Raw genomic sequence first — 230,141 nt, forward strand, 5'->3', positions numbered from 1 at the left:
CTCACCCGGTACCGTCCACGCAGTGTCTTGGTCCACGTCTGCGTCTCAGTTTGTCTTCGTTTGATGGCCGGGAGAACTAGCGCTGGATTGGCTGGGAGAGCTTGGTCTGCTGTATCCTGAGGGCCCTGGGACCACGGCCCTGCCTGGAGCTGCGCCCGAAGAGGTAGCACCGAGAGCGGTCTGACAGGACGCGGAAGCGCGGTAGGCTAAGCTACTGTTAGTCCATGCAGACCGGCAGTTCCGATAACACCGAGGGAGGCCTCGCCTAGCCTTGAATGTGTTTTTAGTGTCGTCGTGTGGAGTGCGGGGAGGTGTGTCGAAGGTGTCTGCCTGGGAGAGCTTGCGTTGGGTCGGCTCAGGGAGCTTGGTCTGCCGCATCCTGTGGGCCCAAGGACCACGGCCCTGACCAGAGCTGCACCCGAACAGGAAACACCAAGGGCGGTCTGACAGGAAGCGGAAGCGCGGTAGGCTAAGCTACTGCTAGTCCATGCAGACCGGCAGTTCCGACAGTCATCCTGGCTGGCGTTCGTTCTCCTGGACAGCGATTTTTTAAAAATGTTTTTAGTGTATTTATATGTGTTAGTTTGGATATATGCGTTCTTGTAGTTTTTGGATATTGTTTTTGTCTGTGTTGCACTGCCATGGGCTGGGCGAAGTGTTTCTTATTCAGCTATTATCACTACGGAGGAAAGTGTTAGTGAAGCGGCCTTGAGACGGCAGGCTCTGCTTTGCGCTCTGTACTTATGCAAATACATATACGTCTTTTCATGCAGTCACGTCTTTTTCCTTACCTAATTTCTGCGAACACACTTAATACGTAGCCTATCCATTTCTTCGTCTCTGTACATTTCCTGTGTGACTGCAGTCATACGTAATAAATGGCAGGTTGAGGAGAAAGCGGAGACTGACTTGTGCAGCGGTAACAGAAACTCACTCAGCTTGGCTACTGACCACATCTCACAAGGTTTCCATCATCAGATTCAACAGGTTCTCTGAATAACAACTGCTACACTAAGTCATTTCATAATATTTGAATGAGTTATGGGTACTGTGTGTTTATGATGAAAATATTCATAAAAAAAGCTCAAGACAATAATATACATCAAAAACATCTAGTATAGTTGAAAATGTCATTTGTGTGCATGAAAAAAAATAACATTCAAATCAAAAAGTGTAATTCTTATAAAAGGGTGTGTGGTTTTCTATTTATTACGGTTGTCCATGTCTGTATTCCCATAACAGAGGGTTTGTTTCTCCAGGATGGAGAGAGATGCTGAGTTCTTGGTTAAGAAGGCAGAGCGGGTGACTTTACGGACATGGCTGCAGGACAGATACAGACTGCTGAAGGTAAGTCTGGAGACAACGCCTGCCCCACCTGTGTCCCATCAGTATGGCGTTCACAAACACAAATGGACATGTCACACTTTCCTGTGCAGAGAGTAACCTGGGGCAAAAGAGTCTTACGCAATTTCCCTATAAACACAAACAACACAGCGCGACCTGTATGTGTGTGTGTGTGAGTGGGAGAGAGAGAGAGAGAGAGAGAGAGGAGAGAGAGAGAGAGAGAGAGAGAGAGAGAGAGAGAGAGAGAGAGAGAGAGAGAGAAAGAGAGAAAGAGAACTGAGCATACACCAGATGCTCAGCGAGCTCTATGCAATCACGGTCCAGACCTAAAACCGCAGGAATAATAACACCATAAGCCCTGGAAGGGCCTTTGGTATTAAGAGCAGAAGCCCAGACTTCACCAAAGAAATCGCAAACACTTATATTATTGTCCTACAGGAGATGTGATACAGAGGAGATAGCCCCATTTCCTGCCCTGTCCTCAAGAGAGCTGATAGCACCATCCACTAAGCTAATGGGGATCAAACAGGTAAGAGACTCAGGGGGCATGTTAATATGGTACAAATCAGAATAACCCAGTCCATTAAGCTAATCAAAATGGGAGCTTTTTACATCTGGTTAGAAATTACCGAGAAAAAACATCCTCCTGTGTGCTACCTATACATCCCCCCACTGGAATACCCATATTTTAAGGATGATATGTTCTCCATCCTAGAGGAGTCCCATGGCCCCATTGTAGTCTGTGGGGACCTCAATGGCAGGACAGGACAAGAACACTCTCAGCACAAAGAGATCCCTGCCTCTCCAGTATGCTCCCCCAGGCACAACTATGACAAAGCAACAAACAAACATGGGTCACAGCTCTTACAGCTCTGTCGTTCACTGGGCCTGTACATTATCAACGGTAGGCTTTGAGGGGGCTCCTATGGTAGGTGCAGCAACAGCTCATCTGTGGTGAACAGTACAGTAGCTTACTTTATCACAGACCTCAGGCTGGCATCTCTCACAGCATTCACAGTCAGCCCACTAACACTGTCAGACCACAGCAAAACCACAGTCTACCTGAACAGATCAACATCCAATCACAAAGTATAAAAGGCAACCAAACTCCACACTACTAAAAAGGCTACAAATGGAAGGAAAGTAGTGTAGAAACCTACCAAAACACTATTAGGCAACAACAAGTACAATCACTTTTACACAAGTTTCTGGAAAAAAACTTTGAATGCAACAGTGAAAGTGTAAACAGGGCAGTAGAAAGCCTTGATGATATTTTTGGCCTTTCAGCCCCCATCAAACCCAAAGACCTCAAATAGAGGCGGCAGAAAGAAGGAAAAAAAAGCTAACAGCAATGACAAATGCTTTGAGAATGAATGTATAAACCTCAGAGATGCGTCCGGGTAGCATGGTGGTCTGTTCCATTGCCTACCAACATGGGGACCTCTGGTTCGAATCCCCGAGTTACCTCCGGCTTGGTCAGGCGTCCCTACAGACATAATTGGCCGTGTCTGCTGGTGGGAAGCCAGATGTGGGTATGTATCCTGGTCGCTGCACTAGCGCCTCCTCTGGTCAGTCGGGGCACCTGTTCAGGGGGGAGGGGGAACTCGGGGGAATAGCGTGATCCTCCCAAGTGCTATGTCCCCCTGGTGAAACGCCTCACTGTCAGGTGAAAGGAGCAGTGAAAGGAGCAGCTGGCGACTCCATGTGTATCGGAGGAGACGTGGTAGTCTGCAGTCCTCCCCGGATCAGTAGAGGGGGTTGAGCAGCAAGCGGGACGGCTCAGAAGAGTGGGGTAATTGGCCGGGTACAACTGGGGAGGAAAATGGGGAAAGATCCAAAAAACAAAAAAAAAACCCTCAGAAAGCAATTAAGGAACCAATCAAACCAAAAACATAGAGACCCAGACCACCAGAGCACATGTGGTGAAACCTTAAATACAGTAAGGAAAAATGGGACCAGCATGTTAGAAATCAGCTACATGCTATCCAGGAATCCATAAAAGCAAACCACTTCTGGGAAAATTGGAACATTAAACAAACAAAAACACGAGGATCTACCCGTCCAAAATAGAGATGTATGGGTAAACCCCTTCTCCGAACTCTTTGGTCTAACAGAGAAGAATAAACAGCGAAAACACATACAAGATAAACTACAGAGTTTAGAGTCAACCATAAAAGACTATCAGAACCTACTAGACTCCCCAGTTATACTAAAAGAACTACAGAACAAAATAAATCACTCGAACCCAAGAAGGCCTGTGGTGCTGACAGCATCCTAAATGAAATGATAAAATTCACGGACCCTCAATTCCAACTGGTTGTAATGAAACTTTTTAACATTGTCCTTGGCTCTGTGATCTTCCCAAATATTTGGAACTAAGGGCTGATTACGCTGCTCCACGAAAGTGGAGATAAATTTGACCTCAATAACTATGGTGGGATCTGGGTCACCAGGAACCGCAGGTACCTCTGTAGGATCACCAACCACAGTCTCCTACATTTCCTTACTGCAAATAATGTCCTGAGCAAATCCCACATTGGCTTTTTACCCAGTTATTGTACACATACCATATCTTCACCCTCAGCCCCCTACGGTGGCCGACAAGGGCCAAATGCACTTGTCGGCCACCGTACTCAGCACCCGAATTACCCACCAAATTAACAAAACCTAAAGCAAATTATTCTCCTGCTTTGTTGACTTCAAAAAAGCCTTTGATTCACTTTGGCACAGGGGTCTGCTGTACAAACTGTTGGAAAGTGGTGTTGGGGGAAAAACCTATGACATCATTAACTCAATGTTCACAAACAACATTTGTGCTGTCAAAATAGGCAATAAACACAAAGTCAGACCCTCTTCAACATATGTATCAAAGAACTGGCGAGGGCATTAGAACAGTCTGCAGCGCCTGGCATCAGCCTCACAGACACACAAGTCAAATATCTACTGTTTGCAGATGATTTGCTGCTCCTGTCTCCAACCAAAGCAGGGCTACAACAGCACCTTCATCTCCTGCACCAGTTCTCTCAGAACTGGGCCGTGGCAGTGAATCTAACCGAGACACAAATTATGATATTCCAAAAAGACCCAGCCTCCAGAGCCACAAATATAAATTCTTTCTAGATGTGATTGCTCTAGAACATAAAAAAAAACTACACCTACCTCAGCCTAAACATCAGCACCACAGGTAACTCCACCAAAGTTGTGAATGTCGTATGCTTTCTCTAAATCCACAAAGACACAGTGTAACTCCTTCTGGCCTTCTCTATACTTCTCCATCAACATTCTCAAAGCAAACATCACATCTGTACTGCTCTTTCGTGGCATGAAACCATACCGCTGCTCGCTAATCCTCACCTCTCCTCTTAACCTAGCTTCTATTACGCTTTCCTGTATCTTCATGCTGTGGCTGATCAACTTTATACCTCTGTAGCTGCTACAGTTCTGCACATCACCCTTATTCTTGACAATCGGTACCAGTATGCTTCTTCTCCACTCCTCGGGCATCCTCTCCAAGATTGTTTAACATAATCTTGGAAAGCTGCCGCACAAAATCATGTCATGAAAAATGGAGAGAGGAAAACATGACGCAAGGACCTGGGTCAGTAGACATTAAATCCCAGTATATCAGATGGTTAGTGGTCAGTCTGTGGTCTCACACACAAACTCTCTGTCCCTGCTCCCCACGAGTGGTTTTGTTTCAGGTGACATTGTATTGATACAGATGTGAGGCCTTGTGGATCTTTTGTTCATCAGTTCATCTGGTTGCCTTTTCACTATCCATTAAGTGTAAGTGTTCTTTTTGTACGCTTTTGTAAAGTTATGTTTACAGACTCTCTCTCCACCTCCCTACACTCGTATTTTGAGTGTAATTCATTTGCCAAAAAAGAGACAAAATGCACGATAAACAAAGTTAAAGATGAATTTTACTGATTGCATTTTTTTTTCAAATTTTCCATAGATATTGCAATATCATAATTGTGAATTCTTTTGGGCAAAATAATCGTGTAGTGAAAATCTAATATCAAGACAGCCCTAATTTTGCGCTTTTGATAACAGGTAAGCCTATTGTGTGTATTGGGCCTCGTTGTAAACCAAATCCCCTTTTGGACATTACAATCACAACTGTGCACTAATGCTAGCCTATCTCCAAATGGCCAGCGATGAAATCGATGTATGCGAGGAACTCCTGAAGATGGTGGAGGAGAACATGACCGAGGAGGAGCAGAGGGACTCCATCCTGGGCCAGATGCAGAACATGGACATGGACCGGATCAAAGAGAAGGCATCAGCCATGATGACCGAGCTGAGGAACAAAGCTGAGGAGAAGTGCTCCGTGATGTGAGGGAGGAGTGAAGGAGGGATGAATGAGATGTTGGACTGAAGTGAAGCGATATCGCATTAAACAGAAAGGTTCTTACATACAATATGGTTTGCATCGACAGAAAGAAAATCATTACACCTTGGTCCGACTGGCTGGCTGTTGGCTGCACTTGGGTATTCATGGATTATGTGAATAGGGGCCTTTCCAAGTCCAAACAGAACAAGGACTCCCTGCCACATCCAGCTTTGCAATTACTCTTAATAAGGCTGGTGAAAAATACAGGTAGCCAAGATAAGTAGCCAAAGTGGAGACTACATTTACGTTTTACTTTGGTTCAGTCTAGCAACAGAAAGTCTCCTCCTAATCTATCGATAGAACATCACGTCACTTTCTGAGGAAGCTGCAGGGAAGAACAGAATCGGGAGGTTTGGGATTGTCTAACAGTGTTGGACGAGGGCACGTTTAAGCTGCAATGTGAAACGTTTCTCCATTAAGTTATTTTGTCCACTTGAGATGATGTGATGATTCTGTTAGGACACATGGTCAATATTACGGTAGGACAGTGCTCTGATATTGTATAAGGTAGGAGGAAGGGAGAAACAGACCCGCTGACACGAATTTTCTTGAAATACGAACAAGGTGCAGCAGCCATTGTGGCTCGTGCTGTCAGCTCAGCAGTAAAAAGTCCCCAACCTCGTCACCACCAGGGGACTATAACCCCATACAAGCACTGAGTAAGTGCACTGAACAAATCAATGATTGGATGTCTCAGAATTTTCTTCAATTAAACAAAGATAAAACTGAAGTAATTGTCTTTGGAGCCAAGGAAGAATGATTAAAAGTCAGCACTCGGCTACAATCGGTAATGTTAAAAACCACAAACCAAGCCAGAAGTCTTGGTTTAGTCACGGACTCAGACCTGAATTTAGATAGCCACACTAAGACAATCACAAAGTCAGCCTACTATCACCTGAAGAACATATCAGCAGGATTTGGAAAAAACGTATCTATGCATTTATCTTCAGTTGACTCGGCCACTTTAATGGCGCCTTTGCGGGTCTTTCTAAAACAAAATTTTTAAAAAATGGATCAAACAGCTGCAGCTGATTCAGAATGCTGCTGCTCGAGTCCTTATCAAGACCAGAAGAGTGGATCAACATCACTCCAGCCCTGAGGTCGCTACACTGGCTTCCTGTCTGCCAAAGAATTGATTTTAAAACTCAGCTCTTGGTTTATAAAGCACTGAATGGTTTAGGGCCAGAATACATTTCTGATCTACTGCTACACCATGAACCATCCAGACCGCTCAGGTCATCTGGGACATGTCTGCTTTCTGTCCCCAGAGTCAAAACTAAACATGGAGAGGCAGCTTTCACTTTTGATGCACCACATATCTGGAACAAACTGCAGGTCTGCTGCAACTCTTAGTTCCTCTAGATCGAGGCTGAAGACCTTCCTCTTTGCCACTGCCTTTTGTTGAATAAGGCTTGAAGCTTTTGATTTTCATCTTGCATTGCACTGTAACTTCTCTTTTTATTTGATTCTAAATGTCTTTTTTGGCCCTGTGATGGACTGGCGGCTGGTCCAGGGTGTCTCCCCGCCTGCCGCCCAATGACTGCTGGGATAGGCTTCAGCATCCCTGTGACCCTGAGCGGGATAAGAGGTTTGGATAATGGATGGATGGATGTATTTTTATTGCCTTATGTTGTTTCTCTCAATGCCTTTCATGTTTTATGTAAAGCACTTTGAATTGCCTTGATGCTGAAATGTGCTACATAAATAAATTTGCCTTGCCTTTGCCTTGTAACCTCAGGCCAAAGTTAACGCAGGCAGTCTAAACTTCCTCAAACTGTATCCCAACACTGTTGTACAGTAATATGGATCATCTGTCCAACAGAAACACCACTACATCACGTTTCAATCTTGTTTCCTGTTGGAGATGTTTCCAACACGTGTGTTTACTGCTGCACCAGTGTTCACCCTACCCGGTCCAAACATTTCAGCGGCGGTATGCAAAAACTGCAGGATGTCTACAACCATGGTGAAGATGTTATATAACTCGAATCCATAGTCCAGATGAATAAAAGAACTATTTCATGATGGAGAAAAGTTGCAAATTTCTCCTTTTAGCTATGTTCAAGATAGCATGTATAGTATCAGTTTAGTGTGTTTGTCATCTTCAAATGTTGGGAGGGCCATTTGAAAAAGGAACGTTGTAATTTATACCGAGTCTTTATAAATGGGTGGAAAACAGTTGGATGTTGTACTTGTGCCTACTTGTTTAAAAAACAACCCTTTGGTGCCCGGTTAATGCTACTAGTCTTTCTTACAGTGTACAACTTGGAACGCTACAGTCACATGTGGTGAAAACAGGGCAATTCACTGAAATGCAATAGATTGTTTTAAACTTACATAAAAATATATGGAACTGTATGAAAAAAAAGTCTTTAAAATACAAGTAGGTTGATTGTAAAAAAAATGTCAGTCAAAGAATCTAAACAGTGTAAGGAATATTTGAAAATAAAAAAAGAACAACAACAAGTAGTCCAGATACAACACCAGACACACTGCCAGGTCTTCTCTATGAGGCGTCAACACTCAGTAAGTGTCTGACTGGTGCTCGAACTGCAGACTGTTGATAAAGACAGTCTGCAGCTCATTCATGTCGTCAGTTGTTTCTATGGGGATGCTGGGCCTGCCTGGAGACCCTGTGGTCTCTGTAGTGGAGCAATAGGAGGGTTCATACTGAGACTGACCCAGGTTATCATAGAAGGAATCCACACAGCCTCCCACCGCGCCCTGCAGGGGCTCGTAGACATCCAGGTAGGGGCTGAGGCAGTGCGGGGACAGGTGGCCATAACTGTGGATCTGTGGCTGCTCCAGGTAGTGACGACGCTTGGCACCAGGGCTGTGACAGGGGCTGTGGCAGGGGCTGTTGCAGGGGCTGTGGGGCATTAAACAGGTATGCAGGCAGCTGTTCCGGCACACAGGTCGGTGCAGGTCCAGCCTGGCGATCAGCGGCTTACTAATGTTGACGCTTTTGGTCCAGCGGACCGGATCGTCTTCCATGGTTGTGAAGGTGCCCTGGAGGCACACAGTGAAGACCAGCTCTTCCTGTATAGCAGTGCAGAGACAGGAAATACAGTCGAAATGAGAGGAAATAAAAATAACCAAAAAGCCATGCATTGGATTAGATGTACTTTTAATAACTCACATGGGAAAATCAAATTGTTGCAGCAACAGGAAAGTGAAGAGAATAGATAGAAATCATCATCATCAGCTACACCAATGAGTCAAAACATTATGAACATTCACAAGTGAACCAAATAATGATCATCTCCAAACAAGAGCACATGTCAACGTCTGGGTAGATTAGATGGCAAGCAAACAATCAGTTCTCGTAGTCAACATGTTGGATGGAGGAGAAATGGGCAGGGGTAAAGACCTGAGAGACTTTGACAAAGGCCATATTGTTATGGCCGGAAGACTGGGTCAGAGCATCTCCGAAATGTCAAGGCTTGTGGGGAGCTCCCGGTCAGCAGTGAGTACCTACCAACAGGGTCTAAGGAGGAACAAACCACAAACGACAGGGTGTTGGTCGCCCAAGGCTCATCAATGCAAGAGGGCAACGAAGGCTATCCCGTGTGGTCTGAACTGACAGAAGGTCTACTATGGCACAAGTCACAGAAAATTTGAATGATGGTTACAGGAGGAATGTGTCACAACACACAGTGCATCACACCCTGCTGCGTATGGGGCTGCGTAGCTGCAGACTGGTCAGAGTGCCCATGATGACCCCTGTCCACCATCAAAAGCACCTACAATGGGAATGCAACTGTCAGAACTGGACCTTGGAGCAGTGGAAGAAGGACACCTGGTCTTTTAGATCACGTGGATAGATAGCCATGTACGTGTGCCATTTACCTGGGGACGTGATGGCACCAGGATGCACCGTAGGAAGACGACAACCCAGTGGAGGGAGTGTGAAGCTCTGGGCAATGTTCTCCTGGGAAACCCTGGGTCTGGCCTTTCATGTGGACCTCAATTTGACACGCGTCACCTACATAAACATCACTGCAGGCCAGGAACACCTGGTATTGGTATTCCCTGATGGCAGTGGCCTCTTTCAGCAGGATAATGCGCCCTGCCACACTGCACACATTGTTCAGGAATGGTTTGAGGAACATGATGAAGTGTTCAAGGTGTTGCCCTGGCCTCAAAATTCTCTAGATCTTAATCTGATTGAGCATCTGTGAGATGTGCTGGACGGACAAGTCCAATCCATGGCAGCTCAATCTCGCAACTTACAGCACTTGAAGGATCTGCTGCTAATGTTTTGGTGCCAGATACCACAGCACACCTTGAAGGGTCTTGCAGACTCCATGCCTCGGTGGGTCGGTGCTGTTTTGGCAGCACACGGAGGCCCAATATCATATTAGGCAGGTGGTCATAATGTTTTCGCTCATCAGTGTATATCATTAATATTAACCTTATTATATCATTGTTATAAAATTAAAAAACAAGCATAAAATAGAAAGAGAAAAAGAGTAAAAGAAGAGAGCTCATGGGTTCGACCAATATTTCAGTAAATAAACCAAACGCCTGGTAGGATGGATAGGAAAATTGCTGCCGCATAAAAAGCCCCAGATGGGGGCTGTTGTGTCAAATGAAGAAAAAGGATAGACTAAGAAGTAAATCGCGTTCTGAGGTGATTTTAGAAGTTTTGCAAAGATCATAGCAAATAACATGAATACATATCTTTATGCATGCTCAGTAATCCAGGTAAGGAAATCATCAACATGAATACAGCAAAAAAAAAAAGGAAAAAAAGTGCATATGATGCATAATGTTCTTCATGGATGATCTAAAAAAAGTCCAAATGGTTTTAATCGTTTATGCTTAAGTGCATAAAAAATGTATCAATCAAATGAAGTAGACTGGATGCAAATGCATTTTGTATATAGTTGTGTGCGTGTGTGGGTTTCTTTTTGTGTGTGTATCATTTGTGTGCCTGCATCATCTGGGAAGCTGCCAAAAGTATATGATGTTCCTGAAGACAATTATAAATCAATCTATTGTTCAGGTTTAAAGAGAAGGAGCCAGCAGGGGACAACAGCTCATGCTATTACCATCAGTGTTCAAATCCCATTACTCTGTTGGCTAGATGGGCAAACGGTATTTATATTAACACCCTACAGGATCATTACACTGCATTTTTCTCAGTTTGTTTTCAACTAGATAGAGAAGAAATACAGGGTGCAGCGAGAGGACAGGCAGACATGCAGCAAAGAGCCTGACCCATATTCGTCAGGTCACCACGATCAAGCCTGAGGCCAAATGTTATGCACTTATCTGGTTGAACTACCACGATCAGCGAGGACCTGTCTGCATGGATTTAAGCAGTCTTACCCGGAGTTTCTGCAGGGAGCTCAGCCTGGTGTAGAGACAGTGTTGTGGCAGCATCCTGGACAGAAGGTAGATGCCCGTCTCTTCTGGAGTGTTCCGGTTCATCTCTTTCGGATCCACGTCAAGATCCTGGAGAGAAGAAGGGAGGAAGCTCTAGCTAGAGTTAAAAGAAAAACCCAACGACCATTCATAATGACTGGACTCTACCACGAATGAATGGGAGATGACAGTAGACTAGATAGAAGGCTTGTGATGGAAGACTGGCAGTTGAAATCCCTCAACATCTCCCTCCCTGATCAACCACTTCTGTGGTCACCTAACTCTCCCAGTGGTCACTTTATGACCAACAACAGAAGACAGTGGTTGTGTAGGGGAAGGTCCCAGATTTGCAGCTATATGAATATGAGAGACCAGGTGTTGTTCAGCAAAACATATTTTTGATTTTTTTCTTTTTTTGATTTTGATATACTTTAATGATCCCCATAGGGAAATTATGCACCGCATTTAACCCATCCTAGTTGTGTAGCTAGGAGCAGTGGGCAGCCACCATGCAGCGCCCAGGGACCAACTCCAGTTCGTCTTGTCATGCTTCGGTCAAGAGCACAGACACGAGTATTAACCCTAACATGCATGTCTTTTTGATGGTGGGGGAAACCGGAGCACCCTGAGAAAACCCACCGCAGACACGGAGAGAACATGCAAACTCCACATAGAGGACGACCTGGGATGAGCCCCAAGGTTGGACAACCCCGGGGTTTGCACCTAGGACCTTCTTGCTGTGAGGTGACAGCGCTAATCACTGTGTCACTATGCCGCCCTAGATACCACCGTATCTAGACTTAATTAACTTCACTGGTTAAAAAAAACAAGATGGGAAAATCAGAAACAACACTCATAAACCTAACTCTCTTTTCAAATGTGATCCAAAATCCCACAAGAGGCTGACCTGTGAGAAGTCTGTGACGTGAGCTTGGCAGAAGTTCATGTCGTTGGGTTTCTTTATGATGTGGGTGTAGATGACGAGAACGTTGGAGAACTCCGCAGCAAAGCCCAGCTTGATCTGAGCCCCACAGTCAAAGTCCAGACACATAATCTCTGGCAGCTCTACAGATTGGCACGAAATCCACCGTTAGCCTTCTCACAGCAGCTCAGCTTGAAAATCTTTACTTCTTACATGTAACTTAGTCATACACTGACAGGGTTTGGGTATGTGGGGGCTTGGGTAAATGCATGTCACTTGAGGGAGAAATAAGGGCAGTGACTGACTCCAAGTGTCTTATTGTTGGCAACAGGGGACATCAGGTTGGAGGAAATAAAATGGCATACAGAATCTTGACTCCCTCCCTGATAGGGCATGGTGGATGTCTCTGCCTGGTGATCTAGAAAATCTTTTATTTATAATCAGAGCGTGCCTTGCTTGCAATAAGGCAGCTCCCAGATGTGCTTGTACATGACTGAGGGAGTGAGTGTGTGTGTGTGGGGTGGGGGGGGGGGGGTTGCTAAAAAAGAGGCATGTCTCATTCTACAATAATGTGAAATGAAAATTGCTTAAGGAGTGTGCAGACGGGCTTGGATCTTACCGTGAACCTTTGCCCATTGCCGACTGTGTGCCAGGGTGATGTCCGCGCAGTTACCAGGCAGGATTGGATCTGTTAGTGCTCTCCTCTCTGATAGGCTGCTTCGGATCTCCAGAGCTTGCTTCCCTTTAGTGGCATCAAATTGACCCATATCTGGACACAAAGCAAGGATATTGAAATTCACATCTGAAAAAAAACAACTCTCTTTTGATCATTGTTAGGGGCATTTTTGTTAAGTTAAGATGTCAGAGTACCAGGAAATAGAGTTAAAGAGAGGGGATGGGATGCAACACACAGCCCCAATTTGGAGAACGACAGACAGTTGTCTGCAGCATTACATGCATTATGGATAAAGTATGACTGAAGCAATAGCGATAAAACATAAAGGCCTGTAAGTACAGCCTATTAAAAATAGAGCTGCAAGTTCAAGGGTTAAACACCCCACACCCCTGATATCCAAAACCCACAAACGCTTTTTTTTTCTGTTCCTTTTTCATATTCTTTCATCATATTTATTTCCTGCTACAAACTGTAGTAGAAGAAGAAATCCTATTATTAGACAGCGAAGCAGTGTCTCTTACCCTCAGCCACTCTGTCCAGAACCACGGTGATCTTCTCATCATCGAGGAGACGCTTCTTCAGAAACTTGACAAACACACCATTGGTGAACTCACTGGAGCTCAGCTCAAAGGCCTCCGCATCTTGGCAACTTAAAAGAATCATGGAGAATAACTAAGAAATACTAAGTAGAATGTGTTCTCATTTTGCTTAAAAAATATGAATTGAGATTTAGACTGGACTTGTAATCAAATGCTTAAAACTTACGTAGCATATCCAAAGACAATGTTAGCAGTGACCTTCAAGACAATATTTGGAGTGGCCTCATCATGAATATTTCTGAAATTTAGAAAATATAACTCGTATCAGTTTCCCATAAACCAAATGAAAGTGGATTACCTTCAAAAACCAGACCAATCTCATGACGTGATCAAGACCTTTTCCCCTGAGGTCTGGCCTCACTTTCATTGAGAGCAATTTCAAAAAGGCAGACCATTCCAAAAGCTGGACATTTCAGCTTTGGCAACTCATCCAGGGAGCTTTATACTTGAGACATGGCTCTGCAGAATTGTAAACACCAATCGAGGCAGAGACAAAGTCATCCATCTTACAATGCAGAGAGATTTTCAACAACAGCTGACAAATGTTCGCATGCTACCCGCTATACCTTTTGTCATGTGACTATTTCTTCTAACATATGGCTTCCTTGACATAAACTCCACCATGGACCACCACTGTCACACATTCTACTGTCAGTGTGGATGAGAACATGCCCAATGCCTTACATTGACAACGTTTTATCCAAAGCTCCCATCTGCCCCGGGCTCACCTCTTCCTGCACATATCCAGCAGAAACACATTGAGTCCAGTCTCCTTCTCCTGCATCAGTTTGAGGATGCTCTGCACGCACAGACAGTTGGCCGAGCGGTACGGGTTCGGGACGTCTACAGGCACCATGAAACTGTTGCCGTAGTTCTCGTATCCATGGCCGGCATAATACAGCAAACCTAGAAGGTGATCATTTGATTTGGATACATTAGTATTTCAGAGACATGCTTGTCAAATTGCTAGCTCAGAAATAAAATTAGCCAGTACTTAACACCTTCTCTAACAGTCAGTCATTTATAATCATTGTACGGCAGAGGGTTTTGTTACCTACACGGTTAGGGCACTATGATCTGACTGTTGATGTCATATCACTGGTTTATTCTGAAGTTAGTGGTCAGAGAATAGCTACTGTTCTATGGCTGCATTCATTGTAAATCGCTCTGCTCTCTGTCAGCTAATGTGATACTCTGGGGGATTATCAGGGTTTCTATTAACACAGGGACAAATAATGGACTACTTGTAGACGTAATCCCCCAAGGCTAACACTGAATGTGGGTTAAGAAGCCACATGCCATAGACTCCCTTGTGGAGCAGCCGCAGGAATTCTTCCACAGCGTTCCTCATCTCGGACTCGGTGAGGTCCAGCAGAGACACCACCTTGAAGTTCAGTTGATGCAGGAGGTTGGTGAGGTCGTAGACGTCCACCATGGGGGCTTTGAGCTTTGGGTGGTTCCGGTAGGACAGGTTGCCAATCAGCAGAGCCACCTTGTCAGTTGCTGGGGACGGGACATGGAGGAGACATGAGGGCATACTATTGGTACAACGGAGGAAAATAATTTCTATTTCTACTACTACTAAACTTTATTTGTAACTTATTGAATTTTTAAACACACACCAGAGTCACACCAGTCTACCTGTTAATTTAAATCACATTCTAGTGCGACTCTTAGTGTGGAAAACTGATCAAACATTCCTCTCACTTCACAGAAAGTTGAAATCAGTTCATCTGGACACAACATTTATTGAGAGAAACATTTCATCACTCATCTAAGTGACCTCTTCAGTCTCAACTGGTATCCCCACCCTTATAAACAATACAGTGGCATAATGACCGAAACCAACCATCAATTTAATATGCAAATTGCCATGATCATTAACTAGAGCTACAATGGCTATGTGTACTAGTCACAGAGGATTTGGGAATGGTTGCAATCACAGCATTGTATGATGGTGACAGATGTACTCTTAGCCCCCCCCTCCTCTCAGTTCAGGGATGGCCATTCCCACTTGACATAGGTGGCCTCTTTGATTCCCCATTCAAACCACTTCCTCCCTATCAAGGATGTGCACATTAGGTGTCTGGGTAGCGTGGCAGTCTATTCCATTGCCTACCAACACGGGGATCACCGGTTCGAATCCCCATGTTACCTCTGGCTTGGGCAGGAATCCCTACAGACACAAGTGGCTGTGTCTGCGGGTGGGAAGCCTTATGTGGATATATGTCCTTGTCGCTCCACTAGCCCCTCCTCTGGTCGGTCGGGGCACCTGTTCAGGGGGGAGGGGGAACTGGGGGGAATAGTGTGATCCTTACACACACTACTATGTACCCCTGGTTGAAACTCCTCACTGTCAGGTGAAAAGAAGCAGCTGGCGACTCCACATGTACCGGATCGGCAGAGGGGGTGGAGCAGCAACCGGGATGGCTCGGAAGAGTGGGGTAATTGGGGAGAAAAAGGGGAACCCCCTCCCCCAAAAAAAGGATGTGCACATCCTCATCCCTTATGAGGATGGGGATGGGATACCTGCAGTCAGTTGAGACTTGAAGAGGTCACTTAGATGAGTGATGAAATGTTTCGATAAACATCATGTCCGGATGAACTAATTCAGCTTTCTGTGAAATCCTTACCTGGATTATTGAGCATGCATAAAGACATTCCTCTCACTTACAGTCTACCTTGGAATTGACAATTTATCACACATTCTTCTTAGAGTTCCAGGTAGTTTGTAAAATTTGTTCATGGGAATATTTACCTTTACCCATTCAGCAGACAATTTCTATCCAGAGCAACTGACTAGAGAGTCAGCGATTAGCAGCTGAACTGCGCTGTTCCCAGCTGGCATCATAAAGCACTATACGGTAGCTGTATCACATAATAAAGCACTATACAGTAGCTGCATCACATCATAAAGCACTATACAGTAGCTGTATGACAACAAAGAGTGCACCTCATTGAAGTGCCTTTAGTGTATGTCAGCCTTAGAGCATCAAGAAGCAGGGAATAAGAGAATCAAAAGTAAAAAGTTGATTTACATTGCCACAAATCAGTAAAACAGGCAATTAAGCTGTTGGGTGCTAGTAGAAATAAGGCTCTATAGTAGACACCAATAGTCATCACATTTAATTACATATGGGTGCAATTCATAGTAAATGAAAACTGCCACCAGAGACAGTTTTAAGGTTTAAGGTGGGCTTTGAGGTGGAAAGCTTTTTGGCCTCTCTTGAAGGAGGTAGTGAATCAGTAGCTCTGATGGAGACCAGAGAGTTCGTTCCACCATTTTGGGGCAAGGTGACAGAAAAGTCTGGACCTCGACTTGTTGCTTTGATAGAAGGGACAGATAGCATCCTATCAGAGGTGGAACAAAGAGGGTGAGCAGATGTTTACATGTTGGTTACATGTTGTGAGTCAGTGTGTGTAAATCGCACACAATTTACTCAGTGTGCCTCGACCTTTACTGTCCATTTCAACAAGTCATTATTTCCTCATCTCTGTTCCTGATTAAGAACTGCTTGCTCCCTTATTGTGGTTTTAGTCATGGCGGGGACACAGGGTAGGTATGAAGAACAGCCAAGTAGCCTCTACAGTACTGAGGTATCCTTACTGAGGCGAAAGGACATCTCTGTAATGTGATTAAACTCTAAATCCTGTTTTATGAGCAGAACGCCTGTTAATATGCCTTCCACCTAATGAACGCTATTAATGCTGGAAATAATGACAATGTTGGCCAACCTAACTTTACCGAACTGCTTTCAATGAAAAGATGAAACTGCAGTTATCCTATTAACACAGGAACAAATTTAGCAGTCCATTATTCAGCAGGCCGACATGATTCTATTTGATCCTTCTCATGTGTTGTTTTCTCAGAGTGAGTTAATGAATTCTGGAAAGAGGTATAGGGCCTTACTGTGTAAGCACAATTGCTATAAACTCATAAATAGGCTACCCGTGGAGGAGAGAAGGGGGCAAACAGACAGCTGTAGCATGGACCTTACTAATTGTCTACTTGGGTGGAAGTATGCACAGTGAGAGATGTATGCATGTAACTTATTAATAGTATGAATGTTTTTTGTTATGTAAACATTGAGATGTGAATCTTGAGACGTATGTTTGGAATGCTTGTATTTAACAGTGAAAGGGAAAGGGAGTGGGATTGGGATCTGAAAGGGATTGGAGACTGCAAGGTGGTGACAGGGGAGAATGCAGCTAGGCAGCATTGGATGGTGGTCTGTAGGATGACGGCTCTGCCTTCACTCGCTTCCTCTTCTTGGTCTGCAAAGGATCAAATAGCGGAAGTTGAAGAAGGAAGACGACTGTTGTATGGAGTTCAGGGAGGAGTTAAGACAGGCACTGTGTGGTAGTGAAGAGTGGCCGGATGGCTGGGCAACCACTGCAGAAATAGTGAGGGAGACAGCTAGAAAGGTACTTGGTGTGTCATCAGAACAGAGAAAGGAAGACAAGGAGACTTGGTGGTGGAATGAGGAAGTATGGCAAAGTATACAGAGGAAGCGGTTGGCCAAGAAGAAATGTGGGATAGTCAGAGAGATTAATAAAGTAGACAGGAGTACAAGGAGATGCAGTGTAAAGCGAAGAGAGGTGGCAAAGGCAAAGGCGTATGGTGAGTTGTATGACAGGTTAGACACTAAGGAAGGAGAAAAGGACGTGTACTGATTGGCTAGACAGAGGGACTGAGCTGGGAAGGATGTGCAGCAGGTTAGGGTGATCAAGGATAGGGATGGAAATGTGCTGACGAGTGAGGAGAGTGTGCTGAGAAGGTGGAAGGAGTACTTCGAGGGGCTGATGAATGAAGAAAATGAGAGAGAGAGAAGGTTGGATGATGTAGGGACAGTGAATCAGGAAGATCAGTGGATTAGCAAGGAGGAAGTGAGGGCAGCTATGAAGAGGATGAAGAGTGGAAAGGCAGTTGGTCCTGATGACATAACTGTGGAGGCATGGAGATGTTTAAGAGAGATGGCAGTGGAGTTTTTAACTAGATTGTTTAACACAATCTTGGAAAGTGAGAGGATGCCTGAGGAGTGGAGAAGAAGCATACTGGTACCGATTTTCAAGAACAAGGGCGTTGTGCAGAACTGTAGCAACTACAGAGGTATAAAGCTGATCAGCCACAGCATGAAGATATGGGAAAGAGTAATAGAAGCTAGGTTAAGAGGAAAGGTGATGATTAGCGAGCAACAGTATGGTTTCATGCCACGAAAGAGCACTACAGATTTGATGTTTGCTTTGAGAATGTTGATTGAGAAGTATAGAGAAGGCCAGAATGAGTTACATTGTATTTTTGTGCATTTAGAGAAAGCATATGATAGGGTGCCGAGAGAGGAGGTGTGGTTTTGTATGAGGAAGTCGGGAGTTGCACAAAAGGATGTAGGAGTGGTGCAGGATATGTATGAGGGAAGTGTGACAATGGTGAGGTGTGCAGTTGAAATGACAGATGGGTTCAGGGTGGAGGTGGGATTACATCAAGGATCGGCTCTGAGCCCTTTCTTGTTTGCAATGGTGATGGACAGGTTGACGAACAAGATCAGGCAGGAGTCTCCGTGGACTAGGATGTTTGCGGATGATATTGTGATCTGTACCAAGAGTAGGGTGCAGGTTGAGGAGAGCCTGGAGAGGTGGGGGTATGCACTGGAGAGAAGAGGAATGAAAGTAAGTAGGAGCAAGACAGAATACCTATGCGTGAATGAGAGGGAGGACAGTGGAATGGTGAGGATGCAAGGAGTAGAGGTGATGAAGGCATACCAGTTTAAATACTTAGGGTCAACTGTCCAAAGTAACGGGGAGTGCAGAAGAGAGGTGAAGAAGAGAGTGCAGGCAGGGTAGAGTGGGTGGAGAAGAATGTCAGGAGTGATTTGCGACAGAAGGGTACCAGCAAGAGTTAAAGGGAAGGTTTACAAGATGGTTGTGAGACCAGCTATGTTATATGGTTTGGAGACAGTGGCACTGACAAAAAGACAGGAGGCGGAGCTGGAGGTGGAAAAGTTGAAGATGCTAAGATTTTCATTGGAAGTGATGAAGAAGGACAGGATTAGGAATTAATATATTAGAGGAACAGCTCAGGTTGGACGGTTTGGAGACAAAGCAAGAGAGGCAAGATTGAGATGACTTGGACATGTGTGGAGGAGAGATGCTGGGTATATTGGGAGAAGGATGCTGAATATGGAGCTGCCAGGGAAGAGGAAAAGAGGAAGGCCAAAGAGGAGGTTTATGGATGTGGTGAGAGAGGACATGCAGGTGGTTGGTGTGACAGAGGAAGATGCAGAGGACAGGAAGAAATGGAACGGATGATCCGCTGTGGTGACCCCTAACAGGTGCAGCTGAAAGTAATAATAGTAGTGTTTAATAACGTTGGGGTTTTTTGGGTTTTTTTTGGAGAGGAGTGGATAGTGTGATGGGTTTATTTTAATTGAGGTCAGCGTTACAAATTGTTGTGACATGTCTGTCTTTTGCAGTAAGTCCTCTCATCCAAGACAATTTCTCCCACAGGAGACAATAAAAGTAACTTGAACCCTGAACCTTATCTCACCCTTTTTTGGCTAAAGTTTTCCCCTCTGCTGCCCTGCCCGTCTCAGCCCAATATGCCAAAACCGTTGCCTGATACGGTGGACAGAAGGTAAAATACTACAAACCATCAGAGTGTTATGTGTGCCCTCTTGCGTGGTATTTTGTTGGTGTATGTCTGTGTGTCTTCTCTCCACAGGTACCTATTTGACAGGGATTGCTGATTATTCCCCGCCCCCCCCCCCTTTTCCTCCCCAGTTGTATCTGGCCAATTACCCCACTCTTCCGAGTCGTCCCGGTCGCTGCTCCACCCACTCTGCCAATCCAGGGAAGGCTGCAGACTACCACATGCCTCCTCCGATACATATGGAGTCGCCAGCCGTTTCTTTTCACCTGACAATGAGGAGTTTCACCAGGGGAACGTAGCATGTCGGAGGATCACGCTATTTCCCCCCAGTTCCCCCTCTCCCTCGAACAGGCGCCCCGACTGACCAGAGGCGCTAGTCCAGCGACCAGGACACATACCCATATCCGGCTTCCCACCTGCAGACACGGCCAACTGTGTCTGTAGGGATGCCCGCCCAAGCCAGAGGTAACTCGGGGATTCGAACTGCTGATCCCTGTGTCGGTAGGCAACGGATTAGACTGCCACACCACGCCACCCGGACGCCCCCCTGGGATTGCTGATTTTTCATCACTTGGTATTAAAACAGGACAGCTGTGGAAAATGTGAAGAGCTGGATGGAGGGAACAGCAGCCCCATGTGCAGCACTACTTTACCAGTTATGTCTTGATCTTTTCATCAGTTGCTTTCCTTTCAGGGAAGGCGACACCTTGTTTTCAGGTTTTGTTTGTCAGGTTATGTTTTCCTGTTTTGATGGGCATGTTGCTCAAGTGGTTTCCCCCTCCTTTTTTTCTGTTTGGCTGGCTCTCCTGACCTTTTTGTAATTCAAAGATTATTTTATGTATATCAATAAATTCTGTTTGGTTTTTTTTTGGAGAAATGTATAATGGCATCTTTTTTGTTGTTGCTGTCCCTTTTTTGATCACACTGTTATCTGAGGCAAGAAGACTCACAAATATGTAGAAGTATTATAGAATAAGTAAAAAATTACACAATGATCCCCAACTTAACTGTATCATGAAAAGTTTTCTATAAAGTACATGAGAATATAGAAAACAAGAGAAAACAAGAGTGCATTATGGGAAGAATGAGCATGATTGGAATGTGTCTCTGGCTGTTGTGCATCTGATGTTAAAATACAGCCAGGAGTTTCACATCTTTTCACATCAAGGTTCACATCCAGAATCGAGTCTTCACAGGTCTGGGATGTCTTTTCAGACAATGTGACTTGGATATTAGTCAGTTTATTTGAATGTGGTGCCATGTGTCCATATATATATATATATATATATATATATATATATAGTGACAACCACGGGGGAACTTAGCACCCGACCCAACAACGAAACGGAGACCGTCGGCAAGCTGAGCCCGCTGTGGGCATTTATGCAAAAGAAAAAAGGAAAACGTTCAGCAGGAGTAGTACTCCTCGTCTGAGCCGGCTGGCTCCTGTCTTCGTTGGCTCGTACGCTAGGCAGCCAACACAACTATAGCTTTCTCTCTCCCCCCCCCCGGGTGGCTGTCTCTGGCTCCCTTTTATCCTGGGGCTCCTCATCAGCCTCCGATTGGGGCCAGGTGTGTCGCTCAGTCTCCCTCTCGTTGAGGGGGAAGTGGGTACAGGTGTGTTTCTGGGCTGTGCTGGGTCGCTGGCCATGGTGCGGAAGCTGGGCTGACCCCAAGGTTGTCACAATATGTGTACATATATATATGGTCCATAGGGTTAGTGATTGTGTCAGGAAGGGCATCCGATGTAACATTTTGCCAAATCATCATGCAGATTGACAAGACCGCCATCGGTGCTGTGCTCTCACAGGCTACCGATGGAAACTATCAAATCCGCTGTGGCGACCCCTGGGAAACCGCGAACAAGCCGAAAGAAGAAGAAGAAAATTTGAATGTGGTCCCAGTTCTCAGTTTCCCTGGCAGATCATGTGTACTGTAATTTACTTGCTGTTGGGACCAATGGAAAAAAATGCGTGTTTGGGTTGCTAGCTAAGGTTAATAACCTTTAGTGTTAGCAAATCCTTCACAAAACCAAGTGCCAGAATGACTAAAATGACTCTGCCTCCCAAAGATCATGGTATTGTAGAGATGAACAAACAAAATAAGTCCAATTTTAAACGGTGTTCAATGGAAAGCACTTACCATTTAGTTGTTCTGTAACAGTATTCAGTAGGAGTTCACTGGCACCTAAAATTTCCCAACAACACAACAAGAAACACTATGAGAAAATAGGATGTGATTAAGAAATGTTTTGTAGAAAGACTGAATGAGTAGAATGTAATTTACCTGCTTCCAGGCCATAAAAGTCATCTGGGGAAACAAAACAACATGGAGATTACCACCACGTCAGCTTGAGCATTGTTGGTTTTGGGTTAGAAAAGGAAAAAAAATGTGTTGATTTCAACGGAAGTGTTTAGTCAGATGTGAGCAGCTAATAAAGGAGAACAAGAGGGGGGCACCATTTTAAAAAGGCGATTAAATCTGAACGGTGACTCGTCGAAATCAACACCCTCAAACGGCCCGATTTAAAAGTAAATCAAAACCTACGCATGCAATACCTGAACGTCGAACCCGTCTAACTCTCTGATGGTTTGGAAAAGAAGGAATACTAAGTGTGGGTCTGGACCCGCATGCAGTGACAGGAACAACTCTGTGTAAGGTCACCAGGGCAAATCAGTCATTATCAACCTTTGCATGCACCAACATATCCATTACCAATATTTACCAATACCAATATCGATGCCTCATATTTGCCCCCTGTATTGAGTTCGTTCTTTAAACTCTACCTTCAGAGCACTCCATTGCCCCTGAAAACTGGATAGAAATCCTTGGTCCTTTCAGTCAAAAACAAAGGCAATTAACCACGTCACCATCGTAATTCCATTTTAACAAGTAGTACATGTGGTCTCGAGACAAAAGAGAGCGTGACGTACCGATTACGACGTCAACTTCGCCGGTCCAGACTCTCTCACTGTTACTGCTGATCTCACAGCGATACTTCCCATGATGCTCCGGCGCCACATTCGGAATCTGTTGGAATGTGCAGAGACTCATTAGAAGGCGCAGCGTGTAATGTTTCTGCTATCCTGGATCATAACATGACTCGAAAATATCAGCAGGAGTTGCTGAATGGTAGCTACTAACACAAAATACATTCATTCAAAGAATGTTTTAGTTGTTTGAATCCGCCAAGCCGTGTGTCTCACTGGCATAAATATAGGTGGTGCAGCCGGTGCAGTGACACCAGGGCCCGTCGCTAGGGGGGGCCCGTCAATATTTCTGCATGCATTGTCCTAGTCCAATGTTACGTGTCTGTTTTGAGCATGTGATGATAGCTTGTTCAGCGCGCGCAATATCATTTACCTATCTAGCCTACCTAAGTAACGTTAGAAAAATAAAATCAAGCAAGCAAGCATGAGTTACACACATACAAGTGGATGTAAAAAGAGGAAGGAGAGCAAGGAAAAAAAGGAAAGCTGCAATGTGTGCTGCGTGCGTGCCAAACCATGCAATCTACCAGGTTTTGAGTCTGTGTGCTCCCGTTACTGTCGAATGACAAGGCTATTAGCTATATTACAGCCTAGTTGCTTTGTTGACTTGTTTCATTGCCTTGTCGACTGATTTGATTTAGAGACCGTCTGTTTAGGTTTCCGAACTCTGTCCGTGGTGCGTCCGCTCTCCGTGGTTCTGAAGTGTAGCCAATCTTTGACGTACTGACCTTTACAATAACTTATCTGTGTAAATTTTGTCTGTTACTTTGATATTTCTATTTTATTTGTTATATTTTATGCTGTGAAGCACTTTGTGATTGTATATCTGTGAAAGGTGCTATACAAATAAATTACTAAAATTACTTACTAAACCCACCTATGGTAGTGGTAGTGTTTGTGTGTGAGCGAGTGAGAGAGACGGGGGGGGTCTACGAGGGTTGCTTGCACCAGGGCCCATAATAAATATGTTACGCCAGTGGTGTGTCTACTTAGATTTGTTGTCGTCGCTCACTTTACTGTGGTCATTTATCAACCTCTTCACACATGTGCGCCTATTTTCTATGCAGACTGCTTGTCCTTCTTATAAAATCATAAAATGTGCTAAATTAATAGTCTGATGGATTGATTTTGTGATAGCCTTTGCTAATGACTCATTCATTTAGCCTCCACTATCATGTATTCTTCTAAAGACCACCATTGTTTCTGGAATCATTTTTTGTGGGGGGGGGGGTTTCCCCCTTTTCCTCCCCAATCCCCAATATCCGGCCAATTACCCCACTCTTCCGAGCCATCCCGGTTGCTGCTCCACCCCCTCTGCCGAGCCGGGGAGGGCTGCAGACTACCACATGCCTCCTTCGAGACATGTGGAGTCGCCAGCCGCTTCTTTTCACCTGACAGCGAGGAGTTTCACCAGGGAAACGTAGCGTGTCGGAGGATCATGCTATTCCCCCCCAGTTCCCCCTCTCCCCCTGAATAGGCGCCCCGGCCGACCAGAGGAGGTGCTAGTGCATCGACCAGGACACATACCCACATCCGGCTTCCCGGAGGTAACGTGGGGATTCAAACCGGCGATCCCCGTGTTGGTAGGCAATGGAATAGACCACTATGCTACCCGGATGCCCCTGTTTCTGGAATCTTCAAAAGCAGAAATAAATGTGATTTTTTTTTTTTAAAGAAAAAACCAATGTCTCTAAACCAATGTCTCTAAGCTAGTTACGAGACTATTGTCTGAAATTTGTTTTCCTCAAACAACTACTTTTGGGGGTTCAATAATATTCATCTGTACACAAACACACACACACACAACATGTTGAACGGTTTGATGACCTATGACCCTCTTAACACCTGCTGTGGATGTAGGTTGACAGGAGTGCTCTTTCTTTCAAGTGACCAGAGTATTTTTGTATTTGGCCACAATAGCAAACACTGTAGGCTTCCAGCCCACATATAATAGACATCACACAAACATAATGAAATTTATACAAAATAAATTTGAGCTTGTGGCTCTAACCAACAAACGCATGCGAATCTGACTCGTGTCAGCCAGCTTGGGTGGAAGCATATAAGTCAAAAAACAGATTTTCAGGACACTTGTAGGGGGTGAACATGCAAGACAAGAGTGTTTTTTATCCATTTTAAACAGTTGGTCACAAGAAAAGTGACTGACTTGTGCGGCATTCTGCAGTTTGGCGAAGGAGAGAGAAATCCCGTTTTAATGCACGGCCTCATGCGATGTTGAACGTAAATGTGATCAAGACCCATTAAATTTAGATGCAGTCAAGCATGTAAGGCACACTTCAGCGTCTGGCGTACAGGAGGTTTCTGTGACCGATTTCATTACCTACAGAGACAAATCAATCGCAAGTATGTTGCGTTTTGAGTTCAATCTGCTGTGTTCAACGTGACACAACCTGTCTGTGGAAAAAGAACTTACTCCCTGAAAAAAATTACCCCTCTATCTATCCATCCATCCTTCCCCCCCTTACCACGAGCTTCCTCTTGGAGGCATTGTGGAGAGGGACTCCATTCCTGTACCACTGGTAGCAAGGGATGGGTCTTCCCATGGCTCCACACTCCAGCTGCAGTGTTTCCCCCGCCAGCACCTGCTGAGCCTGGGGCTGGATCACCACTTTCACGCTGCTCTCCAGAGAATGGTAGCTCTGACCTGCTGGGTCCAAAGCAGATCATCACATTATGTTTAACATGAAAGTCATGACTGGATCAACTACCCAAAATGAGGGAAAAGTAGTCAATCATTTGCATTGTTTCAACTTTGCGTTGTGGTGCAATTTAACTGCATGTCCAGTGTAGCAGAATGGGTGCAGCACACCATTAACATTCGGGGTAAACCAAACACTATCATTGCCTTTTATCCACCCATTATCCAAACCGCTTATCCTGCTCTCAGGGTCGCGGGGCGGCTGCAGCCTAACCCAGCAGTCATTTGGCGACAGGTGGGGAGACACCCTGGACAGGTCACCAGGCCATCACAGGGCCAACACACACATACCCAGGGACAATTTAGTACGGCCGATTCACCTGACCTATATGTCTTTGGACTGTGGGAGGAAACCGGAGCACCCAGAGGAAACCCACGCAGACACGGGAAGAACATGCAAATTCCACAGAGGACGACCCGGGACGACCCCCTAGGCCGGACCACCCCGGGGGCTCGAACCCAGGACCCCCCCCCCCCCCGCTGCAAGGCGACTGTGTTAACCACTGTACTGCCGTATAAAAATTGTCTTTTAGACAATCAATTTTTTTTTTCTTTTAATGAAACCAGGGTGCCAAATGTCTGGTTTATGTTCTGCCAAAGTACTGTAGCATCACAAGTTAATCACCTACAGATAAACTCTACAAACACTTGGCAGGCTTATAAATCTACAATGAGGATGGGAGTTTTACCTGGAATGTTTATGTGGCTAAAGAGAGAATGAGGATGACGTCTTGGATTTAGATTTATCTTGCATTTTTTAGAAGATGCAGCACCCGGCCAAACTTGCTTGTGAAACGAGTTGAACATGATAATGTCATCTTGACAACTTTGTATTAAGCCACATCATTTGCTTGGCATAATAATAATAAAAAAAACAACAAAAACAATGTTAATAAGAAGATTCAAAAGTTTGTCCGAGTAGCGTAGCGGTCTATTCGTTGCCTACCAACACGGGTATCACCTATTTGAATCCCCGTGTTATCTCTGGCTTGGTCAGTCGTCCCTACAGGCACAATTGGCCGTGCCTGCGGGTGGGAAGCCGAATGTGGGTATGTGTCCTGGTCACTGCACTAGCGCCTCCTGTGGTCGGTCAGGGCACCTGTTCTGGGGGGAGGGAGAACTAGGGGAATAGCGTGATCCTCCCACATGCTACGTCCCCCTGGGGAAACTCCTCACTGTCAGGTGAAAAGAAGCGGCTGGCGACTCCACACGTATCGGAGGAGGCATGTGGTAGTCTGCAGCCCTCCCCGGATCGGCAGAGGGAGTAGAGCAGCGACTGGGACGGCTCGGAAGAGTGGGGTAATTGACCAGATACAACTGGGGAGAAAAGCCCCCCCCCCCCAAAAAAAAGAGTTATGGGCAAAAAAGAAAGAAATGAAATGTATAACAAAGGAAGTATAAATTGGGAAACCGTTCAATGCATTTGTGTTTATTTGATAGACGGTCACAGACAGACAGAGATAGACAGACAGACACCGGACAGATGGGACCCTTCTTGCTCACCATAAGATGTGGCGACATCCAGGACGTCTACCTGAGCCCACTTGCTGAACTCACAGGCGTCCCCACAGTTGACCCTGCAGATATAAAAACCTGCATCCTTCACACACACAGGGCTTATCACCAGGTCTGGCGAGGAGCCGTTAGGCATCTGAGGTTTGGAAAATGTAAATGACATTTAAGTGACACAATTCATAGTGAGGGGAAGGCCTGACATCGTGACTCCGGTCAGAACAGCAGAGGCACTTGCAACCCTCCTTTCACAGAATGAGAATCCCGTTTTTTTGTTGGAAAAAAGACAAAGCTGTAGCAACACTGACAATAAAGTGTTTATAACTAAATTTTGTGCATGTTTACAGAGTAACCTGTGTCAGCGCTCTGTATCCCTAACTGGTGGCGAGTATTGGGCCAGATGCGCTACTTGCCAAAAGGAATGTGAAGCGGTGCGGTGGCCTCTCACTTCCTGGTGTAGTGATCGCCGCGGGTCCATCGGGACCTTAGCATATGGCCGCTCCTACGCAAATGTGTCCGCAGCAGCACCGTCTCATGGTACCTCCTGTTTTTTATAAAGTCTGCTGCGGGGGCGACCAGGTTCCCGGCGGTATAACCGGGTGGGTCAATTGGACTCATTAGCCTTGGTTGGCAGCCAATCTAGGAGAAGGACAACTCTGATTTCAAACCCGGGTAGATGACGCTCGTTATCCAAAGGAATTGAATCAAGTGCAACTAGACTCGGTATATATCCGTGAAGACGTTTCGCCTCTCATCCAAGAGGCTTCATCAGTGCGTGCCTTTCTGACTAGACCAAGCTAGTCTGACTGGCTGGTGATGAAACTCAGATATTTATCCTCTTTGGAGTCGTTATCAGAGCTATTGATGTCCATGGCTCTTTGTGTTCCGATGTTTAGCAACGCCCGTCGTTATCAGAGCTATTGATGTGCATGGCTCTTTGTGATCCGATGTTAAGCAGCGACGGTCGTTGGGGGTGTTAGTTTCGACTTCGTTAGTGCTCCATTCAGTGGTCATGAGTCGTTGGAGCCGTTAGTGACTGACTGTTGTTCTTGGAGGCTAGGCTTCTTGAGTCTCCTGGGTAGAGATGAAAGGACGGCATTGTAAGTGGGAGATAGGTGGTGTCGCAGACCTCCTCCTCTGTTGAGGGATGGTTTTTCCAGTTTCGCATAGATGGCTTCCTTCACCCGTCTTTCAAACCATCTATCGTCTCTGTCCAAAATGTGTACGTTGCTGTCCTCGAAGGAGTGTGTCTTCTCCTTTAGGTGTAGATAAACTGTGGAGTCTTGTCCTTAGGAGTTTGGCCTTCTGTGTTGGACCATCCGTTTGTGTAGTGGTCGTTTGGTTTCTCCTGTGTATAGGTCAGTGCAATCCTCATTGCATTGTACAGCATACACCAGATTGCTTTTTTGGGTGTGTGGTACATGGTCTTTGGGATGAACCAGTCTTTGTCGGAGTGTGTTGCTGGGTTTGAAGTATACCGGGATGCGGTGTTTGTTAAAAATTCTCCTGAGTTTCTCAGAGACCCCAGAAACATACGGGATGACTATGTTATTCCTTCTGTTCCTTTTCTCATCGCTCACCTGGTTGGTCTTTTTGGAACGTGTTGCAGTTTTCACAAAGGTCCAACTGGGTTAGCCGCAGGTTTTTAAAGCTCCCCTCAGGCGTTTGTGTTCTTCCTGTTGGGCCTGAGTGCTGCTGGGCACATTGTCAGCTCTGTGTTGCAGAGTTCTGATGACGCTCAGTTTGTGTTCCAGCGGGTGGTGTGAGTCGAAAAGTAGATATTACACGTTCCAAAAAGACCAACCGGGTGAACGATGAGGAGAAAAGGAATAACATAGTCATCTCGTATGTTTTCAATTCCTTTGGATAACCATGACCTGGATGAATGAGAACATTCACAGACATGAAGCTTGTTAGCATGTCGGGCAGTTCCTCTGGGAGAAGGACAACTCTGATTTAAACCTCCGCTGCCTTGCGGGTATACTCGTCTACGGGAAAGGCTTCGGGAAGAAACCCTGAGGAAAAATCTGCATCCGTCTCCATTGCCAGTCGTCTCGCTTAATCTTGCCACTGGTAGTAGGTGGTCTCGGATGAGAGAGCGGGGTTGATAATGCGCAACTCTTCCTCACTTCAATCATCACGCAAGTCATCAGTCATACATCACAGGATGACTAGATGGTCCTTGTCGCTGCGATGGACGAATAACAAACATCCCTAACTGGTTATGTTCGAAAATGATGTACGGCTTGTGAACTTGAACTAAAGTATCAAATATGAGTATGTGTGTGTGTGTGTGTGTGTGTGTGTGTGTACCTCCTCCCTGGTCTTAAACCACTGGTAGTGTACTCTAGACTTGCCCATGGCGTAGCAGCTCAGACGCAGATTTCGACCAGATAGTATAGCCACAGACTGCGGTTGAATGACAATCTGGATGCCTGTAGATTGGGGAGGCAATTAACTGTGTCAAGTCACACTTTTGACCTGCTCATTTACGATGATTAAATTCACACCAAGGACAGAAAACATCTCTTCACAAAGGTAATAATTTAAGTTTTTCATGAGCAAATGCAATAAATATTGGGAAGAAAACCACAACCTCTTCGTCATCATTAAAAATCAGGGAAATAAAGAAGATCTGGTCTGTAAAATTAAACAGTTTGTCAATCAAGGACTTAAATGAACCAGTTACGGGGTGGTTTGGTTGGGGCATCATTTCCTGCCAAATCTTATGTCAAGTTTATTTGTATAGACCATTATCACAAATTTGCCTCAGTGGGCTTAACAGCAACACAACATCCGGTCCTTAGACCCTCATATAGGATAAGAAACAACTCTCTAAAAAAAAAAAAACCTTTAACAGGGAGAAGAAATAGGAAGAAACCGCAAGGAGAGCAACAGAGGGATCTCTCTCTCAAGATGGACAGATGTGCAGTGGATGCTGTGTATACACAATTTACAGAATACGACATTGAAAGAGGATAACATAATTATAACGTAATTATAAAATATATGAATATGATGAGCAGGATTCCAAGCAGTGTCCAGACACCACTGGAACAGCCCAGGACCCGAGCCACGTGACCAGCATCACCATGTGTAAAAAAAAAAGAAAAATTAGTCACACATCTTAGTGAGAGAAGCATATAACATTAAAACAGGATAACAAAATTACATGGATTTATAAGATATATAAAAAGAAAATGTGATAAGGGGGATGCCAAGCAGTATCCAGGTGGCGACCACCATCACCACAGAGACCTGGGAGGAAGACAGACTGCATGTGCCCACAAGGGAGACTCACATCATACCATTCATACAGAAAAAGAGAAAGGAGAAGACCTCACAGAGAAAAGACATGTGAAAGAAGAGAACAGTTTCTAATAGTCAATAATATACTATATGCTATAATCTCGTTGGCAGAACAGTGCTTGATAAATTCATTGAGAGTGAAACTGACCCGCCATTCAGTACAGGTTGTGAAGGACTCATCAGACTCTAATTGTCTGATGGCAGCAGGAAGGTTATTCCACAAGAATGGGGCCCGACAGGAAAAGGCCCTGCCACCAGCTGACTTTTTTTTTCACTTTGGGTCCACACAAGAGCCCTGAGATCAGACAGGTATGATCAGGCAAGCCCATTTAGGATTTTATAAGTCAGTAGAAGCACCTTGAAGTCTGATCTAGCATGGATAGGGAGCCAATGAAGGGAGGCAAGAATTGATATGATATGGTCAAATTTTCTAGTTTTAGTTAGGATTCTAGCTGCAGCATTCTGAGCCATCTGAAGATGTTTAGCACTAGCATTTGGCAGACCTGAAAACAGAACATTACAGTAATCACGTATGGATGAAACAAATGCAGGTATTATAGTCTGTGCATCAGCCATGGACAAGAAAGAGAACATTTTAGCTGTTATGTAAGTGAAAAAAGGCAGTCTTGGTGATTTCTTTAGTGTGCTTATCAAAGGAAAGGCTGGGATCAAACGTAACACCATGATTTTTGGCTGCTAAACTTTGTGAAATCACGAGTTGTCTATTGTTACTGTTACTTGATCAAATTGGTGTCTGTGTCTAGCAGGGCCAACGACCAGCATCTCAGTTTTAACCAAATTTAAAAGCAGGAAATTTAGCGACATCCAATTTTTCACAGCAGCCAAGCAGGCCTCTAAATGAGTCATTTGAGTATGCTCATCAGCCCTTATAGGCACATACAGCTGAGTATCATCAGCCTAGCAATTGAAATGTATTCCATGACTGCATATAATTTGGCCAAGAGGTGAAATATAAAGAGAGAAAAGAAGAGGGCAAAGAATTGAGCCCTTAGGTATGCCATATTTAACGTCAGAGAATTTTGATGTAATATTATTATAGCAGACACAATGCGTTCTTCCATATAAGTAGGACTTAAGCCAAGAGAGAGCTAAGCCAGAGACACGAAAATTACAATTTACTTTATCTAACAGTATACAGTGATTAATGGTGTCAAAGGCTGCACTAAGGTCCAGTAGTAGAAGCACAGAAGTGGAATCAGAGTCCATAGCTAGTAGAAGATCATTCACCACTCTGGTCAGAGCAGTTTCAATGGAGTGACAGGCCCTGAAAGCCAATTAAAAAGGTTCATATAGATAGTTTTCTTCTATATGGGTCGAACGTTGTTGATACATAACTCTCTAGTACTTTAGAAAAGAATGGAAGATTAGAGACTGGTTGATAGTTATTAAGAGACCCTGGATTGAACTGTGGTTTTTTAAGTACAGGTTTAACCACAGCTGTCTTAAAACTGCTGGGAACAGTGCCAGTTATAGATGATAAATTAACAATGTATAGCATTGTAGGTCCCAGGAAAGGCCAAAGATCTTTAAAAAGTTTTGCTGATAAAGGGTCAAGTAGGCAAGTAGTTGGTTTAGAAGCTAACATGAGCTTAGTCAAACTATCAAGAGAGTATCAAAAGCTGTCATAACAGGGACTACCAGTGACTCATTGTATGGATATGAATTTGGTAGGACAAGGATCTGCAGGAGTAGCTGGAGTTGAAGAACTAATTTTGTTTATGATCTCATCAACTTTATTGCAGAAAAAGTCTAGAAACTCATGGGCCATGAATGGTGAGCAGCTAATAGACGGCTGCCGTTTAGTACGTTTAGATACAGTGTCAAAGAGAAATCTGGGGGTATGTTTTATTAATATTGATTAAGCGAGAGAGATACGCTGCTTTTGCAGCAACTAAAGCAAGCTTGTATTTCAATAAACACTCATGCCAAGATAGGTAAAAAAAAACTTCCAATTTTGATTTCCACCACTTACGTTCAAGTCTCCTGCAGGCCTGCTTATGAGCATGTGTCTCATCATTAAACCAGGGTGTAGGCCTCTTTAGTCGCCTAGCTCTGGTAGTGAGAGCAACTGAATCGAGGAGACTACAGAGGGCCACATTTAAATCACTAGTCAAATTTTCAACAGCCAGTCTCTACAGTGAAAGAAGCCAAAACTTTAGGCAGCTGCTGGCCAAATGCAGCTACAGTGGATGACCAATGTGGCGAATGCATCTGTGCCGACATTAACAGGACAGGCCAATAATGCTTCAAATTTGATGAGAAAGTGATCTGACACAGCAGATGTGGTTGGCAAGACATTCTTATCAGAAACAACAATCCCTTTAGATCAGTGGTACTCAACCTTGCCCTACTCAAGAGCCACATTGACAAAAAATATTTTTGCAAGAGCCACAATCCAAAAACTTCCCTTTCTTCCCTGAAACCAATATGCATTTGAGAATAAGGATAATAGTAATATGTTATTAAGGAAAGAAAAGCATGATGTATAGTGCAATAACTGTAATTTATTATTATTATTATTGCAGCCACAGATGTCATTACTGGCAGTGTTTCAACAGTATCAATAAACAATCATTACTGAATGATTTCCAAGTGCTGATCACAAAGTCCATAACAGCAGGTAACACACAGCACATGGCTGATCATCACAGTCCATAACAGCATAACACATAGCACATTGCTGATCATCACAGTCCATAACGACATAACACACAGCACATTGCTGATCATCACAGTCCATAACAACATAACACACAGCACGTTGCTGATCATCACAGTCCATAACAGCAGGTAACACAGCACATTGCTGATAATAAGTCCATAACAGCAGATAGTCTGCCTCTTTTCTCTGTGATGCTCCCCTTTCTCTCTCCTGTCTCCACCCCTGAAGGGAAAACAGACTTTCAGTTCTTCTGTAGCCTACATTAGTAATTCAGACTAGAAGGGGTTGTCAGAAGAGCAACATTGAACTTACTTCACTCAGTGTGATTTCTGACATTCCTTCTGCCGCACAAGGGATTTGTAGTTGGGCTCTGCGCTGGAAACAGCGATCCGAAGGGCCTCTGTTGTGTGCCGCAGACTCAATCAGTTTTGGTTGCGACATTTTATTTTTGAGAGTGCAGAGAATGCTGCTTCACACCGGTATGTGGACGGAAACGTTGAGATGATGCGTCTTGCAAGTCTGGATATGTTTGAAAGATGCCCCGCCAATTTCCAAAATTCCACAACATCTTTAACCCAAAATGGATGCTGAAGTTCATCCGAGCCCTTTAACTCCACAAACTCCATTTGAAGCTGCACAAGTCCAAACTGATGGCTTATTTGCTTCATTTCATCGACCTCAATCAAGAAGGGGTTTTTCACAAATAGAAAAACATTGCCTTGATCCTTGAAGTCGCAGAATCTTGATTTGTAGTTTTGCTTGAGCTCAGTTAGCACATCACAGAATTGTGACTGACAGGACGGGGCAGCATCTGCATGCAGCATCACTTTCTGCAGTAATCAGAATCGCGGACACTTTGTTCAAGTACAGCCAGTTTGTCAGAAAATCCTCTGACAGCCATGTAAAGCTCATACACGGTCTTGTTTCTTCCCTGCATCTTGACCTTAAGTTCGTCCAAGTGTTGTGCAATGTCACACAGGAAAGCAGCAGAAAGCACCCACTCCTTGTCATCCAAAAAGGAAAATCAGGAAGTCTCCCCTTGGCTGACAATAAAGGCATTCAGTGGTTCAAGCAGGTCCATAAATTGTGCACGCATACATCCTTTAGATAGCCATCTAATCTTGGTGTGTAACACCAAATCCCCATAGTGGTGTTAAACTCTTCACATAGCAATTTAAAGTTCAAGTGGTTTCTTGCACGGGCCCCGATGTAATTAACCACTTCGATTACATTTGCCATCACATCATTCAGACACTTGAATTTCGCAAACAACGCTTGTTGATGCACAATACAATGGTATGAAAAAATGTCCTCAGCAACTCCTTCGTTTTTCAGTGCCTCTTTCAGCAAAGCCACGGCCCCGTTTCTCTTACCAAGCATCACTGGCACATCATCTGTTGTGAGTGTTGTGATTTTTTTCTTGTCCAATATTGAATTATGCCAATGTTTTCAGTACAGCGTTTTTTAACTCCATGCCCGTTGTTCCATTTACCACCATGTCAAGCAGTTCTTCTGTAATGTCAAACTGACTGTTGATTCCTCGGACAAAAATGAGTAACTGTGGCGTGTCGCTGATATCCAGGCTTTCGTCCATTGCAATGCTGACAAACTTAGCGGATGACAGTTTCTCCTTAAGAATATTTTCAATGTTCTCTGAAATTACCTCCTAGCCACAGTAGAATCCAACAGCTGAAGTTTTCTTTACCTCTCATTCCAGGTCCCTTTTCTCGGGAAACAACGTTGAACCGGCAAGCAGTATGCAATCCTTCACCATTTCTCCATCAGTATACGGCTTCATCTTTTTCATCAGTTCATGTGTGATTTTGTAGGACGCCTCTCACTCTTTTACTAGTAATAGTGTGGAAGAAGTTTTTCTGAGCAGTTCGGTTCCGTCTGAGCCTCGCCGGCTTTTCAGCCCTTACCTCTCCACCTTTCAGAAAGTCAGTACTGAACCTTGGGTGTTTTGTTTCACGATGGCGCTGCAAATTGGACCTTTTACATTGTGAAATCTAAAGCAGACAGATGCATTTTCCCGAACTGCTGGACATGAAGAAAAACTCGAGTTCCCAGTCCTCTTTAAATGTTCGATATTCCTCTACATATTTGCGCTTCTTATGTTCTTTTGCCATTTTAGCTTCATGCTATGCCAGTTTTCCAAGTGTGATTGAGTTTGCACTTGTCTCGCGTGTCTACAGAGTGCAAGACCTGAGAGATATTGTGATTGGTTGTTCAGACGGTTGAGGGGTGGGAGCGTAATGTGACTTGCGAATGAATGAGAATGAAATGTTGATGAATTCTGCTGACAATGTTTTTTGTTTCTTTTAAAGATTTTTTTTAAGTACGACTTAAAAGAGCCACAACTAGTCATAAAGGAGCCGTGGGTTGAGTATCACTGCTTTAGATAAAACCAAATCAATGGCTTTACTTAAAAGGATCAGCAGCCTTATTCAGATGAATATTGAAATCACCAAGAATTAGAATTAGAAGAATTAGAACGCGGTCTGACAGGATGCGGAAGCAGGGCAGGCTAAGCACTGGGGGAGTCTTAACGGCGGCCTCGCCTAGCCTTGACTGTGTTTTTATAGTGTTGTTGTGTGGAGTGCGGGGAGGTGTGTCGAAGGTATCTGACTGGGAGAGCTAGCATTGGATTGGCTGAGGGAGCTTGGTCTGCTGCGTCCTGTGGGCCCAAGGACCACGGCCCTGACCGGAGATGCGCCCGAAGAGGAAACACCGAGGGCAGTCTGACAGGATGAGGGAGTGGGGCAGGCTAAGCTAACTGCTAGCCCATGCAGACTGGCAGTTCTGACAGTAATCCTGGCCGGTGTTCATTCTCCTGGACAGTGATTTTTTTTTTAGTTTAGACATATGTGCTAGTTTGGCTATATGTGTTCTTGTAGTTTTTGGATATGTGTTTTTGTCTGTGTTGCACTGCTGTGGGCTGGAGGAAACGATATTTCATTTCATTTCATGTGCGCAAGTGCATGAAATGAAATGACAAATAAAGTGTTTCTGCATTCTGATTTCTGAATTAGAATCTCATCAGAATGAGTAACAAGACCTGAGACAAATTCTCCAAGAAATAGTGAGTATGAGTCAGGAGGTCAATAGAGTATCACAATCTGGCCCGAGCTGAGTCTATTCGTGGCTGAGGGAGATGGAGAGTTAAGAGTTTCTTTGTAAAATGACTTGGCAAATACATTTCTTTTAAGCCTTCGTGTCTTATTTCCTTGAAAACTATTACTTCCTGTGTGGGTTTTCTCAGACATGATCAACGTTGGGTCACACAAACCTATTGTATCTGAAGCATGTTGTGTTTCTGACACTTCTTGACAATAGTCAAGTCTCCACTTCTATCCAACATGGGAATGAAATATTGCAAAGTCAAATTTTCCCTTAAAAGATTACATTTTTACCTGAACCACATTTTTCTCCTCTACTTATTCCAATATCATTTGAACTTCAAAAAAAAAGCTTTCCATTTCCTCTTCTCAGTTCATATTTCCTTACAAATTTAGCAGATGCTTCTATCCAAAGTACCGTACAAGATAGTAGGCAATTACCAGATAAATTTGTGTATCTCATCTTGGCATCATAGCACACTACACCGTAATCATATAGCTAAGAGTGTTGGTCACATCAAGAGCATTTAGTTTAAGTGTGCATTAGATCATCAACAGGGAGTGATATTAGAATAAAGTTACAAAGTAGATGGACAGTTCCACATATCAGTATCACAGACATAATGTCACAAGTGCAAGTCATTGAAGGGCCCACAATGGTAGACACCAGTAACAATGGTGTCTAAATAAGTAAGGACACGACAGTAATAACAGACACATAAGTGATTCGTCTTAGTTGGAAAGTCCCACTAATCAGCTACTTGCCGATTCATTCTTTACAAGCCATGATCACAAACAAAACAAAATCTTACAATATGCCTGTGTTCAAGGACTCATATTTTGCATCTATTGTCAGACCTCCGATCCTTTCAGTTCTCCCTCCATTTGTTACTCATGAGGTAAAGAAATTAAATATAATGCTTCAGGCTGCTGTAAGAGAGTCAGCGAAAACACACAAAATCAAAAAAGAAAACGAAGCTGAATGGAGATCAGTCAGCGAGTGGAGCTGGTTTACCTGGTGGTTTGAGGCACTGGAGGGCCTCCGAGTTGCCCATAGTGTTGAGGTAGTCGGACAGGTGGCCCACGGTGCACCCTCTTTCTCCCAGCAGCCTCAGCAGCGTGCGGCTGGGACTGCCCTCCAGCTTCATCACTTTCAGAGAACACGTCTCTATATCATTTGAGCTGATAGAGAAATGCAAGACATCGGCGGAACATTTAAAGTCGGAATAACAACAGAAACCGTTTGCTGTTTAAATCTAGCACTAAGTCACGGCTGGGTGATATTGACCAAATCAAATATCACTATATTATTGACTGAAGTGTCAACATTTTGGGGATGACTAGGTGTTTTCACAAGATATTCATACACAAAGAAATGTGAGAGAAATTATCCTGGTGTGGATATGATGACCAAGCAGGTAGAGGCAATCATTGTTCATTTCATTTAGCTAAACCAGACAAATAAGTTCAGAAAATTGCATGACTTCACAAAGTAGAACTTGAGACCAAAGAATGACAGCATTTAAGTTATATCACAATGTTACACCAACCAAAATCCCAGACGGTATCTAGTCTGATATCACACTATCGATATTACCAGGTTGTGGAACATTGTTTACATAGTATAGAGTTTTCTAATAACAGGATGGAAATTATGAAAAACTTTTCATCGTGATGGCTGTGCATCCTCAGTGGCTGGGTTGGTTTATATATGCATTTATGCTAGTAACAGGATAGCTTCTAAATGTTTAAAAAGTTTCGTAAACTGCAAACGATTTTGCACTTAATCCCCATTCCACACTGTGATGTTTCAGACAGCTGTCAAAATCATATATTCTATGATTAACAGTAACCCGGGTCTTCAAGTCTCTCTCTTGTCGCGTTATAACGTGCATACGAGCCCTACCTGACTTTAAACCGCCTGTCGCTGGCGACCACCTCTCCCAGTCTCCGCCATCCTTTACTGCTGGTCTTATCTAGCACCCAACACAGTCTCCCCAGGGCCGGCTCCCTCAGAAAGTTGATGTTCGAGGACCTCTCCAGTGAATCCGACATATCGGCAGACAGATTTAGAAACTGACTAGGACACACTTCATAACAAGTCGACGTTACTTCCTGGAAGAATAACAATTGATGCAACCGCACCTACCGCATCTTTCACTTTCCACACGGCTAGATTTAAAGGACCAGACCGGTGTTTTTTGCTCGAGTCAAACCATTTACTTTTTTAAAGTTACCTTCTCGTCGCGGGCTTGCTCAGCTGAAAGCCCCGGGAAACGTTTCAAGTCAATCCCCGTGTTTAACCACGTCAACCCCCGCAACGATAACCCAACTTGGACCAAATAAATAAATAAAAGAAGCTGACCGGTGAAACGGATTACCGATCTCAAGTGGTTTCAAGCCTCGGCAAGTTGATTTCTATACTGTATTGAAATGAATGCAAACCAATGGCTGCCTCGAAGACGGGGAAACATATTCAGAAAATCTTAAACACTACATTACGCTTTGTACTCGGCAGTAACGTAAGACACGCGCCATTTGCAGAAAAGCGACTAAAACCTGTACAATCGCCGGCATGTTCCTTTAAGGCCCTGATTGGCCTGCGTGTTGCCAGGTGGACCTGTCAGCGCCTTTTACGTGCTGACGTCACAGCTCCGCCCTAATGACTGTGGACAATCTTCTTACCTGACAGACGCTTTTGAGGAGCCTCGCAAGGCAGCGGCAGCGGCAGGCATTGCCAAGACGAAAGTCGGTTCATTTATTTTTGTCCACTTTCTCAACATCAATAATCTACTTATTTTCTGACGAGATATGTCATATCTGGAATAAATACGCAAGGGACGAGATCCATCACATCCAGGTAAGTGAGAACAAATACGCACACCTGTGTCTTATAGTGATAACCGTAACTGTAAATTAATTGTTTAAAAGTGTTGTATGTGGCGGCAACAACACAAGGGTTAAGCCTATTTATGATGTTGAGTGAATTCAGGACGTTCTCGCGATTGCCCCTAAACAAGAACTGTTAAGAACAAATCTACATACATGTCTGTGAATGTTCTCATTCATCCAGGTCATGGTTATCCAAAGGAGCTGAATCAAGTGCAACTATACCAAGTCCAGTTGCACTTGATTCAACTCCTTTGGAAAATCTACATACACTGTAAAAACAAGTAGAGCTAAAGCTGCAGTTTGAATGGTCTCAACAATACCCATCTTAAAGAGATGTTAGTTTAAGCATGGGGGTCATTAGAATATTCAAGAATAAGAAAAAATGCAATTAAGTATTTTATTACAGTGCAGTGAATCAGTCATTGTTTTAAGGGCCTGGTCTGACAATGCTCAGTCTGACTGGGTCATTACTGAATGTTGGGGCTGTTAAATGTGACCACCTGTCCTCCTATCGAACCCTGATCAAGTAGGCCAATTGTTTCAAAAAGCCTTATTTTGCCTCTCTTAGGTAAAATGTTTTCAACCCTGATTCAAAACTAACTTGCATCTTAAACCTAAAGCTACATGGATTTGTAAAAAGCCAGAACATGAACTCTAGCAGGTCAGTGACGTTTAAAAGAAATGTCTAAAAACCCGTCACTCTGGCCCGTTGTACCATGCAGGTAGATTTACTACACCTCTTGAAGGTGTTTGGTTGCAACAAAGCATTTCAGTGTTATTTTGTAACAAAGAATTGAGAAGCTGGGGAAAAAAAACACTTTTTTTTTTAGTCTGAAATGGGGACCATAAATCTGCTAAGTGCTCTCTGAAGACCAATCAATCAGCTTCCACTAACATCTCGAAAACCTCCTGTTAAGCTTGAATGACGTCTTTCTGGATGAAAAGGTATGCCTTTTCCAACATGTTTAAAAGTTGTTGACCCCGGTCCGCGGTGGTGTAGCGGTCTAAGCATCGGCTTTGTGTCGATGCAGTTGCCCACTGGGGACTGGGGTTCGCGCCCCGGTCTCGTCAGATCCGACTATGGCCGGACTCGATGAAGCAGCAATCATTGGCAAGCGCTGTCTTCGGGAGGGGGGCGGAGTCGGCTTGTGTTCGTCACGTGAATGCGTCTCTGTGTGTGTCGGAGGAAACAGTGGTTCGGCCTGGAGTCGCCTTGTCACGTAAGTGGGGAGGCGGTCTCCTTCGAGACTGCCGGCCGGAGAGATGCAGTTGGCGAATGCATGCAGTACGAGGGTGGGTGTTTGAATTAAAATAGGGATCGATTGGCCACTAAATTGGGAGAAAAAAGGGAAAAATCAGAAATAAATTTATATAAAAAAAAAATTGTTGACCCCCATAACCTGTAGAGTCCTCATCCTGTGTGTGTGTGTTTTACTGCTCTCTCTCTCTCTGGGTCAGTGGGTCCGTATATTTAAGATGAATATCTCAGTATCAAGACATACCTGAGTAAACAGTGTCTAAAGTCAAATACTCTGCTTCACCTTTGTTCTGCCTAATCATAACCGTCATGTCTTAGGTTTGTGAATACGCACTCGTCATCACCAAGCAGTGAGGTATAATTTGACATTGTGGGTTACATCATGTTTTGCATTATGTACAAATATTAATTGTTAACTGCGTGTTCTGTTTTATAGGCATGAGTATCTGCCAGTAGCCTGGATGTGTACAGTGGATTCTTGGTTAAGCGAGCTGTTTTCCCTGCATACCCCATTGTTTCAGGTGTAAACAAGACGTTCTGCCGGGGCACTTTAGTTTACTTCACCTCATTAACTACAGAGGTGTGATGTCACTTCCTTTCACAGAGCACACAGCAAGGCGGCTGGTGCAAGAATGAGAAAAGATGTCGCTGTCGGTCTGCTCCTGTTGCTTCTCTCTATGGTTGCAAAATGCAATGGTGAGAAGAAGGTTTTCAAGCAAAGTTTATGTTGATAATGATGATTTAATTTCCCCCATTAACTCCAGAGTGCTTAGTTCGTGCTCAACAGCAAGATGTTTTTTCAATGTTAAATTCAACTTCACGAAACTGAATACTGTGAAAAATTAGACAGAGGCTGGCTCAAATGTCTAATGTAGACATAGGCCTGTAAGAACTTCATTAAGGGTGCGGGCTCCCCATTTCATTGTCGTGTTGGTGTTCAGTTGGGCTGGTAAATGAACTAATAATTGTTTGTGTCCCCTTTTGCCAGCTGTGTCTCTGCCTGGGAAACCCGTCCTCATTAAGTGTCGATCCCCCGAGAAAGAGACGTTTACCTGCTGGTGGGAGCCAGGCTATGACGGTGGACTACCAACCACACACCGCCTCTTCTACCAGAAAGAATAGTCAGTTGATTTCACTCCAAAACGCCTCTGTGCTATCTGACATTTTCCTCACAAAACCAACTGTTAACTTTCTGATTAGCCATATGAAGCCACTCGGTGACAAAACCCTAATTTGCCAGTACAAGGTTGCAGAGCTGAGAGTGGGGACCCTGGGGGGGGGAACCCCCCCGGGGAACCCCCCCCCCCCAGCTCCATTGTCACCTAACAGATTTATTGCCTTGTTGGCTAAGCACAGACACCTTAATACCACCTTAATACTACAGGGTCCACATCATGTAAACTTGTTTTATTGAATGTATTGAGTGTTATATGTTTATCTACATGCAGTTTGGATGGGACACACGAGTGTCCCGACTATCACTCGGCAGGGAGGAACTCCTGTTTTTTTGACAAGAGACACACATCCATATGGGTCAACTATGTCCTGACTGTGGTAGCCTCCAATGCCCTGGGAAACGCTACCTCCGACCCCGTTGAAGTGGATGTCATGTATATTGGTAAGCTGTTCTTCCACCAAGAGAATATGGATATGTTATTCTTGCATATCAAATCTTGCAAGGTGGTTTGTGATTATAGGGGACCCTGAGTTGGCTAGCATTGCCCCAACCTCTATTATTCCTTTGGTCTGCTTTAAACACAATGCAATCAAATACATTTTTTAAAAAGCAACATATTTACCTCAACAACTCCCACCCTTTGCATGTTCTTCCCATGTTTGTGTGTTTGGTTTCCTCCCACAGTCCAAAAACCCATGTCAGGTGTATCACAGATCCTGAATTGCCTGCAGGTATATGAATGGGCGTGGCAGCACGGTGGCGCAGTGGTTAGCGTGGTTGCCTCACAGCAAGAAGGTCCTGGGTTCGAGCCCCGAGGTTGTCCAACCTTGGGGGTCATCCCAGGTTGTCCTCTGTGTGGAGTTTGCATGTTCTCCCCGTGTCTGCGTGGGTTTCCTCCGGTTGCTCCGGTTTCCTCCAACAGTCCAAAGACATGTAGGTCAGGTGAATCGGCCGTACTAAATTGTCCCTTGGTGTGAATGTGTCAGCCCTGTGATGGACTGGCGACCTGTCCAGGGTGTCTCCCTGCCTGCTGGCGATTGACTGCTGGGATAGGCTCCAGCATCCCCCGACCCTAATTCAGATGAGGGCTTGGATAATGGATGGATGGATGGATGGATGGGAGTGAAAGAGACAGTGTATTCCTGTGGCTTGGCAGTTAGCACTGTCGCTTCCCATCAAGAGGGACCCGGATTCAAACCTGTCCTTCTGTGTGGAGTTTGCATGTTCCCTCCTGGTTTGTGTGAGTTTCCTTTCACAGTCCAAGAACAGGCATGCTTGTTGTGTCAATAGGCATGTGTGTAGCCATTGTGTTTGAGGGTGTTTCTTCACACTGGGTCTGTTTTAGGTTTCACACTAAACTCGGCGTGAGAAGTAAGCATTTTTGGTTTGTCAACACGTTGAATGCATAAAGTGAACTCACAACGTCATGGGGTGCGGCCTGAGAGCAGTTTGTTTTGCGGTTTGAAAAGTTTTGAGTTTTCTGATGACTTTTTGAAGTATGGAAACAACAATTGCCCAATGCAAGTCAATTTTCTCTGCAAAATGTCCACATGTCTCATCGGTGATTCAGTCACTGGGGAAATGTAAGAATGGACAGCAGGTGCTTGGTGGTCGGGTGCTGGAGTCATGCAGCCTGCACATGCACCACACACAACACTGTGATAATGAAAATATGAAAATGTATCATAAAAATACAAAGAATTTAATTTCTGTAAAACTTATGACTCTGGGAGAGACATGGTGAGGGCAATTAAAACAATGAATCTTGGAAAATTGAGCATTGGCGTGTGCTAATGGGAAATTGCTTTTCTTTTGATTCTGTGAGAGTATCGGTATCTAGACCGAGTACAGCTGCTTTGAGTTTAATTTGTCATCCAGAATGTCGCACATTTTTGTGACAAGACTAAACATGAGCATTTCACTAATACAATTTTCAGTGTTGGTTCATCTTAAACATCAGGGACATGTGGCGAAGACCTTTGTGAAAACGCTCATTATTTTCAAACGGACATTATCAGTGTGGAATCCGGCTGATGATAGTCCCTGCAGGCATTGGCAGCGGCATGAGTACCAGGGGCAGATGTGGGATTACAAGACTCTTAAATCTATTCAGGTCAACAATGTGCGACACCGCACAATGGAGGAGGAGCACACTTTAATCTGCTGAGGAGCAAAATCTGTGTTATCAGCTGGAGGGGTTTTCCCAAACGCATGAGGGGGATGCACAAAGTGCAGAGTTTACTGCGGTGATTCGGTTAACAATGGACAGCATGGTTTTAATTTGCACGTGCAGCCATCTCCCTCCCTGGAAAATTACTGATGGGCACGAATATGGGAGTTACCAATAAAAACCCTAGAGCAGAATGAAGATGAACCGGTTTGTGTAAAATTTCAGTGGTTGGTGTGTGGGTTTGGGAAGGTGGCGTGTGCTGTTCACATGACACATGAGCTGCACACGTGTTCCACTTCGCATGTTCATTTTGGATCATTTGGCATCCTTTATATCTGTTGCAACACTAAACACTTTCCAGCTATTGAAATAGCGTGACGGCGGGGATAGATGCTGCAAGTTGGGACAGGGATGCCTTAACTGTCTTTCTACTGGGGACCCTTTCATAGATCCCTAGCTCTGACAGATGAGCTCTTGTTTCAGAGACCCCTATCTTTTCATTCTGCGGTTTGATATGAATTGTTACTGTAAACAGTATGTGTTGTGACAAGGCACAGCCACTATAACAGACGGGCCCGTCTGGAAACGGCAATCTAGACTTGTGCAGGATTTCTCAACAGCTTGTCAGAAGCAATGCGTTCATTTGGCACACCCTGCCTGCTAAACCTGTCTACACTGCAGATGGCTAAAGGATGTGTAGCGGGGAGAAGGAAACCTCTGATTCAAACAGCCAAATTCCTACATTTGGTTAAATTGCACCATTTCGGGCATCCGGGTAGCGTGGCAGTCTATTCTGCTGCCTACCAACATGGGGATCCTGGTTCGAATCCCCGTGTTGCCTCCGGTTTGGTCGGGCATCCCTACAGGCACAATTGGCCGTGTCTGCGGGCGGGAAGCCGGATGTGAGTATGTGTCCTGGTCGCTGCGCTCGCGCCTCCTCTGGTCGGTCGGGGTGCCTGTTCTGGGGGGAGGGGGAATAGCGTGATCCTCCCACGCGCTACGTCCCCCTGGCAAGACTCCTCACCGTCAGGTGAAAAGAAGCGGCTGGCAACTCTACATGTATTGGAGGAGGCACGTGGTAGTCTGCAGCCCTCCCCGGATCGGCAGAGGGGGTGGAGCAGCGACCAGGATGGCTCAGAGGAGCGGGGTAATTGGCCAAGTACAATTGGGGAGAAAATGGGGGGGGGGGATAAATAAATAAATTGCACCATTTCTCAGATTACTTTAGGGCAGGGATAGGCAACATGGTCCAGAAAGGTCTGGTGTGGGTGCAGGTCTTTGTTCCAACCAAGCAGTTACACACCTGGTTCTATTAGTCAACCAATAGTCTTTGGACCCTGATTTGTAGACTCAGGTGTGTAACTTCTTGGCTGGAACAAAGACCTGCACCCATACCGGACCTTTCTGGACCATGTTGCCAATTCCTGCTTTATGGGCTCTCTGTAAACCCCCCTTAAGATCACCAGGCATTCACGCAGGGAATAAATCTCAGTTACCACACATGAGAGTGGCACTACACTATCAAATTCACTGGTACACGTTGACACAAGCTAGCATTTGTGGCTGACCATCTGACATCTTGCTTTTCTGTCTGTTGTGTGTTTGCAGTGCAGCCCTGCGCCCCTGAGAACGTGACGGTGCTTGTGAAAGACGAAGGGGAAAGCCCACATCTCCTGGTCAGATGGGACCCCCCTCCTGGGACGGACACCCACTCCGGCTGGGTTACCCTCATCTACCAGCTGTGGGTCAAACGGGAGGCCGACGGCAAGTGGATGGTGTGTGAGCCGGAGAGAATATCCAAAAGTCGGTGGCGCTCTCGGATATCGTCAAAACATCACAACCCTCATCTAATACACGCGGGTCAACTTGTATTTGTAGATCTGTTTCATGGTCTGCTGCTCGCTGTAATGCCAAAATACTTACACAATTCTGTTTTTTTTTTGCCATATAGGGCCACATATATGAAAGTTGAATGCCAACCCTCTGAATTGTCAGATTTTGTTGTATAATTGTAAACACTATTGATTGAGTAGGCTGCAATTTTTAGCATTGGTCCACTTCGTTGGGAAGTTCAGAATATTTGTGGTGCACTAAAACTAACCCATCTAGGGGGCGTCCAGGTGGCTTGGCGGTCTATTCCGTTGCCTACCAACACAGGGCTCGCCGGTTCGAATCCCCGCGTTACCTCCGGCTTGGTCAGGCATCCCTACAGACACAATTGGCCGTGTCTGCGGACAGGAAGCCAGATGTGGGTATGGGTCCTGGTCGCTGCACTAGCGCCTCCTCTGGTCGGTCGGGGGAACTGAGGAGAATAGCACGATCCTCCCACACACTATGTCCCCCTGGTGAAACTCCTCACTGTCAGGTGAAAAGAAGTGGCTGGTGACTCCACATGTATTGGAGGAGGCATGTGGTAGTCTGCAGCCCTCCCTAGATCGGCAGAGGGGATGGTCTGGAAAAGTGGAGTAATTGGCCGGAGAAAAAGGGAAAAAAATCACCCCCCCCCCAAAAAAAACTAACCGATCTTGCGTTCAAAGGTAAAACACTTTTTTTTAGGATACATAAGAAACAAAAAGGTCTCATTTCCAACCATTTTTGGTAACAAAAGACTGCTTTTTGGAAATGGAGGGACTGTCAGTGTTGTGATTCATCTGTGAGCAACATTAAATGTATTCATATACAAACAATTTAGTGTCTGTTAGTCAACACAGGTCTGATATCGTGACATAACTGTGGACAAAGCGAATCTTTCTTCCCCTGGCAGGAGTACATGTCAGGCAAACAGACCCATTACAGCGTCTACAGCCTCCGTGCTGGGGAGGTGTACTTGGTGCAGGTCCGCTGTAAACTCGACCACGGCTACTGGAGCGAGTGGAGTAACGCCACATACAGAGAGGTCCCGCAACGTAAGACCCTATGACCATTTTTTAAACACGCCCCCTTGTGTTTACTGCCGCGCCAGGTACGTTTTGTCCCAACAATACTTCATTTGTTCCAAAAAAGTGTTGCTGTTTTTTTGTCTTTTGCCCATCAGACCTTCTGAAAGAGGGACCTTTAAATATTTTGGTTTCCATCTTCTCTGCTTTTGCGCTTATTGTGGCAATCTGCACCTTGATTGCAAAGAGGAAATGGTATGTATCCTGTTGGCGGAATTAAAAAAGGATCTCAGTGTTGTGTTTATCAAGAGTCTGGCTGACAGAACTGACGGGAGTCTGTTTCTCTTTCAGTGTGAGGCAGTGTCTTCTGCCCCCCGTGCCAGGTCCGAAGATAAGAGACTTTGACGCTCAGCTTCTCAAGGTTAACATTATATTCCAGTTCCTTCCTGAAAAAAGGTTTGTTTTTTTTCCCACCACCTGATAACAATGGTGAGGTCATTCTTTGCTTTTCCAGAGTGGGCGCCCAAAGGATGATCTCAGTGCCCTGATCATCAATCACAGCTTTCCTCCTGTGATGGCCTGCAAGGACCAAATGGTGGAGTACTTAGTCGTGTCCGACGGCAGCGACGGGCCCCTGACAGATTCGCAGAAAACGCAGTTGAGGAAAAGCTTGGCTGTTCTTAATGGCCTCCATCTACACCCCGGGGGCTGCGGTGGCGAGCCGACCCTTATTCAGACGGACGCAGAGAAGGCCTGTACACCAACAGAAGGTGATGTAGAAAGGCCGCAAAACGCTGAATCATCCGGGAGCATTTTTTGTAGAGTGGGGGCACCCCAGTCACCTTCTCAAATCTCTGCCGGGGGACACTTTACAGAGGATGGAGTGGAGAATTCATCAAACCACGGTGGCAAACGCACCGCCAAAGACTGTGTCGCTGTTGCCACGGATGGCAGTTACGTGGAACTTCAGAGACAAGAAAAGACACAGGTGGTGGACGAGAGACAGGAGGACTACAGCAGGATCAGCGGGTTGAGCGGTGACAATGTGCTTATCCTCCAGAGGGAAATCAGCCCGCTCGGTGTTCCCTGTAAAGAGAGAAGCAGCCATGCGGTCTGCGCTAAGCATCATCTGACAGCCGCCACAGCAGAAGAAGACTGCACAGAACTCTTAGATAATGGTTATGTAGAAACCGTCTCTTTGTCGCATAGAATGTGATTTTGTTTATGTTCGTACTGTCCTAATGGGAACGGTACATCTTGATTTTTATGGCTGGTTTGCACAATCCTGTGTTATTCCACAGACCAGAGAACAATTGTGTACTTGGGGATAGTGTTCTGTTTGTCTCGTGGCCTGTTGTCGACGCCTCGGGTTAAAGTAGATTCACCTGGCACATCTGGAATGTAGAGAACAAACAAAGCATGTATCCACGAAGCTCAGTGACATTTATCACTACACCAGTGTACTCATGGTAACGGTCAACACTTCAGTGGTAACATCTAGGCCTTTATGAAACAGACTGATGTGAAAGGAGTGGTGATGCTACATTAAAAAGCAAGCTAAAAAACCGACTCCCAGCCATAACAAACAGAAATCTAAAACATAGCTTTTATATTTTTATTCCAATGATGCTGTCTGGGATGCAGCCCTGTCATATGTATGCATGATACATATACAGCCCATCATCAGCATAATACGTATCCAGCCCTGTGATGGCCTGGTAGCCTGTCCAGGGTATCTCCCCGCCTGCTGCCCAATGACTGCTGGGATAGGCTCCAGCATCCCCGCGACCCTGAGAGCAGGATAAGCGGTTTGGATAATGGATGGATGGATTTTGGAAGGTCTTAGATTTGACGGCGCTCTGATGCTCTTGACTCTGTCTCTGATGAAAAAGCAATGTAGGCTATATTGACACCAAGGCCCATCAGTGAGCAATGCCGTTACAAGCTCTCCAACCTTTTGTAGGCTAATATTTGGCGGCATCCTTGGCCTAGTTCTGCCATGAAAACTCATGTTTGCTGATTTTGTATCCTGTTTACAATTTAACCAAATAATATCTGGTTCAAATTTTCCATTGTGCACTTTCCACACAAAGACATCAGTTTCTTTTTGGGAGGAAGTCGGTGTAGAAAAGCTTTTTTTTTGCATTTTTCATTCATGTACAGATCAATTTCACAAAAAGTAACATAACATAAAAAAATAAGACAACAAGGCGTACAAAAGCTGCTCGGGGTCCTGCCACTACAGATGACATCACTACTTCACGCATTATGACTGGGTAGGGGCTAGTTCAGTTTAGGGAACAGCGGGAAACAGTAGATTGACGTTAGACGCAGCGCGTTAGCTCGTCGAGGGCTCCTGAACCTGTGGCCTCGCTCCCTAGGTTGTCTGCATCTGGCTGCAGACAAAATGGCGGACCTCCGCAAGAGGCACTTCCGCAGTTGACAGGAAATCACGTGACCTCCGCGGTTGACAGGAAACCGGACGTTGGTCTTCTTCGTGTTTTTAAGATTGCAATCCGACATAAAACAAATGTCAGCAATTGCGTTATGTTAGCTAGATAGCTAACAACACTAGCGAATGCGTTAGCTAGCAATCGCTATTATTGTTAGCTAGCTAGCTAACGTATCGCTATTGTTAGATAGCGAACAAGTAATCAATTTGCAATCGATAGTGTCACGGAGACCAACTTCCTGTTTCCTGCGACGGTCACGTGATTTCCTGTCAACTGCTGAGGTGCCTCTTGCAGACGTCCGCCATTTTGTCTGCAGCCAGCTACTCTTGGACCTTAGACGCAGCTTTAAACAACGCTAGCTAGCAACATAATCCGTGACGTCATATGTAGTCGAAGGACCCCGAGTTGGATATTGTACCCGAGCGGAAATGGAACCCACACCAGTCATGCGCTCTCTTGCCTCCGTCACCAAAACCATAGACATATATACCAAAACGACTGCCACTCATAGCGCAGCGCATGCGCCCTTTAAATGGACGGAAACGAGATTTGATTGGTTCATTCGACACCAGCCCCGCCCACACCTGCTGACAGGTCTAACGTTCCTCCGTTCCTAAGTGTGCCCTGTAACGCCGATTTCACGCCGCGGCCATCTTGGGTTTTAAAAAAACCAAGCGGTGGGAACTTAGCCACGCCCCCTTCTTAATTGAAAACACTGCTGGAAGCAACATGTCGTACTGCTGTGTACCATCCTGCAACTCCTATCAAAGAAGGGAAAGAGATAAATCTGTATATATATGTATATATATATATTCACTAATCTTTCAATAGTGGATAGCTCTGTTCTGACATCATCTTGATAACAGGAAAATGTGTGGATTTATATTGCTTCCCACATGTATGACATATCCTCATGTGTCCAGTGAGGTTTGGGCGACTCCACCTGATCATGACTACGACGTGAAGCCCCTTTCTGTGGAAGACCAGCTTGACGCAGTAAAGAAACGCATTGCTTTCCTGGAGGACGAAAATAAAAAAGCTGAAAAGTGAGCGTTTTGGTTTAGAACGCTTCCAGTGTGCGCCCAATCTGATCAGGTTTTACACTGGTTTTAAGGATTACCACACCCTCAAAGCACTCTTCCTAGCTTTACAGCCTACTGCAGAGTCCATGGTGCGATGGACTCAAATGCAAAGGAACAGCCATAACCTAGAACACATTTGTGTCTGGCTTCCATGCAGAGCATTTATCGCTGATTGATCAGTTTTTCCTGTTCTTGTGCCGTGTGAAGCAGGGCTTTTTTGCTCTGGATTTATCTGTACGATTCAATGTGTCGCCGGCCACAGTCAGCAGGAACTGTACGACGTGGGCCAACTATTTGCTCTTTATGTTAGGGACCCTCCCAATATGGCCTAGTAGAGCAGCAGGAGACGAGCTAATGCCACCAGTATTCAGGGAATTCTACCAAAACACCAGTGATACTAGACTGCACAGAGATCTGCATCGAGACAGCTAGTTCGAAGGTTTTGAACACCATGACATACTCCCATTATAAAAGTAACACTACACTGAAATCCCTAATTGGGATCACTCCCTCAGGGTCAGTTAGCCTGGTAAGTAATCTATACACAGGATGTATTTCTGATAAGGAGATAACTAAGAGGTCAGGTGTTCTGGACCTCTTAGAGTCAGGTGATGAGGTCATGGCCGATAAGGGCTTCCTTATCAAAGACGTGCTCGATGAAATAGATGTAAAACTTGTCATCCCTGCATTTTTAGGCCCAAGTGGACAGTTTAGCTGTGATGAGCTCACAGACACACAGAGTATTGCTGGCTTGAGAATACATGTCGAACGGTCAATAAGACGCATAAAGGAGTACCACATTTTTGATGGAGTCATACCCCTTTCACTAAGTGGAACAGTCAACCAACTGTGGACTGTGTGTGCTCTCCTAACAAATTTTCAGGGACCACTGTTTTAAACCTTTGTTAAATTCAGCTGACAAGAAAATAGTGCACACAAACCTTAGATAGATTGAAACATATTTAACTTCATTTCAGTACAGTCCCATTTTTTAGCCCACACCTTGAGATGAGCAATCACTATCGTAGTTTAGTAAACACTTGATGATTTGAGTTGGTAGCGAGTTCCAGTTTATTGCTACAACAGAATGACAGTTGACCGAACATATTTTAGTTTAAAATGAACCAACAGTTTTGTTAAAGTTAAAGGACAAAGAATGAAAATTTTGTAGATGGGACAATTAATGTATAAATATTGAATGTACCATATAAAAATGAAATGCATCTTATTTTTTATTTTATTGTGATTAAACAGCTTCTTTGAATACAGCCCTGTGTGTGTGTCTCTCCTCACTGGCACAGGAGAGGCAGAAAGTACTCGAAAAAGAAAAGCTCCAGCTTAGTTTTCATATTGTGGTAAATGACGGTAGGTGCTCGAAGTTGGTGGTCCAAACCATGTTTGCTGCTGGCCCCGGCTGCATTGATTTCCGATTGAGTAAGGGGGCGTGGCTAAATTCCCACCACTTGGTTTTTTTAAAATCTAAGATGGCCGCGGCGTGAAATGGGCGCATGTTACGCTGCGCGGTTTGTAGTCATAAGCAAAACGATAGACACAAACAGCTGACATGGGCGGCAGTATTTTGTGTCAACTGCTGATTTCCATTATTCAAATTACTTTAATTTGTAAGAAAACAAGATCCTTTAATACAGCTGGTGTGTTAGTTAAAAAAAATCATTAACAGTTTAACGTTAATATCCACTATCATTTTGTCTGCCTTGGTGTCAATTATCAAATGGTTGACATTATGAAGTTACGCCTGAGAGAGACAAACACATTACCTTAAAAGAAAAAGCCAGTTTTCTTTCTGCTGGGGCCATTTTCTTGAGGAACAGCTTTATTCTCTTTTCAAGCCACCGTTTCTGTTGCCTTAAAAGGAGAATAAAATTATTGGGAGCTTAACAATGTGGGGACCTCACTCCTTTGTACCCTGCAATGAAATGTTTTGTCTTGCACCCGAACAATGGGCCTGGATGTGCGGACACTTGGTTCATCTACTCTACTTTTTTTTTCAGGCCCATAATAATTTGTCAGTGGAATTTGAATATTTGTTGGATAAAAGCCTTTTGGTGTTTGGTTCACATTAAATAAACTCAGAAAAAGGATTTTGGAATAGAGTTATCCTGTGCTATATAACAGAAAAATCAGAAAGTCTTTGGGGGGGGGGTAAATATGAGGGAAGTTAACTGTGATATTTGTTGTTTTTTTTACTCATGAAACATGTGGCCTTCTGTGCTCTGCAGGGACCACAAAAAATGTTACAGCGACTTCACCAGGTGCGCCTTCATTTTCAATCTTTATCAACAAATGTAGCTCCACACTGTAATAAATCTATACACAATTACTAATTAGTAATCAGCGACTATGGTCAATTGAGTCAATACAAGTAAACTGGATCAAATTGTACAACTGTGGCAATTAACAAGAACAAAACATTGGTTCTACTACATAGTACAATCACATTGTCAAGACCTGGTAGGTAGGAAGCTAGGATGTTTTAAGGCAGGGGTCAGGAACCTTTTTGACTGGGAGAGCCATAAAAGCCAAATATTTCTAAATATATTTCATTGAGAGCCATATAGTATTTTTAACGTATAATAAATTAAATATGTCTTCCTTTTAATGCGACTTCTGGTGCTGCATGGTTTTGCTGATGGCCTTGTAGTCTGGTTCATACGTGGTGAGGTTGAGCTTCATGCAGGCGTTGAGGCTTCCATCAGTTAAACGTGAGCGTAGGTTGGTCTTAATGTTCCTCATATGCGAGAATGACTGCTCACATGCATATGTAGAGCCAAACATGGTCAATACGGCAATACTCACACGCTGCATTGTGTGGTATGTCACAGGAAGCTCGTTCCAAGTTTTAAGAATCAGCTGGTCTTCAGGTTGACGATTTTTCATTTCTGTCCACTTGTGTTCCCTCGCCAGCTCTGCTCGCTGTCGCGCAAGACTTTCCAACTCTCCATTAAGTGACTTGAACTTACTCATCCACATGTCTGATGCCTTCAGGTCAGCAACTTCCAGCTCAAAGTCTCCGATAGAGACCCCGGGGATGCATGTCAGGTCGATTTTGTCCACTGCACACTCATGTGGATGAGTGATGAACTTGAAAAGCCCAGTGCGCGCACGAAATTCTCCAAAACGTGCTTTGAATGACTGCAGGAGATTGGACGTAAAGCCAGCTAGCTGCTGGAGATCAAGATGTTGAGTGGAGTCACTTGCTAAGCATGCATCTCTAAATTGTTGCAGTCTTTCAAAGTGCAGAAGACGACCTGTTTCAATGTCCCTGAGAAAGACTTCCAGCTTGCTTTCAAATGCAAACACTGCTTGTTGAAGGGATGAGATTGTATTTCCAATACCTTGCATTTTCACATTGAGCTGGTTCAGATGGCCAGTTATGTCCACGAGATAGTGAAACTGCAGGAGCCAGTCAGTGTTGTCTAGCTCAGGATGCTTGACGCCTTTCATTTCAAGAAAAGTCCGGATTTCACTCAGACAAGCTGCAAAACGGCTGAGCACCTTCCCCCTTGACAACCAACGCACGTTGCTGTGTATATGATTCCCAACTTCTTCTAACAGAGCTTTAAACTGGCGATCATTTAAAGCTCGGGCAACAATTAAGTTGACCACTCGAATGACCAGCGACATCACCTCACCAAGCTCCTGGCCACACGTCTGAGCGCAAAGCGCCTCCTGGTGCAGGATGCAATGAAAACTTAGGATGGCTCTCTTTTCATGTTCACGGAGAAGCGCTACAAATCCTTTGTTCTTCCCCAACATACAGGGTGCACCATCAGTACAGACAGAAATACGTTTATCCATCGGTAGTTTTTTTTTCTTTAGCAAACTCCATGAAAGACGTGAATAAATCCTCTCTTCTTGTTGTCCCTTTCATTGGCAAAACAGCCAAGCTTTCCTCACGCAGTTTGTCACCTGCAGCATACCTGGCAATGACACTGCACTGAGATAGATGGCTAACGTCTGTTGACTCATCTAACGCGAGAGAAAAGTATGTCCCGGCGTTTATGTCCTTAATATGTGTTTCCTCGACTTGATTTGCCATCATGATGCTACGATCGTGCACAGTTCTTGCTGACAGGGGCATGTCTTTTATTCGTTTGATTATCTTGTCTTTATTTGGGAAGTCATCAAACAGTTCATTGGCCACATCAAGCATGAATGTTTTGGCATACTCGCCATCTGCGAATGACTTTCCATTCCTTACTATTGCCAAAGCAGCCGCAAAGCTAGCGGAATTCCCGTCACCTTGCTTGGTCCACACACGTAGTTGCTGCTGACTCGTCTGCACTCTCCGCTGTAGCTCCTCGCATGCCCTTTTCCTGCTGTCCCCCGCTGGATATTTCCATGCAAATGAAGCATGGTGCGTATCGAAGTGCCGCTTTATATTTGACCGTTTCATCGATGCAATTTTATCATTGCATATTAGACATACCGCAGATCCTGCTCTCTCCACAAATGCAAATTCCTCTGTGCACGCAGCCTGGAATGCACGGTAATCATCATCTTTTTTTCTTTTCGCCATCTTTTCCGTTACAAGGGTTGAAGCGGATAAACTAGTAGTTGGCTATCTGATAAAATTGATTTCTTCACCTTTACAATGACCCGGACATGCTGGCGAGCCATTGGTTCCCGACCCGACCCACGGGTGACCCGTGAAATTTATCTTCAAAACTAATTTCTGTTCACTTTAAAATGACACAGTATTATTAAGAAATATCACAAGTATTTTAAAATCAGTTCCAAACTGATTTTTTTGAAAAAAAAAAATTTTCAACTCAAAATTGTCTGGGAGCCATATGCCGTCACCGGAAGAGCCATATATGGCTCGCGAGCCATAGGTTCCCGACCGCTGTTTTAAGGGGTGCTAAAATAAACAGCTTTAGCAAGAGCTTTATTTCCAGTGCAGAGAGAAATCTGGGAGAATCTGTATACTACATAGATTCATGATTCAGAAAAATAAAGACAAAATCAATGATGACAGGCTGCAAAATGGATGTTTCTCCACAGTATTGCCATTTCTACAACAAAACCCACACAATGAGGCTGGTGTGTAAATCCAAAGGCCATCATAATTTCCAACATCTGAAATTGTGGGCATGTTGTTGGTATATGTAACTGATGTTCTAGGCACATCTGGCACAGCACATATTCCACAAAGCCAGTTCAAGGGATCGCCTCTTTATTTCATTGGTTTGGTCCCATTAGGACAGTGATTCTCAACCTCTACCTCCGAAAACAAAAACACGCCTTCTCAAAATCTCCTGCAAGTACAAGCAAGTAGGAATGCAAAAATTAACACTACTCCACTTTTACAAGATACTTGAATGATTGGAGGAGGAACTCTACGTAGAATGCACAAAAGGAATGCATTTATTTCACAGAGACTATAAACTTTGTTTATTTGACTTTTTCTGTTATGTTAATCATCTTGTGACCTAGTATCGTTAGCCATACCAAGTCAACTGCATTGGTGTGGAGCAGTGATACTCCATCATGTGGTGTGGAGGGTACATGACTCCAACCAAACACTCCACCTGCTGATTTCATTGATTTTGTTTCCTGTCTGGCTGAAGGTGTGTTATTTAGCAAAATGTAACATGATTGAGCATCACTGTTCTAGAGATTGTGATTTTACTTTCAAATAATAAGACCCTTTTTTTTCTTTTTTTTAAAGTAGACAATCCAATCACAGCTTTACAGATTGATCCATGGGGGGCCACATGGTTGAGACAACAGAGCAGAAAACATTAATGGCTGCTAAAGAAGTCAAAAATTTTACAAAGCGTTCACAACACACACTTGCACACTGCACGTTGTATGAATTCATTCAATTAATGACTTCTTCAATACAATCGTTATTCACCACTGCCCCAAGGGTCATTACTATTCTACTGCAGTGCATGTAAACTGCATAGTTCACATCGAGTAGTCTTCAAAGCTGTGGTTGGACTGTCCACTTTTTGAAAGAGTCTGCCTTTTTGAAATGGCTCTCAATGTGAGGGGGGGCCAGAACCAGTTTTTAGAGTGAATCGATGCATGAGATTGGTCTGACAGGACAACTGGTGACTCCCTTGAGGTCCTGACCCCAGATTGAGAACCACTATGGTAGATCACCTTGGATGCTTGTACTATGCTATCACTTCGTGTTTCCTTCAAGGCTGGTGGATCAGCACAAGTTAGTTCTCACTTTTTCACAGTTTATGAAATCCAATTGTGTACCATTCAAGGCCAAAGGGAATCATGGATTTCAGCTGCACCAGCTGATTTCACTAAAAGGTTCTGAACTGTGCCAATCTGAGAAACCAGCTGGTATAGTTTTGGTTTGAAATTCAACCTGTGTACACCTGTCCCTTCGTAGAACATGGCTGGAAACCACCGATTCAGGCATATGAGGTTTCTCCGCTGTCAGCTCCCCTCATCTACATCAAACTGTTGGCTATCAGTGACCAGGTGCATGGCCCTTAGCTGCTCCTCGAAGTTCAAAAACTTGTGGTTGGAGTCCTTCTCCAGCATCTTCTTCCAGAGTTTTACTGGAATGGTGAGAGGGAGGGAGAAAATAACAGTTCTGTTGTTCTGATTCATCTAACATTTGGAAATAAGGAATTTAGAGACATGCAAGCGATCTGGTTTTTTTCCTAATTCAATTCTAAATTTCAAAAAGTGGCTAAAGGCTTCCACACATTGCAATTCGTGCCATCTTAGCACTATCTCAGAAATTATTTTCAAAATGTGGTCAAATTGTTCATTGTGAATGATGGTCGGCTGCCAATCCATGGAGTCATAGCCTCCAACGAAGTTCTAGTAGTGTCAGAGAATTTGGGCTGTGATCATGTAGAGTGTGGCAAGGGACAGGACCATAAAAACTATGACTACGACAACAAGCTAGTGAGTTAGTCCATGGGCCAGAGCCCAAAATTTCCTATTTCGGTACACTCAAGGTGGCAAAACTTACTTATAATTTTTGAAAGGATCCATGTCTGTAGATGATATTTTGGTATGATAACCATTCCTGAGTGGCAGCTGTATCACAGTTATCAGCTCATGAAGTTAACCACCCCCTAAAGTAAATTGCATTTTAGACGCTGGTGCATATCCTGGTTTAGCCTCATGGTCAGGACATTTTTCAATGTTCTATAATATTGTCTTTGGTATCATTTTAAAGGGGACCTTCTTAGCTTTCATTCAAGCCCTGTTGTGGATATTTCTCACAAATATAGAGGTCACTTGAGCTCTTCAACCCGTCAATAACACACATCTTTCAGCAATGTTCGCCTAAACTATATACTTTCTTTTAGCCCTGTGGCATCTAGGAATATCAGGTACACAAAACACAAAAACTGGAATACTCACAGGACTGTAAAGATTCAGGAAATGTATAATATACCCATACTATTTCATTGTGTGAGGTGATTGTGAACCTTAAATTAGAAGGGCATTATTACTAAGAAACTAACTAGACCAAAGCCAGTTAGTCCATGGGTCAGACCAGATATCGATATCACCCAAGGTGACACAACTTCACTGGTGCCATTTTATTTGGTACACTAACAGAAGTAAAATAATACATGATAACCTTTCCAAATGAGCAGCTATTTCATTTTTCTTTCAGGAAACCTGTTTCTGTGCCTCTCACGATTGTGTATTTGCCCAGATTTTTACAAATATAGCATTTCAACACCCCTGGTACCGATTAGCCTAGCTTAAACTCTGGGAGAGTTCTTAGTTGGCCAACAACCAAGGATAACCAGTACTGTGTACTTCCATTCATTGTGCTAAGCTAGGCTAACGTGCAGCCAGATAGCTTTCTACTAAACACATATAGAGGAAACTGGTATCTATCTTCTTGCCTCACTCTGGAGAAGATTGTAAGCTAATTTCCCATAATGTTAGCATGTTCTTTTAATGTATATGTTAATATGATTAGTTAAAGTGGCTACGAGGAACTTTCATCTTGTGTTGATTTTAGCGGCCTCATGTGGACAAAATACAGCTGTTGCATAGCAACTAGGTAATGTATCTATTTGTGGCTATGTAAGATAAATAATGGTAATATGACGCTGGTGAAGCAAAGTAAACTTTGTTTTAGTAGTGTTCATACACCTAAGTTACATGTATTTGTTTGTATGTGGCAGGTGAAAACTGACTGAATATGGCCACTGGTGAACAAGCAAGTTTTTACCCAATACCAAAGCGCCCACGGGTGGAGTGCATTATCCACTGTTCTGATGATACAGATAAGCTGGTTTCACTACAAAGTGTCGACTCATGGAGAACTCTGCTAAGGGCAGCTCAGATACGAAATCATGCACCAGTTTTGAAACTGGCAAAAGACATTCCTGAGGGTCAGATTCCAGCAATCTACTACCACAGAAAGTGTCGCAGTATCTTCACTATGAAGCAAATTCTTGATGGCCTCCTTGCAAAAGAAAAGAAAAGTTGTGTCTCTGCTGAAGAGAAACAATCTAAGAGAGTAGCTCGACATGCTCCAAGTACATCTAGGACTTATGATGCAGAGTGCATATTTTGTCAGAAAAACAGCAAATATTCCAAGAGACAGAATACGAGAGAAGTACTGGTGCAGTGTCGAGAACTGCGAGCTGATGCAAAGATCAGGAGTGCAGCCACAAAGAAAAGGGACAGCAGAATCCTTGCCATTGTGAGTAGAGACCTTGTAGCAGCTGAAGGGCAATACCACAGGTCATGCTATAGACTTTACACCAAAGAAGAGGTTTCCAAAGGAGAGGTTGCCAGCAATGAAGATGATGATGCTGCAGCCCAGTATGAAGCTGCTGTGAATAAGGCATACAATGAGCTGTTCCTCTTCATCAGGATGGAGCTTTTTGGCAATCCTCAAGTGATGACAATGACTGATCTCTCTTCTAGACTGGTAGCTTCAATGAACTCCCAAGGCATTGCCCAAGTCAAGGAATCAACCAGGAAGCACATAAGGCGAAACCTGGAGAGTGAGTTTGCTGGAGCCTTGCAGATATTCCCTGATGAGAAAGGAAAATTCCTCCTCTATCCCGATAACTTGTCCATGAGGGAACTTGCCAAAGAAAATCAGTCTCTCAAAAGGGAGCTGCAGACCCTGAAAAGTGTCAGTGCACAAGATGTTATAGCCAAAGCAGCCATCAAATTGAGAGCAGACATTAAAAGTCAAGATGTTCCTCAAACCTGGCCGCCTGAAGTCAAACCAGAAGCAGAATGTCCTACCATTCCAGAGTCGCTCATTATCTTCCTGTACTCTCTACTCACAGGCTCAAATGATCCTGATCATGCATCCCAGAGAGTGCAGTGCCTTCTGCAGTCATTTGGCCATGACATAGTATATGCAGTGACATGTGGAAATACCAAGCCTTCCAAGCACATTGTTCTGCCATTCAGTGTCAAATCGTTGACAGGAAATGTAGAGTTGATAAACATCCTCAACCGACTTGGTCACAGTGTGTCCTATTCACAGATGGAAGAGATCAACACTGCCCTGTGTCTCCAGAAACTCTCATCATCAGGGAGTGGCATTGCCCTTCCAGCTAACATCCATCCTGGCATATTCACAACTTTAGCCTGAGACAATATCAACCGTCTTGAAGAAACTGTCAGTGGTGAGGGAACATCTCACAGAGTCAATGGGATTGCTGTGCAAGCAAAGCCAGTCAACCCACTTCCTGTCCAACCCATGCCCACTGTTCCCAAAACAAAGAAGAGAAGCATTGATGGACCCCCACCAATGTTACCAACTTACAATGCTGGACAACGGGTAGGGCCACCACAAAGCAAAAAGTCAGATGCCGATACTGCAGCCAATACTAAGCTTGCCAGAGAGAAAAACTTTCTTTGGGTCCTAGCACGCATGTCCCAACAAGAAGAACAGTCAGTCAGCAGCTGGACAGGCTTCAACATCCTGACTCGAGGAGAGATGACGGTCATCCCCGACAATATAGGCTATCTGCCTACCATCAATGCTCCAGCGACACAAATGTCTACTGTCAACGAGATGCTTAACCAGTCACTGAGCATCATGCAGTGCTTAGGCCTGAGGAAGATTGTCTGTGTCTTTGACCAAGCCCTGTATGCGAAGGCTGTCGAGATCACATGGAAACACCATGACAAGTTCCATGATATCATCGTTAGGCTTGGGGTATTCCACACCATCTGCACACTGCTGGCAATAATAGGAAAGCGTTTCCAAGATGCTGGACTCAAAGACCTCTGCATTGAGTCTGGCATGATTGCAGAAGGCTCAATTGCTGGTGTTATGGATGGCCGCAAGTACAACAGGGCAGTGCGACTACACAAGCTCCTGTATGAGGCTCTCATGCGACTGACCTTGAATGGTTTCCTGTCCTGGTTGGAAGAAACTCACAGGAATGACATGGTTCACCTGAATGAGACACTGAAGACCATTGACAGCCTTGGGAAAGAAGTCTCACAACATGCTTTGAAGGAGATCCTCGAGAACAGCTCTTGTACACGCATCATGGATCTATTTGAAGTCTACCGTGAGTTCCTTAGAGGTGGAAACGGCAGCCTCTCGAACTTCTGGATGTCCTATTTGGACATGGTTGAAATCTTGTTGGGGCTCATCCGAGCATCCAGAGAGGGAGACTGGATGCTACACTTGGCTAGCATTCGAGCAATGATCCCATGGTGCTTTGCTTATGACAGGATGAATTATGCACGCTACCTCCCCTACTACTACGCCCAGATGTCTGAGCTGCCCATCACACACCCAGATGTGTACACAGAATTCATGGAAGGAGGCTTCTCAGTCCAACTGGGCTCCACCAATCCCTTTGGCCGAATCCCTGTTGACCAAGCTATAGAAGAAACGGTGAACAAAGACACCCAAACAGCTGGAGGGACAAAGGGATTCAGCTTGAAGCCAGGAGCTGTGACCAAATATTATCTCACAGCTGAGTATAGAAGCATGTACCTCAGACAGCTGAGAGACCTGACAGGTCAAGGCAGGTGCAAATGGTCTCATCCAGATCTACAGAGTCCAAGGATCAAGAGAGATGAAGCAGATGTCCAGTCTCTCATGGACCTTATGGAGAATAACTGGCTCAATCCTATGTCCCCTGATGAGATTGATTTGGTTAGCCTCTCCACTGGCAACATGGCTCCACCTGATGTGACCATAGATCTCTTCAGAGCTCTTGAGAAAGGAGAAGAGGCCTACCAAGCATTCCAGCAAACAAGGTTAGATGCAGACCCACCACCTGTGAAATTCCACGACAAGATGACCAAGCAAAGTCTGAAAACATTCTCCAATGTCAGCACAAAACAAGCTCATGGAAAGAAAGCACAGGATGTGGTTCTGAAGGCAGATAGAAACCTTTTCAGTCACATGATCCTGGTGGCTGAAAGCAGGAAGGTGAATCTGAAGGATGTCCTTGCCTACCCATTGGGCCCACTACCATGGGCACTGGCAAATGCTGATGGGTCCTTACGAAAAACAAACAAGGCTGCACTTGCCAGAGAGCTTGAAAAGAATGTATCTCCTGCAGAAGACATCCCAATCCCATCTACTTCCATCATTGATGGGATGAGCCTGGTCCAAAAAATGAATGGCAACAACAAAACCTTTGCACAGGTGGCAGAGTCAGCCTTGACCCAGGTCCTCCATGAGGGAGCACAGAGTGGGAGGATTGATGTTGTTTTTGATGTCTATCACCAGACTTCGATCAAAGATGCTGAACGACTGAACCGGGGTGGAGACATCACTCTCCAGTACAAGAATCTTGCAGGGGGACACCACGTCCAGCAGTGGAGAAAATTTCTGTGCAGTTCCTCCAACAAGACCAGTCTCATCAAGTTTCTGGTGGAAGAGTGGAAACTCCCACGATACAGAGCTATGCTGCATGGCAAGGTGTTGTACATGACCTGTGAGGAAACCTGCTACAAGTTGACAGAAGATGGGTGTGAGGAAGCAGCAGAACTGCACTCCACACATGAAGAAGCTGACACCCGTCTGCTCCTGCATGCATTGCATGCAGCAAATGCGGGCTCAAAGTCAGTTATCATCACAGCTGAGGACACTGATGTCATGGTGCTTTGTCTTGGCTTCCAGAAGGACATCACCTGTCCCATCTACCAGAAGTGTGGGACTCAGAACCGCACACGGTTTGTCGACATCACCAAACTGGCAAGTTCACTTGGAGACAGCATCTGTGACAGCCTAATTGGCTTACATGCCTTCACAGGCTGCGACACTGTCAGTGCATTCGCTGGTCGAGGGAAGCTGAATGCCCTGAAGATAGTGAGAAAGCACACTTCCTGCCAAGAGACTTTTAGTCAACTGGGACAGACATGGAATGTGAGTGATGAGCTGTTCCAGAAAATTGAGCAGTTCACCTGTCGGATGTATGTTGCTAATAGCAGCACTGCTGAGGTGAACAAACTGCGTTACCAGCTCTTCTGCACCAAAAGGGGCGAGGTTGAGTCCAGCCAGCTGCCACCATGTAGAGACTGTCTCTTTATGCATGTTCAACGAGCCAACTATCAGGCAGCAATATGGAAGTGCTGTCTGCAGGCTAACCCTGTGGTGCCAAGCCCTACTGAGTATGGATGGACAGACGATGAAGGCAAGCTGGCCATTTACTGGATGCGCTCCCCACCTGCACCAGATGTGGTCTTGGAAATGCTAACATGCAAGTGTGTGCATTCATGCAAAATGCCAAGCTGCATGTGCCTGTCAAATGGACTTCCATGCACAGACATGTGCAGGTTACAGACCTGCAGTAACCAAAAACAGCAGGATGGTCCAGAACTGGACTTTGAACTTGGGGAGTCAGATGATGAGAGAAACGAGCAGTTTGATGAATGACAGTGTGATGATTCTGATGGTATTACTGTGGTAGTAGTCTATTGATGCACAGGATGTTGATTCTGGACTTGGTTACCCAGAGCTTGATAACAATAATGTAACCATATTCACATATACCCATTACCCTACCCATTATCATTACATATACCCACTAATGATATGGGATTACATGTATCATTGACTAAGTATATGTAAATGTCAATGTTGTTTAAAATATTAAAATAGTTCATTACCTCACTATGGTATTCCTTTTTATCATGTATTTTGATTGTGTATTTAAACAAATGTATAGAGACCAGTTTGTGACCTAACTGGCTTTGGTCTAGTTCTCATTTAAGGCTCACAATCACCTCACACAATGAAATAGTATGGGTATATTATACATTTTCTGAATCTTTACAGTCCTGTGAGTATTCCAGTTTTTGTGTTTTGTGTCCCTGATATTCCTAGATGCCACAGGGCTAAAAGAAAGTATATAGTTTAGGCGAACATTGCAGAAAGATGTGTGTTATTGACGGGTTGAAGAGCTCAAGTGACCTCTATATTTGTGAGAAATATCCACAACAGGGCTTGAATGAAAGCTAAGAAGGTCCCCTTTAAAATGATACCAAAGACAATATTATAGAACATTGAAAAATGTCCTGACCATGAGGCTAAACCAGGATATGCACCAGCGTCTAAAATGCAATTTAGTTTAGCGGGTGGTTAACTTCATGAGCTGATAACTGTGATACAGCTGCCACTCAGGAATGGTTATCATACCAAAATATCATCTACAGACATGGATCCTTTCAAAAATTATAAGTAAGTTTTGCCACCTTGAGTGTACCGAAATATCGTCTGGCCCATGGACTAAGTGACCAATAGGAGCATGGTAGAAAATGTCATTTTAACAAAGGATCACACTGCTCAGTATGCTCTCCCGCTCTCTCTCTCTCTGCATTGTTTTCAGGGAATAAGTTTACATGTGTACATGCAGTCAATCAGATTGACTGAGGTGAATAATCGAATTAAGGAAATAGTTCAATTTAACACGTCTACATGTGTTTTCAATAATGCAATCTCTTCAATATCCAAGTTTACAAGACTTGTTGGATGGTCCACTTAAAGAACAGAAGTTATGTTGCACAAGACCCCCTCAAATATTGTGTTCGAGACTTACCATGTTGTCCTTTGTCTGTTGTGTGCTGGTCAGATGCCAGTTGTGTGACTCCCTAACTTTTGAGTGCATGCGCACAACCAATGCTCCGAAAGAACTCCAATTAAGGTGCGTACACAGCAAACTAAATCAAATGGCTGACAAGAAATCTATCTTTGTTAATGACATTATGCTTGTGTTAAATGATACCTTAAATTGATTAAAGGTATTTACATGGTTATTGCAATAATCAAATTATTGCCTTAATCTGATTAAAATAAAAATCAAACACACTAAGCTAAAGTCATATGCTAGTCTAAAATACTTGTGTGCGGGCAGTTACATTAAAAATGGCTGGAAATGGGGCACCCCACGGTGGCTCACCTGGTACAGTGCGTACCACATAAGGCTGAGTCCTTACCGCAGCGGCCTGGGTTCGAATCCGGCTCAGGCTCTTTGCTGCATGTCATCCCCTCTCTCTCCCCTGCCTTTCCTGTCTCTATTGACTATCACTTTCTAATAAAGGCAGAAAATGCCAAAAAAAAGGCTGGAGATATTACTGGACCTAAAACTCTTATTGGAGAATTGCCAGCTCATGTCTCTCTTCTTTATGGGTGTCTCTGGGCAAAAAAACTGCTGTGAATTAATGCATCTGCCTGTTTTTTCCCCCCGCAAGACTACATTAAATGTTCCCAGGACCTGGTCGCCTTTTTTACAGTGGGCATTATCAGCTTGTTGCCAGCCAGTGGAGAGTGTATCATCACTGTTCGCACAATGTGACAGCAGTCTCACTTCAACTCACACAGTCTGACAGAGGGAATGTGTCAAGATTTTGCATGTTCCCATCATACAGTGATCTACAATAAACATATAAGATGACCAAAATCACACGGTGTATAGGAGCAATTACTTTTCCTCTGAGCACCTAACTGTAGGTCAGTAGGCAAAATGCACTACGACTGCAAGCTTTCATCCCAACCAAAGCAAAGGAGCTGATAATGTTAACTAGCCTCCTCCACCCTCTGGTTGAAAATGTGCCTGACATTGACTGGTGTAATGCTTTGCTGAAATAAAAACCAACATGTACATAGCTCTTGATGGCATGATGTAGCCCACCATTGATGTAGGTGATCAGGTCTGAGTGGTAACTTACTGTACTCTGGTTCCTCAGGCTGTGTGGCATCGGGGCAAGGTTGTTCCTCCGTGCTGGGCTGCAGCTCATTGGGACTCTCCTCATGATCTGCCTGCTCCAGGTTCTCCACCATCACCTCATAAGCCCTCCTAGCCTCAGAGGATAACTCAATCATCTTATGATAATGGTCCTGTGACAGAAGCAGCAAGTCAAGTCAGCTTCTTTCCTTTACAACAGTGCTAATCACTAAGCCTACATGCCACCTGCAAAGCAAAATAAAATATGTCTGCAAAATGAATATTTAACCTCAAATTACAAAAATGCTATGTTTTTGGTGTACTGTAGGGATGCAATATTTCATCAGCATCAATCACTTCATAGATGACGTAATCTTCACATTTTGACGCAGAGAACTCCGACCCTGAGCATCCAAAGTAACAATATGTCACAAGGGTCGTTAATGTACATGAAAACCTGAACAGAAATCCTGACCTTGCACTCACAGCACTCAGCCACCAGACAGTATAGCAAACCATATGTGTTTAATAAGATCATTAAATGGCATGTGCTGCCATGGCTATGTGGAGTAAGCACTCTACTGACAACAGGAAACATGACATATCTTGCCATCGGGTCAAAATTGGGGATTTGTTCGAGAAATGGAGACAACTGAAAGCCTTAAAAGGAACTGAAAGCAATGGGGGCATTGGCTGGTTTCCTCATTCACAAGTAATAAAACAAACAAGTCGCGAAGTCTGACCAAAACAACAGCAGAAGTGGGGAAGACAGCCGATGTGTGCATCAAGCACGGATTTTACCTTTAACTTGCTGTCATAATGCAGGACACACAATTTACAAAAACATTTGAAGAAATTGTCCATCAAAAGGTGTGCTGTGCAGCAATAGCTACTAAGATCTATAAATTTAAAAATAATCCAAATCGGCCTGGTGACACATGTTACACATCTATTTTGGGTCTTATCTTAATTAGAGTCTTATATGAATCATAATTTAAAAGCTTAAAGAACATAAAAGTTATTGTTAGCAGCAAAATCCTTAAATTGTGTAAATAAATACAACAAACGAAAAATACATAAATGTAAATTTTAATAAGACTCTCGATGAAAGGTTTGGAACCTGCTGTTTGTAAGCTTTTAGTTTATGCAGTTATAACATCTCTATGCCACACACACTGACCTGGGCACCATCGTAGTTGAATATGCCCACCAGGCTGACAGGCACAGCCTTGTTGACGCAGCGACCCAACGCCTTCCTCGAGAGAGCGAAGACGAACGGCACCCCCTGCTCCCGACACGTGTCGATAATGGTATGGAGTGCCTCATCCAGGCCACCTTGGTGACACAACAGGGGTGTTTTAATATACATCAGTAGTGTGTTCTTATTACATGACATCACTGCTTCCCACCCCTTATCAATTATCAGGTTGAGCCACACACTACTCAAGTACAGCTGTATTCTGCAAAATACGGCAAAGGAGCAGATACTGAATTTGAATTTATTGAAGGATAATTTGAATGTACTGAAGGACAGCCCCTTGAGATGTAGCATCTCATTTTCAAAGGACGACAAATGTAGCAGATGTGTACTGTACAGATACCAGGATAGATGGATCATACTTGCACAAAATACTGTACATAAGTAAAATAAAATAGAAGAGGCAGCTGATAAAAGTTTTCACAAGTGTAGCATGGAATTGCTATTCAAATGCTGACCTCTACAGTCACTTGTGGGAACTGCAAATTAAAATAGAAATGTAGTTTGACACTTCAAGAGGACATCTTAGCTTTGTGTTTTTGACTGAAGCTTTTTTTTTGGGAGGGGGGGCTGAGCTGTCACCAAACTTTGTTTCAATGCCTACCATTCAGCAACGCCTGCTGACATTTACTAGTCATACCATACTTCAGGACAGCACAGACATTTCACATTGCATCTTTAAGATTCAACAACCAGACACTGGTTCTGCCCAGACAGTAGGAAAGTAAAGACCACATGAAAGGACAATAAAGTGCTACCAAGAATACGTACTGCAAGCCAAATTCGGGCTTAAGCAGGGAAGACTGTACCTTTGGCCTTGATGCGCTCGCAGTTCGGTGAGATGACAACACATTTGACCTTCCTGAGTTTGAGGTGCTTCAGGACCTCCCGAAGACCCATCACTAGACGCCTCTTCATGCGAGCCTTCATGGGGTCCTTCTGGTACAGGCGGTCCTGGAAGCGGACCAGCTCTTTGAGTAGAGCTGTAGCGCACTCGTCCACATCCTTACTCAGCACCTGGCTGCAGTAACTGGAAGGCACAAGAAAAATAATGAGATATAAGAGCTTTAGCAGCAGGTACAGATTCAGCACAGACCCTTAAAGTACTTGTGGTGATGTGTGGCTCCTCTTTGACATGGGCGGAATGATACGCAAACTGAAAAATTGTGGAAAGATGTATTTGAATTAATTCAATTTCAATAACATCCATTATTTCCTTTTACCAAGTAGACGTGGCTCAATTATTTTCTCATGTGCCATGAATTGGGACTAAGTTTGCATCACGCAGGTTTAGGAGTAGTAACATGTCTCAGCCCTGAGACTGAGAGACCCCCTCCCTCGCCACGACAATACAGCGGCAAAAGCGAGAAGGTATAAGAGATGATTTTGTTTGTTTGTGTCTTGAGAAATAAGGAAACGGTTTCTCTCACAGAGTAGGATCGTGTCCACCCGGCCGTCAAGCATTACACGTTGCATGTGCCTGGAAGAGGGCAAGACATCACAAGTGTACTGCTTATGTGCAGTAGCTCTCAGTTCCCAGTCTTCAGGACACAACACCATTTAATTACAGGGACTTATTTCCACCTTGAATCCACAGTCAATGCAATTAGCTACCTGGTGGGATGGAAAACTGGCAGCACTCTGGATAGTGAGGGCCAGGAATGAGAAACACTTGAATAATTGTGCAGTAAAGTGCACACGGTCCTTTAGTAACTACATTTCCATTTAACTATTTTTACGCAAGGTTTGAGGTTGCGATTAAGAAAAACCAAATGGAAATGCCTCGGTAATGAAAACTCGTTAAATACTGCAAAAGATTTAGATTTTGTATGATGAGATTATATGATTAAGGTCAATGGAAATGTTTTGTTTTTTTATTTCTAGAGAGGCAAGCATTTCTTGTTTACCCCTCTGTTCTTCTGTTGAATATTTTTGATGATGCTGTCCCGACACTACTGTGGTCAATCTTTACAGGAGGGTGGTTAAATTGCTTAACACAACCTAATGAAAATACCACTATGTTGTATTTAAAAAGTCTTAACTTTACAAAAGGTTTGTGTGGATGGAAAAATGACTTCGGTCATACTCTCTGAATTTCCTGCTGTGGATTTTGGGGCGACTGGGGGGGCATGGCGGTGCCTGGATGATTTCCCGCTCCCCAGGCTTCTCTCTGTTCACGTCTCTCTCTCCATCTCCCTCTCTCTCCATTTGTATCATCACATGGCCCTCAGGCTGTTCCTCAGTGTTCCCTGTAGGACTGCTGATCTCATCTAAAATTGCAGAGGGACAAACGGTCAAATTATTTGTATTCAGAGGTTGATATGTAACACTGTCAGACATTTATGTTAAGTAAACACTAATAGCAGATAGTTTGTATTTAAAACCATCAAAGGTGAGAAATGTTTTGTATTCAAAAGTTTGTATTCATATGCTTGTTAATAATGTAGAGGGAAATTTCTGACAACTGTTCGGCAACTTTGTTATATTAGATATTTACTGAAGGAGTTCAAAACTGGCAGATGTCAATAAACATTCTGGGTATCAACTACCAATCCAGTTGAATTTGCTTGTCTTGCCTATTTTAATTTGCTGTCTTTATTTACATTGCATCAGCCAGATGGGTGTTACACATTGGTGGTGGTTGAGACGAGTTCCCCCACTTCACTGTGAAGCGCTTTGGGTATCAAGATAAAGCTCTATATAAATGTAATTAATTATTATTTTTATTATCATTATTACTGAATGACAGAGGTCAGCCCTACAGTTGAAAATATACATAAACCTCTTTCATTTCAACCAAACCAGACACCAACTGGTGTGTCACACATCAACATCTCTCTGGTTTAAGTTGGCCCAAGTTGTCATATTAGTGTGGTGTTGTGTTTTAATGAAAACATATATACGACTGTATATGGTCAGCGGTCACTGCTTCAGTTTGTTGTTTGATGTGGAGAATTGCTGGCCCTGACCTGTAGCGCTGGGTTGACACTGCTCTAGGGCTACAGGGTCATCGGCAGGTTCAGAATCTTTTTCAGGGAGAAGTCCTCTCTCCTCCAGCAAGCGATTCCGCTTCCTCTCTTCTCTTTCTTTCAGAATGACCTGAACATTAAAGAGGAATACACACAAAAGAAAGATACTCTTACATGCTTACCTGTAAGTTACTATGTAAGTTCCATTACTAAGTTTCATATTCAGTCATCCATCCTTTCCTAAATACTAGAAAAGCAGCTCCAGTTTGTCATCCACAGTTCAACGCAATTAATGGAGCACAATTCTAAAATCCTTGTTCAGTAGGGGAAAAAAAAAACACTCCATGGTTTAGCCAGTGCGTCTGTTTTGGGAACCTCAGAATTGCATCTCTGCTCTTCGCAGATGATTTGGTTTTGTTGGCTTCATCAGAACTTGACCTCCAGCGCGCACTGGGGCGGTTTGCGGCTGAGTGTGAAATGGCCGGGATGAGAGTCAGCACCTTCAAGTCTGAGGCCATGGTTCTCTACCAGAAAATGGTGGATTGCTCCCTCCAGGTTGGAGATGAGTTGTTGCCTCAAGTGAAGGAGTTCAAGTATCTAGGGGTCTTGTTCGCGAGTGAGGGGTAGGATGGAGCGGGAGATTGACAGGCGGATTGGTATATCATACTCCACCTCATTGGCGAAGAGCTGCCACAGGGGATCCCAATCCTATACAGAACTGATGGCAGGCTCTTCAACCTTAATAGGTTCAAGGCCAAGAGAAAAGTCTGCAACACCATCATCATGGAGCTTCAGTATATAGATGACAACGCCATCGCAGCACACTCCACAGAAGACCTCCAGGACATGCTGACTGCCCCTGCCAAGGTATACAGACCCCTAGGTCTAGCATTATACATCAAGAAGACCCAGGTTTTATATCAACCTCCACCCAACCAGCCATCTACCCAGCCCACCAGAAAAGTGGACAGCAAAATTATTGAAAATGCTGATCACTTCCCCTACCTTAACAGCCTTCTCTCCTCAAAAGCTGACATTGACTCTGAGGTCACCCATCGCCCGAGTTGTGCCAGTGGTGCTTACGCCAGACTAAGGAAAAGATTCTTTAAAGACTGAGACCTAAAGGCCCAAACAAAACTGTTCTACAGAGCTGTTGTTCTCCCCACCTTGCTGTATGGAGTAGAGTCATGGACCACCTACAGCAGGCACCTGAGAGCCCTGGAACAATACCACCTAAGATCCTTATGAAAGATCCTGAGGATCAGCTGGAAGGACAGACACACCAACATCAGTGTTCTGGAAGAAGCCAACATGACTAGCATCACCACCACAATAATGCAGCACCAACTCTGATGGACAGGCCATGTCATCCAAATGTCCAACACATGTCTCCCCAAACAGACCATGTACTCCCAGCTGAAGTAAGGCCAGTGAAACCCCAGCAGGCAAAATAAATGTTTCAAGGACAATATCAAGACTAGTCTGAAGAAATCCAATATCATATCGAGCAACTGGGAACATGTTGCACTGGATAGGCACTCCTGGAAGAAATCCGTGCAGGAGGGAGCAGCATGTCAGGAAATGGAACTCCACTGTGCCGCTGAGAAAAAGCAACAGCACTGCAAGGAGAGAGAGAAAAAGGCTCACCCACCACCATCAACCACCACCACTTTCTCCTGTCGACACTACATCAAAGTATGTGGATCGGCCTTTACAGCCATCTGAAGACCCACAAGTAGACAACCCAACAGAGAAGACAGTCATACTCACTTCGAGTGACCGTCGATGATGATGATGTGTGGTGGGGGCTCTAGCACACATACATTCATGACTGTGTGAGCAAAATGGACTAACCCTCTTCAGAGGTGTAGGTTTCTTGGCTTTGGGCACTTCTCTCTGTTTGCCCTTCTTCACCAAGGGACTGGTAGAGTCCAGGGGGTTGTGGGCAATTTTCTCCTGCTGCCAGGGCAGCTTTTTCTGGACTGGCAGTTGCTTATGGCCAACAGGCAGTGCACCACCGACTGCAATGACAGAGGAAACAGGAAATAAAGACTCACTCTGGACAAGGTTAAAATTCAACAGCCACATCTCTGTACAGATGAATTGGCAACCAGAGGCTCACACCACCAGATTATTAATTCAGTGTGACTTCCAAAAATACATTTGTAAAGAATGCTAAGAGGGTGGAAAGCCAACTCTGGGTGTGTCGCATCACTGTAAGATTATCAACAAATGTGTGAAATTGTTGTAGCAAGAGGTCTTACTTATAGTGGAAGAAAATGTGCAAACATAGCCAGATGAGAAAACTAACTGATGGATAGATTTATGAAACAGCAGTTATACTGCGTAAGAAAGAAAGAAAGAAAGAGGGAGTGCTCTGTGGACAAGAAAGATAGATAAAAAAATATATATAAAGAAAAAGAGGGAATGCTCAGTGGACACAGGGGCTAGGACACCTGCTCTCTTACCTGAAAGGATGACTGGCTTAGCATCCTGCTTGGCTTTCTGAGATTGTTGCTTTTTTTCAAGGACAGCCAACATGTCCCCAATGTCCAGCTGGACAGGAACCTTGCTCTTCTTCCCTGAAGCCTTCTCAGCTTTCTAGCAGAACAGCGACAACCAAGAATGGTCACATGGCCAAGATACACATCTCAGTCCATTTGAACGCAAAAATGAACACCAACCTGTCCAATCTTAGATGTCTCTGTGGGTAAAGGTTTTGCTATGGATGCCTTCTCCTTGTTTTGGTCACCTGACTGAGGCTGAGATCCTTCTCTTTGGTTTTCCTACATAAAATACATGTTCAATGATTTGTTTGATGGAACTTCTGCAGTCAAATTCCTTCACAGGGGGTCACGAGGGAATGGTCAGCTACAGACAAGCGCCAATGAACTGGTAGATACTCTTGTGTCTTGCTCAAAACATGTTGACCATTGATTTTCTCTTGATAATTTCATATTTGCCATTTCCATGCTTGTTCTATTTGAATCTGAATGTCACTTTTTTTTAAATAAATTTATTTCTGATTTTTCCCTTTTTTCTCCCAATTTAGTGGCCAATCAATCCTTATTTTAGTTCAAACACCCACCCTCGTACCGCATGCGTTCGCCAACTGCATCTCACCGGCCGGCAGTCTCAAAGGAGATGCCTCGCCGCTTTCGTGACAAGGCGAATCCAGGCCGAACCACTGCTTTTTCCGACACACACAGAGACGCATTCATGTGACGAACACAAGCCGACTCTGCCCCCCTCCCGAAGACAGCGTTGCCAATTATTGCTGCTTCATCGAGTCCAGCCATAGTCGGATCTGACGAGACCGGGGCGCGAACCCTGGTCCCCAGTGGGCAACTGCATCGACACAAAGCCGATGCTTAGACCGCTGAATGTCACTTTTAATGTTTTGTAGTATTTTTGTCAAACCATTATTGTATTTTAACGGAATTGTAAAATAAGCTACACTGCATTCTCATAAACGATGGCAAACAAACCATAGCCTAATCAGTTATGCATGAAGCACAATGGATGGAGAGACAACAAACAGACTTTACCTCATTGCATAGTTTTCCTATATTGCTGCTGGTTGGCAACCTAGGGGCCCCAGCTAAAGCAAGAGCCAAGTTTGGGAATTCCTCTTCATCCTAGGAAAATAGGGACTTGGATAATAAAATAATTTCTTGTCTGGCAGTGGTGGCAGTTTCATGTCACCACAAAGAGATGTCGGGTTTACCTCAAACTTTGGAGGCTCCTGTTGAATTGTCGGCTCATCTGGCTGGCCATCTGCATCTTCACCGGCATTCTTGGGCTTCTTCTTTTTTTTCCGCCGCTTTTTTTTGTCAGATGTTCCCTCCTCTTGTGGAGCAGATGTTTCCTCCTTCCAAAATGTAAAAAAGAAAGAGGGGACAATTTCCTAAAATCACAGGGTGGGATTTTTTTTTAATGGCTGCTTGTTTCGAACCACTAAGTTTATAAGCCATTCCTTTATACCTTTCCATAACAGAAGAGGTCCAACCTCAGTAGACAAAGGCAAACAGACAGAACAACAAGATAGACGGGCAAACAAATGGACAACAAAGCAAAACATGATGGTTGGTAACTGATAAAAGTATCTGGTAAACCAGACGAAACCCACCAGCACCAGGGTGGCAGTAATTTCCCCATCCCTGAAATCATACACTAATTCCAGTTCTTCTTGTCATATTGATAGGGCACATGTAAACATGGATTGGGAGCACTTGTACCTTGGTGCTGGTGTTGATGATTGTCTTCTCTTTTGGCACAGGTTGTTTTGGAGGCTGCGAGGCAACATTAGCCCAGGAAGTCACTACAGATCCAGAGCCAACAGTCAGGGAGGAAGCCCCAGGCGGCTGCCCTGTTCACATCATACTTGAGGGTTACTATCTGGAGTATGAACAGCAGTTTTTCAGCTATCATAAAAATGATAACAGGAATTTTCACTCCACCTGGTGGGATGCCAAATGAGACAGGACTCGCATCACAAGCATGCTGATGGGAGTCAGGCTTTGAAGTGGTTCCTTTCCTGGCAGGCAACGTCTGTGCATGAAAATAATAAATTGGTACCAAATTCATCAGCACTCACAATTAGCATGCTAAACATTCATGCTCCCACATCAAAGCTGACCCACCTTCTCAGCAGATACTGGTCTCTGGACCTCAAGGCTCTGAGACTGAGGTGGTGGCCCCCAGAAAGCTTTTGCCTGAACTGAAGCTGCTGTGTTGCATGGTGCAACAACTGCTAACTCAGGAAAATCTGACATCTTCACTTCAAATTTGACTGGTTCGGCTTGTGCCGATTTGGATCTCCCGACAAAGTTTGGGGCAGATCTGGCACCTCTAAAACCTGTGGCCAAATGACAAGCAAAACCAAAAATTAGCTTAATTTATCGAACTATCACTGGTGGCAAGCCATTGTGATTAGTACAACCATTCATTTTTTTTTCATTCTCCAAATCGCTTATCCTTACTCAGGGTCGCAGGGGATGCTGGAGCCTATCCCAGTAGTCATTGGGCAGCAGGCAGGGAGCATAGACATTCACACCTAGGGACAATTTAGTATGGCCGATTCACCTGACCTGCATGTCTTTGGACTGTGGGAGGAAACCAGAGCACCCGGAGGAAACCCACGCAGACACAGGGAGTACATGCAAACCCCACACAGAGGATGACCCGGGACAACCCCCAAGGTTGGACAACCCCGGGAGCTTGAAACCAGGAACTTCTTGCTGTGAGGCGACCGCGCTAACCACTGTGCCGCCATTAGTACAACCAATATGAGACAAAGACGATGTTCAACTGACATGTTTTCAATAAATTATAATCTGCCTTCTAGGTGCCAGGAATCATTCTGGAAAATAACCACTCATAAAAGAAGCTTCTACTTGTATGGTGTGTTGTAACTACCTCTTTTTGGCATATCCACAAATTTCAATCCTGTGATTTTGTCCTTAGAATGACTCAGCGGGTTACTGTTTTGTTTTGATGTCTGTTGAGAAAGACGACAAGAAGATCAAATGTTATTTCACGACAATGGTCAACTTTCTGATGTTTTCACTGCGTCAGATGAGGAAAAAAAAAATCAAACCAACCCTCATCTGTGAATCCCCTAGGGACCTCTCTCTACGTGGGTAGGTAATACCGTTAGTGGTCTGCCTTTCATGCCGGCTGTTACTGTAGCCATGTTTGGTTGCAATATCACCCCTTCTTCCTGTTGGCACCCCATCGGCAGTCAACGGCCTCTGCTTTGGGCTTGGAAGTGCCAGACTCAAAAGGTAAACACAAAGAGATACTTGACTTCACAACAAGCATGTAGGGCTGCAACATGAATAAGGAAGTATGTGACATAAATGACTGAAAGCAGTTGAAGGTGGGTTGTTTGGGGGGGGGGGCAGTCACGTGTTCTTACCCTCTTGAGCTCTGGTCGCCCACATGAAGATTTGGTACCCTCAGTGGGGGTGATGAGGCTGTGGTTAGTTCCCCATGCTCCATCTTCTCTTGCCTTTGAGGTTTAGAGACAAAAGGCTGGGCAGCGGGGGACAGTTTGCTCTCCTGAAAGAAAAAAACAAGCGTAAAACAAGATAAGGGATCTTAAGAGTGGCTTGCTCTGCTCATAAGAACTAACATTTTGTACATGGTGACAAAATTATGTCCATCCTGATGGTGCTGTCTTGATCCACAATTCAAGCCATGCTCTACTCCTGTTCATGTCAACGGGCTGGTTTGGCTGTGGGGGTATAAGTTTATCTTAACGTTGCACAAGTAAACAGGTCACAGCTTGTGAGTGTTGTTTTTACCTGTCCGGAGTTGTATTGTGAAATAGTAATTCAGTTGGCAGGTGCGCTGAACTAATCGGTTCACTCTGGAAGTCAGGTTCGCGTCAACTTATTTAATGCCGGTTTGACAAGGTTAAATTAGTATTATCTGGACAATTAGCATTAGCTAACGAGGTTTGGCGTTTTGCTAACGGCAACTGAACGAACCGAGACCCCCACGGCTAACGTCGGCAGTAGTTCGTTAACCTACCTTGTCCATTTTCAGCTTTTTCCGTTCATAAAGTACAAGTCTCACCGTCGGTCTGTCCTTCGTTCGAGCTTCGACGCATTGTGAGACTGACTGCGACCGCTGGCGTTTAGCAGAGTGGTGCGCTACCTAAGGTGAAGCCAAGCAGCGGGCTAACAGGGCTAAACTAACGGCTACCTGTTAATGCGGCTACTCTCGTCTGTGGACTCCAGCACGAACAGCTGATGTTTACAGCGGCGTGCGACTCGTCGGGAATTCCCACAGCGTCACCGTGTGGCGGGACGGCTTCAATTCCAATACTCGTCTTCGGGACGCGATATTATGAACCCTACATAGCCCTCGCCAAAATCCCGTACCCTGTCCCAAATCTCGCGAACGGACGCCGGATTTCCGCTGCGTTGCTAAGGAAACAATCAACTATCAACTCGGTGCGAAGCAAAGCTAACGTTAGCTACCTTCAATTTTGTAATTTTGTATTTTTCGCAATTTTGGACAGCTGGCTGCTTTTGTAATTTTGGACTGCTGGCTGTCAACAACAGAACGGAGGTAAGTAACGTTAGTTGTCTGAAAATGAACATACATCTAATAAATAGACTTTCTCACATTTAAGAAAGCTGATCAGTAAGTTGTTACCTGTGTATAAATGTAAAAGTCATATTACTACAATATAGGAGCTCGTTTTGTTTGTAGTCATGATAAGGGGTGAAGTATCCTATGCTCAAACGTGGAGCAAGCAAAGATTGAGTTAAAAACGTTAATGTTGATTGTGGATAACTTAGACAGGTTAAATTGTGGGTGTACAGCGTTTCCTTGATGAGCGCCTACCCCATAACAACATATTTTCGCGTTGCTACGGTGGCGCACACGTGACAAAGCCAGAAACGGGATTTTGGCGAGGCCTATGTAGGGTTCATAATATCGCCTTCGGGACAGACCCTTCACACTTTCAGTAGCACCGACACCGGAGAGAACGGAAGGCGGCTGACGGTGCGCCCCTAGTGGTTCAGCGGCATATGCCGATCCCTAGAGCGGTGTGCTGCTCATGTTCCACCGGCACATACCGTTTCGTAACGGCAGGGGCCGCTTGACAGTGGCAGGCCACTGTCATAGGAAGTCACACTGACTGTCACACCAGCACCGCCCCGTGATGCACAGGCAAATTTAATGGCAGTGGGCTAGTTTTACAAGTACTGCCGTAAATGTATATATATTTTTTCTGTCATTATTGATGATGTAAAGGTTGACGGACGAGATCAGGCAGGAGTCTCCGTGGACTGTGATGTTTGCGGATGACATTGTGATCTAGTGAGAGTAGGGTGCAGGTTGAGGGGAGCCTGGAGAGGTGGAGGTATGCACTGGGAGAAGAGGAATGAAAGTCAGTTGGAGCAAGACGGAATGCTTATGCGTGAATGACAGGGAGGACAGTGGAATGGTGAGGATGCAAGGAGTAGAGGTGACGAAGGCGTATGAGTTTAAATACTTGGGGTCAAGTGTCCAAAGTAACGGGGAGTGCAGAAGAGAGCTGAAGAAGAGAGGCAGGCAGGGTGGAGTGGGTGGAGAAGAGTGTCAGGAGTGATTTGCAACAGAAGGGTACCAGCAAGAGTTAAAGGGAAGGTTTACAAGATGGTAGTGAGACCAGCTATGTTATATGGTTTGGAGACGGTGGCACTGACGAAAAGACCGGAGGTGGAGCTGGAGGTGGCAGAAGTGAAGATGATAAGATTTTCATTGGGAGTGACGAAGAAGGACAGGATTAGGAATGAGTATATTAGAGGGACAGCTCAGGTTGGACGATTTGGAGACAAAGCAAGAGAAGCAAGATTGAGATGTTTTGGACATGTGTGGAGGAGAGATGCTGGGTATATTGGGAGAAGGATGCTGAAGATGGAGATGCCAGGCAAGAGGGAAACGGGGAGGCCAAAGAGGAGGTTTATGGATGTGGTGAGGGAGGACATGCAGGTAGGTGGCTGGTGTGACAGAGGAAGATGCAGAGGACAGGAAGAGATGAAACAGATGATCTGCTGTGGCGACCCTGAACAGAAGCAGCCGAAAATAGTAGTAGCAGTAGTCGATTGACAATATTAGCGCAACATAGCGCCGTAAATAAAGGAATAGATGAGTTTCTCGCGTTCCTTTTGTCGGGATATGTGTGATGCTTTTCGGTGTTCAGTGTCTAGTCCGTTTATGATTAAATCCTCCATTCTAGAGTGTAGTTGCTACTAGGAAGCGGTTAAATTTAGATTAAAAAAGGAAGAAGACACAGCTTTCCCTGCCATATTAAGATGGTTATTAGTATCTTTAAGCCATCTGCTCACATCAGCAAGTTTTTTATTTACAGCTACTCATTATAAAGTTACCATTCCTTCTAACAGTAACGATTTCCCCAATACTATCTGGCTACATGTAAATCCAGATTAAGAAGACAAATTAAAATGTGTTCATTCAAACATAATAAATAACTATTTAATAAGACAAAAAACACTCAGCATTAGACGTTGAATCTTTTGGATTCCCTCCCAGGTCTCTTTTGAAAACCTGCACTTTCACAGGAGTCCATCAGTATCTTTTAATGCGGGTTAAAATACTATGTATGTACTTAAATACCAAATCTCAGTGATTAGAAAATACTGCAGTATGAAACAATAGCAATTTTCACAATCACAAGAATGATTGAGATCAACTTTTTAAAAAAAACCTAAAAATACACATTTGTACTTATATATGTGCAGTCCTACAATCAACATGTGTAGGTCTATATGTGTATAAAAAAGACATTACATTCACTCTTTACTCTGATAAAAATACAAATTCCACAGACCCCCCCCCCCCCAGCACAACCATTCACAACCACTTTGGCATATGACTATTTTCTCACATCATTTAGTTTCACACGTTTGTGGCGAAGGGCACACAGAATGAGGCACTCATCTCTCCATTATTTGTCAGTGACAAAGTAAAACTTAAGCGCTTGCCTTCCAAGCAGTTGTAAACATCACTACTTTTAACAAAGCCATATAAAAACTAAGTCATCCCTGCAGTCAGTGTCTTCTCTCACAGGAGTCGTGGAAGTCATAGTCGAGCTCTTTTCAAGTCTTTGTTGAGTTGCGTGCACCGCTCACTCCTCCTTGAGCCGCCTCGCTGAGCTCAGTAAAGCCAGGGGCACGATGAAGACGGCTGAGCTGAGGATGAAACAAGCCTCTGCTCCAGCTATCCAGTAAACTGGGGAGCAAACACAACCATTAAAGATCACATGAGAAATACATCAATCAGCCAAGATATTACAATCATGTCAATTCAATTCAATTTTATTTGTATAGCCTATTATCACAAATTGAAAATTTGCCTCAGTGGGCTTTATAGCAACACAACATCCTGTCCTTAGACCCTCGCATCAGATAAGGAACTACTCCCTAAAAAAAAAAACTTTAACAGGGAGAAAAAAATAGGAAGAAACTTCATGGAGAACAACAGAGGAGAGATCTCTCTCCCAAGTCGGACAGACAAGCAATGGATGTTGTGTGTACACAATTTACAGAATATTACATTGAAAGGGGATAACAGAATTATAATGGAATTATAAGATACATATATGAAAAATATGATGAGGAGGGTGCCAAGCAGTGTCTAGATGCCACCAGAACAACCCAGGACCCGAGCCACATGACCACCATCACCATGTAGACCTAACAGGAGGACAGACTACACATGTGCACACAAGAGAGACTAACATCACACCATTCACCTGCCTAATGTTGTGTAAGTCCACCTTGTGCCGCCAAAACAGCTCTGACCCATCGAGGCATGGACTCCACAAGACTTCTGAAGGTATCCTCTGGTATCTGGCACCAAGACACTAGCAGCAGATCTTTTAAGTCCTGTAAGTTGCAATGATGGCCATCCATGAATCGGACTTGTTTGTCCAGCACATCCCACAGATGCTCAATTGGATTTGGGGAATCTGGGGAATTTGGCAGCCAAGGCAACACCTTGAATTCTTTGTCATGTTTCTCAAGCGATTTCTGAGCAATTTTTGCAGTGTGGCAGGGAGCATTATCCTGCTGAAAGAAGCCACTGTCATCAGGGAATACCGTTGCCTGAAGGGGTGCACTTGGTCTGAAACAATGTTTAGGTAGGTGGTACATGTCAAAGTAACTTCCAAATAATGCCAGGACCTAAGATTTCTCAGCAGAACATTGCCTAGAGCATCACACTGCCTCTGCCGGCTTGCCTTCTCCCCATAGTGCATCCTGGTGCCATCTCTTCCCCAGGTAAATGACGCATATGCATCCGGCCATCCAAATGATATTAAAAAAACATGATTCATCAGATCAGGCCACCCTCTTCCATTGCTCCATTGTCCAGATCTGACGCTCACGTGCCCATTGTAGGCGCTTTTGGTGGTGGAAAGGGATCATCATGGGCATTCTGACTGGTCTGCGGATATGCAGCCCCATAGGCAGCAATCTGCAGTGCACTGTGGTGTTCTAACACCTGCCTATTATAGCCAGCATTAACTTTTTCCACAATTTGAGTTACAGTAGTTCTTCTGTGGGATCAGACCAGACAGGCCAGCCATCACTCCCCAAATGCATCAATAAGCCTAGGATGCCCATGACTCTGTTGCCAGTTCACCTGTTGTTCTTCCTTGGACCAATTTTGGTAGGCACTGACCACTGCATACCAGGAGCACCCCACAAGACCTGTCGTTTTGGAGATGCTCTGACCCAGTCATCTAGCCATCACAGTTTGGCCCTAGTCAAAGTTGCTCAGATCCTTACACTTACCCATCTTTCCTACCTCCAACACATCAACTTCAAGAACTGACTGTTCACTTGGTGCCTTATATATCCCACCCCTTGACAGGTGCCACTGTAATAAGATAATCAATTTTATTCACTTACCTGTCAATGATTGTAATGTTTTGGCTGATCAGTGTCTATTTAAGAATTGACAACCTCCTGACTTTTAAAGCTGAAATCACAACTTTTCTCCCTTAATAAATCGTCATTTTATCCATCTGGATCATGGAGTCAGATTACATAATACTAACTGTCATCTTTACACCAGTGTTGAAATAATTTGCTCCGGTCGCACAAACTGGTGCAGCAGCAAAATCGGATGCGTTGGAAACAACTCATCATCGGCCGCTTCTCTGGGGTCAGGTCACAGTGGCAACAAGCTAAGTAGGGCACTCCAGACATCCTTCTCCCCATCAATGCCCTCCAGCTCCTCCTGAGGGATCCCAAGGCGTTTCCAGGCCAGATTGGACATGTAGTCCCTCCAGCAAGTTCTGGGTGTACCCCGGGGTCTCCTCCAAGTTGGATGTGCCCAGAAAACCTCCAAAGGAAGGCACCCAGGAGGCATCTGAATCAGATGCCTGAACCACCTCAACTGGCTCCTTCCGACGCGAAGGAACAGCGGCTCTACTCCAAGCTCCTCACCCTATCTCATATGGCTGAACCCAGACACCCTATGGAGGAAACTCATTTCAGCCGCTTCTATCCACGATCTCACCCTTTCGGTCACTACCCAAAGCTTATGACCATAGGTTAGGGTTGGAACGAAGATTGACTGGTAAATTGAGAGCTTTGCCTTCCAGCTCAGCTCCCTCTTCACCACAATGATCCGGTACAATATCCGCATTACTGCTGACGCTGCACCAATCCACCTGTCAATCTCCCGCTCCATCCTACCCTCACTCCTGACCAAGACCCTGAGATACTTGAACTCCTTCACTTGAGGCAACAACTCATCCCCAAACCAGAGGGAGCAATCCATAATTTTCCAGTAGAGAACCATGACCTCAGACTTGGGAAGTACTGACTCTCATCCTGGCCATTTCACACTTAGCTGCAAACTGCCCCAGTGCGCAATGGAGGCTGTGTTCTGATGAAGCCAACAAAACAACATCATCTGCGAAGAGCAGAGATGCAGTTCTGAGGTTCCCAAAACAGACACACTCCTCACCTTGGCTGCGCCTTGAGATCCTGTCCATGAATATCACAAACAGAATCGGAGACAAGGGACAACCTTGGCGGAGTCCGACACCCACCCAAAAAGTGTTTGAATTTGTGCTGAGAATACGGACACAGCTCTCAATTTGGTTCTACAAGGACCGGCTGGCTTGTAGCAACTGCCCTGGTACCCCATACTCCTGCAGTACCCCCCACAGAGTGCCCCGGGGTACACGGTCGTAAGCCTTCTCCAAGTCCACAAAACGCATGTAGACTGGCTGGTCAAACTCCCATGCCTCCCTCAGCACTTCCGCAAGGCTAAAGAGTTGGCTCCGTTGTTCCTCGGCCAGGACAGAATCTGCATTGTTCCTCCTGGATCTAAGGTTCGACAATAGGTCGGAGCCTCCTTTCCAGCATCCTAGAGTAGACTTTCCCAGGGAAGCTGAGCAGTGTGATGCCCCGATAATTTGAGCACACCCTTTGGTCCCCCCCCCCTTTTTTTTTTTAAATATGGGAACCACCACCCCAGTCTGCCGCTCCACAGGTACTCTCCCCCACCTCCATGCGACACTGAAGAGGCGTGTCAGTCAAGACAGCCCAAAAATGTCCAGATCCTTCAGCGTCTCAGGGCGATTCTCATCCACACCCGGGGCCTTGCCACCGAGGAGCTTCTTAACTACCTCAGAGACCTCTACCAGGGATATGGGTGGGGCTTCTCCTGAGTCTTCAGACTCCAACTCCTCCACTGAGAACGTGCTAGCCGGGTTCAGGAGCTCCTCAAAGTGTTCTTTCTACCGCCTGACAACATCCCCAGTCCAGGTCAGCAGCTCCTCCCCAGCTGAACACAGCCTGAGTCAAGCCCTGCTTCCCCTTCCTGAGTCACCGGATGGTTTGCCAGAGCTTCCTTGAGGCCAACCAAGAGTCCTCCTTCATAGCCTTGCCGAACTCCTCCCACATCCGAGTTTCTGTTTCCGTGACTGCTGACACCACAGCCCTTCTGGCTTCCCAGTACCTGTCTGCTGCTTCAGGAGACCCCTGGGCCAACCAAGCATGAAAGGCCTCCTTCTTCAATCTGACGGCTTCCCTCACCGCCGGTGTCCACCAGTGGATTCTTAGGTTGCCACCTTCACAGGCACAGATGACCTTATGACCATAGCTCCTACCTGCCGCATCTGCAATAGAGGCTTTGAACATGGCCCACTCAGACTCCATGTCCCCAGTCTCTTTTGGAATACATGAGAAATTCTTCCAGAGGTGGGAGTTAAAGACCTCATGGACAGGGGCCTCCACCAGACATTCCCAGTTCACCCTCACTACACGTTTGGGTTTGCCAGGTCTGTCTGGCAGCCTTTCCTGCCATCTGATCCAACTCACCACCAGGTGGTGATCAGTTGACAGCTCTGCTCCTCTCTTCACCCAAAGAAACAACTCCACCAGAAAAAAATATTGAAACATGATGCCGATGGGGCAATGCTTATGTTGGACAGACAAACAATATGACTGTAAAGCAGTGTTATGATATATTTTGATGAAGTTTGTAATATATTGGACTGCCTGTGTTAGCTTTGGTCTGAAGATTCATTTCTACAAGGGTGGGAATATTTTACTGCTGAGCTGACAGCACATGAGCTACAATGGCTGTTACAACTTGTTTGTAGTCCAAGAAAATCAGTTGCAACAGGTCCATTTCTCTATTGCCTCCTATGTTGCATATTGGAACACCATTCTTCTGTAATATTGATTGTTGAGCAGAATCACCACATTGTCATCACGGTTCGTCATATTGGATAAAATGTCGACAAAAGTTATGGATTGCAGCTTTAAGAACTCAGATATAAACCATACTGGCAGTAACTGGAATTAAAAAGAGATAGGAACAACAACTTTACAAAGTTTGTCCTTTCTGTTAATTTTAGGAGGATGAGAGGATGAAGAATAACCCGCTATTAAATCAGCAAATCACATTTTCAAAGACCATTTCGTTGGACTGCGAATTCTTTGATTCACACTTCTGACAATGATTGCCTTTTCAGGGAGCTTACATACCTGAGGACGACACAATAGGTCCTGATGCTCTGGCCAAGGCTCCTAGACTGCGCAAGATTCCCATGACAGTACCTTTCTGACTGGCTGAACCTGGAGGGGGACATGATCAACTACGTAACCAGATAAAGTGTTTCTGTGATGTAACTGAATCGTTTATGCTTCTCTGTATGAGGATCATGAGATTTTTTTAAGAAAACTTACCATGATCAGAAACAAGTGTTGACAAACATGGAACTACAACTGCTGCAGCTGTGACAAGAGAAAAAATAAAATATGATTGTTTAAAACTTTACTGATCTATTAATGTTCAATATCCATCCATCCAAATATGTCTGAAATGCCATCAATGTCTACCTGTCTGTTTTTTCATACATCATCACAAAATTGACAGTCTGTCAGTCTTATCCTAACATTTTCAGAATCAGAATGAGCAGCATGTTTATTGGCCATGTAGGTTTGCACATACATGGAATTTGACGCCGGTTTCATGGTTAACTCAGTGTACTTAACATAGAATAACAACACTACAATACAAAAATCTTCAGATATATACACAAGGATTGACTACATACAAGTGAAATAAGAGGTGATAAAGTGCAATGGTGCAGACAATATATCAGAGATGCTGAAATAGATGTGAGCAGGTTGCTTACATACATGCCTGAGGTAGATGGACATGACAGAGTTCACCAGTATACGTACAATGTACAGTACAGTATAGTATATACTGGTTGGATTTGTTTGACAATGTGAAGCATTCAGTTGAATGACAGCCCGCAGAAAGAAACTGTTTTTATATCTAGTTGTTTTGGGGTACAGTGCTCTGTAGCACCTACCAGATGAGAGGAGTTGGAACAGGTTGTGACCAGGGTGTGATGGGTCTGCAGTGATGTTGCCTGCCCGTTTCCTTAGTCTGGAGGTGTATAAGTCCCGAATGGAGGGCAGGTTGGCACAATGATTTTCTCAGCAGACTTAACTGTCTGTTGTAGTCTGTCCCTGTCCTGTTCGGTGGCCGATCCAAACCAGACAGTGATGGATGTGCAGAGGACAGACTGGATTATTGCAGTGTAGAACTGAATCAGCAGTTCCTGGGGCAGGTTGAACTTCTTGAGCTGGCAGAGAAAGTACATCCTTTGCTGGATCTTTTTGATGATTGTGTCTATGTTGGATGCCCACCTTAGGTCCTGGGAGATTATGGAACCCATAAATCTGTAGGTTTTCACTGTAGACACTGTGCTGTTGAGTATGGTGAGAGAGGGCAGTGTTGGGGGCTCCTACTGAAGTCCACTGTCTTGAGCGTGTTCACCTCCAGGTTGTTACAGCACACCAGAGGGGGGATGGTCTCCTATAGTTAGTATTGTCTTTCAAACGTGATGCTGGGTCATTGGCAGAAAACCTGTTTTCAACTTTTCAGAGTAGCACCTTTTTGCTACTCTGATCTCCTACGTAAGAGCATTTCTGGCTTTGTTTTACCGGATCCTATCTCCACTTCTGTAGGGTCCAAATTTATTTATACATGCTCAATAATCCAGGTAAGAAAATCAAAGAAAGATGGTTGAATCAGTTCATCTGCACCCAACATTTGTTGAGAGAAATGTTTCATCACTCATCTAAGTGACCTCTTCAGTCTCAACTGACTGCAGGTATCCCCACCCTTATAAACAATACAGTGGCATAAACGACCGAAAACAATCAGTTTCATATGCAAATTCCTGTGAGCATTAACTAAAGTTTCAATGGCAATGTATGCTATTCACAGAGGATTGGGGAATGGTTGCAATCACAGCATTGTAAGATGGCGACAGATGTAGGACAACAGCTGCCTAAGCGTAAACCAGTGATTCCGTTTGTGGCAGGAGTGTCGGAACAGTTGAGATGCATATTTTCCAAACACCGTATCTCAGTTGCTTTCAAACCCCAAAATACGCTGCACCATAAATTGGTTCACCCCAAGGATCGGGTCCCCCAGCACAAACAGAGCAATACAGTGTACACTGTTAAGTTTCAGGAGGATTGCTGTGACTTGTACATTGGGGAAACCAAACAGACACTGGTTTAGAGGGTGGCACAACACAAAAGTGCTAACACGTCAGACCAGGACGCCACAGTCTACACCCGCCCAAATAACTTGTTTGGGTGTCATGGCAAAGTTCAGTCCTTTGGCTAAGACCTCCTTCTCTGATTGGGTAAGTACCTTGTCCGACAGATTCATGATCCATCTGTTCTGCGTTCCGTTTTGTGCTGGATGTTCTGTCTTTTGTCTCCAGGTAAGTATATCTGCTTGGCTAGTGTTGTTGGTTCGTCGCTGTAAGTTTTGAAACTTCCTTGTCTGCCTTTCTTTGGTTTTGTGGTGTTGAGATAGTTGGGCTTTCTTGGTGAAATCAGTGATCCTCTCCAAGACTGCACCAGGCAAGTGGGATGATATTTGCTGGAGTAGTTGGTCAGATTTCTCCTTCAGCCCTTCAATAGTGAAGGGCCCCTCAGGCCCATCGTCAGCAGCATAAACTCGGTCACGTACAACATTGCCAAACACATAGCCAACATCTTGACCCCTTTAGTGGGGGAAACAACTCCCCATATCCAAAACTCCATTGACTTTGTGGACAAGGTCCAAGGTGTAAAACTGGAATCAGATGAAACCATGGTATCCTACGACGTGACCTCGTTATTCACCTGCATCCCAACCATGGAGGCTTTGGAAACTGTGAGGCAACGTTTGCTACGGGACAACACCCTCCACAATAGGACCAACCTCAGCCCAGACCAGATTTGCCAACTACTGGACCTTTGCCTGAACACTACATATTTCCAATTCAGGGGCCAGTTTTACAGACAGAAACACGGCTGTGCAATGGGCTCACCAGTATCGCCCATTGTGGCCAACTTATATATGGAAGAGGTGGAACACAGGGCCCTGAACTCCTTCAGAGGAACACCTCAGAGCCACTGGTTCGGATATGTGGACGACACATGGGTCAAAATCCAAACACAAGAGGTGCAAGCGTTTACCAAACACATCAACTCAGTGGACAAGAACATTAAGTTCACAAGGGAAGACGTAAAGAACAACAATTTGCCCTTCTTGGACTGTGACGTCCACATTGGGGAAGACAGGAGCCTCCACATTGGGGTTTACAGGAAACCTACACACACAGACCAATATCTACTTTTCGACTCACACCACCTGCTGGAACACAAACTGGGCATCATCAGAACTCTGCAACACAGAGCTGACAATGTGCCCAGCAGCACTCAGGCCCAACGAGAAGAACACAAACACCTGAGGGGCGCTTTAAAAACCTGCGGCTACCCCAGTTGGACCTTTGTGAAAACTGCAACACATTCCAAAAAGACCAACCAGGAGAACTTTCAACAAACACCGCATCCCGGTATACTTCAAACCCAGCAACACACTCCGACAAAGACCGGTTCATCCCAAAGACCGTGTATCACACACCCGGAAAAGCAGTCTGGTGTATGCTGTACAATGCAATGAGGATTGCACTGACCTATACATAGGAGAAACCAAACAACCACTACACAAACGGATGGCCCAACTAAGAAGGCCAAACTCCTCAGGACAAGACTCAGCAGTCTATCTACACCTAAAGGAGAAGACACACTCCTTCGAGGACAGCAACGTACACATTTTGGACAGAGAAGATAGATGGTTTGAAAGAGGGGTGAAGGAAGCCATCTATGTGAAACTGGAAAAACCACCCCTCAACAGAGGAGGACGTCTGCAACACCACCTATCTCCCACTTACAATGCCGTCCTTTCATCTCTACCCAGGAGACTCAAGAAGCTTAGCCTCCAAGAACAACAGTCGGTCACTAACGGCTCCAACGACTCTCATGACCACTGAATAATGAAGTTGAAACTAACACCCCCAACGACCGTCACTGCTAAACAAATGCAAATCAATAGCTCCGATGGCGACGGGCACGGCTGGACATCGGAGCACAGGAGAACCACACATATCAATAGCTCCGATAACGACGGACGCGACCAAACATTGGTACACAAAAGAGCCACTTGGCTCTGTTAGCGACGGGCGTTGGTAAACATCGGAACACAAAGAGCCATGGACATCTATAGCTCTGACAACAACTCCAAAGAGGATAAATTCTGAGTCTCATCACCAGCCCGTCAGACTACCTTGGTCTAGTCAGAAAGCTACGAACTGAGGAAGCCTCTTGGATGAGAGGCGAAACGTCTTCACAGATATATACCAAGTCTAGTTGCACTTGATTCAACTCCTTTGGATAATTTGAGAGGGAAATTAAACTTCAAGAAATTGTGTTCGACCAACTTTGAAGAGCATGGACATTTCAATTTGTGGGGTAAAATTGTGGAACAGTTTGAGTATGGAACTCAAACAAAGTACAAACATTATGCAGTACAAGAAGTACAAAGGTCTGATTTTCAAGAGATATAGGGACGATGAAGGCGGCACGGTGGCGCAGTGGTTAGCGTGGTCACCTCATAGCAAGAATGTTCTGGGTTCGAGCCCCAGGGTAGTCCAACCTTGGGGGTTGTCCCGGGTTGTGCTCTGTGTTGAGTTTGCATGTTCTCCCCGTGTCTGTGTGCTCCGGTTTCCTCCCACAGTCCAAAGACATGTAGGTCAGGTGAATCGGCCATACTAAATGCCCCTAGGTGTGAATGTGTGGGTGTGCGTGTGTGTATGTCGGCCCTGTGTGATGGCCTGGTGGCCTGTCCAGGGTGTCTCCCCGCCTGCCGCCCAGTGACTGCTGGGATAGGCTCCAGCATCCCCGCGACCCTGAGAACAGGATAAGCGGATCGGCTAATGGATGGATGGATGTATAGTAGCTGAATTAACTTAAGAGTAGGTGAGAAGGGGTAGGAAAAAATAAGTGTATACTTCCTCCTACTCCTTTTCCAACATGTAACAAGTAATCTGACACATACGGAGATTTGTTCGTTGAGTTTGATGTGTGGATTTGTTGATCACTTCAGATTATTGGCAATGGCTTATCTCTATGTTATATCCTGCTTATTAGTGTTCGAAATAAACCATCATTCATTCATTCAATCCCGATAGGTCCGTTTCGCGGTCCGCCCACTGCAGCAGAAGAAGTGCGCTGTCCGTAATATGCTCACTAAGCCAGGTTTCAGTGAGACACAGGGCGGCAGATCTGGAAAAGGCTGAGTTTTTCCCACTCATGAGTAGGAGTTCGTCCATCTTGTTTGGCCAAAGAGCGGACATTTGCCAGGTGGATTGATGGGAGCGCGGTTCTAAATCTCCGCTGTCGCAGTTAAACGAGTGCTCCAGCTCGCTCACCCCTTCGTAGATCAAGACCTCGGCAAGACTTTAATTAAAATCTTCAATTAAAGTGGATAAAAATGTCTGTTCAGTTTGTCCAGTGGACAGTTGGAGGCGTAAAAGTTCTTCCAGGCTGTATGTGATCAATGAGTGGACGCTATAAACTAAAAAAGTAAACAAAAACCAGAAAAAGTACAAGAGAGCGTAGAACTGAGGCTACCGTCTTCGATACCATATTGACGACCATATTGATGCCATATTTTGCATAGTAATAGAGCTCAGAAAAGTGTCTGCACATGAAAAACGGATGAGAGTTCAGGTTGGATGAGGATTCCCTTGCAGGCAGTGTGTCAGCTTGCCAAAGAGAACAACAAGAAGTTTTAGGGAATTATTAATTTCTTTGGCTGTTACTAAGCAGAATCCTCACAGGCAGCACTACTGTATTTGGCATATTTCATCTTGTGCTATTAAAGTTTTGCAGGTATTCTTTGCATATTCTGCAAAACTTGCACTGTAGTAGAGTCGTAATAACGTGGGTAATCTTGTTACCTACTTTCAGTCTCAGTTTAGTATAGATGCAGTTTCTACAGAAACAGCAACTTATCTGGACACAGAACTTCCTGGTAAAATAAACACTTCATTCGTCATATAGAATGCACTGGCTGGTTCTTCTATGCATGACTGTCAACTGGACCAGTGCTAGCAGGAAAACTGACTCACCGAAAGAGTACAATGCAAGGCCGATGTACAGTACTGTCAGATTCCATGCTAGTCCAATGAGAACAAATGCTGGAATCAGTGCCGTGATTGCCTAAAAGAAAGAAAATCAGCATCAATTAAGAGAATGTTTCCAGGGCAGCGTATTGTGCTGAAACAAACTGAAGAACAGTAATAACTAACATTACCATCATAAAAAAGAGAATAACCTACCACTCCAACAATCTTTATATGCTGCCCAGGTTTGATCCTGCGAGCATAACCCCCTTGGATCAAAGCCATGGTAACACCAATAAAGAAGAACATCTTTCCCTGCTGCATACTGTGGTGAAAACACACACACACACACACACACACACACACACGCACACACACACACACAAATATTTGAGAATACTTCTGTAATATTCGATGCTGTTGCAACATTGAATTACAAGCTGCACCCTCTGAAACCATACCTTGTAAACTGGAAACGCTGATGAGTCAAGAAGCAGAGTGTAAACTCAAGGCCAGAAAACAGGAAGAGGTAGGTGAAATAGACCAGACCCAAGACCCTGAGCTTTTGCTTCCCTGAAAGTGTGCAGAAACAATCCCCTGCCTGTTATCAACATCTCAAAGTTAATATGTTATTCATCTAAAATGGGCGCCAACTGTGTGTTCATATGTTGCACAGAGGGAAGTCTGTACTCGACTTACTTTCTTTGGAGGGTGAGTCATCTGTCCTGGTTACGGCTGAGAAATGGAACAAAGCTACTGGGTTCAGCAGGTCCCCCGAGTCTCGGGGCCCCGAAGAAGCCTAGGGTGAAACAGTGAGAAAAAAAAAGAGCTGTCATCAAACTGTTGGTTCTTTAGCCTTGGTTGTCCTTCAACCCAACTCAAGCCCTATGACGGCAAGTATCCACCCTGCTGAAGTGTCCTTGACCAAGTTACTAAATTCCTTTTAACTTTTCTGCTGCTGCCCTTGATCTTAAACCTCCAAAACTCTCAAAATATGCTGTATTACTGAAATCTAATGGTCATGATGTGGATTACCTAAAACTATTAAATGCCGAGTAAGAGCTTAAATATTTCCATTGTCCCCCGTGCTTCCTGACTGATCATCTGATGGTTTGTCTTGCATCCAGTGGCCTGAAATATACATGTACTTGGTTAAGAAGCTAAGTGTGTGCACAAAAGATAAGATTAGGGATTAATCATCAATCATTGGATATGTGGTGGCCTGTCTCAGAGATAAGACAGTGATATTGGGGAATTCTACACGCTATTCTTTGATGTTCTGCCTAGCCAGCGACAAGGCTGCATGTCAAACTATTACCACGCTTGGGTAGTCACGAGTAAGACTCAGGAATCAGGAATACGTTGTCGTTGCACCTCATGTACTTGCACACATGAAATGAAACTGTGACCGAGCTATTTTCTCACCCGGTGCGGGATTCTATCTGAGGTGTACTGCACCACAAGGTGACATCGCTAACCGCTCGACTAAAGGGGCCGACCCCCTGCCGATCGACCAGTGAGTCTTTTGTAGTTTACAGTAGTCACCTTCTCCCAGAGGCGCACCCTCACGCTTTGTTATTCCCGTGCTCTGATGAGACTCATCAGGATCTGCACGCTTCCGGACACTTCCGGATCCCACCGCTGCCACCAATGTAACCAAGCTATTTCCTCACCCAGTGCAGGATTCGATCCGAGGTGTACTGCACCACAAGGCGACATAGCTAACCCCTCGACTTAAGGGAGCGGACCCCCTGCCGAGCGGCCAGTGAGTCTCTTTTGTAGGTTACAAAATGAAATGCCATTTCCCACAGCAGCGCAACGTGAAGACAAAAAACACATTCAAAATCTACAAGCACTACAAGAACACACATATTCAAACTAACACATATGTATATCCAAACTAAACTAAAAAAAATCACTGTCTGAATGCTAGCCAGGACGACGGCCGGAACTGCCGGTCTGCATGGGCTAGCAGTTAGCCTAGGTTGCCCTGCTTCCACGTCGTCAGACCGCCCTCGGTGTGCCAGTCCTCACAGCCTCGCTACTAAAGGTGACCAGGCGTTTTCTGTGAAGAGCCCCACAGCCGTGGAAATCCCTACCTGAGGAAACTAGGCTAGCAAACTCACTGCCTTCTTTTAAATCACCTCTTAAAACTTACTTTTACAGGAAGGCTTTTTTAATAGTAAATCCATTGTTGCCCTTTTTTTTTTATCTTGTACTAACAGGACTTGGTTGCTCCTGTTAGAACCAAACGCTCTAAACCAGTGACAGAGCCATGGCTCAATGACACTACCCGCGCTCTTAGACGCACATGTAGACGTGCTGAGAGAAAGTGGAAGAAAGACAAACTTCATGTCTCCTTAGGAATTCTAAGAGACTGCTTATCAGAGTAACAGAGAGCCATTAAATCTGCAAAACACAGTTTCTATCGAACCTTGTGTCCAACAATTGTCCTAGGCCTAAGGTTCTTTTTAAGACTATTAACTCTCTTATAAATCCATGTGAGTCTCCTTGCATCGTGCCAACGCCCACGCTCTGTGAAGAATTTCTTAAAAGTTTTTACAGATAAGATCTCTGCTATTAGGGCCTCACCACCTTCTGCGGCCTCAGATCCTGCTATTTATTCTATGTGCCCAGCTGTCTTAGAGCAGTTTGAGCCCGTGTCCCCCTCCTTTATATCTGAGGTAGTTAATCATTTGAGGCCTTCAGATTGCCCCCTTGACAGTATTCATAACACCTCTCTTCTCTCAGGCTGTGTTCCTGCTGCTTTCAAACGTGCTGTAGTACAGCCCCTCATCAAACAGAGCAATCTTGATCCCTCTGTTCTTTCTAATTTTAGGCCAATTTCTAAGCTGCCTTTTCTTTTAAAAGTCTTAGAGAAAGCAGTTTATGTACTATTACAAATGCAACCTAGAAATTAAGGGCATTTGTGAAAAGTTCCAGTCTGGTTTTAAATCACGTCACAGCACTGAAACAGCCCTTTTAAGAGTTTTGAATGATCTTCTTTTAACTGTGGACTCTGGGAACTCTGCTGTTCTGGTGCTTTTGGACCTGACTGCTGCCTTTGACACGGTTGACCATAATATTCTTTTATCATGTGTTGAGCAATGTGTAGGCATTAAAGGCACCATCCTAGAATGGTTCAAGTCTTACTTGTCAAATAGAAGCTTTTCTGTCCATATAGACCAATTCTCTTCAGCTGCGGCCCCACTTAACTGTGGGGTCCCCCAAGGCTCCATTTTGGGCCCCATTCTCGTCTCATTGTATATGCTGCCCTTGGGGTCCATTTTTTAAAAACATAATATGTCTTTTCATTGTTTTGCTGATGATTTGCAAACAGCAGAGATTCTATACAGGCTTTGCTGAGTTGTTTAAAGGATGTCAAAACATGGAAGGAGTTAAATTTCCTGAAATTAAATCAAAATAAGACTGAAATTATTGTATATGGACAGCCTGATCTGCTGGATGGTTATGATAGCACTCTTGGCCCTTTAGCTTCCTCCAGTCACTCCTCTGTTAGGAATCTTGGGGTGATTTTTGACAGCTCTTTTAACTTTGACAAACAAATAAGCTCAGTAGTCAAAACAAGTTTTTTCAATTACGACTTCTGGGAAAAGTAAAGGCCTATCTCCCTCCAAATGATCTTGAAAGGGTAATTCATGCATTTATTACCTCTCGTCTAGATTATTGTAACTCATTGTAGCCCAGTGGATAAAGTGAGCTATGAGCATTTACTGAATAAGTTAAAACAGAATAAGTTAAATGAATAAATAAGATTACAGTACATTCAATAAATAAGCTACAGCTCATTTCATGGTTATGTACACGTTTATTTACAATGGTTATAAGTTATGATATGTACAACTTACAAGCTCTAACGTGAGCTAATTCATGAGCCTGGTTTATTTGATGTGTACAATATACAGTACGTGTTGCTAGCTTGGTTGTTAGGCTTACAGCCTAACTGATGTTAAATGTCATTCATTCCTTTCTTTTCTTTCATTGTTACGTCTGTAATATTTAGCCAACCAAAATGTATGCTGAGATAAAGGGGCGGGACTTAGTACTACGACGTTAGGTCGCGTGAAGTAGAGTCAGAACGCGTGAGGACGACGCTGAGGGAAGCTGCTATTCTGTATTGTGAGCTGTTTGTACATAACGTCGGGATCAACAGAGCGTTATCCGTGGGATGTATGTGCTAACTGGATGTACAAGAGGTAAATATGTTTCTTGTGATGTTTGTGAACTGTAACTCCCCGTTATAGTGTAATATGAATGTTGTAATAGCTAATCGCGGCAAGCGGTTAGCTTAGCATAGTGACGTTGGCTAGGTTGCTAACGTTAGTTTGAGTGACAAGTTGATGCTAGATCAAATCGAGATGGTATTTGGACTTGGTAGCTCAGTGTATCCTGTTGATTCAGGATTTGGACATAGTCGAAGGTGAGAGACCAAGGACCAGGAAAGCTCTCCGTTGGGACGACTGCGGAGACCGCGTCCTTCCCCTGGTGTGCCTGTGACTGTCCGGTGGTTTCTTCACGCCCTCACTCATTCTCCTGTACTCGCAGCAGAGCGCTGGACCCCCCCCCCCCATCTCTGCCTCTCTACGCCTCTCTTCGGCCCCCTCTTCCCCACTCCGTTTCCACGGATACGTGAGTACTGAAATTAAGCACGTGCTATTTTGTTTATGCTTGTGTCCAGAAACAAGCAAAGCGGGCAATTACAGTTTTAAGGCCTCACCGCTCACAAGCAATGTCAGGCCTGCAACGGTAACGTTACACTTGGACTGCACTACTTTGTGTGAGAGTGTGTGTGTGCGAGTTTATTTTGGTTTTATTGGTATATGTACAATTTGTCTTTACATTGATTGAGTTGACAACAGAGTTTTATTGGAAATATTGATTATTATTGAATAGAATTGGAACAGGCTTTGAGCCATTTGTTTATACATATTGTGACATTGTCTATTATTATTATTATTATTATTGACTGTTGATAATTCCACACTACAAATATTTTACATTAACATCTGGTTGATAAATACCTACCTTGTGGTATATTTGACTTTAAAGCAAATGTGTTGCGTCATAGACATTTAGAATAGACAATTCATAGTGGTATTAAAATATAAATACATTTAAAGGTTTAAAAGGAAGTCATATTCAAACTATTTCCACACAGTTAATGGAGGCACCGCCAATAGTTATAATATAAGTTAAGAATTAAGAAACACTTGGTAACAATTTAAACAGTGTATTACTTCAGGTAATAGCGCCACTTATTTAAAGCAGAACCCAGGCCCCACCTATATGGTAGGGGTTACATCATTGTATGTTGGCGTAGCTCAGTCGTCGCTTCGTCGCCTGCAGCTTGTACAAAATGCAGCTGCTCGCCTGCTGACAGGAAAGAAGCGACGTGATCACATAACGCCTGTACTGGCCTCCCTTCATTGGCTTCCTGTCTGTTTTAGGATCCAGTTTAAGATTTTATTACTTGTTTTCAAGTCTTTAAATGGGCTGGCATCATCTTATTTATCTGAGCTAATTATCATACACCAGTCAGAGCACTCACGTCAGAAAACCAGATGCTCTTACATGTTCCCGAGATCCAGGCTTAAGAATAGGGGTGACAGAGCCTTTGCAGTTGCTGCCCCTGATCTCTGGAACAACTTACCAGTACACATAAGATCTGCTCAGACCCTAGAGACTTTTAAATCTTGTTTAAAGACCTACCTCTTCTCGCTGGCATTCAATTCAAGTTGAGCTAGACACCGTGATTTTATTGTGGAAATATACTTTTACTCTTGTGTTTTATTGTTTACATTTTAATTTATTTATTTTACTATGTCTTTTTTTACATATAATTTTATATTCATATGTGTTACTTATTTCATATTGTATTTTAAGCTTGTGCAGCACTTTGGTTCAACTGTGGTTGTTTTAAATGTGCTATATAAATAAACTTGACTTAACTTTTATCATTTTACATTTTAATTCTTTATATTTTTCTTTCATCACCTTATTTTAATGGTTTTCATCATAATCCTTGTTTTATCAGCTTTTGCTTCTCTACGTTTTATTTATGCTCTTGTGATTTTATCCTGACCATGTTTTACCTTGTTCTGTAGAGCGGATCTGGCATTATGTCCTATATTTTTATTGTATTTTGTTGTTTTATCTTGACTACGTGCATTATTTTATCCTGTTGTGTAAGGCACCTTGTAACGTTGTTTAGAAAGGTGCGATATAAATAACGTTTATTATCAGTATTATTATTATTATTATATAGGTGAAAACTGCACATGTATGGCTAGGTAAGTAAATTACATTCTCTTTGGTATTAAAGTTATTTTTCCACTATGCTTTCTGTGACTCATGTGAGGCTTGAGTTCTAGTGGCTGTATAGAGAGTCTACATAAACTGTATAAAATTAAACTGGAGCCGTGTTTGCTTTGTTCTTCTATTCTAGCAGCCCAGTACACAAAAGGAGGACATTATCGAGGCTCGGGTCACGAGGAATGGCTCTGTGCATGAGATCTTGAATGATTTGATTTTCCTAGTTTATCTAAGTGTTCCTCCCAACATACACATATTTACATGTATCTCCATAGAACCTTGGTTTTACTCTGGTGGCAACATTTTTTCAACATTTGGAGAGACAAGTCTTTTTTTGGGGGGGGGGGATTTTTTTCCCCATTTGTCTCCCCAATTATACCCAGCCAATTTCACCACTCTCCCAAGCCATCCCGATCTCTGCTCCACCCCCTCTGCCGATTCGGGGAGGGCCACGTGCCTCCTCCAATTACACGTGGAATTGTCAGCCGCTTCTTTTCACCCGACAGTGAGGAGTTTCACCGGGGGAACGTAGCGCGTGGGAGGATCACGCTATTCCCCCCAGTTCCCCCTCCTCCCTGAACAGGTGCCCCGACCGACCAGTGGAGGCGCAGGCACAGCCATTTGTGTCTGTAGGGATGCCTGGCCAAGCCGGAGGTAACACAGGGATTCGAACCGGAGCTCTCCACGTTGGTAGGCAACGGAATAGACCGCTATGCTACCCCAACACCCCCAGAGACAAGTCTTTTAACTGCAATGTGATACTTCATTGTACTTAGCGGTCTGTCAATGTTAATTTTACGTGTGTGTGTGTGTGTGTGTGGATGGGTGGTGATGGTGGGTTGGGGAGTCTGGTATGTAAGAATTTGCTTTTGAGGTCTTTGCTTTTAGTGTTTCTCTGGGCGTAATTCAGAAAAATGTCCGAGATAGGAGGTGCCTACACAATAATCCCAATGAATTACCTAAGGTTTGTACATTGGTGATATCTCTAAACAGCATATAAGAGAGTTACATCAGATCTTGAGAACTTGTAAAAGCTACTGACACTGGATGCCTCACAAAGCCCATATAACGCACAGCCCGATAAACAGACACTTGTACCCTGAGATAAAACCATACTTGTATCGCTCAGTCAATCACCTTTCGGAGAGGTACATCCCAAGTTCACTTGTGCGGGCAGAGTCGGCATTATCATTGCCAGAGCTAACCTTGTGGTCCTTGGTGAGAGTCTCGGGGAGCAGGAACCAGATGAAGAAGAGATCTGCGGCGCTGAAACCCAGGGCCATCAGAGCCGGCACTTTGTAAAACTCCTCCCCTTTACCGGAATTGACGGCAAAGTAAGCCCCCATCAGAGGACCCACAGTAAACCCCAAGGAGAAGGCAACACCAATCATGGCCTGTTTAAAACAAGATTATAACTGACATTTTCCGCATTTAGCTGATGCCCTTATTCTGACTGATTTATAGTGAGTGCAACAACTGACAGTGAAGAAGTTAAGGGTCAAAAGCTGTAGCGCCCTAATGACACAAAAGATGTGACGAAACATTCCTGTGACCCTACAACAAAAATGTATAACACTGATTTGACATGCAGACATTTAGAAAAAGATGAGCACTCATCCAAGTACATCACTCTTATTGACAACATGAAAATATCAAATTATCAATAAGGCCCAATTAAAAGAAAAATTGCCTACCATTCCACGATTCCGCGCCTTCGGGCAGGGTAAGTCAGCTACAACAGCAGTGCAGAGGCTGACGTTGCCCTTACAGATGCCCCCAATCACTCGGAACAACAGGAACATGCTGAAGCTCCGGGAAACTGCCCAGATAGCATAGGAGGACATCAGCCCTAACTGGAACACAAGGCCCTTGATGAGTATGGACTGAACGGAGTAAATTTGTCACACAAGTTAAAAAAAGAACTGTTCCAGTTTCTATTCGACTGGCAACAGTAAAGCCATCTAACCTGTCATCAAAGAAGGAATTCAACTTAACATACAAAGCCCTCATTACTGTCACTGGCATTATCAACGCTACTAGTATTTTCTTAAAATCGGGTTGCTCGTACAGTTGTCGCTCAGTGATAAAATACCATGAGAAAAGACATAGGGACTGATCCCTTTAAGCAAATGTCAGTTGGTCTAATGAAAGACTGCAGTACAGCCAGGCTGACTGAAGGGGTTTTCTCACTGTGGTCAGAATGAGCAGCGGTCGTCGGCCATAGCGGTCTGACGCAGCCCCAGTTAGAGGGGACGACAGGAACTGAAGCAGAGAGAAGACCGATCCAATCAGGCCTGAAAACAAAAACAATATAGAAACCAGAAAAAAACAAAAACCCATCAGACCAAAGTCCAGGGACGAGGCCATCCTTTGGAATCTTCAAATTCTGTCTATAATCCATTGTCACATAGTGCAGCGACAAATGCCTCTGTCAGAGTAAGATAAATTAGCATCCATCTCACAGGTGTCTACACACCTCCAAACAGGACACTGTTGTACTTTCTCTCCATAGGAATGCCAACGGCCTCTCTGAACCAGTCCACGATGCTCTGCAGGGACTGATACACAGTGTCCTGACCAACAAGAGAGACAGAAAAAAAAAACATATTACACAAAGCAACAGAGGGCAAATACTGCTTGAACAACAGCAAACAGGCCACTGCAACGTGAGTCAGCGTGCAAATTGAAATGCAGACACGCGCAGCTGACTCAGTTACACACGTTTTCATTCAGTCACGGTATTTCACAGACAATATTTTGCACACAAAACCTCCTTGTTCAAATGCTTCACATTTTAAAGCCTTTGACCAAGAAGCTCTAAATCTAAAAAGGGATGGATGGACGAATGAGTGCATGGCTGCACCAATTCTGTCATGGGGCAGGATGAATGAACTTTATGTCCTGAGGAAAGACTAACCTCTGTTTGTCCATAGTGGTCCAGAATGGAAGGCAGGAGAGGCAGAATCAAGGTAAAGCCCAACAGGTCCAGCAGGAGGCTGATAAAAACGATTCTGATGACCCGGGATGAGAAGGGGCCCCCGTCCTCTTGAGATTCCGTCATGCTTGACAGTCACCTTGCTGAATAATATATCTTCACTGTTCAGAAGAAGATCCAACATGTTAGGGAATGGGCAGTGATCTGAATACCTGTTCACATCATACAAAAGGGTCCAGTAAGGAACGTTATTAGTGTTCTACCAAACAAGGCCCTGAGCTGAACATATGGGCTGAGGTCGCGTGAGGTTTTTCCATGGCCAGTGTAGTTCGATAGGTCCAGTACAAAAAGTAGAGGTTTGAGCTTTCATTGCCATTGTAACCCAACAGGTATAGTACGGCACCACATCAGCTGTGGCCATCCACACCAAATCTGGAGGCAGGCACAGAACTACTAGGTGCTTTGGTTTAAAGCAACCCAAAAGAAAAAAGGACAAAGAACAGATGGTTGTACAAGGGAGAAGGAGCAAACCAGTAAAGTTGCTTTAGATCACACAGACCTCGGTGATGATGTTCTATTAGTTATGAACTCTTACGATAACCCCCCATGAAATACGAGGACATCATTGAAGGGAGAAGGTGGTGACACAAGGAAGGAGGAAATAACTTCTGTAAATGTCCTGCTCGCAGTTTGTTACTGTCTCTACTTTCAAGGGGAGTTTTGTTGATTTGCGAACATTTTTGGGGTAATAATTAGAATATCTTATGCTCCTGACGCATTTTATCCGTACTAAAAAATAATACTAATAATAACAATAATCGTCGTAGCCAATCATAACAGCCCAGACTGATAACACCTCGCGCATTTTTCTTTCGTGTTCGAGGGAATATGCAGACACGCGGAGGACTATCCATCAGTATACTCACGCTAATCCCGGAGGTGCGGAAGTCTGCGCGTCAGGCTACCGCGGAGCTGCAGGACTCCTCCGACCGGTACGGCTCCCTTACCGCTCCGCTCCATTATAAAGACCAGGAAGCGGTGTCCCGTTTCATGTGGGTGACAACAACGTGACGTATGTACACACAGAAAACACGGGGGAGCGTCTCCGCACACACTAACTCGGAAACCACGTGATTACACCAAACTACCTGGGCTGTTGCTTGAAAAGCTAAATTTAACTCCAAACACAACCATTACCTAACCTTATCCCTAACCTAACAATCCCTGATGGGCAAGCATTTAAAAACAACTGATGCCCGTTGGTGAGTGTTTGCTCATAGCCACACCTGAATCAGAAGGACCTGGCGGCCTGTCCAGGGTGTCTCCCCGCCTGCCGCCCAATGACTGCTGGGATAGGCTCCAGCATCCCCGCGACCCTGAGAGCGGGATAAGCGGTTCAGATAAGGGATGGGTGGATCCATTTATCTCGCTATGCTTACATCTCTTTGTCCCAAGCTCTGCCCAGCACTTAAAGGTGGTTTTTCGCCTTTAGGTGGGAGAACCCTCACTCAAGTGGTACAGCATTTAGATTGTAAACTGTCAGTTATGAGTCGGAGAGGAGGTTTATTAAACCATTTAAACTGCATAGAAAAGGACGCTAAGGGGTGCAACAACGCTTCGCTCCAAAAACAAAGTACACACAACCAGTCAGTAACCAGCGCACGCATCCCCCCCCCCCGAGCGCTCCACCAACCACAGACACGCACACTGACCGACATAACATGCATTCCCGTGATTGGCAGAGAGTAGGGGGACGACAACTCCGCTAACAGAACTCACAGCAGTACCGGGTCGCTACAAGATAATAATAATAATAATAATAAATCAATCTTATGATATTAATCCACTACCTGGCCTAACTCTGTAATTAAGCTGCAGTTACAGTTGCTACTGTACAAAAACTGACTTCTGCATATGCATCGTTACAAACACACCACTCACACAGCTAAGGGAATCGGTAGGCTTCACCGGTCACGTGGTTTCAGAGAGAATGTCAATGGAGACTCATAAAGCAGCGCTACCTGGGTTGGACGTAAAATCATCTTTCATCTTTCAACCTGTTTTTCAGGGGTCGCCACAGCAGATTTTACAGTTTCCATCAGGACCCTGTGAGGGCACAGCACCAATGCTGGCCATAACTGTTACATTAAAAAAAATACTGATCCCAATTTTCTGTTTAAAAGGTGTGATGTGAATGTTCTGTTAGTGTGCCCTGATGCTGTTGTCAACTTTTATAGGGCAATGTATGGGCCCTCCTATAAGCAAAACTGCATTCCTCATGAATGTTTCTTGTGGGATAATGTTATGTACAGAACCATTAGCAAATTGGGTCAGCAACAACATTTTGATTGTAAAACAGTTGATGGTTCCCATCTCCTCCAAGAGAATTTGGGATAGTAACTAATGAAATCCCAAGTGTCTTTGTCATGAAGCAGCTCAAATGTTAATGCCAATTTTAACTTCAACACTGATGGTCTCTCAGTTTTTGACCCCCTCATAAAACTGGCAAACCTTATATAAGAAAGTCAAGTGTCTCCTTTACAGCAACTCAAATGACATACTTCGCCATACAAAAACATTTTACCCAAAATAATGAAAGAGCTTCCACTTAGAGCTATCACCCAGTAGATTTTTCAAAGCCAGCATTTTACTCATATAAAGAACAAGTGTTCATTTTGCGATTACATGGTTGAAACACTAGGGTATGTGTTTACACAGTACATGCAAAATGTTTTGGGTGGACTTTAAAGTGGTTCTACAAACATCTGAGCAGAGGGTCGTTGTGAATGAAATATTATTGATCTTTTGATAATTCATTTTTCTTCTGCGACAAAATTATTTTTACTTTAGGCAGTTTTATATAAATACAATTACATTTTGAAGAAGCTGCCCTAGTGTTTTATCTTCAGAAAGGCTGATTTGGTCATATACAGTGGCTTCAGAAAATATTCAGACCCCTTCACTTTTGCACAGTATTGTAATTTTAATCTTAAATGGATAAAATTGCCACCCCCCCCATCAATCTACACTCGATAATCCATAATGACAAAGTGAAAACATGTATTTAGAAAATTTGCAAATTTGTTACAAATCAAAAACTGAAATCTCTGTATTCGTACCCTTTGCTGTGGCAATGCAAATTATGGTTTGATGCATCCTGTTTCTTTAATTATCCTTAAGATGAAGAACTTGATTGGAGTCCACTTGTGGCAAATTGAATTAATCGGACATAGTTCAGAAAGGCACACGCGTGTATATAAGGTCCCACAACTCACACTGCATGTCAGGCAAAAAACAAGCCATGTCCAAGGAACTGTCTGTAAACCTCCACAATACAATTGTGGTGAGGCATAGATCAAAGCGTTTCTAAGGCTTTGAATGTTCACAGGAGCACGGTGGCCTCAATAATTGTGAAATGGAATAAATTTGGAGCCACCAGAACTCTTCTTGGGGTTGGCTGTCCAGCCATACTACAACCAAGCAAGAAAGTCAGGGAGGTGACCAATAACCCAAGGGTCACTCTAACAGATCTTCAGAAGTCCTTTGCAAAGATGGGAGAACCTGCCAGAAGGACAACCATCTCAGCATCGCTCCGTCAATCAGACCTTTATGGTAGAGTGGCTACACAGAAGCCACTCTTGAGTGAAAGGCATATGACAGGCCACTTCAAGTTGCCCAAATAGCATTCAAAGGACTCAGAGCATGAGGAAAAAGATTCTTGGGTCTGATGAGACAAAAATTGAACTCTTTGGGCAGAACTGCAAGCACTATGTCTGGCGAACACCAGGCACTATTCATCACCTGGCTAATACCATCCAGCATGAAGCAGGGTTGTGGCAGCATCATGCTATGGGGCTGCTTCTCAGTGGCAGGGACAGGGAGACTGGTCAGAATTGAGGGAAGGATGAATGCAGCAAAATCCAGAGGTCCTTGAAGAAAACCTGCTTCAGGGTGCACGTGACCTCAGACCGGGGCGACAGCTCACCTTTCAGCATGACATTCACATGAAGCATACAGCCAAGACAATGCTGGAGTGGCTTCGGGACAAGTCTCTGTCATTAAGTGACCCAGCCAAAGCCCAGACTTAAACCCATAGAACATCTGTGGAGAGACCTAAAGATGGGGTTTTACAGATGCTTCCGATCAAATCTGATGGAGTATGAGAGGAACTGCCCGGAAGGATGGGATGAAGTACCCAAATCCAAGTGTGCAAAGCTTGTAGAGACTTTCCCCAGAAAGATTCAAAGCTGTATTTGCTGTCAAATGGGCTTCTACAAAGTACTTAATTGTCTGAATACTTAAATAAATTAGATTTTTTGTTTTTTTTATTTTCCCTTTTTCTCCCCAATTGTATCCGGCCAATTACCCCACTCTTCCGAGCCATCCCGGTCGCTGCTCCACCCCCTCTGCCGATCCGGGTAGGGCTGCAGACCACCACATGCTTCCTCCAAGGATCACGCTATTCCCCCCAGTTCCCCTGAACAGGCGCCCCGACCGGCCAGAGGCGCTAGTGCAGCGACCAGGACACATACCACATCCGGCTTCCCACCCGCACACACAGCCAATTGTGTCTGTAGGGACGCCCGATCAAGCCGGAAGTAACACGGGGATTCGAACTGGCGATCCCCGTGTTGGTAGGCAACTACTATGTGTGTGTGTGTGTGTGTGTGTGTGTGTATATATATATATATATATATATAAAATCGAGTGAGTCTGTGTCTGTGGGATTTTTTGCCCATTCATCCGGAAGAGCATTTGTGAGGTCAGGCACTGATGTTGGACTAGAAGACCTGGCTCGCAATCTCCGTTCCAGTTCGTCCCAAAGGTGTTCGATGGGGTTGAGGTCAGTGTAATGTCCGTAGACGCCTTGTCTTACTGACATAAGAATAATTCAAGAACGAGCCGACTTCGTAGGTTCTTAACTGTGTAGCTTTTACTAGCGTTCATCCGAGTTACAACCTTCATAACATGCCCGTCTCCAACTTCCTGTATACGTCACACGCACTGCACGTACACCCGTGAGTAGGTCAAGTTAAACACGTGCCCTTTCATTCATTACAGTCAGGGCTCCGTGCAGGCCAGTCAAATTCTTCCACACCAAACTCACCCAACCACGTCTTAATGGACCTTGGTTTGTGCAGTAGGGCACATTAATGCTGGAACAGAAAAAGACCCTCCCCAAACTGTTCTCACAACGTTGGAAGCATAGAATTGTCCAACATGTCTTGATGTGCTGAAGCATTAAGATTTCCCTTTACTGGAACTAAGGGGCCTAGCCCAGCCCCTGAAAAACAACCCAACACCATTATCCCTCCTCCACCAAACTTTACAGTTGGCACAATGCAGTCAGGCAGGTAACGTTCTCCTGACATCCACCAAACCCAGACTCGTCCATCAGACTGCCAGACAGAGAAGCGTGATTCGTCACTCCACAGAACACGTTTCCACTGCTCCAGAGTCCAGTGGCAGCGTGCTTTACACCACTCCATCCGACACTTGGCATTGCGCTTGGTGATGTAAGGCTTGCATGCAGCTGCTCGGCCATAGAAACCCATTCCATGAAGATCTCTGCGCAGTTTTTGTGCTGATGTTAATGCCAGAGGAAGTTTGGAATGCTAGTTATTGCGTTAACAGAGCGTTGGCGACTTTTACGCACTATGCGCCTCAGCACTCGTTGACCCTGCCGTATAACTTTACGTGATCTGCCACTTCGCGGCTGAGTTGTTGTTGTTCCTAAGCTGTTCCTTCCACTTTCCATTAATACCACTTACAGTTGACCGTGGAATATCTAGCAGGGAAGACATTTCACGAACTGACTTATTGTAAAGGTGGCATCCTATGACAGTACCAAGCTTGAATTCACTGAGCTCTTCAGAACAACCCATTCTTTCACAAATGTTTGTAAATGCAGACTGCATGGCTAGCTGCTTGATTTTATACACCTGTGGCAATGGATCTGAATGAAACACCTGAATTCAATGATTAAGAGGTGTGTCCCAATACTTTTGTCTATATAGTGTATATATCATGGGCAAAATGGCAATTTTATCCATTTAAAATTAAATCTACAACAGTATGCCAAAAGTGAAGGGGTCTGGACGCTTTTTGAAGCCACTGTATTTTGAGACCCTTTCAAAGTTAAGAACTTGCAACAGAAAAATAAGTTATACTCCTTGGGTTATGTTGCCTTTCCTTTATCTAGATAGTATAGACCTCTTGTGAAGTATACAATCCTTCTATACGGTATACTGACCAGACTTTTATGTACAAGTCAACCTGTATTCCAAATTCTTATAAAAAAGACACTAAATAACAAATGGCTCTCAAAGCAAAGTTTTTACGTTTTCAATTTCCCCTCATTCATAGCTTCCTCTGTACATCATTGACTGCAGGAAATTTAGCATTTACAAAAGGTGGACCTTTTTTTAACAACCTTACTTATCTCTGAAGCGTTCAAATAAAAAAAAAGAAAAGATATTTCACACATAACATAGCGTGCCTCTACAAGTTTATTCTTATATTGTCTCAACACAAATGGAAACAGCATTAAGTTCATGTTTAAAAAAAAGAAAAAGTATGAAAACATCCCTCGCTTGTAATTAAACACCAGTTTGGAAATATGTTACGGTGGAACTGCTTAAACAAATCAACACAATACTCTGCTTTACAAACACGCTTCTAAATGCAACAGGCAACAATTTTAAGACAGATTCCGAGATAAAGAGAAACGGTTAAGAAAGTTTTTACATTGCTCATACAATCTATGTTCCATGTTGCATGACTCCAGTTCATCAGTGTTGGCGAGGGTTCGCCCAGAGTTTGCAACCAAACATTTTGTCCCCTTTTGCCGTTGAGGACACAACTCAGACATCTGACATCATGACGCTGATGGCACCTGAAGGATGAGGGAACAGTTAGCTTGGTGGGGTGGAGGATGGCCATCTCTTATGTATGTCTGGCTCCTCTTGGTGTATAAGACAAATACTGCTTGGGGCTAATGAAGTTGAATTCTATTTCATTCGATATCAACATACTTTGTGATTCCCTACCCCACACCATTTATTCAATTTCAATCACTTATCGAGATGTCAAGTGAGTTTCTTACCATTAGATGCTAATAGGTTGTCAGTTTCCTTCATGTCCTCTACCTCCTTACAATCCTGAATCTGAAGTTGGTTTTTATCCTCCTCATCTAATATCTCAATTTTGTGCTCAAGAGAATCACTGTCCTCGTCAATTTTGTGTCTCTCCCCGCCATCGTCCAGGGTTCCTTCACTGAGATAGTCATTCTCGAGTACAGGCATTTCCTCGAATGGGTCAGCTGGCTCTTTATCATCCTGCCGCCTGCACGAGTAGTCCTCCTCACAGCTCATAAACGGCACATCCAAGCCGTCTTCATCATCTTGCTTCTTATGACACAGTGAAATTTGTGGACTGTTGTGCACGACCACCTCTTGCCTCTCAGCAGTTGAGATCCCTTCAGATCTGATGTCTTTTGTGGGAGTCTTCTCTCCTGCACATTGAGCTACCATAATTTCACTGTAGCACTGGTCTTGCAGGTACAGCTTTGAGGAGATGCAACTTTCTTCTTCAAGCTCTAGAATATGATTTAGTATGTCATCTTCTATCTTGGCATCAACACTCTGCTCTGCCACAACTGCAACCTTGGCATCCTGAACTGACTTCTGTTGCAGCTTGCTGGCCAGTGCAGTTTTACCCATAATACCACTTCCTGTTGAGCTCACATCTGGCATCTCCTGCTCTGGTTGTCCAGCGTAGTACTCTTCTTCTGCCATGCCGTCCTCCTCTTGCGGTTTGTGCTGCACTTGGTTTTCACTTGACTTCTCTTTCTGCTCTTCTTTGTCCTCAGACTTGTTTTCTGCTCTATTTTCTTCATCTGTTTGCTCTATGGTGTTTTCAATTGAATGGCTTTCCACAGCGTCTGTTAAGATTATTTCATCTGCAGACTGGCCGGCTGTTTTAACCCCCTGAGTATCCTGCTCTTTTTTCTCAGGAACACTGTTCTCCTCTGCAACTTTGTCCTTGTATTCCAGTGGTCCTGCGCTACTCTGGTTGGCCTGGCCATCTGTACTCCACTCCTGTACATCCTGCTCTTGCCTCTGATATTGTTCCTCATTCTGTTCTGCAATCTTCTCCCTGGGGTTGTTTTCTGTCGGGTTTTCTTGCCTCTGACACTGTTCCTCATTCTGTTTTGCAATCTTCTCCCTGGGGTTGTTTTCTGTTGGGTTTTCTTGCCTCTGATATTGTTCCTCATTCTGTTCCGCAATCTTCTCCCTGGGGTTGTTTTCTGTTGGGTTTTCTTGCCTCTGATACTGTTCCTCATTCTGTTCTGCGATCCTCTCCCTGGGGTTGTTTTCTGTTGAGTTTTCTTGCCTCTGATATTGTTCCTCATTCTGTTCCGCAATCTTCTCCCTGGGGTTGTTTTCTGTTGGGTTTTCTTGCCTCTGATACTGTTCCTCATTCTGTTCTGCAATCCTCTCCCCGGGGTTGTTTTCTGTTGGGTTTTCTTGCCTCTGATATTGTTCCTCATTCTGTTCTGCAATCTTCTCCCTGAGGTTGTTTTCTGTTGGGTTTTCTGCCTGTTTCTGATATGGAGCCTCTTTATCGTTTACAATGCCCCCCTCACTATTTGTGTTTTCTTCTGCCATCCCTTGGTTCTCAGAGAAAAAAATTATGTTCAGATCCTCGGCATTTTGTGCCTTTTCTTCCTGCTGCAGGACATTCACTTCCATAGCTCCATCTTCGGAATTTTCTTCTTTCAAGCTTTCCTCTGCCTCCACTTCCTCATTTACTTTTCCAGCTAAGTTTTTCATCTGATCGAGGTTGATCTGTCCCACCAGCTCGTGATTTCGCATAACCTATGGAAGAGCAAAAACAAGCACTGAAATTAAGAGTCCCCTAAGGCTCTAAGTAGCACAAGTGATGAAGATATACTTTTACCAGACAACTTTTCCACTAAACTGCCACGTGCCATTCTCTGGTATGCTTGCAGCTATTTATTTACAATATGAAATGAGTCAACGCTAACTAGTTTTTTTTTACAAGTGCCACTAGCTCAAACGTGGCTGATAACCATTGTTGTGTAATACCTTGTTGCCAACCTACAGCAAAAGTGAATTCATAATAAACAATCAAATAAATAAATGGGTGGGTGGATGGATAAACGAATAGAGATAGATAGATAGATAGATAGATAGATAGATAGATAGATAGATAGATAGATAGATAGATAGACAGACAGACAAATATAAATAAATAAATAAATAAATCCTAAACAGGAGAATTCATATTGGAAAACACACAGTTTAAGCGTATGTTTTCCAGAGTTTCTAGAGATTACATTCCAGGTTTGTAGAGATTACATTCCAATCTTTTCTAACTACAACTGAGGATTTGCCAAATATGTCAAGATGACACATAGTCCTTCCTTCATTTAACTCTTGTGATAATGAGCACCAAAGCGTAAGTGAAAACTTTATTCACATTGAGTTGTCTTTGAATCTTGCACAGCTAATCTTATAATCGGTTCATTTGAGGAGCCAAATCTGCTTCTGGACGCGACTCCGGATCAAACTGACGGGTTATGCATCAAGATTATTATTTGTACTGTATGTTAAGCCCAAAGTGAGATGCACTGTTGACAATTTGGAGTTATTCACCTTACAGTTGACTGGGGGCATGCTCACTTCTGAATGTTGGAGAGAATCTCTGTGCTTCTTTTTTTGTCTTTGAGTGTACTCTCACTAAAAAAAAAATCTTGCTCTTTGACCAATTCTCCAGTTTGTACAGTTTTCTTCGAATTTAGGAGTTATACTTTATTAATCCCTGTGGGGAAATTCATCCTCTGCATTAAACCCATCCTAGCTGTGTAACTAGGAGCTGTGGGCAGCTGCCGTGCAGCGCCAGGGGACCAACTCCAGTTCTTTTTGCCATGCCTTGGTCAGGGGCACAGGCAGGGCTGATGGTGGGAGGAAACCGGAGCACCTGCCAGAAACCCACGCAAACATGAGGGGAACATGCAATTCCACACAGAAAGGACCTGGGATGGCCTGGGGTTCGAACCCAGGACCCTCTTGCTGTGAAGCAACAGTGCTTACCACTGGGCCACCGTGCTGCTCATTTATATTTAAGCTACTCATAATAGTTAAAGGTGTTTTTCCAACAATGAGTGAGTTTTAATCATACTGAAACGAGAGTGAGAATCACCTACCACTACAAAAAGCTTATATGAACCATAGGGCTCCATAGAGATACCAAAAATATCAAGTTTTCCAAAGAACCCTTGTAAGTGAAATTAATTTCAAGAATGCTAATAGGTCCCCTTGGGTTGCAACCTGAAGAAACTCTCTCAAGTTTTTGCACATCATTTACATCAACAAATGAAGAGCAAGAGGAATTAAGCTGTAGAACTCATATGGGCCTGTGCTGAAAAACAATAACTCCAACACAGGAGAGCTGAACAGTCTTTTAGAAACAAAGGTATTCTGGTTATGCACTGGGGGATGGATGTCGAGTCCTCACCTGATGCTTATCACAAAGGTGCGCCTCCAATTCACTGAGCCGAGAGCAGTCAAAGTAACAAAGCTGGCACTTGTAGGGACTGACGTCGTCATGCTTCAGGATGTGTAAACGCAGGTTCTCAGCATTGGCACTTGTGAAAGTGCACTTGTGGCACTGGAAGATGATGCCCTGAAGGTAACGCGACAGCTTGGGTCGACGCACTTCTATTGGCGTCAGACGTTCCTCTGAAAACAAGAAAAATCGATATCAGATAGTGGAGTCAGGTGATGCAGCTGAGAGAGATCCAATGTTACCCAAAGTAATAAAGATGTCATACATAAGTTAAAGATGAACGTATCAGGTTTAACGCATAACATGTAATTTCCAAAGAATTCTTTCTGATTGCATCAACACACGTAATAAAAATTTTCAGCATAGTCAAGAAAAATGTTATTACACTTTAGTCTGTGTACAATGTCTGAACACACTCTGTACACAGAGTCTGTGTATGTGCTGTTTGTCTAAATTCTAGGGTAATCCTGACCTCTACTGAACAGAAATATTAATGACAACAAATTGAAGCAAACAAGACAAACTCCAGTACGGTGGCTTCAGAACGTATTAACCCACCATTGACTCGCTGCATAAAATTCCCAAAATATTTGAATAAGGTTTATTTTCTCCACCGAAGTAATTCTCTACAAATTGAAAATGACGTGAGGCACTTCAAATGTCTTTTGAGTTTTGGGGGATTGGGTGATAAGACAAAGGGATTCAGACTGAATCGCAACTGGAGGCCTAACCAGAGAAGGAACAACAGATGCTGAAGGAAGAACCCAATCTGAAGGAGCTGTAGTCTTGATTTAAATAGAAACTCATATTCATAGAGAGAAAGCAAGTAGGCATTTAGCTAAATATTAGATGCGAAAAGTTAATAATGGAACAACATTTACTAATCATGTAACAGTAATAAAGTAACAGTTGGTTTGCTGTATAAATATTTAGTGCCCTTGTTCTCATCTGAGAAGGAGAATAACTTCTTGAAACTGGTAGACTGAAATACATCTGAAGAATAGTGAATAAGATTGAAGTACATTCTGTGTATGTTTAGTGACCACTGTAAGAGGTACTAGATCCACTTAACTACTGGTAACTGTAATCAAACTATATGATTAAGTTGATTGTGTTCTAATCATGATTTATTTATTTACTCTTTATTCAACATCTCTGTATTGTGATGATTTCATAAGCTTGTCTAACCTAGGGTGATCAGGATTTTTCAAAAATGAGCAATAGAATTATTGAAGATGGTGCAGAATGAAAAAAAAATTTACAGAATAGTCAACAGACAGTAAACAACTGCTTTGACACAAGGCCTTGGGAAAACTTCCGTTCTTTGGAAACAACCGATGCCATGTAAGACAAGCCAACAGCATCATGTTACATCATATTACAAGAGCCTGTACCAGGAGTTGTGCTGCATGCTCAGACAGGTAGGGTCTAATTTTCCTGATATTGTACAGGGCAAATTGGCACGACTGAGCAATCGAGGCCACGGGAACCTTAAAGGTTAGTGGGTCATCAATCATGACACCCAGGTTTCGGGCAGACTTTGTGGGCGTGAGTTCGGCTGATCCAAGCTGAATATTGATGGGTTGTTGTAAACATGGACTGGCTGGAATAACAAGGAGCTCAGTGTTAGATAGGTTAAGTAGACTAGACAGTAGACTTAAAATATGATGGGAAAATCCCAAAAATAGGTTATATCTACAACGGTATGTGACTGGAAAATTTTAAGGCGATTTTCGTGATCAGCAGCCCAAAATCCATAAAATACACCCAAAAGGGTTCAGGAAGCAAAATCTTTGTTGTACAGTGAGCTTGCCTCCTGCGCATGTAGGCAGCAGTAGCATTATAAAATGCAGAATTTAACTGCACAACAGCTGCTCGCATAGACAAAAAGGTCAGCAATGCCTGTAATTCATTATCCATGTTGAATTATCCACTGGTAGTAAAGGCTGATGTCATTACCAACACAAGGATCCCGGTTCAAATCCCTGTGTTACCTCCGGCTTGGTTGGGTGTCCCTACAGACACAACTGGCCATGTCTGCGGGTGGGAAGCCGGATGTGGGTATGTGTCGTGGTCGCTGCACTAGCGCCTCCTCTGGTCAGTCAGGGCGCCTGTTCAGGGGGAGGGGGAACTGGGGGGAATGGCGTGATCCTCCCATGTGCTATGTCCCCCTGGTGCAGGGGTGTCAAACTCCAGGCCTCGAGGGCCGCAGTGTCTGCAGGTATTTGTTGCAACCGTGCACTACACCACCTGATTTCACTAATTAGCTCACGTCCTGGATCAAGGAGGGAAAGGAACATGTTTAATCAGGTGGTGTAGTGCATGGTCTGGAGTTTGACACCCCTGCCTGGTGAAACTCCTCACTGTCAGGTCAAAAGAAGCAGCTGGCGACTCCATATGTATAAGCGGAGGCATGTGGTAGTCTGCAGCCATCCCTGGGTCGGTAGAGGGTTGGAGTAGCGACTGGGACAGCTCTGAGAGTGGGGTGATTGGCCAAGTACAATTGGGGAGAAAAATGGGGGGGGGGGGGGCTGGAAAAGGGTCATGGGATAGGGGCGTGACAAATCAGGGAAGGGCATGTTCTGACTACTAAGATCCCTTCAGGGAGCAAACATGGTTGTCTGCGTCATCATTTTCGAATGTCTCCGTTTCGGCCCGTCCAGACCAAAACGCAATCCAGGAGTTTTCAAACTAAAACCGGGTCAGCAGCGTGTTCAAATCTCTGTTTTAGGGGTATGAAAATGCCGTAGTAGTGTGGACGCTAGGCGTAAACGTAGCAAACGTGTGCATTTTAAAACGAAAACGTGTTAGTGTGGATGTAGCCTGATTCCTGGAGGAGGGCCCGCATGATTACCACCATGGGCCTACAACCAAGAGGAACAGTGGACCAACGGTCAAAAAGACGTCCATTTCTGAGGAAGGACATGATTTCAGGGAGTTTTGCACTTAAGACGAACTTTAGATGGATTCACTCATTTTAGAAGCAAGACAGATTGCAGGGGATTACAGCACTATTTCTCCAAAAAGAAATTGGTAAACACGGTGGATTTATCATCTTGATTTTAATCTTTTTTTTTAATTTTTTAATTTTAAATCTTTTCTGCTTGGCAAAACTTTCACTAAATCTTTTGTACTATATTTAATGTACAAGCATTCTGAATCTTTGTACCTAAATTGGGTATACAAGTTACTCAGTGGGGTTTTACCCTGGCTCTCCTCATAGATCCATCCAAACCGCTTATCCTGCTCTCAGGGTCGCAGAGATGCTGGAGCCTATCCCAGCAGTCATTGGGCGGCAGGTGGGGAGACACGCTGGACAGGCCGCCAGGCCATCGCAGGGCCGACACACACTGACTCACACATCGGGGAAACTAAACAGATGCTGGCCACCAGGATGGCACAACACAGGAGAGCTAACGCGTCAGGCCAAGACTCCGCAGTCTACACCATCTACAGACCAGTGGCCACTCTTTCAAGGATGAGGATGTGCACATCCTTGATAGGGAGGAATGCTGGTTTGAAAGTTTGTCCTCATAGATGTAAAAAGAGAAAGACATGTTTACTGTGTGGCCAGGCCAAGTTCCTAGGTGAAGGTTCTAATTAGTTGCCCCCTAAAGATAACACCTCTTAGGCAATAAAGGTATCCTTATTGCTTGAAATTCATTATGTCCAGCTTCCACATTGACTGAGATTAGGGAATAGCTGTCATCAACTGGCGCAACCTGGTGCTGTACTTTTATAGCAAGACCAGTTTAGGTGCAGTACGGCTGGACGTAGGAAGGGCTTCAAGAAGACAGTTAGACATTTGAAAAGTAATGACTGTCAATTGCCTAAAGCAGGGGTGAGTAATCTCATCCAGAAAGGGCTGCTGTGGGTGCAAGCTTCTTTTTTTTGAAAGATTTTTTTTGTCTTTTTTTTTTGTCACCTTTACTAGATAGTGATAGTCGAGAGGGACAGGAAGGGCATGGGAGACAGAGGGGATGACATGAAGCAAAGGGCCTGAGCCGGATTCGAACTCAGGCCGCTGCGGTAAAGACATGGCCTTACGTGGTATGTGCTCTACCAGCTGTGCCACCAGTGCGCCCCCGTGGGTGCAAGCTTTTGGTCTAACAAAAGCAGTTACACATTTGATTCTGCTAATTAACCAGTAACTGGTTTTTGCTTAGGACCTTGATTGGTAAGCTAAGATGTGTAACTGCTTGGTTGGAACAAAAACCTGCACCCACAGGGTGTCGAGGTAGCTTAGCGGTCTATTCCATTGCCTACCAAAATGGGGATCGGCAGTTTGAATCCCCGTTTTACCTTCGGCTTGGTCGGGTGTCCCTACAGACACAATTGGTCGTGTCTGCGGATGGGAAGCCAGATGATTTTCAAATTGTGGGTGCTTCATTCTGGAGCAAGATTTTTGACTAATAATTCCTCCTCTTTCGACTGGGAAAACTACGGAGCCCATAGAGGGCCGTGGTGGAATGATGGAATGGAAGGGAAAAAATACATTTGCTTACTCCCAAGAAACTTTTGTGTTCTCTCGCAAAACTTTTGTTTATAGAGCGCACGTCCGGGCAGCGTGGCGGTCTATTCTGTTGCCTACCAACACGGGGATCGCTGGTTCGAATCCCCATGTTACCTCCGGCTTGGTCGGGTGTCCCTACAGACACATTTGGCCGTGTCTGCGGGCGGGAAGCCGGCTGTAGGTGTGTGTGCTGATCGCTGCACTAGCGCCTCCTCTGGTTGGTCGGGGCGCCTGTTTGGGGGGGGAGGGGGAGCTGGGGAGAACAGCGTGGCAACTCCCCATGTATCACAGGAGGAATGTGGTAGTCTACAGCCCTCCTTGGATCGGCAGAGGGGGTGGAGCAGAGACCGGGACGGCTCGGAAGAGTGGGGTAATTGGCCAAGTACAATTACACCCTGCACCCACACAGGCCCTTTCTGGATAAGCCTGCCCACCCCTGGCCTAAACGATTAGTCTTGTATTCAGGTAAGCTAATAGACATCTATTTAAGAGCGAGAGCTGGTTTGGGTTTCCCCACATTGGATCTCCTGGCAACAATGCTTAGGAATAAACACCTGAAAATTACTTCATATGGTCCAACACCCTTTATATTAACAACTTAAATTGGGGTGGTGTGTTAAATTTTTTTTTGAGATATCCAAATAAATATGATCAAAAGGTCCATCTATATTGATTTCAAATCCACTTGTGTTCACCTGCATGACTGCAAAATAAATCTCACTGTTTTTGAGGTCCGTGAACTGTCTGCAGAACTTTGAGATTTAGCTGAAGAAGAGGTAAAAAGCAGGAAAAGGTAAAAAAAATAAAAATAAAAATTGGCCAAACTTTTTTTTTTTTTTGGAGATTCTTTTCCCCCTTTTTCTCCTCAATTGTAACTTGGCCAATTACCCCACTCTTACGAGCTGTCCCGGTCGTTGCTCCACCCCCTCTGCTGATCCGGGGAGGGCTGCAGACTACCACATGCCTCCTCCGATACATGTGGAGTCGCCAGCCGCTTCTTTTGACCTGACAGTGAGGAGTTTCACCAGGGTGGACGTAACGCGTGGGAGGATCACGCTATCCCCCCCAGTTCCCCCTCCTCCCCGGATAGGCACCCCGACCAATCAGAGGAGGCGCTAGTGCAGCGATCAGGACACATACCCACATCCGGCTTCCTTCCCGCAGACACGGTCAATTGTGTCTGTAGGACTGCCCGATCAAGCCGGAGGTAACATGCGGATTCGAACTGGCGATCCCCGTGTTGGTAGGCAAAGGAATAGACTGCCACGCTACCTGGATGCCCAAATTGGCAAAACTTTTAACCTTATTAGGAACCAAGTAAAGTCCAACGTAACAAACTGGAAATAATACAGCACTACCCAGACACTATGAAGATCAGGCCACCCTACAAAACTGATCAACCGGACAAAAAGACTATCAGAGAAGTGACCAAGAGACCAGCTATAATGAACACAGAGTTGCAATTGGTTGAAATGGGAGAAACTGTCCCGGAATCAACAATCTCTTCAGTACCTCAAAGATTTGGCATCTTTGGCAGAATAACTTGAAGGAAGCCACTTCTGAGAAAAGCCAGTATTTGAGGGAAAATTCATCGATTTTCAACCTTAATCCCTGTCTACTTACAACAGAGATAGCAAGTAAACAACTGCAGTTGTTCCCTATCATTTCTGCACATCTAAGGGGGCAGTGAAACAGTTTTTTTCCCGGCCTCCAAGTGATGTATGGTCATGTCAGTTGGCGGCCAGAAAAACTACAACCTAGCAGGGTTTCTGATACTCTAATCTACTTGAAACACGCTGTTCAAAAAATACACCCTCATTCTCTCGTCTAAGCTACGTTTCCAATGATGGAAATGACGTCCCACAACAGGTCCCACAACACTACCACAGATTATTTTATGGACAACAATAGAAAGGCTTACGTGCAATGCATTCTGGTATGTGTAGGTACTGTGGGAAAGACTGTGAGCGGGAGTATGCTGATTTCTCCATCAATTTAGTACACAGTGAGGGCTTTGTTTGAGTTGACTACATTACTCACCAGTACTGACAGCACATACAAAACATCAATGCAATTTCCCTTCATCGTCAATCACGACTGGAATTTGCTAGAAGCCTTGGGAAAAAAATCTGACACCGACTGAAACAAGATTTTTTTTTTATCTGTCAAACAAGACAAGCGCTTACCAGAGGGTGGATGTAGATCACTGCAACAAGAGGCAACGCTTATGTGAAATAAAGTTGTTCTTCTGATAACCGTTTTTGCTACAGTGCAGATGCTTTTGCTCTTGGTTGCCGCTTTGCTCTTTGAGTTTCCAAGTTTTCCTACTTTTAATAGAGTCCTCCTGCCCTTGGGAAGCTGGCTGATTTTTCTTTGTGGATAGTTTTCACTGTTGGACAGCAAGAGACTTTATTTTGCTTTGGGAAAAATGCCTCCCACCTCTTCTCCCTCCACTGACTGCACCAGCTGTGCCACGCTAAGTCAGAAAATCACAGAGCTTGAAGAAAGAATCTCTATGCTCTACCAACTACAAGAGGACGAAAAACTTGACACTCTGATTGCAGCTTCCCGAGCTGATGTCCCGGAACCGGCTGATGATCAGAACCAGGGACATGAAACGCGTTGCGAAGCGGCCTCCAGACATAATGTGCCCCATGCTGATGACTATGCAGACACTATTCCCTGGTCCGGCCCGAACCCGCTTGAGACCGACACCACATCGGATCTTGGAAATGTACTATTGGCTAAACCAGGGAGCAACACCTGTTCTACCCCCACTGTGTCAAACCCTGAGGTCTGGACAGACGTTGTCCGGGGTAAAAGAAGAGTCAGAGACAACAAGCAGTCACCAGAGGTTTGGCTGGAGAACAAGTTTATTATTTTGGATGAGCTGCCTGTCAGTGAGCACAATGGTAATGCCACAACTACCATTAGCACCGCTAGCTAAGAAGCTAACACCAAGACCCATGCAGCCAAGGCTGATGATACAGCTAAGCCCTTGAGCAGCATCTCTAAATGGCACCCAGAGATAAACAGCAGATCAATAGCCACTAAAGGTAATGTCACATCATCAAAAAAGACAGCATCACAATAGAACATGCACCAGACATCCAAAAAAGAAGTTAAACGAGCTAGACAAGACATCAAACCAAAGACAGCTCTGCTGGTAGGTAACCATATAATAAGAGATGTCAAAAGCAAAGTTTTGAAAACTGTCTACCCAACGCTACGGTTAGTGACATGGTCCAAACACTGCCACAAAGTGTTATTCGACTATCCGGGCACGGACACACTTATTGTGCATGTTGGAACAAAGGACACTCGTCTTGGAATGACACGTGGCTCAGAGCTGTTAAAAAGAGACTTCATACACCTAACGGACATTACACAACAAGTCCCAGCTCAGATATTTGTGTCAGGTCCAATCCCCATTTTAGGGAAAGGAACGTTTCAGCCGCTTGCTGGCATTAAATGCCGGGCTTTCCTCCGCATGCACTGTTCAAAAACTGAGCCCAATTGAAAGCTTCAATCTGTCCTGGGAGCAACGAAACCGTTTCAGACTGGATGGGGGTCATTTTAACAGAGTGGGGGTGCACATGCTTACTGCCAAACTAACCTATGGCCTCCAGCACACCACTGCTGGTATTTGGAAAGGGTCAGGAAAATCTGGGAAAAGTAGCGCAATCTTTTCTATCCCAGGAAAACATGGACAACACCATGGATCATTCCCAGCCCCCACCACCACCTCTCAGAGATATCTCACACAAGCTAAGGATGCAGATAAAAGCGATTGACAAGATATTATGTTCCCAAAAGTTCCTGCTTATCCAAACAAACCAAGGACAATCTCCCTGCGGTCAGCATAACAGGGCAAACTGACAACTAGGACCGACCAGGTCCGTACCCCCACCTCAATTCATGTCTCCCTCGGCATACTGGGTATGGACCCACTGCTACTGATACAGCCTACCCCAGAAAGCGAGGAGCAACCCCAAGGTCTGCAATTCCTGTTTTGACCAGCTTCAGGAAGAACAAAGTTTGCCCAAATCGCAGAGCTACTTTATCTAATCTGACTCCAGTTGTACGCAAGCAGCCATAGCCTGTTGCAAAAAATTGCACAGATTAACTCTTAAAACACTAAATTTAGTGTTACTAATCATCCGGTCTTTGACTGGAAAAACATTTTTAATTTATCATCAAGCACAATCTCAACTTCACGGTTTTGTTTTATTTTTTTCAATTTTCCCCCTTTTTTCTTCCCGATTATATCTGGCCAATTACCCTGCTCTTTTTTGAGCCGTCCCAGATTGCTGCTCCACCCCCTCTGTCGATCCGGGGGGCGCCCCGACCGACCAGAGGAGGCGCTAGTGCAGCGACCAGGACAAATACCCACATTCAACTTCCCACCCGCAGACACGGCCAATTGTGTCTGTAGGGATGCCCGACCAAGCCAGAGGTAACAAGGGGATTCGACCTGGCGATTCCATGTTGGTAGGCAACGGAATAGACCGCCACGCTACTCGGACGCCCTCAATTTTATGTTTTTAATTGAAACTCGGTTAGACCAACATAACAGCACAACAGTTCTTACTGAGTCAACCCCTGCCAAATTCAGTTTTGTGAGCAAAACCAGAATGCATAATAAATGGAATATGTGGCTCTTCAGTTGAATTCCTCTTTTCAAGTTATATTTCTAAATATCTATAGGTAACCTAAATACAATGCAAACTTTTTTGATGACCTAACTGAACTGCTGTCTATAATCTGTATTGACTTTGACTGTGTAGTAATTGCTGGTGATTTAAACATCCATGCTGACAACCCCCAGGACAGAGGAACTAAAGAACTGTGTTGTGTTCTTGATAACTATGGACTGACTCAGCACATGATGGAGTCCACACAACATGGGGCACACTCTGGACTTAATTATCTCTAAGGGCCTGAACATTTCCAAGGCTGTGGTGACTGATGTCGCCGATCATTCCTGTATTTTTTTGAGAGGACTATCTCCGTGCACACAAATGCTCAAACAGAGGTAATCACAAAACAGCATACCACTGAAAGCATCAGTGAAATATTTATTCAGGCTTTCTCTTCCACACCCCTCCTCTCTCGGGTCTCAGCCAATGAGCTTGTAGATAATTTCAATTCTAAAATTACAGATGATATCAATGCCAATGCACCCACTAAGGTGAAGGTGGTCTCTGTTTAAGAAAAGATCTCAATGGAGATGTGCCACACTGGTCAGAATAGAAAAAAAGAGGATCTCTGGTAAGAAAAGATCCCCATGGAGATGTGCCACGCTGGTCAAAATAGAAAAAAGAGGGTTGTAAAGCTGAACGCAGGTGGCGAAAACAAATCCTACTCTTCATTATGGAATCTATAAAGATAGACTGCACATTTATAATCTGGAACTGAGAAATGCAAGGCAGTCCTACTTCTCTGACATCATTGCCAAAAACAATAATAATGTACGTGCCTTGTTTGCTACTGCTGACAGGCTAACAAACCCTTCTGTAGCAGTAGCCTCTGAATTTCTATCCATTAGGGCCTGCAATGAATTTGCCTCTTTCTTCAATGACAAAATCCAGAAAATTAGACAGGCAGTCAGTGCCTCCCTCCTAGGTACAGGGCATGTGTTGTCCCTGTGTCCACCTAAATTCAATTCAAATAGCATGGCACAATTTGATCCCATCAACCATAAAAACTTGGACGACATTATACAACATCTGAAATCCTGCTTCTGCTGCCTTGACATTCTTCCAACAGTCTTTTTCAAAAATGTTTCTAATTGTATGTCCTCAGATCTTCTACAAAGTCAACACATCGCTTCTCTAAGGTCTCTTCCCACAGGCCCGGGAAACTGCAGTCATCAAGCCACTCTTAAAAAAGAATAATCTAGACACTTCACTAATTTACAATTATAAGCCCATATCAAACCTCATATTTCCAAGTAAAATCATTGAAAACGCTGCTTTCTAGCAGCTTAAACGAAAGTTTTGATGTCTTCCAGTCAGGAACTCGACCACACCACAGCACTGAGACTGCTCTTGTTAAGTTCTTTAATGACATCCACTTAAACACAGACAGTGGGAGAATCTCGGTCCTGGTATTATTGGATCTCAGTGCTGCATTTGACACAGTCGACTACAAAATATTACTAGATTGATTGAAAAACTGGGCGGGTCTTTCTAGCACAGCACTAAACTGGAATGAATTCTATATAAAGGACAGGAACTACTTTGTGTCTATAGGTAAATTACAATCTGAGTATACAAAAATGACCTGTAGAAGCCTCCATTCTGGGGCCACTTCTGTTTAACATCTATATGCCCCCACTAGTCCAGATTATGAAAAACAACAAAATGCTACCATAATTATGCAGACGACACACAGATTTACATAACCATATCACCACGGGACGACTATAATCCAGTACAAGCACCGAGTAAAAGCACTGAGCAGTCAACGACTGGATGTCTCAGAATTTTCTTCAGTTAAACAAAGATAAAACTGAAGTAATGTCTTTGGAGCCAAGGAAGAACGATTAAAAGTCAGCGTTCAGCTACAATCAGTAATCTTAAAAACCATGAACCAAGCCAGAAATCTTGGGTTAGTCATGGACTCAGACCTGAATTTAGATAGCCACATTAAAACAATTATAAAGTCAGCCTACTATCGCCTGAAGAATATATCAAGAATTTAAGGATTTATGTCTCAGCAGGATTTGGAAAAACTTGTCGATCCATTCATCCTCACCCAGTCGACTCGACTACTGTCTTCACAGGTCTTTCTAAAAAAATCAATCAAACAGCTGCAGCTGATTCAGAACGCTGCTGCTCGAGTCTTTAGTAAGACCAAAAAAGTGGATCACATCCCTCTAGTTCTGAGGTTGCTACACTGGCTTCCTGCCTGTCAAAGAACTGATTTTAAAATTCTGTTCTTCACTTATAAAGCACTGAAGGGTTTAGGGCCAAAATACATTTCTGATCTACTGCTACACCATGAACCCTCCAGACTGCTCAGATCATCTGGGACAGGTCTGCTTTCTGTCCCCAGAGTCAAAACTAAACATACAGAGAGGCAGCTTTCAGTGTTTATGCACCACAAACCTGGAACAAACTTCTGGAAAACTGCAGGTCTGCTGCAATTCTCGGTTCTTTTAAATCAAGGTTGAAGACCTGCCTGTTTGCCGCTGCCTTTTATTAAATAAAACTTGAAGATTTTGATTATCATCTTACACTGCATTGAAACTTTTACTCTTTTTATGTTTTTAAATGTCTTTTTATTGTCTTATGTTGCTTTTCTTAATACCTTTTATGTTTTATCTAAAGCACTTTGAATTGTCTTGATGCTGAAATGTGCTATACAAATAAATGTGCCTTGCCTTTAGCACAAACCCAATGCACCCCAAAACCCAGGTAACACCACCCCCAGTCAGGCATGCTGACAGCATTATGCTATGGGGTTGTTTTTGAACAGGAGGCACTGGAAGGCTTGTTATCACCAAGGGCAAGATGGATAGAGTCAAATACAAGCAATTCCTTGAGGAGAATCTAAGTCAGAAAGAGAGTCTGCATTTAGAGCAGAGATTTGTGTTCCAACAGGACATTGACTTAGAAGGATGGAAAGACAAAAATGAAAAGTTATGTACAAAGCTCATACACGGCAATCAAAGATGTACTATATAAGGTCTATATGTGCTTTATCCCCCCCCCTTTTCTCCCCAATTGTACTTGGCCAATTACCCCACTCTTCCGAGCCGTCCCGGTTGCTGCTCCACCCCCTCTGCCGGTCCGGAGAGGGCTGCAGACTACCGCGTCTCCTCCGATACATGTGGCTTCACCAGCCGCTTCTTTTCACTGACAGTGAGGAGTTTCACCAGAGGGACGTAGCACACGGGAGGATCACGCTATTCCCCCCCAGTTCCTCCTCCCCCCAACAGGCGCTCTGACCAACCAGATGAGGTGCTAGTGCAGCGATCAGGACACATACCCACATCCGGCTTCCCTCCTGCAGACACGGCCAATTGTGTCTGTAGAGATGCCCGACCAAGCCGGAGGTAACACGGGGATTCGAACCAGAGATCCCTGTGTTGGTAGGCAACGGAATAGACTACTATGCTACCCGGACGCTATATGTGCTTTTTTTACAAGACAAGTTCAAGTCTCGCATTTTTGAAACCTGAACAATCTTGATAACCCTGTTTTTTCCCTGTTAAAGGCTCTTTTTTTAGGGAGTTGTTTCTTATCCGATGCGAGGGTCTCAGGACAGGATGTTGTATTGCATTAAAGTCCCCTGAGGCAAATTTGTGATATTGGGCTATACAAATAAAATTGACTTGACTTAACCCTTCCAAGAACTGGGATCAGTATATTAAAGTCCATAGCAAAGATAGTTAGGAAAAAGCTGCGGACTCCAAACTCAACAAAATGCAGAGAGATTATCTTATATGTAAAAGAGAGTAATCTGTTTGGGAATATTTGGTAAATAACTGGTAACTGGATACTTGGTAAATTAAGTGTCTTCCTCTTGGGCTACAGCTTAAATTAATGATGGAATATCAGGATTCACATTAACCTAGCTTATGTCATTTGCAATGCTGGGTATTAACCTACCACGGTGAAGTACGACGTGATCAATCATGTTGTTTTTGTTCTTGGTCTGGTAGTGGCAAAGAGGGCAATCCAGGTCCTTCTCAGGTATAGGTTCAGACTGGCATTTTGAATGACTTGTGTCTATGTGCAGGTCCAAGGTTTTCCTAAGAAGGGTAGGAGAAATGCCAATGACAGAGCACGTGTTACTTGGTAAAGGTAAAACAAGGATTTGAGACACATCCTTGAGCGGCCTTACTACTAACTGGAGCATTTTTGTCATGGTGCTGTGGTCAGTGAGAAACAAATTCAGGTCAGCCATTCAAAAGTGTCAACCTAACTACTGATATCTATCTACCCAACTACCAACATTTTTTATTGTTTTTTCTTATTTCTATACTTCTTGGTTGTTCTATGGTTTTGTGTGAAACACTGGAAGGTGGTATACAAATATCATTATTATTATTATTATTATTATAAATGTAGAGGATTTCTGTAAGCCAGTATTTCTCGACCTTATCCTCGGGGAACCCCAGTACTGTTGGCTTTCTATTCGGCCAGGGAGTTGTTCCAGTCATTCCAGCCTTCAATCAGGGAGGCTTTAGACCTGGAACAACAGGTGAATGTAATAAAATACCTTGGAGAATAGAAAACCAGCAATATTGGTGGTACCCGAAGACCTGACTGAGAACCACGGAGTCAGAGGTTGAGAAAAAAGCAAACTCTTGCAGGCTCCCAAACTATGATGGGCATAACCAAAACGGACGAGGATGACATCCTGGCTTTCACGCATCAAAAGCTTGATGCTTGGCACCCATTCAAACCCCTAAAATGTTTCCAGAATTTAAGAGTTCAGTGAGAAAATACACACACACACACACACACAAAAAACAAACATACAACTGTTTTAACAAACAAGATTATATACAGTATGAAAGAAATACAGGGTTGCCACAGACCATTCAAGGGCTGCTATCTTACCTTAGACCCGTGAAAAAGGAGCAGTCCTTACAGTTCAGCAGCTTCTTCCCGTGTCGTTTCCAGTAGTGTCTTTTTACCAGAGATTTGTGCTCAGTAGAGAAGTTGCAGAACTCACAGTGAAACAGACAGTCTTCAGGTGGCTGTGTGTCTTGCTGGGCTGCTGGGGCCAAGGTGCTGGGCTGCACATCGACAGGCTCAGAGTACACAGGCTCTGTTGGGCAAAGACAAAGCATAACCTCTTACTCGTAAGTACAAAAGTCAACATGAATCATTTCACAATATGTGCGGATAGAGATTTATCAAAATTAACGAGGCAAACTTGCTTCGGACAGTTTTTTTAGATTTGTCCTGAGGTTCAGTCGAGCAGTCGTCTTCCTGGAGATGTGATGGATAAGGGGCCTCCTCGTCCGTCTGTGTGTTGCTCTCCTCATTATGGTCATCTGTTTCAGCAGAAGCTACGCTGTCTTCTTGCCAATTAGCTGTAATTGTTTTGTGGAATATGACATTCTCAAAAGTTAAAATACATTTTACTCGGGGCAAAATTAACATTTCGGTTCATAGAAATGACAGACGTTAAAAATGTCAAAGATTTCTCAGTCACATTCACCAGACTGTTAAAATGTATTGCAGAAAATGTCCTCTGAACTGGAGCTGACTAAGTGGGCAACAGAAAAGAATGGTTTACCGGTAACAGCCAGGGGTTTAACAACATTACAGTAGTAGCTGTAATTCCCCCATCTTTTTGGGTAATTTCTCGGTCACATAGAGAGTAACACATAGGGTACTACTCTGCAAGACTTGGGGGATGCATGATGACCACAAGTGCCTACATGTCTTCAAATCTAACAGGTCACTAGTTTCCTCTCTTTCTAGGGTTTGTACAATAGAAAAGACATTGAAGACTGGTTAGATGTCATGGTTGCAGGTGGTGGAGGCCAGAATACCATACTTCTAAAATTTAGGTTGAATGGGCCAAATCATAATATATTTTCCACCAGGATCAAACGGAAATCAGAAAGAAAAAACTGCACAAAGCAGGAATTATACCGCATAAGGTCAACAACTTTCAGTGAAATTGATTTGAAAAATTTTTCAGACATCTTGAGAAAAAATTACAAATGTAAACGTCAATAAAATAAGAAAATCTAAAGTTGGGCATGTGGAGTAACAATTTCCTGGATTAACAGACATTTACTAAAATTCTATATAATGTGATATGTTGTGGAAAGTTTGCTCACCTCTGTGTTTTTTCAATAAATGGCTCGTCAAAAGACCCAGGATGGTGGTCTGATAAGAACACAGCTCACAGCGGAAAGGTTTGACAAATTCAGGACAGTGTCTGATGTACTTATGGAGGCTAGATGAGATGATAGTAGAAACATCATATCAGATATAATCACAACAGGATCATCAATGACACAGAACATTTTGATTATACTGTACAGCCACTAAGTGCTACTAAGTGCCCCATACAATCCCAAATTTTCCAAACAAGTACCTCAAAGAACCCCAAATTATCCACATACATACTCCAAACAATCCAAAACTACTCCAACAAACCTCATCCAAACTAAGACTGCCAAAATTGGACAAAAATTACATTCGATTATTCCTTCTAAAAAAACATGTGGGTTTGAACCCATTCGAATATGTTGTAGTGACCAGGGGAGGCAGTCACTCTGACTGCGCTGGGGGAGCGCAGGGACTCATGGGACTGTTAATATTTCAGTAGATTGTGTTATATTTTTGCGTGTTTGGGTGTTCTGTTCATGTTGGGGTATGTTGTTGTTTTGGGGTTTGACTCGGACTGGGTAGAGGACTGTTACTGACTGACTTGACCTTAGGACTGTGACTTAGACTGATGTCGCCAGTTGTGACATCGGGGGGGACCCGTTACGTTGTTGGTGCCAGTTCTGGCCATTGTATGAATAAAAGAGCACTCCTGGGGTTGTGCGGTGTCTGGGGCACAGGAGCTGTGATTAAAAAGAGATCTCTGCCTCTTGACTAATTTTTCCACGCCGGCTTGTCACAATATTTTTGCGCATTATGTCCAAGAGGGCAAACCAATAGAACAACAGACATAACTACTTGTATAGGTATATTTATTTCAACGTAAACATGTCTTTATATGTTATACCCGCGCTGCCCCGTCCATCCAACCCCCGTCCCTGTCCCCTATTTTCATTTCAAGGAGTTGGCAACCCTAGTTCCAATAGTGTTTCGTTTCCAGCTGGTTAATAATAAATTTACTTATTATTATGTTACTATTAATACTAATAATAAATACAAATATTTTTTTTATTAATTATGTACCATTATGAAGTTATTTTTTTAAATTACATTTGTAATTTTTACTATACCAAATTAAAACCGTGCTCAGCACGGTGCAGCAAAATTGTTCGGGTGGGCGGGCTTTAGATATGGGATTCACTGATTGGTTTCACATTGAGGTCAATTTTGTGACTCCGCATCCGGTCTATTCACGTCCTCTTCCATAGAGAAGCTAAATAGAAATGCCTGAAGTTGTGTCATGGTCATTGGAGGATACCATTGCGTTAATTGACATCTGGTCAGACAAAAACATCCAAGTTGGAAGGAGTTGGAAGGAGCAAAGAGAAATGAGAAAGTGTTCCAACTGGTAGCCGAGTAGCTGCTGATCCACTGCGTCACTTGCTGTCCTCGCTAGATACGTCCTTGGCAGCCCGACAAATGGAAACGGAAGCGGTCACTGTTCCCAGGAGTCCGTAGCAGCACAGAACAGAACGAAGCAGCCCTGGTAACCGTTCGGCCCTATCGTGGAAAAATGCCTATAAACTGTTTCAGTCACTTTGTCAAAATGGTGGATCAGAACATGAACAGCTACTGCTTCACACCGATGTCCAGTGGTTATCCCGAGGGAAGACGTTACAGCAGGATACAGCAGTAAGGGAATTTCTGTTGGAGCGCACACATCCCCTTGTGGCTATGTTCGACGACGCTGATTAGGTAGCCCGGCTGGGATACCTCTCCGATATTTTCAGCAAACTCAACCAGCTGAATCTCTCTCTTCAAGGTAAAGACACACATGTTCTTAGCTTGTATAACAAAGTATGTGGATTCTTGGAGAAGATCAAGCTCTGGCAGAGCAAATGTGAAGATGGGGATACAAGTTGTTTCCTGCAGATGGATACATACACTACCGTTCAAAAGTTTGGGATCACCCAAACAATTTTGTGTTTTCCATGAAAAGTCACACTTATTCACCACCATATGTTGTGAAATGAATAGAAAATAGAGTCAAGACATTGACAAGGTTAGAAATAATGATTTGTATTTGAAATAAGATTTTTTTTACATCAAACTTTGCTTTCGTCAAAGAATCCTCCATTTGCAGCAATTACAGCATTGCAGACCTTTGGCATTCTAGCTGTTAATTTGTTGAGGTAATCTGGAGAAATTGCACCCCACGCTTCCAGAAGCAGCTCCCACAAGTTGGATTGGTTGGATGGGCACTTCTTTGAGCAGATTGAGTTTCTGGAGCATCACATTTGTGGGGTCAATTAAATGCTCAAAATGGCCAGAAAAAGAGAACTTTCATCTGAAACTCGACAGTCTATTCTTGTTCTTAGAAATGAAGGCTATTCCATGCGAGAAATTGCTAAGAAATTGAAGATTTCCTACACCGGTGTGTACTACTCCCTTCAGAGGACAGCACAAACAGGCTCTAACCAGAGTAGAAAAAGAAGTGGGAGGCCGCGTTGCACAACTGAGCAAGAAGATAAGTACATTAGAGTCTCTAGTTTGAGAAACAGACGCCTCACAGGTCCCCAACTGGCATCTTCATTAAATAGTACCTGTTAGAGCCTGTTTGTGCTGTCCTCTGAAGGGAGTAGTACACACCGGTGTAGGAAATCTTCAATTTCTTAGCAATTTCTCGCATGGAATAGCCTTCATTTCTAAGAACAAGAATAGACTGTCGAGTTTCAGATGAAAGTTCTCTTTTTCTGGCCATTTTGAGCATTTAATTGACCCCACAAATGTGATGCTCCAGAAACTCAATCTGCTCAAAGAAGTGCCCATCCAACCAATCCAACTTGTGGGAGCTGCTTCAGGAAGCGTGGGGTGCAATTTCTCCAGATTACCTCAACAAATTAACAGCTAGAATGCCAAAGGTCTGCAATGCTGTAATTGCTGCAAATGGAGGATTCTTTGACGAAAGCAAAGTTTGATGTAAAAAAAATCTTATTTCAAATACAAATCATTATTTCTAACCTTGTCAATGTCTTGACTCTATTTTCTATTCATTTCACAACATATGGTGGTGAATAAGTGTGACTTTTCATGGAAAACACGAAATTGTTTGGGTGATCCCAAACTTTTGAACGGTAGTGTACATTGCCACTGCTGAATGTGACAGAGCTACAATTGTGAAAATAGTACACACACATTTACCCAAGCTCAAGAATGAGTTCAACTCCTACTTCCCTGATATTGTCAGCAAGTCTTCCAAACTGGACTGGGTGCGTAATCCATTTGTGATGGACATTAACAGCAGCATTCCCGACAGACTGCAAGAAAATCTCATAGATGTGTCCTCAGATAGGACCCTGAAGATGAGTTACTCAAGCACACCACTGATACAGTTCTGGTGTGCTGTGGAAAAGGAGTATCCTGAATTGGGGAAACATGCCCTGAATTAACTGTTGCCCTTTGGATCCACATATCTGTTTGAGGTGACATTCTCTGCCCACACCCACATCAAAATTAAACACAGGAACAGGCTCAACTTGGAGAATAACCTGGTCACAGCTGTTGCAACAATCTCCCCCAGACTCATAAAACTGATGAGTGAGAAACAGGCTCAAGTGTCCCATTGAGTGTCACATTAATTGGTGTGTTTGAGCCTTACTTTTTTAAAGTCTATAAACAATGGCTATTATAAGTAATATGATTGAATATGATTAAAGTGTCACATTAATTGGGGAGATTGAGCCTATTTTTTATAAAAAGGTATAATTAAATTAATGATCTTTAGACTAAATAAAATACTATATATATACATATATATACATATATAAATTATATACATTAATGATATATCCTGGTGATCACCACAATTGATTGCGTAGTAGTGGGTACTTTAGGTTGGCTTGAAATGCTTTGGGGGTACAGTACTCAAAAAATTTTGGGAACCACTGTGTTATTTGATAGCCTAACTTTTATACAGATTAGGTAATATTCATACTGGCTTAAATAAACAATTGATAATATTTTTCCATCTTTGCTGAGCAAGAGTTTTCTGACCAAAATCCAAAGTATTTCCAAACAGGGCCTTTTTTTTTCTTTTGGATTTTTCCCCCTTTTTCTCCCCAAAATTGTATCCAGCCAATTATCTCACTCTTCCAAGCCGCTGGTCGCTGCTCCACCCCCTCTGCCGATCCAGGGAGGGCTGCAGAGTACCTCCTCCAATACATGTGGCGTCACCAGCCGCTTATTTTCACCTGACAGTGAGGAGTTTCGCCCAGTTCCCCCTCCCCCCTGAACAAGCGCCCTGACCAACCAGAGGAGGCGCTAGTACAGTGACCAGAGAAAATACCCACATCCTGCTTCCCACCCGCAGACATGGCCAATTGTGTCTGTAGGGATGCCCAACAAAGCCGGGGGTAACTCGGGGGGATTTGAACCGGCGAGCCCTGTGTTGGTATGCAACAGAATAGACCGCTACGCTACCCGGACGCCCCCAAACAGGGCTTTTTAGATTGTTTGGAGTGAAACTCACTCTCTGCGCTGAGTTGGGTTGTGAACTCTCTGCCATCTTTACCACACGGTTCTTCTTCATTTTCAACCAATGAAAGCAACGTTGTGTGACTCCTATCCGTCATGCAGCGTATTCAGTGCAAGCGGCCACGCTCTCCAGAATTCGCGAAGCAGACATCCGCAGTAGTGCTGCTCTTTTTCCTTCTTCCCACAAACAAATATTAATTTTCACACTTAAACATTTGGTTTTTTTTTTGGTTTTTTTTTTTTTTACAATTCAGTTATATATTCGAATTTGGAATATTCATTGACAGCCCTAATCTAAACACATCCTTAACAACCCCAAACAAACCAAAACTATTCCAAACTATCCAAGCACATGCGCCTACTACCCTAAACAACCATAAACTATCCAGACAATTACCCCAAATGACCTCATTCTCACTGCATTCTATGGGAATGATTACAGGGGGGCTGCATAAAAACTGGTAATCAGCAGTGATGTAAAAAAAAAAAAAATCACCTAAAGTACAACACGTAAATGATTACATCATTCATCAATCATTACAGTAAGTCATTTCAGTAAGTAGTATGGGGTTGTTTGGTGTCTTATGGGGTTGTTAGGTATATATTTGAATAGTTTGTGGTAGTTTGTATCACTTTGGGGTATGTGCTTTGGACAACTGGGGTTTGTGTTTAGATAGTTTGTGGTTGTTTAGGGTATCTGCTTGTGGTAGTCTGGAGTATTTGGGGAATTGTTTGGAGTCGTTTGGGTAGATGTTTAGGTGTTGTTCTGAGTAGTTTGGGTTTGTTTGGGGTAGTTTGGGGGAATCCGTATCACCCATTTTGTATGCAATGGTGTACTAAAATAGCCCTCTACTTAATTTCTCACTGAAAGGATTAAAGTTATATACAAGTATTGTTACCAATGACAAACAATCTAGTTACGCCAAAAGATACTGTAAAAAAAATACTAATTAAGGTTTTAATATTTAAAAAGTGAGGGTCTAATACCAACTATCATATAATTATTTTGCACAGTATCTGCATACTAACTCCCTCTCTAGATTTATAACTGGTGTGTACCATATCTATTTTGCTACATTTCCCTTGCATTATTTTATAGTATATAAGAATCTGGTTCTCATTCTGTTAGTAATTACATGCTTCCTTTGTAATTGCATTTCAAATCCTAGACAAAAATGAAATGGACAATAAAGATTTGAACTAAACACAAAGTCCTCTTACTTGTGGTCTACAGATGAGGTGGACGAGGTACCCAGTTGCTCCAAAACAGCCATAGCAGCATGGCTGCGTTCGTGAACACGCAGGCCTATCAATGACTTAAATGTTCGTCCACATTGCTGGCAAGTCTGACCCCTGGCTCCTTTTGACTTCCAACTCCATTTGGGCCTCTGGACTGTCAACTCCTCCGTCTCAGGGATTCTGGGAGGTGACGATGGAGGACTTGTTGCCAGAATGAATGTCTCTACTTTTCTCACATTCCAACGGGCCAGTTCATGTACAGTCTCTAACTCCGGCAATTTGTCTCCTGTTTTGCACTGAGAACAAAGAAGCATTTCAAAATGGGTTATTTCCGAATTCTACAGTTGCTCAAATATAAGGTAAAAAAGTAATGATGTAAAATGCTTAAATGGGTTGGCTACTTACTTCAAAAGGCTCAGCTGAAGGCTGTTTTACACTGACATTGGGAGCCCTCTTTGTCATGTTTGCCTTCTTTTTATACAGCTCTCGATGGTCATCCAAATGACAGCCCAGCTGTCTGATACTCTTAAAAGTATCGCTGCAGTGGGCACACTTGTAGACTTTTGAGCCCTTCATTAAAGGGCTAGAACGCATGGAAAAGTCCATTCCAGGATCTGTGCTGTGAACACGGATGTAGTGGGCACTAAGCAGATCAGGCGACTTAAACAATAAGTGGGTGCACTTTGTGCATTTCACTGCTGCAGTTCCCTTATAAGAATCAGTTCCTGGCAGATTGCCGACTTCTTTGTTGTGGTACTTCACAGATTGTCCCTCTACAGACGTAGCAGTAGAGTACGAGTTGAATGCAACACTTCCATGAGTCTCCTTATAGAGGGATGCTAGGTCGTCTCGCATCACCAGTGTGTCTGACCGGCAACCCTCGAGGGTATCCTCTGGGTTCTGGGTAACAGTATCATCTTGTGGTGATGGTTGTGGCTTCTTAATATTCTTGTACATTGGTACATAATAGGTTAGGAAGGCAGCCTTTCCATGTGTTCGAGTATAATGCCTTGCAAAATATGATCTTATGTAAGTGGAATAAGAACACAGGACACACTTGTACAGATATTCCTGAGTCTCCGTTTTAGATGCATTTTTGTGGTAAATGCGCAAATGGCGTCTCATCCCAATTTTGGTGTTACAAATGTATTTGCAAAGACTGCATTTCATGGTAGCAGATTTTTTGTTTGTAACATTGTAGGTATATTGTAGTATTGAACTTTGAGAGCTTTGCAACCTAGACAGGAGTTTTTTATTAATTATAGCTGGATGTTTAGCGGCAGGCTTCAACATTTTTGAAATTAACTTGCTATGGTCCTTCTCATAGTGCATTTTTAATTTTTTCAGCGACGTTTTGATGACTGAACATTTTTTACACATGTAACCACCGAATCTGAATTTATTCCTAGGGTCACCTCCACTAGCATACTTTCCCATGTTGGGTAACTCTGCTTTCGTTGTTTGAAGTTTATCTGCCCTAGATTTGTACTTGGGGTGCATCATTTGGCAGTGAGTAAGAATTCCTTGTCTGCTATTATTCACATACGTACAGCATGGACACTTGTAAACCTGCTGGTAGCTCCCGTATTCACCCACGTGGGACTCATCTTTCTCTTCAGAATCTATATCTTCAAAGTCTGGGTGTTTTCTTCTATAGTGAGTGCGGAGACCCCGATGGCTTGTGAAACACAGATGGCAGAAATGGCACTTGTACCACTTGGTAGAGGCCATTTCTTGTTCTGAAGGATCAGATAGTGTTTCAAATTCAATGGGCACCTGGTAAGTCTCAAATGATGGAGGCATTTCAGAATGACCTTCTGTATCTTGATCTGACTTGCTTACATTCATCTCCTTAAAATTGATGTCATCCATGTCTGAGCCATCTTCCTTGACAGACCAAGGGTGAACAGCACGGTAGTGGCTTATGATGGCTTGCGATGAGTCACCTTTGAAGGGACAAGCCCGGCAAGGAAACGTTTCGCTTTCAACTTTTCCAGATTGCTGAATGGGGGAAATGACAGGAGGCCCATTAGTTTCATTCATGTTAATCAACTTAAGCTTCTTCTTCTTTTTAGAGGCGGCTTTGGGACCAATGTATAACCGTGCAGATATGTGCTCAAGGCTAATTCCACGTCTTGCATGCTTTTCCTGACAATGCTGATGAACTCTTGTTGCTTTCTTGTGGGAAAACACACACCATTCACAGTGATAGCCAGCTTTCAAAACACCATCATTAAAAGCCATTTGTAAAACATCCATGATTGTGTCATTTGTGAGGTGGATTTTTCGTAAATGCCTTTTCATTAGATACAGATGTGGGGTTGAGTACAAGCATTTGGGACACTGCAAAGACCTGAGTTTTGCAGTTTTCTTTGCGGATGAAAATGACACTGAAATTAACTTTCTTGGACTACATGTTTGTGTAGTTTCACTTCCTCCCTCCCCATGAGTCATGGGCTTGGCTTCTTGATTGGCAGTTTCCAGACCGGATTTCTTTATTTGTTCACGAACCATACAAGAATACTCAAGGACATACTTGGCTTCAGCCTTAAAACCACTATGTCTTTTGCGTTGATGGTCGAGAACCCTTATCATTGACTTATGTGAGAAGTTGCATAAGGGGCAGAATAACATGCATTCATAATCTTTGCCTACAAGAGGAAGAGGAAGACTAGGAGAAAATCTGGACGAGTTTGTTGGCTGAGATATTGATTTTTTAATTTGGTCAACAAGCTCTGCAGTGTACCTTAAAATCTTAACTGCTGTCGCTTTGTGGTCAGGATGTCTGATGGTTTGATGCTTCAATACTCCTTGTGTGGAGGTGTGTCCAAAGTTGCACTTTTCACAGAAGTATAGGTTTTCTGCCCGTCCATACGCCCCAGAGTTTTGTACCTGACAATCTGTTGATGCTTGGTCTTTACGATCAGGCTTTATTTTCTCAGATGAATGAGAATTTGTCTCTGCAGTGCTTTCAGCTTTCCATTTCTGTACCTCACATGAATGCCAAAAGACCTTTGAAATCGTTGTCTTTTTACCATGTTTTGCAGGCTGATGACCCACAACACTTCTGATATTGTGACTGGAATAGCTGCAAAACCGGCAGTAAAACACCTTCGGTTGTGAGGTCAAGAGAGAGGAATCATCCATTCTGAGGGACAACTTGTCATTAGCGCAGCTAAGAGACAATTTTCGAGTGTGACTTATAAGGTGTATTTTTCGTAAATGCCTTCTCAGAAGATAAAGATGCGGAGTTGTATACAAACATTTGGGGCAATGAATTCGTGTCGTCTTCTTTTGGGCTGAAAGTGACACTGATATGGCGTTTCTAGAATTGTGTGTTTGCACCATTTCATTTCCTTCTTGCCCAGAACGCACTGGCTCAGTTGCTTGATGGGCAGTTGTTGTTTTCAGACGAGATTTCTGAATTTCTTCATGAACCATAGCAGAGTACTCGAGGATATACTTGGTTTCGATCTTAACACCAGGATGGCGTTTATGCTGATGGCTCATAACTCTTGTCATTAACTTCTGTGCAAAGTTGCATAAGGGGCAGAAAAGCACTTCCTCATCACCTTCATTTACCAGAGGAAGGGGAAGACCAGTAGAAAAAAAGGATGTATATGTTGCTTGAGATTTTGATTTTTTAATTTGGCCACGAATGTCTTCAGTATACCTCAAAACCTTTTTATTTGTTGTTACATGGTCAGGGTGCCTAATGCATTGATGTTTCATTACTCCTAGAATGGAGGGATGTCCAAAGTTGCACTTTTCACAGAAGAACAGGTTTTCTGCCCGTCTGTATGCCCCGAAGCTGTGTACCCGAGGGTCCACTGACTCCTGTTCTTTATGATCAGGCTTTCCTTTCTTAGGTGATGGAGAATTTAGTTCTACGCTACTTTCAGCTTTCTTTTTCTGTACCTCAAGTGAATACTCAAAGGTCTTTGTAACTGTTGTATTTTTACCATGTTTTGCACCTTGATGACCCACAACACTTCTAACATTGTGATTAGAATAGCTGCAGAACTGACAGTAAAACACCTCTGGTTGCAAAGATGTGGGGGGAGCATCGACAGTTTCATGGGACGATTTCTCATTGGTATGGTTCGAAGACAATTTTCCAGTAGATTTTTTTGCTTTGCTTTGAACCTGCTTCGAGACATATATTGCCATGGCACTTCTCTTCAGAATTCCATGCTGGGTCTTTTGATGGTTAAAAATCCCACCAATTGTTGTATCAGTGTAGTTACAGAACTGACAAAAAAATGGGCCATCTACATCTTCAGGCTCAGCACCTGATAAATTGAGAGAACTGTAGCCCGACTTCACTTCCTTGTCATTCTTAGATCCTAGAAGACTTCCAGCAACCTCAGATTTTGTCTTGGTATTCACTGTGGTCAACGAAATCCTCTTTTTTGAAGACAATTGAGATTGGTCTGTTGATTTCATTGAGGAATCAGAGATGGGCTTGTGCTGAGTTGCTGATTTATTGATGATCGTTTCTGTGCTCAGAGACTCTGAAATTCTTTCAGTTGACACTGATGATTTGATATCTGACACAACAAAAGCTTCTTGTTTGATTTTTTTAATTGTTTGCACTTCTTTTGGGTGGGTTTTTTGGTAGTGTACTAGCATTGCAACCGCAGACTTGTGACTGAAAGTGCAATTTTTACATTGATACAAATCCACTTCCATTCTTGATTGCAAGGGTGTGTTTTGGCTTCCCTTGCTTGGTGTTGAGGTTTTCTTCACAGAGATTCTGTCCAAACATAGACTCGACGATTTTTCAGTTGAAATGGGTTGAGATGATTCCTCTTGTCCTGTGTTTGCGGAGTACCTGTAGTACATCAGCAAATTATTCACCGTATGTGTTGGGTGTTCCTCACTGTAATGCTCATTCAACTCTTTGAATAAAATAGTGGTGAATGGACAGACAAAGCATTTGAAAATCAAATGAAATTCATGGGGTTGCATAGCGAACACATTTGGGGCCTCTGGGTGGTTTTCCTTGTAGTGCCTCTCAAGGCTCGATGCAGCATCAAATTCGACTGGACATTCCAGGCAACGTAATGTAGCACTCCGATTGTTTGGATCCTGAATGTACTCATTGTTACACCTGACATAGGGGTGGACCTTCTCATAATGGTTTAACATATTGTGGACACCTGTGTCACTGTAACTACAGTGTTTACATTGGTAAACATGTGAGTTGTCTGTATTCCTACTCACTAGGTGAGCTTTGTTGGTCAGTTCCATTCCCCGAGTCCCTTTCTCTTCCTCATCTTCGCTAACTTCAAACATAAAACCAGACCTTCCCGAGGACTTGTTTTGGTTCACTGTACTTCCTTGGAGTCCCATTTGTACCCTATTGCTCTTCAATTTTTTAGCAGAGGGTTCTACCCAGATGTCCTCATTGACTGTTTTGTTGACTTTGGTTGATCTATTTAATTGACCACTATACATGGGAAATTTAAGAGATAAGGAGTCATCCAGTAATTCTTGCTCAGTGCACAAAAGGTTTGCACATCCACTGCTTGAGAGATCCGTCCTGGGATTTGGTGTGACTTGACAGACTCCCTCAGATTCTACGTCAGAGCCTGGCAGAGAGTGATGCAAAACAAGTTTTGTTTTCTCTGTACATGGCACCCCTCCACAGTCAGGAGATTCAGTCTGTGCAGGGGACTCAGATTTGGATGATGCTGTGAAGTACGTTGGGACTGTTGCAGATTGCTTTACATAGGATTTTAACTCCCTCGAAGAGTCAGCAATACAGTTGGTTTTTGAGGTAGATTTGGAAGGAGGGGAAGTCATTTTTGCATTTGCTGCTTGGGGTGGTAGCTTTTCTTTCCGAGGGTTGTTTTGTGACACATTGACACTGGGGGACTGATAACCAGCATTTATGAGGGCAGAGTCCACATCGAGGCCATGTACCATGCTGAGGTGTTCGAAGAGGAAGCGCTTGGATCTGAAGATCAGGACACAGTGGCTACATTGGAAGGACTGAACTGGTGACTGTTGGGGTGAAAGTTGATTGAAGTTCATGGATTGGCTTGAATCTGAATGAAAAAAGGAAAAGAATTGGAGAATTTTATATTTGTAGGCCTTTTCCATTTCTTGAACTCATCTGCTAATGCCTTTTGCCTCGAACTAAACTCAAACTAATTTACTAGGCCAGTATTGCCAATTCCAAGACATTTCCACCTATGAAAGAATAGGGTCTAAGGAGAACTCCCCTCCCTGAGGCACACTAATTCTGATTTTATCACACATTAAACTAATAAGTCCAGAATGTGTTTTTGTAGGGTCAAATAAAACTTACCACCCAAAATAATCCAAAAGTACCGAAAACAACGAAAAGCATCCCAAAACATGCCGGTACAGATACCCCAAACAACCCCAAAGTAACCAAAACACCCCAGTACAGATACCCCCCAAAAATCCCAAAAGTACCCCAAAACAACAAAGTACAGACACCCCCCCAAAAAAAACTACCCAAAACATGCCAGTACAGATACCAAAAACAACCAAAAACTACACAAAACAACCTAAAAGTACTCAAGACATGTCAGTGCAGATACCCAAAACAGCTCAAAAGTACCCCAAAACTACACAAAAGCCAGTAGATACACAAAACTATCCAAAACAACCCAAAACTACACAAAACTACCAAAAACATGCCAGTACAGATACCCAAAACAACCCAAAAGTACCCCCAAACTACACAAAACGGACCCTTTAGTCAACTGGTTAATGTAGTCACCCGTGGTGCAGGAGACCCAGGTTTACGTCCCGGCTGTGGCAGCGGTTCCCGGCTACCCCCTCAAATTCACTACATTGGTGTCAAAAGTGCGATGGTGAGATCGTGAGGCCATCAGAAGTGAGTGCGCCCAGAGGTGTGATAGAGCCGGTATGCTGAAGCGTGGGGGTGCGCTTCCCGAAGGAGGGGGATAGTGTAACAACCGCGGATGAACAGACTCGCTAGCCATTTGGCTAACGGGTCGGACCCTTAAGTCGACTGGTTAATGTAGTCATACATGTTGCAGGAGACCCGGGTTGGCTGTGGTGGCAGTTCCCGGCTGCCTCCCGAATTCACTACAATATAATGCACGCTCTGTTAAAAAAAACTAATTGAAAATATAAAGCACTGTAGTTAAAACCGTCTGAGAGAAAGAGGTAAAAGTCTGTCGCTTTCTCTTCATTTTCCCTTTTTAAGTGTACAACAGGAGGATCACGCTATTCCCCCCAGTTCCCCCCCCCCTCGAACAGGCACCCCGACCAACCAGAGCAGGCGCTAGTGCAGCGATCAGGACACATACCCATATCCGGCTCCCCACCCGCAGACACGGCCAATTGTGTCTGTAGGGACGCCCTACCAAGCCGGAGGTAACACAGGGATTCAAACTGGTGACCCCTGTGTTGGTAGGCAACGAAATAGACCACTACACTACCTGGGCACACCAGACTGTCTTTTCTTTGTGGAGCTGGAGAATAAATATGATATTTTTGATCTGCATGACTTTCCACCTCTTTTAGCTGAGGAGCCCCGGTCCCGGTCTCACAGCCCACTGTCACATCCGGTCCCTCCATCAGCCAAATCCGAGCACTCCTCCCACGTCAGGGCTCGCCGATCCACACCACAGTTCACACCAGCGCCGAGGAGAGCTCCTGCCCCCCCTCTCTGTCCATCCTTCTCCAACCCCCCCCCCCCGTCATCACGGGTGAAGTTTTCCCCACCATCTACTCGCCCTCCGACCACGCCTATCATTGCTGACTCGATTGTGAGAAACAAAGAGAAAATCAGCGGTAACTTTCTGTTTTCCTGGCACTAAGGTGAATGACATCATGGAGAACATCCCCAGCATCTTAGCTGCTCATCCACTCGCCCGTCTTGTCAATCTGCATAATGATTTGGCCAAATTTTATGTCAGATGCTCTTCCTGACACAACCACTAACCCCATGGATGCGGGCACAGGTAAAGCCGAGTAAAGATAAAGAGCTTTACTCTTCTGAATGTCCTCCAGATATTTGGGACCACAACAAACCTCTTGACAATATATGTATGTTACCCTGTACTAGATAAAACGCTTCCTGGCAGCCTTGGCAGACAAATTTCACTTCTTGAGATCCAAGAAGCCATAAAATCCATGCAAAATCGCAAGTCCCCTGGGCCTGATGGATATACAGTGGAATTTTATAAAATATTTTCTCACTTAATCTGCCCTAAATTACAAAGCATGTACAATGAATAATTTTTGAATGGTTGGGTGCCAGAAACACTATATCAAGCTTGAATGAATAATTAATTTATTTTGAACATGTAAACAAGCAGGATATAACATATGTGGCATACCAAGCCATAGTTAGGTTATTTTTCCAAGATTTATGTTATTTCCATGTTTAACTTGTATTTGTTTTCATATATCCATGTTCGGGCAGTGGTTATATTTCTCTGATGGATATTTGTATTATTGAGTATCAGAATTTAGTTGTGATGTCTAACTCCGGCCAGCAGAGGGCAGCGTCGCTTGTGCAGTGTGCAGTGAAGTCTCGCGTGAGTACGTGATAAGAAAACGAGATTCTCACACAGCAAGTTGCAGAGACTGTGACGACTGTTGATATATAATAAATGTTATTTCTGTTGTTTGCAGGTAAGATAGTGGAGTTAGAAATGTGTAGTGTGAAGTAGGAATATGTTTGGCGATAGAATATGACGCCGGGTGAACCTAATATTGTTTTGTTATCAACGCAACATGTTCGGCTAACGTAATGTAGCTAACGGTGGCTAGCCGGTTCAGTTAGCTTAGCTGGCCTAGATACAGTAACCATGGAGCGAGCGCAAGGTCGGGGATGAGAACAATGAGCCCGTAGCAAGGAGCCCGCGCTGCTCACATAGATACAGTTTAGATACTTGTAACATGATTGATTGGTGGTATTATTTGAGAAACGAAGTGTTATTGAGTGTACATGATTGAAGAAGACGTTAAGAGATTTAAGACATGATTTCTTATTGTATTTTGGTACAAGTTCATAATGTACTGTATGTGAATTGATTAGAAAACGAGATTCTGACACAGCAAGTTGCAAAGAGATTGTGTGGCGACGGTTGATATATAATAAATGTTATTTCTGTTGTTTGCAGAAAGAAAATAAAACAAACAATCTTCATTTAAATGTGTAGCGACAGTTCGAGACGAACACATCATTCTGCACCACGCTACATATTTTGGTAGCAGAGGATGGTTGATTCAGCCCACGGCCGTTGCAGAGAAGACAAGAAGGACCATGGAGGAAGTAAGGGACGACATAAGCAGGATGCTGCTGACGCTGGAGAAGACGGAGCTCATTTCTCTGTGTGAGCATCTACAATGTAACGCACCAATCGAGGGGTTTGCCAGCAGAGCCAGACGCGCCCTCATCAGGTTGGTTGAGGCCACGGTAGATGAAATCGAGGCGGAAGAAGCGTCCAAAGAGTCACGTCAGCAGCGGTTAGAGCTTATACTGTCTTACCTGGCCTCCCTGAAGCCGTCAGAGAATGGAACTGAGGCTGAGACTGAAGTTCAGCAAACAAGTGAATTAGAGAACTTGAGAATGCAGTATAAGAAGTTGCAGCAGAAGATGGAACAGGAAATCAGGGAATTGGAGGAAAAGCTGAAGAGGAGAACACAAGCAAAAGGGGACGCCACGACTGTCACCGTGACTGCAAAGGAAGAGGACACAAGGACTGCCACCACAGCACCGACGGTGGGCTATAGTTATATGAAAGTAATTGAGTTTTATCTATGTTGATCTTGTATCCTGACAATTGACCATATTGTTCAAATGATTGCATCAATGTAGGTAAAGAATACGTTGGTTGCCCTAGATAGATCAAAATGTCATCCACGTATCAGGCCAATGTATGCTCTGTGCCTTTAATAATATTTCCCCTGATATCTTCACTTTGTCTGATGTATTGAGCTAGTGGTTCCAAATATAATGCGAAGAGTAGGGGTGACCATGCGCAGCCCTGCCTCGAACCCCTTTCTAGGGTAAAATTATTTGATAAATATCCATTAATTTTAATCCCAGCAGTGGGATTGTCATATAGCGCCTGTATAGTTTTAATAATTGTGTCATGGAAACCAAATCTGTGTAGAACTTTGTAAAGAAAATTCCAGTGAACCGAGTCAAATGCCTTTTCATCATCCACGCTTATCACTATTGCTTTAATTTTATTTTTTGTATGCAATCCATAATGTGTAGTGTCCTTTGTATATTGTCTTGTTTGGCGTTGTTGTATTGAACCTGTCTGATCATTATGTATCAGTGTGGGTAGGAACTCTTCTAATCGTTTGGCCAAGATGGAGGTAAATAGTCTATAATCTACATTAAGAACAGATATTGGTCTAAAAGACCCACATTCCATTTTATCCTTGCCTTCTTTTGGTAAAGCTGAGATTATCACCTCCTTCCAGCTAGGTGGCGTTTGCGCCTTTTTTAAAGCCCAGTTCAGCATGGGGAGTGTAACAGGAGTTAATTCGTTTTCAGATTCTTTATACCACTCTGCTTTATAGCCATCTGATCCATGTGACTCATTTAATTTAAGCCTACTAACTGTGGTTTTTAGTTCACTTTCAGTTATATCTGCAGTCATCGTTCGATTTTGTTCTTCGTTTAATATGGGTAACTTGAGGGAATTCAGGTAAGTGTCAATTTGGGTTACACTTCCCCCTGGAACTTTAGAATATAGAGTTTTGTGAAACACTTCAAAAGCTTCCTGAATCTCACTTAATATGTTTTTTTTTATCATGTTTGTTCTTTGATCCCCAATTCTATGAATTGTGTTTTCTGCCATCTTCTTTTTCAATTTCCACGCCAGTATTTTCATAGATCCACTTTCATAATGTCTGTTTCAAAAACATTAGATTTTTCCTGATTTCTTGTGTAGCCAAACTATTAATTTCATTCTTAATTTTTCTAATTCCCCCTAATGTATCCTGCGCCAAACTCAATTTGTTTTTTTTTACTAGTTCCTTCAGCTTGTTTTGTAATTCCGCTAATATTTTATTCCTTATTTTTTTTCTTATAAGAAGATATTGCTATGAATTTCCCTTTTAAAGGCAGCCTTGAGAGTATCCCATAGAATGGGAGGTGAAACCTCTCCATTATCATTGAATTCTAAATAAAGACTAATTTCTCTTTTAATTTGGTCCTTAGAATTCGGATAATTGAGTCGACTTGAATTTAGTTTCCATGTAGTACTCTTTGGTCGCAGGTCAAAAATTTTTTTTTTATTATTATTCATTTGTTATTTTTCCCTTTTTTCTCCCAGTTTAGTGGCCAATCGATCCCTATTTCAGTTCAAACACCCACCCTCGTACTGCATGCGTTCGCCAACTGCATCTCTCCGGCCGGCAGTCTCGAAGGAGACACCTCGCCACTTCCGTGACAAGTGACAAGGCGAATCCAGGCCGAACCACTGCTTTTTCCGACACACGCAGAGACGCATTCATGTGACGAACACAAGGCGACTCTGCCCCCACCATTTCCCAGGCGGAGCAGGATAGCTGCTCAGCCAGCCTCTCCCTCGATGTGATCATGCTGATGGGCAGTCAGTGCTCTGTCCTTCATGTCTGTAGTCGCCTCCTCCACTGTCTGGTACAGCTGCGCCGTCTTCGTAAAACACTCGTAGTTTAGCAGGGTATGGAGTCTGGAAGCTGATCTTTCTCTGCTTTAACACTCGCTTCGCTTCAGAGTATTCCTTACGCTTTCGCAGGACCGCTGGGGGGGTAATCTTGATCGAAATATATTGGCCTCTCTTTCAAAAACACCTTCTTCTTTCCCCATGCCTTGCGCAGAATCTCTGATTTGGTGTTGTAGCGGAGGAATCTGATTATTATTGACCATGGCTTGTCTTTCTTATCCTCAGAGGGTCTTGGGGCGAGCAATCGGTGTGCCCTCTCGATGCCAAGCTCCATAGTTGGGGTGGGGTGGGGCTCTCCATTATGTCCCGTAGTAGCTTTTCTATAAACTCCAATATAGATGGCCCCTCCACTCCTTCGGGAACATTATATACTTAGCACAAAAAGTAAGTAAATTTGTGTTTGGTAGATTATTTCTTTGTTGTAACAATGCTTCTTGGCAATAAATCTTATACCGTTGGAAAGCCTGTTTATTTCCCTTTTAAATTTTGCCACATTTGTAAGCAACATGCATTTGTGGGCTGAGCAGCAGAGCTGAGTATGTGGGTTGCACCCATGAAAAATTTGCCAAATCGTCTCTGCCAATGCCAAACAGCTTATTTTGCCATTGACCCGTTTTGAGCTTCTGGTACCCCAGGTGCTGACAATCAGGTGCCTGATATAAGATTTTTTGCCAAGAAGCATTGTTACAACAAAGAAATAATCTACCAAACACAAATTTACTTACTTTTTGTGCTAAGTTTATATCCTCATATTCTTCCATCGAGACCTCCCTTCTTGGTCGAGTAGTTTTGTTTTCTTGTTGATTTCTTACTTTTATCATCTTGCTTAGCACCTGTTCGACGTTTTAAACGCGATCTTCCGCCTTTTCAATTCGCGTCTCTGCCTCCACTATTTTTTGATTAACGTCGGCGAGCTCGACTCTCATATCGCTAAAATGCTGTTTTATGACCATCTTGGTCGTTCTAGTGTTAATTACTATTGGGCATATAATATTCAGATGCTTATCTACTGGCCCAACCTAGAGAACACTCCTTTTAGGGTGCAAATGGAGATGTCCTCTTCCCAGCAGTCTTCTTTATTCTTTAATATGTTCAGGCTTACCGCTTGTTAGCCCTATGCCCACTGTTAATGCACACTATAAAGATTTGTATGCAATTCAGGAGGCACTTTGGTCTTTACAGACCATCCTGTCATTCCCCAATATGTCGTAACCACCTGTTTAAACCATCGTGTATTGATCTCGCCTTCCAAACCTGGTTTGACAAGGGAATCAAAATTGTCGAAGATCTGTACAGCAAAGGGACTTTCTCATCATTTTCAGACCTGTCTGAAAGATTCAATTTGCCTAGATCGCATCTATTTCGCTATTTCCAGGTTAGCCATTTCTTACAAAAGCAATTTACAAAATTTACAAACCATCCTACTCATTCTGAAATTGATTCCATTCTCTCTTTGAACCCCAATGTAAAGAGCCTAATTTCAATTACATACACTGAAATAGATTTCATTAATGCTAGGCTATCAAGGATATTTCCTGGCATAAGTGATGCATGTGATGTAACCGTTATGGACAATCACCCGTGGACTTGCTTCATGTTTTTTGGACCTGCCATCACTTACCTGAATTCTGGACAGACATTTTTAAATCCTTTGGGGATATAGCTATTGTGGACGTTCCACCTGATCCTCAGTTGTTCCTTATCCGATGCGAGGGTCTAAGGACAGGATGTTGTGTTGCTGTAAAGCCCCTTGAGGCAAATTTGTAATATGTGGTATTGGGCTATACAAATAAAATTGACTTGACTTGACTTATGGCCCTGTTTGGCATTCCCCCAAGGATTAACACTCCCCTGTATCTTAATAGAATTATGTCTTTCACCTCTCTTTTAGCTAGATGTCTAATAGTTCTTAAACTGAAACATGTATCGCCACTTACCCACAGTAGATGGATCAAAGATGTGTTATACTACATCAAGGTAGAGAAGATCAGATTTTCCCTGAAAGGTTCACTGATAAACTTTGAAAAAATATGGTCACCTTTTCTGGACTATGTAAAGACCTTAACAGTTGCTCCACAGGATTGGGATAGCTAAAGCCACATAAGGTTAAATAGAATGTTGTGCGCACACACACACACACGCACACACACACAGTTTTTTTTCCTGTTTTTTCTTTAGGGGCCCATGCATGTACTGCAGGAACCCTGTTGTTACTGTAATGGCATGACTTGGGGGTTTACACATGATGCTAGACATCATCAACCCATAATGCTAACTTTGTCTTTGATACGATTGTCACCTGTGCTACAATTTTTTTCCCGTTTATCTCTGCTTTGGGGATGGAAGGGAGGGAGGGAAAAAGGGAGGGATGCATATGCTTGATTGTTTGTGTTATGTTTAAAAAAAATTGTGAAACCCAAAAAACAGATTAAAAAAAAAGATGCATCCGAGGGACCCGTAAAAGTGACACTCGCATACCCCGACCGTGCGGAAGGTGTTGTATTTATTACATTCCCCAAAACAGAAAACAAATTTTGTCTGATCATTAGGCTGTTCAGGAGACCTTACCATCAGCTGATAATCAACACCCTCACTAAGGACACCAACGTCTGTTCAAAGGTACATTACAATGTAAAAATCACATTACATTGGTGTCACAATCTTTATGGACAAATTACATTGTATATAATCAGATCTTAAATTAGCTAATGTTAGCAAAACGCTAGATAACTAGCCAGCTAATGTATTGCTACATCAACAGGTCAGATCACCAACATCAGCCAGGTTTGCTACTTCCTTATTTCTGCTGTAATGTTACAAAGATTTGGAAAAGAACACATAGATTAGTTGCTGACACATTTTAAGATGACATGAATTATCATTAGCCAGAAAAGATCAATGCTAACGTTCTTTTGTTTATATTATCTCTGTATGGCTATGTGCTGCCCCAAATTAACATTTGGTGTTATTTATTTGGATATATACAACGTCTAGCATCATCCCAACAGGAAAAGATGCCTTAATAAAAGTTATTATCTGGTGCAGGAGCAGTGTTGACTATTACTCTTGTTTTTATGAAAAAAATGTGTGGCCTCTCCCTTTTTCATTGAGACTGGAATGACTTGGCCTTAATTTACGTCACTTCGCTTTGTTCATCAAAGTAAACATCGTGAATATATCCTCCTATCGCATACTGTAATCTTTGCTGTCAGCTTCTTGAAGCTATATTGCCTGACTTCCATAAACATATCTAATATACACTGCGGCACCCAACTAAATGGAGCCAGCGTCGGCCGCATCACCATGTTTCTTTTTATCAAACTTGTCCGACCTAGCAACAAAAACTAAGGGGGTCAAGACTTTGGATCGGTCAATTATAGACCCGTTTCTGGGCATCCGGGTAGTGTAGCGGTCTATTCCGTTGCCTACCAACACAGGGATCACAGGTTCAAATCCCCAGATTACCTCCGGCTTGTTCGGGCATCCCTACAGAGACATTTGGCTGTCTGCGGGTGGGAAGCCGGATGTGGGTATGTGTCCTGGTCGCTGCACTAGTGTCTCCTCTGGCCGGTCGGGGCACCTGTTCAAGGAAGCGGGGTAACTGGGGGGAATGTCGTGATCCTCCCACGCGCTACGTCCCCCGAGCGAAACTCCTCACTGTCAGGTGAAAAGAAGCCGCTGGTGACTCCACATGTATTGGAGGAGGCATGTGGTAGTCTGCAACTCTCACCGGATCGGCAGAGGGGGCGGAGCAGCAATCAGGGCGGCTCGGAAGAGTGGGGTAATTGGCCAAGTACAATTGGGGAGAAAAAGGGGGAACAATCTAAAAAACAAAAAACCCTCCTGTTTCTAAGTAAAAATTACTGAAAAAACTGTTTTACAGCAGCTGAACAACTTCTTGGCACTAAACAACTGTTCTGATGTCTTGCAGTCAGGAGTTTGACCACACCACAGCACTAAGAGTGCTTTTGTTAAGGTCTTTAATGACATCCGCTCACCTGGTAGAGCACGTACCACATAAGGCTGAGTCCTTACTGCAGCGGCCTGGGTTCGAATAGAGCCTGGACCCTTTGCTGTATGTCATCCCCTCTCTCTCTCCCCTGCTTTCCCTGTCTCTCTACTGTCACTGTTAAAATAAAAGCAGAAAATGCCGAAAAAAAGAATAAAAGCAGAAAATGCCGGGGGGAAATCTTAAAAAAAAAAAAAAACAATCTCAGTCCTGGTAATATTGGATCTCAGTGCTGCATTTGACAGTCAACCACAACATATTACTAGACCAACTGGAAAACTGGATGGGACTTTCTGGCACAGCACTAAACTGGTTTGAATCCTACTTAAAGGACAGGGACTACTTTGTTTCTACAGGTAATTACAAATCCGAGGAGACAAAAATGACCTGTGGAGTTCCCCAAGGCTCCATTCTGGGGATTCTGCTGTTTAAATTCTATATGCTTCCACTAGTTCAAATTATGGAAAACAACAAAATGTTACCATAATTACACAAATAACACACAAATTTGCATAACAATATCACCGGGGTACTATAATCCCATACAAATGCTAAGTAAATGCACTGAACAATGAAAAGCAAAGATAAAACTGAAGTAATTGTCTTTAGAGCCGAGGAAGGAAAAATTAAAAGTCAGTGCTCAGCTACAATCAGTAATGTTAAAAATCACAAACACGGCTGGAAATCTTGGTGTAGTCATGGACTCAGACTTGCATTTCAATTAGGGGGTCAACCGACATGTTCCCCCCCCCTCCCCAAAGGCCGATATCGACTATCGTAAGTTATGGCGGCCGATAACTGATATTTGGAGCCAGGGTCTGAAATTAACACCCGCCAAGTGCCAAATACGGGTAGAATTTTCATTTGGCGTGTAAGTTCCAGAAGCCACCACTTTGGCGGGTGACTTTTTTTCCGATAAAATATCAGCATTGATGGTTCAGCGCAAGTAAGATTTGTAGCAAAATATCAGCCTTGGTTGCTCATACAGCGCACGAATGAACGAACTTGGTGCGCAAAACAGCTTGCGCATAAAGAGCGCGAGCCTGGAGCTCACAGGCGCGCAAAGTGAATGATATTTCTAGTCCTGTCAGACGATAGCGGCTTGCGTACTACAGTAGCTAGCATTAACGTTAGGAACAACATTATGTGGTGAGACATAGCCGGTGTAAGCCCACCCGGCCCAACAAAACGAACAAATGACGAGCCACCTGATGGGGTCAAACTAGAGAAGAGGACATTTGTCCTGATTGGAGATATGAGAAGACCAGAGTAGAGAGGAGTCGGCTGTGCTACGATATGACAACATTGTCCATAACTTGCACCGTTTGTCAGAGGTACGCAAAGGGAAAAGCCCGCAACAATACATTTGTTGTCGGTGTCACGTTCCCCGTTGAAGGTCCACGGGTTGAGGGGAAGTAACAAAGAAAATAAAAGTGTCCCAGGAGAATAAGAAAGGTGGGAGGCGGAACCACGTGTAAAAACAAATAGATTTATTGACAAAACTAACCCTATGTACAATAAGAAAAGGCAACTGAAGATGCTGGCCCTTAACTATCCAGGCTTAGATAACAAAACAACCTCAGATCAAACCAAAACGAAAGAAACAAGAACACTAACATAGGTTTCACCCTCCTTCTCAAGGAGTATAGAGTACTGACACAAGAGCTTGCTCGCTGGTTGACAACAACGGCCCACTGGCCGTCTCTCTCTCACTCTCTGGCTGCCAACAATGGCCCACTGGCACTGTTGTGTGTCTCTCTCCAAGGTATATACCCAGCTGATGAGGAATTGGGGTCACCTGGGCTCAATCAGCAGTTCCACAGGAGGCAGGGCATTACGTGGAGAGGGAAAATTACAGACACGCGGCACTAGGGCCGTAACGACCCCTCCCATAAGTACAAACCCTAGTTTTGTATATGAGAGGGTAATCACATACACAACACACGGCATTGGGGCCGTAACACCCCCTCTAATAAATACAAACCCTAGGTTTGTATATTTTAAGAGGGTAATTGCATTCAAAAAAATTACACCATTGCTAATTACTTACTTCTCGTAAGTATGGATGGTGATAACATTTGCCGTTTTTCAAATTCACACATCTTCTTGCATGGTAACTGAGCAGGCATTTTACCTACGGGATAAAGCATCAGCCACCAGATTGTCAGATCCTTTTTTGTGCCGGATTTCAATGTTACACTCCTGTACCAAAAGTGCCCAATGCATCAACCGTTGGTTGTGGTTGTACATCCGAGTTAAAAAGACAAGAGGATTATGGTCGGTATACACAGTCACCGGAAGTGAGCTAGAACCAACATACACCTCGGCAAGTAGCATGGCTAGGGTTTCTTTCTCAATAGTGGAGTAGTTGAGTTGATGCCGTTTGAACTTTGTAGAGAAGAAACACACTGGGTGAGGTAAACCACCCGAATCATCCTGCAGCAATACTGCTCCAGCCCCAGAGGCGCTGGCGTCAACTTCCAACTTGAAGGGCAGGGAGAAGTTAGGGGCAGCTAGAACAGGGGCACTGCAAAGGAGAGACTTTGCAGCTTCGAAGGAGTGCTGACACTCAAAAGGAACAGCCGGGCTACACAAAGCGGTGAGGGGGGCAACCACCACCAAAAAGTTCCTGCAAAAACACCGGTAGTAGCCAGTCATGCCTAGAAAACGGCAGAGTTCACGTCTGGTGGTGGGAACTGGGTAGTTTAATACCGCAGTGATTTTTGCATCTACTGGGCGGACTTGCCCATGACCCACCTGCTTACCCAGGTAAGTAACAGTGGCTTTGCCAAACTCACACTTGGAGAGACTGAGTGTTAGGTTTACATCCTTGAGCCTTTTAAACACCGTTTTCAGGCTAGACACATGGTCTGTCCAATTTGAATACACGACTATATCATCGAGGTACACGTTGCAATGGGGGACATCACCATACACCCTGTGCATGAAACGCTGAAACGTAGCAGGAGCGTTTTTCAAGCCAAACGCCATTACAGTATATTGCATTAAGTGGTCAGGGGTCACAAAAGCTGAGATATCTGATGCTCCGGGGGTTAATGGAACTTGCCAATATCCTTTTAGGAGATCTAGTTTAGTGATAACAGTAGCGGGGCCAACATTATCAATATAATCTTCCATGCGGGGCAATGGAAAAGCACTGTAACTGCATTCACCTTCCGAAAGTCAGTGCAGAAACGGGGTGTCCCATCAGCTTTCAGAGCCGACAGACAAGGGGAACTCCAAGGACTGTGACTAGGCACAGCTAATCTATTTTTAATCAGATAATCAACTTCTGCTTTCATTACCTGCCGTTTATCAGTAGAACAATGGTAGGCATGCTGTTTGATGGGAACAGCACTACCAACGTCAATGTTATGCTGTAGGACACTAGTACGGGACAACACATAACCAAACAAAGTGTGAGAAATGTGAAATAGACCGAGGATGTCACTTTGCTGCTCCACAGGGAGGTACGACAGGTGGGAGTCAACATCAGATCGAAACTCAGGGTTGGTCAGCCTGCCACTCCGTTGGCCACCAGAGGGCAGGTTGAGTCCATCATCCGGTAAGACACCCACACATACTAAGGAAGCAGGACATTTCGGGACTCGCCTTGTCACCCCAGGAGTATTCCTGGGAAAGAAAGGCTTAAGCATGTTGACATGACATAACTGTGTTTTCCTCCTACGCTCAGGAGTGAGAATAACAGTCTGTATCAGACACTTTTCTTTCCACCACATATGGACCTAGAAATCGTGCAGTGAGGGCAGATCCAGGCACCGGCAATAAGACGAGTACTTGGTCACCGGGACGGAACTGACGCGCCACTGCTTTACGGTCAAACCACTTCTTCATGTTATCCTGGGAGGCGGAAAGGGCTTCTCTCGCCAGTAATGTTGCATTATGCAGTCGTGATCTGCACTGGGAAACAAAATCCAACACAGACTGGGAGAATGAACTAGACATGAACTGCTCCTGTAACACCTTTAACGGACCGGACCACACATATTATGGCCAAAAACGAGTTCAGCTGGACTAAACCCCAGAGACTCTTGTTTTGCATCACGGATGGCAAAAAGCATGAACGGCAAACCTTCATCCCAATCTTTCCCTGTCTCATAACAGTACTTCTGCAACATGGACTTAAGAGTTTGGTGCCAGCGTTCTAGCGCACCCTGTGACTCAGGATGGTACGCGCTACTCACTGCGTGTGATATGCCCAAAGACTGCAGTGTTTGTTTGAAGGTCTTAGATAGAAAGTTTCTGCCCTGGTCGGTCTGTACAACACGTGGTAACCCAAAAGTGGTAAAGAACTTAGTTAGAGCTTTACTAACGGCTGAAGCGGTAACCTTCCTTGGTGGAACTGCTTCAGGAAACCGGGTAGAAACACACATTACAGTCAGTAGGAACTGGTTACCAGACTTAGTCCTGGGTAGGGGGCCAACACAGTGTACAATAACATGTTCAAAGGGGGGGCCAACAGCTGTACCTGGATGCAAAGGGGCTTAGGGAATTCTTTGATTTGGCTTGCTTGCAAGCTGGCATGTGTGACATGTTTTGCACAAACGTGCAACGTCAGCTTTCAGTCCTGGCCAAAAGAAATGCTTTAAAACACGGTCATAAGTCTTGGTTATACCCAGATGACCCGACCACAGGTGTTCATGCGCTAAGGTCAGCACATGTTGCCTATAGCCAGCTGGAACTACAAGCTGATGAACTGAACTCGTCTTCTCCTAAGTCATCTGCAACAGCTCCCCCCCGTGGAACCCACGTGCGCACCAGCAAACCATCATCTAGTGAGTATGAGTGGGTTCTTCTACACTTAACACCTTTTACAACAGAAGCAAAACACTTTGTCAGAGAAGGGTCACTCTTCTGGGCTTGGATGAATGCTTCCTGTGTTAGTGGCAGAGTCACATTTGGCGCAGCGTCCGTCTTTGCATTCTTGTGTGCTTTGGGCTCATCACTCACTGACTCACCAATAGAGGACAAGTTGTCCTCAGACAAGGCTGAAACAAACACCAAATCAGCCAGATCAACCTCTTTTGGCTGTCTCTGGGCCTGAGCTCTAGTTAATGCACAGACACCAAACACGTCAGGATGTTTCTTTGCCAAGTCATCAGACTCCGTCACAGACAAGGGAACATCCATGACCTCAGGTGTGGGGTATACTTTCCCTCCTGCTATGTCGTTCCCCATTATGAAATCAGCGCCACTGATTGGTAAAGAGGCGCGAACGGCTACAGGAAACAAACCACTAACGAGTTTCGATTTCACATGGATACGTTGAAGCAGTGCAGGCACAAAACTCATTCCGATTCCTCTCACAACAGCGCTCGCATCACAGGCAGAGTCTTCAGTCAAAGGCAAGACAGTAGCGCGAATGAATGATTGGGAACCACCAGTATCTCTCAGGATAATAACTGGACATTGATCTTCGGCTCTTCCGGTGAGCGATACAAACCCTTCAGAGATGAAAGGTTTGAAACACTCATCTGGCCCCTCCGCAAGGGGAGGCTGGTTAAGGGGGAACGTGGACATCGTTTTTATCAAACCCAACCCTTTTGGCTGTCTCGGGACAGCTGCCTGCTGCTTCCATTTCAAGGCCTCACAATCTGCAACCACATGTCCAGACCTATGACAAAAAAAACAGTGTTTCTCCACTCTAGGATTTGGAGGGGTACCGACACGTGAAGTTTGGGTAACATGCAGGTTAGGATTTCGTGAGTCGTCGCCGGGGGAGGAAATATTACGCAGCACAAAAACGCTTTGTGTTAGCGCGAACTCGACCGCCAACACTGCTGCCTGATGCAGAGTGGACACTTTTTGTTCATTCAAATAAGTGACAATGCAGTCAGGCACACAGTTTTTAAAATCCTCCAACACTATCAGCTCTTTTAGGACGCCAAGTCGTGGGCCTTGCAAGCCGAACACCATCGTTCAAAGAGAAGGCTTTTTCCCCACGCAAAGTCAGTATACATCTGATTTTGGCTTTTCCTGAGGCCTCTGAAATGTTGCCGGTACGCCTCTGACACCAACTCATATGCCCGCAGAATAGCACTTTTGAGTTTTTCATAAACAATGCTATCTGCGGCAGGAAGTGAGGCGCAAGCTTCCAGAGCTTTCCCAGTTAGTTTACACTGGAGCAATATAGCCCACAAATCCTGTGGCCAGCTCAAAGCTGTGGCTATGCACTCAAATGCACCGAAGTATGTTTCAACCTCGGCTTCACAGAACACAGGGACCAATGTGATGTTTTTGCTCACATCAAAAGCGCCGGTAGAGCTTGGTGTCGGCAACTCACTCGTAACAGCAGAGCCAAATCCTAACTGCAGCTCTAACTGTTGCATTTTGACGGCTGTCTCTGCCTCCAACTTCCTCAACTCCAACTACCTACGAAGCTGAAGTTCCCTCTCCTTTTCCCTTTTTTTCTTTTTCCAACTGGAGATGAGCAAGACGGACTTTTAACCGCATATCCAGTTTAGAACCAGGAGTGGACTCTACGGAGAAAGGTTCAAAGGGTGGTAGGGTAACCGGTTTGTTCTCGGTCACACCACGGGAACCCGGAGTAAAACTAACCGGTATTTGCTCAGCCGGCTCTTCTGCCGGAGAATCAGAGCGGCTCTCAGCCGAGAACAATGCGGCTTCACTATGAGGTGCCGGTAAGCTAAGAACCCCTCCAACAATTAGCGCATCTATAAGCGCCGCTTTCAGGTCCCTTTTGGAAAGAGAACCTGAGATGGAGATGCCATAATGCACTGCAATATCACACAGCTCTTTTTTCCTACAATCATCCAGCTGAGCTAATGTAGGATTAGCTAAATGCACGCAAATCAAATGTAGCCATAGTTGAGAACACCACAACACCACATACGGGCCTCAGCTACAGCCACTCAACTTCACACTTTTAAAAAGTCACATCCACCAGTGGCAAATTACGGCAAGCTGAAAATAAACATATGGTTAGCCTAATAAACAAACTTCCCCCGTTCCTACCTGGTTGAAGCTTCACCTATCTGTCTTCTCGGAGCGTGCCGGGCTCGGGGCGGCTTTAAAGGCTGAATTTCAGCGGCCTGAGCCCCGAAAAGCCTAGCCCCGCCAGGGAGCGTTGTCCCCACCCAGGATTACTCCAAAAACAAGAAAGGCAAAATAACAAAAGAGTGTCCGATGGAAGGACTGATCACAGCCAGCTGGACACTCCCCTATTCTAACCAGGGAAGCTGTCTGAGACACCAACCGAATTACAATATTCACCACGCCCGCCACTGGAGACAAGCTGCACACAGCAACAATTAACACACACACACCAGGAATCCACCTCCTTACTGTCTTATTTTGTTTTTGTTTTTGTTTTTAAGCTGAGATTGCATATTTTTAGCCATGTTTCTAATTCCTGAGGTTGCACATCAGTGCTTGAAGTTTGGGTTGTATGCTGAGTGACCAGCTAAAGGTTACACAGTCCATTTAGAGACTTGTTTGTTGTGATAAAAGGCCGAAACACCCTGTGATGCTGAGGTACACAACTGATGATGTGTCCTGGTGGTGACAATGTCACCTTGGCAGACATCTCCAGTTTGATCTCCACTGAATCTGTTGCAGTGCAAACACTAGGGATTTTAACAACCAGCCCTTTTTTGAATCTTCAAAAAAAATTATCCCGGGCGAGCTCCCAATTGTCACGTCCCCATTAAAGGTCCAGGGGATGAAGGGAAGTAACAAATAAAATAAAAGTGTCCCGGGGGAATAGGAAAGGTGGGAGGCGGAACCAGGTGTAAAAACAAATAGATTTATTGACAAAACTAACCCTATATACAATAAGAAAAGGCAACTGAAGATGCTGGCCCTTAACTATCCAGGCTTAGATAACAAAACAACCTCAGATCAAACCAAAATGAAAGAACCGAGAACACTGACATAGGTTTCACCCTCCTTCTCAAGGAGTATAGAGTACTGACACAAGAGCTTGCTCTCTGGTTGACAACAACGGCCCACTGGCCGTCTCTCTCTCATTCTCTGGCTGCCAACAATGGCCCACTGACACTGTTGTGTGTCTCTCTCCAAGGTATATAACCAGCTGATGAGGAATTGGGGTCACCTGGGCTCAATCAGCAGTTCCACAGGAGGCAGGGCATTACCTGGAGAGGGAAAATTACAGACACGCGGCACTAGGGCCGCAACAGTCGGTAATAAAACCATGAAATTGGAAGCGATTGTAGACCATGAAACCTCCAGGGTCCACACCACCTGCATTGTGGTCTCTCGGGCTCAAGCTCAGCCTCTCCATACAGCACAGGCATTTAAACAACTCACACAGTTCTCTGAAGACACGCAGGAGAAAAACTGGTCAACATGTTCAGGACGGTACATGCTATAGAGAAGAAGACGAGACCACTTTCGGACTTCGTGTAGATGTGCAAGTAAGTATTATTTATCTTCATTAACGTTCAGGACTCATTGCAGAATAGAGCCAACGTAAGCTGCATAATGCTACGCTAACATCGACATTATGGAGCTATTTTGTTGCACTTTGTTGCACATTGCTTTGTTGCACTGTTTTATTATCAATACAAAATTAAATTAAATTATTTTTCACTTACAATCTGCTCTGACCACTGTTTTTATTCACCACCATAATGTGTTATCATGCAGATTAACTGTATGTATGGTACGCAACATAAAAATCTAATTTTATTTTTTGGCTGGTAAAAAAAAAAAAAAAAAAGTTTGGCGGGTAGAAATTTTCATCTACCAAATATTTGGCTGGTGAACCAAAAAGTTAATTTCGGACCCTGTTTGGGGCCGATATTCAGTTGCAGTAAATGTAAAAAAAAATTGTGCCAAAATTTACAGCAACACAAATCCCTTTAAATGAACATGTTTGATGTACAAAGCACTAGATAACAATCTGAGTGGAATTCTTTTTTAATTAAAAATAAATAACTTCCAAAACATGAAAATGGAATTATTTAAACAGCATGGACGGTAGGAAGTAAACGATCAAACTGAATAATTATAATATTAAAATAATTCCATCCACATAAATTGGTTAAAAGTGCTCCCAGCAGGCTTTGATTGAACTGAATGGAAAAATGTACAGTGTCATTATGTTCCCTTTCTCTTATCTTTAACGTGATAGTTTGGGTTTTTTGAAGTGGGGTTGCACGAGGTACTTATCAATAGTCAGTGTATTACCTGCAGTAGATGGGAGTCTGTATGCTCACAGTTTGGAGATTCGGCAGGAGTAGCTGGCACGGAAGTTCAGGAATGGGACACGGACAAAACCCTCCCATGTGGAACTACATTCTCTCAACTAGGGTTGGGTATCAAAAACGGTGCCATATCGAAATATCTCGGTCCTACCGAGTAACAAACTCTTTGGAAAAAAATAGTGCCGAATTTTGATACTTTACGGTAGATGACGTGAACGCTATCGCAGCCAGCCAATCACTGCCGGTGTTGTTGTACACAGACTGACAAATCAGCATGAAGCTATTTGGTATGCCTGTGCGTCTCGTGAGTGACTGGTTGGAGCTGAAAACTCGTGGGCAAGATGCGTTCCACAGCATGGCTACACTTTGTAAAAAATAAACAGCAAACCAGACACAGTAAAATGCAACCGCTGCAAAGCAATCATCAAATGCGTGTCTGGGAATACGTCGAATATGATGAAACATCAGATCACGCATGGTATAAATTTACGAGTTGACAACTGCTCTGTGTTTGATAACGTTAATGTCCATGCTGCTGCCAATGTTAACTTTAGCTCTGGGACAACTGCCACTGGGTCTTCTCGTGCCACTGCTAGCAATGATGAAACAGGTAAGGATGGTTCTGTCAAGTGTTTCTGGTTCTAACGTTAGCAGTATGTCTGAGGTAAAAAAGAAATGAAGCTAGTCTAACGTCATAGAACGTTAGCTACGCTAGGTTATAAAAATGAAGCTAACGTAGCTAGCACTAGCTAACTTTAGTTAACAGTTAGCAGTCTGAGGTTAAAAAAAAATAACGTTAGCTCTGCATTTTCCTGACTTTATCTCCTATTTCATTCGTCCCTACTCCAAGCCTGCAGTAGTGTAGAACGCCAAGTTGAGCCAAGTCAAGTCTCCGTGACTCCATTCTCTTTGGCTAGTACCAATGCTAAGATGAGGAAAGAAAAGAGAGGGGAATGTCACTGGGCTGTAACCCGCTTCATAGTTAAGGGGTTGCAGCCCTTCAATACAGCTGAATCTCCATCTTTTAGGTAAGTTAAATTTGCAACGATCTACTAGGAAAAGTAACAGTAAATACATGAACTCTTTGAGTACGAAGACAGGGCCCTAACCATCAGCGGAAAAGTGGAGGGTGTCAGCACAAACGTGCAGACTGAAGCAGAGAGGGCAAGAAAGGAGTTGGAGCTGTATAGAAGCATACCTAATGTGTTGACCTCAACAAATCCAGTAATCTGGTGGTTTGAGAGAAAGGAGACTTTACCAGTCTTGTTTTGTCTAAGTGTATTTGTGTCCCCAAGCATCCTCCACTCCAGTTGAGCGAACATTCTCAACAGCTGGGGACACAATTAGTATAGAAAGGGCCCGTCTCCTACCAGAAAGGGCAGATATGCTTATCTTCCTGCATAAGAATTCTAAATGAGAATGAGCAAACATACATTAAAGATGTCAGCCTCCACATTGACCTCATTGTATCCTTTCAATCTCAAAGTGCTAGAGTACAGAACCAAAATAACACAATGTGTCAATGAATTATGGCGCTCGCTGTATAGAAAAGTAGTTTGCTGATAATCCTATAAGGTTTTGATAATATATAGTATCGAAAAAGTATCGTTTAGGCATCGCATCGAATTGGAGGTATTGGTATCGGTATCGAAAATTTTCGGACGATACCCAACCCTACTCTCAGCCGCAGAATATGTCCATATTCCTTCGCATAAGTGCACCTATGTAGTGCATGTTATTATGCCGCACATCAGCAGAACCAGATGGATGTAGTTAATGTTATGGAGGCCGATAGCTGATATTTAGGGCCAATATTCAGTTGCGGTAAAGGCAGAAAAAATGTGCCAAAATTTACAGCAACACAAACCCCAACACAAGGCTGCCGTTAAATGAACATGTGTTTAATAGAATTTTCAATATGCAATTAAAAAAAATTGGCTGGCCAATAAAAATATGCCAATAACGATAATACGAAAAATGACAAATATCTAAGCCGGTAATCAGCCAGACAGATAATCAGTCAATCCCTAATTTCAATAGCCACATTAAGATAATTACAAAGTCAGCATACTATCAACTGAAGAATATATCGTCAGCTTCTTAAAATAATGGCCTAAGTCATATTTTCAGTGTTTTTCAAAAAACAGAATAAACTGAAACAAATATAGAATATAATTGACAGACAGCGTTATTTGTATGTCAATAGTCATATATTGTGATAACCTTTTTGTGTGAAATGATTAGGAAATATCATATACTCTATATTTGTTTCAGTTTATTCTGTTTTTTTAAAAACTTGAAAATATGACTTAGGCCATTATTTTAAGAAGCTGACGATATCGAGTCATATATCAAGAATTAGAGGATTTATGTCTCACAAGGATGTGGAAAAACTTGTCCATGCATTTATCTTCAGTCAACATGACTACTGTAATGGCATCTTTACAGGTCTCTTAAAAAAAAAAATCGAACAGCTGCAGCTGATTCACAACACTGCAGCTACGAATCCTAACTAAGACCAAAAAAGTGGATCATATAACTCCGGTTCTGAGGTCCTTACACTAACCTCCCGTCTGTTAAAGAATTGATTTTAAAATACTCCTCTTGGTTTATAAAGCAATCAGTGATTAGGGCCAAGATACACTTCTGATCTACTGCTACACAATGAACCATCCAGACCTCTCAGATTGTCTGGGACAGGTCTGCTTTCTATTCCCAAAGTCAGAACTAATCACGGAGAAGCAGCTTTCAGTTTTTACGCACCACACATCTGGAACAAACTCTCAGAAAACTGAAGGTCTGCTGTAACTTTTTTTTTTCTGAACCAAGGCTGAAAACCTTCCTGTTTGCTGCTGCCTTTTATTAAATCAAATTTGAAGCTTTTGATTATCATCTTACACTTCATGGTAATTTTTACTCTCCTGTTTTATCTGTCTTAGCTTATTTTTTTCTTTCTATTTCCATCTAAATGTCTTTTTATTGCCTTATGTTGCTTTTACATTTTGTCTTAATGCCCATTATATTTTATGTAAAGCACTTTAAATTGTCTTGTTACAACAAAATTGATTACTACCGAAGCTTCGGAGCCCAAAAAATGGTATTCAGGACAGTCCTTGGGAATAGTTGCAATCACAACATCGTAAGATGGCGACGGATGTATAACGACCAAAAGCAAAGACCAGTTTCACATAAAAATATGGGTGTGGCCATTAACTAGAGTTTCAATGGCCATGTGTACTATTAACAGAGGACTGGGGAATAGTTGCAATCACAGCATTGTAAGATGGCGACAGATATATTCTTGCCCCCCCACCCCCACCCGTTCAGGGATATATATTTGTAAAAATAGTTGGCAATGAAATTCACTATCAGTTCGTTGGTTTTATTTACGTTAGTGTACGCTATGTCGCAGAGCTGGCTACGTCACTTCAAGAAAAAGAAGAAAAAAAAACACTTGAAACGTGGCGGAGGCGGATGTTTCTGGGAACTATCATTTCCAAAGACCTGAAGCAGGAGACTAACATCAACTCCATCCTCAAAAGGTCCAGCAGAGGATTTTCTTTCTGCGGCAATTGAGGGAATTTGGTCTGCCAAAGGAGCTGTTGAGTCAGTTCTACACTGCAGTCATTGAATCTGTCCCGTGTACATCCATCGCAGCAACAAAACAGGATAAGAACAGATTGCAGCGAACAGTAAGGACAGCAGAAAAAAATCATTGGCGCTCCACTGCCCACCCTGCAGGACTTGTACACCTCTAGAGCCTGAAAACGGGCGGGCAGAATCACCTAAAAAAAAAAAAAAAACACCCAGGACACAGTCTGTTTGAACTCCTACCCTCTGGCAAACGCTACAGAGCAATGTGCACGAAAACCACCAGACATAGTACATTTTTTCCCCCCACAGGCCATCTCTCTCATCAACACTTTACAGCATGGTGCAAGAATAGACAGACACTTATAATGCAAAAATTACACTTCGTCAATGAGACTGCCTGGTCAAGATGCCTCACCTACATATCTATGATGTGCACTACCTCTTTTTAAACCAGATGTGCAATACAAATGTTTGTGCAATACAGATGTACAATTGTAAATGCACACACAACTGCTGTATACTGGTTCAAATTATTGCCGTTATTGTTGTGGTTGTAACAAAGGTATATAATATAGTATATAGTAGGTAGTTGTGTGATGGACTGGTAGGTGAATATATAGTGGTTTATACGATATCTTTATAAGATTTATAAGTGGTTTATAAGACAAAATATATAAGACCACTTTATAAGTGGTTTATAACATAAAAGATATATTTTGGTTTATAAGATAACATAGTTTTGAACATATAGTATTGTATATGGGCATGATGGGTTGTGGAGTTGTGGTATTGGTATAGTGCAAGGACAATTAAGCAATATGGTATAATATATAGGTATAGGTTGTTCGTTATTCAGCCATAACAAAACTCTGTATAGTAGTGACATACCTTGTTGTGCATACATGCTTGCCTCCAATGTTCATGTTTGTTGTTCCATTTATTTATTTATTTTTTGTTTCTTTTGTTTTGTTTCTTTTTTTGTTGTTGCGTGAGTTATGTATGCAAGTGCTAGAAGCTGCTGTGAGCTGGAGTCAAATTCCTCGTGTGCACGGGCACACTTGGCCAATAAAGTTGATTCTGATTTGCTGTTAATTTTCCCTCTTGCACCAACATACCAAGACAAATTCCTTGTATGTTCTTGTACTTGACAATAAATCTGATTCTGACCCTTTAAAATAAATCCTTTGTCAAATAAATCCAACAATCTTGGATATACTGTACTGTACGTTGTACGTATACTGGTCCGCTGTCATGTCCATCTACCTCGGGGCATGTATGTAAGTAACCTGCTAACATTTATTTCAGTATCTCTGATATATTCTCTGCACCTTTGCACTTTATCGCCTCTTATTTCACTGTATATAATCAGTCCTTGTGTATGTAACTGAAGATTGTTGTGATGTCGTGTTGTTATTCTATGTTAAGTACACTGAGAGAGTGATGAAACCAGAGTCAAATTCCATGTATGTGCAAACCTACATATAAATGTTCCTGATTCCTGATACACGGGCAATAAACTTGATTCTGATTCATTGTTTGATGATATGGCACACTGTCCCCATGTGGTTCAGAGACCAAAACAACGTTTTGTACATTTCTCCTCATATCTGCTTTGCTATTACTTGATCTTTTACACACTTTGGAAAGTTCTGGTCATCATGATTGAATTTTTGCCTCAAGTTTCATTGACCGACTATGGGTCCTCTCTAAAACTGGCATATTATATTGAAATCAGTGATTGTTCACTCTGAACTATTATTATTAAACACAACAATAGACCACATAAATTAAGTTGCTTCTAAAGGGAACATTCTGTAACAATAATAAAAATAATCATTCCATTTATATACTTAATTAAATTGAGGTTTGCCAAAGTGAATGGGGTTTAATATGTTTGCAAGCAGCATATTCTATCTTTTCATTTTCTTAAAAACTATTTTGTAGCATAAAACTCATGTTTCTTAATGGTTATCCATTAAAAGTATTGTTCATGTATAATTGTTATCCAATGAAATGAGGGAGGTTGAACACTTGCAAAGTACTGTATGCATGTCACATTCTCGACCCCTCCCCCCCAAAGGTCTGATCCTAGTATCGCCCCTTCTTATGAATAAGTAAAATAGCTAAATTATCTAAAATAAAATTACTGAAAATCTGATACAAGTGAACTGATCACACACTGAATTAATAATACTGAGTAATTACTCTAACAAATAGAACAATGCTGAAGCTTAATAACCGAATCTATATGAATGAGAAATTGTTACTGAATGGTCAGGTAATGCAAGTTACATTTTATAGTCAAAAGGGCATTTAAGCAGTAAAATGTCAAGCATCAAAAATAATATTTGCATACCTTGTTCCATCTTGTCTCACAACACAGATCCAGGGCTTGGCAAATAAAAGTGATATCTGGGAGTTGAGTGCACAACAGAGAGAGACATCTTTTTACTCGGGATTAAAAACAAGACATGGGCATGCATGTAGTTTTGGGGTCCAGTTCACCACCCGTTTTCAAGTTTGTAAAACACGTGTTCCTTGGCGTTATCTGTCGAAAATAACTTCACAGTAAAATTTCAAGTTTAGCAATTAAAGTTTTGTCAAAATAATGTCCATGTCTGGGGGACCTGTGTTACCTCTCGGTGGTCGGGGCTGGCGTGATCAGGAGCGATAAGACAAATCAAATGAAGGCATCACAACGACTGCGCAGTGCGGAAATTAAACAATGGATTTATCAGAGCTATGGTCCGTTTGCTGGCGATCTAACTCTCGATTATCTTTCATTTAAAAGTCTTAAAAGCGCAGGCGGAACCAGATCGCCCGACTCCCTTTCTCTCTCGCTCTGTCTCTCTCTCTCTGCGTTTGTGTAACAAAAGATCGCAAGAGAAATTTCAGAGAAAAACTTGCAGAATTCATCAACGTGCGGATCGTGCACTCACGAGTTAGGCATAAAGTACAAAAAAAGGCTCGACACTTTTCAGACAATTTTCTGGACAATTAATCCCAACAACGCGAAGGGCCAACAACCACGGCAGCCATTTTTTCCCGCGATCTCGCAGCGTGTTCATCCGTACCTACTTCCGGTTTAGCGAAGCGAGGTCACTGGACCTTTTCTATCATGCTACGAAACATTCAAAACAGAATAAAGTGTTCATCCCCGTCCCGAGGCCGCCACAACGGCGCCGACAAATAAAAATTTAGTTCTGGCGGTTTAATTCCAAAAATGGAAAGCAAGCGGGCTTCCACTATAAATCAATGAGTCATTCATTTATTATTTCATCAGATCAATTAATTATCCTATTCATGTAGCGTACTTCATGCCAAGGAATTAATGTGCGGTGATTCCACTAATTCAGTGAGGGATTTGAAAATTGTCCGTGGACAATTTCATCTCTAAGCAATGTAGAGAATCCTTGCCGATTAAATGCTTTAGGACTCTTCGTCATCTTCTCTCGGTCTACTGGCGGATCGCAAACAACTTTAAGGTGCATACCGCCACCTACTGTACCAGAGTGTGTAACATCACGTCATTTTAGCCTATTTCTTAAATTCTCTGGGGACCCTGGGAAATGAGGGAACACTTTATAGGGACAACGGAATCCCGCCCCACCCCCCACCCCCCCCCCTCTCTCTCTCTCTCATTGGCTGCCTTATAGACACACTTGTAGACACAACGTGCAAACTTTGAGTGGGGATTATGATTTGTTGGTCGTCACGACATTAAGCACGCCGCTTGTCTGGGTGTAATCTAAATAAATTAAAGGACTGTCTTCAAGTCCAACACTGACTCTCGCTGCCCCCCCCCCCCACGGGCCTTTTGTCCATCCATCCATCCATTATTCAAGCCACTCATCCTAATTGTGGTCACGGGATGCTGGAGTCTATCCCAGCTGTCATTGGGCTTTTTGTCTTGAATTTATTTTTTCTTTCTTGTTTTTGGGCAATGTGAAATATTTTTAACAGGTACTGTGCAATCTTATTCGGGGGTTATACGTTTCATAGAGATTCTAAATAAAATTATTGCTAGTTTTCCCCTTATCCCACCCGATTAACCCAATGGCATATGGCCGGAACTCTTGTCGAATAACTTCCCTGGCTCACGTTTCCACAGGAAGGAGATAGTGGTTACACCAGCTTCCTTCAAACTTGTGTCGGCTGCTCTCGCTATTTTACACGCTGAAGCCTCGCATGGATTGCATTACCGTCAGGCCGCGGAGGAGACGTAGGGAGAACGCTTTCGGTTGCTTGGCTGCAGGCGCCCGGGTAAGCCAGAGAGGTCGCTGGAGAACGACAAGTCCCCGAACACTACACCGATCTACACCCACTGCCCCTCGGGTAAGGGTGGCCTAATGAATGCCTTACCCCGTGGACACTCTGGCCATGACCGGTTACGGCGAGTCTGGGATACGAACCTCCCAGCCACATGACGAGCGGGTTGCAAGAACGGCGGTTTATTCCGCTCGGCCACCAGAGCAGCCAAGTTTCACAGAGATTCAAGAATAAGGGAGATGTGCTGAGTGGAATAACTACAATGGTATAAAGTTGATCAGCCATAGCGTGAACATATGGGAAAAAGCAGTGGAAGCTAGGTTAAGAGGCGAAGTGATAAACAAGCACCACTATGGTTTCACTCCACGAAAGAACACCACTGTGTTGCCCAATGATGGGTGGACTTTTATTTTGACAAGACTTCTATTTTTATGAGTGTTAGTCATCATTTCCTGTGAGTCATGTTGAGGAAGCCGGCTGAATTTGTCTAATGTTTGCCATAGTTTAGTTACAACGCTGAGGAAATACGAGACAACCCACACTGTAAACGGCACAGAGACAATATCTTTTCACTCTGTCTGTGTAAGATGGTGTAAAGCAGGGATAGGCAACACGGTCCAGAAAGGTCCGGTGTGGGTGCAGGTCTTTGTTCTAACCAAGGAGTTACACACCTGTGTCTGCAAATCAAGGTCCTTAGCAAAGACTATTGGTTGACTAATAGAATCAGCTGTGTAACTGCTTGGTTGGAACAAGACGGTATGTAACTGTTTGTTTTGAACAAAGACCTGCACCCACACCGGACCCTTCTGGACCATGTTGCCTACCCCTGGTGTAAAGAGCCACAGTAAACGGCAAGTAAAGCTTACGACAACTCAAGTCATCATTTTGTAAGAAAGAGTTTAGCTAGTTGGATAGCTGCAGTTCCTACACTGTAGTGAGGACAACATAGTGAAAAGACAAAAGAAAAGCTGGTGTCGTATATCGTGGTAAGATGGATGCAAAACAAAGCAACAATAGTTCAGTGGTAAGTAGAAGTTCACAGTCATCTACTTCGTCAATTAGCTCATTAATACGAGCTCGCGCTAAAGCGGAGGCAGCTAAAGTATGCTTTGCATTTGCAGACCAAGAAGCTAAAGCTAAAACGGAGAGAGCTGCTAAGAAGGCTAAGTTACAGAAAGAAAAAGCCGCCAGAGAAGCTGAACACCAGTAAGAGAAAGCAGCTCAAGACCTAGAAGCGCAGCTAGAAAAGGCAAGAAGGGATGCTGAGCTAAAAACGCTCGCTATCCGATGAGAGGCAGCGGCTGCCGAAGCCGAAGCGGCTGTGTGGGAAGCAGCAGGTGATGGAAAACAGTGTTGTATTGGATGAAGCAGGCCCATCAGAGGAAGACAAAATTGAGCAAACAAGTGAATACGTCCAGTCTCATTTTGACCCACAAGTACAAAAAAGCCATCCACCTGCCAACTCCCCTGCCCTTCAACATTTCAGCCCCCTGCAAATTACAGCCTTTGTTCTGTGCTATGCAGAACACAGACTTCGCTTGCTGAGTCGAACCTATGACTTCACAAGTTTGCCTCAAACAGTTCAGCAGTCTTGAAAGCCTTCCCACCTACAGACTGTGCAGCAGTCGCCAAAGACATAGACCTCAGTGGAGAGGACGCACCCACTCAACGCAGCCAGGGTCTTTTGTGGGAGATAACAAGTGACACATTCACCTACTCCGTGTCAACCGACACCAAGCCATTTACTCACCATGGAGTCCTCCACAGTGAACAGTGTTTTTGACCCCTTGAGTTTTCTGGCCTCGGTCACAATCCAAGGAAGGGCCCTTCTTAGGGAACTCACAGCTGAGCTGTCTGAGTGGGACACGCCGCTACCTGAAGATAAGCTCAGTAAGTGGAGGCCTGGCGAGACTCGCTCCAGGACCTAAGACACCTTCATGTACCGACAGCAAACAGAGCTCTGCGTGTTCTCTGACGCATCCACCAAGGCCATCGGTGCTGTTGCGTACTTGAAGGCCGTACAAGAAGACAGACAAGCTCACATTGGATTCATCATGGGGGAGTCCAAACTCGTACCTCAGTCTGAACCAACCATTCCAAGACTCGAGCTATGTGCAGCTGTTTTGGTCGTGGAAATAGCAGAACTAATTCATGATGAACTGGACTTGAGGCTGGATTCCATCAAGCTCTACACTGACAGAAAAGTGGTCCTTGGCTACATCTACAACGAATCCAAATGCTTTTACGTCTATGCCCATAATAGAGTTTAGCGTATTCACTAGAGAACAAGAGCAGAACAATGGCACTATGTGCACACAGAGGATAATCCTGCTGACCATTCATCAAGGTCAATTCCTGCTTCACGCCTTACACAAACAATGTGGTTTACAGGATCCACCTTTATGTTCAAATCTTCCAACAAACCAGAACCAGTTCAGTCATTCGATTTAGTCAAACCCGGACTAGACGCCAAGATCCGTCCACAAATGAGGAGCTATGCCACGCAAGTACAAGAGAGAAGCCTCAGCACAGAACGCTTTCTAAGGTTCTCCAGCTTCAATACTCTTGTCCGAGCCATAGCACTCCTAATTCATATTGCAAGGACCCACAAGCCCTCCAACAGCATGGACAAGTGTAAGGGATGGCACAAGTGCGATCTACCTCGCACTCCAGATTAACTATGTCAAGCAAAGAAAGTCATCATCAAAGCTGTTCAGAAGAGAGCATTCACAAAGGAATTCGAAGCTTTGGAAACAAACAAGCCAGTCCCTCTAAACATCAGCCTTCGTCACCTCAGTCCAATTTTGCAGAACAATCTTATCTGCTTCGGAGGCCAACTGAAAAATGTTAACTAGTACATTGGAGAAAAGAACCCAATAATTCTCCCAAAAGACAACTATATTTCCTTGTTATTTGTCAGACACCATCATGACCAAGTCAAACATCAAGGCCGTCACCTGACAGAAGGTGCTATCAGAGCAGCAGGACTTTGGCTCTTGGGAGGAAAAAGGCTCATCAACTCAGTCCTACACAAATGTGTAACCTGTCATAGACTTAGAGAAAAGATGCAAGAACAACGTATGGCAGACTTGCCACCAGAACGTCTCAAAACTTGCTCTCCCCTCACATATGTGGGCTTGGATGTCTTCGGACCCTGGTCCACCATATAAGAGGGGGACAAGCTGAGAGCAAACGGTGGGCCATATTGATCTGCTGCATGAGCTCCAGAGCTGTGCACATCGAGGTCATTGACTCAATGGACACTTCAAGCTGCATTAACGCTTTGCAATAAGAGGACCTGCCAAAAAACTAAGATCTGATTGTGGCACAAACTTCATAGGGGCCTGTAAGGACCTTGGAATGAGCAAAGACCAACAAGACGCCACTGTGCAGATGTTCTTAACCAACAAGAGTGCTCCTGGGTAGTCAACCCCCCACATGGGTGGTTCTTAGGAACGCCTGATTGGAGTGGCTCGAAGAATTCTGGACTCAATGCTTCTTGAACAGTACACCCGCTTAACCCACAAAGTCCTGTGTACACTAATGGCAGAAGTGTCCGCGATCATAAATGTAAGGCCACTAATCCCAGTTTCAAATGACCCTCAGAATCCATTCATTCTGTCACAATCAATGCTCCTAACCCAGATAGTTGGAGTCCCACCTCCACCAGGACACTTTACATACAAAAACCTCCTCACCAAACAATGGAGACTAGTCTTGCCAACAAATTCTGGAATCGTTGGAGTCGACAGTACTTGCCTACCTTGCAACGCCAAGAGAAATGGGCCAAATCCTACCAAAACTTGCAAGAAGGAGACATTGTCCTTTTCAAAGACAAGCAAGCTGACCGCAACAACGGGCCAGTGGCCATAATCACAAAGACCTTCCCTTGAGAAGATGTAAGAGTGAGAAAGGTGGAATTAAAGACCTCGGATCAACAACGTTCAAATAAGTTCCTCAGACCAATCTCAGAAGTCGTCTTACTTCTGTCTAAAGACTGATGTTCAGAAACCCACTTAGTTCACAGGCGGAGTGGTGACCTCACAGAGGCCAGGTGAGGAGTGTGTTGCCTTTAAGGCATAATGATAGGTGGGCTTTTATTTTGACAAGACTTTTATTTTCATAAGTGCTAGTCATAATTTCCTGTGAGTCATGTTGAGAAAGCCGGCTGAATTTGTCTAACGTTTGCCATAGTTTAGTTACAACGCTGAGGAAATACGAGACAACCCACACTGTAAACGCAACAGAGGCAAAGTCTTTTAACTCTGTCTGTGTAAGATGGTGTAAAGAGCCTCAGTAAATGGCAAGTAAAGCTTACTACGACTCAAGTCATCATTTTGCAAGAAAGAGTTTAGCTAGTTGGATAGCTGCAGTTCCTACACTGTAGTGAGGACAACATAACTATAGATTTGATGTTTGCTTTGAGAATGTTGATGGAGAAGTATAGAGAAGGTCAGAAGGAGTTATATTGTGTCTTTGTGGTTTTAGAGAAAGCATATGACAGGGGGCCGAGACAGGAGGTAGGTATTGTAGGAGGAAGTCAGGAGTGGCAGAGAAGTATGTAGGAGTGGTGCAGGATATGTATGAGGGCAGTGTGACAATGGTGAGGTGTGCGGTTGGAATGACAGATGGGTTCAAAGTGGTGGGATTACATCAATAATCGGCTCTGAGCCCTTTCTTGTTTGCAATGGTGATGGATGAGATCGGGCAGGAGTCTCCATGGACTATGATGTTGTCGGATGACACTGTGATCTGTAGTGAGAGTAGGGTGCAGGTTGAGGAGAGCCTGGCGAGGTGGAGGCATGCACTGGAGAGAAGAAGAATGAAAATCAATAGGAGCAAGACGGAATACATGTGCGAACGAGAGGAAGGACAGCAGAATGGTGAGGATGCAAGGAGTAGAGGTGATGAAGGTGGATGAGTTGAAATACTTGGGGTCAACTGTTCACAATTATGAGGAGTGCGGAAGAGAAGTGACGAAGAGAGTGCAGGCAGGGTAGAGTGGGTGGAAAAGCGTGTCAGGAGTGATTTGCGACAGAAGGGTACCAGCAAGAGTTAAAGGGAAATGTCTTTATGCATGCTCAATAATCCAGGTAAGAAAATCCAAGACAGAAAGTTCAAATAGTAACATATGACTGTCACATGATGACATGATATGGTTGCATTGTGTGTTTTTAGAGAGTTGATAATTCGCTTCATTTGTCAATATCCTCAGCGAGGAACAGAGCAGAGAAGGGGGTGATGATGCCAGCATTGGCAGTGACGGAGTGCAGGCTGTTCTCATTCCCTGGTCGTAGTGAAAGGTATGAAAAGTAATGCACTAAAATTTGTATGTAACCCACGTATGTAACTACGTATGTAACCCTAACTCTAACCTCGGGGGAGAGCTGTTCCCCCCTACACTCCCCCCCTACAATGGGTTTGGGTTAGGGTTACATACGAATTTGGGTGCATAACTTTTCGTACGATATCACACAAACCGTTTCATGAGAATACGTTGTGGAGTGACAACTAGTGGAGACTCAGGCGAGGCTGGCAGGTAGGCTTAAGTTACCTAAAAAGCTGATGAAGGTTATTTAATATGCTATGATACATGTAAAGTATCCGATGTCAAACTTACATTTGAGCAAGATGCTAATTCACATAATCGATTTTAGGGAGGGACTGGGGCAGATCAGACACGCTAGGAAGCAAGCCGACACCACAGCCACCTGTGACAACGGGGCGATCAGCAAAGACTTGCCAGTAAATGAGGGACAAGCTGCCACCGTTGAGACTAGTGAAGAAGAAGCTGGCAGGTAGGTTTAGCTAAAGCTTCTCAAAGGGTTAATATGAACACATGTGTAAAGTATCAGATGTTAGGTTCATTTGCATTTGAGCAAGTTGCTAGTTCACATAATCGATTATAGGGAGGGAGCAGAGAGCATAGAGGCAACAAGCAAGCAAGCGTACACTACCCCCTCCCCCCTCCGAATGGCCTTCACCCGGTCAAGTCAGTGACTCATTCCGTCAAATGATGACCGAGAACGGACCGGTGCCCCGATGGCCCATTTCCCAGGGCAGAGAAAAGCAAGAGGCGATTTTCTAAAGCCTACTGTACTCGTTTACTACCGAGTTTACCGCGACTGGTTACTGTACTCTAATAAAACCAACAAAGTTTACTGCTTTGCATGCAAACTTTTTGGAGGACCCAAACAACACGAAAGTCACTTAGTTAGTGGGTATAGCAACTGGCAACATCTGTCAGAAGTGTTACAAAAAACCATGACAGGACCCGATCATAGATGCTTACCTTGTGTGGAAGAAACTAGAATCTCGGTTACGACTGAGAAAATGCATCGACAGTCAACTTCAACATGCCATCACAGCGGAGAAGGCACGTTGGAAAGCTTTATTGACCAGAGTGTTTAGACGTCATTCTTTTTCTTGCAGAGAGAAATCTGGCATTAAGAGGCAAGAATGCTGAACTGGAAACCCCAGAAATGGAAATTTCCTTGGACTGGTTGAACTTTTAGCTCGATGTGACCCTATGTTGGCTGAACATGTCCGTAAAATTGTGACATCAATAGGCGCTGTGTCATATTTGAGTTGGTGCACACAAAACGACTTTTTGCAGTCAATTTCTGATTGTGTTATTGGTAAGATTTGTGAACAAATGAGCCAGGTAAATATTACGCTGTTGAATTTGACAGCACCCCGATATGTCAAAACAGGAACAAGCTTTTTTTCTATAATAATCAGACATAAACGAAAATAAAGAGGCAAAAAATAGAGGAGGCATTTGTTGGAGTCAAGACTGTTAAAGATACAACTGGTGAAGGACTCGCAGAGGCTTTAGTCAACACCCTTGACAGCTTAGGGATTGATTTAGTAAATTGTCGTGGTCAGAGCTACGATAATGGCTCCAATATGAGAGGGCTTCACCGGGTTGTGCAGGCATAAATACAGGAAAAGAATCCAGAGGCATTATTTATGCCCTGCGTGAGCCACAGCCTTAACTTACTGCTAGTGACGCAGCCTCCTCTAACAGACTGTGTTTCAGTTTTTTGGAACCGTTCAAAGACTCTACACAATGTTTTCCTCATCTGTCAAGCGCTGGGATATTTTGAAGGAATTTGTAGACTTAAACCACTGAGCGAAACGAGATGGGAGACTAAACTGGACTAAGACACTGCATTATCAGCTCTGAGGTGTTTGTGATGCGTTAGAAAAGCTTGTGTTCCAGTCTAAAGACGCGAAAACCAGTTCAGAAGCACCCGCACTGTCAAACGAAATGATGCGCGTGGAATTTCACACCTGTTTGATTATCTGGCATGATCTGCTGACCGAGATCAATCCGCGGAAATATCGCTTTGACATGGCTGTTAATTAGGTTGCGCATCTGAAGGTCCTACCTAATACAGTACAGAGAAAACGGGTTCGAACAACTTGTGTCAACAGCTCGCAGGACTGCAGCCGAGTTTGAAATCGATACAGAGTACACACAGAAACGCAATCAAAAACGTAAACGTTTTCATGATGACAGTAATACCTCTGATGGCCCACAAGAGCAGGACGCACAAACGCACTTTAAGCAGGGTGGGAATTGTCTTTTATGTAATTGTAGACACAGTTACCAAGGAACTTGGTGATCGATTTCAAAATCTAGGGCAAATCGCAGAGAAATATCGTTTTATTATCGAGATGGACGACATGACACAGGAGGACATGGAAGAATTTGTCACACAATATGCCCTCACATGCGACGTTTCTAGGGATATAATTCAAGAAATTTATCCTGCAAGCCGATTTCTTAACGAAGATCGATGCAGAAGAGCTCTAGATAAATTGAACTCCATTTCAAAGAGAAATCTCGATGTGGTTTTCCCCAATTTAACTCGCACTGAGCGTCTTCCTTTATGGCATCTGCAGAGAGGTCTTTCAGTTAACTGGAAATCGTGGGGACCTGCCTTCGTTCTACCGTGGACAGTGAGCGATTGGCGCATCTGGCTGTCATATCAATGGAAAACAAAGTTGCGCGCTCCACTCGTTTCAGTGAAATACTGGACAGGTGGGCAGGCGCGAGAGCAAGACGCGTGAGAATCTAGTGGGTGCGTGAAGATGACTATAGGGTTATGACTTAACCGATAACCAACGTGTAAATGACAAACAAACTAAAAGCGACACTGCCTTCATGAACTAAACAAAAAAAGGTCATCATAGCAGAAACAAGATTTCAGGGAACCTCCGTTATAATGGACTTCTAACCAAACACATACCGAACGCACAGGCTGCGCGTGAGAAATGGCACACGTGTATATGGAAACATAAAATGTAGGCTAATGGAATAAAATTGGACAACTATATATTTTTAAAAAGCAATGGAACTATTGTAATGGCTTAAAATGGAATTTTAAATAAATCTGTTATGTTGATCATCACTGTGTAACGGTTTGTGGCTAATTTTTTTGCGGGGCTGCGGGGGGGGGGGGTTGGTCGAGAAGTAGGTCGTTGCGCCCCTGCCTGCGATGCCTCTGCCGGAGCAGAGGGGGGGGGCGTACTCTCTCAGGAACAGCACGGCGTCGAGAGACCCGTGGCCTTCGCCCCCAGGGCCCTGACTTCCACAGAGCAACGCTCCTCAGTGGGTGAACAGGAGGCACTGGCTTGCGTCTGGGCGTGTGAGCGATGACGTCTTTACCTGTATGGACGTCAGTTCACGCTCCGGACCGACCACCACGCACTCACCCCGCCGCTGTCGGCCTTAGGCTCAGGCCACAAGCCCTTGTGGCGACACAGGCAGGCCGCCCGCCTCAGGCACGATAACTACGTGCTGAAGTTCCCACTCTGAATGTTTCATATAAATGTTGTACGCCTCTCCAGCCAGTCATCGCGTTGGATGAGCTCAAACAGGCATGGGAACGGGACCCTATACTAGCAAAACGCTCCACGTACATACGTGCTGGATGGCCATCACACGTGGCTGTCGAACCGGCACCTTACGCTAGACTCAAACACGAGCTGTCCCGCTGGGGAGGTGTCTGTGTCTCTCGGGGGCTTTGCACTGTGGTCCCAAGTGGCCTGCGTGCGTGTGTTTTAGCCCTAGTGCACGAGGGTCACTTGGGCATAGTGAAGCTCAAGCAGCGATGCGGAGACTTGGTGTGGTGGCCAGGCATCGACCATGGTATTGAACCGCTGGTCAGGGATTGCGCCGCATGCCTCCTCAGCGGCGAAGCTGGACCGCCAGCCACACCGCCCTTACAACCCTTAGCATGGCCAGCCCGTCCCTGGGACCATGTCCAGCTGGACATCTTGGGCGAATTCCATGGGCGAGGAGTCCCTCATCATCAGCGGTTCTTGGTGGTGGTGTACGACCTCCATTCAAAATGGCCGGAGGTGGTTTCGGTGGGAACAGTCACCACTAGGGCCGTTATCGATGTCCTGGACAGCTTGTTTGGAAGGTGGAGTCTGCCCCTGTCCATTACCACGGACCGCAGCTAACCTCCGCAGGATTCTCTTCCTACCGCCGCAGCAGAGGCATTAAGCACCTCCGCACTGCCTACGTTCACCCTCAGGCCAATGGAGGGGTAGAGCGTTGTAATCAGACTCTTAAGAATGGTATTAGAGCACACCTGGTCCAGGGGTGCTCGTTCCAGACTGCCCTGAATCAAACGCTGATAGGGCGAGTCAGCATTCTACCGCTAACACCTCCCCGGCATCCCTCATGCTGGGACGTGAGATGGCGCTCCCACTGGATAGGCTCAGGGAATGGCAGCACACAGACCTCGGCGGGCCAACGCTTAAGTCGCCGTGACTAGGCACCAGAGGGAGATTAAGCAGTGCTTCGACAATGCACGTAGGGCAAAGAAGCCTCACATTCAGGTGTCGGACTGGGTGCGAACCTGTCGGCCCCGGCGAGTCAATAAAATGAGCACGTTCTGGTCTCAGCCCCTGCAAGTCACGCACAAACTGGGGGTTGCCACATTCAGACTGAGCGACGGTTCACGTTGGCCCGCCAGTTGCCTCAGGAAAGTGCCCGCACCTCCTCCAGTTTACACACCCGAGTCTCCTCCACCTTCCACTACAGCGACCGGCTGGCCTGAGCCATCGCCAGTACAGCCCGCACCCGACCTTCCACCTGAGCCTCAGGAGCCAGAACCAGAACCGGTCGTGAAGGCTGGAGGTCGGTCTACACGGGTACGGACTCACCCTGCCCATCTTAGGGACTTGGAAACCTCTTTCCATACCTAGGTCTGTTCCTGTCAGGTGTGTTAGCCTCTGGTTGAATGATGGTAACTGAGCAGTGTTCACATCTTTGTGTTAGAGTTTTATATAGGAGGGGGGAAATGTTGTGTTGTGAGTACTGTGTTTGGTGTTTTACGAGAGTTGACGGCTTTACGGGAATGTGCGTTGTGAAGTAAAGAATTTCCATGTTGCATGGAACTACTGTGTGGACCTCCAGTTTTGGTGCCGCCTCACTGAATAGAACAGTATGTGAGAAAGCAGTCAGCAGAGACTGTGGCCGGTGTGACACTGTTTTTCTGGGCGTATCCAGGTTTCGGTCAGGGCTTGTCCCTGAATTTGGATTAATTCTGTTATATTTACAGCCGATTGGCAATTCCATACGCTAAAAGTAAAGGAGGAGTGAGTAGAGGAGGCTTTCCTGAGGGATTCTCAGGGTTGCACGTCTGCGATAGATGCGATTTTTTTCGGTAACCGTGAATGAAAGGGATGTCTTTGTAGCACATGGTGGGTGAGGCAGGCAACGAGATAAAATAGTAGAAAAGGGAATTACCAGTCAGTGTCAGGTAGATTCGCACAGGTAGACTCGCTCAGGTAGACTCGCACAGGTATGCTCGCTGAGATACACTCGCGCAGGTAGACTCGCGCAGGTAGGCTCGCGCAGGTCTTGACCCAATGAGGGCTGACACACAAGGGCTGAAACTTCCGATGACTCTGCAATGCAGCTGTGTTTAAATACCAGGAAATACCGGAGCTGAACCCACCCCCGTCTGATTTTCACAACAAACGAAGCAATAGAGGGCGCGACTCGCGTCTGCTGACCCAGCTACTGAAGCTCAGGGAGTAAAACTAGTAAGTGCTCAGCCCAACAAAACCTGGCCCAAATCCGAGTCAAAACTCAAAACAAGTTTTAAATCACTCACTTACCAACCTACTGCAGTGTTTAATGTACAAGATCAGAGCTTTCCTTTCATTTCCTCCTGTGTATCTTTGCTATTTACATCAACTGATTGTGTCTAGCTTATTGCTTGCCCAATTGCCTTCATCTTAATGGTTTTTTATCATGTGCAACATCCTGTGGATAAATCTTCTCTATCTTTTGAGCCACTGGCCCCACGTCCTGTTTATCCTGGACACATAACTGTGTATGTGGTGAACCAGATTGAGAATTAGCAATCATATTAGCCCTTTACACGATTTTCATCATTACATACTGTTTTCTTTAAAATAACAAGTTAAATACATAGATAGATTGGGAATCGTGTCCTCCTCTCACTCAAGGGAAGTTGTAGTACGGAAGGTCCTGGAGTCAAGCTCCATTGCAGGCCAGAATTTAAAAATATTACATTAGAATTTTTGTTTTTTCTTCCCACTCTACGTTGCACTGTTGTAAGCCATCCATCCATCCATCCAGCCAATATCTGAACCGCTTATCCTGCTCTCAGGGTCGCGGGGATGCTAGAGCCTATCCCAGCAGTCACTGGGCGGCAGTTGGGGAGACACCCTGGACAGGCCGCCAGGCCATGTACTAATTACTTTTATGGCTCAGTTTGTAGTTGTGTGTCAGGGTGTTGTGTTGCTGTTAAGCCCACTGAGGCAAATTTGTAATTTGTGATATTGGGCTATAGAAATAAAATTGACTTGACTTGAGTAGTTGTGATTGGAGAGGAGCTGACGCCAATGAGTAGGTCTAGGCCAACATAGTTCAGGGAATCCTCTTCATGCGGAATCGGTTTCAGTAAAACCCATATATTCAGTTATAAAGGACACCATTGCGTAATCGGTTTATAGATTCTACTGATGACGATGATGATGATGATGATGCATTTTCATTTTTGATCAAAACACCAATTTCAACACATTTGATTTGGGTGAGAGGCACAGTAGTGATTGCTAATTAAAACAAAAAACAAAAAAAAACAAAAACATGTCAAGCTCTGGAACTTTTCATTGTGCAGCACACGAACAATCTGACCAGAAAATGTGTGTCGAAGTTGTGGTTTACCAAAGTGAAGCGCGGTGTACCAAGGGTCAAGTGACAATAATTACCCCAGAAATATATTTTTCTCCTTTTTTCTTATGGGTTATCTTATGAATTCAACAAGATATTATTGTAACAGAACACGTAGTCATCAATACCATTATCAATTTCAGAACATTAACTTAATGGTATTGATGGTATTGTTAAAGTAACTTAAAGGTTACAAAAGTATAAACCTACACAGGTTGGGGGAGGACAGCCTCCTTCCTCGTCGAAGAACTCGATAAGTCATGCTTATTTCATAGTTCTTTCTTTCTTTCCTTCTTTCTTTCCCTCCCTCACATATACGTTGTTTTCTTTTTTCTTTTAAATAATTGATTGAGAACAACATGTAAGGATAACAGCCTAAACTTTAAAGCAAATCAGGCTGTTCAAAGAAAGTTGAATCAGTTCATTTGGACACAACGTTTATTGAGAGAAACGTTTCATCACTCATAAGTGACCTCTTCAGTCTCAACTTTTTTTTTATTGACACACATTCGAAAAATATATACAATAACTCGTAAAGGAAACATAAACCATATAACAACACAATATTCCCATTATCAAAACAAATGTAGACAGAATACATAAATAAAAAATGAATTAAAATAAAATGGGGGGGTCTACAAAAGGTACATATATAAGTATATAGATAAAAATAATTTCTAAATCACTGGGCAGAGAAGAAGCAAAGGGCTTAAACCACGGGGACATAAATCAAAACAAAAATAAACCAGATATAGCCCCATAAATCTTTCTTGCTATTTTGTTAGAATACATTCTTCTAAGAGATGAGAAAAAATAATTTGAAATCGTTTATAAACCAAACAAAAGAGGGCTTACTATTTCTCCATTTACCACAATGAATATGATATTTACCCACAATAATAATGATATTAATCATATCAGAAATAGATGGGTTAAATTTATCCATGTAAAAAAAAGTCAAAGAAAGGAATGTCATTTGCCTTAAGTGATATCCATCTTTTTTTTTAGATCGACCTAAAATCTATTGGACACAGGGCAATAGAAGAACCTGCGCTCTGCAGTTTCCTTCGGTCTCAGCTGACTGCAGGAATTCGACCAAAGAAAAGCGCCGCCCACCGGGTTAAACGTACAGCGCGTTTGTCATGCGAATCAATGTATGCACGTTTTGCTGTCGTGCTGGAGCCTACATTTGGCAGTGCTTCACTTAGAATGACATACAGCAGAATTGAAGTTATTCGTTTTCTGTAACGTTTTCTTGATACGAAGCACCAATTTTTTTAGATGCACTAACTAACCCCCGTTGCTCGAAGCGCTTTCCCGCTGTTGTTTCCTCCGGAAATAAATGCGGACGTACCACTACACCGGAAAGCGCACGGACTGAGAGGCTACCCGAGATCATTATTTTCTCGCGTGCTTTCCCCGAGCTGTCGCCGGCTTCTCATTCGCTCCACTGTGAGTTTGCCAGAGATGTCTACGCTGTGTTGTAGTCAAGCTAAAGCTAAGGCTAAGTTGATGTAGTGGACTATGCTGATTTGATATAGCTGGCATTGAATCGCTATATTCAGTTTGACCGACACACTGTTGTGTTAGTTTGGTCTGGAGGGGGGGGGGGGTAGAGAGAGCTTTGACACAGGAACACCTCATTCGCTTTGTGAAAACGATGAGCGAGTTTGTCGCAGCACAAAAGAAAAGCCTATTGTTGACACAACGTTCCTGTTTTGGGGACTTGCATTCTTTTTGGATACCAGTGCGTGTGAGTGTCGTTCCTTTTATATCGGATGTGACAGTCGTGGTAACGACCCAGTAAAGCCACCATGCTGCCTGTCAAGTTGACCTGCCAGCTGAGCGGGAATGTCCTGAGGAGGATACACCGCAAGACTTGCTGCTCCCCCCTGTCCTCCCTCTCCGACTGTTTCCTCCACAAGGAGAGAAGGACCAGGGATGGTCCTCCCCACAGCTCCAGTGGCTTGATAAGAGTTTATCAGAATAACGGGTCTCGACCATCTGCCAAACTCCAGAGGCAAAAAGGAGGGAGAAGACTGTTCAGCCTGTCGGCTGCGACTGTGGTGAATTCAGCACCAGCTGCCGTCCAGCCGTACCTCAGACTGATGAGGCTGGATAAACCCATTGGTTTGTAACTTTATGTATTTCTTCCTTCTATGATTTTTGTCGGTGTATTTCATCACTGGTTTTGGTGAACAAGTATTTTAGTTGCACCCAAACCATCAGCAGTACTAAATGTTCACTCTGACCTTCTGTATTCTCGGCTTTGAGTGAGGCTCTACAGATACTGTCTCCCCCAGGGCAAGAGTTGGTAGAATAGTTAGGTGTAAGCATATGCTGTGTGAAAGATATCTTGGTGATAGGTATATAGTATCACACAGCTGGATATGAGTCCTGTGGTAACAAGGTCACACTTCGATATTTTTTCCTATAATCATCCAGGAAAGTTAATTGAGCACATGTGTACACTCTTTGTAATCAACGCACATTCACATTTGAGGGTGGCCCAAATTAATCAGTCTTCCTTTTTTGGCAGCTGAACACCTCCATAAGAGCAAATGTGGGTATAGTGCCTTGCTCAAGGAGCATCATTACACAAAGTATTATGTTTTATTGCTTACTTAGCTGGAATGACAATTGTCCTTTAGTGCCAATACTTGTAGGCCTCGCTCAGGCTTATTCCTTGTTTCATTGACTTGAATTGCGGGGTGTATGTTTGGTGCAGGGACATGGCTGTTGTACCTACCATGTACCTGGAGCATCGGTCTGGCTGCAGACCCTGGATGCCTCCCAGATCTGGGCATGCTTACTCTGTTCGGAACAGGGGCTCTGCTGATGAGAGGAGCAGGCTGCACCATCAACGACATGTGGGACAAGGATTTTGACAAGAAGGTATAGGAAGCCAGCCACTCTTTTACTCACCTGTCCAAGTTTGTTTCAGGCTTATTTCCGCCAAACAATGAGATTGGCCAAAAACACATAATCGCCTGCACCGGTATTTGGTTGCAGTCCCAACTCTTGTCTTAATCAGTCTTGCCATATGTAGAGCTGCCTTTACTTGCTCCCAAACGGGAGTGAGTAAATGATCTGCGAGGTTAGAGCAAATGAAATTGCAGCAACGTAGATTAGCACTGACAAGTATCTAGTAATGAAGGTAATAACAGCTGTATAAATACAGAAATTTAATACGTAGTCTTCAATTTACAGTGGATGTACTAGTGTGCATTGCTAGCTGCTCCCAATATGGAAGAGTAGTTATACAGAGATATGCAAAGATAAGTGTTAAAATTGTCATATGCGTTAATTACGGGGCCTCTGATTATTATTAATATATCAGCATGCTACCAGTGAACATGCTTAATAGGAAATATTATTTTACTCACTGGCTTCGTTTTGGAGATTTTGGATACAGGCCCATTACTGGACTCGGCATACAACAGTGTCTTATGGGGCAATGGAACATGAGAGTCATGTTTCAACAAGTCCAATTTAACCTGGTTATTTAAACCGAGTATTTGGAAGTGTAAGTTAATGGGTATTACAAAGGATGTCCAGTATTATCAACATTGGTCTATCACATTGCTTAGCTACTTCCTTGTTCAACTTGCGGGAATGAGCATCTTACCATAGATAGTAACCATTGACTAGCTCTCCGGTCAGTGTAATTGAGAAATCATCGATAATGTGAAATCATGTACACAGTCTACCTGAGACACTAGGGTTTTTTGTCATTATTGTTGAAGGGACAGGTTTAAGGCTCGTGTTAAGTCAAGTCAAGTCAATTTTATTTGTATAGCCCAGTATCACAAATTTTCCTCAGTGGGCTTTACAGCAATTGCCCCATAAGATGCCGTTGTAAAGCTGTGTCCATCGGTGGTCCCATGTCCAAAATTTTCCAAGATTTAGCTGATGAGTAAAATTATATCATAACCGATAAACATGTTCACAGAAAGTGGAATCAGTTCATCTGGACACAATGTTTATTGACAGAAATGTTTCATCACTCATCTAAGTGACCTCTTCAGTCTCAACTGACTGCAGGTATCCCCACCCTTACAAACAATACAGTGGCATAACGACCCAAAACAACGATCAGTTTCATATGCAAATTGCCATGTCCATTAACTAGAGTTACAATGTGGTGGGAATTTTGAAACAGTTGAGACGTGTATTTTCCAAACACTGCATGTCAGTTGCTTTCAAACCCCAAAACACGTTGCGCCAGAAATTTGTCCACCCCAAAGATCGGGTCCCCCGGCACAAGCAGAGTAATATAGTGTACACTGTTAAGTGCCAGGAGGATTGCCGTGACTTGTACATCAGGGAAACCAAACAGACGCTGGCCAAGAGGACGGCACAACACAGAAGAGTTAACACGTCAGACCAGGACTCCACAGTCTACACCATCTACAGACCAGTCAAAGAGGCCATCTATGTGAAGAGGGAACAACCATCCCTGAACTTGGGGGGGGGGGGGTTAAAAGTACATCTGTCACCATCTTACAATGCTGTGATTGCAAACATTCCCCAATCCTCTGTGACTAGTACACATGGCCATTGTAACTCTAGTTTAATGGTCATGGCAATCTGCATATGAAACTGATTGTTGGTTTCAGTAGTTACGCAACTGTATTGTTTATAAGGGTGGGGATACCTGCAGTCAGTTTGCCACTACATGGTACCGGCTCAACTTGACTCGACTCGCTCGCTCTTTTTTCGTTTTCCATGACTGGAAAGTACCGGCATTTTGGTAACTGTTACCACTTTTCTGGTACCACCTTTGTTGAGGTTCCAAAAAAACTGGAGCGGGTACCAAAATCAATGCAGACCTCTGATCGGTCAGAGAAACACGTCATCGGTGTGTGCATGGGATATCGCTCGGCATGTTTAAATACCAAAGCAGTTGAAGTGGAGTTATCTTAAAAGTACATTTTGAAATTGAAAAAAACGGAGAGCCGAAAATCCAGCTACACTGATGGGGTACTGTTACGGTAATCAACTCAAGTTGAGCTGGTACCATGTAGTGGAAAAGGGGCGTTAGATGAGTGATGAAACGTTTCTCTCAATCCAGATGAACTGATTCAACTTCCTGTGATTTCCTTATCTGGGTTATTGAGCATGCATGAAGATGATCAACATGATGGCAAAAACAAGACGGCAAAAATAAGACCCACATGGAAAAAAGGGAATTTTCCTTAAAATTATTTGTTATTATGAAACCCTTCATAATGCCCACGTTGTTATTTACAACAACTATTGCTGTTTTGGTGATAATGATGTTATTTGGCTGTGTTTGGAACTTAGCTGCATCACTGTCCCTCCTATAATTATCACAGTGATAAAATAAATGAACCAGTGATTCTGATTTTTAATTAATGATAGAGGAGCAAGACCCACACATTATTCCTGGTGTAGTTGTAGTGTTGAAACCGATTTATTTTGTGTGTTTTCTGAATGAATAGCTGACTGAAATGGTGACTGCGTCTCTGAGATGATGTTCTCCATGCAGGTGTCCAGGACAGCAAGTAGACCCATCGCCTCAGGGGAGATCTCTCAGATGCAAGCTCTCATCTTTCTGGGAGGACAACTCTCCTTGGCATTAGGGGTTCTGCTGTGCCTCAACTATTACAGGTAGTACCCCTTGAACACTACCACCTTTATTAGTACATATCTTTGTGAATGCTCAACAATCCAAGTAAGGAACTCACAGAAAGTTGAATCAGTTCAACTCAATAAACATTGCGTCCAGATGAATTGTTTCAACTTTCTGTGATTTATTAGTATAACTGTTGTAGTATAACAGTATAACTGTTTAGTGACATGGTGGTTAACAGACTGCAGATGAAATGAGAAGCACCCAGGTTAAAATCATATTTCTCCCCAAAACAGGAAGGGAAAAATAGATAGTGAAAAGAAACAAATACTGAACAATGCAGAGATATAAATATCTCTAAACATATTTCTACCCTGCATGCTGAAAGTAGTCCAAGTGGGCAAGGGTAAAATTTAAATGGGAGGCAACAGTCTAGACCAGTGGCTTTCAATTTTTTTTTAGAGGACCCAACTTTAAAGAATATGTTTTCTTGTGACCCTAAACTGATTGTATTAATTTTTGTGTTGGCTATTTGGACTAAATTTATCATGCTCTTACAATGTTGGAACTGCTACACTTCAGTATTTTATTCATCATGTCTGTATTTCACCCCTCCGAGAATCGTCACCTTAACATGGTGGAGGGGTTTGGGTGTCATGGTGATCCTGGGAGCTGTGTTGTCGGGGGCAATAGCTCCTGGTAGGGTCTCCCAAGGTAAATTGGTCCCAGGGGAGGGGCCAGACTAAGAGTGATTCCCAAGAAACCCAATGAATTTACAACAGCAGAGCCACAGCACCTTGCTCGGAAAAGGTGGGGCCCCTTCCTGGAGCCATCCTGGAGCTCGCTGGCAAGCATCTGGTGGTCGGGCCCAGCCCGAAAAAACAACAAGAAGCCACCACCCCATGGACCCACCACCTGCAGGGATGAGCATTGGGGTAGGGTGCAATGCAGGCCAGGCAGCAGGCAAAGGCGGGGACCAGGGCATGCCAACTTCCGGCATCGCAGACTGGTCCTTGGGACGTGGAATGTCACCTCTCCAGCAGGGAAGGAGCCTGAGCTGGTGCGGGAGGTGGAGCGGTACCAACTAGATATAGTTGGGCTCACCTCCATACAAAGCATGGGCTCTGGTACCAAATTCCTGGAGAGTGGCTGGACTCTTTACTTTTGTGGAGTTGGCCAAGGTGACAGGCGCCAGGCAGGTGTGGGGATATACACAAGTCCCCGGTTGAGTGTTGCCGTGTCGGAGTTCTACCCGGGGAATGAGAGGGTTGCCTCTATACGACTGCGAGTCACTGGGGGGGAAGGCTCTGACTGTTGTCTGCTTATGCACCAAATGGCAGTTTGGAGTATCTGGCCTTCTTGGAGTCCCTGGGTGGTGTCCTGGATAGGGTTCCGCCTGGGGACTCTATAGTTCTGCTGGGGGACTTAAACACTCATGTGGGCAATGATGGAGAAACCTGGAGGGGCATGACTGGGAGGAACGGCCTCCCCGATCGGAACCCAAGCAGTGCCTTGTTATTGGACTTATGTGCGAGTCATGGATTGGCCATAACAAATGCCATGTTCGAATATAAGGTAGTTCATGAGTGTTCTTGGTACCAGAACACCTTAGGCCGAAGATTGATGATAGACTTTGTGATCGTATCATCAAATTTGCGGTTGTATGTTTTTGACACTCGGGTGAAGAGAGGAGCAGAGCTGTTAACTGGTCACCACCTGGTGGTGAGTTGGATCAGATGGCGGGAAAGGCTGCCGGACAGACCTGGCAAACCCAAATGTGTAGTGAGGGTGAACTGGGAACGTCTGGTGGAGGCCCCTGTCTGTAAGGTCTTCAACTCACACCTCCGGAAGAAGTTCATGTGTATCCCGAGGGAGGCTTGGGACATGAATTCTGAGTGGGCCATGTTCAAAGACTCTATTGCAGATGCGGCAGGTGGAAGTTGTGGTCATAAGTTCATCGGTGCCTGTTGAGGTGGCAACTTAAGAATGCGCTGGTGGACAATGGTAGTGGGAGAAGCCATCAGGCTGAAGAAGGAGGGCTTTTGGGCTTGGTTGGCCCAGAGGTCTCCTGAAGCAGCAGACAGGTACTGGGAGGCCAGAAGGGCTGTGCCTTCGGCGGTTGCGGAAGCAAAAACTTAGGTGTGGGAGGAGTTCAGTGAGGCTATGGAGGAGGACTTTCGGTTGGCCTCAAGGAAATTCTGACAAACCATCTGGTGGCTCAGGAAGGGGAAGCAGGGCTTGACTATCAGGCTGTGTTCAGCCAGGGAGAGGAACTGCTGACCCGGACTGGGGATGTTGTCGGGCGGTGGAAAGAACACGTTGAGGAGCTCCTGAACCCAGCTAACATGTCTTCAGTGGAGGAGGTAGAGTCTGAAGACTCAGGGGAAGCCCCACCCATATCCCTGGCAGAGGTCTCTGAAGTCGTTAAGAAGCTTCTCAGTGGCAAGGCACCAGCTGTGGATGAGATTCACCCTGAGATGCTGAAGGCTCTGGACATTGTTGGGCTGTCTTGGCTGACACGCCTCTTCAGTGTCTCGTGGAGATTGGGGACAGTACCTGTGAAGTGGCAGACTGGGGTGGTGGTTCCCATATTTAAAAAAGGGGACCAGAGAGTGTGCTCCAATTATCGGGGCATCACACTGCTCAGCCTCCCTGGGAAAGTCTCCTCTAGGGTGCTGGAAAGGAGGCTCCGACCAACTGTCAAACCTTGGATACAGGAGGAACAATGCGAATTCCGTCCTGGCCGTGGAACAACAGACCAACTCTTCAGCCTTGCGGAAGTGCTGAGGGAGGCATGGGAGTTTGACCAGCCAGTCTACACTCACCGGCCACTTTATTAGGCACACCTGTCCAACTGCTCGTTAACGCAAATTTCTAATCAGCCAATCACATGGCAGCAACTCAATGCATTTAGGCATGTAGACATGGTCAAGACGATCTGCTGCAGTTCAAACCGAGCATCAGAATGGGGAAGAAAGGTGATTTAAGTGACTTTGAACGTGGCATGGTTGTTCGTGCCAGACGGGCTGGTCTGAGTATTTCAGAAACTGCTGATCTACTGGGATTTTCACGCACAACCATCTCTAGGGTTTACAGAGAATGGTCCGAAAAAGAGAAAATATCCAGTGAGCGGCAGTTCTGTGGGCGAAAATGCCTTTTTGATGCCAGAGGTCAGAGGAGAATGGCCAGACTGGTTCGAGCTGATAGAAAGGCAACAGTAACTCAAATAACCACTCATTACAACCGAGGTATGCAGAAGAGCATCTCTGAACGCACAACACGTCGAACCTTGAGGCAGATGGGCTACAGCAGCAGAAGACCACACCGGGTGCCACTCCTGTCAGCTAAGAACAGGAAACTGAGGCTACAATTCGCACAGGCTCACCAAAATTGGACAATGGAAGATTAGAAAAACGTTGCCTGGTCTGATGAGTCTTGATTTCTGCTGCGACATTCGGATGGTAGGGTCAGAATTTGGCGTCAACAACATGAAAGCATGGATCCATCCTGCCTTGTATCAACGGTTCAGGCTGGTGGTGGTGGTGTAATGGTGTGGGGGATATTTTCTTGGCACACTTTGGGCCCCTTAGTACCAACTGAGCATCGTGTCAACGCCACAGCCTACCTGAGTATTGTTGCTGACCATGTCCATCCCTTTATGACCACAGTGTTCCCATCTTCTGATGGCTACTTCCAGCAGGATAACGCGCCATGTCATAAAGCTCGAATCATCTCAGACTGGTTTCTTGAACATGACAATGAGTTCACTGTACTCAAATGGCCTCCACAGTCACCAGATCTCAATCCAATAGAGCACCTTTGGGATGTGGTGGACCGAGAGATTCGCATCATGGATGTGCAGCCGACAAATCTGCAGCAACTGCGTGATGCTATCATGTCAATATGGACCAAACTCTCTGAGGAATGTTTCCAGTACCTTGTTGAATCTATGCCACGAAGGATTAAGGCAGTTCTGAAGGCAAAAGGGGGTCCAACCCGGTACTAGCAAGGTGTACCTAATAAAGTGGCCAGTGAGTGTATATGTGTTTTGTGGACTTGGAGAAGGCTTATGACCGTGTACCCCGGGGTACTCTGTGGGGGGTACTGTGGGAGTATGGGGTACTGGGGCAGTTGTTACAAGCCATCCGGTCCTTGTATAACCAAAGTGAGAGGTGTGTCCGCATTCTCGGCACAAAGTCAAACATGTTTTCGGTGGGTGTCCACCAAGGTTGTCCCTTGTCTCCGATTCTGTTTCTGATATTCATGGACAGGACCTCAAGGCACAGCCAAGGTGAGGAGTGTGTCCATTTTGGGAACCTCTGACTTGCATCTCTGCTCTTCGCAGATGATGTGGTTTTGTTGGCTTCCTGAGAACGTGACCTCCAGCGTACACTGGGGTGGTTTGCAGCTGAATGTGAAATGGCTGGGTTAAGAGTCAGCACCTCCAAGTCTGAGGCCATGGTTCTCTACTGGAAAATGGTGGATTGCTCCCTCCGGGTTGGGGATGAGTTGTTGCCTCAAGTGAAGGAGTTCAAGTATCTCGGGGTCTTGTTCACAAGTGAGGGTAGGATGGAGCGTGAGATTGACAGGCAGATTGGTGCAGTGTCAGCAGTAATTGTAATTGTACCAGACCGTTGTGGTGAAGAGGGAGCTGAGTCAGAAGGCAAAGCTATCAATTAACCAGTCAGTCTTGATTCAAACTCTCACCTATGGCCATGAGCTTTGGGTAGTGACCAAAAGGGTAAGATCGCAGATACAAGTGGCTGAAATTAGTTTCCTCTGTAGGGTGTCTGGGCTCAGTCTTAGAGATAGGGTGAGGGGCTTGGACATCCGGAGAGAGCTCGGAGTAGAGCTGCTGCTCCTTCGTGTCGAAAGGAGCCAGTTGAGGTGGTTCGGGCATCTGATTAGGATGCCTCCTGGGTGCCTTCCTTTGGAGGTTTTCCAGGTACGTCCACCTGGGGGGAGACCCTGGGGTAGACCCAGAACTCGCTGGAGGGACTACATGTCCAGTCTGGCCTGGGAATGCCTTGGGATCCCCCAGGAGGAGCCGGAGGGCGTTGCTGGGGAGAGGGACATCTGGAGTGCCCTACTTAGCTTGCTGCCACCATGACCTGACCCTGGAGAAGTGGCTGATGATGAGAGATGAGTTGTCTGTGTTTCAATGGACCTGAGAAAGCTTTTGCTACATATATAATACTTCTAGAAGATAATTTGGGGACCCATTTGACATCACTGCAATCCATAACATTTCTCCATTAAGAAAAGGTTATTTTATCCATCTGGACCATGGAGTGAGGTGACATAACATTACTGTATACCCCTACTGAAATGTTTTGTTCGGGTCACACTCGCTGGTGCAACAGCAAACACATGTTGAAAATGTGGTAATGATGTGGTGATGCGTCTGTCAGACAGACGGTCAGTACAAGTGTACAAGGTCAATGCAATCTGATGATGTAGTCTGACGTTTGGCTTAGGGGTTGGCTTTGGTTCAAGGATCACATTTTATCAATGGTGCAGACTATTTCCTGGTGAGCTGATGGCACACAAGCCTTAATGGCCTCCACATCTTGTCTGTAGTCCAAGAAAACCAGTTGCAGTAGTTCTGTTCCTCCTGGACCACTACATTAAACTATACTGGAACACTGTGCTACTGTAATATTGATTGATTGTCCAACAGAATCATCATATTGTCATCACATTTCCAATGGATAAAATAATGCCAAATCATAGGGATTGCAGTTTTCACTAACTAGCCGCAAGTTAAATAATCTGTAGACAACCTGAGTGCAACAGTATCAGCATATACTACATCGGTTACTGTAATAATTACATCATCGCATTCTGTCTTACAGTCTTAATTTCATCGATTCATTAAATTATTTACTCCCTTTCAAGTCTGAACTTATTGTCCCTCGCTGCCAGGAGATGTGGACAACATACACATTTACAGGGTGTCTTCGGATCCTTAAAAAGTCTTAAATTCATGTATCTAAATTAAAGGTCTTAAAATGTCTAAAATTAATTAAAAATGTCGGAAAATGGTATTAAATTCATTACTCAAAGGTCTTAAAAGAAGAACTGTCCGGGAGAGGACTATTTCTTCTTTTTCGTTTGTGTTGTGCAAAGATTAATTTAGTTTGGGTTGCGTGCAGAGCGCGAATCATTCTGGTAACTACTTGCAGTCGTGACTAGAGTTGGCTGCTTTTTTCGCTGCAGCTAATGTGAGGTTGTAAATAGACCGTTCTATGGTGAAATGCATAAATGTGTTCAGCCAGCGACATCTATTGGTCAGATAGAATCGCTTATAGAAGCCTCTGGAAACCGGAAATCCACAGCAGAGAGGAAAATTACGATCAGTGGTAAATCACGTTCCGGCAGCTCCGCAAAAATAAAATAATGTAGAGCCGAAGGAACAGAGAAGACCGTAGGTTCACACTTTAGCCGTGTAGGCAACTTTCTTTAATCCACGGTAAATCAGAGAGACAACAAAACCCCAGCTCGACTGAGCGGAGGCGGCAAGAATAATCAGAAAACTGGCTGAACAACCATATAGTCCATGGGCCAGACGATATTTCGGTACACTCAAGGTGGCAAAACTTACTTATAATTTTTGAAAGGATCCATGTCTGTAGATGATATTTTGGTATGATAACCATTCCTGAGTGGCAGCTGTATCACAGTTATCAGCTCATGAAGTTAACCACCCGCTAAACTAAATTGCATTTTAGACGCTGGTGCATATCCTGGTTTAGCCTCATGGTCAGGACATTTTTCAATGTTCTATAATATTGTCTTTGGTATCATTTTAAAGGGGACCTTCTTAGCTTTCATTCAAGCCCTGTTCTGGATATTTCTCACAAATATAGAGGTCACTTGAGCTCTTCAACCCGTCAATAACACACATCTTTCTGCAATTTTCGCCTAAACTATATACTTTCTTTTAGCCCTGTGGCATCTAGGAATATCAGGGACACAAAACACAAAAACTGGAATACTCACAGGGCTGTAAAGATTCAGAAAATGTATAATATACCCATACTATTTCATTGTGTGAGGTGATTGTGAGCCTTAAATGAGAACTAGACCAAAGCCAGTTAGGTCACAAACTGGTCTCTATACATTTGTTTAAATACACAATCAAAATACATGATAAAAAGGAATACCATAGTGAGGTAATGAACTATTTTAATATTTTAAACAACATTGACATTTACATACACTACCGTTCAAAAGTTTGGGGTCACCCAAACAATTTTGTGTTTTCCATGAAAAGTCACACTTATTCACCACCATATGTTGTGAAATGAATAGAAAATAGAGTCAAGACATTGACAAGGTTAGAAATAATGATTTGTATTTGAAATAAGATTTTTTTTTACATTTACATTACAATTACAGCATTGCAGACCTTTGGCATTCTAGCTGTTAATTTGTTGAGGTAATCTGGAGAAATTGCACCCCACGCTTCCAGAAGCAGCTCCCACAAGTTGGATTGGTTGGATGGGCACTTCTTGCGTACCATACGGTCAAGCTGCTCCCACAACAGCTCAATGGGGTTCAGATCTGGTGACTGCGCTGGCCACTCCCATTACCGATAGAATACCAGCTGCCTGCTTCTGCTCTAAATAGTTCTTGCACAATTTGGAGGTGTGTTTAGGGTCATTGTCCTGTTGTAGGATGAAATTGGCTCCAATCAAGCGCTGTCCACTGGGTATGGCATGGCGTTGCAAAATGGAGTGATAGCCTTCCTTATTCAGAATCCCTTTTACCCTGTACAAATCTCCCACCTTACCAGCACCAAAGCAACCCCAGACCATCACATTACCTCCACCATGCTTAACAGATGGCGTCAGGCATTCTTCCAGCATCTTTTCATTTGTTCTGCGTCTCACAAACGTTCTTCTTTGTGATCCAAACACCTCAAACTTGGATTCATCCGTCCACAACACTTTTTTCCAGTCTTCCTCTGTCCAATGTCTGTGTTCTTTTGCCCATCTTAATCTTTTTCTTTTATTGGTCAGTCTCAGATATGGCTTTTTCTTTGCCACTCTGCCCTGAAGCCCAGAATCCCGCAGCCGCCTCTTCACTGTAGATGTTGACACTGGTGTTTTGCGGGTACTATTTAATGAAGATGCCAGTTGGGGACCTGTGAGGCGTCTGTTTCTCAAACTAGAGACTCTAATGTACTTATCTTCTTGCTCAGTTGTGCAACGCGGCCTCCCACTTCTTTTTCTACTCTGGTTAGAGCCTGTTTGTGCTGTCCTCTGAAGGGAGTAGTACACACCGGTGTAGGAAATCTTCAATTTCTTAGCAATTTCTCGCATGGAATAGCCTTCATTTCTAAGAACAAGAATAGACTGTCGAGTTTCAAATGAAAGTTCTCTTTTTCTGGCCATTTTGAGCGTTTAATTGACCCCACAAATGTGATGCTCCAGAAACTCAATCTGCTCAAAGGAAGGTCAGTTTTGTAGCTTCTGTAACGAGCTAAACTGTTTCAGATGTGTGAACATGATTGCACAAGGGTTTTCTAATCATCAATTAGCCTTCTGAGCCAATGAGCAAACACATTGTACCATTAGAACACTGGAGTGATAGTTGCTTGAAATGGGCCTCTATACACCTATGTAGATATTGCACCAAAAACCAGACATTTGCAGCTAGAATAGTCATTTACCACATTAGCAATGTATAGAGTGTATTTCTTTAAAGTTAAGACTAGTTTAAAGTTATCTTCATTGAAAAGTAGAGTGCTTTTCCTTCAAAAATATGGACATTTCAATGTGATCCCAAACTTTTGAACAGTAGTGTATACTTAGTCAATGATACATGTAATCCCATATCATTAGTGGGTATATGTAATGGTAATGGGTAGGGTAATGGGTATATGTGAATATGGTTACATTATTGTTATCAAGCTCTGGGTAACCAAGTCCAGAATCAACATCCTGTGCATCAATCGACTACTACCACAGTAATACCATCAGAATCATCACACTGTCATTCATCAAACTGCTCGTTTCTCTCATCATCTGACTCCCCAAGTTCAAAGTCCAGTTCTGGACCATCCTGCTGTTTTTGGTTACTGCAGGTCTGTAACCTGCACATGTCTGTGCATGGAAGTCCATTTGACAGGCACATGCAGCTTGGCATTTTGCATGAATGCACACACTTACATGTTAGCATTTCCAAGACCACATCTGGTGCAGGTGGGGAGCGCATCCAGTAAATGGCCAGCTTGCCTTCATCGTCTGTCCATCCATACTCAGTAGGGCTTGGCACCACAGGGTTAGCCTGCAGACAGCACTTCCATATTGCTGCCTGATAGTTGGCTCGTTGAACATGCATAAAGAGACAGTCTCTACATGGTGGCAGCTGGCTGGACTCAACCTCTCCCCTTTTGGTGCAGAAGAGCTGGTAACGCAGTTTGTTCACCTCAGCACTGCTGCTATTAGCAACATACATCCGACAGGTGAACTGCTCAGTTTTCTGGAACAGCTCATCACTCACATTCCATGTCTGTCCCAGTTGACTAAAAGTCTCTTGGCAGGAAGTGTGCTTTCTCACTATCTTCAGGGCATTCAGCTTCCCTCGACCAGCGAATGCACTGACAGTGTCGCAGCCTGTGAAGGCATGTAAGCCAATTAGGCTGTCACAGATGCTGTCTCCAAGTGAACTTGCCAGTTTGGTGATGTCGACAAACCGTGTGCGGTTCTGAGTCCCACACTTCTGGTAGATGGGACAGGTGATGTCCTTCTGGAAGCCAAGACAAAGCACCATGACATCAGTGTCCTCAGCTGTGATGATAACTGACTTTGAGCCCGCATTTGCTGCATGCAATGCATGCAGGAGCAGACGGGTGTCAGCTTCTTCATGTATGGAGTGCAGTTCTGCTGCTTCCTCACACCCATCTTCTGTCAACTTGTAGCAGGTTTCCTCACAGGTCATATACAACACCTTGCCATGCAGCATAGCTCTGTATTGTGGGAGTTTCCACTCTTCCACCAGAAACTTGATGAGACTGGTCTTGTTGGAGGAACTGCACAGAAATTTTCTCCACTGCTGGACGTGGTGTCCCCCTGCAAGATTCTTGTACTGGAGAGTGATGTCTCCACCCCGGTTCAGTCGTTCAGCATCTTTGATCGAAGTCTGGTGATAGACATCAAAAACAACATCAATCCTCCCACTCTGTGCTCCCTCATGGAGGACCTGGGTCAAGGCTGACTCTGCCACCTGTGCAAAGGTTTTGTTGTTGCCATTCATTTTTTGGACCAGGCTCATCCCATCAATGATGGAAGTAGATGGGATTGGGATGTCTTCTGCAGGAGATACATTCTTTTCAAGCTCTCTGGCAAGTGCAGCCTTGTTTGTTTTTCGTAAGGACCCATCAGCATTTGCCAGTGCCCATGGTAGTGGGCCCAATGGGTAGGCAAGGACATCCTTCAGATTCACCTTCCTGCTTTCAGCCACCAGGATCATGTGACTGAAAAGGTTTCTATCTGCCTTCAGAACCACATCCTGTGCTTTCTTTCCATGAGCTTGTTTTGTGCTGACATTGGAGAATGTTTTCAGACTTTGCTTGGTCATCTTGTCGTGGAATTTCACAGGTGGTGGGTCTGCATCTAACCTTGTTTGCTGGAATGCTTGGTAGGCCTCTTCTCCTTTCTCAAGAGCTCTCAAGAGATCTATGGTCACATCAGGTGGAGCCATGTTGCCAGTGGAGAGGCTAACCAAATCAATCTCATCAGGGGACATAGGATTGAGCCAGTTATTCTCCATAAGGTCCATGAGAGACTGGACATCTGCTTCATCTCTCTTGATCCTTGGACTCTGTAGATCTGGATGAGACCATTTGCACCTGCCTTGACCTGTCAGGTCTCTCAGCTGTCTGAGGTACATGCTTCTATACTCAGCTGTGAGATAATATTTGGTCACAGCTCCTGGCTTCAAGCTGAATTCCTTTGTCCCTCCAGCTGTTTGGGTGTCTTTGTTCACCGTTTCTTCTATAGCTTGGTCAACAGGGATTCGGCCAAAGGGATTGGTGGAGCCCAGTTGGACTGAGAAGCCTCCTTCCATGAATTCTGTGTACACATCTGGGTGTGTGATGGGCAGCTCAGACATCTGGGCGTAGTAGTAGGGGAGGTAGCGTGCATAATTCATCCTGTCATAAGCAAAGCACCATGGGATCATTGCTCGAATGCTAGCCAAGTGTAGCATCCAGTCTCCCTCTCTGGATGCTCGGATGAGCCCCAACAAGATTTCAACCATGTCCAAATAGGACATCCAGAAGTTCGAGAGGCTGCCGTTTCCACCTCTAAGGAACTCACGGTAGACTTCAAATAGATCCATGATGCATGTACAAGAGCTGTTCTCGAGGACCTCCTTCAAAGCATGTTGTGAGACTTCTTTCCCAAGGCTGTCAATGGTCTTCAGTGTCTCATTCAGGTGAACCATGTCATTCCTGTGAGTTTCTTCCAACCAGGACAGGAAACCATTCAAGGTCAGTCGCATGAGAGCCTCATACAGGAGCTTGTGTAGTCGCACTGCCCTGTTGTACTTGCGGCCATCCATAACACCAGCAATTGAGCCTTCTGCAATCATGCCAGACTCAATGCAGAGGTCTTTGAGTCCAGCATCTTGGAAACGCTTTCCTATTATTGCCAGCAGTGTGCAGATGGTGTGGAATACCTCAAGCCTAACGATGATATCATGGAACTTGTCATGGTGTTTCCATGTGATCTCGACAGCCTTCGCATACAGGGCTTGGTCAAAGACACAGACAATCTTCCTCAGGCCTAAGCACTGCATGATGCTCAGTGACTGGTTAAGCACCTCGTTGACAGTAGACATTTATGTCGCAGGAGCATTGATGGTAGGCAGATAGCCTATATTGTCGGGGATGACCGTCATCTCTCCTCGAGTCAGGATGTTGAAGCCTGTCCAGCTGCTGACTGACTGTTCTTCTTGTTGTGACATGCGTGCTAGGACCCAAAGAAGGTTTTTCTCTCTGGCAAGCTTAGTATTGGCTGCAGTATCGGCATCTGACTTTTTGCTTTGTGGTGGCCCTACCCGTTGTCCAGCATTGTAAGTTGGTAACATTGGTGGGGGTCCATCAATGCTTCTCTTCTTTGTTTTGGGAACAGTGGGCATGGGTTGGACAGGAAGTGGGTTGACTGGCTTTGCTTGCACAGCAATCCCATTGACTCAGTGAGATGTTCCCTCACCACTGACAGTTTCTTCAAGACGGTCGATATTGTCCCAGGCTAAAGTTGTGAATATGCCAGGATGGATGTTAGCTGGAAGGGCAATGCCACTCCCTGATGATGAGAGTTTCTGGAGACACAGGGCAGTGTTGATCTCTTCCATCTGTGAATAGGACACACTGTGACCAAGTCGGTTGAGGATGTTTATCAACTCTACATTTCCTGTCAACGATTTGACACTGAATGGCAGAACAATGTGCTTGGAAGGCTTGGTATTTCCACATGTCACTGCATATACTATGTCATGGCCAAATGACTGCAGAAGGCACTGCACTCTCTGGGATGCATGATCAGGATCATTTGAGCCTGTGAGTAGAGAGTACAGGAAGATAATGAGCGACTCTGGAATGGTAGGACATTTTGCTTCTGGTTTGACTTAAGGCGGCCAGGTTTGAGGAACATCTTGACTTTTAATGTCTGCTCTCAATTTGATGGCTGCTTTGGCTATAACATCTTGTGCACTGACACTTTTCAGGGTCTGCAGCTCCCTTTTGAGAGACTGATTTTCTTTGGCAAGTTCCCTCATGGACAAGTTATCGGGATAGAGGAGGAATTTTCCTTTCTCATCAGGGAATATCTGCAAGGCTCCAGCAAACTCACTCTCCAGGTTTCGCCTTATGTGCTTCTTGGTTGATTCCTTGACTTGGGCAATGCCTTGGGAGTTCATTGAAGCTACCAGTCTAGAAGAGAGATCAGTCATTGTCATCACTTGAGGATTGCCAAAAAGCTCCATCCTGATGAAGAGGAACAGCTCATTGTATGCTTTATTCACAGCAGCTTCATACTGGGCTGCAGCATCATCATCTTCATTGCTGGCAACCTCTCCTTTGGAAATCTCTTCTTTGGTGTAAAGTCTATAGCATGACCTGTGGTAGTGCCCTTCAGCTGCTACAAGGTCTCTACTCACAATGGCAAGGATTCTGCTGTCCCTTTTCTTTGTGGCTGCACTCCTGATCTTTGCATCAGCTCGCAGTTCCTGACACTGCACCAGTACTTCTCTCGTATTCTGTCTCTTGGAATATTTGCTGTTTTTCTGACAAAATATGCACTCTGCATCATAAGTCCTAGATGTACTTGGAGCATGTCGAGCTACTCTCTTAGATTGTTTCTCTTCAGCAGAGACACAACTTTTCTTTTCTTTTGCAAGGAGGCCATCAAGAATTTGCTTCATAGTGAAGATACTGCGACACTTTCTGTGGTAGTAGATTGCTGGAATCTGTCCCTCAGGAATGTCTTTTGCCAGTTTCAAAACTGGTGCATGATTTCGTATCTGAGCTGCCCTGAGCAGAGTTCTCCATGAGTCGACACTTTGTAGTGAAACCAGCTTATCTGTATCATCAGAACAGTGGATAATGCACTCCACCCGTGGGCGCTTTGGTATTGGGTAAAAACTTGCTTGTTCACCAGTGGCCATATTCAGTCAGTTTTCACCTGCCACATACAAACAAATACATGTAACTTAGGTGTATGAACACTACTAAAACAAAGTTTACGTTGCTTCACCAGCGTCATATTACCATTATTTATCTTACATAGCCACAAATAGATACATTACCTAGTTGCTATGCAACAGCTGTATTTTGTCCACATGAGGCCGCTAAAATCAACACAAGATGAAAGTTCCTCTTAGCCACTTTAACTAATCATATTAACATATACATTAAAAGAACATGCTAACATTATGGGAAATTAGCTTACAATCTTCTCCAGAGTGAGACAAGAAGATAGATACCAGTTTCCTCTATATGTGTTTAGTAGAAAGCTATCTGGCTGCACGTTAGCCTAGCTTAGCACAATGAATGGAAGTACACAGTACTGGTTATTCTTGGTTGTTGGCCAACTAAGAACTGTCCCAGAGTTTAAGCTAGGCTAATCAGTACCAGGGGTGTTGAAATGCTATATTTGTAAAAATCTGGGCAAATACACAATCGTGAGAGGCACAGAAACAGGTTTCCTGAAAGAAAAATGAAATAGCTGCTCATTTGGAAAGGTTATCATGTATTATTTTACTTCTGTTAGTGTACCAAATAAAATGGCACCAGTGAAGTTGTGTCACCTTGGGTGATATCGATATCTGGTCTGACCCATGGACTAACTGGCTTTGGTCTAGTTAGTTTCTTAGTAATAATGCCCTTCTAATTTAAGGTTCACAATCACCTCACACAATGAAATAGTATGGGTATATTATACATTTCCTGAATCTTTACAGTCCTGTGAGTATTCCAGTTTTTGTGTTTTGTGTCCCTGATATTCCTAGATGCCACAGGGCTAAAAGAAAGTATATAGTTTAGGCGAACATTGCAGAAAGATGTGTGTTATTGATGGGTTGAAGAGCTCAAGTGACCTCTATATTTGTGAGAAATATCCAGAACAGGGCTTGAATGAAAGCTAAGAAGGTCCCCTTTAAAATGATACCAAAGACAATATTATAGAACATTGAAAAATGTCCTGACCATGAGGCTAAACCAGGATATGCACCAGCGTCTAAAATGCAATTTAGTTTAGCGGGTGGTTAACTTCATGAGCTGATAACTGTGATACAGCTGCCACTCAGGAATGGTTATCATACCAAAATATCATCTACAGACATGGATCCTTTCAAAAATTATAAGTAAGTTTTGCCACCTTGAGTGTACCGAAATAGGAAATTTTGGGCTCTGGCCCATGGACTAATAACTTAACCCTGCGTTAACCTGCCAGGGCAACCCTGACTTAACCCTTAGTTCCTGGGGTGAGATCTGTCCCCAATACGTGTCCACCACATGAGCCCCCCCAGAATTCGCCCTAGTAATCGAAGTCAGGCAGGCGCGGGGGGATGACAGGCCGTCCGCGGCGGCTCCGGGTAACAGGGGCTGGAGTGTCTCTGGGAGGCATTGACGCGGGCCTGTGGAGGTCGGCCTGAGGAGCAGAAGAGGCAGCGCGGGCCTCCACGGGGGGAGGAGGCGGAGCCAGGGGACGACCGCGACGAGGAGGTTGGGCTAACTCCAACGGCTGCGTCAAGTCCAGGTGTGCGGGTTTAACTCGGTCCACTGAAACATGCTCGGCCGTGCCCCCAAATTCCACCACCAGGTGCTTAGTTCCCCGTTCCAGGACGCGGAAGGGGCCGTCATAAGGGGGTTGCAGAGGGGGGCGGTGTGCGTCATGACGGATGAACACGTAGTCCGCTGACTGCAGACCTGGGGGCACCTGGGACACCAGAGCACCGTGTTGGGCGGTAGGGACGGGTGTGAAAGCTCTGACCCCGTCCAGCAAGGAGGCTCGTTGGTCCACAGCTGATCAGGGACGTGTTGCGTTGGGCATGAAATCGCCTGGGACTCGCAGCGGCGTGCCGGACACCAGCTCCGCAGAGGAGGCTTGTAGGTCTTCCTTCGGGGCGGTCCGCAGGCCCAGCATGACCCATGGGAGCTTGTCGACCCAGTTGCAGTCCTTGAGAGTAGCCCGAAGCGCAGCCTTCATGGACCGGTGGAAGCGCTCACATAGGCCGTTCGCCTGAGGGTGGTAGGCGGTAGTGCGGTGAAGCTTGACGCCCAGAGCCTCACCCACAGCATTCCATAGCTCTGAGGTAAACTGTGGCCCGCGATCAGATGAAAGGTCGGAAGGCGTACCGAAACGTGAGACCCACGACCCAATAAAAGCCCGGGCCACATCAGCAGACGTCGTAGATGCCAGGGGAACAGCTTCAGGCCAGCATGTAGTCCTGTCCACCACAGTGAAGAGGTAGGTGAACCCATGGGAGGGGGGTAGGGGACCAACCAGGTCGACGTGGACATGGTCAAATCGTCTCTCCGGCACTGCGAAGCGTTCCAGGGGCGCCTTAATGTGGCGGTGTATCTTAGCCCGCTGACAGGCAACACACGAGTCGGCCCACGCTTTCACGTCTCTCTTAAGTCCCTCCCACACAAACTTAGCAGAGGTCAGGCGCATGGATGGCTTACCGCCTGGATGAGAGAGGCCGTGCACAGCTTCAAATACGGGGCGTCTCCAGCTGTCCGGGACGATGGGCCTGGGCTGTCCTGTGGAGACGTCACACAGGAGGGTGACACCTGTGTCGCTGAAAGGAACGTCCTGCAGGCGGAGCCCCGTGTCGGAGGTCCGGAGACGGAGGATGCTCGGGTCCGTGGCCTGGTCAGCGGCCATCTGTGCATAGTCCAGGCCTAGGTGGACAGCTCCAATCACTGCCCTAGAGAGGCAGTCAGCTACCTGGTTAGACTTACCAGCGACGTGCTGGATGTCGGTAGTGAATTCCGAAATGTAGGAGAGTTGTCGCTGCTGGCGAGCAGACCATGGCTCGGCCGTCTTGGACATGGCAAACGTGAGGGGCTTGTGGTCCATGTACGCAGTAAACTCGCGGCCCTCTAGCAGGAAACGGAAATGCCGGACGGCGAGCCAGAGACCGAGGAGTTCCCTGTCAAAAGTACTATACTTGCGCTATCGGGGTGTAAGCTGGCGACTGAAAAAGGCCAAAGGCTGCCAAGCCCCCCCCCACCCACTGTTCGTGAACCGCACCAATAGCATAGTCCGATGCATCCGTGGTTATGGAAATAGGCGCTATAGGTGAAGGATGCGCTAGCAGGGTAGCCTGGGAGAGCGCAGCTTTAGTCTCGGTGAACGCACGGTCCCGCTCTGCTGTCCAGTCGACCGCCTGGTTGGGGGGACATGCCTTTCAGCGCCTCGTACAGTGGCCGGATGATAAAGGCGGCTCGGGGAATGAAGCAGTGGTAGAATGTCACCATCCCGATGAACTCCCTGAGCGCACGAGCTGTTTGGGGGCGCGGAAAGGCCGCCACCGCTTCCACCTTTGAGGGCAGGGGGACTGCCCCGTCCCCAGTGATGCAGTGCCCGAGGAAATCAATGGCTGTCAGCCCGAACCGGCACTTCGCCGGGTTGACGATCAGCCCATGCTGGCTGAGGCGTGTGAAGAGGGCGTGAAGATGGGACAGGTGTTCTTCCTCGGAGGCGCTGGCGATGAGTATGTCGTCCAAATAGACGAAGATGAAAGGAAGGCCACGGAGCACTGAATCCATCAGCCGCTGAAAGGACTGGGCCGCGTTTTTGAGTCCAAATGGCATTTGTAGGAATTCAAATAGGCCGAACGGGGTAGTCACCGCTGTCTTGGGGATGTCCGAGGGGTGCACGGGAACTTGATGATAACCACGGACCAGGTCGACTTTTGAGAAGACGTGTTTGCCAGACAGGTTTGCAGAAAAGTCCTGGATATGTGGGACAGGATAGCGGTTGGGCGTGGTGGCGTCATTTAGTCGGCGGTAGTCCCCGCATGGGCGCCAACCTCCATCAGGCTTAGCGACGATGTGGAGTGGGGACGCCCACGGGCTGTCAGAGCGGCAGATGATCCCCATGCGTTCCAGGTGCTCGAACTCAGACTTGGCAATGGCGAGTTTGGCGGGGTCGAGACGCCTGGCTCTGGCGTAGACCGGGGGCCCCTTCGTAGCAATGTAATGCTCCACCCCATGCTTAGCGGTGGGTGCAGAGAAGGTAGGCTGGGTGAGGTCAGGGAACTCAGCGAGGAGGCGGGTGAACTTGTCTGCCTCTGAGAGAGAGTTGGCTAGACCTGCATAGGCCGCTTCCCTCCGCGTACATGCGAAGGAGGAGAAGGTTAAGGCGTCGACCAGACGGCTGTTCTGAATGTCCACTAGCAAACAGTAAGCGCACAAAAAATCAGCTCCGAGGAGGGGAAGCGTTACATTGGCCATGACAAACTCCCACGTGAAATGTTGTCCACCAAAACACAGTTCTACAGACCGCACGCCATAGGTGTGGATAGGGCTGCCGTCAGCCGTCGCCAACTGGGGGCCCCGCTCCCCGCCCATGATGTCGACGTCAGTAGCAGGGAGCACGCTTCCCTGTGCGCCCGTGTCACAAAGAAATCGCCGACCGGAGATGGTGTCGAGGATGAAGAGTAGCCTGCTCGTATCGCCAACACTCATGGCCACTACTGAGTGTTGGCCCTCTCGTTTCCCGTCGGCCTGTAGTTGCAGGGGGAACGGCACCGTTTAGCTTTCGCACCAAATCGAGCGTGGTACATACAGAGTCCAGAGGGCTTGTAGCGGTCTGCCGCTGTGGCGCCACCGTCGGGCCACGCCCGCGATGTCGGCGGGGGGCCAGTGAAGGTAGGAGCCAGCACCCCGGCATGGGAGGAACGTTGTGTAGCGACGAAGAATCGGTCAGCCTCCTTTGCCAGCTCACGGGGATCAGTGATGGTGGAGTTAGCGAGCGCAGTCTGGACGTGGGGCGACATGTTGCGCAGAAACAGCTCCATAAACAGGAAACATGGCTTTTCTTGACCCAGTAGGTTTAACATCCTGCTCATTAGCTCCGATGGTTTGCCATCTCCCAAGCCCTGAATTGCGAAGAGGCGACGTGCTCTGTCCGTTGTTGACGGTTCAAAAGTATCAAGGAGGAGATGTTTAAGTGCGGCGTATTTACCATCGGCCGGTGGGTTGGTTATGAAACCGCTTATCCTGGAAGCCGTAGCGCCCCCCAGCGCCGCCACTACGTAGTAATACCTGGTCTCGTCTGCTGTTATGTCTCTGAGCGCGAACTGTGCCTCAGCCTGCGCGAACCATGTAGCCGCGGAAGACTCCCAAAACTCCGGCAGTTTAATTGCAACGGCGTTCGTAGCCATAATGTGTGTGGTTTCAGAAAACTTATCCGAAAACCGACGTCGGGGTCACCAGTGTAGAGCCGAAGGAACGGAGAAGACCGTAGGTTCACACTTTAGCCGTGTAGGCAACTTTCTTTAATCAACGGTAAATCAGAGAGACAACAAAACCCCAGCTCAACTGAGCGGAGGCGGCAAGAATAATCAGAAAACTGGCTGAACAACCATAACTTAACCCTGCGTTAACCTGCCAGGGCAACCCTGACTTAACCCTTAGTTCCTGGGGTGAATTCTGTCCCCAATACGTGTCCACCACAATAACGCCTTTTAAAACGAACGAAAAATCTATTGAACACCTAAACTGACATAAGATAATATTTGACACTTATACGGTACATATTCATTCCACCACATACTATTTTCATGAATTCCAGGTTCATATCAGGCGCGCTTGTTAGCTATAGCATGCTATTCCCTGTAATTAAAACAAATGCATCCGCATAGACAAATAAATGACCTGGATGATGCGCTACCATGGCAATATTACCAGCAACTCACGGTTGTAGGTAATATTAATGTAACTAGTTATCGAAAAGAATACCGATGTTGGTTTTACTGAGCGGTTAATTGCTAAATGGTATAGCCTATATAGAATTTGGCGGACAAACGCTAAGTCATGACAAAATGGCCACCGAGAGAAGAAGAAAGGTTTGAGGCTAGAATGGGGTGAGGGGGGAGGGACCTCCGCTCCGCGCTCTGCTGTGATCCGTTGTTTTGTCATCAAATGCTCACACGAATCAACCAATCAAAGCAGCGTATAGTTTCTGGGATTTTTTTCAACATGGTGGAGGGCTTCAGCTTATCTGATTGCAATCGCGCGAAATTCCGCGAATCAAATGTTTAAATATTCGGTCTGAACGTCAAGAAATGCGGTTACAACATCAACGTGTCACAAAACATACATTTGTTTAACCATTTCGATGATTTGTTGAGTTGAAGCTGGAAAGCAAAACGATATTAGCTTAGTGTTGAATGTAGGCATACCGCAGCTCCATCTGAAGAGTAACTGAAGCTGTCTAATAAATGTAGTGGAGTAGAACGTACAATATTTCCCCCTGCAATGTAATGGAGTAGAAGTATAACGTAGCATCAAATGGAAATACTCAAGTAAAGCTACCTCAAATTGGAACTAAGTAGCTACAGTAGCCTACCTGAGTAAATGTACTATTTTCCACCACTGTACTGTGGTAGTGGGTATGGCTCCTCACAAAAATTATACACTTTCAAATTGGTCATATACATTTATTTCACAACAATAAAAGTAGGCTACATGCAGGACTGCAGTCAGTCCTGACATACAATTCTCTTTAATTCAACAAGAACAATTACAGAATGCAGGTGAATTGGAAAACTGTGGCCAGTGAGGGTTTCTAGCTGGTTGAAAAGAGGCCTTTACGTTCAGACTGAATATTTAAACAGTTGAGTCGCGCGAGTGCAGTTTTATCGAAATGGTTAAACAAAACAAATGTATGGGTTGTCAAGGTCCCTCTCACTAAGGAGCTGCTGATCTCTGTGGGATCAGCAAGGTCAAAATACAGAGAAAATCTTGACCTGGAGAAGAGGAAGAGGCAAAGCACTGCACAAGGGCAGAAGAGAAAAGCTGCAGAGGACCACATAACTGAGCTTAAAAAAAAGAAGAAAACTCTGCTGGAGGTATCTGACAGCCTGGAGAAGGATGCGGACAAGTTTGCTGAGCAAGCAGAGGGCAAGTCCGGCACCTCGATGGCTCAGCTCATCACAAAGTCCAACGTCCTCAGGAAGAGATACAAAGAAAAAATGAGCGAGCTGAAACAAGTTGAGGCAGAGTTGGAGAGTGTTGGACTGCGGCTCATTCTACCAACTCATTTTCGTCTATGTGAGAGCGTAGTCCTGCGTGTTTGTTGATAAAGCAATAGGAGAAGATGTTCGGTCTCAAACCATCCGTTTTATTTAGCAGTAAATGGATAAAGCATACAGAGCTCTGGGTCTAGATCTTCCTATCCCTGACAAACAACAGAGTGTGTCAGTCATGAAGTCTGACTGACTATTCTTTCCCTGACCCAGTCTTTTATACTATACAGAGTGTTGCCTAAACATGAATGTGTGGTCTTCTTTGTGATTGGTCCGTTGATCTGACTCCATTTCCGCCTCGATGATATCCGGACTCCAAGTGCTCTCCCTCTGCAGCTGCTGTCATTTTCCTGTTTCTGAAACCACAGAGCACAGCACATCCTGTATCTACTCCCCCCAGGGCAACAGCACCCTTGTTGTTCCTCTTACTACTCGGACATTATTGTAGCCGCTTCCTTCTAACGCAGGGGTCAGGAACCTTTTTGACTGGGAGAGCCATAAAAGCCAAATATTTCTAAATATATTTCATTGAGAGCCATATAGTATTTTTAACGTATAATAAATTAAATATGTCTTCCTTTTAATGCGACTTCTGGTGCTGCATGGTTTTGCTGATGGCCTTGTAGTCTGGTTCATACGTGGTGAGGTTGAGTTTCATGCAGGCGTTGAGGCTTCCATCAGTTAAATGTGAGCGTAGGTTGGTCTTAATGTTCCTCATATGCGAGAATGACTGCTCACATGCATATGTAGAGCCAAACATGCTCAATACGGCAATACTCACACGCTGCATTGTGTGGTATGTCACAGGAAGCTCGTTCCAAGTTTTAAGAATCAGCTGGTCTTCAGGTTGAAGATTTTTCATTTCTGTCCACTTGTGTTCCCTCGCCAGCTCTGCTCGCTGTCGCGCAAGACTTTCCAACTCTCCATTAAGTGACTTGAACTTACTCATCCACATGTCTGATGCCTTCAGGTCAGCAACTTCCAGCTCAAAGTCTCCGATAGAGACCCCGGGGATGCATGTCAGGTCGATTTTGTCCACTGCACACTCATGTGGATGAGTGATGAACTTGAAAAGCCCAGTGCGCGCACGAAATTCTCCAAAACGTGCTTTGAATGACTGCAGGAGATTGGACGTAAAGCCAGCTAGCTGCTGGAGATCCAGATGTTGAGTGGAGTCACTTGCTAAGCATGCATCTCTAAATTGTTGCAGTCTTTCAAAGTGCAGAAGACGACCTGTTTCAATGTCCCTGAGAAAGACTTCCAGCTTGCTTTCAAATGCAAACACTGCTTGTTGAAGGGATGAGATTGTATTTCCAATACCTTGCATTTTCACATTGAGCTGGTTCAGATGGCCAGTTATGTCCACGAGATAGTGAAACTGCAGGAGCCAGTCAGTGTTGTCTAGCTCAGGATGCTTGACGCCTTTCATTTCAAGAAAAGTCCGGATTTCACTCGGGCAAGCTGCAAAACGGCTGAGCATCTCCCCCCTTGACAACCAACGCACGTTGCTGTGTAAAAGCAGACCGGGATAATGATTCCCAACTTCTTCTAACAGAGCTTTAAACTGGCGATCATTTAAAGCTCGGGCAACAATAAAGTTGACCACTGGAATGACCAGCGACATCACCTCACCAAGCTCCTGGCCACACGTCTGAGCGCAAAGCGCCTCCTGGTGCAGGATGCAATGAAAACTTAGGATGGCTCTCTTTTCATGTTCACGGAGAAGCGCTACAAATCCTTTTTTCTTCCCCAACATGCAGGGTGCACCATCAGTACAGACAGAAATAAGTTTATCCATCGGTAGTTTTTTTTCTTTAGCAAACTCCATGAAAGACGTGAATAAATCCTCTCCTCTTGTTGTCCCTTTCATTGGCAAAACAGCCAAGCTTTCCTCACGCAGTGTGTCACCTGCAGCATACCTGGCAATTATACTGCACTGAGATAGATGGCTAACGTCTGTTGACTCATCTAACGCGAGAGAAAAGTATGTCCCGGCATTTATGTCCTTAATTTGTGTTTCCTCGACTTGATTTGCCATCATGATGCTACGATCGTGCACAGTTCTTGCTGACAGGGGCATGTCTTTTATTCGTTTGATTATCTTGTCTTTATTTGGGAAGTCATCAAACAGTTCATTGGCCACATCAAGCATGAATGTTTTGGCATACTCGCCATCTGTGAATGACTTTCCATTCCTTACTATTGCCAATGCACCCGCAAAGCTAGCGGAATTCCCGTCACCTTGCTTGGCCCACACACGTAGTTGCTGCTGACTCATCTGCACTCTCCGCTGTAGCTCCTTGTATGCCCTTTTCCTGCTGTCCCCCGCTGGATATTTCCATGCAAATGAAGCATGGTGCGTATCGAAGTGCCGCTTTATTTTTTATTTTTTTAATAAATTTATTTCTGATTTTTCCCTTTTTTCTCCCAATTTAGTGGCCAATCGATCCCTATTTTAATTCAAACACCCACCCTCGCACTGTATGCGTTCGCCAACTGCATCTCTCCGGCCGGCAGTCTCGAAGGAGACCGCCTCGCCACTTTCGTGACAAGGCGACACCAAGCCGAACCACTGTTTTTCCGACACACACAGAGACGCATTCACGTGACGAACACAAGCCAACTCCGCCCCCCTCCCGAAGACAGCGTTGCCAATGATCGCTGCTTCGTCGAGTCCGGCCATAGTCGGATCTGACGAGACCGGGGCGCGAACCCCAGTCCCCAGTGGGCAACTGCATCGACACAGAGCCGATGCTTAGACCGCTACACCACCGCGGACCCCGTGCCGCTTTATATTTGACCGTTTCATCGATGCAATATTATCATTGCATATTAGACATACCGCAGATCCTGCTCTCTCCACAAATGCAAATTCCTCTGTCCACGCAGCCTGGAATGCACGGTAATCATCATCTTTTTTTTCTTTTCGCCATCTTTTCCGTTACAAGGGTTGAAGCGGATAAACTAGTTGGCTATCTGATAAAATTGATTTCTTCACCTTTACAATGACCCGGACATGCTCGCGAGCCATTGGTTCCTGACCCGACCCACGGGTGACCCATGACCCGTGAAATTTATCTTCAAAACTAATTTTTGTTTACTTTAAAATGACACAGTATTATTAAGAAATATCACAAGTATTTTAAAATCAGTTCCAAACTGATTTTATTTTATTATTTTTTTTTCAACTCAAAATTGTCTGGGAGCCATATGCCGTCACCGGAAGAGCCATATATGGCTCGCGAGCCATAGGTTCCCGACCGCTGTTCTAACGGTTAGTGCCCCTCATTCTTTTACCTTCTATGGAGATGGACACAATCTTCCTCTTGGGACATCTTATCCTGTTATTGTCACCCACTTCTCTTCCTATGGCTACCTCTGCATTTCTCTGTCTGTTGACATACTCAATACTTTTCCACTGCCCCTATAGCCCCTCATGTCCTTGTAGCAAGCCTTTTTCCTTATGCATATGATTTCCCAATGATTAATCTATCCTTATATCCCTTATTCAAATCAATACGTTGTAATCATCATTATTAAGCATCACACCATTGCATTTATCTACAAGAGTAGGCCACAGAACTGAGGCTCATGCCATGAGTGACGGGTGTGTGTTCAGTAGCACCATATCAAGACAAGTCTCGTTTATTGAATAAATTTGTTCCAATTAATCTGTGTCTTAATCTGCTCATTTCATTCTTCAAAGAAATATTGCTTAAAATCTATTCCTGTGGTTGACCCATGGGTTCTGCTATCAGCAAGCAGCTGTTGGCCGTTAGGTCTTACCAACCATATGTATATATTTTGTTGTAGATCTTGGTCTTAAATTCCATTCCAAGTGGCATAAAAAGGTCTTAAAACGTCTTAAATTTAACTTACTGAAACCTGCAGATACCCTGATTTAAAAATTCGGGTTTAAAACTCATTTTGAAAGAAGTGTTTTCACTAAATGTTCCTCACAGCATAGCTCTTGGCGCTGCATCTCTGTCTCTGGTCATTACCTACCCACTGATGAAGAGGATCACCTACTGGCCACAGCTGGTGCTGGGTAAATCTCTAGATCACCCCCACATTGTTTTGTGTTGCCCAGATACATCCTCAGACTCCCGAACAGAGCCATTCACTCAGATGTTCCTAACCTTTCAGGCCTCACGTTCAACTGGGGAGCGCTGCTGGGCTGGTCTGCTGTTACGGGCTCCTGTGACTGGTCTGTGTGCCTCCCACTGTACTTTTCCGGAGTGATGTGGACACTGATTTATGACACTATCTATGCACATCAGGTGAAAAGACAGATAAAATACTCTCTAAAATCCCCCCCCCTCATTTCTTCTCCAGTGGTGTTGTCGGCTCATGTTGGCTTTGACCATAGTCGACCTCATTGTTGGCATTGTTTGTTCTTTTTGTCACACTTTCTGAAAATGTCCTCCTAGATAAATGCAGTTAAATTTGTTATGTGGACATTAATGAAACTAAACCAGATGTGATGACTTCTGTTGTGTGTCTTCCATATGCAAAGTGGCCATGCTGGATCTCATCCCATGTTAGTCAGATATTAGACACGTAAATACAAGAAAATACAGACCCACTATTTATAGATTTTCTATAAATTTATTTCTGATTTTTTCCCCCAATTTAGTGGCCAATTGATCCCTATTCTCGATCAAACACCCACCCTCGTACTGTATGCGTTCGCCAACTGCATCTCTCCGACCAGCAGTGTCGAAGGAACTGCCTCGCCACCTCCGCGACAAGGCGGACCAAGCCAACTTCTGTTTTCCCGCCACACACAGAGATGTAGATCATGTGACAAACACAAGCCGACTCCTCCCCCCTCCCAAAGTAGCATTTGCCAATGTTGCTGCTTCATTGACTCCAGCCATAGTCGGATCTGGCGAGACCGCGGCACAAACCCCGGTCCCCGGTGGGCAACTACATCGACACAAAGCCGATGCTTAGACCGCTGCATCACCGCGGAGGCCTTATAGATTTTACATAATTTTCCAGCGTTGTATTTTTTTGGGGGGGGGCGGGGGGGGCTTTCCCCCTTTTTCTCCCCAGTTGTATCCTGCCAATTACCCCACTCTCCCGAGCCCTCCCGGTCGCTGCTCCACCCCCTCTGCCGATCCGGAGAGGGCTGCAGACTACCACATGCCTCCTCCGATACATGTGGAGTCGCCAGCCGCTTCTTTTCACCTGACAGTGAAGCGTCTCACCAGGGGGACATAGCGCATGGGAGGATCACGCTCTAGAATCCTCAGGTGTCTTTTCTACATGTAAGACACTCTTGCGTCTCTACTTTGTGTCATGTCCCTTTATGTCTTTTTTTGTGAGCCTCACATCAAGCCATGTCCCTCCTACAGGTATGTGTCGTTTTGTGTGACTCTCAATAATACTGTCCTCTTGTTTGTTGGCCATCAGGACAAAGAGGATGATGTCAAGGTAGGGGTCAAGTCTACGGCTTTGAGGTTTGGGGAGCAGACCAAGCCGTGGCTGAATGGATTCTTGGTGGCTATGATGTCGGGGCTTGTTGTTGCCGGGGTCAACGCTGAACAGACGCTGCCATATTACGCTGCACTGTCCGTCGTGACCATTCACTTAACGCATCAGGTAAGAAGGGGGGGGGGTGTAAGGTGTAGTCTGCCTATGTATTGTTAAATGGTTACCAATTCTACACATGAACTTGACTCTTACCCTCTTCAAGATTTGTATTTTTGTGTTAATCCTGTATACACACTTTTTTTACACACATTCACACTCGATTTTTTTGTTTTATCTTTTTCTCATGTTAATTACATTGCATTTCATTTTGATGTACAAAAATGTGCTGTATAGCTTGAATTTGATGAAACAGGTGTCCGGGGTAGTGTAGCGGTCTATTCCGTTGCCTACCAACACGGGGATCGCCGGTTCGAATCCCCGTGTTACCTCTGGCTTGGTCGGGCCTCCCTACAGACACAATTGGCTGTGTCTGCGGATGGGAAGCCGGATGTGTGTCCTGGTCGCTGCACTAGCGCCTCCTTTGGTCGGTCGGGGCACCTGTCCGGGGGGGGGGGACTGGGTGGCGAAAAGCGGGACCCTCCCATGTGCTATGCCCCCCCCGCTGGTGAAACTCCTCATTGTCAGGTGAAAAGAAGCGGCTGGCGACTCCACATGTATGGTGGTAGCCTGCAGCCCTCTCCTGATCGGCAGAGGGGGTGGAGCAGCATCCAGGACGGCTTGGAAGAGTGGGCTAATTGGATGGACATAATTGGGAGAAAAAGGGGGAACCCCCCCCCAAAAAATGGTTGCAGCCGGCATTGTGGCTGGTGGTCAGCTACATCGCCCTGTTACTGATGGGTCACAAGTTTGAAGTCTTTATGCAGAGACAGTATTTTTGAAGTTGGTCTTTGAAAGGTTTAAACTTCGACCATGCAGAAAGACAGTGTACGGGATGGGGAGAGGAAACTCAGCACAGGTCCTGTATCAGATGGGCCCCCAGAATCTCCATGTATTACAAAATTATACATGCCTACCAGGTTGAACCAGCGGGATGTCACTTCGCCTGAAGAATTCTTTACTTAAATGATTTACTGAACCCAACATTAGATGTGTGTGTCGAATTTTGTGAGCAAACTGTATGCGGAGGCGGTGTCCGAATCAGAACTGGCATTTGAACCGCGTCTTGAAATCTGTCCAGCCTCCGAACCAGACATCCCACCGAGTCTGTTTCCATGGTGACGTGAGGTTTTCCCCTCTTTGTGCTTGTAGATTTACACACTGGACATCAACAGGCCAGAGGACTGCTGGAGGAAGTTTGTGTCTAACAGAAACCTCGGACTGCTGTTGTTTCTGGGCATCGTCACCGGGAATTTGTGGAGACAGAGGAGAGAGATTTTACTTCAGAACGAGGAACTCTAAAGTGTCCAGCTAAGACAACAGTTGATCTTTTGGAGGATAATGATTATATTTATTTCATGTACATCAAATACTACTGTGATATAATATGGTGTATTATATGGTGTACCTCTTGAGTTTTTATTCTAAATAAAGCTGAACCACAGCTGCGTGACTTAAACCTTCATAACAAAGTCGGTAGGTAGATGCAAGTAATTTAATCTGGGACAAATTCCTCATGGGTGGACCCTACCAGTAATTACTTTTAAAATTTATCGATAGAAAATATCATCATCTTATCCTGTTACTGGTTGATATTACGTTTAATGTAGGTATGAAGTGTCAGAAGCAGTGTTACTCGCCGAGATAGTTTGCACAACAGACAAATTTGACTTTGTGCACCGTGTGAATATACTGCTCAAAAAAATAAAGGGAACACCTAAAAACACAATATAGACCTCGATGAATGAAATATTTCAGCTGAAAATCTTTATTTATTAGACAGAGGAATGTGTTTAGAGCAAAATAACCTAAGAATGATCAATGGAAATCAAAATCATTAGCCCATTAAGGTCTGGATTCAGAATCATACTCAAAATCAAAGTGGAAAATGAGAACATAGGCTGATCCAACTTCTGTGGAAATTCTTCAAGACGATTCAAAATGAGGCTCAGTAGTGTGTGTGGCCTCCACGTGCCTGTATGCACTCCCTACAACGTCTGGGCATGCTCCTGATGAGACGACGGATGGTCTCCTGAGGGATCTCCTCCCAGACCTGGATCAGGGGATCGGTCAACTCCTGGACAGTCTGTGGTGCGACATCGCGTTGGCGGATGGTACGAGACATGATGTCCCAGAGGTGCTCGATTGGATTCAGGTCTGGGGAACGTGCAGGCCGGTCCATAGCATCGATGCCCTCGACATACAGGAACTGCTGACACACTCTGGCCACATGAGGACGAGCATTGTCATGCATGAGCAGGAACCCAGGGCCCACTGCACCAGCATATGGTCTGACAATGGGTCTGAGGATCTCATCCCGGTACCTAATGGCAGTCATGGTACCTCTGGCTAGCACGTAGAGGTCTGTGCGGCCCTCCAAGGATATGCCTCCCCAGACCATCACTGACCCACCGCCAAACCGGTCATGCTGGAGGATGTTGCAGGCAGCAGAACGTTCTCCACAGCGTCTCCAGACTCTCCCACGTCTGTCACATGTGTTCAGTGTGAACCTGCTCTCATCTGTGAAGAGCACAGGGCGCCAATGGCGAATCTGCCAACCAAGATGTTCTCTGGCAAAGGTCAATCGGGCTGCACGGTGTTGGGCTGTGAGCACAGGCCCCAATTGTGGACGTCGGGCCCTCATACCATCCTCATGCATTCTGTTTCTCACTGTTTGAGCAGAAACCTGCACATTAGTGGCCTGTTGAAGGTCGTTTTGTAGGGCTCCGGCAGTGCTCCTCCTGTTCCTCCTTTCACAAAGGACCAGATAGCGGTCCTGCTGCGGGGTTGTTGTCCTCCTGCGGCCCCCTCCACGTCTCCTGGTGTACTGGCCTGTCTCCTGGTACCTCCTCCATGCTCTGGACACTGTGCTGGGAGACACATCAAATCTTCTTGCCACAGCACGCATTGATGTGCCATCCTGGATGAGCTGCACTACCTGAGCAACTTCTGTAGGTTGCAGATACCGCCTCATGCCACCTCTAGTGGTGCGGGCACTAGCAAAATGAAAAACTAACCAAAGATCGGCCAGAAAAGATGAGGACAGGCAAATGGTCTGTGGCCACCACCTGCAAATCCATTCCTTTTATAGGGGTTGTCTTGCAAATTGTCTAATTTCCACCTGGTGGAAATTAGACAATTTACCAAAAGGTGAAATTGATTCACAAATCGGTGTTGCTTCCTAACTGGACAGGTTGATATCTCAAAAGTGTGATTGACTTGGAGCTACATTGCATTGCTTATGTGTTCCCTTTATTTTTTTGAGCAGTGTAGATGGACTCAAACACAACACAAAGCTAAAGCAGTATACAAAGTATAAGTTGAAAAGAGTTATATTATGCATTTAAAAAATTAGGAGATAGTACTTGATTATGATTTAATTATTTCGAACATGTAAAATAAACAGGATATAACATACAGATAAGCCAATAATCTGAAGTGGTCAACAAATCCACACATGGGACTCAGTGAACAAATCTCCGTATACATCAGATTGTGTTACATGTTGGACAAGAAGTAGGAGGAAGTATACACTTACTTAAAGAGGCTGTGGGTTTTATTAACAGAAACATAATAGATTAATACAGATTTACAATAACGCCTCAGTTTCGAAGAGGCTGTGATTCGAGAGAATGTTATTTATTACTGTTCTCCATTTTTCTGTTTTATTCACATCCTTCTATGGAAAATGTAACAAAGACAGACAAAATTTCCTCCCTGTCAAGACTAACTGAAAGAAACAGAGAGACCCATCCATCCATCCATCCATTATCCAAGCTGCTTATGCCAATTGGGGTCGCGGAGATGCTGGAGCCTACCCCAGCAGTCATTGGGCGGCAGGCGGGGAGACACCCTGGACAGGCCACCAGGCCATTAGAGGGCCCCCACACACACACACACACACACACACACACACACACACACACATTCATACCTAGGGACAATTTAGTACGGCTGATTCACCTGACCTACATGTCTTTGGACTGTGGGAGGAAACCGGAGCACCCGGAGGAAACCCACGCAGACACAGGGAGAACATGCAAACTTCACACAGAGGATGATCCGGGATGACCCCCAAGGTTGGACTACCCCGGGGTTCGAACCGCAGCCCTTCTTGCTGTGAGGTGACTGCGCCAACCACCGTGCCGCCACAGAGAGACCAATGAAATGTTTTTACCAAGTCATGTTAAATCACGAAGACGGCTTTAATCCATCCCTTTTTTCCCAAATACAGGATGGTTATTATACTAATGACTCAGAGTAAAAGGTGGTCAAGTTGTGCTGTGCTCTGAAACAACACTCATCCATCTGAATATAAGATGAATAAAATTGGACTCATCTTTTGTCCCGCTACAAATAATATAATCTATAATATAATTATCTATAAATCTATAATCTATGATACAATCTTTCAACCTGGACCAAGAATGCTGAATGAGACTCCCCAGTTCACTGTTCAGAAACTTAATAAGATGAAAAGTAGAATGGTAGTAAAAACGGGACCCAAGTATGTGACAAACAAAAGCCTCAGAGAGGGTATATCTCTTGATTCAACTGCTATGACCACAAAGGTTATAGTTATTTGTGTGTTTATCCAGCTGAGGCATTTGTACACCGTTTTCCTCCAAGTCGAGGTTAGCTTGGGGCACACGTGCCGGTGTATGCGGTAGTCTGCATGCACCGCTGCTGCCCAAGTGAAAAACCCCACAAACTGGCTGAGGTGCAGACCATGCCACCACACCGAGAACCCAAAAGTCATCAGCACCGGAAATGTTTGGAACTTTTGGAAAACCAGTCTGCGCAGCCATGCAGCCGTCGTGGCATTCCACCGGCGGGAGAACACCGAGACTCGGCTTGACATCTCGGTGGTCCAGAGATCCCCGTCGGATAGCATGCGCCAGTCCGGGGTGTCGGCTGGTGACTTGGCCCAGAATCCAAGCCCGGCTGCATTATTGAGGCACTCGCTGATCTTCCAGTGTGAATAGTATTGGAGCCTGAAGCCCACTCCCAGACTCCAGATCCATAGGGTGCCAACTGGGACACCAAAATCTGCAGGATCAGCTGCGTGACGTGTGAGAAAGTAAACGACACAATACCTCAGCCACTGTAACAATGAAACCTGCACCACCTTGAGTGTTACGACGCCCAATGGATTGGGTGGAGGGCTAACACTAATTCCCTTGATTAGCGATATGAATCGGTCGTAAGAGAACAGCGGCCCACCAAGGAGGGTGGTGAAGTTTAGGACATAGCTGCTGAGAGGGAGAAGTAGGTCCCTGCCTCTGTTCTGGGGCGACGCTTCAGGTGGCGATGGGACTCTCTCTTCCTGTAGATCCATGGAGAACGAGGTCATTCTCTGGGTGAGCAGCATCAGCGAGGACACTGCCGTAAACAATCTGAGAGAATGATGCGGGGGTGGGGGGGGGGGGGTAAGATTGTGTTATGTCGGGACAGTGGTGTCATCCATGTTGAAATGTGCATAAGTATTCATACGGTGTTTGTACACAAGATAAAGGATATCCAGTGTTCTTTGTGCAAAACATGTCAAACATAATCAAAATCATATCAAAGTCTTGACCCAGATTTCAGCAACAGATTCCCCCATTGATATGACTGAAATATTTTTCCCCCTTAGATTTAATGTTAGAAATCATTTAGAAATGTCAGATACGGTCCGCGGTGGCGTAGCGGTCTAAGCATCGGCTTGGTGTCGATGCAGTTGCCCACTGGGGACTGGGGTTCGCGCCCCGGTCTCGTCAGATTCGACTATGGCCGGACTCATGAAGCAGCAATCATTGGCAACGCTGTCTTCGGGAGGGGGGCGGAGTCGGCTTGTGTTCGTCATGTGAATGCGTCTCTGTGTGTGTCGGAAAAACAGTGGTTCGGCTTGGATTCGCCTTGTCACGAAAGTGGGGAGGCGCTTTCCTTCGAGACTGCCGGCCAGAGAGATGCAGTTGGCGAACGCATGCAATACGAGGGTGGGTGTTTGAATTAAAATAGGGATAAATTGGCCACTAAATTGGGAGAAAAAAGGGAAAAATCAGAAATAAATTTATAAAAAAAGAAATGTCAGATACCAGATTTTCAAATTGTGGGTGCTTCATTCTGGAGCAAGATTTTTTACTAATAATTCCTCCTCTTTCGACTGGGAAAACTACGGAGCCCATAGAGGGCCGTGGTGGGATGATGGAATGGAAGGGAAAAAATGCATTTGCTTACTCCCAGGAAACTTTTGTGTTCTCTCGCAAAAGATGACACCAGGACATCTACATCAGCTGTGTCAATTCCACTGATGCAAGCTAAAATGAAAGACTTGGAGCCTCACTGGCATTACACCATGGTCTAGCAATCTTTTTACCCAGATCCTTCCAACTGCTTTGCCATTCGGCCTCAGAGAAATCTGGCCTCAGTCTTGGAACCCGCTCCTCTTCTCCTTCACACTGTTCAAGGACCTGCTCCCAGAAAGCAGCGTAAACTTCCCTTGAGACTCCAGCATCATCTGTGGCCTTATCATTTATGAATTCCTTCTTCAGAGTAGAATTCATTATGCTGCCATTGATGAAAACAGCCAAAAGGTCCTCCATAACCCTTAACCTGTGAATGAATGCATACTGCATTGTCTTTTTGGCTTTGCTGCGTTGCCATCTGAAGTTGATGGGGAAAGGTGGTTTCTTGAATGTGAAGGCAAATCTTCTGTCGGGGAATGCATTTCGCTATCCAGCTAGAAGAAAAAAAACATTCGAAAACCATTTGGAACATTTGGAACATTTGGGCCCATCTCTCAACATGTACCGAGCAGTGTTGTAGTACTTGAGTCTGACTGGAGTCCTGATTTTCAGGACTCATGACTCGACTCGGACTTCAATACTGATGACTCGGACTTGAATTCGAGCATTGGCTGCATTCGGACTTGGAAGTTGGAGATGAGGACTCAGACTTGTCAATTGATAAAGACTTTTTTTGTTTTTGTTAGTTTTTTTGTTTGGCTATTGTGTCACAAAGTAAATAAACTCCCTTTGAAGTGGTGACAGCTGTGTCATTTTTGTTTAATGTAGACCTTTTTTATTTGTATGTCAGCTTTTTTATGGTGCCAGAGTGGAGCACTGGAGCCCATCTTGGAATTCGACTCAGACTCAACCTTGATGACTCAGACTCGGACTCGGGTAATTACAACACTGGTACTGAGGCTTTGTTGCAGCTGCTATTCACTGACTATCTTAACACTTAGTCTAAAGGATACCGCCACCGTCTTTGACATATGAGTCTGATATCATTCTGGATTCGAATTCATATATCAGACATTTGTTCAATATGCTTTTTCACTGTAGATATTTGGTAGTCATTTTGAGCCGATTCATCACTTCCATACATTTCCAGTGTATCTGAAAATGTAGTAGTTACAGTGCAGTCCCAAGTCAGAGTACAGGGAAACTTCTTTTGTTGTTTGGGTTCTGTACTCTAGCACATTGGGTTTGGATGTGAAATGGAACAATGACTTGTGAGGTTAAAGTGCAGACTTTCAGCCTTAATTTGAGGGAGTTTACATCAATATCAGGTCAACTGTAGCCATTTTTATACATCACCCCCCCCCCATTTTAGAGGAACCAAATATTAGATATGACAACTTTACTTAAGTTTTTGTTTATTTGTACAATTACTTTTGATCCCCTAAAACTGGAATACAATGTATAAAAAGGGCTCACATTCCTACATGGTGCACCTGTTAAGGATGTGTGCCTCAAATTAAAGCGGAAAGTCTGCACTTTAACCTCACAGTCATCGGGCCTCATTCATCAATTGTTTGTACGTACAAATTTGTTCTTACACACCCATGGGTTGTTTTTTGTTGGGGTTTTTTAGCTCTCAAGGTTGTCTGACAGGCAGTAGCAAAGCCTGATGGTTATAGATCCTTCCCCCTAACATATAGATGTTAGGGGGAAGGAATTGCAAGACGTAGACAATAGTGTCTACATCTTGCAACGAGCAATCACCCAGGCTTTCAAAGACATCAGTGTTAGCCAATTAGTGTCTAAATTCAGGGGTTACCCAGGTTCAACACTGATCTCTGAGACAAACTTCAGGGCTAAAAAAATGTCATGGGTGTGTAAGAACAAATTTTTACACATGAATGAGGCCTGTTGTTCCATTTCAAATCCAATGTGCTGTAGTAAAGAACATAAACAACAAATCTCTGTACTCAGATTATGGACTGCACTGGATCTTCAACACCTCGAAGATGCTAAAAACTCACACCTGAAGCAAATGGTATGCTAACCTTGGGGCCTGCACCGGGACTTTAAAAAAAAAAACGTTTTAAGAGTTGCTTTTTTCTAAAACGTCTTTATGCATGCACAATAATCCAGGTGAGAAAACCACAGAAAGTTGAAATCAGCTCATCTGGACACAATGTTTATTGAGAAACCTTTCTAAGTGACCTCTTCAGTCTCGGGTGACTGCAGGTATCCCCACCCTTATGAACAATACAGTGGCATAACGACCGAAAACAATGATCAGTTTCCAATGCAAATTACCGTGACCATTAACTAGTTACAATAGCCATGTGTACTATTCACGGAGGAATTGGGAATGGTTGCAATCATTGTATGGAACATGGCGACAGTACATCTGTCATTGAAACTCTAGTTAATGGTCATGGCAATCTGCATATGAAACCAATCGTTGTTTTCAGTCGCTATGCGCCTGCATTGTTCATAAGGGTGGGGATGCCTGCAGTCAGTTGAGACTGATGAGGTCATTTAGATGAGTGATGAAAGGTTTCTCTCAATAAACGTTGTGTGCAGATGAACTGATTCAGTTTCTGTGCTTTGTAAAACATTCTCTCTAAAGGCCTCCACACACTGCGATTTTGGCCATCTTTTACATCTATTATCCATCCATCCATTATCCAAACCGCTTATCCTGCTCTCAGGGTCATGGGGATGCTGGAGCCTATCCCAGCAGTCATTGGACGGCAGGTGGGGAGACACACTGGAAAGGCCGCTAGGCCATCACAGGGCTGACACACACACCTACGGACAATTTTAAAACGGTCAATTCACCTGACCTGCATGTCTTTGGACTGTGGGAGGAAACCGGAGCACCCGGAGGAAACCCACGCAGACATGGGGAGAACATGCAAACTCCACACAGAGGACGACCCGGGACGACCCCCAAGGTTGGACTACCCCAGGGCTCGAACCCAGGAACCCATGCCCAAAATGTTGCTTATGGGCCTATTCCGTTGGAGCCATTCTGTTGTCATACTGGGTGATACCTGGCCCCTGCCGTGGATTTGGACATAATGTTTTGACATTTGGATGGACATTATTCCAAAGACTGTGTCATAGATTTGGCTGCCCTGTGAAGCCAATTCAGGTCATTCGATGTGGTGTCCATAAGGGTTGCTCCGTGGTCGCTCAAGCTTGCTGTGAAATTACTACTTTGTGTAGTGTTGTGGCACTTTAATTTAATTAGTTATTGTCTAGTTTTTCCACAGTATTGAGTTTTGTGGCACAATACTAGGCTTACTTTTCACACGACAGACGTGTGATGGACTGGCGGCCTGTCCAGGGTGTCTCCCCGCCTGCTGCCCAATGACTGCTGGGATAGGCTCCAGCATCCTGAGAACAGGATAAGCCGTTCGGATAATGGGATGGATGGATAACTTGAAACGCCCCTGACCTCCCCACCAACCTGTACGTAGGAAGCAATGTCACCACGAAACTAGGCTCAGCCATGTATCGTGCACGTCTTTCTAGAATATACGTCATGTCATTTTAGGGCCAGATCAAGGGTTTCTATTGGTCCCCGGCCGATCGGGACCGGCAAGGTTTTCTACAGACCTGTTTTAATGACGAATAGGGAAGAATACAACATCAGTATAGTTAACATTAACTTGGCTAGCGTTTTACTCCAAGTACCGTTAAAGCTAACAATACAGACACAAATATTCGTGTACTAACGTAAGCTAGTTAGCGTTGCTCTGTAAACTCACAAAAGTTGCTAATAAAAAAAAAAAGATTTTGAAGAGTGCGGTCTTCTTCTTCTTCGTCGTCTTCTCTACTTCTTCTTCGCTACTTCTTTTTTTTCTCTTTTTTTTCTTCTTCTGGGGCGTCCGGGTAGCGTGGCGGTCTATTCCGTTGCCTACCAACACGGGAAGGCCGGGTCGAATCCCCGCGTTAACTCCGGCTTGGTCGGGCGTGGGAAGCCGGATGTGGGTATGTGTTCTGGTCGCTGCACTAGCGCCTCTTCTGGTCGGGCGGGGTGCCTGGGGAGGAAAAAGGGAGAAAATTGACGAAGAAAAAATCTTCTTCTTCTTCTTCTTCTTCTTCTTCTCCCCCCCCCCATTTTTAATAATAGCTGTTGTACCCTGTTTAAGGGAAAAGCTCTGCTTTCGGAAGAGTGGTGGAAGAAGGGTATTTGGTCCATTACACACATCATGGATGACAGAGGCAGTTTACTGAATTATAATGAGTTGTGTTTGAAATATAACTTATCCTCCTCTGAAAAGGTGTATGACATGGTTATAGGTGCGATCCCTGTACAACTCAAAGGTGATGGTCTCACGCTGTCTTATCTACTCTTCTGTCAGCCCCACACTTCGCCCCTTAATGATTGACAACTTGAAAGTTTGTCGATAGAACCTGCAATAATTACTTTATCAGAAACTCGCTGTTGAAGATATGTTATCCTAACTCTTTAAGAAGGAATTATATTTTAGACATGTACTCAAATTTGAATGCCCATTAAATTAGAAAAAGGCACGTGTCATTCGCTACCCCCCCAAAAGTCAGAGAGGTTCACTTCAAGATAATTAATGATATTTACCCCTCCAGTGAATTTATAAGATTAAAATTTAATGTAGTCTGTAATTCCTGTCAATTCTGCAAGACAGACATAGACGGATCATGTATTTTTCCACTGTAACATTACTTATAAGTTTTGGTATAATTTGTATGTATGGATGAAATCTAGCATTGGTGCTCTACCCCCATTTCTACTAGAAAGTGTCAAATTTGGAAAGTTTATAGAAGATAGAAATATAGCATTCTTGTTGAATAATGTAATTATTTTGGGAAAATATCTTATACACAGATGTAAACATTGTAAAACGCATCCCTGTTTAGCTGCCTTTAAAACAGAATTAGTAACTTTTTCCAAATCTCTAAAATGTATGAAAAACAGAAATGCCCAAAAATTATTCTTTGCCTTTGAACAATTTAAAGTAATTTAACCCCTGGAATATTGTATTGTCCTATTTTATTTTATTTCTATTTATTTTATCCCTTTATAATTTGCTATTTCTGTTTCCTTGTTTTGTTCTCTTTGTCTTTGACGTGTTTGATGTATTGTTCTTAGCCTACTCTGTTATATAGTATACTGGCTTTGCTGATGTGTATGTGAAGACTTAAATTAAAAGAAGGGGGATCTTCTTCTGCTGCTGCTTCTTCTTCTTTTTCCGCCATTTTGTCAGCTTGGGCGACGAACGGGTTCGCCTTACACAGTCAGCCATTTGTTCCTTGTTGGTACGCAGGAGTGTGACCACCGTTAATATTGTAGCGAAGTCGAGGGGGCCACGCAACCACAGAAACTGCCGCGGCCGGGAAGCGAACCCGTATCACCCGCGCCGCAGGAGACATCGCTAATCGCTCGTCTAAAGGGTCAGACCCGCCAGCCAGCGGCCAGCGTGCCTACTTATCCATGCGCGTTAAATTAACCTCCTCCTTCGGGAAGCGCGTCCCCGCGCTTAAGCATATCAGCTCCGTCACGTCTCTGGGATCCCACCGCTGCCAAAAATGTAGCGAATTCGAGGGGGCCACGCAACCACAGAAACTGCCGCGGCCGGGAAGCGAACCCGTATCACCCGCGCCGCAGGAGACATCGCTAATCGCTCGACTAAAGGGTCAGACCCGCCTGCCAACGGCCAACATGCTACTTATCCATGCACGTTACATTAACTTCCTCCTTCGGGAAGCGCGTCCCCACGCTTAAGCATATCAGCTCCTTTACGCTTCTGGGCGCCTATGCTTCCCGATGACCTTTACGGTCTCACCATCCCACCGCTGCCACCAATGTAGCGAATTCGAGGGGGTTACGCAACCACAGAAACTGCCGCGGCCGGGAAGCGAACCCGTATCGCCCGCGCTGCAGGAGACATCGCTAACCTCTCGACTAAAGGGTCTGGCTGGGGTCTGACCCACCAGCCAGCGGCCAGCGTGCCTACTTATCCATGCACGTTAGAATATCGGCCTAGGTGTTTTACTAAACATAGCTTAATTTAATTTTTTATCCGGCAAAAAAACGTTGCGGAATGTCGTCTGAATAGGCCGAGGCAGCTCCCGAGAAAGCAGGCCAGCAGAAGCCGTCGCGTCGGCAGGGAGAAGTCAGCGGTAAACCGAAGCATGAATCCGCGCCCGCCAGAAGGGAAAGAGGCGGTGGGGGATGTTTTGAACCACACGGCAGTGTGAACGAGAGATACCGCGTGTTCGTCAGTAACATCCCTTATGATGTGACGTGGCACGCTCTCAAAAACCTGATGAAAGAAAAAGTGGGTGAGGTAACGTACGTGGAACACTTGATGGACGCAGAAGGAAGATCGAGGGGTTGCGCTGTTGTTGAATTTAGGACTGAAGAGTTGATGAAGAAAGCTGTGGAGAAGGTCAACAAACAACCTCAATGGACGGTCTCTGAAAGTCAAAGAGGACCCTGATGGTGTGATTGCTCAGAGGGGAGTCCACAAGGCCCAGGGGGCTGGTGGTGGAGGACCCCCCTGAGGGTCGTAGAAGAGAGGGGGGAATGGGAGGTATGGGTGGGATGGACCGCATGGGTGGCATGAACATGTATCGCATGGGCCCTGGTCCTGGTGGTCCCATGGTCAGTATCCCTCCCAGCCTAATAAACAACCCCAACATTCCCAACGAGATCATCCATGGTCTGCAGACTGGCAAGAGTGGCAGCACTGTCTTTGTGGCTAATCTTGATTACAAGGTGGGCTGGAAGAAGCTGAAGGAAGTGTTTAGCATGGCGGGCATGGTGGTGAGGACAGACATTCTGGAAGACGAGGATGGAAAAAGCAGAGGCATGGGCACGGTCACATTTGATGTGCCCATTGAAGCAGTCCAAGCTGTCTCCATGTTCAATGGTCAGCTGTTGTTCAACAGAGTTATGCATGTTAAACTGGATGAGAAGTCACTCCCTAAAGGAGATTTTGGGCCACCTGAGAGGCCTTCTGCCCTTCCACATGGCCTGAGTGGTATCGGTCTGGATCTGGGGCCTGGAGGCCAACCTATTGATGCTACCCAGCTCAACAGAGGGGGCGGAGGTGGAGGGGTGGGCAGCATGGGTCCTGGAGGAATGGATGGAATGAACTTTAGTGGCATGGGAGGCTGGATGGGAGGAATGGACAACTTGGGAGGAATGAACAACATGGATCGTTTTGGACCTTCTGGGATGGGCAGAATGAATGAGATGGACAGTGGGATTGGTGGTGGTGTTGACAGGGAGTTGGGTCGAAATGAAATGGGTATGTTTCGCAATAATTTTGGAGAGTCCTTTGAAAGAGGAATGGGAAACTCCATGGGAATGGACCGCATGAATTCTGGAAACGACCCACTGGGTGCTGGCATTGATCGTTTAGCAGGAATGGACCAAATGGGGTTGGACTGTGTGTCTGAGCTGGACAGGCTGGGTTCTTGCTTCGACCGAATGGGCTCAGGGCTGGCCCGGCTGGGGCCCAGTATGAACTGGCTCAGTTCTGGCCTAGGCCGTATGGGCTCCAGCATGCAACGCCTTGGCCCAGCTGGGTTCAACCGCCTAGGCCCGTCCACTGCATGAGCAGTGGCATGGACTTCGGGTCCCCAATGGGCATGGGTCGCATGGGCAACACCGGCATTGACAGAATGGGCAGCAACTTTGATCGCATGGGATCCACTGGGGGACTTGACTTCTTCCCTATTGGAGGTCTCAACAAGATGGGCTCAAGCATGGACTGGATGGGAGCTGGTGGCGGTATTGGTGGCCAGTTTGATCATCCTGCTGATATGGATTGTGGTGGCTTTGGAGGCTATTCCTTTGGAGGTGCAGGAGCTGGAGGACCTGGAGCTGGAGGAGGCAATGCCAGGAAAGGCTGCCAGATCTTTGTCTGAAATCTGCCCTTTGAGTTCATCAGGAAGATGCTGAAGGATACCTTCAACACATGTGGAATGGTTCAATATGCTGACATCAAGATGAAGAATGGCAAGTCCGAGGGCTATGGTGTTGTCCTCTTCGACAGCCCGGAGACAGCGGAGCGCGCCTGTCGCAGCATGAATGCCTATCGCCTGAGTGGAAGAGAGATTGACGTTAGGATGGATAGGAACGCATAAGCTTTGTTTGTCACTGTTTGATATGCTATCATTATCCTGATATCTACCCACTGTAATGGTACTTTTGTTCCCTCTCATATTTGCTTAATTTGGTAGGAATTTGTTCCAAGTGGGCTACTTTCAGTTATTGTCGAAATTCTTAGTGACCAAAATTTTAACTTTTTATTTACCCCAATTGTAATTTTTCTCCTTCCGTTACCTTTGTTGCTCTGTAAGGCATTTTGATAAATAATTTTAAAATGTAAAATAAAAAAAAAGCCCTTCGTCTTCTTCTTCTGCTTCATTTTCTTTGGTTTTTATGGTGGTTGGCAAATAAAAGTTATGATACATTGCCGCTACCAACTGTAATGGAGTGTGGGTTGGGAATCTTCACTCTGCCCCCTCTTCTACTTTCTAGTATTGGAAAGGAAGTACTTTTTCCGTGCAAAAGTGTTGCGGGAGAATGCAAAAGTTTTTTGGGTTTTTTTCTACCCATCTATTTTTTTTTCTTCACCCCATGTCCCCTTAGGGGGCTCTGTAGAAAACAAAGGAGGACAGTTCAAGACAACTCATCAACCATGTAAATGAAGACAAAGTCACTAACAGTGTAGTTTCCTTTGCTTGGTTTCCAGTTTTTTATAAAATCAGTTATTGTGGTACAAATGTCATAGGACCTCTAGGGGTCCTCAAAGACATTCAAATAGATCCCCTGCAAAATTATATCCCATTTCACTATTAATTTACTCACTAAAACTTATCCTATTTAGAGGATACATAAGAATGACTGTTAATTATAGGTCTCGAGCTCATCGTTATAAACGTAGCACAAAAAGCAAGGAAATTTGTTTGGTAGATTATTTCTTTGTTGCAACAATGCTTCTTGGCAATAAATCTTTACATCAGGCACCTGATTGTCAGCACCTGGGGTACCAGAAGCTCAAAATAAGAGTCAATAGCAACAGCAAAATAAGCTGTTTGGCGCTGGCAGAGAAGATTTGACAAATTTTTCATGGGCGCAACCCATATACTCAGCCCTGCTGCTCATCCCACAAATGCATGTTCCTTACAAATGTGGCACCATTTAAAAGGGAAATAAACAGGCTTTCCAACGGTATAAGATTTATTGCCAAGAAGCATTGTTACAATAAAGAAATAATCTACCAAACACACATTTCCTTGCTTTTTGTGCTAAGTATATTTGTCCCTTGTAAATTGTTGAGGGATACACAATGTGCAGCTAAGTTGTTGCCGAACTCTTTACCCCCATACTCTGAACTCAAGTTAAGGTTAACACCTGATGTCAGCAGGCTCGTGGTGGCGGTGTTTCCTGTACTGCATGAGCAGGTGCCAGAAGGTTTGCCAGGTCATTTGTATGCAGAATACCCAAGAATGGATGTGACGGGGGTCCGCGCGGACCACGGTCAGTGCAAAGACAATGGCGGATGTGAACAGGAGCAAGCTGTAAACGCCCATTGCTGCAACAGCCAAGACACATCCGCCGAAGGACAAGAACAGGTACCTGTTGGTAAGACAGAGTATTCGAGTAGACGACTTCCTCAAACACCTAAATGATGCTGAATCTGCTAAAAGAAACTGTGTGAAAACCCAAAGCGCAGACTGGAACCCCCGGTTGAAGCAACGTGGCCCTGCTGCTGTAGCTCATCTGACTGGGGTGACTGTTTTTTTTGTTCATTCTCAGATTGATTGAAAAAAGCCTCTGATAGAACTGACAGTATGTGATAGCGAAGATGAAGTCATACTAGAAAAAAGGTTTATTTATACTGGCACTATATGGGCAATGAAATACAACAGGCCTGTGTTTTGAGTTACAATGGATAATGAACGGTTAAAAAACCATTTTAATCTGCAATCTTTAATTCATCATATGTCCAAATAATCCTGAATTGAAGCTTTAAATATGATATGTTGCTGGGATTCTTCAGAAAGCACATTGATTGCAATAGTTAATCTGTCCTACGTTGTCTGACTCTAGCACACAGCACCAAATACGATTCTGCGGTTAATTTTTCTAAGGCTTGCTGTTTTGCACAGTGTAGAAATCGCCATCAACACATCATCATTTGCAGTCCTACATACCGGTTTGTTAAGGAGAGGTGTCCCCGTTTTGCCAGGAAATAAAACATCAATGCAAATGGAAGTGAAACCCACTGATGCATCAGAAGTTGATGTTGCTCTCCCCACCCGCTCATCAAGCCCATGGTGACGTCAGCCGCTGAATATATGGCAGGTAGATGAACCCCTCCGGAGGTGGGGGATGACTGAGCTTGTGATTCTTGTTTTCTCTATTTAAAGGGTGAGGTATTTGTTCTTCCTGGGCTGGCCGTTCCCTTGACATTCCATGTGTAGCTAGCATGGAAGTAATCCCTCTTGTTGTCTGATGTAGTTGATATGCGAGGGGGCAGGCTGTATGCAGAGACATATTTCAGTGACTAACAACCGTGAATTGCCTTTTTGTCTGTGTAGGCAGCAGGAGAGTATTAGAATGGCTTTTATTCTAGGCACATGATATTTTGAGTGGGCAGCACGGTGGCACAGTGGTTAGTGCGGTTGCCTCACAGCAAGAAGGTTCTGGGTTCGAGCCCCGGGGTAGTCCAACCTTGGGGGTCGTCCCGGGTCGTCCTCTGTGTGGCGTTTTGCATGTTCTCCCCCTGTCTGTGTGGATTTCCTGCAGGTGCTCCGGTTTCCTCCCACAGTCCAAAGTCATGTAGGTCAGGTGAATAAGCTGTACTAAATTGCCCCTAGATGTGAGTGTATTTGGGTGTGGTGAGGTGTGGTGTGGTGTGGGTGGGGGCGTTCCCTGTGATGGCCTGGCGGCCTGTCCAGGGTGTCTCCCCGCCTGCCACCCAGTGACTGCTGGGATAGGCTCCAGCATCCCTGTCACCCTGAGAGCAGGAGAAGTGGTTTGGATAATGGATGTTTTGAGTGTGGCAATGGACTGATTGGTGTGACAGTTGTAATGTTATGATTTGTGTGTTTGAATCCATTAAACCAGTTGTCCCACCATGTCGGATCATGTAAACCGGTGATTTTCAAACCATGGGTCAGGAGCCACATGAGGGTTGCACCAGGGGGGCCGGTGGGTTGCAGGATCTCCATCTCCACAGTTTAAGCCCTTCATTATGAGACACACAAAAATGCACATTTAGTTTTGTGTTTGTGATCAAATATCTTTTTTTTTTAAATTTTAATTAAAAAGAAAGAAGCGGAAACATTTCTTAGACTACATTTTGGGTCAGTGCAAACAAATGCAATGATTCAAGTTCATTCCAAAGTATTACTAAGATAATGTTAATGCTGACATGCTGACGGCCGCCTGCCACATAGCCAACGTCCCCGGTTCGATTCCAGCCAGTGACCTTTGTAGCATTTTATACCCATCCCTCTCTCCCTTGTTTCCTGTCCTTTGCTTCATCGTCCATTATCCATAAAGGCAAAATAATAATAATAATAAAAGAGGTTGAAATGCGTTGTCTGTTCATTTGACAATTAGCAGGCCAGGAATGAGGACTGAGAGGAGGCCTCATGCAGTGATGGACAATACAGCAAATCATCTTGCTTTTTGACAGGAAATGAGACGCTCTTTCTTATTGCACTGGTGGGTCCTGGGCCAAACAGTACCTCCACCAGTGGGTCTTGGCATTAAAAAGTCTGAGAGCCCCAGCTGTAAACCATGGTGTATTCATATTCCTCACAAACCTCTCTGGTTTTACTGCAGCGCAGGAAGTTGGCACACAGCGGGGATTTGTCTTGGCGGGATGCTCAGCATTGAAGAAACAAAGACAAAAATACAACATTTGACCTAGGCAAAGATAAGGAAGAATAACTAAACTTTCTAAAGGATATCTACAGAAGAGAATGTGCCTTAGATTGTAAACCTAGCTAATTACCCCCCCCTCCCCGCCCCCTGGCAAGTAAGTGTGTTAAACTGTAGGAGCCCAGGACTCACCAGGTGATGTTCACAGTTTGATATTACAGGCATTAATCTGACGTCCTCACCTGACAGGAGTAGCAACACTGATCACCCACCCCCCTTTTTTTTGTTTTTTTGTTTTTGATGAAACAATTCATTACATAGCCACACAGTGTCTTACACAAGGATTATTAAAGTTGAAAAGAATAAAAGTCAAAAGCAACATAAGCAAACAAGGACACAATTAAAAACAATGCACACATATAAAAAGGGTGGCACAGTGGTTAGCACGGTCACCTCACAGCAAGAAGGTCCTGGGTTCGAGCCCCAGGGTAGTCTAACCTTGGGGGTCGTCCTGGTTCGTCCTCTGTATGGAGTTTGCATGTTCTCCCCATGTGTGCATGGGTTTCCTACCACAGTCCGAAGACATGTAGGTCAGGTGAATCTGCCCTACTAAAATTGTCCCTAGGTGTGTGTGTATGTGTGTTGGCCCTGTGATGGCCTGTCCAGGGTGTCTCACCGCCTGCCGCTCAGCAGGCGGGGAGGTAATTTTTAAAGATTTGACCACTCTAAGCTCATAAGGCAAAGAAGGTGAGTGAATAGAACTGCCGAGATTTAAAACAAATATTTGATGATGATATTGCTTCCTTGTTTTGATTTTTTTTCTCTTTTGTTTTCTTTCATTATACATTTAAAAAAAATTTAACGTTCGAAAGAAACAAAACAAACCAACAAATAGAGAAGAAGGTGAGTGAGTAGAGGAGAAGGTGAGTAGAGAAGGTGGGTGAGTAGAGGAGAAGATGAGTGAGTAGAGCAGAAGGTGAGTAGAGAAGAAGGTGAGCAGAGAAGAAGGTGGGTGAGTAGAGAAGGTGGGTGAGTAGAGGAGAAGATGAGTGAGTAGAGGAGAAGGTGAGTAGAGAAGGTGGGTGAGTAGAGGTGAAGGTGAGTGAGTAGAGCAGAAGGTGAGTAGAGAAAAAGGTGAGCAGAGAAGAAGGTGGGTGAGTAGAGAAGAAGGTGGGTGAGTAGAGGAGAAGATGAGTGAGTAGAGGAGAAGGTGAGCAGAGAAGAAGATGAGTGAGTAGAGGAGAAGGTGAGTAGAGAAGAAGGTGAGCAGAGAAGAAGGTGGGTGAGTAGAGGAGAAGGTGAGTGAGTAGAGAAGAAGGTGGGTGAGTAGAGGAGAAGGTGAGTGAGTAAAGAAGAAGGTGGGTGAGTAGAGTAGGTAAGTGAGTAGAAAAGGTGGGTGAGTGGTTGTTGATAGTCCGGCTCTTGATTCTGGAACAGCCACTGAGGACCTGCCAGAGGGTTTTACAGTCTCTGATGTGGCTCATCCTCAGCGAGGAGGTCTCTGGTGCAGCTTGCTGTCAGAAGCATGCTTTGTGACAAAACCACAAAACCATCAGGTAGCCAGTGTATTTAAACAGGGAGAGAACAACAAAAACACCCACCAGAGTTTGTGTTACGATTTAAGCAAGCATCCTTGTCTGTGCAGGCTGAAACTAGCATTGAGCTACGGTTATTTTGCTCCTCTTCTGTCCTCACACTCTGAGATTTTAGACCTTTTATGAAACATTTTTCACTTTTTTTCTGTTTGTAACTAAATATGTTTGTGATATTTTCAGCAGGTCTCTCATGCAGGAGATTCTTAAAGAGTAAGCACTAATATTTGTCAGTAGTACTGTCAGTGCTGGTTCTTTGGCACAGACCCATCCAGCAGAGACATTATTAAGTGAAATTTCACCAATGGTTTTGTGTATGTGCAATCAGTACTGATGACTAATGTAGTCGAATGAAACAATAAAATCCTTACTGTGTGCTGTGCTGTCAGAGAAATCGGTGTTGTCCTGTTCACAGTCTTTCCCGGGCGGCATGGTGGCGCAGTGGTTAGCGCGGTCGCCTCGCAGCAAGCAGGTCCTGGGTTTGAGCCCTGAGGTAGTCCAACGTTGGGGGTCGTCCCGGGTCGTCGTCCTCTGTGGAGTTTGCATATTCTCCCCGTGTCTGTGTGGGTTTCCTCCAGGTGCTCTGGTTTCCCCCCATAGTCCAAAGACAAGTAGGTCAGGTGAATTGACTATACTAAATTGTCCCTAGGTGTGTGTGTGTGTGTGTGTGTGTGTGTGTGTGTGTGTGTGATGGCCTGGTGGCCTGTCCAGGGTGTCTCCCTGCCTGTTGCCCAATGACTGCTGGGATAGGCTCCAGTGACCCTGAGAGCAGGATAAGCGGTTTGGATAATGGATGGATGGACAGTCTTTCCCGGTGCTTACATGTACCAGAATGCATTGATTTGAGATACTTCATTACAGTTTTTCTCAATCACTTACACACTATAACTGGGCCTATTAACTAAACATCCCAAACCATGACGCCATCTACCAAAAGACAGACCCATTTCCCAAAACTATAAACACTATTCCCCTGTTTCACACATGATTCAGATTTGTTGAACTTTTTGTGGAAACCTCTGCACACAAATCCCTTCATATATCACTGGCTGCACCATGTACTCATTTAGAAAGCACTGGCATTCAATATCATGAACTCAAGTCATCACAGCTGGAACCAAATTAACACACAATTCCCCAGGTGGAAACACAAAGAGTCAAAATTGTTCACACACCAATCAGAACCGCAGGATAGATAGATAAAAGGGCCATGGGTCAGTTCACTTGTTTTGGAACAATGGATCCACAAAGACCTGAAGGTGGAGGAAGAGGACACAGGGGAGGAGGTGGAAGAGGAAGAGGAAGGGCAAGGGCAAGGAGACAAATGGTTTCTGATGAGATTCGTGCAACTCTAGTTGACCATGTCGATGTCCATGGGATGTCAACGAGAGAAGCTGGGCAAAGAGTGCAGCCGGATCTGAGCTGCTTCACAGTAGCCTCTATAATCCAGACCTTCAGAGAGGACAATAGGTAGGTCATTTACACACTGCTTTCTAGTGTAACTTTGGACTGCTGTACTCTGCGCTGTTACAGTACATACATGTACTGTAGCCGTTTGCTCTATTGTACTGTATGCTGTCTGAAATGCATTGTATTACTGTACCATATCACATACAGTTAAATTGGAGTTCCTGTAGGCTCCTATTTTGTAAAATGGATGGTTTACCGTAATCCCATCAGTACCTCTATTTTTGCAGAACTGAGAGACGACCACCTAATGGAGGCAGAAGACAGCTATTTTCAGAAGAGCAAGAGATGGAAATCATCAATATGGTCATCGCCAACAATATAATTTGCTTGCATGAGATACAAAAGAGAGTTATTTAGGATCGGGGAATATTCAAAGGCATTGATGCAGTCAGCATCTCAGCAACTGACCCCATTCTTCGACGGGACAGGTTGAGGATGAAACAGGCCTATCGTGTTCCTTTCTAAAGGAACTCCGATAGAGTCAAAGACCAGCGCTTGGAATATGTGCAAGTATGGTTTTTCATATTGTATCAAGTATTTCAGTACAGTTATGTTTTACAGCAGTGTATATACTGTAGTACAGGCTATATGATGGCCTACTTTTGTGTACTACAGCAATGTGTTTCAGAGTAGTCATGTACTGTACTGTGTTTCATCTCCTTTGTAGAGAATCTTTGATATTGATGCCAGAGACACTCCTCATGAACTCATCTTTGTTGATGAAGCAGGATTTAATCTTACCAAAAGGAGGAGAAGGGGGAGGAACATAACTGGCCACCGGGCCATTGTGAATGTCCCTGGCCAGCGAGGAGGGAATGTGGCCATGTGTGCCGCCATCAGTCACCGAGAGGTCCTCCACCGCCATGCCGCCATTGGTCCATACAACACCATGCATCTGCTGGCTTTCCTCAATGGTCTGCGGGATCATGTATACCGACTAGACCAGAGGGAGCCAGCACAACCACAGTAGCCA

At 44.5% G+C, this 230,141-nt stretch overlaps 7 protein-coding genes and 1 pseudogene across 7 annotated transcripts; 3 read left to right on the forward strand and 5 right to left on the reverse strand.

The window, feature by feature from the left end:
* Positions 1-5,273: 5,273 nt before the first annotated feature.
* On the reverse strand, positions 5,274-38,386 carry malt1 (MALT paracaspase 1). Its single transcript, XM_056295871.1, has 17 exons — positions 38,192-38,386; positions 37,301-37,467; positions 29,488-29,609; positions 27,166-27,313; positions 25,430-25,608; positions 22,887-22,983; positions 22,740-22,787; positions 22,240-22,263; positions 22,096-22,140; positions 14,607-14,810; positions 14,036-14,213; positions 13,474-13,545; positions 13,230-13,357; positions 12,652-12,801; positions 12,018-12,175; positions 11,075-11,200; positions 5,274-8,779 (listed from the first exon to the last, which is right to left on the reverse strand). The coding sequence occupies exons 1-17, from the start codon at positions 38,338-38,340 to the stop codon at positions 8,264-8,266; spliced, it is 2,511 nt and encodes an 836-aa protein (XP_056151846.1). The 5' UTR covers positions 38,341-38,386; the 3' UTR covers positions 5,274-8,263.
* A 2,681-nt stretch (positions 38,387-41,067) lies between these two features.
* On the forward strand, positions 41,068-47,874 carry prlrb (prolactin receptor b). Its single transcript, XM_056278799.1, has 8 exons — positions 41,068-41,131; positions 41,424-41,556; positions 41,884-42,053; positions 45,391-45,557; positions 46,547-46,688; positions 46,817-46,913; positions 47,010-47,079; positions 47,173-47,874. Exons 1-8 carry the CDS (start codon positions 41,068-41,070, stop codon positions 47,872-47,874), a joined length of 1,545 nt encoding a protein of 514 aa, XP_056134774.1.
* A 7,223-nt stretch (positions 47,875-55,097) lies between these two features.
* LOC130118946 (selenocysteine insertion sequence-binding protein 2-like) lies at positions 55,098-76,280 on the reverse strand. Its single transcript, XM_056287284.1, has 18 exons — positions 76,089-76,280; positions 75,472-75,614; positions 75,155-75,329; positions 74,970-75,051; positions 74,195-74,409; positions 74,012-74,102; positions 73,790-73,920; positions 73,279-73,422; positions 73,100-73,189; positions 72,236-72,337; positions 72,020-72,152; positions 71,406-71,572; positions 69,552-69,681; positions 68,669-68,852; positions 67,392-67,612; positions 66,505-66,659; positions 65,329-65,497; positions 55,098-56,741 (listed from the first exon to the last, which is right to left on the reverse strand). The coding sequence occupies exons 1-18, from the start codon at positions 76,095-76,097 to the stop codon at positions 56,617-56,619; spliced, it is 2,466 nt and encodes an 821-aa protein (XP_056143259.1). The 5' UTR covers positions 76,098-76,280; the 3' UTR covers positions 55,098-56,616.
* A 2,134-nt stretch (positions 76,281-78,414) lies between these two features.
* mfsd10 (major facilitator superfamily domain containing 10) lies at positions 78,415-100,355 on the reverse strand. Its single transcript, XM_056289692.1, has 13 exons — positions 100,279-100,355; positions 99,335-99,513; positions 98,894-98,990; positions 98,608-98,711; positions 98,112-98,270; positions 97,623-97,811; positions 90,784-90,883; positions 90,546-90,657; positions 90,301-90,409; positions 90,091-90,181; positions 84,287-84,334; positions 84,086-84,175; positions 78,415-79,304 (listed from the first exon to the last, which is right to left on the reverse strand). Exons 2-13 carry the CDS (start codon positions 99,476-99,478, stop codon positions 79,201-79,203), a joined length of 1,347 nt encoding a protein of 448 aa, XP_056145667.1. The 5' UTR covers positions 99,479-99,513; positions 100,279-100,355; the 3' UTR covers positions 78,415-79,200.
* Positions 100,356-105,850: 5,495 nt separating this feature from the next.
* Positions 105,851-162,027, reverse strand: LOC130111578 (zinc finger protein 462-like). The gene is made up of 12 exons (XM_056278810.1): positions 161,885-162,027; positions 136,899-137,088; positions 134,411-136,472; positions 131,441-134,020; positions 131,018-131,331; positions 125,272-125,390; positions 124,357-124,512; positions 124,034-124,244; positions 123,077-123,219; positions 109,895-110,118; positions 106,458-108,231; positions 105,851-106,247 (listed from the first exon to the last, which is right to left on the reverse strand). Exons 1-12 carry the CDS (start codon positions 161,892-161,894, stop codon positions 106,216-106,218), a joined length of 7,815 nt encoding a protein of 2,604 aa, XP_056134785.1. The 5' UTR covers positions 161,895-162,027; the 3' UTR covers positions 105,851-106,215.
* Positions 162,028-177,429: 15,402 nt separating this feature from the next.
* coq2 (coenzyme Q2 4-hydroxybenzoate polyprenyltransferase) lies at positions 177,430-209,433 on the forward strand. The gene is made up of 7 exons (XM_056291860.1): positions 177,430-178,156; positions 178,755-178,921; positions 181,539-181,660; positions 206,357-206,442; positions 206,541-206,674; positions 207,813-208,001; positions 209,142-209,433. Exons 1-7 carry the CDS (start codon positions 177,841-177,843, stop codon positions 209,289-209,291), a joined length of 1,164 nt encoding a protein of 387 aa, XP_056147835.1. The 5' UTR covers positions 177,430-177,840; the 3' UTR covers positions 209,292-209,433.
* Positions 209,434-212,445: 3,012 nt separating this feature from the next.
* mboat4 (membrane bound O-acyltransferase domain containing 4) lies at positions 212,446-224,550 on the reverse strand. Its single transcript, XM_056278821.1, has 3 exons — positions 224,429-224,550; positions 223,626-223,850; positions 212,446-213,385 (listed from the first exon to the last, which is right to left on the reverse strand). The coding sequence occupies exons 1-3, from the start codon at positions 224,548-224,550 to the stop codon at positions 212,446-212,448; spliced, it is 1,287 nt and encodes a 428-aa protein (XP_056134796.1).
* On the forward strand, positions 220,473-222,352 carry LOC130123640 (heterogeneous nuclear ribonucleoprotein M-like; annotated as a pseudogene).
* Positions 224,551-230,141: the final 5,591 nt, after the last annotated feature.

Source organism: Lampris incognitus, chromosome 1 (genome assembly GCF_029633865.1).
Source record: "Lampris incognitus isolate fLamInc1 chromosome 1, fLamInc1.hap2, whole genome shotgun sequence".
Classification (NCBI taxonomy): Eukaryota; Metazoa; Chordata; class Actinopteri; order Lampriformes; family Lampridae; genus Lampris; species Lampris incognitus.

Coding starts and splice junctions, on each gene's coding strand:
- LOC130111578 (XM_056278810.1), bottom strand. Junction 125,391..131,017: donor ACCTCATCTGTAGACCACAA/GTAAGAGGACTT, acceptor CATCTCATCTAG/CCTCCATAAGTACATCAGAC. Junction 124,513..125,271: donor TTTATTGAAAAAACACAGAG/GTGAGCAAACTT, acceptor AAACAATTACAG/CTAATTGGCAAGAAGACAGC.
- prlrb (XM_056278799.1), top strand. CDS start 41,068: ATGAGAAAAGATGTCGCTGTCGGTCTGCTCCTGTTGCTTCTCTCTATG. Junction 45,558..46,546: donor AGGCCGACGGCAAGTGGATG/GTGTGTGAGCCG, acceptor TTCCCCTGGCAG/GAGTACATGTCAGGCAAACA. Junction 47,080..47,172: donor TTGACGCTCAGCTTCTCAAG/GTTAACATTATA, acceptor TTGCTTTTCCAG/AGTGGGCGCCCAAAGGATGA.
- LOC130118946 (XM_056287284.1), bottom strand. Junction 74,410..74,969: donor TGTGGATATGCCAAAAAGAG/GTAGTTACAACA, acceptor ATTTGGCCACAG/GTTTTAGAGGTGCCAGATCT. Junction 66,660..67,391: donor CGAGCGCATCAAGGCCAAAG/GTACAGTCTTCC, acceptor TGTGTCACCAAG/GTGGCCTGGATGAGGCACTC.
- malt1 (XM_056295871.1), bottom strand. CDS start 38,340: ATGTCGGATTCACTGGAGAGGTCCTCGAACATCAACTTTCTGAGGGAG. Junction 29,610..37,300: donor CCAGTGCCTCAAACCACCAG/GTAAACCAGCTC, acceptor CCCAATCTACAG/GCATCCAGATTGTCATTCAA. Junction 25,609..27,165: donor GGATGTCGCCACATCTTATG/GTGAGCAAGAAG, acceptor TGGACCCAGCAG/GTCAGAGCTACCATTCTCTG.
- coq2 (XM_056291860.1), top strand. CDS start 177,841: ATGCTGCCTGTCAAGTTGACCTGCCAGCTGAGCGGGAATGTCCTGAGG. Junction 206,443..206,540: donor CTGGCCACAGCTGGTGCTGG/GTAAATCTCTAG, acceptor CTAACCTTTCAG/GCCTCACGTTCAACTGGGGA. Junction 208,002..209,141: donor CCATTCACTTAACGCATCAG/GTAAGAAGGGGG, acceptor TTGTGCTTGTAG/ATTTACACACTGGACATCAA.
- mboat4 (XM_056278821.1), bottom strand. CDS start 224,550: ATGGGCTTGATGAGCGGGTGGGGAGAGCAACATCAACTTCTGATGCAT. Junction 223,851..224,428: donor CACCTCTCCTTAACAAACCG/GTATGTAGGACT, acceptor TCTTACCAACAG/GTACCTGTTCTTGTCCTTCG. Junction 213,386..223,625: donor CACGAGCCTGCTGACATCAG/GTGTTAACCTTA, acceptor TCATTCTCTCAG/ATTGTTTACGGCAGTGTCCT.
- mfsd10 (XM_056289692.1), bottom strand. CDS start 99,478: ATGACGGAATCTCAAGAGGACGGGGGCCCCTTCTCATCCCGGGTCATC. Junction 98,271..98,607: donor CGCTGCTCATTCTGACCACA/GTGAGAAAACCC, acceptor CTTGTGTTCCAG/TTAGGGCTGATGTCCTCCTA. Junction 79,305..84,085: donor ACCTATTGTGTCGTCCTCAG/GTATGTAAGCTC, acceptor TTTGCTCCCCAG/TTTACTGGATAGCTGGAGCA.